General features: G+C 39.5%; 3 protein-coding genes and 4 pseudogenes across 4 annotated transcripts; 4 read left to right on the forward strand and 3 right to left on the reverse strand.

The window, feature by feature from the left end:
• Positions 1-12,241: 12,241 nt before the first annotated feature.
• Positions 12,242-12,834, forward strand: LOC132356906 (peptidyl-prolyl cis-trans isomerase A-like). Its single transcript, XM_059910112.1, has one exon. It carries the CDS (start codon positions 12,281-12,283, stop codon positions 12,773-12,775), a length of 495 nt encoding a protein of 164 aa, XP_059766095.1. The 5' UTR covers positions 12,242-12,280; the 3' UTR covers positions 12,776-12,834.
• Positions 12,835-47,754: 34,920 nt separating this feature from the next.
• CDKL5 (cyclin dependent kinase like 5) lies at positions 47,755-236,380 on the forward strand. 2 transcript variants are annotated; one of them, XM_059910711.1, is made up of 19 exons: positions 47,755-47,828; positions 107,887-108,116; positions 110,659-110,693; positions 164,855-164,900; positions 174,968-175,104; positions 186,222-186,342; positions 188,234-188,293; positions 190,626-190,716; positions 194,446-194,635; positions 200,030-200,110; positions 205,873-206,024; positions 211,304-212,270; positions 217,028-217,129; positions 217,416-217,521; positions 221,006-221,129; positions 228,205-228,304; positions 232,182-232,304; positions 233,464-233,583; positions 235,992-236,380. In XM_059910711.1, the coding sequence occupies exons 2-19, from the start codon at positions 108,053-108,055 to the stop codon at positions 236,376-236,378; spliced, it is 3,006 nt and encodes a 1,001-aa protein (XP_059766694.1). In that variant the 5' UTR covers positions 47,755-47,828; positions 107,887-108,052; the 3' UTR covers positions 236,379-236,380. The 2 variants fall into 2 exon arrangements, with proteins under 2 accessions (XP_059766694.1, XP_059766695.1); XM_059910712.1 differs by lacking the exon at positions 232,182-232,304.
• On the reverse strand, positions 59,316-60,085 carry LOC132357466 (large ribosomal subunit protein uL30-like; annotated as a pseudogene).
• On the reverse strand, positions 78,129-96,564 carry LOC132357891 (cofilin-2-like; annotated as a pseudogene).
• Positions 122,564-123,624, reverse strand: LOC132357458 (actin-related protein 2/3 complex subunit 1A-like). The gene has a single exon (XM_059910916.1). It carries the CDS (start codon positions 123,597-123,599, stop codon positions 122,595-122,597), a length of 1,005 nt encoding a protein of 334 aa, XP_059766899.1. The 5' UTR covers positions 123,600-123,624; the 3' UTR covers positions 122,564-122,594.
• LOC132357850 (gap junction alpha-1 protein-like) lies at positions 129,709-130,819 on the forward strand (annotated as a pseudogene).
• Positions 180,758-181,185, forward strand: LOC132357507 (dynein light chain roadblock-type 1-like; annotated as a pseudogene).
• Positions 236,381-248,967: the final 12,587 nt, after the last annotated feature.

Here is a 248,967-nt window from a genome sequence, read left to right on the forward strand (position 1 = left end):
GCCCTGGTCCGGGAAGATCCCACATGCCATGGAGCAACTAAGCCTGTGCGCCACAACTACTGAAGCCCGCGTGCCTACAGCCCACGCTCCACAACACGAGAAGCCACTGCAGTGAGAAGCCCGCGCACCACAATGAAAACTAGCCCCCACTCACCGCAACTAGAGAAAGCCCACGCACAGCAATGAAGACCCAACGCAGCCGTAAGTAAATAAACAAATAAATAAGTAAAATTATTTAAAAAAATAAATCAATGCTGGAGAGGGTGTGGAGAAAAGGGAACCCTCCTACACTGTTGGTGGGAATGTAAATTGGTACAGCCACTATGGAGAACAGTATGGAGGTTCCTTAAAAAACTAAAAATAGAACTACCTTATGACCCAGCAATCCCACTACTGGGCATATACCCTGAGAAAACCATAATCCGAAAAAATACATGCACCCCAGTGTTCACTGTAGCAGTAATTACAGTAGCCAGGACATGGAAGCAGCCTAAATGTCCATCGACAGAGGAATGGATAAAGAAGATGTGGAACATATATATACCATGGACTATCACTCAGCCATAAAAAAAGAACAAAATAATGCCATTTGCAGCAACATGGATGGACCTAGAGATTATCATACTGAGTGAAGTAAGTCAGACACAGAAGGACAAATATCATATGATAATCACTTATATGTCGAATTTTTTAAAAAGGGTAAAAATGAACTTATTTACAAAACAGAAGTAGAGTCATGGATGTAGAAAACAAACTTATGGTTACCAGGGGGTAAGGGGGGGCAGGGATAAACTGACATATACACACTACCATATATTAAATACATAAGTAATAAGAACCTGCTGTATAGCACAGGGAACTCTACTCAATACTCCATAATGGCCTATATGGGAAAAGAATCTAAAAAAAAAAAAAAGAGTGGATACCTGTATATGTATAACTGATTCACTTTGCTGTACACCTGAAACTAACTAACACAACACTGTAAATCAACTATAGTGCAATAAAAATTTAAAAAAAAAAAAAAAAGGAAAGCAAGAGAATGACTAACAAAGGATTCAGGTGCTTAGCTCAGCTCAGGAGAAGCAGAGTGATGAAATAGCTGAAGACCACATAGCTGGATGTACGTTGTTGTACAAGTCCTAGCTTTCATATTAGATGGTAGGTTCACTGCTGCTTACTTAATTGTAAATTTTATTAGATAGATGGACGGATAGATAGACATAGTAGTTAGAAAGTGTCATGAATGGAATAATGATGAGAGTAGTCCTGAACCAAGGATTAAAATTAATCCAAATCTGTGTATCTAAGGTCCATTAAAAACATGTCACATATAAAATATTTCATAATTAAAGAAAATAGAAAAATAAGAAAGCACACACTCACTTGAACCTGTGCATGTATTTCTGAAAAACTGTAAACAACATTTTTTTTTGCCAGTGGAACGGAATCAAATTCCAAATGTCTTACTGGACCTTGTCTTTTGTTGCTATTTTTGTTTTTATGAGCAACCCTATAACAAATCTTTCTGTAAGGTAAATAACCACTGTGCTGTGCATATAGTTATCTCCTAATTTACATATTTAGTAAGTTTCCGCTTTCAGCCACGCTCTGACCTCTCTATCTCTGTCTGTCTGTCTGTCTGTCTGTCTCTCTCTCTCTCTCTCTCTCTCTCTCTATATATATATATATATATATATATATACATATAAATCCTCTACATATATAATCTCCTTCATACAAATAGCTTCCCAGGGGACCTCCCACAACTTTCCTCTCCCAACTTTGACAGATAGGGTTTCCATCCCTCAACCCAGCTTACCCTTCTCCAGCCTAGCATCTCTCTCACACTTCACTGGTCCCGGCTTCTCATCGTACCTCATTGCCTGTGCAGGTCTATGCTTTTTGAATGCACAGCTCCTTCTCCATCCCCAACAACCACACCCAAGTCCCTATTTCTTCACTCGAGACCAGGCCTATTCCTTTCTTCACTCAACAAATATTTACAAATATACTTGCACTATATTCAATGCACTGAATTAGGTACAATGGGAGATATAATAAGGTGAACCAAAGAAGCCCTGCCTCAGGAACATGCAGACCAGTGGAGGAGATGACATACATACAGCAGAAATAATTACAAGGCAGAAAGTAATGTGTCAAGTCTTGGACACACCTATAAAATCAACACTGATCCAGATCCCAGGATGAATGTGACCTAAGGCAGGAAGCATTTAACAGTCTCCAGCCACCTGCAAGGCTGGACATAGGCATTCAGCTGCCTTTTCGCATTATTTGGTTCTGACTTTGTCACTGAACCCTAGGTCCTGTTCTGGAAACTTGCTTAACATCTCAGTCCCCTACTAGGGGCTCCACACCTTATCATTAAATTCTACCTTGGTCTCCGCCCCTCATTTTTGGTTCTAGTAACTTTTACAGTATGATATCTTTTCATTAGCCCGGGGTCCATGCAAGAACTGGGGAACTGCCCCTAACCTGCCCCTACTAGATGGGATATAGAGAAAGGTGGGATCAAAATCAGCATCAGGGTCCAGTCAGGAAACGGGAAACACACCAGCGATTTGAACAGGGAAAACTGAATATAAAGAATTGTTAACTTGGCAAAGGGTGGTTAACTACTGAAATATAGAGAACTGAAAGGTGTAACAGAAATAACACTGCGGGGATTCCCCGGTGGCGCAGTGGTTAAGAATCTGCCTGCCATTGCAGGGGACACGGGTTCGAGCCCTGGTCCGGGAAAATCCCACATGCTGCAGAACAACTAAGCCCGTGCACCACAACTGCTGAGCCTGAGCTCTAGAGCCTGTGAGCCACAACTCCTGAAGACTGCGCACCTAGAGCCCGTGCTCCGCAACAAGAGAAGCCACCGCAAAGAGAAGCTCGCGCAGTGCAACAAAGAGTAGCCCCCGCTCGCCGCAATTAGAGAAAGCCCGTGCACAGCAACGAAGACCTACGCAGCCATAAATAAATAAATAAATAAAATTAAAAAAAAAAAAAAGAAAGAAATAACACTGCGGAAAGAGGCTGCCACTTCCAGGGCTGACGGAAAAGTAAACAAAGAAGGAACTTAGAAAATTCGAGGAGATCCACCCCCCTCCACTCCCACTCCCCCAGAGTTGAGATTCAGACCTCTAGGTGATAGTGCGACTGCTGCAGGAACACATCATCCACCGCCAGCCAGAGGGAGGAAGAAACCCACTGGAGGCGGCTAGGCAGAACTGTAAGAGCAGCCCCCCGCCGAGAGAACGCCACAGGGACCACTTGCTCATCGAGCCAGTCGAGCCAATCACAGCAGTGGGAAGAAACAAATAAGCAAACCGGAAGCAGAAAAGACCTCTGGCGCCCCCTATTGGCAGAGACTAACGTGGAGCCAGCTGCCAAAGGAGAAAATAGTGTTTGCAGAGACCAGCTCCGGTACTATTGTACAAAGTAGAAAAAAGAAGGTTGGGTTTGGAGCCAAGAGTCAATAAATTAGTAACTGAGACACTGTTATTCATCTAAACTTAGATGTGGGAATAAGGGAAGTTAGACAAGAAACAGGATAAGCTTGAAATCGCAAGTAGGAATCTTTGGCCACCAGTCAAAGCCTGACAAAACTCCATTAACCTCGTTGGCAAGCAGGGAAATGTAAATTAAAGCCTCAGTGGGATACCACTACAAACCCACCAGGTTGGCAAAAATGGTAATTTGCAGTCTTTTAAAAGAGTGCCAATTATACATCAATAAAAAGGTGTTTTTAAAAAAAGACTGACATTATCAGGTTTTGAGAATAAAGTGGAGCATAGGAACTCTCATACACCCGCTGGTGGGAGTATAAATTAGTACAAATGCTTTAGAGAACAGTTTGGCATTATCTAATAAAGTGGAAGATAGACATAGCCTATGGCCCAGCAGTTCTACTTCTATGTATATACCCCAGAAGAACCTGTGCATGCACATCATAAACAAATAAGCTATAATCATTCAATGGAATAAATACTCAATAGCAATGAAAATACGCAGCTACACACTGTGATGTGGATGAAGCCTCAAAAACATAATGTTAAAAAAAAGAAGTGGGACTTCGCTGGTGGTCCAGTGGCTAAGACTCCGTGCTCTCAGTGCAGGGGGCCCGGGTTCGATCCCTGGTCAGGGAACTAGATCACACATGCCACAACTAAGAGTTCGCATGCCGCCACTAAAGATCCCACATGCCACAACTAAAACCCGGCACAGCCAAATAAATAAATAAATATTTTTTAAAAATAAAAGAAGAAGAGAGAGAGAAAGACAACCCAAATGGTATGATTCCATTCAGACAATACTCAATCCAGGATGCATACCTAGGGGTAAAACAAAACAAAGAAACTTGAAAAACAAGGACATGATTATCAGGAGTTAGGAGTTACTTCTGGGGAGGTTGGGGGTCATGGTCAAGTAGGTTGCATGTGGAGAACGTCTGTCAGGTTCTATTTTATTGACATGGGTGACAGTTACCCTGTATTTGGTTTTGGCTTTAAAATACATGTGTTTGTCATACATTTTGTATGTATATTCTATTTCATAATTTTAAAAGAGAAAGCACAAAAAAGCAAGAACCACTGTCTATAATCCACCACTTGTGAATACAAATAGTTTATTTTTCAGTGGATTTCCTTCCTGTTCTTTCTCTCTTTTCCTGGGCATAAATACCCTTTTTTTGCTTCGTGTGTGTTTACAAAATTGAAATTATACTGCAAAACTTATAAAATCGAGATCAAAACTGTTTTTATCTCTTTATTAATATTTTGCCCTAATCTTATTGGAATTCTTTGAAAGACCAATGTCCTATAGTGGTAGAGGCAGAAGACATTGCGTACGAGGTTGTCTGGGTGATAGGCAAGGTACTGGAGAAGGCAGTTTACTTTGCTTTTTTAAGAAGCTTAGAATACCTAATGTCTTTTAGAATGAGTGCAACCAACACGTCATGTGTATTTGGGTTAAATAGGACTTTGTATGCAGACCTAACCATTGACCCAACAAAATATGCTGAAACCTGGTACATCTGGAGAACAGTGAAAAGTTAATTGAGAGTGAAGCACTGGATATGTAGGAAGTGGCAGAAAATTTGTCTGAAGTGGTAGATGGAGCCAGATTGTGAACGGTTTTCTAATGTTAATGATATTGGATTTGGATTAATCCTATAGGTAACAGGTAGCCAGGAGAGCGTTTATTTTTTTCTTTTTAAAAAATTTAAATACATTTTTAATTTTAGTATAGTTTCAGATCTCCATAAAAGTTGTGAAGATAGTACAGCAAGTTCCCATATACCACATACCCAGTTTTCCCTATTGTTAACAACTTACATTGGTAAGGTACATTTGTCACAACTAATGAACCAATACTGATGCATTATTATTATAAACTACAACCCATGGTTTATTCAGATTTCCTTAGTTTATACTTAATGTCTTTTTTCTGTTCCAAAATCCCATCCAGGATACCATATCACATTTAGTCATCATGTCTCCTTAGGCTCCTCTTCTCTATGACAGTTTCTCAGACTATTTGTGGTTTTGATGACCTTGACAGTTTTGAGGAGGACTGGTCAGGTATTTGGTAGAATGTCCCTCCACTGGAATTTGTCTTGTGCTTTTCTCATGATTAGATAGGGTTATGCATTTCTATCACGAAGACCACAGAGGTAAAATGTCATTATTATCACATTATATTAAGGGAACATACTATCAACATGGCTTATCACTGGTGTTGTTGACCTTGATCACCTGGCTGAATAGTGTTTGCCAGGTTTCTCCACTATAAAGTTATTCCTCTCACCCTTGATCCCCCACAATTTCCATACTGTACTCTTTGGAGAGAAGTAATTTAGTGCAGCCTGCTCTCAAGAGGGCTGTGTGTGTGTGTGTGTATCAAGCTCCACCTTCCTGAGGGTGGACTATCTATATAAATTATTTGGAATGCTTCTGCATGGGAGATTTGTCTCTTCTTCAGGGAAGAATTTTAAGCAAAGAAATTGTACTGTCAGATTTGGTTTCCGGAGGGAAAATTTAACAGCAATATGAAGAAGGGGGTAGAGTAGGGAAAGGCAGGGGACCAAAGGATCAGATAAGACACTCTTGAGACAGACTAGGCCAGAGACAGGGAAGTGGCCCTGGGAATAGAGAAGAGGGTCCTACAGGATTTGTGCAGGGGGTGGGAGGGAGGAGACAAAATGCCAGAAGTGGAGAGAATAATAAGTCCATGTTCAGTTTCACTGAGATGTCAAGGAAGAAGTATCAAGTAGCTTGAGAGAATTCTTAGTGAAGAGCTTTGATCACAGATGGAGTTAAAATGTTGGCAGTTGTAAGCTGGCACCTAGAAGGTGAAGCCATAGGAAGAGCTGGGATCATCCAAGGAGAACACATATTTGAAGAAGAAAAGAGGAACAAAGGAAGAAATTCTGGGAACACCAATTATGTGGAACAACATATGCCAAGTTCCAAATCAATAGATGAATAATTTTGGAACATTCATGCATTTGCTTGCACCAGTTCAAGAAATGGCTAATAATCAAGAACATATTTTGGTACTGCTTTCTCTCTTTATGTAATTCAGAAAACTGTTCATGTGGATGTTATAAAGAGACATAGTTCATCCAAAAATGTATGAAGCATGCCAGTGTAATTTTTGTATGTAGGGTACCAGTAAAAAAAAATCAAGATTTGTGGGTTCTTTTTCAGATTAAAACAAATACTATTGCTCAGAGCAGGAATTAAAGAAAATACAAAGTTAGAGATTTAAGAGTAGACTCTGCTTTTTAAACTATTCTTTTAATAAATTTTAAATTGTGCAATATTTAAGACATTCAAGAATGATGAATTAGAAGTGGTAAGAATGATCATTTTTGTCTTTTTCCCTATTTAAAGGAAAGTTTTCAAAGTTTCACATTAAAATGCTATTTGCCTTGCATGTTTTTGTAGTTTAACTCAACTAAATCTCTGGAGAATAGAAGATATTGTAGAAAAAGTGTCATATCATGGAAAAAAACATTAGACTAGTTGTCAGAAAACCCAGGATCCCTTTCTGATTCTCTTACTAATTGGGCAGTCATACGGCACTTGGCATTTCTGGGTCTCGGTTTCCTCATCGATAAAAATGAGGTGGGGGGGATCCACCTACCCATCAAAAGATAGTTGAAAGGCTGAAAAGAAACAGATGAAACTACTTGAGAAAATATAAAACACTATAAAAAACAAGACATTATTATTATTATTGAAAAAATTCTGAGAGCATATTAAGGAAAAGAATAAGGACTGGAATATCAAGAAGAGAAAGATAAGAAAGCCTCAGCTTTCACTATTCCTTCATTCATTCCATTTATTGAGCACAACTACCGTGGAATATTGTTTGGTGCTGAGGAACTCTGAGTTTTGAAAGGCCGGTAAACAAGTAAACTGATAACTACAGAAGTAAGGAAGGTCTACTATGAGAAAAGTGACTAATTCTGCCCCGGAAAATAAAAGTAGGCTTCTCAGAGGAGGTGACATTTGAACTGGATCTTGATAGATAGATTGGAGTTTTCAGGCGAGAAAATTTCGGGCAAGAGACAAAGAAGTCGCTATAGCCCCTATAAAGGACTGAGGGGAAAAATGTACAAATATATCATGGAGTTTTGTAAGGGTGGGCAAGGTGAGTTTGGGGATTTATGAGACACTCAGTGAACATGCAAATGACTTGTCTCATCAGTATGTAGATGAGTGGGGTTTTTTTTTTAAGCTCCTTTTGTAAAAGGACTGAAGTCTAATCGGTTTCAAAATTCTGTACATGTGGCAGACTCCAGGCTGGAAGGCCTTCTGACAAAGGCTATTTGTATAACTAATTTGTGTTGTATTTTTCACATTAAAAAAATCCTTATAATAGTTTAAATGATAAGGATTTTGATGAACAGTGAAAACGTTTACTAGTCACATCTTGATCAGATTAATGTCATGCTCTTTTTCTTTTCAAGTTAAAAGATGTTATATTTCATTTTTCTAGTTAAAAAAAATGCATTCGGCAAGCCATAGCAATCAAGCCACCCCTCCTTTCCTAGCTACAAAGTTAGCTTCACACAAAACTTTCACTCACACAAATACTTTCTTAATGGTCTGGGGGCAGTGAAAAACATTTTTCTAAAAGCAACCTAAAAGTTGCTGAAAAGTTAGACATTCTCCTCTGTGCTCTTTTGCTGCTTAAATTCTAATAATGGTAAGAGTTTGCCCACCTGTCAGAATAAAAGCAAAGCTAACATTTGATGACATTCAGTTAAATAGGAAAAGGCTGAGATTACTCAGTTTCCTAGTCTAAAGGAGGTACTTAATGGGTGGCTAGAGAGCAATCAAAATTAACATAGAAAGACTCCTAAACGTAGACCCAAGATCCAAAAGAAATGAATACTATTAGAAATTCACCAGAATCTGACCCCATGGAGAGGGTTGGCTGACAGAAAGTATCCCAGGATACACCAGCGTGGTGTGATTTAAGAAAGACTGATGCTAAGATTATAATCCTTTCTCAACCTAAAATATAAAGGAAAATTTCCAGTAAACCTGGGAACTATAATGTGTACAATGAGATTTTGTAATGACAAATGCAAGCAGAGAATGGACCTTGCAGATTCTTTAACAAAAGAAGAGGGTTAAATCTCAGAACTAGAATTTAATAATACCCAACTAGAGATACCACTTCACCAGATATCAAAATGATCTCTAAAAAAATAAATAAATAAATGTTCTCTACAACAAGGTACTGATGAAGAAACCAAATCAATGAAACAGAATAAGGAGTTTGGAAATAGACTCATGTATGTGAAAAGTTAGCATATGATAAAGGTGGTATTTCAAAGGACAGCCTGGTGAGAAGTGTTGGAATGATTAGCTATCCATTGGGGGGAAAAAAGGACTCCTACTCCACATGATAAACAAAAAGGAATTCCAGATGGATTGAGGGTGTAACTGTAAAAAAAAAACTTTGAAAATATTAAAAGTATATATATAGGAACATGTTTGTAAACCTGATGCAGAGTTGTTCATCCTGAGGAAGAAAAAAGTTCACAAACCATCAAGGGAAATATTCATAATTTTGACTAAGTAATAATTAAACCTTCTGTCCCATTTTAAAAGACACTAAAGGTTTAAAGACAGACTGTAGACTGGTAGAAAATATTTGTAACATAAATTACAGTCACATAATTAATTTCCATAATATATAAAGAACCAGAGTTTAAGAAACAAGATTACCACTTATGCATAGATGACTTACACAAATATTTTTATGCTCATTCCAGGCCTCTCTTGTGAGTGCCAGACATCTGTATTCACCTTCTACTTGACATCTCTTGCACGACTCAAAGGCTCTTCAAACTCATCAGGCCTTAAACTGAATTTATGATCTTCCCACACATACCGGGTCTTCTCCAACATTCTTTTTTCTCCGTGAAAATATCAATCTACCATTTTTATTTTTTCAATTGGAATTGAAAGAATCAATTGATCCTACCAGTGCTCTGAGAATCAATTCTATCAATTGATTCCCAGAAATCAATCAACCAGAAAGCTACGAGTCAACCTTGGTGTCTCCCTCTCTGCCATCCATCATTTCCAATCCTTCACTAAGCCTTGTCAATTGCACCTCCTTAATAGTTTTTAAGTCCATCCACTTCACCCTATCTCCAGCACTACCTCCCTCATCCAAGCCATCTGACCTTGGCTACTGCAATAGCTTCCTAGCTGGTCCCCCTATATCCACTCTGTCCTCCTAGATTCCTGTTCTTCTCAATGTAGTCTAAGTGATCTACTCAAAAGCAAATCTACTCTTACCATTCAGACTCTGGTCTTTAAATGCCACTCTCCATTAAAAGGAACCAGGGCTCCATGGAGAAATGGCTGATTCCAGGTCAGCGGCATGCAATGCATGAGATAACCCTTTTCCTGCCAGGTAGCAAGGAAGCTATCAAAGACTAAGAAGTGTGTCAGAAGGAAACAGGAAGAAAAAAAAAAAAGGAAACAGGAACCACCTTGAGTGGCCCCCATTGGCCTAAAATGAGACAATTTGGGCGTAAAAAATAATGATAGAATGGATTAAAACACATTGAGTGTATAAAAATCCATGAGTTTGAATTGATAATATGAAAAGAAAGAGAAAGCCAAAACAAACAAATAGACTTACTAGTTGCCATTGGAAGTAGCTCGGTCATCAACACCTTGCTTTGAAAACTGGTAATGAAGGGGAAAGGATTAGTCTTTATTAAGAATAATGGGGCTTCCCTGGTGGCGCAGTGGTTGAGAATCTGCCTGCCAATGCAGGGGACACGGGTTCGAGCCCTGGTCTGGGAAGATCCCACATGCCGCGGAGCAACTGGGCCCGTGAGCCACAATTACTGAGCCTGCGCGTCTGGAGCCTGTGCTCCGCAACGAGAGAGGCTGCGATAGTGAGAGGCCCGCGCACCGCGATGAAGAGTGGCCCCCGCTTTCCACAGCTGGAGAAAGCCCTGGCACAGAAACGAAGACCCAACACAGCCATAAATAAAATAAATAAATAAAATTAAAAAAAAAAAAAAAAAAAAAGAATAATGATTCTGTTTTAGGATTGCCAAATAGTCCTAATTGATGGAAAAAAGTTCCCCACAGAAGAATTACAGCGAATAAGCACAAGAGGAATGACAGAATTATAAAATCACCACTTTTGACATGCCTAATGAAATAACTGATACAGATAATAATCATCAAGTGATGATAAAACCATTAATGGAAAGGCGGCCGTGGAACTAGACAATATCAGGAGGCCAAAGTATCACGTCATTGATCACTCACTGTTTGTAAAGGACAAGCATCTTTACAATGGATGGATCAGACTGTCATCACCTGAACCCAGTGTTCAGTCTAAAAGGGGGATGACAGACATTTTATGCCTCTTGATGTGATCAAGATGAAGTACATAGAATTGCCTGTGAAATGCTGTGTTCTCCAAACCATTGAGCCTTAATCCAATCGAGCCTTTAGATCTAACTTCTACTTTAGAGGAAATATGAGGGATAGAGGAACAAATTAAACACATAATGAGGAAGTAACCAGACTAATTCAGAGGGTTAAATATTCCATGAGACAACTCACCTGGTTTCCTCCAAAAGTCAGGGCATGAAACAAAAAGAGGGAGTGAAGACTGTTGTAAAGTAAAAGAGATTTAAAAGGCCTAATAGGGCTTCCCTGGTGGCACAGTGGTTAAGAATCCCCCTGCCAGCTCAGGGGACACGGGTTCGAGCCCTGGTCTGGGAAGATCTCACATGCCGCGGAGCAATTAAGCCCGTGCGCCACAACTACTGAGCCTGCGCTCTAGAGCCTGTGAGCCACAACTACTGAAGCCCACGTGCCACAACCACTGAAGCCCGCGTGCCTAGAGCCCATGCTCCTCAAAAAGAGAAGCCACCGCAATGTGAAGCCCACGCACCGCAAGGAAGAGTAGCCCCCGCTCGCGGCAACCAGAGAAAAGCCCACGCGCAGCAACGAAGACCCAACGCAGCCAAAATAAATAAATAAAATAAAATAATAAAACAAATAAATTTTAAAAAATAATAAAAGGCCTAATGAACACAATGTGTGGACCTTGTTTAGATCCTAATTCCAAAAAACCAACGGTAACAAAAGGCACGTTTTTTTAGACTATTGGGGAATATAGAGTAGGTATTAGATGATGTTAAGGAATTATTGTTAATTTTATTAGATGTGATAATGGTATTGTGGTTATGTGAGAAATTGTGGGGTTTTTTTGAAAAATTTTTATATACAAATGATGGAGATGTATGACTTTGGCAAGCAGTTCGACAGTTTCCTTTTATTTATTTATTTATTTATTTTTGGCTATGTTGGGTCTTTGGCCTTTCTCTAGTTGCGGCGAGCGGGGGCTACTCTTTGTTGCGGTGCGCGGGCTTCTCATTGCGGTGGCTTCTCTTGTTGCGGAGCTCGGGTTCTAGGCGCGTGGGCTTGCTTGAGTAGTTGTGGCACACGGGCTTAGTTGCTCCGCGGCATGTGGGATCTTCCCGGACCAGGGCTCGAACCCATGTCCCCTGCATTGGCAGGCGGATTGTTAACCACTGCGCCACCAGGGAGGTCCCAAGAAATTGTTCTTATTTATTAGATATGCACACTGAAGTTTTCAGAGGTAAAATGTCATAACGTATGGGATTTATTTTTAAATATTTCAATTTTAAAAAGAGAGAGACGCCTTGCAGACCCTGCTGCCCCTGAGCCTCCTGCGCCGCCCAGTCATGGTCAACCCCACCGTGTTCTTCAACATCGCCATCGATGGCAAGCCTTTGGGCCGCACCTCCTTGGAGCTGTTTGCAGACAAATTTCCAAAGACAGAAGAGAACTTCCGTGCTCTGAGCACTAAGGAGAAAGGATTTGGTTATAAAGGTTCCTGTTTTCACAGAATAATTCCGGGATTTATGTGCCACGGTGGTGACTTCAGATGCCATAATGGCACTGCTGGCAAGTCCATCTATGGGGAGAAATTTGATGATGAGAATTTCCTCCTGAAGCATACGGGTCCTGGCATCTTGTCCATGGCAAATGCTGGCCCCAACACAAACGGTTCCCAGTTTTTCATCTGCACTGCCAAGACTGAGTGGTTGGAGGGCAAGCACGTGGTCTTTGGCAAGGTGGAAGAGGGCATGAATATTGTGGAAGCCATGGAGCGCTTTGGGTCCAGGAATGGCAAGACCAGCAAGAAGATCACCATTGCTGACTGTGGACAAATCTAATAAATTTGACTTGTGTTTTATCTTAACCACCAGACCATTCTTTCTGTAGCTCAGGAGAGCACCCCTTCACCCCCATCTGCTCAAAATATCCTATAATCTTTGTGCTCTTGAAAAGGAGCAGGACCCTATGGTCCTTGCCGCCCCCCCCACCCCGCCCATGTCCTCAGCCTGCCTTTTGTCTGTGAAAAACTTTAGCCAAAGAATAAGTTTCATCAGAGAAGTGAGAAAATGCAGAAACAAAGGAAAACAGTCAAATAATAATAGTTTAGTCATTAAGCATAGTCAAGGACCTTTAGTTCCTCCTTAAGGGCTATAGATCATGTTCTGAGCCATATCCTGTGAGCTGCCTTATAGATACTGAGACCCCCACCAGGTGGAAGAAGTTACCTACATGCTGAGCAGGCTGTAGCCATGACATAAGCTGCCACAATTCTTACAGGCCTCAAAGAAATGGAAACAAACCGATCCTGGAACTGAAGATTAACTGTACCTAAAGCAATCGAGATGATGCTGGTCAGACCACTGATGACCAATTTCAAGATGACTGTCAGAGCTGACTGTATTGTTTCTGCAGGTAGCCCCCTCTCTGTCTATAAAAGCTCTTGTCCCCTGATTATCAGGGGGGCAGTCGGCCTTTGGACAGGTGTCCACCCCCACCCCCCCGCCCCCAGTTGCCAGACTCCGAAATAAAGCAACCTTTGCTTTCCTACCAACACTTGTCTCTTGAGAATTGGCTTTCAAGCGGCGAGCAGCCAGACCTGGGTTCGGTAACACTGTCACTGCACTTCTTTCGGTTCCATATTTTCCTTATCCCCCTCCAAGTTTAACTGGATTGCAAAGTTTAGTTTATGATTATGAAATAAAAACTAAACAACAAAAAGAAAATGAAAACTAAAAGGAGAGAGAGAAGGAAAAAAGGGATAGATGAATCAAGTGTGGTAAATGTTAATAGCTGTTAAAACTGGAGTGATGGTTATCTGCTGGTTTCTTATACTTATTCTCTATACCTTTGAGTATGTGGAATTTTTAGTTTAAAAAGTTTTTTTTTAATATGAAAAAAAAAAGCATGTCTGATTCTGTCAACTCCCTACCTAGAATCCCTCCATGGTTTCCCACTGTTCTTCAGATAAAGACAAAAGTGCTTACTGGGTTTTACAAGGTCCTAGGAGCTGACCCCTTCCTTCCTCCCCAGGGTCATTTCATACCACAAGTCTTGCCTTCTAGAAACTAAGAATTCAGTTGGAGAACCGAGAGAGACATTTGGCATCACAAAATCGATTTAATTTTGCACAACCACTTATAGGAATTGGTTATATTCTCTGTGGCCCTAAGCCATTCATTCTAGCAGCTGCCGTTGAATGTATGGTGGTACCTGTTAATAGTGTCCAGTGGTTAGGCCACTCCAACATGGCCAAGTGAGAGGTGTATCAAAGCCCACAATTCTACTTATGCATTTGAAAAACTAAAATTATTATTTTAGAAAAACTGTGCAAAGGGATGTCTTGAAGATCCCTCTTTGAAAAGGGTTTTGGGTCCATTCCACAGCCATCGGCCACTGCCCTAATCTAGGCCATGGTTGTCTTGCTCCTGGCCTAGGGCAGCAACCGCCCAGCTGGTCTCTCAACTTCCAGTTTCCTCCCCTGTGATCCATTTTCCATATGACAACCAGAATGAATTTCTACAGTGCAAAAGTAATCATGTCCCTGCTCTGCTTAAGTAGCTGCCTGTTGCTCCCTAGAGAAATCCTGAACATCTTAACAGGCTTGGAAAGCCCTTCAAGGCTTCATTCTCTCTCTCCAATCTCATATTTCCCTATTTCCCCCTCCTCTTCCCTACCCTCCAACTCAGAGGTTCTAGACATACCAAACTTCTTCCAGTTCCTCAAAGAAGCTCTCTTCCCTCACCTCTGAGCCTTTGAACGTGCTTTGCAATCTGCCTGGATGGTTCTTCCCACCACTTCGCCTCACCCTTCAGTGGAGTCACTCCTGACTCATCCTTCAGATGTCAGCTTAAATGTTGCTTTTTCTACTTGTCTTTGTTGTGTTTTCATAGTATCCTCTATTTAGCATTTACTATGCTGGATTGTCATTTCTCACTTAATTACTATAAACTTCCCTAAGGCAGAGTCAGTCTTGCTTCAACTGTATCCTCAGCATCTGGTGCAAAGCCTGGGGAATAATAACAACTTGATAAGTGTCTGTCAAATGAACGAATGAACGAAGTCTCTATGAAAATAGCCTGCTAGATAGCTTACCTGATTCCACCTTCTTCTCTAATTCTTGTTAGACTTATCTTTCTAAAGCACCACTGTCATCACACTAAAAGCATTTAATTGCTCCTCATTTCTTACAGATCGAGTACAAAAGTTTTCAAGTGCCTCCATATTTTTTTCCTATGCTGTCTATCCAAATTTGTATTATGAGGAAGATTTTTTTTTTCTCCAGAAATGATAAGTTGTTTGTTTGTTTTTGCAAGAAAAGAATTAAAACTCCCAGGGCTCCCCACCAGCTTTCATTTACAGGGACTGCAAGGGGCAAGGTGGATCCTCCAGCTGTCCTAGAGCAGCCCAGAGTAGCTAAAGTGGGGAGAGAGGAAGTCCTACTGGCCACTTTTTCCTGGGGGAAAAGTGCATAATGCAGTGAAGGAGAAGGTGAAAAGCAGGAGTTGCTACTATAATGATTGGATGTGTTACCGAGTCCAAGCTCGCTCTGCTCGCTGCACGACAGGCCAATGAATCGGAGACGAGGTGTTGAGGCAAAGAATACGACTTTATTCAGAAAGCCGGCCGACTGAGAAGATGACAGACTAGTGTCTCTGAAAAACCATCTTATCTGGGTCTGGATGCCAGTTTCCTTTATAGAATCAGAGGGAGAGTCGGTGAGGAAGTAAAGTAAAAAGGCAGAATAGGGAGGGAGAGGCGGTGAGGAAGTAAAGTAAAAAGGCAGAATAGAGAGGGAGAGGCGGTGAGGAAGTAAAGTAAAAAGGCAGAATAGAGAGGGAGAGGCGGTGAGGAAGTAAAGTAAAAGGTCCATCAGTCTTGCAAAACATCTCCTGGAGGGGTGGGATGGGGAGGGTGGGAGGGAGGGAGATGCAAGAGGGAAGAGAAATGGGAACATATTGTATATGTATAACTGATTCACTTTGTTATAAAGCAGAAGCTAACACACCATTGTAAGGCAATTATACTTCAATAAAGATGTTTTAAAAACAAACAAACAAACAAACAAAAAACATCTCCTGGAGTCACCAGCCTTGGTGAGGGGATGTGTTAGTTTCTTTTTTTCTTGCAGCCACTCACAGGTGGGCAGGGTTCCCTGAGGCAGGCCATTATGTATGATTACAATAACAAAAGCAACGAAAAGCAAAGGTTAGGGACTTCCCTGGCAGTGGTTAAGAATCCGCCTGCCAATGCAGGGGACACAGGTTTGAGCCCTGGTCCGGGAAGATCCCACATGCCGCGGAGCAACTAAGCCCGTGCGCCACAACTACTGAGCCTGCGCTCTAGAGCCCGCAAGCCACAACTACTGAGCCCGTGTGCCACAACTACTGAAGCCCGCGCGCCTAGAGCCCGTGCTCCACAACAAGAGAAGCCACCGCAATGAGAAGCCCGCACACGGCAACAAAGAGTAGCCCCCGCTCTCCACAACTAGGGAAAGCCCGCGCCCAGCAACAAAGACGCAACACAGCCAAAAATAAGTAAATTAAATAAATTTAAAAAACAAAACAAAACAAAGGTTAAAGTCAAAGAAACAGATCCAACGTGGAGTCTGATTCAGCTCTTCCCTGTTACAGATGCACAGCTAAAATCTAGTTTCCATGGCTACAGCCTCTTGACACACACCAGGCTGACTAGACCCCAGATCATGGATGCATAAACCTCTCGTCTTCAGGATTGTGCTTGTCAGCGGTAACACTGAAGCATCAGGAAGATGCCTTCTACCTCACTTCCACTGGGGAATGTAGTTTTTAGCTTTTTAGCCCCTGTAGTTTTTAGCTTTTTAGCCCAGCATACACATGAGAAGGAGGTTGAAATGCATGCCAGGTGCCAACCGACCATACCAACCAAATAGATGGGGGAGGAATAGATGGCAGAAGTAGTAGCTTACAGTGGCAGCAGCAGCAGGAAAGTGCCAATGACTTTGAACCTTCTTTGTACTTATGAACGAAACTGCTCAAGTCTATGACAGTAGCCTGATTGTCACAAGATGATGTATATTTCCATCATTGAAGCTCTTGAGCCTCAGTGTACTAACTCATAAAATGACATGGTTAGACCAGATTTCTATTACTTTAGAAATAGTCAAACTCAATAATTACATTGAAGTAAGAGCAGCATATTCATTTAGAGAACAGCAGGAATATTTTGATCTAAAGCAAAACACATTTTCATGCTTTCAAGGATATATATAATAGCATCTGTAATTGGACTAATGATGCCTTGCCCAGGAAACCAATTTTAGCAAGCAGATAAAAATTTTTGTCATCAGCGTACTGATTTAGTGCTTATATTTAGCATATCAAGTGTTTACATGTTGTATGTAAATGGTTGCCTCTAAAGGGATTGAATACAGCCTCTCCACTCATTAGTCTTGCCTACACAATTAATTTATTTAACAGATTTTCATTATAGAAAATACAACAATACGGTTCAGCTCAACTACAAAGTCAATGTTACTGGTATATTCATTAAGGAAGTTTAATTGTAATTATTAGCTGTGGTAGCAGCTACAATGATCATTTGAGAAAATACTATTGTATCACTGTACCCGACAACCTGCCTCCTTGTATTGCCTCTGAATTTTCTAGTGAGTAATAACTTACATGAATAAATCTATGTCCTACCTCTTAAGCAGGCAATGTGGCATTATGGAAGGATCTGGCTGGCTTCAGGGACCTCCCTTTTCCCTTCTACCCACCAAGTCTCTGACCCTGAGCAGTTATGTTTAAATGTAATTTTATTTTCAGTTTAGAACAAACTGAACACGAGCCCAAAGCAGAGTCAGCCGCAGAAGATAAACAGCATGCATTGGGCCACAGATGAAAAGTCATGATAAAGCTTCAGCACTCATGAGATAAGGGTGTCAAGATCCAGATGATCCAAACATTGAAAATCATGGTATATAATTTAATGTTTAAAAAGATCTCACATTCAGATCCCCTCATGCACATGAGTGTTGGCCCAGTCCAGTCACCTACCATGTATGGTGTCTACGTATTGGGCATGTGGGCTGCAGTCCTCTCTCTTTCGCCTGCTGCTGTTCTGCTAGGTTTGTGTCTCTCGCAACCACCTCCTTTGTCATTGTGTCACACTGTCATGACAATTTTAAAGGAGCTCAATTACTGTGAAATCAGGATTTTTAAGCTCTGGAAGTTTTAACATTTGATCCATCATTATGTCAGTAGTGGGACACCACGAAAGGAGAGGTAGAATCTGCTTCTGTTTTTGGTATCCACACACAACAATTAAATCAATGAGCAGCAGGAACTCTTGTCTCTGTGGCTGTACCACCTGGGTCTTTGTCTGTATAACACCCCGGCAACTGTGCCCTGCAGTTCTAACATACTTTGCCCTAGCACCCAGGATAGGGTAGTTTTGAAGGTGGCTTGGTGAGAACCAAGATATTAGAGCTACTGATCCTCCATCAATGGGGCAACATTTGCTGGAAAGAGTCCCCCAGACATTATGAATTTCAAGGCACAAATTCTAATTTTCTACACTGTAGAACTGCCTGTAAGTACAAAACATATGCATGATGCACATACAAAGCAATGACTGCCAGGTTCACCTTAGGAATATCAAGGCATAAAGCGTAGGAGAAGGACCACAAAGTAGGAGTTTTAATTAAAGCAACGTGTAGTTAATATAGCATTGGAATGGAATTCACAAAAGAGATTGGCCAGCAGAGATTAGATCCTATGAGAATTCAAGCTTCTGTAATGGATTTTAATTACATTCCTGAAATAGAAGTCTACAAACAGAATTTGAATAGATGGCTTAGATAAGTCTTTGCTCCACTGACAAATTTTACTAACAATATTCTCAGTCTACCAAAATTTGAAGGTGATAAGTTGATAAAGAAACATTCTAAAGAGAATTGTCAGAAAAGAGATCCAAAACTAATGTGTTTATACAATTTAAAGTTTTTTTTTTAGGCGAGTAGATCTCACAGAAGTTTATGCCATTGGTAGTAAAGAAGCATAAGCATCATTTTAAAATCTCTTTTTCTCTCTTTAGAACTTTCAGGTCAAATATTCTGCTAAGTTCTTTTTATTTCTTTAGCTTGCAAGGTAAAAGTGAATACCTACGTCTCTGTAATATAGGTTATTTCTGTATATTTCATAGTAAAGGTCAGGAACAATGAAGTCTAATTACAAAACCACTCCCATTTCTGCATCTTCTTTTACATTGCCTGCCATGGACTGGACAGCTGTAGGTGACTTTTTAGATAATAATACTGTATTAGTTTTCTGTGGCTGTTGTAATTACCACAAACTTGGTGGCTTAAAATAACAGGCAATTATTCTCTTACAATTCTGGAGGCTAGAAGTTTGAAATCAGTTTCACTGGGCTGAAATCAAGTTGTCAACAGGTCCATGCTCCCTCTAGAGGCTCTAGGGGAGACTATTTCTTGCCTCTTCCTCCTTCTTGGGGCTGCCAGCATTCCTTGGCTCATGGCAGCACCACTCCAACCTCTACTTCCGTGGCGACGTTGTCTTCTCCTCTGTGTGTGTAATCTCCCTCTGCCTCCCTCTCTTAAGGACCCTTGTGATTGCATTTAGGGCCAATCCAGATACTCTAACAGCAACATATATTTGGGATTTATCACATGGGAAGTACTGGGCTACGCACATATGTTTATTTAATCCTCACCATCACCCCAAGAGGTGGATACAACTGTTAGCCCATTTTACAGATGAGGAAGCTGAGTCTTAGACAGGTAACTTGTCCACAGTCACCCAGCTGGCAGCCAAGACCCATCTCTTGGTAACAGGGAAAATTAGGACCAGAAATATCTTTGTATATTTGATACTTAATCCTCTAGTAGTAGTAGTAGTAACTGGAGCCAAGGCCACCATTGAGCTTCAGGCCAACCTGGGCAGGTTTGAAGGCCTGGCAGGTGGCTGAACGCCTGCTTGTATGAGGAATGGTATTAGACAGCTGTTATTTTGGCCTGTCCAGCATCATTTCAAAGATCAGCAAGATCTCCATTTTTAAGGTATTGGCACCACAGCTTTCCTTTGGGAAACTTCCACTCGGCTCCTTTGGTTTGGCTCTGGTTTTGATGGGGCTTTCAACTATATTACCTGACTTCCCTGACCATGAAGGTTGGCATATGGGCTAGTCATCTATTGCTGCGTAACTAATTCTTTAGAACTTAGTAGCTCACAACAGGAAACACTTATTATCTCACAATTTCTATGGATCAAGAATTTGGAAGCAGCTTAGCTAGGTGGCTCTGGCTCAGGGCATCTCATGAGGTAGCAGTCCAGATGTTGGCCATGACTACAATCATCTGAAGGCTAGTGGCTGTTAGAAGAACGCCTCAGTTCCTTGCTGGCTGTTGGCCAGAGACCTTAGTTCCTGACCATGTGGGTCTCTCCTCAGGACATGGCAGCTGGCTTCTCCCAGAGGGAATGATCCGAGAGAAAGACCCAGAGGAAGCTGCAGGGCCTTTTATAACCTGGTGTCAGAAGTCACATATCGGCACATCTGCGTTTTTCCATTGGTTGCACAGACTAGCCTGATACAATGTGGGGGGGACATTACACAAGAGCATTCATACCAAGAGGTGGGGATCGTTGGGGACCATCATGGAGGCAGACTACTGCAGCACTTGACTTCACTACCACATCCCCTTAGCCACTGATTGGTTCAAGGGATGGGCATATGTCTCAAATGAGGCTTATTAGAATGCATCTCTGAGAATCACATATATGGGTGCTGGGAATGAGAGTCACTCTCATTTTCCTTGGCTCTCAAGCTGCAATGCTATAAGTCTGAAGATTTTGCCGCTCAGGTTTCCAACCACATGGAGGAGAGAATGAAGCCAAGCAGAGAAAAAAGCAGAACTAAGGGTTAAAACAGAGAAAGTTCTGTCAACATCCTGTGGGCCCCTGGATCCATCCATGCCTGAGGGTCACCCCCAGATTTCCCAGTCACAGAAGCCCCCCCCCCTTTTTTTTTTCCTTAAGCCAGATGACTTGGGTTTCTAACTCTTGCAACTGAAAGGGCACGAACCCAGGCACAGCTTGGGGAGCCTCCCAGGAACAAATTCATCCTACAGAAACAGAGGATCAAACTTGGTGCAGTGACAGAGCTTTGGCGATGTGAGGAGTAACCCCCAGAAAGAAACTGATCACTCAAATTTATCTCGTGGCCTTGCTCCCTTAGAACCAGGCTTAAGTCCTGTGGGTAAGGGAGGAGGATATTTTTTTTTTTTAAGTGGGAAAACGGTTTCATTATGAACTCTGTAGGAGTTTGGCACAAAAGGAATCCTGAATTTGTACCCTGTGACAAAGGGTCACTCCAAGTGGAAGGAGAGGCACTTTCACTGCTTCCGTACAAAATACAATGGAGGTTTTGCAGACTAGAGCATCCTGACTCAAAGCCACAACTGATGCTTTGGTGAGAGGGGCTTTCTGGTTGGTGCCCTGATGCTGGGTGTGGCCTGTAAATGCCCCTGCTAGAGATGATTACTTTCCAGACCTGGGAAGGAGAGAGATGGTCCCTCTCTGGTATCTTTCCCCAAACAGCAGCAAGAAGCCCCTCTCAGTTTTCTCTCTCCCAAGGGGAAGCTTGGCTCTCCAGCAGCTCCCTCACGCTCCACCTGGATTTTGTACTGCTCCAGCCCCATCCCTGGGGAGCTCTCATTACCTACGAATCCCTGCAGAGGTCTAGGCACAGAACTTTGCCCCCAGTAGATGCTCCAAAAATACTGATGGGGTGAAAGCCTTGAAGGGGAACAGAATATACTACCCCTAAATATGCCCCTTTGGCATAAGGATTATTTTGAGTTTGTTATTTTTAAGAAACAGCAGACAGGAAAAGCTCTGAAAACCCAGAAGTTACCTTCTGATAAGAGACATTTATATTTATAAGGGAAATCTCCATTTGTAAGGGTGTCTCCCTCTCTGTACCAGGAGAAGGAGGACTCTAAATCTCTAGAAACGCTTATCAATTGACAAGGCTTGGACTTAAATCTGCATAACATCCTTACCTTTGTTTTCTGTGCTTTGCCTGATAACCTACCCCCACCAACATCTTCTTTTGTTTTTAGCTGGAGATGGTATTTAAGGTGATGGCTTGGGCCATTTCCAAGAGTTACTCATTTTTTCTGGGACTCTCCCATTTATACAGGAGGGTATATATTATTAAACTTCTCTTTGCTTTTCTCTTGTTAATTTGTCTTATATTACAGGAAGGTCTCAGCCAAGAACCTAGAAGGGTAGAGGGAAAATGATTTTTCCTCCCCCAACAGCCTAACTGAATGAAAACCTCATTTCTGGCACCGTCAAATGAAGACAGAATAAAAATCAAAACTTTAGATCATTCAGGTGCTCAAAGAAATTCTAAAACCCTTATTTAAATGTTCCTAAAGTATTTTTAGGCTTTTAAAAAGTTTTAGTTATACAGAACTGCAGAAGTTTATTAGTGTTTCAAAACAAAACACCAAAGAAACAAATAATCTCTGTTCCCTTCTAGAGAAGGAACTCGCCTGATAAAACACTGTACACAGTAAAGTAACTTTCAGGTGCCTGCCACTCTCAGACAATAGATGGCACTGTGGGACAAGTATAAGTGACTGTTCTGCGTAGCTAGGAGGAAGCCGGGGAAACACAAAATCAAACAGCAATCTGGTACAGGATCTGGACCTATTTTAAATCTACACCTCCAAGGAGGGTTATCTGTAAAAGTCCCCTGCCCAGGCGCACATACTACTCTGTTCTATCCCTTCGCTACGCAAATGTGGTCCTGGGACCAGGCCCTGGCATCACCTGAGAGCTTGTTAGAAATGCACAATCTCAGATTCAGACCCCCTGAGACGGAATCCACTCCTTGGGCAATGTCTTCTTAGCCGACGAAAAGCTTTGGGAAAGTTTTCAGTTACATAGACGTGCATATGTTCATGAGTGTTACAAAACAAAGCAAAGCAAAGCAAACCAAAATGATGTTTGTCCCCTTTAAGAAAAAAACTGCTCCTGGAAAATACGCGCTGAAGGAAGTTGTGGTGCCTCCCACTTTCAGGCAGCAGATGGCACTGTGGGTCAACACTAAAAGCCACTGTTTTTCCTGCAGCCAGGAGGAAGCCCAGGAAACAGGCAGGATGGAACACAGCAGTCTTCAGCTAGATGTGGACCTATTTAAAATCTACACCTCCAAGATCAGAAGATTAGGAGCTCTTCTGGATGAGGAAAAAATAAAATAAGCTTGTGGAGGAAGTGGTGAAAAAGAAGACAAGCACTTTCCTCTGGAAGGGGAGAAAGAAGTTGCTTTTATATGTGTTAAGTTTCAGAAAGGTTCTCTGAAATTGTGTCTTAAAATCCATTGTTAGAACTCCAGCCATTTAAATTACTGCTTAAAACACAAATGCTCTTGGGAGGCAACACATTTCACCATCATAATGCCTTTCTGGTCATTAATTTGTCACCTTGCTTTGTAATAAAGGTCACTCCCCAGCAGCCAAAGAGCTCCCCACACACGTCTAGAAAGAGTCCCTTCTGTTAAATCTTTCAGGTTCCCCATCTCTTTCTCATAGGGACTGACTGATTCAACTGCTATAATGGCACAATGAATAAATCTCAAAAACAGAACATTAGGTGGAAAAAAAGTCACATCAGAACAGATAGATACAATATATTTGTGTACAATTTTAAAGCACACAATTATAGAAATATACATATATCATTAAAAGTACAAACATTCATGGGAATGAGGACAGTGGTGACCTCTGGAGAGAAAGGGGAGGAGCAAGTATATCTGTGGGTTGGAGGAGGAGGCAGGCTTTAATTGTTCTCTGTAACATTTTAATTTTCTTTTTTAAGATTTCTGGGGACCTCCCTGGTGGCGCAGTGGTTAAGAATCTGCCTGCCAATGCAGGGGACACAGGTTCAAGCCCTGGTCCTGGAAGATCCCACATGCTGCAGAGCAACTAAGCCCGTGCGCCACAACTACTGAGCCTGCGCTCTAGAGCCCACGAGCCACAACTACTGAGCCTGCGTGCTACAACTACTGAAGCTCACGTGCGTAGAGCCCGTGCTCCGCAACAAGATAAGCCACCGCAATGAGAAGCCCGTGCACCGCAATGAAGAGTAGCCCCTACTCGCCGCAACTAGAGAAAGCCTGTGCGCAGCAACGAAGACCCAACGCAGCCAAAAAAAAAAAAAGATTTCTGAAGCAAATTTTGTTAAATATTAGCATCTGTTAAATCTGGGTATTTGTAGTATGGTTGTCTGTTATATTGGTGTCTTTATTCTTCATATGTTTGAAATATTTAAAAGTTTAACAAGGTTATCTATTGTGCAGAGACATTAAATATAACTTTTTATATGTTAGTGCTTGCTTGGTGCTGACCATACAAAGATGTGGAGAAAACTGACAATTCGGCATGCCAGTGCAAGAAATCTAGTGATGGCAGTAGAAGATTAATGCTCAAATGACTGCTTGAGAGACGGTCAGAAGAGGGGAGGAGCACTGAGAAGATTCTGAGAAAGCTTCATGGAAGAGTGGGAACGGAATGGGGTCTTCTTTTTTTTTAAATTTTTATTGGAGTATAGTTGATTTACAATGTTGTTAGTTTCAGGTGTACAGCAAAGTGAATCAGTTATATGTATACATATATCTACTCTTTTTTAGATTCTTTTCCCAGATAGGCCATTAAAGAGTATTGAATAGAGTTCCCTGTGCTATAGAGTAGGTCCTTCTTGGGATGGGATCTTGATGCTGCCTGGCATCTGTATAGTGGGCGGGAAAAGGGTTAGTACTCCACACAGTGGAAACAGAATGTGTCAAATCACAGCAGTCACAGAGTGGGGCATCCTGGATGGCTGGCAGAGGGTTGGGTAAGTCCAAAGTTCTGGCCCAGGATGGCAAGCTGGTTGGAGCAGGACTCTGTTAAGTCTGAAGCTTCTCCCCATCTGGATCATTCTGCTTGTGCCTCTACCTGCCAGGGAAAGAGCAGCCTACAAAAGGTCTTCACAGTCCCTTGAGGAGCCTGGATCTTTCTTTGTAGAGTAGAGTATGGGCAATCATGGCTTTTCTTAGCCAAGCAGTGACAGGATCCAAGCTGTGATTTAGGCAATCTGCTTGGCAACTCCACACAGGGTGGACTGAAGGGGAGAGATAGCCAGAGGCAGGAGAAGCTGTTCAGAGGTCAAAGTCATTGTTGAATGACATGCAGAGGTCATGGCCTGAGCTATGATCATGGCCCCAGGAGTGAAAATAGGGAAGAAATGAAAAGAAACTGGGAAATCATTGACAGAACTCAACAACTGATACATCCAGAAGACTAAAGAGAAATTGAAGAGGGCTCTAAGGGTTGGGAGAATAGTGATGTCCTTAAGGACAGTAAATGGCATTGCGAAGGGCAGGAAGCTTTGGGAAACATTAGAAGAAGTTCACTTGTATAAATTTTGAGACTAAAGTGACATCTAAGTGGCCAATCCATTAAGCAGGAGATTTGAGACTGTGGGCTTGGGAGGCAAGTCACAGCTGCTGATTCAGATTTGGGTGCAGTCTTAAAAGCCACGGGATTGTATAATATATACTTTTTGAGATGAATGATTAAGAGAAAAAATGGTGCACCAAAGGCCTTTTCTCGGAGAATAAGGATAGGAAGATACAAGGAACCAGGGAAAGAGGGAAAGGGAGAAGCAGATGGTGGAGAGAATATGGCCTCTAAGGCCATGCTGACCAGCGCAAGAGGAGAGCCAGGTTTCCATGAGCATTGCCAATTGCTTGCCCACCTAGCATCCTTTGAACAGGATAGAATCTAGTCCAGAAGAGCTTCTAATGTTCTCTAGCTTTCTCTCAGCTCTGGCTAGTCACAGACACCCAGGAGGACCTAGAATCTTGGACAATCTTTAGTTTTCTTCAGAAGCTCTCATTTTCCCAGTCCTCTCACTTCTCGTCTACCTTGAAATGGCACTAATAATTAGGCATGTCTTCCTCTGAAACCCCATGGCACATTTCTTGCTTCTCCATTGGCCATCAGATAAACCCATCCAAAGAAGATTGTGGAGTCACACACCTAAGTTTGAATCTGGGCTCCATCAATTATTATCTGTGACCTGGAGCCCATTCCTGAACCTGCCATGTTTGATTCACTTTGTATCCTGGGGGCCTAACACAGTGACTAATGCAGTTAAAAGTTATTGCGTTAGATCAGATTTTGCAAAACTCCTGGCTCCACACGTCACTCCTGCTTTGTCTTCATATTTTCATTCTGTCGGCAACACGATATTTTAAGCAATAAGCAATAAGCTTAAGCAATAAGCAGGGAATATTGATTATGTGTTCAAGAAGTACAGAAGTAAAGAACAGAGAGAAATGGGATGGTAACTAGAGGAAGCGGTGAAAGGCTTTTCCAGGATAGTGAAGACCTGTGTGTAATTGAAGAGAGGAGAAAAGAACAAATGTAGGTTCAAGAGCTGGAAAGGGAAGGAATCTTGTAGGGCTAATAACTGGGAAGAGGGCGGGAAGAATTTAAATCATAAGCACCAAGGGAAGGAGTTTGCCTCTCTTTCATTAAAATTTTAAAAAATTTCTTTGGAAGCAATACAAATCTTACATACCATTTAACAGTAATTAGCAGAGAAAACCATCATGCCAAATATATTATTACTTAAACTGATCCTGTACTGAATCCTTGAAGTTTTCATGCACAAACAGATAAAGGTATATGTGCTTATGTGGTACATGTATGCCCAAAGCAGACTTTTTTTTTTAAACATTTTTTTTTTTTTGGGCTGCGCTGGGTCTTCGTTGCTCTGCACGGGCTTTCTCTGGTTGGGGCGAGCGGGGGCTACTCTTCGTTGTGGTGCGCAGGCTTCTCATTGCGGTGGCTTCTCTTGCTGCGGAGCACGGGCTCTAGGCACACGGGCTTCAGTAGTTGTGGCACGTGGACTCAGTAGTTGTGGCTCGCGGGCTCTAGAGTGCAGGCTCAGTAGTTGTGGCACACGGGCTTTGTTGCTCCGCAGCACGTGGGATCTTCCCGGACCAGGGATCGAACCTGTGTCCCTTGCATTGGCAGGAGGATCCTTAACCACTGCGCCACCAGGGAGGTCCCCCAAAGCAGACTTAAGCAATACATCAGCTCAAGTGTTTCTGTTTAGAAATTCTATTCAAGAGAAACTTCAGAGAGGCTAAATGAGTTACTGAACTCACCGCTTCACTTCACTTAGATGAGTAAACTGAGGCATGAAGTACTTAAGTAACTTGTCCAAGGTCAGCTGGGAAATGGCTGAGCTGAAATTTGAACTATGTTCTTAACCACTCTACTGCCGTTATAAAAATGAATATCTTAGACCAACCATGACCGTGGTCCTGGATGCTTCTCGCTTGTTCCTGACTTGCTTTTCATCCGAGTTTGGTCTCCTTCTGACGTGTAACTCTTAGCCTTGCAAGACAATCTAGATCCTGTCTCTGGCCTTTGGAACAAATGTCTGTATTTGGTCTCCACTGGAGTCTCCGGGGACTCTGACTAGGTTTATCCCTCTGGCTCTACGTAACCCATGTTGCTCCTAACAGGAACCTGGTCCAGTTCCCAGATTCTACACCACCTGCTTGCTCTCCTTTGCACCCAGGCTCCCAAGGTCCCACCCTTTACCTTCCACCTCAGTCCAGCTAAACTCCCAAGGTGGGGAGGGGGAAAGTGCACAGCAGCTCAGGGGTCAGAACCTTGCCCCACTGTGACCCTCTCTGATGTCTGATAAAGGGAAGATTTGGAGATCTGGGGACTTGGTATCTGGGTAGACACTGTTTTCAGCTGAGGCCAGGAGATGGAGGTAGGGAGAGATTAAATAATTTGGCTTAGAATGCAGTGGGGGACTTCCTTGGTGGTCCAGTGGTAAAGAATCCGCCTTACAATGCAGGGGACGCGGGTTCGATCTCTGATCAGGGGACTAAGATCCCACATGCCGGCGGGGCAACTAAGCCCACGCCACAACTACTGAGCTGGCGCGCCTCCACTAGAGCCCGTGTGCCGCAAACTACGGAGCCCACGCGACCTGGAGCCCCAGCGCCACAACTAGAGAAGAAAAAACCTGCATGCCACAACTAGAGAGAAGCCCGCGTGCCACAATGAAAGATCTCGCGTGCCTCAAAGAATATCCCACGTGCCACAACTAAGACCCGACGCAGCCAAAAATAAATAAATGAAATAAATAAATAAATAATAAATAAATTTAAAAAATACAATACAGGGGGATTGACCCACAAAGAAGTGGAGCCTCATCAGTGATGAGGTGGGCGGGACAGGCTGAGTGAAATCAAGTCAGGGATGAAAGAAGAAGGGGTGATGACAGACGACAGGCAGGAAAAGCTGAGTCAGAGAGACCCATTCCTAAGACAAGTTATAGGTGATCATGGGAGGCCTCAGCCCATGGCGGCGCTGCTTGGTGGTCTCTGTGTGGTCAGTTCTGCCAGATGTGAGCCTTTCAACCTCCCAGACAAAGATTGTAAATTTTGAGAGGCATGGCCTTTTTGAAAATCTGATGAAAAATATGGACTGTCTCCTAAGAAAGGCAGAGGGGTGCACATGACCAATCCACATTCTGCATGTAATCTGGGGGAGCCATAGACACCCCGCCCCCTGGAAATAAATCTATGGGCCTCAGGGTAAGAATTCCTGCTCTAGAACTCTTTTTTTTTTTATGATGGGGAGTCACCAGAAAGTTTTATTTATTCACTTATGTATTTAAGTTTATTTATTTATTTTTATTGAAGTATAGTGGATTTACATACTGGAGGGTTTTAAACATGTAAGTGGAAAGGTCTGGTATACATATATATATTTTTTAATTTAAATTTAAATTTTTTTTAAGTTGAGGTATAATTGGCATAACGTTAACTGAGTTTCAGGTATACAAAGTAATGATTTGATATCTGTATATATTACAAAATGACCATCAGAATAAGTCTATGGAACTTTTAACTTCACCCCCTTTCATTATTGAAATTGAAGTACTTTACTTCCATAGATTGGAGAATTTTTGAATTAGGAGTGTTGTCAGCAAGCTAGTACTCCCCAGCCCCTTCACACCACTAATAGGGAGGCTGAGATACAGAACAGTATGCACACAAATCCTCTCTGAAAATGGTGTGGCCTTTCTACCATGGTGTTTTCTGCCACTTCCCCTCTTGTCTTCAACTCCCATGGAGGAGGAGGGAGGTGGCGCATACGGCTTTAAAGTGCTCTGGGAAACTTCAGAGATATTTTTGTATAAGTTGCGTGTTCTGGGTGGAATTGTGTTCTCCCCTCAAAATTCATATGTTGAAGCCCTAACGCCCAGTACCTCAGAATGTGACCTTATTTGGAAACAGGGTCGTGCGGATGTAATGGGTTAATATGAGGTCATACTGGCATGGGCTCCTAACCCAATATGACTGGTATCCTTATAAAAGGGGAAAATTTCGGACATAGACACACATACAGAGAGAATGCCACGTGAACATGAAGGCAGAGAATGGAGTGATGCATCTACAAGCCAAGGAACGCCAAGGATTGCCTGCAGAAGCCAGGGAGGGAAGAGGATCCTCCCTCACAGCTCTCAGAAGGAGAGGAACCAACCCTGGCGACAACTTGACTTCGGGCCTCTGGCCTCCAGAACTATGAATCAATAAATTGCTGTTGTTTAAGCCCCTCAATCTGCGGTACTTTTTACTGCGGCCCTAGCACACGAATATAGAGGGAGAAGTGTGTACCTCTTTTGTTTGGGCACAGTGCTCTAAGTACATGCGCTAACTACTGAGTCTTATGGTCAATGGCATGAGCATTTCTTTGATGAAGATGAGGCTGGAGGGAAGGGACACAAAGTATGCTGAGGTCCAGTCATAGAGGCCAGCTGCCCATGGTCAAAGGAGGCAGGTTTGCTTGGTTAGGATCGAGCAGACTTCAGAGCTGGGAAATGACGAGAAATTAGGTCAGAGAGTGGAGCAGGGTTTAGATGGATTTGGTCATGGAAAGAGGGGCCTTGTGGGGGGAGCTTGAATGCCGCAAATAACATTTTCAACCCTCACCCTCAGGAAAACTAACTTAAATAAATACACAGTCTAAATAAAAATGCAGTGTGTCCATGTAAACATACAGTTTTTAGGGAAAGCTTGCCTAGACCAATTTGTTGCCCTAAGCCCTTTGTATTAGTTTGCTAGGGCTGCCATAACAAAGTAACACAGACTGGGTGACTTAAACAACAGAAATTTATTTTCTCATAGTTCTGGAAAGTCCAAGATCAAGATGTCAGCAGGTTTGGTTTCTCATGAGGCTTCTCTCTTTGGCTTGCAGACAGCTGCCTTCTTGCTGTGTCCTCACATGGCCTTTCCTCTGTGCATGCACATCCCTGGCGTCTCTTCTTTTTCTTATAAGGACACCAGTCATATCGGATTCAAACCCACCCTAAGGGCTTCATTTAACCTTAATTACCTCTTTAAAGGCCCTACCTTCACATGCAGTCACACGGGGGGTCAGAGCTCCAATGTATGAATTTTGGTGTAACTCAATTCCTTCCATGATACCCCTCCAGTGAAAAAGTTTGTAATGAAGAGAAAGAGCTGGAGAATGGCAAGGCGCATGACTGATTTAATGTTACTTTGGAAAAGGGAGCAAGAGCTGCTAGCAGGGAGAAGAAAAGGTTGAACTGGGGGCGAGGAGGTCGGTCAAAAAGGGAAAACATCATATAGGTTAGGTGTTAAAGAGAGATTTTTTAAAAATATTAAGTGGAGAATGAGGGATTGAGAAATTCATGGCACTTACATGATGGGAGAGATATTGCAAGTGAGAAGAAGGGGAAAACTGGATTATAAGTATTATGGGAGCAAATTGGGCCTGCCTTGGCACTCTCTCAGGGACTCCAGTGAAGTTTAGTTACTTTTGGAGGCTGAGCTGTGCTGCTTTGAATGCCATTCAGTATGGAGACTGGATTATGTGAGGCACTGACTTTTATGTGGGTTACAAAAGAAGCAAAGTGCACAAATTTGGAAAGAGAGTGTGAGGTCAGGGTTTTGCCCATGATTTGCACATTTTTATGACTCGGGTATCTGAGTAACAGACACCACCACAACTGGATGCTTTCAACAGGACAAAATGCAAAGCAAAAAAAAAAAACAGTGAGAAGATTAAGCATTAAATATAGACAGAGGATTTCCCAGATGGTGTCAATTTGGCACCATTGCTCCCTCAAATTGTTTAACTATGACTAAGTCTTTTCCCCAATTTGACATTTTGAAAGAAACCTTTTGGAACCATATTTAATCTGAAATAGAGGCAAAGAAGCCTTTTGGGGGCTGAGTAAATATAGGCCTGGATGCAGTTATTTCAGTGGTAGTCACTTTATGGTAATAAAACCTGATCCTTTTTGAGTTCTAGCTAATCTAAGGAAGGTACAATTACGAGGAAACCAAGACCTAAAGAGGGGAAGTTACTTGTTCAGGGTTACCCTGCTGGTGAGCAGCAGAGCTCAAAGCAAGCTGAGGGCATGTGTGTATAATCTGAGCGCACTACTGCAGGGGTGGCCTGCACACAGATTTCCTTTGTTGTACGTTCTGTCTATAGAAATTTGTTACAGCTTAATGAATGAAGGAAATTAATGCATATTATCTGAAACTTATATTTTTAGAAAATTGTAAGGGTTAGGTCCTTTAATTAATGGTTGGGGTGTGTGTGTGTGTGTGTGTGTGTGTGTGTGTGTGTGTGTGTGTGTGTATGAGGGGGAAGAGAGGGAGAAGGAAAGGAGGAGGAGGAGGAAGGGGAGGAGGGGGAGGGGGAGAGAGGCTTCAACTTACAAGGAGGATTTGCTCCAAAAGTTTATTTTTAAATTGATGGCATTTTCTCTCAGAAACAGGATTACGTAGATTGATTAAGGGTCCAGGTCAGGCCAGAAAAACACATTTAACCAGTGCTCCAGGAGTACAGTAGTATCCTAGAGCCCAAACACTGTCTTATGACAGCAGTGTTTCTGTAAAAAATGTGTTGAAGGTTCTGACTTGGAATGCCAGCAATCCATCTCCCTATGGACCCTCCTCTTCTCCCCCACCCACCTGCAGGGTAGCAGAAGTGGCTGCTTCCCTAACACCAGGTGCAGATGGAAGGTGCCGGGCCCGGGAGTAGACGTGTACAATATGGTAAGTGGTCAGGGATGGGTTGATAGGTGGGCTGGGAGCAGGCCTGAGGCCCCGGGGGACAGCAGGGAGTTGTGACAGAGTCCTCTATGGGGACTGAGATGGTCCCCCAACCCCTCCTGGTTCTTTAGCTGGGCCCAGTGATGGCCCACCTGCCTCCTTTCCTGCTACTACCAACAGATGCTTCCAGTAACTTCCTTTCTTCCCTGGTCTGTTCTGGAACAGCGCATGGCCTCCATATTTCCACTTTACATTGCTGTCGCTGAAGCAAGCACTTCACGTTGTAGAAACTTAGTCTACTTTAGAAGAATCGTCAGACTTTGGCTGTCCTTGCATTTTATCTTAAGAGCTATAAGGATTCCTTTTGGTGACAAGCTGGATAAAGCCTGAGGCCACTGGGTAGGCAGATGGTTGAGAAATGGGAACATCGCTGTGACCAGTACATCCCACAAGGAAGAGGATTTGAGTGGCACAGAAGGGTCGCTAGCCCCAAAATATCCACACTAGATTACATTTTTTTAGGGAAGGTGCATGTTAGAAAGGCTTTTCCATTTGCAGATTCCTCTGAGAGCAGGGATACTTTAGACATTCTCTTAGCCAGAGTTGCCTAGTGATAATGGAGCTTTTTGGATTAATGGGAAAGCTAGCTATTTGTGCTGATATCTTCTAAATTATAAAATGCCCTTCCATTCCTCCTTTCCTCCTATAATGTTCCACTTTCTCTAATGAGTTAGAGATGAATTTTTAGTGAAAAAATAAGAATTGAGACTTGTCACAGGTTGGGTTCCCTTGGAAGCAGACTCTGAGATAGACACAGGAGGTTTATTAGGAAGTGTTCTTGGTGTCCACTCCCGTGAAAGGGAGGGGCGGGAAGCAGAACTGGGCAGAGGGAAAAGTCTATGTGTCATACAGGCCCAACCACAGCCTCGGGAAGTTCTGGAGCTTTGTTCCGTGTTGGGCCAAGATGGCCAGCCCTATATAACCTTGCACCCATCAGTCATTGGATGCTGGCCACCTGGGCCAGGTGGCTTTCCGCAGCTGAGGCACCTCCTTAAATGGCCAATACCTCAAGGCTGCCTGCCAACAGCACTCCCAGCTGCTGGGGCAACAAGCCCTTCACTGAAGGGAGCTCAGCGTGGTGCACCAACGTGTCTATCGCGATACTCAAACTAGAAGTGGATGATAAGTAGGAATTTATAGTGTAAAATCAAAAAGCACGCCTGCTTAAAGTGCTATTCTCATCTGCACCGATTCATTCAGCAGGAGGAGCCAGACTGCAATCCACGGGCCAACGGGTTCCTGTGCCTGTGGCTGAGTGCAGAAGCCGGGCTGAGACCAAGGCCTTTCCATTCTACCATGGTCATTCTATCCATCTACCATGGCAACCTCCAGCAGACATGCCATGGCAATCAAGAAAAAGAAAAGCCTGCCTCTCTTCAACACTTATTTTTAAGAAAAGAAGCAGATTCAATTATTTATTTATCCTGACTATAAAAGCAATTTACGTTTACTGTAAAAAAATATGCATAGTACAAAAAGAGTAGAAGAGCAGGGAGAAAATCACCTATGAGCCCACTGACCAGAGTAATCATTGTTAACAGTTTAGCATATATTTCCCCTAATCTTCTCTGACATATATATATATATATATATATATATATATATATAAAATTTTTCCCCCATAGTCGAACTCATGCTAGACTTAAAGAGGCATCAGTGTGTTGTGATTAAGAACATGAACTCTGGGACTTCCTTGGTGGTGCAGTGGTTAAGAATCCGCCTGCCAATTCAGGGGACATGGGTTCGAGCCCTGCCCCGGGAAGATCCCACATGCCACGGAGCAACTAAGCCCGTGCGCCACAACTACTGAGCCTGCGTTCTACAGCCCGCGAGACACAAACTACTGAGCCGGCGTGCCACAACTACTGAAGCCCGCGCACCTGGACCCCGTGCTCCGCAACAAGAGAAGCCACCGCAATAAGAAGCCCGCGCACTGCAACGAAGAGTAGCCCCTGCTCGCCGCAACTAGAGAAAGCCTGCGTGCAACAACAAAGACCCAACACAGCCTAAATAAATAAATAAATAAATTTATTTAAAAAAAAAAAAAAGAACATGAACTCTGAAGACAGAAAGATCTGATTTGAATTCTGTCCCTGTCACTTATTAGTGGTGAAACTTTCATTCGTTCAAAAAATAACTTAGGTACCACTGGAAATCTGAGAGTAAAAAAAGAGAGATACAGCCTTTCCTTCATGAACTCACATGTTAATGGAAATTTAACCTTTCTTAAAGTCTCTACTCTCTCACCTGTAAAGTGGAGATAATAATACCGACTCCATAGAGTTTCCATGAGAATTATCTTGTTAAGTGAGATAATGTACATAAAAGGCCTGCACATAGTAATTGCTCAAAAATTGGCAGTTATTATCATCATGTAAGTTTTGCTCTTTTTCACTGAACATTATGTCGTAGTTTCCCCATGTCATAAAAAAATCCCTTTGTTGGGGTCACCATGGGGTTCCAGCAACATCAATTAGAATACATACAGATACTTAGGAGCACAGTGTTTAGAACTCCAGCAACCTGGCAGCACAGCCCTTCTGGGTTCAGGGGAACCCCATTTGCCCTTCCGCTTTCCAGTCCCACGCGTGGTAAGGCTTCCCGAACCAGTTATCTCTGGATAACCTCATCTCCCTCCCTTTCACTTCTTCCGTCCTTCCATCTCTTTTGTTAGTAATTCCTCCCAGTAAGTTCTTTCTGTTTGATATATCTAGAGTGGGTTCTGTTTTCCTGCTTGGACCTAATGGAGAAAAACATTGTTTCATTTTGGCTTCCCACTTTTAAAAGTAATTCTAAGGGGAGTTCCGTGGCGGTCCAGTGGTTAGTACTCGGCGCTTTCACTGCCATGGCCCAGGTTCAATCCCTGGTCAGGGAACTAAGATCCCGCAAGCCAAGCAAGAGGCATGCCCCCCCACCCAAAAGAAAAGTAATTCTAAGAAGTAGATGAACGTCAATTGGATAGTTGTAAAAAGAATTTGACTTGAGAAATGGGGCAGATGAGGAAAAGTTGCAAAAGTGAACAGGCAAAAGGCTGAAGGTCATCAATAAACAAAGGATTTGGCACCTGAAAAGTTGTTCTAAGAATGTGACCATTTATTTACCATTTCCACTGAGAAAAGAACAAGAGGAAATTTCCTCCAAGCCAGGGAATCAGATTCTTTTTAAGGAAAAACTTCCTTATCATAAAGGCAAGGCCAACTTTACGTGACCTTTTGTGTCTGGTTTCTTTCACTGAGCATTATGTCTTCAAGGTTCATCCATGGTTGTAGAATGTATCAGTACTTCATTCCTTTTTATTGCCAAATACTATTCCAGTCTATGGATGTATCACATTTTGTTTATCCGTTCATCATTTAATGGACATTTGGGTTGTTCCCACTTTTTGACTATTGTGAACAATGCTGGTAGTCTCACTAAATCTTGGAATTTTATAATGAGAGGCTTTGCGTCTATGTTATTGGTTGATTGATTGATTGATTGATTACTTCACTGTTAAAATGTAAACTGCCAGGAAAGATTACACATAACACATTAACAGCTATATATAGGCTGGTTTCAATGAATTTATCAGGTGTTATTTTAGAGCTACTTTTGAAAGGGAGAGGGTAGGAGAGCACTGGGTGTACTGAATTTGAGACGATGTGAAGGCTGGAAAAAGGAACAGAAAGGGAAATTGGGGTCCCTAAAACAAACACTATTCCTTGAACTTGCCTTGTGTTAATATATTCTTTATAAAGCTTCCCAAGGAGGCAGAGATATTGCAACCATTTAATTGGTATGTTTAGATACTCTTTTCTTTAAAAAAAAAATTGTTTTTAGGCCACGCCGTGCCTGTGGGATCTTAGTTCCCTGACCAGGGATCAAACCTGGGCCCTCGGCAGTGAAAGCATGGAGTCCTAGCCACTGGACCATCAGGAAATTCTCTAGTTAGATACTCTTTTGCTTGGAAGCCAGTGAATAGACAATAAAACGCATTGAAGTCGCCTATCCACAAAGTCTTGAAGTTATATCTTTTACACTAGTGAAATTGATTAGTGAGAAAATAAATTTAGGTTTTGGTGTTTTTTAAAAATAAATTTATTTATTTATTTATTTTTGGCTGCATTGGGTCTTTGTTGTTGCACGTGGGCTTTCTCTAGTTGCGGCAAGCAGGGGCTACTTTTGCACGCGGTGCGTGGGCTTCTCCTTGCGGTGGCTTCTCTTGTTGTGAAGCACCCTCTAGGCGCCAGGCTTCAGTAGTTGTGGCATGCGGCCTCAGTAGTTGTGGCGCATGGGCTTAGTTGCTCCATGGCATGTGGGATCTTCCCGGACCAGGGATCAAACCTGTGTCCACTGCATTGGCAGGCAGATTCTTAACCACCACGCCACCAGGGAAGTCCCTAGGTTTTGTTTTTATTTGGTCAGTCTATGCAAAGTTTCCAGGAGTTGATTGCCTTATTTATGAATCAGTAAAGTAACAGATTTTTTTCTCTCTTTTCTCATGATTATTTTTTGATTATGTCCATGTTTATTAGTTTGGAAGAGAATAATAAGGAAAATATAGCTTATGATGATTGGTTGCTCCATTTGTATATCCCCACTGTGATAAGTATAGCGTCTTCTATGTTATAGGCTCTCATTAATCTTTGTTGGATGGATGAACTCAAGTCAACCGGGCCATCTTCTAGCAATTTTCATGAAAAAAAAGAAAAAGGTTTCATATGTGAGAAACCAGCAAAATTGGTTTAAGTGAAAGAGTTGGATTACTGATGGATGTCAATTGGTTGCAAAATCTCTTATCTCTTGCTAGTACAGTAATATAGTTGTTCTCTTGTTTTTGAAGGCAGTGTGTGTACATGCACGTGGTTTTTGTCTTGGGCACTGGATCAGCCATCTACTGCTGCATAACAAACTACCCCCAGATGCAGTGGATTCCAATTATTTGCTTTGATCATGAATCTCAAATTGAGCAGGGCTTAGGGCGGACTGGTGGTCTCTATTCCAGGTAGCATCGGCTGGGATGGCTCTCCTAGGACTGGAGGATGCACTCCCAAAAGTGACTCACTCACATACATGTTTAAGTTGGGACTGGCTGTTGGTTCTTCTCCAGAGTGACCTCTCTATAGGGTGGCTTGGGCTTCCTCACAACAGAGTGGCTGAGTAAAAACAATGAGCACCCCAAAGAACCAAGCAGAAGCTATATTGCCTTTTATAACCTAGCATTGGAAATCACACAATGCCCCTTTCACCATAGTCAGAAGGCAGCCTAAATTCAAGCGGAGGGGACATAGACCTCCAACTCTTGATGGGAAGAGTGTCAAAATCACATTGTAAGAAGGACATGTGGAATGAGAGATATTGTTGTGGACATCTTTGGAAAATACAGTTTGCCATAGGGATTATTTTTGACCCTTCTCTATACCCCAATTTTGCAAGTTTAAAAATTTTTTCTATTTGTCTTTATGATCATTTTTCCAACTGTCCCCTTTAAACTTGGTAGCAATATTACCTCAGAAGCTAACATTCTTAAAAATAATTTATGTGTGGAAGATTATCCTTTCAGTACACTGAAGGTACCCATTGAGCATCTTTCCTGGATAGGTGTGTGTTCAGCTAGGTTTATTCCTCTCTATAACTCTTATCTCTGTCTGGTTTGGAGAAGAGAATAACACACAGGTAGGCATAGCCTTAAATACAAGAAATAAAATAAATGAGAAAAAATATGTATATTGCCTGGGGCAGCTTTAAGTCAATTTTTGGAAGGTTCTGTGGTGTAGGTGGTGGGTGGATTCAGTGGAAAATCTTACAGACGTGTGGAATAATAAGTGGTCTCTATTTTGGGATTATCATGGCAATGTAAGTTAATGATATATGTCGTGTGTGTGTGTGTGTGTGTGTGTGTGTGTGAGTACCTGGTCTTAGTTAAGTTGTAATACTGAGGCTAACAGTGATTTGGTCATGACTCTGTGTGAAATCCTGAACTTGAAATCATAAAGCAAAATATATATTTCCATCAAAGTAGCATTTTCCCCTAACATTTCAATCAGTTTTCAAAATACTAAAAGTTGAAAGAATTGCACAGTGAATATCCACATACCCACCACCCAGATTCTACAATTAACATTTTACTCTATTTGTTTATATCCACATGTACTACATATCTATCCATTCATCCATCCCTATATCCATCCATCAATCCGTCTTGTTTTTTTATACATTTCAAAGTAACTTACAGTTATCAGTAGACAAAGTAGTATATTTTGAGTTCTGTTTAAAAGTGTGGACAGTTTTCCTCTTATTTCAATCTATCTTGTAAAAATTATATTTGACAAATATATGACAAAAGATCAGGTGGACTTGATCTTTTTTCATCGTATTGAAAATGAAATCTATGAGAATTTAGTGAAGAAATTTCTGGAGAAACAAACTGTAAAGATTGTGCTCTGTGATGCATATTATTTAATGTGATTCAGATCATATCTTTGCCTTTGCTTGAGAATGTAATAAAAACTTATACATGTGGAACTGAGTAGTTGTGTCCCTTGATAGTAAAAAGGCTGACTAATAAATAAAATAAGCATTGTACCTTTTCATTTCGTTAAGTATATTGGAAGCCATGTTGAATTTTTATCCATAAAGCTGGTCAAGAATTTCTTCTGGAGAAATGAAACCAAGACTCCAGGGAACTGTAGAGGTAGATCAGGTTCACTCCATAGCTCCCATACCTTTTTATTCCAACCTGCCTCCTCCAAATGGTATAGCCTCAATTTACCTAGCTGTTTGTGTTCATATTTTTCTTCTTCTCCTTCTCTTTCTCCTCCTTCTCCTTTTTTTTTTTTTTTTTTTGTAAAATTAATTAATTAATTTATTTTTGGCTGTGTTTGGTCTTCGTTGCTGCGTGCAGGCTTTCTCTAGTTGCGGCGAGCAGGGGCGCTCTTCGTTGCGGTGCGCAAGCTTCTCATTGCGGTGGCTTCTCTTGTTGTGGAGCACGGGCTCTAGGCGCGCAAGCTCAGTAGTTGTGGCACGTGGGCTCAGTAGTTGTGGCTCACGGGCTCTAGAGCGCTGGCTCAGTAGTTGTGGCGCATGGGCTTAGCTGCTCCACGGCATGTGGGATCTTCACGGCACAGGGCTCGAACCCGTGTCCCCTGCATTGGCAGACGGATTCTTAACCAGTGTGCCACCAGGGAAGGCCCTTCTTCTTCTTCTTCTTCTTCTTCTTCTTCCTCTTCTTCTTCTTCTTCTTCCTCTTCTTTTAAAAAATGCATATTCTTCAGGTAGTTGTCTGAATCCTTAATTTTCCACTATTTTGTATCAACACAGCACAAAATGATGTGGGAACTATTGATCAGTTTATTAATTGATTGATTCATTTAGCAAACACTTACTGAGCATCAGGTCCTATGCTAGGCATTGGGAAAACAAAAACGAATAAGACATAATCTTTATTTTCAATGCAAAGCCATTAATAAGGTACATTGATCAGTATAGGTGACAAAAACTGAGGCCTACTAGATTTTTTCCACTTTTCCATTGACAGTAACTATATAATGGTGCTAATCTCTGCTTTATTTTATGTTGTATAGTTACAAAATAGGAGTGTACACACAGACCAATGTTATGCTAATGACTCATTATATCAGAACATTTTTAAAAGAGCAAGAATTGTTTTATGGATTTGAGAAGAAGCAAGATCAATATGTTTTCCACTGTGTGTGTTTTTATATAACTAGTCCAGAATTCCAAGGCGCCTTATAAAAAGGTCTGTAAAGCTGCATTGAATCAGGTGTGATATTAAACCTAGAAAATGAATGGCACAGCCACTTTATTCCTTTTTAGTACTTAGACTCTATGAACTCATTTGTTTCCTTTACAAATTAAGTGAGGTGTGTGTTTTTAATTTTTCCACTTTTAATTAAAATCTTGAGATAATATTTATTATGTATTACATCTTAGTCTATCTGCATATATTCAAGGGAAGGGCATCATTTGGGGTCATTTTAAGCTTTCAAAGCCCTCTGAGGGTAGAATATTAGTAAGGTGCTTATCAAGTCACCTCACACTTGAGCGAATCAAGTAAGCAATGGACAATGGTGCTGCTTCACTCCTATGCCTTCGTGCACATCACTATCATTCGATTCCTAAAAGAACATAGTCACTTTACTTTGATGCCTCTGGAAGGTGGAAAAAATGTCTTCCTTGCAGAGCTGTTGTGGCAGTAAATGAGACAGTGTAAGGAAAGTTCCTGGCACATAGCACCGTTACATAAATGGTTTCTATTGCTGAGACAGTATAGCTTAGTGGTTAAGGATTAGGCTTTTGGAGGCAATTGGCTGGGTGTGCATTCTGCTTCCACCGCCTACCGCCTGGGTAAACTTGGGCAGGTTACTAAAACCTTGTGTGTAAAATGGAGATAGCATCCACTTGAATTAATTACCCACTGCTGTACAACAAATCACCCCCAAACTTAGTGGCTTACAACAATAAACATTTTTTATCTCATAGTTTCTGTGGGCTGGGAATTCAGGAGTGGCTTAGCTGAGTGGCTCTGGCTCAGGATCTCTCATGAGGTAGCAGTCAGGATGTCAGCCAGGGCCGCACTCACCTGAAAGCTTGACTGGGGCTAGAGGATCTGCTTCCAAGATGGCTCACTCACACGGCTGTTGGCAGTTCCTTGCTGGCTGCTGACGGGAGGGGTAAATGTTTTGGGGATAACTTAAAACCACTACATGGCTTCAGAGGGGTATAGAAAGGATTAAATGAGATAATCCATGCAAAATGTTCAGCACAATGCCTGGCACACAGTAAGCACTCAATAAATGTTGATTAATATTATTTCTAAAGAAAGATCAATAGACTGCTGTTTAGCTAGGGAAATATGGTTTCATCTGGATTAAGACATTAATACATGAGAAATTAATTTATCAGTATTTTAAAATTATGTAGAAGTACGAATGTTCAGTAGAAACAGGTATCTGAGACAACAAGTATTTCTAACGTACTTCACTGGCTTGACGTCTCTTTCACAATTTATTGTGCACTGTGTTGAGGAGGAAGGGGAACTGGATGTGGAGGATTGCCCTAAAATCATCAGGTCAGGGGTTTCAGGACTATGAAATTATTTAGGCCAGGTGGAAAGATGCTAGAATTACTCTCCATTTTGTGCCCCAATTCTCACTGTTATTTTCCTGCTGCTAGCTATAAAATTAGCTGTCTCACTTCTTTCAAAGCCAAAGACAGCACATCTCCATTATCTCATTAGATATTCTTCTTGAAATAAAAAGCTCTTCTACATCAGTAACAGCATCTATTAGCACAGCCACGCTCCAGCTCCCTGGGTACCGCTGATCTCAGATGATCTGCGCATACTAGACTAAGGTAGACCAGGGAATCCACAGCCACCCTAAAGGATTGAAAAAGGGGCAGGGAAAGGGGGAGGGCTGGAGGAGGCTTCTAGATGTAACTGTTAACTGAGAGGAGCCTCAAAATAGCCAAGTTTCAGGCTTCTTCCTAGAAGATTTAAATTTCTCCAAGAAAATCCCTCATCAATTGTGGAGTCCATAATATTCACTGCTATTTATGCTGCTAGCCTGTGGTTGGAGAACATTTCCTAAGATGGCTACAATTCTGTAAAATACATGTTCTGTAAAATAGGCATAATAATATTCTTAGCTGAGGGGCATACTCTTGTTGCCCCAGCAGCGTCTCCTTGGCACTCACCTCCACCTGCCCAGGGCCACTTATTGTGATCACCTGGGACTCTCTGGGAGCACACTTGGCCTGCATGTTGGGAGAATTGAAAATGCTGGAGGGTTAATGCCTGGAAGAGCTTTCAATATGGTGGAGAAACACCCCAGCTTCTCATCTCTGGGAGAGGAGAAGTTTCTCCATCACCTCCCAGAGCTCCCCAGCAAATCCTCTGAGCTCCAGTCGCCTACAGAAGTAACTGGCTTGATAACACACCTATTATTGGCTTCCTTCTCTTCCTTGTCTCACTTGCCCACGCATCTTCTGGTGTTTCTTGGGATTAACTCTCAAAACTATGAACACTTAAATCCTTGTGTCAGCATCTGCTTTTGGGGAAACCCAAATTAAGACATCGCTCATAGGGTTGATGTGAGGGTTGAAAGAGATGATGTATGCACAATGCCTGGCGTATAATAACAGCGGCTAGCATTTATTTATTTATTTATTTAAAAGATTTATTTATTATTTATTTACTTTATTTATTTTTGGCTGTATCAGGTCTTAGTTGCTGCACGTGGCATCTTCGTTGAGGCACACGGGATCTTTTGTAGCGGTGCGCAGGCTTCTCTCTAGCTGTGGCGCTCGGGTTCCACAGCACACGGACTCTGTAGTTGGTGGCACGCAGGCTCTCTAGTTGAGGCTCACGAGCTCAGTAGCTGTGGCGCAGGGGCTTAGTTGCCCTGTGGCATGTGGGATCTTAATTCCCTGACCAGGGATCGAACCTGCGTCCCCTGCATTGTAAGGTGGATTCTTTACCACTGGACCACCAAGGAAGTCCCAGTTGATCAGTTTCTTTGTGTCAGCACTGCTTTAAACACTTTACATGTATTAATTCATCTAACCCTATGTTAATCTTCATAAACAACCCGTTATTATTACTCTACTACAGATGAGACTGACACACAGAGAGGGTAACTCGCCCAAGATCACACACTGTTCAAACCATTGAAACCATTATTCAGACCCAGGCAGCAAACATGGCAACATTCTTTCAGGATGCTTGAGTGGTTCTTTGAGTTATTGGAGCTCTAGCTTATTGAGTTGGCTTTGGGAAATTTTGGCTTGTTTTCTGTGTAGTATTGACACATGCATAACAGTATTTTGAGAGAGATTTTTTTCTTGTTGCCTCTACCTAGGAGGGCTTCTATAGGGGAAGTGACAGCTAGAGGTTGGAAGGGGTATTTATACCTATCATTCAGATGCCCTCTAAACAGAGGTCAACTACAGCCAAGATGGGGGATGGGAGGAAGTGAGGAAAGCAGGCGACAATGTTCATGGGTTGCTAAGAGAAAAGCTGATGGTTCCTTCTCCCCTCTACCTCCTACAAACCCCAGTTTTGGTTGTGGGGGGTTAGGGTTGGTGAGGGAACTGACCACACCCTCCAAGGAACTGGAGTAGACATAAAAATGGGCTGACCACACCCCCTGGCCACTTCAGTGTCTTGAGCCACAGGCCTGGCAGGTGATGATGGTGATGGAGAAAGGGGGAGGGGGACAGGATTTAGATCAAACACAACATTCGAGTTTAGACTAGATTGATTTTTTTAAAAAATTTATTTATTTATTTATTTATTTTTGGCTGTGTTGGGTCTTCGTTGCTGCGTGCGGGCTTTCTCTAGTTGCAGGGAGCAGGGGCTACTCTTCATTGTGGTGCACAGACTTCTCATTGGGTGGCTTCTCTTGTTGCGGAGCACGGGCTCTAGGTGCGCGGGCTTCAGTAGTTGTGGCAGGTGGGCTTAGTTGCTCCGCGGCATGAGGGATCTTCCCGGACCAGGGCTTGAACCTGTGTCCCCTGCATTGGCAGGCAGATTCTTAACCACTGCGCCACCAGGGAAGCCCGACTAGATTGATTTTTTTTTTTTTTTTTTTTTTGATGTGGACCATTTTTAAAGTCTATTGAATTTGTTACAGTATTGCTTCTGTTTTATGTTTTGATTTTTTGGCCGCAAGGCATGTGGGATCTTAGCTCCCCAACCAGGGATTGAACCCACACCCCCTGCATTGGAATGTGAAGTCTTAACCCCTGGACCGCCAGGGAAGTCCCTAGATTGATTTTTAATAGCTGACGAAGACCTAAGAGTCAGAAAAACTGTCCAAGATGTGAAGGGACAGAAAAGACAAATTTGCTGTAAAAACACGGTTCAAAGTAGTGATTGAAGAAAAAGAGACTGCTTCTAGTTTGTACCCTGCAGAATTGAGCCTGCTCAACAATAGGTAATCTTTATAAAGTCCTTACTATGGGCCAGGTACTCTGTGAAGCATTTCACAAATAGTCATTCACATAGACCTGTGAGGTGAGCACTATTATCACTGTCATCATCCCCATTTTACAGGGGAGGAAACTGAGGCACAGAGAAGTTGAGCAATTTGCCCAAGGGCATCACTAGAGCTGGCATTTGATCACAGGCAATCTGGCTCCCAAGTCTACGGTTTTAGCCATTAAAGTTACACTGCCTTGCCAACCATTCACTTTCATATGGCATTCTATTCTGGTGTGGTTTTTCCCTCTTGGGTCTTTTGAGGCTGACATTTCTCTTCTTTCTACCCTGTTTGTGGTTAAACTTAGTGCATGGAGGACAGGAATAGAGGTTTTAATAGTTTAAAATGAGGTACTGGACTTGCATTTCTAAAATGACATTTTCCCAAATGGTATGAACTTTAAACAAAAACATGTAAGGTCTGACATTCTGATTTAAGCTTTGAGCAGGGCCAGCGAACAACTAATGCTGACCTCTTCCTACACACACTACAAATTTACACATTGATTTGATTCTTAAGTTTTTCTCCTAGATCTTGATTGCATTATGAGATCTAGGCCCAGATGGGCATTTCATAAATGCTTTTTGACAATGATTAGAAGGCTTATTTAGTCTTCTAGACTTGTTCCGCATATATCCAGGATAAAAATGTCTTGCATCTTGATGACCACTTGTTTATTTATTATTGAGACCCATAATAAGTAGCACACATGGTCTCTGCAGCAGGAAGCTTCTGAGGCATCTAATAGAAACTCAAACCCAAATTGTCTTAAATGCAAGGAAAAGGCAGAATTTGTTTAATTAAACAAGTCAGTGGTGTCATCAAGAACCCGTTTTTTTCTTTCTTTCTATTTTTCAACTCTGCCTTACTTAGTGTATAGGCTTTGACCTAAGGCTGGTTTTTCCTCCTAGCTAGAAAATAGCTGCCAGTGGCACCTGGGATACTTGCTTCCTTGTTCATCCAGCAGGATAGACAGGGAAAACCTCTCTCTCAAACCATAGGTTAAGTTCTTTCCTTTAGTCTAATTGGGCCACACATTGATTGACTAAGAGTACTAAGCACCCACCGCCCTGGAAACGTGGATACTAGAACACAGTTGCGGTTCTATTAGAAGGAAGAAGGAGCATATAGATGTTGGGGAGGCTCTGAAGCTGTTTCTTCATCTGGAAAAAGGTGACCTATCAGAGAATCTTGCAGAGAATCATGATGCTCAGAGATAATGTATGTAGGGTTGCCGGATTTAGCAAATACAAATAGAGAATGCCCAGTTAAATTTGAATTTCAGATAAACAGCAAATAATTTTTAGTATGAGTATGTACACCTCTTTCTACAAACGTTACAGATTTACACATTGATTTGGTTTTTAAGCTTTTCTCCCAGATTATGAGGTCTGGGCCCAGAGGGGCATTTCAAAAAAATTTTTTTTCTTTTGACAGTGATTAGAAACCTTATTTAGCCCTCTACCCTTGTATCCAGGATAAAAATACATACTTATACTAAAAAATTATTCATTGTTTATCTGAAATTCAAATTTAACAGGCCTTCTGTATTTTATCTGGCAACTCTAAATGTATGCAGAATTCTTGGCACATAGCAGGCATTCATTCAGTGGTAAGTATTAGTGTTCTTTCTATATAAGAAAAGAGCTCAGTTAAATGGCAGCGTGGTGCTTTTTAACTCTAACATAGAAAATATATGCTTTTGATCAAAATTGCAATTAACTGGACTGGATGTGACTCTAAGAATCCCTTCACCACTACTCAAAATGAGATGAAAGCAAAGGTCCCTAAGTGGAGGGTCATATTTGCATACATGGGATGGCACATTATAAAGCATCTAATATTACCACTTAAAACTAAATTGAACTTGCATCACCGGATAGTTAGTTATTGGTCTTTCCTTATCTTGTTCTAAATCTATACAGATAAACCATTCTTCATTTGATTCGAAGGTAATGCTGCTACAATTCCTGGGACAAAGGCACTAACATACAAGATTGAAAATGGAGTGATTGCCCCAGGAATTCTAGCTCCACATGGGTGAAGCTTGAGGTCACAGCAACTGTTACTTTGCATCTGGAGGAGGCAGGAGACTCTGCAAAGCTCTCTGCTGTTGCCTCTGACTCCATTTTCCTTCACTGCTAATTCATTGTTCCTACCTGTAAAATTTTCTAATATGCTTCCTGAGAAGCCGAAGAGAAAGCAGGCACCTTCATTTTCTCATCAAGTATTCACCATATTATGAAAAGGAAAACCCTACTGACTTGGCATTGAATGGCCAAACCCAGCATATTGTTACATATTGTTACCAGATTCACAACAGGAATAGATTAAGTGGATTTTATCCAAGATATCTAATTCCCATTACAGTACAGTACTGCGTATTTCTAATTTGGTGGCTGCTATGATCTCACACACTGCTTATTTTCTGTGCTTTTCCTATGAACCAGAAAAAAAAATCTATTTTTCCTGTTTGTTTTTTTAAGTGGAAATTATTATGCACATTACATAGATTAGTCTGCAATGTCTTTAAAAGTATTATTTTTCCTAGTTTTCAAAAAGTGGCATTGGAAATGTATCTCTTTCCATTTCATCACCTCTTCATCCTCGTTGGAAACTTGATCCATAGTAGGTATTAAGATCTTTGCATTTCTACTGGTTGGGCGATGACTTCATTTCTTTCATGCCAGCTGGGGAATCTTGTGTGGCTGAGCATTGGACCGAAGCAGGGCTGTGGGTTGCTGCTGCTGCTTAACAGCCGTTTGCATGTATCCAGCTGCTGTGTAAGGAATCCTCAGGCTACTAGTTCTTTGCACCTAAATCACCCAAGGGATCGCAGGCTGATGGACGAGTGTATGTGTGAATGTGTGTATATGTGCGTGTGTGTGTGTGCGCACAGGCAGCTGCAACAGATGGGCATCAGCAGCAATGGATTTCGATATCATTTTTACCAACAACAGAGATAAACAGTCCTCCATCCTTTATTTCCAAGCAGTGCCTCGGCTTCCGCCCCAAATGTGCTCTACCCTTCTTCTCCGATCCCCCACCCGCACCCGCACGTGTCCCTAGGGAGGAAGAGGCCAGGATAGCTGCGCTGCAGGCAGGATTCCCCCTCTTTTTCCGCTGTGACAGGCGGATTCCCGGGCCTCCTCGGCCCCCAACCCCCGCAGCCGCCCCTTTCCCAGTCACGATCTTCCCCGCCATCCCCCCTCCCTTCGAAAGCTCAAGGCTCGGGCCCCGCCCCTCCCAGCCGCCCAGCCCAGGTTGCTAGGGCCTGGCGGGGCAACCAAACCTGGCGCGCGAGGAGGCATGGCGCGCGCGTACGCGCGCAGACGAGCTTATACAGGGAACCAGCTGTCTTCTGCTTCGGGGACCAGTGCACGAGCGGCGCGGGCGGGGCGCGCGAGCCCGAGCCCGCGGACGAGCGCTCTCTCCTTATTGGTTCCTATCAGAAATGGGCGGGGCGAAGGCGGGACCTGGAGGAGCCTGAGGCGCTTCCCCATTGGTCCAAACGGGAGGGTTGGGGCGGGGCAGTTAGCAGCTTAGGCTGCGCGTTCTCCTGAGAGAGAGGGCGGGGTGGAAGGTTTCGATTAGTTGTCGCCGCCGCTGGGGAAGGTAAAGCGGCGACTGCGGCCTCGGGAGCTGTGGGACCCTGGCAGGAGGTGGGGATCTCGGCGGGGTGAGTAGACGCGCCGCCACCCGCCCGCCAAGCCTACTTGTCCTCATTCGGCCCCGCGCCCACCCAGCATCTCCTGAGAGAGGGGACCCACCCGGTCCCCCCGGGCAGACGTGAGACGGGGAGGTGGCGCGGGTCCCCCCAGAATGGGGCGACGCGGCGAGGGCACCCCAATCTGGAGTGGCTCCTCCTCAGCGCCCCATTGCGCCGCTGGAGGGGCTTCCCCGGCGAGGAGCTGGGGATGTATTTTGGGGTGTAGAGAGACGGGAGGGTGTGAGGAGGGGCGGCGGGTCGAGGCCGCCCCGTGGGGCTCCCCTCAGCGGCGGGTCTGCTGCATCCCCGCCCCGCCGGCCCCGCGGCCCGAGCTCCCCAGGGCTTGCGGCGAGGGAAGCCCCTTCCCGCCGGCGCTGAGGAGGAGCCTGCGCGCCGGAGCCCCCCGCCCGAGTTCCGTGGGAGTCCGGGACCCGCCGGGGACTGCGAGCTGCGGCCCCGGCCCTGCTGACCTTGGTCGCCTGCGAGGGTGGGCGAGCGACCCTCCGCCTGCCCCGCGGTTCCTCCAGCTTCCCCCGAACAAGTTTCAGGCGTCGTTATGAAGTTCAAGACTAGCATAGTGGGGAGAAGCAGAAATTGGCCCCTTCCCAGACCTTCGTACCCTTTGGACCCTCATAGAAATTAAATCCTGGGGTTTGGAACCATTTCCCAGAACGAACAGGTTCTTCTCGCATTGAGACGTTCTGTGCCCACGTTGGGGGAAAAAATAACCTGAACATATTTCAGTGTAAAGGCAGATCTTCTTTGAGGGTTTTGTTTTTCGCTTCACTTGAGTGTTAAAGCACAGATGCCTGAAAAAGAAAAGCCTGACCTTAGTATCTCCACAGTGAGATTAGACGGATGCTGTGATATTTAAGTAGTTGCAGATCAGTGTTCTGTTAACACAATCTATTTTAATTGACTGAAATTTAAGCTGATTTTAGAAAGTATTGCAGACACGGAATAATTTCTTTCCGTGCATCTGAATTAGGTTTGTTTGGATGTAATGGTTTATGTAGTTAATGTAAAGGATTACACAAATTCATTTGTCCGGGAGCATTTGACCGAAACAGGAGACATAAATATGTATAGAATAGAATTATTGCTTTAGGTAACATCTGCTGGAACATTTCCAGGTTGTTCCTTTCTTGCTGTAGGGTTACAAAAGAAGGCATCTTTACCGAGGCTATTCGGAATTATTTGTGAATGACATTTAGGTGTAAATTTGTTTTTAATTTCTTTAAGTGTTTTAAAATATTTTATTCATAAAATGTGAAGAGTTGAAGGGGGGGTAGTATAATCTTACATTTAACAACCCAGTTACGATCATTAATAATACATTTTTTAAAAAGGTGTGCCTGTTTTCGACAACATGATAGTTGAGTACCTTAGCAATCCTTTTAATTTCTTTATTAAGAGTACTATTTTAGGTTTGAGCATTTTTGGCGTTGACACTGGAACGGGAGTAAGGAAGCCTGCAGCAGTATTACCAGTTTGACACCACCAGTGGGTGTTTCTGTTGACAAATGCAGAGAAGAGAACATTTGGGAAGGAAATCTTTTTTCTAAGGGTGGGGGGTGGGCGAGTGGGGGACGGAGCCAGAAGAGAGAAGCTGTAGAAGAACTAAAGCTGCCAGCACAGTGTATGCTGAGCATTTCACAAGTACAAGGAAACCTAATTAGGATAAAAAAAATTCAGTTTGACTGTATTAAATAATAGAGCTCCAAAAGAGGCATGCTAAATAAAGTTAATCATTACAAGAGTGTTAAATAATCTACCATTTCAGAGGGGTTGGAGGGTCTTCAACTGTCAAATCCCTTTGAATTGTCTTGCCTTTTAACCTAATCAATGCAAGGATTAATTTGATATATATGTATATATAGAAAACAGTTTAGTATTCTAATTTTGCTTATTTAGCAAGTTTTCTGAGCCTAATTTTTTTAAAAACAAAATTTGGTATATCAAAAAAAATAATTAGAGGGACTTCCCTGGCGGTCCAGTGGGTAAGACTCTGCGCTCCCAATGCAGGGGGCCCGGGTTCGATCCCTTGTCAGGGTACTAGATCCCACATGCTGTAACGAAAGATCCCCCGAGCCACAACTAAGACCCGGCGCAGCCAAATAAATAAATATTTTTTAAAAATTAGAAATAAGCATTCTTTCTCCAGAGAGGATTCCTTTTTTTTTTTTCCTGCTCAGATTTATAATTTATTCATGATTTAGGGGTTTGTGGTAGGGATTTTTTACCCCTTTATCTCAGGTTTTTGATTTTCTACTTATGCAAGTTCCCTGGGCTAAATGTGCCATTATTTTCATTGTAATTTTCTTGGAGTCATTTAAATCGGAGTGTGGTAGCGACAGTATTCCCTGGGGTTTTAAAAGAAAAGGCTCCCATTGAGGGAAATTGCAGGGCCATCTCGCATAGATGAGTAATAGAAGGTTGACTGATTGCGAATCAGATGTATTCTGTTCCAAATGTGCTGCATGGAGTTAAGGCAGTCTCATTTAATAACAACCAGATTTTACTTGGTATTTCTGCTTTGAAGGTGCGGTATTGTTACAAAACGAAATACAGAGGTGGAGACATTTCGTCAAGTATGCCTTCCCACCGCCGCCCGCACCCACCCCCCAGCCTTGCTTCACCACTGTGTCTTAAGAATCTGTGAGAGACGCTTTCAACAATAGTTGCATTGTTGGAAATGACAGTGGCTTCTGTTGCAGAAATTCAACTTTTCATTTTGATTTATGTTTCAAGTTAATTTATGGTAGAAAATTCCAGTATATCTGAGAATATGGCTGTGGAATTTGTAAGGAGGCGAGCAGAGAAAAGAAGCCTTCTTCAGTGTGTCTGTTAAAAGTTCACCTTTTTTTTCCCCTTTTTATTTTGATAACTTTGGTGGTTATCTCCTTTATTTCTAATACATGTTAGAGGGTATGTTAACATAGTACTTCATTTTTGGCTGTTAGTGTGGGGATATGACTTTTTCATGTAATAAATTGATGTCAAGTAATAACAGAAGGCATTTAAGAACAAACGAATCCACATACTTAGATACAAAATGTGAGGGGAATCCTTTAGGTAACGCTTAATTTTGGTACAAGGATAGCAGAATTCGAAGTATTAAGTCACTTTTTAAGTAGAAAAGACTGTTTACTCAGAATTTGATAATTTTAGCTTCTAAAGTTTTAATTTTTGGCAACATTGAATTTCTTGATAGAGACAGAGGTCGAACCTCAAAGGTTCTTATCATCTGATGATGAAGTCAGTTGGGTCACATATTTCAACTTGAGAAAATAATGTAATTGAAAGACTATATTTAAACTTTCTGTTTGGGAGGGTTTTCCAATTTACTTTCTATCTTAAATTCAACATTAGAACTCTTTTGTTGGCGATGCATCACTTACTTTAGTGTTTGGATTTAAATTCTTGATAGTTTCTAGAATGTTTCCTTTATATAGAGCAGTGCTTGGAAGACTGGATTATTCAAAGATCTGGCCTCATTTCTCATTCAAGTTTGTACAGTTACTTCTTAATACTGTGTGATATGAACTTGGGTACAATTCTGTCAGTGGGAAATGAAAGCTGTGAGTGAGGACCTTCCACCTAAAGAGCCTGCTAACATTTAGACAATTCAGATTTGGGAATTAACAGAAAATTATTTATTAGGTTAAAAGGACTTAACCCATTCAAGTCTTTGGAATTGATTGTCAGCATCTTGAATTAAGCTCTTAGAAACATTTGTGTTTGAGATAGTTCTCATTAGGGTCAAGTTTTGGGTGTGGTCTCTTTTGGGCAGTCTTCTCTATAATAATTAAATTCTAATATTCTATTTATTCAGCCTTACTGAATACCAGGTACTATGGCAAATAATTTATTTGCATGAATATATGTGTGTATGTGTGTTCTCACAACATTCCTGTGAGGTAGATGTTTTTCTTATTTCCCGTATACACTTGACCAAATGGGCTGAGGGAGAGAAAATATTTTACCCAGATTACCTAGCTAGTCAGTAGCTGAGGCAAAACTTCCATTGAAACCGGTATGACTTGAACATGTGCTCTTCAAAACTATGCTTTCTGCTTCTCTTTAGAAATCTGATTTCCCAAACATGTTTTGAGCTCCTACTGTACATCACTCCTGGGGTGGTTACTGGAGGTATAAATATGCCTCCTGGAGTTCATAGGCTACATTGGCAAGGCTGCCTGACCTTTAGTCACATGGGAGGCTGGACTCAGATCCATCAGCACTGATGGATAGGACAACTGCAAGTTCAGACTTTTCTAAGAGGGTCATTAGTTCTGTTTCTTCATAAATGAAGGTTGTACATAATTATTTACACTCAAATGAGGTAGCTGTTTCTAATTAACCACTTGGTATTTCATGTTTCTTCATGTTCCATTTTAACTTTTGACTGACTTTGATTAAATTTGCTACACTAATAAAGGCTGTGAAGATATTCCTTGAATTCAATTTTGTGGTTTAGATGCACTCTTGAAGTAAAATGGCAGCCATTACAATCTGCAGATGGGTATCTCTTTTGTAATTGTAATGACTTCAGTAAAATAAAATTTGGAGGTGAAGTCTACAGAGATATGTTATTGATGTTGCTTAACACTATGTAGGAGTTGCAGTCTGACAAAATTTTTCTACTTGCAAGTAGAATTTTCTGTTACTTATAGCCTCTTATGGGTGTGTGTGTTTTTAAACAAGACCCATCCTTAAGAGAGCTACAGTTGCTTAGCCCAAAGGAACCCCCAGAGGTCCATGTTAGGGAGGAAAAGGACTTAACATCTTATTCTGTAATTGGTGAGAATCACTTTTGCCAGTTATTAAAGTTAGAAAGGAGTGATGAATATTGTAGAACCTCAGGGCTGGAAATCACCTCGGCCAAAGCAGGACAGTTGTTCTACCAAGATGGGAGCTATACAGAAGTGCTGTGGATTTCTTTACCAAGTATGGGTTTTGAATATGCATTTTTAACAGTTTTATTGAGGTATGCTTTACATACCATAAAATTCATGTTTTAACCGTACCATTCATTGATTTTTTTTTTTTTGTAGATTTATGGAGCTGTGTAACCATCACTACAATCCAATTTTAGAACATTTCCATCACCCCAAAAAGATCTCACCGGCCAACACGCATTTTTTTAACCTTATTTACTTGCTTCCGCCTAGATCCTTTTATCATTAGACACTTGTAAACGAAATCATGTAGATCTTAAAAGATAGGTCTTTTAAAAATACCTTCTTACATGTATTACAATTTCTTAGCACTTTTTGTATATTCAAAAGTTTTTGCCTAAACATAATATGTAGCAGAATATAAAGGACAGTACTGCAACTGCCATCCATTACCTTGTCTTTGTGGTTTTGATTTGATTCTGTTTTGATCTTTTTTAAACTGGCAAATAAAATACAGTGCTCTTAGTGATATGTTGGAAAAGCAGAAATAAGAAATCAAGGTAAAAGTAATATAATTATTGGGCAAGAAAAAATTCCTTTAGGATTTAAGACCAAGGGCAAAATAATTGGTTTTCTTGATTTTAAGCCAATAACATTGTGCATTTTATTGTTTGAGCTCTAATCCCCCTTGAGAGATCCATGCCTACGGTGCATGCCAGAGAGCAGGCTTCATTAAATTCAGGTATGCAAACGCATTGTCTACTTTTTGCAGTACTTCAGACTGGATTGTTGGGAGATTTAGAAATAGTTTAACCTGCAAGGTACTGTAGCTGCTTTTCCCTGCCTGCATCGTTTTTTTTAGTTACCCTGAAGGGTAGGCAGGGGAGTTAAAACTCCCTTGGGAACGAGTTGTACAGGATGGGATGAATTCCACCCGTTTGGTTCCCAGGTGCTCTTTGCTCCCTGTTCTGCATGTGTAGATGGACACTGCTGATAGGATAGCTTGGGGATGTTATTTTTTGGGTACACATAATAGAGGAATGCAGTTGTTTGGTTGGAAGTAAAGTGTTTTGGAAACAAACTTTCATTGCTTTTAGATGAACATTTCTCTATGGAAAGTGACACTTACAAGTGCCAGGCAGGTAAATCAATACCTCCTTGTGTGGTAGGTTGTGTCTGGATTTTTTTTAAAAATAAATTTATTTATTTATTTATTTTTGGCTGTGTTGGGTTTTCCTTGCTGCGCGCGGGCTTTCTGTAGTTGATGCGAGCGGGGGCTACTCTTCGTTGTGGTGCGCCGGCTTCTTATTGCGGTGGCTTCTCTTGTTGTGGAGCACAGGCTCTAAACGTGTGGGCTTCAGTAGTTGTGGCACACGGGCTCAGTAGTTGTGGCTCACGGGCTCTAGAGCGCAGGCTCAGTAGTTGTGGCGCACGGGCTTAGTTGCTCCACGGCATGTGGGATCTTCCCAGACCAGGGCTTGAACCCCTGTCCTCTGCATCGGCAGGCGGATTCTTAACCACTGCATGACCAGGGAAGCCTGTGTTTGGATTTTTAATAACAAACAGAAAGGACACAGCACTGCTCTGATAATAATAGTTTACTGTAAATTCAATCATAACTGGCTTGAAATAATTTTACTTTGAAAAAAAACCTGTTTAATTGCTATGGCTATGTGATTCTGTTGTTACTTTGTGTTCTTTGTTAAGAGAAAGGCCTAATATCAAATAGCAACAAATGAAGAGCTTTCTGACTTTGATTTAGAGGGAAATAGTGATTTCGAAAGTAACAACTTTGGTTTCTGGAAGTTAGTTAACAAAACATATGGATGAATACATTATGTTTTTTGCTTGTTTGTTTTTAAGACTGCTTTAAATTATTTTAGGTAAGTTGCAGTGTTAGATCTCAGTTTTAGATTTGGTACTATGCCTAAAGATTAGGTTCTTGGCAGTGTAAAATCATATTATGATAATCAGATTAAGCGCACACACACACACACACACACACACACACGCGCGCGCGTGTGAGGAAGATGTGGCAGATAAAAAACGGTGATAAGTAACAGCTGAAGAACAACTTACTGACTTGGATTTGCCCAATTACCCTGATATTGGCCAAGAGTAGTAGAAACTAGTTTCCTGATGAATAGAATCTTTCAGAGATTACGAAAGCTGGTTCAGATGTGACACATCCTAGAATTTATCCACAAACTCCACCCTGGTTTGTGAGCCAATGGTGGATGTTTTAACTTTAATCGCTAGTAATTATTACTGGTAATATTACCACTAAAATTTAAGATTAGCATTGCAAACGAAAAGAAAAAGTTTTATTTTAATTGTTAGTAATTGAAAATAGTTGAGGTAGAACAAAAACTAATTTTGTGCAAATTGGTGTTTCATAATTTATTTCTTTTTAAAGTAACCTGTCCTATATCCTGAGAATCTGTCCTTCATTTAGCAAATACTTATTGAGTGTCTACGGTGTACCAAACTGTGATAGAGGCTGGATAGAGTGATACATCAAAGGGAAGTAGGCCCTCAAAGAATTTATAGGCTTGAAATGGAGGCAGAGGAGAAGTACCAGGCGCTAACAGGGTAGGGGGATCTGCCATGTGGGGAGCAGGTAGGAAGGGCACGCTGAGGAGGTAACATTAAGTGGGACCTGAAGGATGAGAAGGGCATGGTTTAGTTGGAGAAATAAGTTTTCGTGGCAGAAAGTGCAAATGCCCTCAGGCAACTTGAGAGAAATAGAGGCTTTTGAAAAACCGAACCTTTTAAAGAACTGAAAGAAATCCGAAATGGCTGGAAAGTAGAGAAGCAGGTGATGACGCAGAAGTAGGCAGGGGCCAGGTCTTGAAAAGGCTTAGTAGGCCATCTGCTGGGTTTTTGAACTTGTCCTAAGTCTCCTGGGAAGCTATTGAAGGTTTTAAGCAGAAATGTGACATGAAATGAAATGCCGCAAAAAACAAGAGTTTTAGCTCAATGGAACCTTGATGATTTACCAAAAAGGTCATAATCCCTGCAAGGTAGAATATTCTTTCCTCATCTCATTAAAAATTTTGCAACTGCCTTCTTGGTTGATTGTCATTTGTGATACTCTTTCCATTGTTTTTATAGAAATTACCTTCAGTTTTCTAAAGGCTCCTTCTTTTATCCTTCACCAGTCTGTTAACCTTATATAGGAATGTCATTTCTATTTATAACTGAGTTAAAATTTTTTTCTAACAGTTTTAGCTCTCTTCCATATTTAAACTTAAAACTCTTCACTGGTTTTTTTTTCCCCCAGACATCTTTAATCTGCTCAAGGTTTTAATGAAACATTTCATTAAATATCAATATTAAATTTGCTTTATTCTTTTCTTTCCCTAAATACAGTGTCTTATGTCTAGTTTAATATTTGTCAGCATTTATGCTATTTCATATTTTATGAAATCTCATTTGAGCACGTACAGTGTTTTTAGAGAATTTTGTTAATAATGTTTAGAATCACTAATCTTTAGCAGGAGTACCATTTTCAAATCTGGTTCACATTCTGTGGTTTTACCATCTTTTATATTAAACTAGTCTCTGTTGAGCGTCTTACTTTCAAGTGAGCTTATGTATATAAAAGTGCTCCACAGGTTTTACTTTATATATCCTGATTTGTTTCTTTCTCCTTCTACAGTATGTATCCCTACATGCTCAGTTCATTTTTGGAAATCTTCAGCCACGCTAAGTTTTTCTTGCTTTGATGACTGAACAAGCATTCATTCAGGGCTTCCTTGGTGTAAAGTGGTTAGTTTGTGTCAGTATAGAATGCCATTGTGCACTTCCCCTCCATGTATACAAAGAATAACCACAGCATCACCTCCTTCTTCAAATATTTCCTTTGAAATCTACATTTTGATGCAGTCTCTAACTTAGCTCACTTTGGCCTTGAGTTCTGAGGCTTTTCTGAACCATTTTATACCTGCTCTGTATTCTTTCCTTGTTGATTTTTTTTTTTTCCTTGTGCTGGTAACTTGAAGAATTTACAGTGGTTTTGTGTCGTTACTATTTTCACTTCCTATCCAGCCCAGGACATTTATTTTTAAAGAGTTGCCTCATTTTAGAGTTTGATGTTTTTGTGCTAGTGGTTTCTCTACCATCCACAGTGACTGCCCTTGATTTGGAGTTGTGCTTTCCAGTCTTGTCCCTCTGTGCAGGGTTGGTAAAGGAAGGCCATACTTGTCTTTCTTTGACTCACTTTATGATGAGGTGATGATTTGGGTATCTTGGTGTCACTGTGATGGTAGGTGGTGGAGATACAAAGCCAGGCTGTGGTGTTGTGCCCTTTTATGGAGTTTGTATTCCAGCAGAAGAGGCCAAAAGCAATGACTAAAGAACAGGATGATATGTACATTTAGATGGAAACACAGGGTGCTGGTACTGTAGGCCAGAAGAGGTGCACTTAACGCAGACCTAAGGGGACTGGGGAAAGTAATGATTCCTGAGCATTTGTGAAGAGTCTTAAAGGAGGCCCAGAATGTCAGGTGGAGGGAAGGGGTTTTCTGGTAGAAGGTGTATTCAAACACACGGATCTAAAAGCATATAAAGCTGGGTGAATAGCAAGAAATGACGTGGATTTATATATTGCATGCCTTGCTTTGATGCTTTGACCCCAGCGACATCCCAGGACCTTGGTTTTCTTTCTTTATGGCCATTTGGCTTTTTTCTGTTCATTTTCACTTTTACCTGAGAGTATACATAGGAAATAAAGCCAGGAGTTTAAATAGGGGTGGACCTTTGGTAAAATGGATAAGCAGATGGTATCAGTTTTCTACTGTAAGCTCCCTGGAGGCATTGAGTGTTGCCTGTTGTCGCCTGAGCATCTAGTGCATTGCCTGGCACAGAGGAAATGCTCAGTAAATATTTCTCTTATGAAAGGTGCCTTTTTTCCTGACTCCCATCTCCTCCTGTCAATGCCTTTTTCCTTGTTTAGTGGTTTCTCTTCTCTGTCAGTTACCTGTCTAGTGGATCTTCCTCTCTGCTCGTCCTATAGACGTGCTTGTCCTGTAGGTCTAGTCACTGGTCTCGGACATAGTTGTGTTATAATTGGATCCGTGTTGATGTATAACTAGGTGCTAATGGCTCCCTCTGTGAGACTCCTCAAACTTCTGTCAACATTTACAGTGTGGTAGATGAAGGGGAAGCCGAAGTTTATAAATATAAGAATGATATTTCTTTGAATTTTTTCATGATTTGTTGCATGAATTCATAGAAGTGCTGAGTTCTGTTCCATAATAAGCTCTTGTGTGTGTGTGCATATGTGTGTTTGTATATATCTGCATTGTACTTAACATTAAACAAAACCAACATTCTGTGAAGATGTTTGCTTATTTATTATGTGGCTTCACCCCCAACCCCCATCACTGCTTAGGTCCCTCAGATTGGGAAGCTAGTTTTAAATGTGTTACCACATTGAGGTAAAATATGTGTCTTACAGAAAGGCTCTCTAGGATGCAATGATTTCACCAAAGAATCTACCGTACACTAACAGTTGGTTAGTTAGATGGAGGGCTTTTAAAAAAATTATTTATTTTATTTTTAGATGCTGTAGTAGACTTTTAAGTATCCTCTCTACATTTTGGTAATTTCTCATATTATAGGTCCCACTTTCCCAGAAAACTCATCCCCAGTCTCTTTTACAGCTAGGATACAGGCTTGTGACCTAGGTTTGACCAGTCATTTACACAGAGTGAGACTTGTATATAGAAGTGAGCATTGTGAGGTGGCCATCATGTGTAGTTGACTTGATGACCTGGTGATCATGTTGACAGAGGTGTTTGGTGGGGGCAGAGCTTATGGAATTCAGTCTCAAGTGGTGTTGGTGCTCAGCGGTGATAATCATTTTTGTTTGTTTTTTTTGTTTGTTTTTATCTCCCTATTCTCTGATCATCTGGAATTTGTGTTAGATGTCTTATATTAACTTTGGAATATTTTCAGCCATTATCTCTCCAAATATTTCTTTTGTCCCATTCTCTCTTCTATTTCTGTGATTCCAGTTACCAGTATGTTAGAACCTTTGATATTGTCCCACACCTCTTGAATGTCCTGTTTTGTTTTGTTCTGTTTTTCACTCTTTTTTCTCAGTGTTTTCGGTCAGGGTAATTTCTACTGACATCTTCAAGTTCACTGATTCTTTCCCTGACTGAGTTGAGTCTACTGAAGAGCCCATTGAAGGCATTCTTCATTTTTCTTAACTGTATTTTTAATTTTTAGCACTTTCATTGTATTCTTTCTTATAGTTTCCATCTCTCTGCTGAGTTACCAATCTGATTTTTCATGTTCCCCTTTTGGGTTAGAGCTCGAAACATGTTACTCATAGTATTTTAACTTTGATTCTAGATATTTCCAACATCTGATTCTGCGTCTAGTTCTGACATGTTCTTTGTCTTTTCTGAGTGTTGTTTTTTCTCTGCTTTTTGTTATGCCTTGTGATTTTTTTTTTATTGTAACACTGACTTATTTTGTAGAACAGTAGAAACTGAGGTGCAAAAATTTTTTTTCACTTTGAAAGCAGTCACTGTTTAAAAACTGACCAGATTACAAAAATAATCATGGTAGATACCTTAGTTTATCCTTCTAATAAGCCTGTTGATCTGGTCTTCCCTGTTGCCAGCATCTCTACATTCTAATGGGTGGTCTTTTTCTTTGTTCCGCCTCATGGAGAAGACAGTTTGAAGGGCCACGGGAAGTTGTTTGCTTCTTTGAAACGTTTTCCAACAGTATAGATCTCGTGAATCAGATCCTCCATGCAGATAATGCCATATTTACAAAGAGATCCAGCAATCAACACGTTATCTGTCAGGGCAATTCACTTGTTGATTTTGCCATAACCATGCTTGTAGATCAATTCATTTACTGACTTCAGGTTTGGATACCCCCATGCAATATATGGTTCCACAATTCTCAGCATGTTAATTGAAGCCTGTTGAGCTTCACATGGGTGCCATTGAAGATCTGACGGAGGTGGAGAAGCCGCAACACCTTTTGGACCTTTGGGCTCACGCCACTAATATCTCTGATCCTGATGACAAATGCCAATTTGGGCTCTGCAGGTACATAGAAGTTGCTGGCTTTTCTTGTCATCCTCACTATTCAAATCTCAGTTCTGTACATCTGCCTGTATTCCTTGTGATAGTGCTTAGCTTTTTCATAGATAAGCTTCCTCCTTGCCTTTCAAAGCATCTTCTGGGCATACTTCTTTCTCAGGCTCTTGATCTTAAGCTCTGCGAAATTCTTTTGCATTTTCTTAAGGGTTTCTGGCACAGCAGGAACCTTTTTTTAATTCTCTCTTGCACCCTCCATGGTTCTAGCTGGGAAAGAGCTGAGGTGCATAATTTTCATGTCTGTAAATGGGCACATCTTTCCCTGTGCTAGGCCTTTGGTTCAGGAATTTGAGTTAATCTAGTTTGGAGTTGGGCTGGTTTTAAGTTTGGTTGTTGCTGTGGTTACTCTCAGTATACCTCAGGCTTCAAATTCTCTGATTAGGGTGGGAGTTGGTTTATTTTATTGTGTCGGGTCTTCCTTCAGGACTGTGACTTAGGGTCTCCTTACATGCTCTTGATCTCCTCCTGTCCCTCTGCCAGTGGTATTATGCTGTTTCCTTGTTATTGGAAGTAGGTTAGCTTAGAGGTGGGGAGTGATGGTGGGGTGTGGTCTTTTGTTCTGATGAAACCTCAGGCTTAGGCCTGCATCAACGTCCCAAGGTCATGCCCGTACCCTAGCTATTGTTGTGGGCTCAGTGTGGAGTCCTGCCCCTCTCCCAGAGTAGGGTGCCCACCCCTTCCTCCGGCTGTAGTGAGTTTTCACCAGTGCTTTAAGGGTAGAAGCACTTATTGGCCTTTCTTTCACAGATAAAGGTTTTTCTTCCCTAGTGGACGTGGGAGGGAAGGATCTGGGTGTACATCTTGCTCCTGAGACACTGCTGCAGTTCCCTTCCCTCAAGTCTGCATCACAGTGGGCACTCCTCAGGGCTCTTTCTGTGAGTGCTTGGTGGCGTTGGTGAAGGAAGATCCTGCAGAAGGCTGGGGTCTCCCCTATTTCTGTGACCTCCATTGGTTTCACACTGTTCCTTCAGCAAGCCACATCGGGCTTCAGCAAGCAATATCGATTTGCTTTTTATTCTAGCTGAACTCTTGTCAGTGGCCACTTGCAGTCTACCCTAGGTGAGCACAAGGTTGTCTCCTCTCTCCTTGCAGGCCCTTCCTCTCCGAAGATTTTGAGCCAGTTGGTTGTTCTCTGATGGCTTTCAAGAAAGTCATGAATTTGAAATTAGTACAGCTCTTTTTTATTGTAAGGGCGGGCAGCTCCGTTCCTTCCAGCTTTCTTATTCCAGGATGGAAGACAGAAGTTTGGTTACCCTTAGAATTTTAACATGCGCATTTAACTAAGTCAAAGCTTACTTATTATTCCTATCCTCCCAAATAAGACAGAGATTTTAGAATGGCTTACTTTTGAACCCTCATCCCCTCTTCCATGTTAGTTATTTATGCTTTGGTTTTGTCTTGTTGAAACCACCTTAAGTTTGTGAAATAGTGAATATTTACTCATCAACATGTTTTCAGTTTTCTTTGCTCACCATTCTTTATTCACCCCATTTCTTCCTTTTGGGTTTAGTTTTCTTCTTTATAAAGAATGTTCTTAAGTAGTTCTTTCACTAAAGGCCTATTAGTAGTAAACATGGTCTTGGTGTTTCTGAAAGTGTCTTTACTTCACTTTTTCTCTTGAATGATTGTTGAGCTGGATACAGAATTTATGTTGACAATTGATAATGTTATTCTCTTGTCTTTTGACAAGTTTTGTTTGTTAATGAGAAGGCTTTAGTCAGTTCAGGTGTAATTTCTTTGTAGGTAAGTAATTATCTTTTCTTTTGGGCTACCTTTAAGATTTTTTCCTTGTTTTTGACCTTTTGCAGTTTCTTTGCGATACCTCTAGATGTGGATTTGTTTTTATTTTTCCTGCTTTTTATTGGTGTACACCATCAGCCTGAAAACTCATGACACCTTAAATTGTGGGAAAAAATTTTAGCCATTATCTTTTAAAATAATGCTTCTCCATTTTCCATTTCTGGAACCCTTATCGAGATATATGTTGGAGTTTTTCATTGTGTTGCTTAAAGTTTCTTTAATATTTTCTGTTTTTACTTCTGGGTGATTTCCTGACATCTACCTTACAATTCACTAATTTCTGTTTAGCTGTGTCTAGTCTATTGGTTAATCCATTTATTGAAAATTTTCACTGAAAACATTTGACTATATTTTTAAATGTAAAAATTTCTGTGTTTTCTTTCAAGTCTACTTTTAAATTTTCATAAGGACATTTTCTTTTCTTTGAACATTTAAAAATATAGTTATGTTTGTCTCCTTTGGATTATTTTCTTAGCTGTAGTTCTTGAGAAATGAAATCTTCCATTTGTCTTCCCTCCAAGTTTTTCTTATTTCTTTGTGTGGTTTGCAACATTTGACAATTTGGGAATTGTTTGCCTGTGCCTGGCTTGTGGGATGCTCCTTTGGATAGTTTTGCATTTGTCTCTGATGGGACCCTTTGAGTTCACTGCTCCTGGAGAGGTTTTGATCTGTTCTCAGGTGATGGGTTTCTGACATCTGGAGAATGATGTGAATTTGGACTTCATATCTGTGGTAGAGCACAGACTTGGGTTTTCCGTTTTGCTTTGCTCACTCCTACACACAGCCCTGGGCTGCTGTGTGTAGCTTTTCTTTTTTCTTATTTACCCAAGGGCAACCCTTTGTATTTCATAGCTTTATGTTGACGGTTCACTTCCAGCTTCTTTCTCATGCACAGACTTGAGGTATCTCCAGTTTCCTGGTCTCATAATCATTTGAGTTTGCAGCCCTTGGTTTAGAGGGCGGGAGTGAGCAGGCCTTTGTCCTATGAAGAATCTCATTTAATAAGGTCTTGTCTTTGCAGCCACTCCTTTCTATTTTACTGTTCCTGTAGGCCAGGAAGTAGTTTATCCAGTTAAGAACCAGGAAGTAGTTGCAACAACAGGCATCCTCTAACTTGAACAGATTATTTACTGAAAGTTCATTTACATATCACTTATGTTCATCACAGTTCTCATTATCTGATAGGAACTATGTTATTTTTAAAAAATGGGTTACCTTCCCAGGTACCCCTCAGGAGTCTAGTCTTTCCATGATGCAGTTGAAATTCGTATAGACTTGTGAGCTCTTTGGGACTGTAATCAGTACATAGGTGATTTCTGTGGGGAGATGCATTTTAACATTCTCAGAGCAAGAAGGGAGTATGTGGTTTCCAAACTCTGTTGGTCTTCTCTGGGGTGACCTGCCAGGACTGGTCCCCATTAACTGTTACAAACCCTAGCCACTGTTCTCAAGCCTGCCACTAAATCATCACCACGCATACTCAGCACATAACCTCGTCTCCACTCCGTTGAGAATATCGAGGGCCTTCTGGCTGATATTCTCCAGTTTCTGGCACCATCTGTAAATTTATCACTCCCTGTCTCCCTAGAGCTGCCCTTGCCCCTGTCTCTGAGAATGAGGTGCTTCTGCTGCTGTTTGAGGCCAGTTCCTTGCCCCGTGCCTTCAGCTTTGGTGCCGCTGCTTTGGCAGTCTTTTTTCATCAGTTATTCCCCCTCTTTCTCCCCATCCTGTATCCCAGTGGTTCTCAACTGGGAGTGACTTTGCCCCCCAGGGGACATTTGGCAATGTCTGGAAAGGTTTTTGGTTGTCACAACTGGCGTGGTGGTACGTGTGCCACTGGCACCTAATGGGTAGAGAGGCCAGGGATGCTGCTAAACACTTTACAATGCACAGCATAGCCCCCAACAGCAAAGAATGACCTGGTTCAAACTGTCAGTGGTGCTGAGGATCAGTAACCTTGCTCTATCCTTAGAGTCTCCCTTTTGATTTTTTAATTTTTCTCTGCCCATTATCTTATTCCTAAGGTTCTCGTCCTAGAAAACCTTCCCTGAACCAGTTGTCCACTCCTCTCTTAGCTACCTAACCTCTCCTCTTCCTTCTCTAAACATCTGGGTGTGGTCTATACATAGTCTATCCATTTCTCATCCACTTCTCACACTTCAGCTCGATCTCTGACTTCCCAGTCTCACATTACTTAAACTGTTTTTGCTGAGATCTCCCGTAACGTCTTGTTTGTTGTGTCTAGTGGATTCATTCAGTCCTAATTTTACTTGACATTTCTGTTGCACCTGACACTGTTAGTCACTGTCTCCTTGAAGCAGTGTGTTTCCTTTGCATCCTTGTTCTCCATGTCTTTCTCTTACACTTTTTTCTCTGCATTCTCTGTGGGCTTGTCTCGATCCACTTACTCCGTACACACTACTGTTACCTGGGCTTGACTTCTTGGCCAAGTATTATCCTAGGTCATTGTCTCAGTTACACCCAGAGTTTCAGTTCTACTTACATGCAGATGTATTTCTAAATTTCTAAATTCTTTCCTGTTTTTTCACTATATGCCTTCAGACTCATTCTTAATAACCTGCTGGAAAGCTACACCTGACTATTCTACAGGAACCTTATACTCAGGATGTCTAATATGAAGTACAGCATACTTTCCTCAAACTTGCTCTTCCTCCTTAATTAAAAAAAAAAACAAAACTCTGTTAATGGTTCCACTATCCACCGAGGCTCCTAAGGTGGATAGTTGGGTCTTATCCAACTCAGATATATTATCTACAGTTGCTAGTATGATATAAAACATGATTTTGATCATGAAACTGATCTGCTTGAAAGCCTGCAGTGGTGCTCTGTTGCTGACAAGAGAAGGAGAAAGTTAGGAGAAAGTCTGATTTCCTTTTATCTGGCTCATCAGGCTCTCCTTGGTGTGTTCTCTGCATGCCTACCTCTCCAGCCGCACGTCCTTTCCTTCTTTGCCTCAAACACTGCGCTCTCCAGCATGTAGAGTTCTCCATAAAATTGTTTCAAACTTGGTATCTTTGCTTATGCTGTCTCCTTTGTGTGGAACGCAGCGTCTACTGTAGACTGTGTGGGTTGCTAGCTCTCTGGTTGGTGGGACTCCCTATTCCTCATGGAAGCTGCAGTTAATTGACATCTTTCCCTACTTCTCTGGCCTCAGTGCTACTGAGGAGTATTCCTTGTCTGAACCATCATTTTGGAGAGCCACGACTGGGTAAATGCTGGCATCAGTCCTACTGAAAGAAGATAGGGAGTGGGCACAGGTAGAGGTGTTTCACAGCTCTTCAGTTATGTGGTTTACTATTAAGCCATTTCTTTTCTTAGTCCCAGTCTTAACCTTCTTCATAGCTCCTTGGAATTCCTCACAGATCTGTCTGCTGTGAGCCCTCCTATATTCTCAGGGCTGCTCTGGGTTTATTTTTATATTTCTTTTGCCTATTTCAGGGGGTTTTAGGGTGGGAGGAAAGGTAAACGCATGTGTCTGGTTAGCCATTTTAAAGCAGAACTACAGTGCCTTATACTACATGTGGTTTCTCATTTTTCTCTGTTGTAGACATCATGGCAAAGAATGTCCTTTTTTTTTTTTAATTTTCATTTAAATTTTTGTCCACACCGCGTGGCTTGTGATCTTAGTTCCCCGACCAGGGATTGAACCTGCGCCCTCCGCAGTGAAAAACGCAGCGTCCTAACCACTGGACCGCCAGGGAATTCCCGAATGGTTTTTAAAGTGAATTCTTGTGTACATCTTTGATCCTTTTCTTAGGACACTAGTCTTTTCTTAGGACACTAGTCTTTTTTTTTTTTGTAAAATATTTATTTATTTAGGCTGTGCTGGATCTTAGTTGTGGCACGCGAGATCTTTGTTGCGGCACGCAGGATCTTTTTTTTAGTTGCAGTGTGCGGACTTGTTAGTTGCGGCATGCATGTGGGATCTAGTTCCCCAACCTGGGATCGAACCCAGTCCCCCTGCATTGGGAGTGTGGAGTCTTACCCACTGGACCACCAGGGAAGTCCCTGGAACACTAGTCTTATATCCCCCTTTGAGGATCACTGGGGGTGATGATAGATGACACTGATGGGAGTGTGCCATACCTGTGAAGGGTGTACAGGGAACACTGCTGGTTCACCTAAAGGAAAGGTTGCAAGTTAAAAATGTTTATTATTCGCGCACCATGATGAAGAGTGGCCCCCACTTGCCGCAACTAGAGAAAGCCCTCACACAGAAACGAAGACCCAACACAGCCATAAATAAATAAATAAATAAATAATTTAAAAAAAAATGTTTATTATTTTGGCCATTCTGGTCTGCAATATTGTTTTTTGTTGGATTTAAAAAATTACTTGTAAGATTAAATATTTACAAAATTTATTATTTTGGTCATTTGTATTTTTCTGTGTACATTTTCTTTTCATGTTAATAAATTTTTTTTTTAAATACTCTTGTAGTGTTCACTCGATTCTTTCCCTTTAACATGAAATGAGCAAATGCTGCCAAATGTAAGGTCCATTGCTCATTTTTTTTTTTTTTTTAGTTTGAATTTGTTATGATCTGATTCTTCGAAAATGAAAATCCACTCCTGGTTTTGTGGTTTAATACCTCACAAGGTGGCTGTGAAAATTAAATGAAATAACATCGATGAGGTGCCCAACACAGTAGTTGGTATGTAATAGGCAGCAGTAAATATTAGTTCCTTTTGTGCAGTCTTTCTCCTTTGTCAGATTATTAAAATAACTGCAGTACAACATACCTGAGAGAGAGGGAAAGAAAGAAATCATCATATGTATTTACTGAACCCTTGTTAAATGAAGGGCAGTAAGCCAAATACCTTGAGGGATGCAGAGATGTTTAAGCAGCTTCCTGTCCAGGGGTAAACATTAGCTTACTATACATATCTTTACCTTTCTAGGCTTTTTTTTTTTTTTTAAACCATGCTCTTCCAAAAACCTTTCGATCTTTAAACTGTGTTATTTTATTTAAGCACAGAACACTTTAAAGGTTGGTGTGCCACATTTAATCCATTACGTTTCTGGGAGAATAGTTATTAGCTCCATTTTATACGTGGGGGCCCTGAAGGGTGTTCTGCCCAGCTTCTGGCTGGGGTAAAAATAGGATATGTTGGGATGTAGAAGAATGCTAACGACTGTATTTCCAGCCTCAGGAAGTGCCGAATAAATATTTGTTGAATGAATGAATCATCTTTTATTAAATGATATGTTAAGCCCACTCCTAAATCGCATCTCTGCTTCTTACTGTTTTACTTTTCCCCTTTTATATTTTATGCTGTGAAAGTGGTTAAATCAGCTTTAAAATTCAATGGTTGGTACACAAGACATTGCAAGTTGGAAGACAAACGCTACTCTGTTTTAGTCGTAATGAAAAAAGGCTTTGAGAGGAGGAGATTCTGTGCTGATCTGATTTATTTTTCCAATTTAATTTTTTGCCCTGGTGCTGATTCTTTGCAAGACCACCTTTCTGGTTCCTGTAACAGCTACAAGGGGCTTCCCAAGTTTGGGGCTAGGGTAAATGGCCCAATTCGTTGCACTCTAAGGATGACTCTGCTGTTAACAGTCAGGTTTTTCATATAATCTCTAGTAAAGAAGGAAAAATTAGCAATTATAGTTAGGCTCTGGAGATTTGAGGGGGACACTTTTTAATGGATGAACTAGCAGATATACAAACTTTAATGGAATAAGTGATTAACATCTCAGAGTTTGCTATGTATTTAGCTTTCTGTAGTTGGTTGGCTTGGATAGTGAAATAAGGGTTCTTAGTAAAAATGATAAGACCCTGGAAAGGATTGGTGGTGGGACGTCCATGGACTTACTGCAGAGTAGTGTTAACACATGCATCTTCTTCACTCTGCACATGGAATATTCCATGTATTTATTTATTTATTTGACATCTTTATTGGAGTATAATTGCTTTACAATGTGTTAGTTTCTGCTGTATAACAAAGTGAATCAGCTACATGTATACATGTATCCCCATATCCCCTCCCTCTTGCGTCTCCCTCCCACCCTCCCTATCCCACCCGTCTAGGGGATCACAAAGCACTGAGCTGATCTCCCTGTGCTATGCGGCTGCTTCCCACTAGCTATCTATTTTACATTTGGTAGTGTATATATGTCCATGCCACTCTCTCACTTCGCCCCAGCTTACCCTTCCCCCTCCCCGTGTCCTCAAGTCCATTCTCTACGTCTGCATCTTTATTCGTTTCCTGCCCCTAGGTTCATCAGAACCCTTTTTTTTTTTTAGATTCCATATATATGTGTTAGCACATGGTATTTGTTTTTCTCCTTCTGACTTACTTCACTCTGTATGACAGACTCTAGGTTCATCCAGCTCACTACAAATAACTCAATTTCGTTTCGTTTTATGGCTGAGTAATAAATATTCCATTGTATATATGTGCCGCATCTTCTTTATCCCTTCATCTGTCGATGGACACTTAGGTTGCTTCCATGTCCTGGCTATTGTAAACAGTGCTGCAATGAACATTGTGGTACATGACTCTTTTTGAATTATGGTTTTCTCAGGGTATATGCCCAGTAGTGGGATTGCTGGGTCATGTGGTAGTTCTATTTTTAGTTTTTTAAGGAACCTCCATACTGTTCTCCATAGTGGCTGTATCAATTTACATTCCCACCAACAGTGCAAGAGGGTTCCCTTTTCTCCACACCCTCTCCAGCATTTATTGTTTGTAGATTTGAACACTCCATTTAGTCTTAAGCTTGCTAAATTCATTTATTTTTACAAATGTTATGGATAGACCTGTTCATCGCATTTTTGGTTTTCCCACTCCATTTTTCTACTTAGGATGCATTCAGTGAGGCTTACAGACCACTATTGTCTTGTAAAATAATGTCATAGGTAAAAATATGCCTTTGGGGGTTGAAAAAAACCTTGGTTTGATTCTGGCCTTGATACTTCCTAGCTGTGTGACCAGGGACAAGGTACTAATGACTCTGGAACTGTTTTCTTATCTTTTAAAAATATTAGGATTAAATGTGATAACGTATGTAAAAATACTTAGCATCGCGCCAATGTATGGACGTGCTCCAAAAGCGTGGTTTTAAGCCCTGTGGCTTATCTGTTAAGGATATAGCATAATGGCTAAGTATGGGGATTCTGCAGCTTGACTGCCTGGGTTTGATCCAGTTCTGCCATTTACTGGCTCTTAGTCTCCTTATTGGTAAAATGAAGTTTCTGGTAGTAAAGGACCATAAAGGGTTCTTGTGAGGATGAAACAAATTAATGTAAATAAAGCTGCTAGATCAGTGCTTAGCACAAAAGTGCTATTTATTTTAACTGTTGTTATTTTATCACATTTGAAAACCCGGTAGGCCACCAGATTTTATTTGAAATATTTTGTTCTACTGGAATTTTTTGCTTCTCTTTATGATTTCAAACTCCATGAGAGCAGGGCCCGGTCTGTTTTGTTCATTACTGTATTGCTAACATCTGGTATAGTGACTGCCATAGAGCAGTGGTCCACAACCTTTTTGGCACCAGGGACCAGTTTCGTGGAAGACAGTTTTTCCATGGGTGGGGTGGGGGGATGGTTCAGGCGGTAATGTGAGCGATGGGGGGGATGGTTCAGATGGGGGGGATGGTTGAGGTGGTAATGTGTAATGCAAGTGATGGGGAGCGATGGGGAGCGCCTTTGCTCGCTTGCCCGCCACTCACCTCCTGCTGTGCGGCCCAGTTCCTAACAGGCCGTGGACCAGGGGCTTGGGGACCCCTGGCATAGAGTACTTATTCAGTAAACATTTGTGGAATGAATGAATAAATGGATGATGAATGTTCCATTTTCCTTGAATTGTGTTTGCCAATATTCTAACTCAAGTAGTTTTTTCATTGTTAAGTCCCTGTTTAAAAAAAAGAAATGTGTAATAAGACTTGTATAAGTTCCCAGTGTTTACAGATTGAAATCCAAGTTTCTTAGCTTTGCATTAAAAAACCTATGGAATCTAACTGTACCCAGGTTTCTTTTCTTTTAGAATGTGGAGTTTTGACCAGATATCTTTTTCTATCACATTTCAAGTGTATGAATCTCTGGGATGTGAATTAATTCACTGCATTGTTGCGATACCCAGTCACTGCAGTGGTAAACATAAGAGCACTTTGCAAGTTATACAATATTACTATCATCATTATTTATAGTAATCCTCAAGTGTTTTTAGTCCAGTTTTGCTGGAATATGCCCACCCCTTTTGCTCAGTCAACTGTAACCCCACCCATTTTTCCAGACCTAGTTCAAATCATCTTTCTTGTGTGAAACACAACCTCCCCACTCTAAAACAAGCACTCTTTTCTTTGAACATTTATAGCCACTGTGATCTGTATAGTTCATTTGGTAATCATGCATCTGAATCAGTTAATCTTGCCCTGTTGTCTTTTTTTTTTTTTTTAAACATCTTTATTGAAGTATAATTGCCTTACAATGGTGTGTTAGCTTCTGCTTTATAACAAAGTGAATCAGTTATACACATACAATATGTTCCCATATCTCTTCCCTCTTGCATCTCCCTCCCTCCCACCCTCCCCATCCCACCCCTCCAGGTGGTCACAAAGCACCGAGCTGATCTCCCTGTGCTATGTGGCTGCTTCCCACTAGCTAGCTATCTATTTTACATTTGGTAGTGTACATATGTCCATGACACTCTCTTACCCTGTCTGCCCTGTTGTCTTGATGTATTAACTAGGATCTTGAAATGTTTAACTCTTAATGAAACCAGTAAGTTTATTGAACACCTGTATTACCCTTATGTCCGGGCACAGAGTTTTCATGTATTAATTTGGGTTTTCACAATTGAATTGTAAGATGCTGTTAAAACATAAACTGAGGCATGTAAAATTTTTGAGAGAAAAAAATCAATTTGAACTGGACAGTGCCAAGCAGGGAGTGTTAGGAGTGCTTGGCTGACAGGAGTCAGGGAAAAGTTTTATACAGAGAAGGTGTGGTGGCAAAGAAAGGAAATTATTTGATTGCCTGTAGCTTAAAGCCTAGTTGGCTGTCTGTGATTGGCTGTCCCTAGGTTTTGATTTCATAAACTTGAGGCATTTACAGGCTTAGGTTTTGCCTACAGAGGCCACCAAGGCATTAGAGCCATCTCAGTCTAATAGCCTCCTTGTTTCATTAATTTAACACTACTTTAAGAACGAAGACTATGATATGTACTTCCTGGTTTCATGAATGATTCCTTTATTTTTAAAATTTTTATCTATTTATTTATTTGGCTGCATTGGGTCTTAGTTGTGGCATGCGGGATCTTTTTGTTGTGGCGGGTGGGCTCTTAGTTGTGGTGCGTGGCCTTCTCTCTAGTTGCGACGCTCGGGTTTCTCTCTAGTTGTGGCATGCGGGTTTTTTCTTCTCTGGTTGTGGCGCGTGTGCTCCAGGGCACGTGGGCTCTAGAGTGCGTGGGCTCTGTAGTTTGTGGCATGCGGGCTCTCTAGTTGAGGCGTGCGAGCTCAGTAGTTGTGGCGTGCTGTGGCACGTGGGCTTAGTTGCCCCGCGGCATGTGGGATCTTAGTTCCCAGACCAGGGATCCAACCCACGTCCCCTGCATTGGAAGGCGGATTCTTTACCACTGGACCACCAGGGAAGTCCCTGAATGATTCCTTTATACATAACAAAACGTGGCATTGGGTGATTACATAGTTGATGTTTCATTAATGTTAAAATCGAGTTGCAAATATCATTCTCCTTTTCAGAACCAGTCTAGCATTTGTGATACTTGGATTTTTGTTAATATTGGTTCATATTTATATTTTCCTCTTTAGTTTGTTTTCAAATACGTTGACTTATTTCTTACTTATTTCTCCTCCACCAAGGTAGAAATGCTATCTTTCCTTAAATTGTTTACCTTGAATTTTCACAGATCCTTTTGGACAACTACCATTTCTCTCATATGTTATCTTTGTAAGATCTATCTCTGCAGTAATTTACTGAGGTCATTTAGTTTTACTTTTTGAACATCAAGATCAAAAGAAAAAATGTTAATAGAATTTTCATTATCCATAACGAATTTGGTTTTTAAAAGTGGTTTGAGGTTCAAACCAATAGCAGTCTAGCACCAGTTGAGGCTATTTTGAAGAGGCAGTTAATACTCCTGGGGTTTTCTGAAAGAGGTGGCCTTTGTACAGAGACTTTAGTAAGTGTTGGCAAGGTGTTTCTGGTGGGAACCCCCTTATTTGGTGGATTGAAGTCAATTATTGGAAAGTTAATTTTAAAAATTATTAAAGTTCTGAGTGATAAGAATGCACATACAATAGAAATATTTTGCCATAAAGCATGTTTCCTTGCCAGTATTTTGATGTAGGGCCAAGGCTTTTTTTTGAGTATGGATCAGCTGACTGAAGTTCTGTGTCATCTCTCTTGTAGGAATCCGTCCTGTCTGTGCAGTAGGTCCAGTTTTGATTTCTTGAAAGTGGAGCAATAATTTAGACAATTTATGAAACCATTTAGTGCAGGATTATAGATTTTAGCAGATTTTTTCCTCCTTTTAATATTTTCTAACTCAGATCTAATTTGACAGCCACATTTTTAAAGTGACATCATTTTTATTGAATCTTGCCATAGCATCCAACCTAATTTTCACAGAACTATATATAACCTTCTTTTAATTGGCTTACGTACTGTTTAGTTGAAAACCATATCATGGTTACCACAAGAGGAGTGGACAAATATCAGTAGTTTTGGGGAAGAAGTGCAAGTGACTTCTGGATGCCAGGCATGCAGCTCAATTTAAGGGAGCAGAAGTGTGAAGCTGAACTAAACAGTTACCTATTAGCCAGAAACATTTTGTGCTGTAGGCATCAGCTGGTCTGTTTTACAAAGGTAATGAGGAGTTGGTAACTGTTAGGTCTGTTAAGTGACATGCTGGAGGCCAATAGGGCTTGAGTGCACAGAGCAAATGAACTTTTGTAGTGCCTTTCATACTTTTTAAAAAGTCCATTTTCCATCAATAACATGCTTTTTTTTTTTTTACAATATAACAGAGATAACTGAATTACTCAGAGTGCTTGGAGAAAATCACTCTTTTCAAATAAGATTGCCGTGAAGCCTCTTCCCCAAGTAGTTTCCCCCTTTTCCTAGACATAGGTAGTTTCTACCTCTTCTGGGCCTTTAAAACACCTCACATATACCTTTTTGCATTTCTCACATGTGGTTAATTCACCTACCTGTTCTCTTCTTTAAGCTCTTCCTGCAATGAGCTTCTGTACAGCATGTCTGATCCATAGTTGGTGCCCAACAAATTGAATAAAAGAGAAGTTGTGGCCATTTAAACAGATGATACAACCCAATCTCCCTGAGATGTGGTTTTCACTGATGTGCCATAGAAAGTAAGCCATCATTATCTATAAATAAAGTCCGGAAAAGATTTTAGTATAGTTATATTCAGTTGAGTGTATTATATTCTATGTGTCCAAGATACTGTGTTATGGCTACAAAGGTACTGAGTTTAATAATACATGGTTCTTGCTGGAGAGGATGTGGAGAAAAGGGAACCCTCCTGCACTGTTGGGGGGAATGTAAGTTGGTGCAGCCACCGTGGAGAACAGTATGGAGGTTCCTTAAAAAACTAAAAATAGAATTACCATATGATTCAGCAATCCTACTTCTGGGCATATATCTGGACAAAACTATAACTCAAAAAGATACATGCACACCTATGTTCATAGCAGCGCTATTTACAATAGCCAAGACATGGAAACAACCAAATGTCCATTGACAGATGAATGGATAAAGAAGATGTGGTGTACATATATATATACAATGGAATACTACTCAGCCATAAAAAAGAATGAAATAATGCCATTTGCAGCAACATGGATGGACCTAGAGATTATCATACTAAGTGAAGTAAGTCAGAAAGACAAATACTGTATGATATCACTTATATGTGGAATCTAAAATATGACACAAATGAACCTATCTATGAAACAGAAACAGACTCACAGACATAGAGAACAAACTTGTGGTTGCCATCGGGGAGGGATGAATTGGGAGTTTGGGATTAGCAAATGCAAACTATTATATATATGTATAACTGAATCACTTTGTTGTACACCAGAAACTAACACAACATTGGGAATCAACTATACTTCAATTAAAAAATAATAATACAAGGTTCTTGTCTGTGCACATGTATCCTAATAGCACAATGGGAATTTATGGAGAGGCAAAATTAATTGGAGCCTGGAGGAATCTGAGCGGTTTGAGAGTAGATAGAACCTGAACTGGGCTGTGGATGGTAACAACAATTAGGGCTTTTTGGCACGTATTTACTACTTTATGGCATTTGATAGTCTGGATCTCCTTCAAACTGTCTTCCCTTCTTTTCTGTCACACACTCCCAGTCTTCCTACTCCCATTTCTAGTCTCCTCCCTCTGCAGTATCTTTGTTTTCTTTAACATTCTGCCTTTGGCCACCTTCCTCTTTCTGTCCTTGTGGTAATGCTTTATTGTTTTAACCCTAACCCTGAACTTCTGGAAGTATGCTTTTCTCTCTTCTACACATCCACAACACTTCATCAGCGTCCCTTTTACAGCATTTCTCTCTCTCCCTCTCTTTTTTTTTTCCCACTGTAGTTGTATACATACATTCCCCCTACTGGACTGTAACTTCTGAGAGCAATTTGCACCTTTGCAGTTCTTAAAGTATCTAGTATATAGTTTTGTGAGTAGTAAGTGCCACATACCTTTCTTTTAAACTTCTTTCCCCAAACTCAGCCCCTCTTCCAGACTTTCCTTTTTCTGTTCATAGTACTAGAGTTCTTCCTTTAATTCCACATTCTGGTTAGCAAGTTCTGCTGCTTCTGTCCTCAAAGTGTTATTCATAGCCACACCATTCTTTCCACTCTCATGCCAATTAAAAAAACAAATATTGAGGGTGTATTACATTCTAAGCACTGTGTAGGTGCTGGAAATATAAATATTACAGATCCAGTCCCTTGTTCTTAGAATACTGGTGGGGCAGAGAGAGACCCAGTCTGGTACTGTCGAGACTCTGTATGTCGAACCCTTCTCTGTGCTGGGTGCTACTGTAACACAGACCTATTACACTCCTTTTCCATAGGCTGCTCACCTCCAAGGGGAAGAGGCCTAGAAAGTACAGCTACTGGATTTCCTCCCAGGCTTTAGCCTTCTTTTTTCTTCTTCCTCCTTCCTTTTTAAGATTTCACATATAAGTGATAGCATACAGTGTTTGTCCTTCTCGGTTTATTTCACTTAGCATAATGCCCTTCAGGTTCATCCAAGTTGTTGCAAATAGCAGGATTTTCTTCCTTCTTCCTCCTTCATCTTCCTTCTTCTTTCTCCTTCACCCTTCCTCTTCCTTTTGGTTCCTGCCTTTGTAACTTGACTGTGTTGAGTGCTGTGTTCCAGTTGCCTTTTGCCATGGGAACTTGTGTTCTTTGCATGTCATTGATATCACTAGCTACTGTTTGAGGGCTTACAGTGTGAAGTGTGTAGCAGAATGAAAAACAAGACCCACTTGAAATGCTACTAGTTAAATTCAGCAAGTTTCAAACTGAGTTCTTTTTTTTTGTTTGTTTTTATTAGTTATCAATTTCATACATATTAGTGTATATATGTCAATCCCAATCTCCCAATTCATCCCAGCACGACCCCTGCCCCCCCCTGCTTTCCCCCCCCTTGGTGTGCATACATTTGTTCTCTACATCTGTGTCTCTATTTCTGCCTTGCAAACCGGTTCATCTGTACCATTTTTCTAGATTCCACATATATGCATTAATATATGATATTTATCAAACTGAGTTCTTGGTACCTGCAAAGTTCTGTTCTAGGCATCTCCATATCCAAAGGCCAATAAGTCTCCCATAATCCTAGTCTAATTGATATGGAGACGCATATAATGATACAAAACCAAATATATTGTCACTAGAATTACAAATAAAGGGCTGTGAGGCTTCTGTATCACAGCATATCACATCCTATTTGGGTTGCAGAGAGGGGAAGACACTCATATATGACTTCATGTAGAGGGGTTGCTGTATGAAGTCAGTCAATGAAAGGATGTCAGCTGTGGTGGTTGTGTATGCCAGGGGAAGAGAATTGCTTGATGGAGTCATGGAGCGGGAAAGTATCAATATAATCTATACCAAGTGGTTCTCAGAGTGTGGTCCCAGACCAGCAGCATCAGCATCACCTGGAAACCTGTTAGAAATGCAAATTATTGGGCGCCACTCCAGACCTACTGAACCGGAAACTCTGGGAGTTGATCCCAGAAATCTGGGTTTTAACAAGCCCTCCAGGTGGTTGTGATGTGCTGAAGTTTGAGAACCACTGGCCTACACTTGCTTGGTCAGAGAAAAGTCAATTGCCCTTTACTTGAAGAGTAAGGGTTTAAGAAAAGCAGTGATGAGAACAAAAAGACAGGATTACAATAGAGACCTTGAATACTAGAGTAGGAGTATGTAGGGGCCCCCCCAGGGAACCATTTCAGTTAAGAAAGGGACCTTCTGGGGGCTTACTTTAGGAAGAGTGAGTTGACAGACTTTTATAGGGTGAATTAAAACTAAAAGATAATTGAAAGTGGTGAAGTAAATTAGGGGAGGAGTAGCCTTGGGAAATGAAAGGAAACCGCTGCCAAGGAGCAATGTGGCTGGATAAGCCTTGACAGCCACCTGGGTAAGTGTCCAGACAAAGGTAACTGCCTCAGAATAAGCTGAGGCTTTGAACCTGGTGTTGGGAGAGCATGGTGGTGCCTTCTGACACAGTGTGGGCAGAGGGTAGAGATGCCACATGGTATGGGAAGTGGGATATGGGGGAAGGTAATTTTTTCTAAAAATAAGAATAGCTTCTTCCCCAGAATGATACAGGCTCAGTGTAAGAAACACCATAAGGGAAGGTGAGGGCAAAAGCAAAATCATTTCGAATCTCACCTTCCAGTGAAAAGCAATACATTTTTCTATTTAAATATCTGAGTATCCATTTGCGTATTTAAACTCAGTGTTTTATACATAGAATTATACAATCCTAAAAACAGAATTCCTTAGGTAAATTGATCTTGAACACCTGTCAGTGTTACACACATGAGTGTACTCAGGTCAGTGTGTGTTTGGAAATTGATGAATTTTATATTTGAGAAACAAAAGGTTTATATAAGCAGCTAATTGTTAAAGAGTGCAGTTTCATTTCACATGGTCATCAAAAGTCCTGTCCATATCATTTATTACAGAGGAAATCTGGCGCAAAACAGTCTCAGATGTCTGGTATGCCAACATTAGTCTAGGGAGAAGAACCCCAACTAACTGTGTGTGTGTATGTGTGTGTATATATATATAAATATATATATATATTTTTTCTTTTTGTAATATGCCACAATTTTTATTGCAACGTGGCCATTTTTGTGAGGGTGGAGAGTTTGATCTCAAAAACAATGTTCCATTTAAGGCTCTTTTATACAGAAATTGCCATCATGACTGATATTCAAAATATCTTTAGTGTTGGAAGACTTACATGGTAAACATAAAACTCCTACACTTATTCAGTAGTGTGCACTCAATGGAAAACAAAAAGGCATTAATAACAGCTGTTTCTTTTAAGAAGATGCGCAGTGGTTAAGAATCCGCCTGCCAGTGCAGGGGACACAGGTTCGAGCCCTGGTCTGGGAAGATCCCACATGCCGCAGAGCAACTAAGCCCGTGCACCACAACTGTTGAGCCCCTGTGACACAACTACTGAAGCCTGCATGCCTAGAGCCCGTGCTCGGCAACAAGAGAAGCCACCGCAATGAGAAGCCTGTGCACTGCAACAAAGAGTAGCCCCCGCTCACCGCAAGTAGAGAAAGCCCGCATGCAGCAACGAAGACCCAACGCCGCCAAAAATAAATAAATAAAATAAATTTATAAAAAAAAAAAAAAAGATACGCAGGTATGGGAATGAACACTGAGGTACTAGGATAAGTTGATGACACAGTTAACACAACTTAATTGGCATTCCTTTTGGGGTAGGGGGTTAAACTCTACAAAAAAAATGCTTTCAATGCATAGTGTTATATCCGTGCTGCTATGTCACAAAAAATAGGCTTGCCAAGGCAGGTGAGGTGTACGAATGCTCAAGCCTCACAGAACTTCAGTCAAGTGCAACTATAAATAATACTGAATAAAGTTTACCATCTCACCAGTGGATAATACTTTCAAGGCATTCAATTAGCTTAACCCTTTGTAGTGTTCTAAGCTATTCACATTGACAGTCACATTCATTGTAGTGCTTGCTGCAAGGGAGGCATAACCAGTTGTTTTGGCTAAAATATGATGGGAAGGCGTTCCTTGGGTTCTACATAAAAGTAACAGTATTAAACAGTCTAATGGCAATCTCTTGATAGTCTGCTTACATGAATGATATTTCCTTCATTCATTGTGTTGGAAGGACCCAGTGGGAAGAGGAAGGAAAAAAAACAAAACCTAATACTATTCCAATTGACTGAGCTGGAGAAATGGAAGCTCCTTAAGATCCAGATGGCACTTGACTGTCATTTTATAAGGGTTTTCCTTCAAGTGAAACTACCTTGCCTTCCAATTTCTCTCCAAGTGTTGAATGGTCCTTTATATCATCCAAGCCATTTACTTGCTACTCATGTTTAATACCTGTAAATTTCTTTTTAATGGCATCTTTAGGACTAGCATAAATCATCTTGCTTTTTAAAGGTGCACTTTCAGGAGCCCAAGATCTGCTTTGCTTCCTCTACAATTATTTGTCTTTTGTCATCGCTTAAACAGAAGAGAACTGCTTTCTTTGTTTTTTTGATCTCCTCTTGTGTAGAAGATTTCCTTACTTTCACATCATTAAAAACGTTGATGACTTCATCATTCACTGTAACTCCAGAAGCTATAGTGCCCGCGGCTGAGGCCGCTTGGCCTCCGGCGGTATGGCACTGCGAGGAGAAGGAGGGGCGGCCGGGAGTGCGGCCCAAGAGGCGGCGGCTGCTCCCCAACTATATTTTAAGACGAAAAAGGTGAAACGTTGTGTCTTTTATTAGAATAACAAGGTTATTCTCGTGTCTTATAAGAACCAATTAATATTGGACATAAAATGGTCTCATACATAGGCCAATAGCAAGTTCCAGAATTCTCTTTTTAAATAGGCAGCTAGCTACCAGTGAATTTCTTAAGCGACAAGCAGAGATGTGGAATACAGTTTGCTCATTTCTTAGTTTTGTGAAAAAGGTTTTTTTCATTGACAGAATATACCATGTTCTATAGTATGATTTTTTTTTTTTTTTACTTAAAATATTATGGCCATTTTTCTGTATCACTGAATATAGTTAAATAATTTTAGTAGTGGTATGATTTTCCATTTATATGATGTGATATCGTTTACTTTATCAATCCTACATTGACTAATGCTAGGTGGTTTTTTGTTGTTGATTATTATGAATAGCACTGCAGTATACAGCCTTTGCAGTATCCATCTTTGTCCATTTGTCTGATGGTCTCCTTAGCATAAATCTCTAGAAGTAGGATGGATTTTTGAATCAAATGGTACTCATACATTTAAAATGTTGATACCTATTGCCAGATTACTTCCCAGAAACCTTTATATTTCTACCTACTGTGAATGTGAGTTCACATTTTCCCAAGAAAGAGCACTAGATATTTGTCAGTTACTTAATCATTACCAGCCTGATAGGTTAAAAGAGATTTCGCTCTCTCTTTTTTTTTTTACTTAATTGATGACTAGTGAGATTGAACAGGCTTTCATCGATTTATTAGACAGTTGTATTTCTTTTGTGAAAGGTCGGTTTATATCTGTTCTTTTTCTGTTTTCTCTTTGAGTGTTTACATTATACTGATTTGTAAGATGCTACTACAATTCTGGGACCAATTCCACTTCTGATCATCAACTAGGATTCTGCATCTAATTCGTGTGTGTGTGTGTGTGTGTGTGTGTGTGTGTGTGTGTGTGTTTCCCATACCACCAAGCAATCCTCCATCATCAGCTGGATGTCCTACAATTCAACTCAATTTTGACACTATCTGGAGATAGCATCAGATCCCACAAGTTAAGGGCTCAGTCCTAAAGGACTGCCCCTCCTTTCAGATGCCAGTCACATGTCCAGGTGGTCACCTGGGCTTCTGACTGGCTGGCTGCAGATTGGAGGTTCTAATGACCCCTCCTTGTGTTAGATTAATTTCCTAGAGCGGCTCACAGAACTCAGAGAAACATTTTACTTCCTAGATTAGCAGTTTATTATAAAAGGATATAATTCAGGGACCCGCCAAATGGAAGAGATGCATAGGGCAAGGTATGGGGGAAGGGAGGGGACGTGGAGCTTCCATGCACTCTCTGAGACTGCCACTCTGACCAAATCTCCACATGTTCATCAACCCGGAAGCTCTCCGAACCCTGTCCCTTTGGGTTTTTATGGGGTCTTCATTAGGTAGCATGATTGATTAGATCATTGGCCACTGATGATTGAACTCATTCTCCAGCCCCTCCCCCCTCCCCAGAGGTAGGGTGGCGGTAGGACTGAAAGTTCCAACCCTCGATCATGTGGTTGTCTCCACTGGCAAGCCACCCCCACCCTTAGGTTACCTAGGGGCTTTCTAAGTCACCTCATTACCATAACAAGAGACACCTTTGTTGCTTTCATCCCTTAGGAAATTCCAAGAGTTTTAGGAGTGCTGTGCCAGAAACAGTGGAACAAAGACCAAGTATGTATTTCTTATTCTTGTCACAATACCACACTAACACATTAAGGGTATTCAACTTTTGTCTCTTTTTTTATTATTATTTTGTAAATTAAGAGGTGTACATACTCATTCATTGACTTTTTTCTTTTAAATTTTTTTAATTAAAAAAATTGAGGTATAATTGATTTACAATATTATATTAGTTTCAGGTGTACAGCATACAGTGATTCAAAAATTTTATAGGTTATATCCATTTATAGTTATTATAAAATATTGGCTATATTCTCTGTGCTGTACAATATATCCTTGTTGCTTATTTTATACATAGTTGTTCATACCTCTTAATTCCCTACCCCTGTCTTGCCCCTTCCCCTTCCTTCTTCCTACTGGTAACTTCTAATTTGTTCTCTATATCTGTGAGGCTGTTTCTTTTTTGTTATACTCACTAGTTCTATTTTTTTTTTAGATTCCACATATAAGTGATAACATACAGTATTTGTCTTGCTCTGACTTATTTCAGTAAGCATAATACTCTCCAGGTCCATCTATGTTGTTGCAAATGGTAAAATTTCCATCCACAAAACAAAAAAACAACCTACTGAATGGGAGAAAATATTTGCAAATGATATTACCAATAAGAGATTAATATCCACAATATATAAACAGCTCATATAACTCAATATCAAAAAACCCCAAGCACTATGATTAAAAAATGGGCAGAAGACCTGAATAGACATTTTTCCAAAGAAGACATAGAGATGGTCAACAAGCACATGAAAAGATGCTTTTCATCACTAATCATCAGAGAAATGCAAGTCGAAACCACAATGAGATATCACCTCACACCTGTCAGAATGGCTATCATCAAAAAGACCACAAATAACAAAAAAACTAAAACAAAAGTAACAAAAAACCTAAAAATAGAACTACCATATGATCCAGCAATTCCACTCCTGGGTATACGTCCAAAGAAAATGAAAACACTAATTCAAAAAGATACATGTACCTCAGTGTTCATAACAGCATTATTTACAATAGCCAAGATGTAAGCAACCTAAGTGTCCATTAACAGATGAATGGATAAAGATGTGATACACACACACACAGAGACACACAGACACACACAGAGGAATATTACTCAGCCATAAAAAAGAAAGAAATTTTGCCATTTGCAATCCATTGACTTTTTAAACTATTTTATAGTGAAGCATGATAAACACTTAAGGTATACAAGACATCAGTGAATTGTCACAAAGCCAACACTTATGTAACTTGACCCAGGTGAACCCGTAAACACTGACACCCCCCCCCCCTCCCCGCCGGCCAAAGTTAGTAGTGTATCAAGGGCTAGGAGAAATGGGTGTGTTCTGCCCCGGGTTCAGACAGTCCACAGTGCATTTTCTATAGAGAATTTAAAATCCATGTAACTACTGACTAAAAGTTGGTCTGCTTTTTATTATCACCATGCACTGACCATTTAAAAAAATGTGTGTGTGTGTAACATGTGATTTACTCTGTGTCTAGTTTATCTGTCCTTATTGGTTGGTGCTTGTATGCACAAAGAGATATTCTCCTACATTATCTTTTAGGAGCTTTATTGTTTTGACTTTTACATTGAGGTCTATAATCCATCTGAAATTAATGTTGTATATGGTATGAGTTAGAGGTCAATTTTAATTTTGTTTTCCTTTATGCATATCCAAATGTCTTAGTACCATTTATTGCAAAGATCAAACTTTCCTCACTGGTCTGCAGTGACAACATTATTGTACAAAAAGCATCCATTTCATGTATGATATTTCTGTGCTTTCTGTTCTTTCCTTTCATCTCTTTGTCTTATACATTGTCTTAATGACTGTGCTTCGTAATAAGTCCTGATATCTGGAGAGAAAGTCTTTTTGTTATTCTTCGAGGTGTCTTGTTTTCCTTGGCCATTTGCATTTCTTTATACATTTTTGAACCAGCCTACAAATTTCCATTTAAAAACTTGTTAGAATTGCTTGGGATTCTATTGGATCTCTAGATCAATTTGGATAGAATTGACATCTTTACAATGTTAAATCTCAAGAACATGGAACATCCCTTCACTTATTAGGTGTCCTTTAATTTTTAAAAATACTGTTTTCTTTAGCTTTCTGTGTAGAGGTTTACCACTTTTCTTTCTGTTTTTGATAGGAATTTGATATTTTTTGATGGTATTGTAAATGGTATTAAAAATTCATTTTCTAACTTTATTGCTGGTATATAGAAATACAGTTGATTTCTAGATATTATCTTTTGTATCCCTCAGTTTTGATAAACTGATTTTTTTCTGATAGTTTATAGCTTATTTTGGATTTTCTATATGTACAGTCTGAATAATAGTTTTTTCCCTTCATTCCCAGTTGTCATATTTTTGTCCAGCTTTCTACTTGTTTGCAGTGGAACGGTTTGCCTGAATTACGCAGGCAGCTTTACTGGAAGCAGAAATTTTTCTTAAATAAAAAGTTCAAACTGTATTCCATTCTTATTTTTGATTTGCCTTTGAATTTAAACCCAAATCTCTGGGTACTTCAACAGCCATGAAGCCCAGAGAAAGGTACTAGTATCTTTTGAGACATCATTAATGTCCCTAAAGTCTATATAAACAGATCTTATAAAAATCTTTATTTTAAACCTTTAAAATTTCGTTTTAGTGGTGAGAACTCTTAATGTGTATCCCAAGGACTTATGTATGAAAGCTTATCAGTAGTTTAAATAATTCCTCAAAGTAGTGGAGTCACTAGTGAAGCCACAGCGTACCTCTCATGTGCTGTCTTAAGCATCATTCCTAGAAGCCACCCACCCGAGGTAGCCCAGGGAGCTCTCCACTTTGCAGAGGGCATTGGCTTGCCAGGGTAATGCCATGTGGTGCCAATAGAGACGAATTGCAGGAAGAACTCTCAGAACTGCGTGGGGAGAGAAGTGGCGTATGAGTGTCAGTGTGGGGAAGTGTCAGATAGTGTTTCATGGAGGAAAATTCCAAGTTGACTAGTAACTTGGTGGGTTGCAGCTGAGGGATCAGAGTCTTGTTGCAGCTTGTCCTCTGGCAATGTCATGCGTGCCTCTCTGAACTGGAGGAGTCTGTGGGCTACTGTCAGTGAGGTAGCCAACAGATGCTGAGGAGTCTCAGGAAAAAGTGATTGCAGCTTAAAACAGACAACCTCTGCAGGCTCCTCTCCACAGGGGAGTCTGTGCCATCCTGGTTGTGGAATTTCAGTGGTAGCAAAATGGAGCTGTAGTGATGGACCAGCAAGAGGCAATTATGACAAGCAAGGGCTCTACTGACTATTTTGGGAATTATGGGAATGGGCAAAGAGAAGCTGCAGCTGTAATTACTGTCATGGAATGAAATCCTCACCACCACCACCCCCCCTTTCACAACACTTTACGCGTGATGGGTGTTCAGTTAACGTGGTATGTGTGCAAATTGTCATTAGACTTTAGAAAACTTTTAGAAACTATTGCAAGTGATGACTCAAATGTGCTCATTAAAAATATTAGTGTCTTTAACCAATCTAGCAGGTAAAATAATTTTATTATTCCTCTAGATTACAATTTTTAAAAGATCAAGTTTAGGGCTTCCCTGGTGGCGCAGTGGTTGAGAATCTGCCTGCCAATGCAGGGCACACGGGTTCGAGCCCTGGTCTGGGAAGATCCCACATGCCACGGAGCAACTAGGCCCGTGAGCCACAATTACTGAGCCTGCGCGTCTGGAGCCTGTGCCCCGCAACGGGAGGGGCCGCGATGGTGAGAGGCCCGCGCACCGCGATGAAGAGTGGCCCCCGCTTGCCACAACTAGAGAAAGCCCTCGCAGAGAAACGAAGACCCAACACAGCCAAAAATAAATAAATAAAAACAAAGTAAACAATGCCTTAAAAAAAAAAAATTCTTAAAAAAGATCAAGTTTAGAGGAAAATCTTGTTCTAATTTTAGAGCATGATATATTTGAATTCAAGTTGCAGTTTTCTATCTTAAAAAAATAGCTGTAATTATAAACAGCAAATGGATGGGGTGTGAGACTGATTTAAGTTAAAAAAAATTGTGACCTTAATAATTCAGAATGGTCTGTATTCTTTTCAAAATGTATTGACACTGTAAGTAAAATTTATCTTTATAGTAAATGTTTTAGGATTCTGTAGAAAGCCACATAGAGTAAAATGCTACTTATTTATTTTCCCAGTGGTGTTTTACTGAGTCATTTTATTAGTTGTATGTGCCTTTCTTGAGTTGGAAATTTATACAGGGGGCTAAAGAAATCCTTTCCACCCAAAATATAAATTCTATACCATTTTGTGGGTAGAAGCCCAACGGTGGGCCTTAAGTAAACACAAATGCTAGCTTTTACAGTTTTTAATGTGTTTTTATAGAATAACACTATCTTGTAAAATAGTCTGTTTCTGAGAGTTTTTCTAGATGGAATAATTTTAAACACTCCTTAAGGATCTTCCTTTCAAATAAGTTATGAGGTGACTCCTTTTGTAAAACAAAAGTTCATTTATTAGCATGAATAATATTTCCTGATCTTTCCCTCTCCACTCCATGCATATTTTAGCTACTTATAAAGCTGGGTTTTCATATATAGTAATTTTTCTCAGTCACAGGGAGCACTTTAGAGATCGGTACCTGAATCTGGTATTTAATTATAGTTCTTCCTTATGGCAGTATATCTTCTCAATTGTGAGTTGTTTTTATGCCCTTGAATGTGGTAGGCTAACTATAGGATATCTTAATGTCATAGTCATGAAAGAAATAGTTGATAATTTATAAAAGCTGTATAAAAATGTATGTTAGGCTGTTAAGGTTAAGTTCCAAATAGAGCTTGGGGAATCTTTAGAAAACGTGACTTTAAAAAATATATACATTGTTGAATCAGACTTACTAGTATCTAGTTCAGGCCTTGAGTGCTTAGTATATATTTGTTTCTTTTTTGGGGGAAGATGTTTCTAGTGACTACTTGATAAGTTTTGTATTTTTATAATTTTATAATTAGAATTCATGGGCCCAATTCACAGAAGACTTCTTAAAAATAATTAATTTTTAGTCAGTTTGTCTCTTCTCTTAGCAAGTCCCCAGATGACAAATTGGTTAAAACAACACTTAAATAAACTGAAACATTAACACTTATTAAAACAACTTGGAATAAACAAATACTATAATTTGGATTATTTAATATATATTTTTATGTGCTATATGTAGGAAAATAATTAAAGATGAAAGTAATTGAGCAGTCTTTTTTAGGAATCACTTGATAGAAAGCAGAGAACATTTCCCACTTATAGAAGTAAATGGATGAAGTGTACCTGGTTATCTCAGGAAAAATTCAGCTTAGTATTAACAGGGAAATGGCTTTCAGTCATTCAGTCCATTCTGTCAGTACTGCTGGATTACAAATTAATTGCTGAATTTTGAGTATATTGCTCAGGATTCAGTATGAGAAATTGAACCGCTGTGAGTGTTATTGAATAAGGGATTTATTATAGTACTCAGACTGTATACAGATTGTAGGAGTTGCTGGGAATGTGAAAATCAGGAAGCAGAAGGATCAGAAAAATAGTCACTAATAGAGCCTCCTGAATTACTGGTACAGGCGTGTAAGTCAGAACTTAGTGGGAAAATTTTAAGAAGCAAGTGTATACAGACATCAAAGTGAGAATGCAAAGAGGATGATCCTGGAGAGGTCTGTGGAAGGCTGTTGCCTCTGTGTAGCTGTTGCTTCCCTGGGTACAAAGCCCAGAGTCAGGCATCTGTTGTTGGGTCTTAGGCCACTGTTGATCAGGTGAAGAAGAAGAGCTGGACACAGAGGGGATAAGAGGAGAGTTGAGGACAAGCTGAAACCTGCCCCAGGCACCTCTGCATTTATTCTCACCATGTCTTATCGTAAAGACCTTCCAAGAGTTTGGCCATCTCTAACTCGGTATACTGTACAGGGAAGGAAATTCTGGGAAACACAGTTCCCAGGTGGACCAAGTTTACAATAGAATGATCCAGTGCATTGTGCTTCCCATTTTGGGCTGCTCTTTCAGATTCATCTCATCAGTAGATGATGAGGATGTTATAATACTTTGAGCCTCAAGATTTCCATTTCCTTATGGTATTTACTGAGGAACTGTTCATATGCTATTATCACTTGAGGATTTAAAATGCTGTACTTTGAATAACTTTTCTTCTTTTTCTTATTAACACCATGGCCTTTTCCTAATGTATTTTATTATAGTTTCTCTGTACCTTATTTACTGATTTTTCTCTTTGTTATTAAAGTTTTACAATCCCAATAAATTAATTACAGGTCAGAAAATATTCAAATTTTGGAGAGGAAAACAGGTACAAAATTTATTTTTAAAAAATATTTATTTATTTATTTATTTTTGGCTGCGTCGGGTCTTAGTTGCGGCATGCGGGATCTTTCATTGTGGCAGCGCGTGGGCTCTTCGTTGTGGCACGTGGGCTCTTCGTTGTGGCACGCGGGCTCCAGAGCATGTGGGCTCTGTAGTTGCTGCTTGCGGGCTCTCTAGTTGAGGCGCGTGGGCTTAGTTGCCCCATGACGTGTGGGATCTTAGCTCCCTGACCAGGGATCGAACCCACGTCCCCTGCATTGGAAGGTGGATTCTTAACCACTGGACCACCAGGGAAGTTCCTTATTTATTTATTTATTTATTTCAAAATTTAAATATGAATAACTACATAGTCTTTGGTGGATTTGGGATTAAAAACAACCGAGTATGCCATAAGACTTTCTGCTGACTTTCTGAAATGTTCATACTCCATTCTAGTAATGGTGAATAAAAGGAGATGACCTTTTGCAAGAGATTTTAATTTGAGAATGTCTAGGCTCTTTGAAATACAGAGCCTCAAAAATTTGTCAGCTAGGTTGATACATTCAGCCAGCAAAATTAAGTGGTCTGCTGTTCTCAGACTCCCACTACATCCTTTGTGCTCCAGGTCTGCTTTCTGTCTCTGCAGTGCATGTGTAACACTTTCTAGTTGATTTTTTTTTTAATGGATGATCTGACAGGGTAGGGGAGTAAGGACATGATGAAAGATAGAAAGTGCTGAAAATCGTTTTCATTTATCTCCTTCCTACAGTCGGTAATGGGGTGGGGGTTCATTTGTCTATTTCCCATTTAATTTTCCTTTTTTTCTTCTCTAGAGTTGGAGAATCTCTTCTAATTTCTTTTAAGAACATTCACTGATAATGACTGAAGTATTCTGGAGAGTTAGATGTACCTCTCAGACATAGTCTTAGAATATTTTTTTTAATTAATTTTTATTGTAGTATAGTTGATTTACAATGTTGTGTTAGTTTCTGCTCTACAGAAAAGTGAATCAGTCATACATATACACATATCCACTCTTAGGTTCTTTTCCCAGATAGGCCATTACAGAGTATTGAGTAGAGTTCCCTGTGCTATACAGTAGGTCCTTATTAGTTATCTATTTTATATATAGTAGTGTGTATGTGTTAATCCCTGTCTTCCAGTTTATCCCTTCGCCTAGTTCTAAATAATAATCTTCACTTGCCTCCATCATGTTTTCTTTATTCTTTGATAGTAATTAATTGATAACACTTTTCTTTGGAGTTTAGACTCAGCGACTCACCTCTTCTCTCTGTATTTTATCTTTTGAAAATGAAGCCTCATTTTATTTTCCATAGCTCAGGAAGAATACTTCCCATTTGTAGTCCTCTGACTGTACTTTGTGTGTGTCTTCTTTCTGTGGTTTCTTTCATGAAATCTGATAGGGCTAAAGGTAATTGAAGTGTATTTGCTTTCCTCCACATCAAATAAGTGCTTTACAAATATACCTCAGCAATTCTGCTTATAGATGGCTCTTTGATTTGTCAGTTCTTGTTGTTTGTCTTGGTACAACAGAAGATGATTTACTTTATAAAGTAAGTTGAAGGTTTCTTTGCTTACAAGACTCTGTAAATTATCAATAATGTTGATAGTGCAATGAAATTTTAGAAGTGGTTCTAGATTTAGCATAGTTCTAAATTGTTTAGGCTGAGTAGAAAATTTTCCAGTGATATTGTTTCAACTTAATAAAATAACAGTGCTTTGCAGGTAATTTAATTGTCATCAGAACTGGCAAGACTAAAATATTGCTTGCTTTAAAAATGTTTTATTTACTTTAATAAAAATATTGCTCTTAAAATGCTAATGACATTTCATGAATCTGTTATTCCTTATGGGTCTTGACATAACTTACTTGTCTCATTTGGGGAATTTCTTTAAGCACAGGCTCATAACTGAGATGATAAATCCCACTTTCTTGAGATATTAGCCTTCTTATTTCTGTCATCTATTGTGTTAAATGAATCTTATTATTTAATTACTAATAATAGTTGTTTTTTTATTACATGGCTACTGCGCATCAGAGGCTCTACTTACATAACCTTGAATCCTCACCTATAAGTAGGTAGTATTAGTCCCTCTTAGTGAATGAGAAAAGAGACTTAAAGAGGTTAAATAACTTGCTCATGGTCACATAATTAATAAAGGTTGACACCCAGGTGTGTTAGTATTCTCAGAAGAATAGACAGAAAGGTCCAGGTAGAGGAAGGGTTTGTGCCAACAAGCAGTACACTCGGCCTGATTGTTCATCATCTTAATTAGTCTTGGATTATTGAAATAACGTTATTTCATCTTCTAAGAAGGACATATTATAAGTGTAGAAACTAAAAGAAAATTCACTTTTGATTTTTAAAATTATTAGGATATGTTAGCTTATGTTAACAGTCATGCATATGTTTGCATTATTCAGAATAGATAATAGACAATTTTTAAAAATAAATTTATTTATTTATTTATTTATGGCTGCGTTGGGTCTTCGTTGCTGTGCTCAAGCTTTCTCTAGTTGCGGGGAGCAGGGGCTACTCTTCATTGCGGTGCACAGGCTTCTCACTGCGGTGGCTTTTCTTGTTGCGGAGCACAGGCTCTAAGTGTGCGGGCTCAGTAGTTGTGGCTCGCGGGCTCTAGGGTGCAGGCTCGGTAGCTGTGGCGCACGGGCTCAGTTGCTCCAGGCATGTGGGATCTTCCCGGACCAGGGATCGAACCCGTGTCCCCTGCATTGGCAGGCGGATTCTTAACCATTGCGCCACCAGGGAAGTCCCAATAGACAGTATTTAAATTCAGGATGTGCATGGGTTTCTTTAAAATATTGAATCCTGTGTCTATGATTAAGTAAAGTGGGAGTTATTTCAAGGAAAATGATGATACCACACTGAAGAGCAGGCACCATGGTAACCAGGAAGTTGTCTAGTTTTCCCACCTACTCTGTTGTGAATGGGGAGAGGGCCCTTCAGTCAGGCTAGAGCAGAGCTCCTCCTCAGAAGCTGGTTAGGAGACTTTGATATAAGCTTTGTTTCCTCATTCCTATAATGAATGGGTATGGTTTATTCTAGCTTTTAAGATTCTCTGATTCCCTGAAGAAGAAGATGGTAGTTTGTATTTCAGAGGGCTTTAGGTATCATATGTATGGAATTAAAAACTGTGGCTAATCCACATACAGATAGTAATTGACAGTAATATTGTTTACAAGTTCATTCTCTGTCAGTTACTGTTGTAAATATGCGTAGTCAATTCTTAATTATTTAAGAATTGTTAGAGTTGTTTATCCCTGTATCTTTCTTTTAGAAATGTGGATCATTATTCTCTCTCAGTTGATAGGCAGAATAGAGTTGAAATGCTGATACAGGATATAGTGGAGATATGGTATCTAGTTTCCAGGAAATTATGTTTTATCTAAGGGAAATAGATGTGTATGCAAACAATAAATGTTTAAATAAGTATGTAATGAATGTCATGTAAGTGCTGTATGTAAGAATTTATAGACTGGCTTTTTGAATTTTTATCATGGGAATCTGTTAGTTAATCTTAACTAAAAAAGAACGCAGAGTTTATAGAGAATAACTTCTAGCTAGGCTGAACAGAGAGGAAGTTATAATTTACTTGATTTTAAAAAAAATGATGGCTAATATTTCAGTTGGCAAAGACTGGGGGCAGGGGTGGGGAAATGATTGGAACAAAGGCATAGAAATGGGAAAGTGAAAAGGCATGTTCTAGGTGTTGATTAGTAGGTGTAGTTGCTTTGGAGCCAAGGATTCTTATAGTGGAAGAGTGGGTGATTGTCAAAAATTATAGTTAAATTCACAGGAAAGCAATTGCCGAAGGTTATAGTTAATTTCAGATTAAGTAACATAACTACTATGAGCCTAAATTTTCCCCTCTGTAAAATAAGGTCAGATGAGATGATCCCTAACCTACTTAATAGGTGTTCAGTAGGTATTTGTTGAATGAATAAGTGAGTGAGCAAATGAATGAATGAGTGAAAGAGATGTCTTTAGCTATTTTCCTTGACATCATTGCCTTAGAAATTTGGAATTTTGGTAGGCAGTAAGAAATTAACAATTTTTGATAGTAAAATGATATAACAACTTTAGTCTAAAAAGAATAAGTCATGGTCTTTTACTATAAATAATGGTTATGTGTTTTAAAATTTGTTTCTTTCTGTAGGAGTCAGTGGATCCCTGTCTGGACTATGAATTGTCAGGGCATTTTTGTTTTAAAATACACTTTCTTTCTTTCTTTTTTTAAAATTCATTATTTATTTATTTATTTTTTGGCTGCGCCTCCGGCATGCGGGATCTTAGTTCCCCTATGAGGGATAGAACCAGGGCCGTCTGCTTTGGGAGCAAGGAGTCTTAACCACTGGACCACCGGGGAAGTCCCTGTCAGGGTGCTTTTAACACTTAAAATATTGAGTCTTAAACATATTAAGTATTTTTGTATAAAAATATTTTAAAAGTGAATTAAGAGTTTAGAAACTTTTATAGCAATTTAACATTTTTACTGTATTTTACAATATAATTTACATGGGATTAAAAAAAAACTAGACTATTATTCTAAATAGTTTGAGAATCTTTGGTCCGAAAGATTCCAAAGTTTTTGGCTTTGGGTAGATGAAATGCCATGATTACATGAACTCATCTCTTTCCAAGGCATCTTTTCTAAGGATTCTAAAAGGATGTGATTATAATGTATTCATCTGAGAAGTGACTTCATAATGGAGCCTGAGAATACCCATAGAGCAGGTTATATTCTTGATGAAGCTGCCTTAAGTTGGAAATTAAGTTAAATCTTGAGATTCTTATATTCTCAATTTGTATGACTTATATTCCTTACTGTTGACCTGAAGTTCAACTTTGTATTCATTCAGCTATCCATGATATCTCTGCATTTTGCAGTATAAAACTTGCCATAATAAATGACAATTAAATGACCCCATAATTGTCAATCATGTAATATTGTTTTCCATATGCTCCTCTATGTTCCCAGTTTCAGTTATGCCCGGTAGTCAAGGCAGAAATTTTATAATCATCTAGACTTCTCCATTACTCATTCATCAACTATTTTAAATTGGCACTGTGTCTTTTGAGTACACCTCCTAAAAATCTCAAATCTATCCACCTTTCTCTCCTCACTGCTGCTTTAGTTGAGATTTTCATCATTTTCTGCCTGGCCTCCATCAATCAGTAGCTTTCTGATTAGTGTCTCTGCCCTAACCCTCTTCCTGCCTCCATGGTGATTTTTCTGAAACATAATACTGATAGGTACTCATCTAAAAAGCTGCTCTTGATTTACTGTTGTCTGTGGCAGTAGCCTTCAAATGTCTTGTGCAGCAGTTGAATCCTTTCTTAAAATATAGGGAAACATACCTGTTGCATGGCATACAAGGCCTTTAATGATTTAGTCCCTGCCTTGTTCCTGTCATTCCTGGACCTGTGCCCTAGATTTCAGAGAAGCTGAATGACTTGGGTTCTATAAACACTCCTTGTTTTCTGGTTTCTTTTTTTTTTTTTTGGCCTATTTTAGCAAGAACTTTTCCTCGAATGCCTTTACCCTTTTGTCTGTCTCATATTCTGTTCTTGTCTTAAGATGTCACCTGAATCTCCTGAGTGATGAGTGTCTTTTGTATGCTAATGGATGACTTCTGGCAGAGGCCCCTAGATGACACCAGGATGGGGCCTGGTCACCAGAAGGACTAGCCATGATTAGAAGGTTAGAACTTTCAGCCCCCTTGCCCTATCCCCTACCTCTGGGGAGAAGAGGGGGCCAGAGATTGAGTTCAATTACCAGTGGCCAGTGATTCAATCAGTCATGCCTATGTACTAAAGCCTCCATGAAGACCCCTAAACAACAGGCTTTGGGGAGGTTCTGAGTTGGTGAACACATTGAAGTGCTGGGAGGTGCTGGGAAGGTGATATACCCTAGGAGGTCATGGAAGCTTTGCTCCTCTTCCCTCCACCCCCTGTAACTTGCCCATTGCACCTCTTCGATTTGGCTGTTCCTGAGTTGTATCCTTTATAATAAACCAGTAATGGTAAGTAAAGCATTTTCTTGAGTTCTGTGAGTCATTCTAGGGAATTATCAAACCTGAGGAAGGGTTTGTGGGAACCCCCAAATTTTTTAGCCGAGTCAGACAGAAGTGCAGGTGCCCTGGGGACCCGGGACTTGTGACTGGCATCTAAAGTGAGGGAAGTCTGTGGGACTGAGCCCTTAAACCTGCGGAGCCTGGTGTTAACTCTGGGTAGTTAGAGTAGATTGTAGGACGCCCAGGTGTTAGAGATTCGATGTTGGAAAAGATGCCACATATTTGGTGTCAGGGTGACTTAACCTCAGTTTACAAATGGAAACAAACCAAAGCTTCAAGAGACTGCTCAGCTTAATATTAAGTTAGTATGTGGGAGAGAGCTATAGCCTAAAAGTCCTCTTAACTGTATCTTCTTTTGTTTTGTTTTATTTTTAATTGTAATTTCCTTGAGGGAAAGAACCTATCTTTCTTTTCTTTTAACATATTAAATTTTTATTATTTATTAGTTATGTGTTCAAATCTCTTGAACTTAATTGAATGCTTTCATCAATTAATGGCCTTGATAAAATTGCTTGTAATTTTGACTGTTCTTTGTTTGGTCAAAGTAGTGTTACTTATCCTTCTAAAGTTAGCAGGACAAACAGCTGGGGAAGTACAAGATCTTTAGCTTGATTTTTTTTTTATTCTTATTTTTTGAGTTCCTTCTGTATTTTAAATAGGACACAAATATCTCTGTAAATAAAAATAACTTCCTCCCAACCCATTTGGAAAATATCCCAGACTTCTTTTTCATGCCTTGCAAAGTTGCTGCTGTCTAGTTACTATTTGTTCTTTCTCTTTGAAATAAGTGACCCTCCCAGGAATAGCTTAATCACCAGATGTTTGGCCAGCAGTATTCCACTTATTCTGGTTTTGTAGTTTTTCTGAAATAGGCTGAAAGGTAATCACTCCATTCCTTCCCTTGTTCTAAAATGATTTTACTCAATTGCTCTTGAAACTTACCTTGGTAAGTGATTTGGAACTGAAATGAAAAGAGAGAAGGTAGGCTATATATATTTTATACTGGTCCTTTATTAACTGACATTTATTAATTGAGAATTTTGACACTCATTTTCAGTTTGAGAGGTTCTGAGTGTTTAGAAATGAAACTGTGGGACTTCCAACAGAGGATCCTTATTTTTTAACTGAGGAAATGAAAGTTGTCAAGGCCAACCATAAAGCTGATACGTTGCCTTGGTGAGAGAAACCCAGGATTTAGAGTCTTTCTGATGTAATTTTCAGTCTACCACGAATCCGGAGACTTGATAACATCAGTTTGTGACAGCATTAACATTGTTTAGCCTGGAAGCAGCATTTGTGAATTTTCCAGATTATTTAACAGTGTTTGAAATCGCTTGATGTCTTCAGGACCAATAAACTCTACCATGTACTTTTTAAAAAATAATTAATTAATTAATTAATTAATTTTTGGCTGCATTGGGTCTTCGTTGCTGCGCGCGGGCTTTCTCTAGTTGCGGTGAGTGGGGGCTACTCTCTGTTGTGGTGAGCGGGCTTCTCCTTGCAGTGGCTTCTCTTGTTGCGGAGCACGGGCTCTAGGCACGCGGGCTTCGGTAGTTGTGGCACGCCGGCTCAGTAGTTGTGGTTCACGGGCTCTAGAGCGCAGGCTCAGTAGTTGTGGCGCACAGGCCTAGTTGCTCCACGGCATGTGGGATCTTCCCAGACCAGGGCTTGAACCCGTGTCCCCTGCATTGGCAGGCAGATTCTCAACCACTGTGCCACCAGGGAAGTCCCTCTACCGTGTACTTTTATCTTTTTCAATTAGTAAATTTTTCAAACTTCAAAAAATAGCAATAAACCTCCTCTTTCAAATATATCATATATAGAATCAGTGTACAAAACAGATATAAGTGGTATTTAATTAGAATATAATCTTAAGTTTAGTTTTGATTTATTGGAAAATAAATCATCGAGAAAATTCAAATTTGTGAAATGCTATAATAGAGTATTTCACTTCCATTTCTAACTTAAAATAACTGAATGGATGTACCATAATTCATTTAATCAGGCCCCTCTTGATATTTAGGTTGTTTCCATTCTTTTGCTTTTACACACAATGCTGCAGTGAATAGCATATGCTTATCGTGTGTGTGTGTGTGTGTGTGTGTGTGTGTGTGTGTGAGAGAGAGAGTGTTTTCTGAGGATAAATTCCTAGGAATGTAATTGCTGTGTCATTAGAATATGTTTGTTTTTAGTTTTGAAAGATATCAAATTGGCCTCCAAAAAGTTGTATCTATCTATCTATCTATATACATTCCCACCAGCAATATATGAGTAAGCTTAATTCCCTCATGCGTTCATCAACATGGTACGTTAGTTTTGGGTTTTGCTAATCTGAAAAATTGTATCTCAGTGTAGTTTTAATCTTCAGTTTTTATTATATGTAAACTTGAGTAACCTTTTATATGTTTAAGAGCCATTTCTGTTTCCTCTTCTGTGAACTATTTGTTCGTATCACTTTGCCCATTTTAAAAATTGGGTTTCTTACCCCTCTTATCAAGCGATAGGAACATTTTATGTTTTAGGGTTCTTTCTTTTTGTGATGTAAGTTGCAGATTCTCTTCCTCATTTTTAAATTTCTCTTTTTCCTTTGGTTTTTGCCTTTTTCATTTTTATGGATATGTAAACTCAAACTTAACATGCCTAAAATGGAATCCTGAATTTCTTCCCTTCCCTTAACCTGCTCCTTTTTTAGTTTTCCTCACATCAAGAAGCAGCAACCTCTATCTACTCATAGCCCAAGCCCCAAACCAAGAAGTTATCTTTGATTTGTTTCCCTCACTTCCCATCTCTAATCCATCCCCAGCTGTATTGGCTTCCCCTCCAAATATATCCTAAATCTTTCCATTTCTCTTCATGTGTACCAATTTAGTCCATCCCGCCCTTATCCTTTCACCTGGGTGGTTGCAGTGGCTTCCTAGTTGTTAAACCCCCAAATTGATAGCTCCCCTTCCAGGCACAGAGCCGTTCTCTACTCTGTAGCTTGTGTGATCTTTTCAAAATGCAAATCATCTGGGCTTCCCTGGTGGCGCAGTGGTTGAGAGTCTGCCTGCCAATGCAGGGGACACGGGTTTGAGCCCTGGTCTGGAAGGATCCCACATGCTGCGGAGCAACTAGGCCCGTGAGCCACAGTGAGAGGCCCGCGCATTGCGATGAAGAGTGGCACCCGCTTGCCGCAACTAGAGAAAGCCCTTGCACAGAAACGAAGACCCAACACAGCCAAAAATAAATAAATAATAAATTTTTTAAAAAATTTTAAAAAAATGCAAATCATCTGATTGTCATACCACCCCCTGAACCCATCTCCCATTCTTGTTCAAACCCTCCAGTGGTTCCCTCTGTCTCATGATAAAGATAAAACTACTTAAACAACTTGCTGTTTTTCCAGCCTCACCTTGTACTGGGTTATTAACCACCCAACCCTTGCCACCTTTGAGTCTCTTGTGTTTGCCATGTTCCCTCCTGACCTGGAACTTTTGCATAAATCGTTTTCTCCTGGTGCATCCCTCCTCCTCTGTAAGTTTATGTCTAATTGTCCTACAGATCTCAGCCCACTGAAAGCTTTCTCTGGAAAAGCCAACGCTCCCTAATTAGGTGGAAAACCTCTGTACAAGCCCTTGTAGAGCCTTATATCTCTTTTTCATAGCACTTACATTTGCAGTTTTACACTTATTGTGTGATCCTTTGATAAACTCCGTGAGATAAGGGGTTTTGTGTCTTTCCTTTACCGATATATTCCCGGTGACTCTCATAGTGCCTGGCATATAGTTAACTCTCAAGACATATTTATTGAATGATTGCTTACTTTTAAGTTCTCAGGTGTGGAGTTTAAAGAATGTACTGGTTTACCTTTTCTGAAAAAATGTGACTGCATTTGCTCTAGGCCAGTCTTTGTTCTCATCTTCTTTTCCCTATGGCTTTCCCAAGACCACTGAGATTCAGCAATCTCATCTCCAGAGTCTTAAAGCATTTCAGGTATGAAACGTATCTAGGCCAATGGTCTTGAATTCATTTGAAGCCTGTAGGTGTTCTTCAACAGTCTTGACCTTCAGTTCCTTCTCTTTTTTTCCATCTGAAAGTCAGCGTTTTGTTTTTTGTTTGGTTGGTGGCGTTTTTTGTTTGTTTTTGTTTTTTGGTTTTTTTGGAATAGAGGACAGTAACTTAGACCACATTTTCTGATCCACATCAACCCAGCAAAATCTAGGTGGCTCCCAGCTTCTGTAAGTTTGTTCTAAATTCAGTTATTTAGAATTTGGAGATCAGAACAAATTATCCCATAGAAACCATGATAAAATTGATACATTTTCATGCAAGTGCTTTCAAAACCTTTTACACCAATAGTGTATCTTAAATAGTACAGTGTTAGTGTGAACTCTGAATTTCTCTGATCCCAGTTTAGTTCCCTTTTTCTATCTGAACCTTGAGGCCCTCAGATTCTCAGGAAGGGCTGGGAGTTTAGTAGGGTTGGCAGTGCTAGGAGAAATATCAGGTAACTGGGTAGGAGATACATTGACTGGATTTCTTACCTTGTGGAAGGATTCTAAGGGTAAAGGGTGGGGAGGCAAGCTACATGTTTCACAGTTTGAAATTTTTAAAAATTAATTAATTAATTAATTAATTAATTAAATTGGAGTATAGTTGCTTTTTTTTTTTAGTTAATAATTTATTTATTTTTGGTTGTGTTGGGTCTTCGTTTCTGTGCGAGGGCTTTCTCTAGTTGCGGCGAGCGGGTCCACTCTTCATTGCGGTGCGCGGGCCTCTCACCATCGTGGCCTCTCTTGTTGCGGAGCACAGGCTCCAGACGCGCAGGCTCAGTAGTTGTGGCTCACGGGCCTAGTTGCTCCGCGGCATGTGGGATCTTCCCAGACCAGGGCTCGAACCCGTGTCCCCTGCATTGGCAGGCAGATTCTCAACCACTGCGCCACCAGGGAAGCCCGAGTATGGTTGCTTTACACTGCTGTGTCAGTTTCTGCTTTACAGCAAAGTGAATCAGCCATACGTATACATATATCCCCTCTTTTTTTGGATTTCCTTCCCATTTAGGTCACCACAGAACAATGAGTAGAGTTCCCTGAGCTATACAGTAGGTTCTCATTAGTTATCTGTTTTACATATAGCAGTGTGTATATGTCAACCTCAATCTCCCAATTCATCCTACTTCCCCTTCCCCCTTGGTATCCCTACATTTGTTCACAGTTTGAAATTTTTATGCTATTAAACTGTGTGTATTTTACTCATGATACTCAAGTATCAGTTTGATTTAATGGGAACTGAATTATAGAGAATGGATTGATGAATCAAATTGCTCTTCACTATTGGGGGAATAAAGCAAAATGAAGATCCTATTAAATATGTCAGGTGGTCCCATGAAGGAAGAAAACTAAATAGGAGTGAGGAGTGCATTATCTCCTCACTTAGAGTCAACATGGAGAATTCTCTGCAAGAGAGTAGGATGTTTTTTTCATAAGGCTGTGCTTTCCATGGAAATGATTTCTTTCCGTACATGGATCACGAGTTTTAAGATGCTTTCAAACCATTCGAACTCTCTTATTATAGCAGAGATTTTGTCATGTACCATATTCATTCCTATCTAATTTCAGTGACAAAATGGCTCTCTCATTTGTATGTATAAAAACAATGCCAGAGGGGCTTCCCTGGTGGCGCAGTGGTTGAGAATCTGCCTGCCAATGCAGGGGACACGGGTTCGAGCCCTGGTCTGGGAAGATCCCACATGCCGCGGAGCAACTAGGCCCGTGAGCCACAATTGCTGAGCCTGCGCGTCTGGAGCCTGTGCTCCGCAACAAGAGAGGCCGCGATAATGAGAGGCCCGCGCACCGCGATGAAGAGTGGCCCCCACTTGCCGCAACTAGAGAAAGCCCTCGCACAGAAACGAAGACCCAACACAGCCATAAATAAATAAATAAATAAATAAAAATTGTATAACTTTAAAAAAAAAAAACAATGCCAGAAACAAAAACAAAACTCATGATTCAACTGATTTTGTACTTTCTTTGGGAAGAAGAAAAGACCCGTTGAGATGAAGATTATAATTTCAGCAACAGAGGAAACATTCAAGGCTCAGGCAGCTCTTAAATTCAATACTAATAATATATGAAATAAATTATAAGCCTTACATTTCTGTCAGTTCTTGTAGGTACCTGCTTGCCAATGCAGAGACAAGATTGCTTAATTCTAGGTGTCTTTCTTAGTGCAAGAGAAATCCACTTTAAAAAGCATTCTGTTGTTTGTTTACAAAGTTAATGGTTAGTAATCAGAAACTCAAACGATTTTTGAGAGATTCTTACAATCTTTTTGTTGGAAGGGACCTTAGAGGACATCTAATTTAGTACACAACTCTTTAATACCACGGCCAGGCCAGACTGCTTCCAGCGGGCTCTTCCTGCCCCCTGCAGGTCCCCTTCTAGTGTGCTGTGCTTCGGATTACAGATCTTTTCTGTTCCTTGTATTTATCAGGCTCTCTAAGACTCTGTACTGCCTTGAACGCTCTTCTCACATCCCTGTTCCCATGGCTGGCTTCTTTACATTAAACAGATTTCGATCAAATTTTACCTCCTCGACAGGCGTTTCCCAGACTACCTTATCTACCTACCCCCCCTTTTCAGTCTCCAAAACTCTCTATCATAAGACTGTTTTCTTTCCTTCCTAATAATTGTCACTGTCTGGAATGATCGTGTTTGTCTGTTTATTGTCTGTCTCCCCTCATTGGCTCATGAGAGCAGGGGCTCTGTCTGTATTGTTCATTGCTGTATCCCGAAGCATCTGTGGTGGGCTGGCCCACTGTAGGATCTGAAAGATATTTATAGAATGAATGAGTAACCATTGATGGTTCATCATTGTCCAAATCACTACTGAGCTGACATCTGTCTCCTTTTCACTTCTACCACTGATCTTAGGTATTCCCCCCTGAAATAGTCCCTCTTTTTCAAAGAGTCTTCACACATTGGGATGCCAGTCATCTCTCATTGAGGCCTATTTTGCCCAGTTTCCTCACCAGCTCGTCCTCTGGCATGGTTTTGGAGTGTGGTCATCATCCAGGTTATCCATCACTGGGAGTTTTTGGTTTTGTTGTTGATACCCAGCACTAGACACACGGCAATATGTGGAGTCTGGAGAGAGATAGTTCAGGTAAACTTTTTTGGTTAATGTAATATTGAAATGCTTTATCCTTGATAAAAATTATCTTTTGCCTCCATATAAATGACCACAGAACTATTTATGTATGATGTCATTATCAGAATTACTCTCTGACTTCTTAAAAACTTGTTTTATTGTGGAATATAACAACATAGAAATACGTAAAACAAATTTACACTCTAATGAATGTCTGTCTAACTTTCACTCAAGTCAAGAAATAGAACATTACCAGTGCCCCAGAAAGCCCTCCTATGTATCTCTTATCAATCTCAACTCCTCCCTAGAGATAATTAATATCCTCATTTTTATTTTAATTATTTATTTATTTTTTTAAAATAAATTTATTTATTTACTTTTATTTTTGGCTGCGTTGGGTCTTCGTTGCTGTGCGCGGGCCTTCTCTAGTTGCAGCGAGTGGGGGCTACTCTTCATTGCGGTGAGCGGGCTTCTCATTGCGGTGGCTTCTCTTGTTGTGGAGCACGGGCTCTAGGTGTGCAGGCTCAGTAGTTGTGGTGCACGGGCTTAGTTGTTCCACAGCATGTGGGATCTTCCCAGACCAGGGCTCGAACCCATGTCCCCTGCATTGGCAGGTGTATTCTTAACCACTGGGCCACCAGGGAAGTCCAAATATCCTCATTTTTAAAAGAAACACTTCCATGGTCACTTATTTTTTTAATAGATTTACCACTTATATATGCATACCTAGACAATATAGTTTGTAATTCAACTTTGCCTGTTTTAAAACTGTATATAAATGAAATAGTACTGCTTTATTAGTTTTCTGTTGTTTATGATGAATTACCACAAGCTTAGTGGCTTAAAACAGCACCCATATATTAGCTCACAGCTCTCTAGGTCAGAAGTCTGGCGTGGTGTGGCTGGGTTCTCTGCTCAGGATAGCATAAAGCTAGAATTCAGTGTGTTGACTGGGCTGAGTTCTCTTTTGTCCTTGATTAGTTCCAAAGTTGATTTCCGAGATCCAGCTCTTTTGATCTCTTTATTTCTGTGTGTTTTCTATTTCATGAATCTCTGCTCTTAATTATTTCTTTCTTTATGCTTTCTTTGGATTTATTTTGCTGTTCTTTTATTTAAAACCTCTCAAGATAGATGCTTAGTTTATTTTTTTATATTTTGTGATATACGTATATATGAGGCTTTCAATTCCCTCCCTAAGCATTGTTTTAGCTTCTTCCCATGAATTTGTATTTTTGTTATTTTTATTTTCTAATTTTTAAAAAATAAATTTATTTATTTATTTATTTTTGGCTGCCTTGGGTCTTCGTTGCTGCACGCAGGATTTCTCTAGTTGTGGCGAGTAGGGGCTACTGTTCATTGCGGTGCGTGGGCTTCTCCTTGCGGTGGCTTCTCTTGTTGCGGAGCACGGGCTCTAGGCGCGCGGGCTTCAGTAGTTGTGGCACGTGGGCTTAGTAGTTGTGGCTTGCGGGCTCTAGAGCGCAGGCTCAGTAGTTGTGGCGCATGGGCTTAGTTGCTCTGCAGCGTGTGGGATCTTCCCGGACCAGGGCTCGAACTTGTGTCCCCTACATTGGCAGGTGGATTCCTAACCACTGCACCACCAGGGAAGTCCCTATTTTTGTTACGTCTAAATGTTTGTTATGGTTTCTTCTTTGACTGACTTATGGATTATTTTAAGAATGTATTTATTAATTTCTAAACATATGAATATTTCCTAGTTATTTCTTTTGTGACTAATTTCTTGCATACTTGCATTTTGGAGAGAGATCATCCTTGGACTAAAATCCTTGTAATTTGCTTTGAATTGCATTATGGCCTAGCACTTTATCAGTTTTTGTAAATGTTATGTGTGTGCTTGGGGAAAAAATGATATTCTGCAGTTCTTTGCTATACTTTATCTTTTCATTTGTTCAAGTTTTAAAAATGTTTAAAATCTTATGTATCATGATACTTTTTTCTTTATACTGTCTGTTGAGTTCCCTTGGTGGTATTCTATTTTCCAGTTCTGGAATTCTAATTTATTTTTCCAATTTGTTCTTCCGCCTTTTGGACCTTCCAGTTCTGTCAAAATGTTCAACCCTTGGGCTTTTATTAATTCAACCCTATAGTGGTCTTACAGGCTATTTCTGATAATTCTGATATTATAAGTCTTTCTGGGTCATTTTCTGTTTTGGTCATTTCTGTTAGTTCTTGTTAATGGTATCTTATTACTTTGTGTATCTGGTTATCTTTGATTATGTACTGCATGATGTAAACAAGAAATTATCTGTAACAATATTGTGATGCCTAGGTTCATGTTACCTTCCTGCAGATTCCTGCCCCCACTGCCTGCCGCCACCCCTTTCAACCAGACAACTGTTGGTACTAACAATCTGAATGTGAGACCACCTCAATCCAAGGTACACTTAGAGGTTTATTTAGGTCACTCAGGTGACATAAAGCTGTAATTCAAGTCTGTCCTGGGACTGATTTTTTTTCTGGTTTATTTTATCCAAGGAGTATAGCTCTTTGGGGTTTCAGCTTCAAGTGAGTGGTACTTATCGTACTTCCTTCTTTGAAACGCTTTTTAAAACATTATTTATTTATTTATTTATATACAGCAGGTTCTTATTACTTATCTATTTTATACATATTAGTGTATATATCTCAATCCCAATCTCCCAATTCATCTCCCCCGCTTTCCTCCCTTGGTGTCCATACGTTTGTTCTCTACATCTGTGTCTCCATTTCTGCCTTGCAAAACGGTTCATCTGTACCATTTTTTTTGAAACACTTTTGCCTTTGACCTTTTTGCCCCTGGATTTATAAAGGTTTCAAGAGCAAGTCTGTTTTTCTCCCATTTTTTCTGAATCTTTCTTCAAGTGTCTGTGAGCTAAAACTGTTTTGGGTGATTTGGATTACCTCTCTGGGTTCTATTCTTTTGCCTTGATTTCAGCCAGGTAATTCTTCAAAACCTTGTTAAGTCTTTGGGGCTTTTTAGGCTGTTCTTTAAAAGTATTCCCTCCAGCATTTGTATTTGTCCTCAAAGGGACATTCCATCCAAGTCATTTAGTTACTTGAAGCTGAAGTGTCTGAGTTTTTATGCCTTAAAAAAATTAATTAGCGTTATTCATATAAAATTGTAGTTAAATCCAGTTTGGCATAAATTTTTTTCCTCAGTATGAATACTGGTAGTTAAAAGACTGCTCTTGACACCTATGTTATATATTTACTCACACATTTAAATTCTGATTCCCAGTTTGCATTAGTCGATTTTGATTTCCATAGAGAATAGGTGGGACCAAATGTTCTTTATATATACATACTTACATACAGAACTTTTGGGGGTGCTGAGTCTTCTTAGTAGGAATAATTTAATATTTATCTCTAGTTTCCTTTGAAATGAGCCATACCATTATTGACAGAGAGTAGAATATTTAAATGTTTCCTGGGTGTTCTTCCAAATCAGCCGTAGAAAATGAAACAATGATTCATTCTCAGAAACACTCTGAGCATCTTTTACCTGGAATGTGACTGACTTAGATCTTCATATGGCTGGCTCGTTCTTGTTATTGATATTTCACCTCAAATGTCACCTTTTTAGAGAGGGGGCTGTCTGTCTGGGTAATCACTCCTTTTTTCTCCCTTCATAACATGTATCACTATCTGATAATAATCTTGTATTTTTTTCCTCCCTCAGTAAAATGTGAAGCTCCATGAGGGCAAGGTCCTTGCCTATCTTGTTCACCACTGTCTCGTGTGTCTTATTTACCCATTCTTTGAATCATGTTAGGCAGTGAGTAATTTTTTGTTTAATAAATGAATGAATAGAACAAATGTTTATTTCTTTTGAAATTGTGACATTATTTTCTCTAGATGTCACAGTCATCCTTTAAAAATTTGTGATTCCATTGAATTAAAGTTGTTTTCTAAAATAAGTATAGTGTCTGCTTTCTCTTGCCTTTTTTCAAAAACATTTTTTGGTAAATATTGAATGAAAAATCAGACAATAAGAATCTGACCTAAAGTAAATGTTAGAGTGACAAATATTTAGCATTAGGGACAACTGTGACTTTGTTATATATTGAGCTGGAACGAGGTCAGTGTGGATGGAGTGGAGCAAGCCAAGGGAGAGAAGAGTCAGAGATGACATCAGAGGAGAGAGGAGGTTAAGACCTGGTGGCTTATGTGGACTTTGACTTTCAGTCTTAATGATATGGGAGTCCCTTGGAGGGTTTTGAGCAGAGAAGTGACATGGAGGTGGGTTTGGAGCTATAGGGATTTTGAAGTATGGTCTACTTCTGAGCTCTCATATCAGTTCCACTGGCTAATTTGTCTATCTCTGTGCCAAGACCACCCTGTTTTAATTTTTATAGCTCAATTCTTTTTTTTAAAATTAATTAATTAATTAGTTTATTTTTGGTTTCGCTGGGTCTTCGTTGCTGCTCATGGGCTTTCTCTAGTTGCAGCGAGCGGGGGCTACTCTTCGTTGCAGTGCGCGGGCTTCTCATTGCGGTGGCTTCTCTTGTTGAGGAGCACGGGCTCTAGGTGCCCAGGCTTCAGTAGTTGTGGCTCGCGGGCTCTAGTGCGCAGACTCAGTAGTTGTGGCGCACGGGCTTAGGGCCTCCGCAGCATGTGGGATCTTCCCGGACCAGGGCTCGAACCTGTGTCCCCTGCATTGGCAGGCGGATTCTTAACCACTGCACCACCAGGGAAGTCCTATAGCTCAATTCTAACCCTCAGTATATTTGGTAGAGAGCATCTTGCCAGATCCTCCCCTCAAAGCTGAGCCTTCTTATTTTTCTTATTCGGGATGGTGTTGGCTGTAGTTGGAATTCTGCTCTTCCATATATATTTTAGAATCAGATTATTGTAATTCCTCAGAAAACCCTCTTGGGATTCTGATTGGAATTGCATTGACTGTATAGATTAATATGGAGACAATTGATATTCTTATAATATTGAATTTTCTAGCCTTAAAATTGGGATAACTTCATTGATATACGTCATCTTTAATGCCTTTGAATAAAGTTTACATATATATATACACACACACGCACACACACGCATATATATGTGTGATCTATATGTGTTTATGTGTGTGTGTATATATATATATATATGAATAGAGGTCTTGGGTGTCTTTTATGTTAAATCCTAAGTGCTGTTTTTGTTATTGTAAAGATGATTTTTAAAAATTACATTTTCTGTTTCTTATTGATGTTTACAAATACAGTTGATATTTGTATATTGAGCTTATGTTTAGCTACCTTGTTAACATTTATAATTCTAATAATTTGTAGATTCCTTTGAATTGTCTATGTAGACAATAATATCTGTAAATTCTGTTACGTTTTCCTCTTTCCAGTCCTATATAGTTTATTCATTTATTTTTTCTTATTTTACTGACCTGTCTGGAACCCACCAGGATAATGTTTTTTTGTTTGTTTGTTTGTTTTAATTTTTATTTATTTATTTATTTTTGGCTATGTTGGGTCTTGGTTTCCGTGCGAGGGCTTTCTCTAGTTGCGACAAGCGGGGGCCACTCTTCATCATGGCGCGCAGGCCTCTCACTATCGTGGCCTCTCTTGTTGCGGAGCACAGGCTCCAGACGCGCAGCTCAGCAGCTGCGGCTCACGGGCCCAGTTGCTCCGCGGCACGTGGGATCTTCCCAGACCAGGGCTCGAACCCGTGTCCCCTGCATTGGCAGGCAGACTTCCAACCACTGCGCCACCAGGGAAGCCCCAGGATAATGTTTAATAGTAATGTTAGTAAGTATTAATAGTAGGACTTCTTGTCACGTTCTTAATTTTTAAAGGGACTATCTAAATATTCCACATTTAAGAATGATATTGTAGGTTTTTGTCAGATACTTTTATCAAGATATGAACATTTAAAAAGCATTTAGGGCTTCCCTGGTGGCGCAGCGGTTGAGAATCTGCCTGCCAATGCAGGGGACGCGGGTTCGAGCCCTGGTCTGGGAAGATCCCACATGCCGCGGAGCAACTAGGCCCGTGAGCCACAATTACTGAGCCTGCGCGTCTGGAGCCTGTGCTGCGCAACAAGAGAGGCCGCGATAGTGAGAGGCCCGCGCACCGCGATGAAGAGTGGCCCCCACTTGCCACAACTAGAGAAAGCCCTCGCACAGAAACAAAGACCCAAACACAGACAAAAAATAAAAAATATATAAAGAAATAAAAATTAAAAAGCATTTAATTATGGACATTTTACTCTTTAGAAAGTTTACATTCCTGCTATTAGTGTACAGAACGGCACACTTTTTCGTGTCAGTACTTTACACCACATGGGGTATTCATATATTTTAAAAGTTTCAAATTTCATAGGCAGCAAAGAAAATTTCTTTACTGGTTTAGATTTATTTCTTGCTTTTAAACCAATATTATATGTTGATACAGCTTTTCTTCTTCTTAAAGATAGGATAGGTTTTTTTGAAACAAAAGAACTTATTTTGAAATAATTTCAGATTTAAAGTTGCAAAGATGGTATAAAGAATTTCCTGTTTCATAGACCCTTGACCCCTATTCCCCAAATGTTAATATTTTATCATATTTGCTTTATCATTTCTCTCTCTCTTTCTCTTCCCCCATACACATATACATATTTTTTTCTGAACGGTTTAAGTTGCAAACTTTATCTCTAAAAACTTTGGTGTTCTTCCTCTTTTTTTTCTGGTTAAGCTTTTTATTAGACTGTCTTATTCTAGAGATCTGGGCTGTGCCTTATTTATTTATTTTATCAAAATCTAATTGACATATAACATTGGTTTCAAGTGTACAACGTAATGATTGGATATTTGTATGTACTGCAAAATGATCACCACAGTAAGTCTAGTTAACATCCATCATCACGCATAGTTACATATTTTTTTCTTGTGATGAGGACTTTTAAGATTTATTCTCTTAGCAACTTTCAAATATACAATACAGTATTATTAACTATAGTCACCATGCTGTACATTGCATCCCTAGGACTTGTTCATTTTATTACTAGAAGTTTGTACCTTTTGAACACCTTCATCCATCTTGTCATTTCTTAAAACAAGAGCATTGTTTTATGTAACCACCTTACTATTGTCAAAAGAAAAAAAATATCGTTGATACAGTATTATTATCTAATCTGTAGACATTTAAATTTTATCAGTTACCCTTTATAGCGAAAAATTTTTTTTCTTGTCTAGGATCCAATCTAGGATCATGCATTATATTTAGTTATCATGACTCTTAATCTTCTTTTCTGGAACAGTTACTCAGTTGTTCCTTGTCTTTCATGATGTAGACATTTTTAAAGAATACAGGTCAGTTATTTAGTAGAATGTCCCTTAGTTTGGGCTTGTCTGTTGCTGCCTATGGTTAGATTCATGTTTTACCTTTTTGGAAGAATGTATGTGTGTATGTATATTTACATACACATTTATATCTATTTCTACATCTGTCTATATTAAGAACTGACCCTATATGGTTAACTCTTATTTCCAAGCTTTCCCCCTTTTCATCTTTGTAACTTCCTTTTATGAGAATGAGACCAAACCCACATTATCCACAGTGTATTTACTTATTTGCTCAATCCTAGAATATACATGAAGAAGTTTCATATCTCTGTATAAAAACAAATAACTGAGTATAATACTTGTTTATATTTCTTTTTGTCTTTAGTTCAAGGAGAGTATGTAGTTAAAATACTGTTTTCAGAAGTTACCTGGGGTTAATTCTTTTCCCCCAGCCTCCTTCAGTGTAGTTATATTATTCATTTCAAATACAGTTAGGTACATTTTTTCATTTGTGTTTCATTTTGGGTTCTTCCCTCCTATTATTATTAGCAGCAGTAGTAGTAGTAGTAGTATATGAAACATTAATGTGGTTTTAAAACAACTGTACAAAAAGATTGGTTAGGTTATTAGAGTACTGAGAAATAAAACTTATGACTTTTAATTGTGTTTGTTCTTTCAGGGAACCATTTAATACTTCACCTTAGGACAAATATGTGAAAGTTCCTGCCAACCTGTGAGAATTTCCTCCTTTGGACATTTTTCGTTCTACTTACTGTACAACTTTCTTAGAAGTTCTTTTTTGATGCCATGTTCTGTGGCTTGCATCAAAAGAGGAGTTTGTCTTCATGAAGATTCCTAACATTGGTAATGTGATGAATAAATTTGAGATCCTTGGGGTTGTAGGTGAAGGTAAGTTTAGCATTCCTTGAGTTTTTGAGCAATGTACTATTATATCTACCACCAAAAAAGTTATTAATTCAGATTCTGTTAACTTAACCTTTATCAATTCACATATGTGCCTAAGAGTAAAATATTAAAAGTAAAATTACTCTTAAACTATTTGGGTCTTATTCTCCAATTGAACGTTAATAACATTTAAAAATCCTTTAAAGTTTAAGAAATCAGAGATTTCTTAAGGCTGCCTTCATTTCATTCTTTTCATTAGCAATCATGATTTCTTTAGTCTACATTTTTTGGGTTACATTTACTTTTTATGTCAGCTAGGCTTATTTTGACTAACTTAAAATTTGTATGTTAAATTTTCCTTAATACATGATAAATAAATGAATAAATAACTTCTATTTGTCTTTGAGAATAACAAACCACATTTTATAAATTCTGAACCACACAATTTGGTCATTTTTTAACATCTCTGAAATCAGATGTGTGTTATAATCAGTAGCATGTCATGGTTTGATTGGCAGCACTTTTTCTTTCCTAGTAGTACTAATGCTTATAATCAGTGATATCAATTTGATGAAATATGGTATTTCATTTTCATAAATCTTCCTGATTTTTCCTTCCTAGTAATTTTTGCTCTCGACTTAAAGATAACTTTATGGAGATTTTGATAAATGATTCTGTTAACACGGTATAAGTGATTATTTATAATTATGGCTTCTTAGCATCTATATCTTTAAAGCAAATATTACAAAAACTTGATATTTCAGAATTTTCACGTAGTTTTGAGTTTCAAAAGAAGTTTTAAAATTTACCTATGTCAACAGGATAGTTGTTCTGGATTTTAATATTAAGTTGTTAAATCCTTTTCAAATAAATAGAAGCAATTCAAATATTGTCTAATCATTGGGTGTTTGCTTCAGGGTCTGAAGTTTGAAACCATATAAAAAGAATGGATCCTTCTTCCTTCACCAGTCAACTCCTTTTCCTGTTTTTCATTGATATTAATTATGTAGATAAAATTCATTTTCAATGTCTTATCTGCTATTAATTTTATAATGCCTGCTTCCTTTATTATTTTTATTTCTGTTTTTTCAAAAGTATTATAGAGACATGCCGTAAACCTACTCGCTGGAGAAGGTCAGCTCCTTGGGTGTAACAGGGTTGGAATGTTCCAGATTCTGGGCCTAAGTTTTTCTGGATCATAACCTTGTTTTTCTTAGTATACCCATAGGTGATAATCTTCTCAGGGATCAGCTTAGATTAACTAAAGCTACCAGACTGTTATATAAATCAGAATATGTCAGTTTTAAGTTGTAGTCAGAACCATCATTGCTATATGTTTTTTTTTTTCTTTGTAAACTACCTCAGATGCTTTCTGGCTATGAAATACATGTATATTAAGGAAATTAAAAACTGTCAAGCAAACTGTACATCCCTGCAGCCTAAGCAGTGCATTTTCACCCTATAGAAAAACTAGCATGGGCAGTTAAATGAGGATTGGATGATTGCCTGGTGATTGTGGAGTTGAGTTGGATGGCTGTAATGGCTGGGTTCATCCTAACTGTGATAATAAGATTCATCCATCTCTACTGGGTGAGGGAGACTTAGCCTGGCTCTCCAGGCTGTGTTGGAGACACATTTCCTAATTTCATCTCCCTGAAGTCCTCTTCTCAGAGATGAACGTGGGCTTTGCCCGTCTGTAAATGTCAATCATTTCTACAAACTTCAGTTATCATATATTATATTTTGATTCTCCTAATTAGATTTTTTCACATTATAACTTTTACCTCAATTTCCTTGCTGTCAACTCTGTGTTCTGCCTCTAAGGAAGTAGCTTACTGGCTAGTTAATAGTATAAGTAACCCAAAAGCTAGTGATGTATCTCATTTGAAATATATCAGAGAAAGTGGGGGTGCTTGGCTATAAATGGCCAGAGATCCTTGGACTCCTCTGCTGGTGCTATTGAATTTAATATTTATGGCAAAAATGTAGCAACTCCTACTAGTTATTAATTGGAATGCTGAGGTGAGGCCTGTACTATTTTGCTAGTCAGGGAAAACATTCCAGTATCTTAGAAGAGAATTTAAATGTGTCCTAGGACAGAGAACATATTTGGTAGGCTCCATGCTTGAGCCTACCTTTGTGAAACCATTAACTCTTAAAGTTTGAGTTCCCTAGAATCTTTTGAGGTAATTTTAATTTACTCTTAAAGTTCTTACGTCCTAATCTTGTCTCTAGAAATTTTTAAGCTTAAGTTTAAAAATGCCTCAAGTGAAATTTTCTTTAAAAAGAGAAACATTTAAGAATATGTACTTGTTGGGGAAATGGGTTGCTTATACTCTTGGTTTATAAAAAATGTATAATAAATATTCATGATCTCTTTGTATATGGCTCATTGCATTATCACTGCAGAATATTATCATTTTAGGAATCATTATTATACCATATATTGATAACCAATGTAAATATAATAGAACTTTGATTCTACAGTCTCCAAGAGCTGTAATTTGTATACGTGTCCCTAATTGTTTACTTCTTTTTATTATAGGAGCCTATGGAGTTGTACTTAAATGCAGACACAAGGCAAGTACATAGTTTTTAAAAAGAAAATATCTATATATGTTTAACTGTTTTGAAACTAATGTAGTGTTCTGTGCATGTGGGCATATAATTAAAACTGGCTATGATGATGATAATGCTTAATAAAGGAGAATTAATATGGGAACCCTGAAAAAAGAGACTACTTTGGGTAAGCTTTATCATGATTAAGTAGTTGTTAGTTCTTTACAGTCATGTGCTCTTTTTTTCACCTGACCTATGTGTAGGTGAAAAGCTGCCTAATGGAAAGAGAGAAAAGATGGTAGAGAAGAAATCAAAGTAGTGACAGATTTAATTTATGTTCAAGTACTTAAGAGCAAGGAGGAGTTTCATGTCAATATTTTTCTTGTAGACCCAATAACTTAGATTGCTTATTGGGTCAGAATCCAAATTTTGAAGGGTAGTGGATAGGTGTTTGGTTATGAAATAGGGCTTGGGGTAATAGTGTATGATTATGACTATTAGCTGTGGTTGATCACCCTTGAACAGCCTTGAAATGAATCTTATATATATAGATTATTTGACTATAATTAATCATCACCAGTTATTCAGGGAGGTTATTTCAAGTTTCCATAGGTGTTGCTCAGTGTTGAGGATGTTTTACTCAGAGACTACCTTTAAGATGGCAAGTGTTGAAGCTGTAACAATTTCAAACATTAGGTTAAATAGTTTTCTATTATGGTATACCTAGTTTGAATATTAATATCTGGCCTCATACTATTTTGTGTATAATTTGTTAAGACCAAGGTTTAAAGTTTTTTGTGATATTTTATAATGATATAATTTATGTCTGAGATGAGCTTAGCAATTTAGCCTAAGCCATTTAATTTAAACTCTCAAATCTATCAATTTGTCATAACATATATGTATGTGTGTGTGTGTATATATATATATATATATACACACACACATAAAGATGATATAATTTTTATGTTTGCTTTTTCTTTCCCATTGTACAAAATATTACTTACATTTTGAATTTAAGGCTTCATGACAGTTGATGTATTTTGGGTTTTACATCACAAATCTCTTTAATTCAAAGAATTTTCTATTATTCTTGAAATTGGGTGTTTGAGTTATTTTATATTGATAATAGTTATCTGAAGATCTCTGCCAGTAAATCCTAAAAAATGGTTTGAATACTGTTGGCTCTTGATTCAGGATGACTAAGAATTTAAAATAATAAATTAAATATAATCAAAATAAATTTAGCACCTTAAATTCCTAATTAAGAAATATCACTGCAGTTTGAAATTAAACAAATAGAAAGCTCTCTAGTGAAGTGCTGTGCTTTTAAGGAGGTGCCTTGAGTTATAATAAATTTAGGAAGCTTTAAAAAAATAAAATTCTTGGGTAGATACTACTCAGGGGAAATAGGTTGTTAGTGTCCAAATTAAATTTGACTCTTTCATGAACATAATACCCCTTTTTGTACTATGGCTCTGTTGATACAACATAGCAGACGGAAGCTTCAGTTCTTAGTCTTAATCCTTGAATTTTAAAACCCAGGGATTTCTGATATATAATGACAAATCTTCCAATAGTATTTTCTCTCAGTCGTTGTCACACTTCTTCCTGTGACCTTTTCCCCTATACTTTCTCTTTTCTTAAATTAAAAAAAATTTTTTTATTTTTTAATAGATCTTTATTGGAGTATAATTGCTTCACGATACTGTGTTAGTTTCCGTTGCACAACAAAGAGAATCAGCCATATGCATGACCTTATCTAAGCTCTCCTGCCTTTTACGTAAAAATAACGTTTATTAGTTGAGTATATTGTTTTTATCTTTTCATATATCTGGTTTACTCATTTGTTAAAACATGCTTGTTAACTGTGCCTCGTTCTCATAATACACACTATTAGTGCCAGCAAGATGGTCTCAGAGTGAAAGTGGACGAGAACAGGCATTTCTGCTCTTGGGAAACCAACTCTAAATATGAACTCTGATTCTTAGTGGCCATGTGCAAAAGCATTTTGAGTTACAAGGATGAATAAAGCATAGTTTTCTTGCCCTTGTATGTTTTATGGTCTGTCTGAATAGATAGAAGAATAGATAAAAAATAACCTGTGAGATTGCTGCAAATGAGATTGCATCTAAAAAAATACCTCTTTTTACTGCCCTTCACTAAATGAGGGCCCTACAGACTAGCTCTCTGAGTATCGTTGCTTTTTGTCTTTCATGTACCTAAAAAGATAGCACTGGATGGAAAATTTGAAGCATAAATTAGTGCCTAACTCAGAGTAATATAAAATTCTTTCTAGAATTTACAACTGTTTAGTCATTAGTCTTCTTACAGTATACCCTTTTTTCAGCTAGAATCAGACCTTCAAATCTTTACCCCACTATCCAAAAATAGAGAATTTGATGCTTCTGATAAGATTTACCCATTAGGATCAAACGAATGGATAACTATGAAATCTCATATTATAGTCAAAAATGGATATAATCCTCCCTTTTGTGCTTATTATGTGTAAAGTGATCATGCCCATATATTTTGCATACCTTTAAAATTTTTAATAAAATGCTTATAAAAATGTATAAATCAGGTCTCTTGTGATTACTTACACAGGTATATGTGATCACATGCATAAATTTGATCTCTTTCTGAGAATGTTGTCTATGATTATATATATAATTAAATAATTCCTAATTCCTAGCATATGATGTATTTGAACAAGTATGAAAGAAAGTCACTGTTTTAATGTGTCCTGTTGCAAGAAATTTAGAGGTCATGTTTATAAACAGATATATCTTGTCTTTTGTGAACATAATATGATGTTGAGCTATTCCAGGCCAAAGATCATACTTCTTAATTTACTGAAATAAATGCTGCCCAATTAAAAAAGAAAAATGTAACTGTACTCTCTTTTTGACAACTTCTGTTTATTGTTATATATACGTATTGTCATGTATATGAACAGTGACTATTAAACTCTTAGCAGTGACTATTAAACTCTTTATGGAGCTTTATGATTACTCGCACTTGGAAGAAGTTCTGGCTTGGACCTTTGCCCTGTAAATATGCATTGCTGATTTTCTTTTTCTTTACGTGTCTGCTTTGAAGTGCCTGTGAGAGGGGAGGCATGTTTTACAGTACACTTTTCTTCCCAGAAACCCAAAAAGGTCATTCTCACAACAAAGTAGGGAGAATGGAATGGAGTTGAAATAGGGAGATGCGATTAGAACTTGAGGCAAGAGAGAGGTTAGAGAAAGGTTGGAGATTGATGCTAATTGAGCCTAAGACAGAGAAGAGCTGATTCATGTAGTTCCTCTCCTATGGCTGGGTTGACTTATGAGAAGTTTTTGTTTGTTTTGAAGTAGTAGGTAACGAATGCTGTTGAATAGCTAGTTATACAAAGCTGTGAACAATCCAGTACTGGGGTACAGCTGTAAGTATTAAATAAATGATAAACTTGACTTAAATTACAGAACCAAAAAGGAAGGACACTGTAGAGAGCTTTTGCACAGTGGCGGGTCCCTGTGGAGGGATTAAAGATGATCCCAAGGATTTGTGGTAAACTGGGAAAGCATTGGTATCATTTATCTGACTGGGAAACTTGTAAAGGGTGTGTAAGTTTGGAGGGAGAGATAATGACTTTGGCTTTCATAATAAAGAATAAAATGTCAACAGAATACCAAACCTGATATCAGTAAATACCACATATTGAGCATCTACCATACATGGTAGATAGGCACTCTGTTTGATGTTTTACATTTAATCCCCACTCTCATCCCTATTTTACATATGAGGAAACTGAGTCAGAGAGAGGCTATGTAACGGGGCCAAGATTATGCAGCTGATAAGTGGCGAAACCAGGCTTTGATCTGACTCCAGAAATGGCTACCTTGAACCTGAGATGGAAGTGTGAAATGATATGAACCTTCCAAGAGGAAGTACAGAGCAGAGTGAAAGACGTGTTTAAAATGATCATACTGAAAGGAGAGGGAGTAGACCGCTTGAAAGCAAGGAAGAAAGATTTTTTAAAAATGGTATTCACCAATAGTGTTAAAAATCCATAAAAAAGATCCATAATGATAAGGATTGAGGGGTGAGAAAATCCATTTCATTTACGAATGCCATTTATTAATGACTTCTTTAAGTCAAATGATACATTAATGCCAAATTGCAAGAGGGTAAGGAGAGAGTAGATAGAGAAGATCTGGATTGTGTCATTTTTCTCTTTTGAGAGTTTATAAATTGATATTGAGAGTAGTAGGAAGAGTAGATTCGATTAAATATTTTCTAGTTAGGAATACCCATATTTTCCCCTACTAAAAGGCATTCTTTGGATGTTTGTTATTACTTAATATTCACAAATTTGTCTTTTGTTATAAGCCTTCATTTTTAGCAAGCAATATGCATTTTGGATTAATGATTCCATTTTTCTTTTTCAGATTAATTTTATTTTTCCACCAAAAAGCTGAATGATGATTTGGTTACTTTTTTTTAATCAAACTATTTTGAGAAGATGCTTAAGGAAAAGTCAGTGAACCATTATCAATTTAACAGATTATTTATAGTTGCCATCTAAAACCATACAGTTATTTTCTACTAGACCAAAATAAACTTATTTTTTCAGGTTTTTTCCCACATTAAATAAAACAAATGTTTTTCTTTAATTTTTAGTTTTAGGTTTTACATGTTATTTGAGTTTTTAAAACTTAAAAAAGATGTCAACAATGAGAAACAGAATATATGGGATATTATATTATTTACTTTGTTATTTTATTCCTCCTTATTTAAATAAAAATAAGATGTGGTTTCTTGCTTTTGTGTGCAAAATTTCTAGCATTTGAAGAAGATTATAGCGAGGCTTGGGGTTTTTCATAAAGATTGTAAGAAGCTGGAAATATTTCAGTATTAATTGATTATTTTATCATAATCTTTTTTTAAGTAATTGAACTGTCTGAAATTATGTGAATTTACTGCAGGTTATGAAGATTAATGAGATGTCAATGTTAAACTGGACTTCAGGTCAGGAACAAAGATAGTAGGAATCATTAATGGGGGAAAACATCTGCCTCTTCTTACAGAGACACTCATGTAGAACCTTACTTCTGTGTGGTTTCCTCTCTTTTTTTTTTTTTTTTTTTAATAAATACATTTATTTATTTTTGGCTGCGTTGGATCTTCATTGCTGCCAGTTGTCTTTCTCTTGTTGCGGCCGCGGTGTGCGGGCTTCTCATTGCATTGGCTTCTCTTGTTGCAGAACACGGGCTCTAGGGCTCATGGGCTCACGGGCTTAGTTGCTCCATGGCACATGGAATCTTCCCAGACCAGGGCTCGAACCCGTGTCTCCGGAATTGGCAGGCGGATTCTTAACCACTGCGCCACCAGGGAAGCCCTGGTTTCCTCTCTTGACCGGGTTTTTGTTGCTGATCCAATTGACTGTAGAACAGTCTGTGGAACACGACAAAAGTCTCACCAAAATCGTACTTCTTTGTACTATAATATTTTGTATTTCCAATTCTGCTAGTCTGTTGATATAGGAAAAACTACCCATGTTTTTGTTGTCTTGTTATCAGTAAAAGAAACAATGGCTCAGGTGTCAATTTCCAGATGAGTCTGACTTCTTCAGGGAACCAGAAGAATCTGGGGCTTTTGCAGCCTTCCTGGTTGCCTTTATCCTCATCGTCCTAATCTGGATTTGGTTTTCTGTTTGATTTTTAGTAAATGAGATAAGGGAATGGTCAAATTAGAACTAGCCCCACTACTAGCTCTGCATGCATTGTCTACACAGAAGACTTCACCTCATTTGTCCTTCTTATAGTGACTCAGTTCCCCCCCACTCCACAGCCCCCCAGTCTAGAGGACGAGTTGGCTGGAGCACTAGATGGACTTTAAAGTCCCCTTTTCTAACAATCATAAAACATAATTATTTCCTTCTTTAAGAGAACATTCTTGGGACTTCCCTGGTGGTCCAGTGGTTAAGACTCTGTGCTCCGAATGCAAAGGGCCCGGGTTCAATCCCTGGACGGGAACTAGGTCCCACATGCCTGCACACCACAACTAAGACCCGGAGCAGTCAAATAAATAAATAAATAAACATTAAAAAAATGAGAGAGAGAACATTCTTTCTACATCTTCTTAAGATGAGTAATTTCATTAGTCTTTGATAAATGTCTCTGCTTAAGGGATTTAACTAGTTCTTTAATGTGACTTTAAAACTTCAGGAACCAAAAATGAGTGTGAATCATTTTTCTACACAGCCTGAAATATATATTCACTGGAAATATAAGAAAAGGAACTGATCAACAAATGCCCGTATAGTGGACACTTTTAAATAGTTAAGCATAACTCTTTATCAGTTGTTGAAATCAGTAACTGGAAAGTAATGCATGGGGATCTATTTTTATATAAAAAGTAACCCACCCCTGAAATACCATTAGAAGCTATATAGTTCATATTCTGCAGTGCTTTTGAGCTTTACTATTTCTTAATTTAAAGGTTTGTTTCCTATGTTAAAGCATTTTAATTTAAAAAATCAAATTAAATTTTTTTTCTACCTCCTGTACTTAAAGCACTGTGTTCTAGGCATGGTGTTACAAAGTAAAATTCAACCAAATATCTGTTTAAGAAAAATCTATTGAGTGCCTGTGGGCCAAATCTGGCCTGCCACTTATTTTATGGAACATAGCCACACTCATTCATTTATGTATTTTCTATGGATGCTTTTGCGCTAAAATGACAGAGTTAAGTAGTTGCAACAGAGACCGTATGACATACAAAGCCTAAAATACAGGATTTATTTTGTGGCCCTTCCTAAACAGAAAAAGTTTGCTGACTTCTAATGCTGAGCAGCCCTAACTAGGAGAATACAGTGGAAACAGCATAGTGGCCTCAGTGGACCAACAATCTCAGTTTCTATTTGTCTCTTTGCCCTTGGTGCTCTTGGAGTCTGAGGAATAGAATTAATAAAGTGTGGAACTACCACTGAAAATTACTTTTCCCTTGAGCTGGGCTTGGGTAAATCTTTTGGCTGGCTAAGTAGGAAATTTTATATTGGTTACCTCGTTCATGATCAACTGTCAGAACGGAGAAGTGGACTTTGCTAGGAACTGGGCATACGGAGACACATACAGTCTATTCACCCTGACTGTGTTCCATCACTGGCCTGAATAGCTCTCTTTTCGTCCAAAATGAATACAAAGAAGAAAACAGTCTCCACTGAGACTATGAAAGATTACTTGAGTTCAAGAGAAGGACATTCTCACAAATATGAAGAGTTAAATTCTTTGGAGACAAAAAAACTTGAGATATCTTCCTAATGTAATTCAAGTGGCCATAAATGAGAAATTAAGTTAAGAAGCAATAGTAATAATCTCTGTTTCAAGTACCTCTTAACTTCCAGGCATTGTGCTATGCTAGGTGCTTTTTTTTTTTTTTAAATATAAATTATTTATTTATTTATTTGTTTTTGGCTGCGTTGGGTCTTTGTTGCTGGGAGCAGGGGCTACTCTTTGTTGAGGTGCGCGGGCTTCTCACTGCGGTGGCTTCTCGTTGCGGAGCACAGGCTCTAGGTGTGCGGGCTTCAGTAGTTGTGGCTCGCGGGCTCTAGAGGGCAGGCTCAGTAGTTGTGGCGCAGGGGCTTAGTTGCTCCACAGCATGTGGGATCTTCCCGGACCAGGGATCGAACCCGTGTCCCCCTGCATTGGCAGGCGGATTCTTAACCACTGTGCCACCAGGGGAGTCCTATGCTAGGTGCTTTATTTTCATTACTCTTTAGATCCTCATAGCAACTATAAAAGTTAGAAAGAATTACCTTCCTTTAACATGAGGGAAACTGATGCTCAAATATAATAGGTTAATTTCCTGAAGGCCATACAAGTCAGTAGGTGGTAGAGCCAGGAAGTAAGCCTCATTAGGCCCATCTTCTTTTTTTGTTTTTTAATCAATGAATAGTTGATTTACAATGTTGTGACCTTTTTTTAAAAAAAATTGAGGTAAAATTCACATAATGTAAAACCAACCATTTTAAAGTGTACAACTCAGTAGCATTTAGTACGTTCACAATATTGTACAATCACTACCTCTATCAAGTTCCAAAACACTTTTATCACCCCAAAAGAAAACCCCATACCCATTAAGTACTCACTCCCTGTTTCTTCCTCTCTCTATCCCTGGCAGACACCAATCTGATTTCTCTGTAGATTTACCTATTCTGGATATTTCATATAAATGGAATCACATACAATTTGTGACCATTTGAGTTTTTCTTTCACTTAGTGTAAGGTTTTTGAGGTTCATCCATGTAGCCTGTGTCATTACTTCATTCCTTTTTTATGACTGAGTAATATTCTGTTGTATGGACATATCACATTTTGTTTATCCATTTATCTGTGGATGGACATTTGGGTTGTTTTCACCTTTTGATTATCATGAATACTGTTGCTGTGAACTTTTGTGGTCAAGTTTTGTTTGAGTCCCCGTTTTCAGTTCTTTTGGGGTATATAGCAAGAAGTGGAAATGCTAGCTAGGTATATGGGAATTCTGTGTTTAACTTTTTTGAGGAACCACCAAACTGTTTTCCTCAGTGACTGCACCACTTTACATTCTTGCCAGCACTGTGCAAAGGTTCCAATTTCTCCACATCCTCGCCAACACTTGTTTCCTTATTTTTTTTTATTGTAGCCATCCTAGTTGATGTAAAATGGTATCATTTTGTGGTTTTGATTTGCATGACACTAATGATTAGTGATGTTGGACATCTTTTCATGTGCTCTTGGCTATTTGTATGTCTTTGGAGAAATGTCTAGTCAAGTCCTTTGCCCATTTTTTGATTAGGTTATTTCAACCATCTGTTGAAAGGACTTCTTTCTCCATTGGATTGCCTCTGCTTCTTTATCAAAGATCAGCTGTGTTTGTGTTGAATCTAGTTTTGGGTTCTATGTTCTGTTTCATTGATCTGTGTGTCTATTCTTCACCAATATCATACTGTCTTGATTTACTGTAGCTTTGTAGTAAGTCTTAAAGTCAGGTAGTGTCAGTCCTCCAATTTTGTTGTTCTTTTTCAGTATTGTGTTGGCTATTCCAGGTCTTTTGCCTTTATGTTTTATCTTTTAAATCAGTTTGTTGATATCCACAAAATAGCTTGCTAGGATTGGGATTGCATTGAATCTGTAGATCAAGTTGAGAATTGACATCTTAACAATATTGTGTGTTCTAATCAATGACCACAGAATATCTCTCCATTTGATTTTTCTCTCTTTGATTTCTTTCAACAAAGTTATTTAGTTTTTCACATACATATCTTACAATTGTTTTGTTAGATTTATACCTAAGTCATTTTTTTCTTTTGGTGATAGTATAAATGGTATTGTTTTTAATTTTTAAATTCCAGTTGTTCCTTGCTGGTATATAGGAAAGTGATTGACTTTTGTATATTAGCTTTGTATCCTGTGACCTTGCTAGAATTGCGTATTAGTTCCAGTGTTTTTTGGGGGGTAAATTCTTTGGGATTTTCTTCATAATCAGTCATGTCATTTGCGAACAAAATAGTTTTACTTCTTCTTTCCCAATCTGTATACCTTTTACTTCCTTTACTTGTCTTGTATTAGTTATGACTTCCAGTACAATGTTTAATACAGATGGTGAGAGAGGACATTCTTGTCTGGTTCCTGAGCTTAGTGGGAAGGCGTGCAGTTTCTTACCATTAAATACGATGTTAACTGTATGTTTCTTGTAGATGTTCTTTATCAAGTTGAGGAAGTTCTCTCTATTCTTAGATTGCTAAGAGTATTTATCACAAATGGGTATTGGGTTTTGTCAAATGCTTTTCTGCATCACTTGGTATGATCATGTGGTGTTTTTACTTTGATCTGTTGATTATGAATTGATTTTAGGATGTTGAATCAGCCTTGCATACATGGGATAAATTCCACGTAGTTGAGATGTGTATTTCTTTTTATACATTGCTGGATTTGATTTGATAATATTGGTTGAGGATTTCTACATCTGTGTTCATGTAGTTTGCCTTTCTTTAACGTCTTTATCTAGTTTTGGTATTGGTAATACCCTAATGTGTCCTCATAGAGTGAGCTTTGAAGTGTTTCTCTACTTCTGTTTTCTGGAAGAGATTGTAGAGAATTTCTTCCTTAATTTCTTCCTTAAATGTTTGGTAGAATTCACCAGTGAAACCATCTAGGTATGGGACTTTCTTTCTGAGAAGTTTATTAATTATTGTTTGAGTTTCTTCCATAGATATAGGCCTATTCAGATTATCTATTATTCCTTGTGTAAATTTTCATAGTTTGTATCTTTTAAGGAATTGGTCCACTTATCTAAGTTATAAAATGTGTAGGCATAGATTTGTTCATAATATTCTTTTATTATCCTTTTAATGTCCACGTGATTGGTAATGATGACACTTCTTTCATTTCTGATATTAATAATTTGTGTCTTTGCTCTTTTTTTCTTGGTTATCCTGGCTAGAGGTTTATCAATTGTATCAGTCTTTGCAAAGAACCATCTTTTGTTTCCATTGATTTTTTTCACTACTGAGTTCCTGTTTTCAATTTCATTGATTGCTGCTATAATTTTTATTGTTCTATCCTTTTATCCATTTGCTTTAGTCTTAAATTGTCCTTCTTTGCCTTATATCCTAAGGTAGAAGCTTAGGTTATTGATTTTAAGTCTGTTTTCTTTTCTAATATATGCATTCAGTGCTATAAACTTTTCTCTAAGCCCTGCTTTTGCTGCATCATACAAATTTTGATTTGTATTTTCTTTTTCATTTAGTTCAAAATATTTTAAAAGTCCTCTTTAGATTTCCTCTTTGACCTATGTATTATTTAGAAATGTGTTGTTTAATGGCTAAATATTTTGAGATTTTTCCATCTATCTTTTTGTTATTGTTTTCTAGTTTAATTCCATTGTGGTGTGAGAAAATACTTTATATGATTTTTATTCTTTAAAATTGGCTAATTTGTGTTTTGTGGTACAGAATTTGGTCTATCTCGATGAATATTCCATGTGAGCTTGAGAAGAACATGTATTCTGCTGCTGTTGGATGAAGTATTATGTAAATGGCAGGTAGATTTAGTTGCTTGATGGTGCTATTGAATTCACCTATCTTTATTCTCTCTTTTTTTTTTTTTTTGCCTACTGAAAGGGGGCGTTGAAGTCTCCAACTATAATAGTGGATTTGTCTATTTCTCTTTGCAGGTCTATCTTTTGCCTCATATATTTTGTTTTCTTTTGTTTTCTTGTTCAGTATTTTTATTTAGTTTTTTTTTTTTTATAGCTTTTTTAAAAAAATTTTTATTTATTTATTTATTTATTTATGGCTGTGTTGGGTCTTTGTTTCTGTGCGAGGGCTTTCTCTAGTTGCGGCAAGTGGGGGCCACTCTTCATCGCGGTGCGTGGGCCTCTCACTATCGCAGGCTTTCCTGTTGCGGAGCACAGGCTCCAGATGCGCAGGCTCAGCAATTGCGGCTCACGGGCCCAGCCGCTCCACGGCATGTGGGATCTTCCCAGACCAGGGCTCGAACCCGTGTCCCCTGCATTGGCAGGCAGATTCTCAACCACTGCACCACCAGGGAAGCCCTTATTTAATTTTTTAACAGACAATTTACATACCTCCCCCACCCCTTCCTTTAAGTTAGTGTGACAATTTTCCATAATAAACTACTTAAAGAGAAGCTTTGGTCAAGAATGGAATGAAATAGCAAAAGAAAAAAACAAAAAAAAAAACGCAAATCACTGCTGCTTTTAAAAAACCAACACTTTCACCAATTACATTCAAACAAAACACACAACAAGGTTTGCGCCATATGCGTCTTCAGTGTTTCCTGGAGGCTGGCTCTCCTCCCCATCGTGCGAATGGCGGAGTTGCTCAGTGCAGCCTGTCTGTCTTCATGCTGGATCTGGGAGGCTCGCTCAGCTTCACATTATCCAAAGGCCCTGGATAGAAGACTCTAAGGTCTTGAAATCCCAAATGGTCATGGCTCCATCAATGCCAGTAGTGCAAAATTTGCGACAATCTTGCTTGTCCACCTCATAAAGAGAGACTTGAGTGATGCTGTTCTGGTGCAGCGTCTCCAGGGCTGTGTTTTGGTCCTCAGTTGTGGCCCACTTGTCCATGTTGTGGAAGTGCTCCATGGCCGACATGTTGCGCTGGATGCTCTGTTTCAGGATGTCTAGCTTGGAGACGAAGGTCAAGCAGCCGCAGTCGTCGTAGTTAAAGAGCATGGGGCAGCAGTCATGGCCAGCAGCCACAACACTGTTTTCCGAGTCGAACGACACAATCAGGAGGGGCAGGAACTCTGTCTTCAGAGTTGAGACCTGCACACTTTTTGAGGCATCAACAACAGACACGGTGCCGTCGTGGCTGACCCAGGCCAGGCGGCTCCCGCTGGCGAAGAAGCTGACCCCATTCAGCCAGCCGCCAGTGCCACTGCCACCAAACTCTGACATCAGCTGACCAAAAGGCATCTTGCTGCCCCAGGGCGTACTGGTGACCGTGGAGCGAATGGGTTTTTTTATGTGCTTGCTTACCCACCAGTCATTTTCTGACTCGAAGTAACAAACAGAAATGAGTCGTGCTCTGCTGCCCTCAGCAAATTTGTTCTCTGGTGGGGACCACTTGACAAAAGTGGCTGCACAGTTAATTCTCAGGATCACCAGGGTCGGCTTCCAGACTCCACCTTTCTGACCCCAGACGTAGGCATTGTGATCAGCCCCGCAAGTGACAGTGCAGTCACTCTTGGGAGCCCAGTCGATACCTGTGATGTGTCCGTTGTGCTCCTTGAATTCATGAGCTTTCACCCACTGGCTCCCGTTCTTATAGATGTGGACTTCGTGGTTATTGGGGCTAAGGGCAATCTGGGTATGATCCCTGTTCCAGGCATGGAAGGTGATTGGCTCTAGTAAAAATTGATGCAGGGACATTATTCTTAGTGTTTTCAAAGGATAAACAGCTGGGAGTTGGGACCGTCCGGACGGGCTTGGAGCGTTGAATTCACGGACTCTGGTCAGTGGACACGAACAGGCTCCAGCGGACGCGGGCGTAGGACCGAGGCCCAGAGGGAGCCCCTTATATATTTTGATGCTGTCTTGTGTGGTGCATACATATTAAGGATTGTTATGCCTTCTTGGAGAATGTATCATTTTCTAATGCCCTCTTTATCCCTGATGATTTTTCTCGTTCTGAAGTCTACTTTGTCTAAAACTGATATAGCTATTCCAGCTTTCTTTTGATTAATATTAACATGGTATATCTTTCTTTATCCCTTTGCTTTGAACCTAGATGAATCTTTATACTTAATGTGAGTTTTTAAAATCTACTCTGACAATCTCTTTTAATTGATATATTTAGGCCATTCACATTTAAAGTGAGTATCAATATACTTGGATTAATATGAACCATGTTTGTAACTTTTCTATTTGTTATACTTCTTTTTTTTTTTAACAATAACAGGTCCCCTTTTTCTACCTTCCCTGATTTCAGTTGACCATTTTGTATGATTCTGTTTTCTCTCCTGTCTTAGCATATCCATTATATTTCTTTTAAAAAGGGTTTTTAGTTGTTGCTCTGGAGTTTACAGTGTATATTTATAACTTATCTAAGTCCACTACCGGATAACTCTACTCTGCTTCTCAGATAGTACAGGTACCTTTCATTTTACTTATCCATTTGCTATAATTAGCAAATACGCTATTACTATTATTACTTAGAACAGTTATCTGTTAAGAATAGGAAAAATAGATTTTATTTTACCTTCATTTATTCCTTCTCCAATGCTCTTTCTTTCTTTGTGTAGATCTGACTTTCTGACCTGTGTCATTTTCTTTCTCTGAAGAACTTTTTAAAACAGTTTTTACTAGGCAGGTCTACTGGTGACAAATTCCCTCAGTTTTTGTTTATCTGAGAAAGTTTTTATTTCTCCTTCACTTTTGAAGGATAATTTCACTGAATACCTTCTAGGTTGGTTTTTTTTTTTTTTTTTCTTTCAACACTAAATATTTCACTTCATGGCTTCTGACAAGAAGTCAAATGTACTTCTTATCCTTGTTCTCTATAAGTAAGGTGTTTTTTTCCCTCTGGCTTGTTTCATGATTTTCTCTTTGTGTTTGGTTTTCTGTAGTTTGAATACGATATGTTTAGGTGTAGAGTTTTTGGGTATTTATCTTGCTTGGTGTGCTCTGAGCTTCCTGGATGTGTGATTTGGTGTCTGTCATTAATTTTGGAAGATTCTCAGCCATTATTCCCTCAAATATTTTTTCTCTTTTGTCTCATTCTTCTTCTGGTATTCCAGTGACACCTTTTGTAATTGTCCCATAGTTCTTGGATATTCTTTTCTCCTTTTTAAAATTCTTTTTTCTGTTTACATTTTAGTTTGGGAAGTTTCTCTTGACATATCTTTAAGTTCACTGATTCTTTCCTTGGCCATGTCCAGTCTACTGATGAGCCCATTAAAGGTATTATTCATTTTTGTTATGGTGTTTTTGATTTTTAGCATTTCCTTTTAATTCTTCCTTAGAGTTGTATATACTTACATTACCTGTCTGTTCCTGCATGTTGTCTACCTTTTCCATTAGAGTGCTTACCATAGTAATCATAGTTGCTTTAAATTCCCTGTCTGAAATTATCCCTGGTAATCCCCAAACCTGTGCCATATCTAAGTCTTGTTCTGATGCTTGCTTAATCTCCTCATACTCTGTTTTCCCTTGCCTTTTAGCATACTTTTTAGTGTTTTTAAAAAGCCAGGTAGGATATATTGGATAATAGAAATGGAGGTAAATAGGCCTGTAGTATAAGGTTTCATGTTAATTTGGCTAGGAGCTAGGCTGTGTTTAATGTTTGTTGTAGGTGTAGATGCCACAGGCTTCAGTTTCCTCTAGTGTCTTTATTTTAAAAATTTTCTCCCCCATTATCTTTGGGTTTCCCTAAGAAGTCCTTTTTAAATAGAGTCTGTTTCTTGCAACTCTTTCCGTTGTAATCCACTGTTATTGGATTACTGTGGAACCTTGGTGACGTGGTGGTAGAGTGTGGGGAAGGGCCAGTGTTTTATAATCTTAGGACCAAGTCTTAGTCTTTTGGTGGGCCTGAGCCCTGGACTGCAACCTTCAGAAGTATTTCTTAGCCTTCCCCCAACCCCTGCTTCCTTTAGGTGAAACAAGTCTAGAGAAGTCTGTGTTGGCTAATTTCCCCTCTCCCAGGACAGTATAGAAGGCTCTGGTATATTTTCCCTTGGAGTGTTGGCCTTTGCTATGGAGAAACTTCTGGGTTTATTTCAAAACTGTTACTTTTTCCCATGGGTGTATTTCAAAATCATCACTTCTCTCTTCAATCTTACCGAAAAGGGGAGGAGATTGTTCTTGTATCTTCACAGTCAGAACCTGGTGAGGTTCCTGGAGGTAACGCCATGAGAGTATAGAGGCTCTCCTAAGATTGGGCCCCCAGGAGTTCTTACTCACAAGCCTTTGTCAAAATTACGATTTAAGTTTTCTTACTAATGTATTAACTCCAGCACCTTCTGCTCCGGGTAAGCTGATCTTGGATGTGATTCTCTGTATTTGCCTGTTTCTCCAGATTTCAAGAGTTCAGTTTGCCCTGTGTCCTCAATTCTCTGATAAGCCTAATAAAAGTTGCTGATTGGCAGTTTGTTCAGGTTTTTTTTTGTTGTAAGGACAGGAGTGACAATATCCAAGCACTTTATGTGTTGGAGCTGATCCTGAAGTCTTATATTTATATTTTCAAATTGGAAATACCTTGTCCAGTTTAAAAATAATGTTCAACAAGAGGCTTTTAACTTGCCTATGAGCCATTTGCTTAGCTAGATCGTTATTTTCATCCCTTTGAATCTCAGATCTGTATATTTTCAAAGTGCTTAGTAAGAACTTTTTCCAGGCAAAATATTTGAAAAAGTTGAGAACTTTCATGTAGTTCTAGAAAATTGCTAATAACTTTATCCTAAAGTAACTAGAATTATTGACGACCGACCCCCACCCCCCCTGCCGTAGCACTGTTTTTTGTTTTATCAGATACCTTCTGTAAACCACGCTAAAGTAGTTTCAGGGATTGTTTTCTTTAACCTTCATTTGTTGTTATTTTACCCCACTTGTTTTTGAAGAAGTAACTCAATTTTTAAAGGCATTTTGAAATCTCTGGAGACTAAGCATTGGTTAAATTTGAAAAACTAATGAGAGTAAATGCCCAACTCTTATGCTGCAAATGGTCTATTTTCGATTAACCTTGAAGAATGTATTCATCATAAACTACATCTTGGTGATTTTAGCTTAATAGGATTACTTTCAGAATCTGTGTGATAGAGGACAGTTTGGCTAAAATGTGTTATTTAAGCAACTGAGAAAGCACTGTGTGTGCTTTTAAGCCTTATAATTTGATTACTTGCTAAAAAATTGCATTTTGGGAGGCTTCAGTTCTTATCCTTGGAGAACAGTTGTAACCAACTTTGGGTGGTTGAGACATTGTAAATTGTATTAACCTTGCCCCCCCTTTTTAGGTTTTAAGTTTTATTTTTCTTACTGAATCTACTGTGAGGAACAGCCGTTAAACCAAGAAACAAATAAGCTGTATGGTATTTAAGATTGCTTATTAGTAGGCAAATTCATATTATTTTTACTTTAAGAAATATTTTCCTCTTTTAATTTTCCTACTTGTTTAAAATGAATATCTACCTTTGGGAATTAAATTTTTTAAAGTGGGGGAATTAAAATATAAATATTATGAATGTTATCTTAATATACTAAATAAAGTTTGTTTTAAAAATGATGAGTCAGTGCTGTATTGAGATAATTTGGTTGAAAATAATTATTTTTACCATGTAATAATCAGCTGTGGTCCTCCGTTTTAAAGTAAGATCTGTTTGTCTGGCGTGCTCTGAATTAGAGGCAGAAACTTTTCCCTAGGCTTTTTGCTCAGAAACGTTTCTTGTAAAGAAAGAGGGCTGTCAGGAGGAAATGGAGAAAGAATAGAAGGTCTTCAGTAGTGGCACAGCAGGTGTATGTTGTGCCCTGTGCCAGTTTCCACCCACTCTCTCAACAGATTGGTGGGTGGTATCAGAGTTGCTCCTCCTGAGATTTTTTTTTTAAAAGCTCTTGAGAAGAAACCCACAAGAATGAACACAGTGTGTCAGTATTTTAATCTTAACAAAAAAGCTTCCATGTGCTAACAATTCAACTGAAGATAATGGTCCACATTCAGTAAATAAGTATGTAAATTGAGGCCCCTGTTGGCAGAGACCTGACTTCAGTTCTCACATAAGGAGAGAGTAGCAGCTCCTCTGTTTTAGTCCTGATCTTGCTACTACTCCCTGCTAACTGGAATGGCAGCTACCCTTGCAAAATGCCCCTTTATTCACCACAGCATTCAGGACCACAGCACTAGTATAGATTGCATATTTCCCTCTCCAGAGACTCTCAGGATCAGACCCATGATTCTTTTCTTTTTTTTAAAAAAATTAATTAATTAATTTAATTTTTTAATTTTTATTTTTGGCTGCATTGGGTCTTCGTTGCTGTGCGCGGGCTTTCTCTGGTTGCAGCGATCGGGGGCTACTCTTCATTGCGGTGCTCGGGCTCTAGGCACGCGGGCTTCGGTAGTTGTGGCACACGGGCTCAGTAGTTGTGGCTCGTGGGCTCTAGAGCGCAGGCTCAGTAGTTGTGGCACACGGGCTTAGTTGCTCTGCGGCATGTGGGATCTTCCCAGGCCAGGGCTCGAACCCGTGTCCCCTGCATTGGCAGGCGGATTCTTAACCACTGTGCCACCAGGGAAGCCCAGACCCATGATTCTTGACATCCTCTTTTACTTTCTGTCACCACCGAAACTCACTGGCCGTCCATTAGCCCAGAACCCTTGTCTCTTTACTGATCTGTATATCCCTCTATCACATCCTGGTTCCTCCCCCAACCCTCCCACTGTCCCCTAGAGCTCCCGAACTGCCATTAATAATTTCTCCAATGGCCTCAATCTTGCCGCAGCCTCACAGTGTAATTTCGCTTTCTGCCTCTGGGATTCTCTGCTACTGCCAAGCAGATGCCTGAGGTAGCCCCCTCTGGCACCATTCTGCTACCTCTGCCTACTACCTGGTAACCATGCTGCCTGCCTTTGAGCTAGCTCCTTGAGTACAGTGAGTCCTTCCCTCTTCAAATTTTTGCCCATGCTGCTGCTTCACATGCAGCGGTTTTTCCAGTCTTTGCTTGGCTGACTCTATACATTCTAATCTGGGTTTCCTTGTGCTAATCTCTGTTGGTGCCTATTTGTTTCCTTCTTGGCACTTATTTAAATTTGCAGTTGTATATTCACTTACTCACTTAGCCTTTTTCATTGATTCTAAGATATACATTTCCCCCCACATTTCTGAAATTGGGGCACATCTTACTCTGGATACCTTGATTGCTTTCTGAATGGTAAATAAAATAATGGCTTATCTTACAATTAATTGTAATTAAAAAATCAATAAAATACTGTGCTTTTGATTATCTGTTCCGCTAGTTGATTGTGAGTTCCAAAGGAATCACAGTAGGAACCAGTGCCTAGTACAGTACCTGGCACCTAGTAGGCACTCCATAAATAATGCTCGGATGAATATCATTATCTGTTTGGGAGATGATGGCCCTGATATGTCTGAAGATGAATCAGTCAGTATATGCATGTAAATTTTTAATTCAGTGTCTGTGTTTGAGTTTTTAATCTTTGGAGATTGCCTTATTCTGGAATTGAAGATATTTAAATGTGTCTATTTTGTTCCCCTATTTATGTAAATTGTCCCATTATCAATATATGTACATCCTTATTTGAGAGTATTTACTCACCATGTATGAAAAATGAATCCACATAAGCTTTTATCAGGTATCAGCAATTGCTTTTCATTAGGGGGAAGAATGAGGAAGGTACCAAAGAGTAGCAGACTTGTAAGCTTTAGACAGTTTTGAGTGCTTGAACTTGCTTTTTCGTTTTACTTCGTCCTCTAAGGAGTGCAGTCACTTGGCGTGCCTACTTCACTTTTAAGGGAAAGAACAGCGAACAGGCAGCATGAGTGACTGGAGTGCCTTAGGCCAACTCCTCGACAGGGTTCAAGCTTACTCCACAGCTGGAGGGAAGGTATGGCTCTCAGTCCTTTTCATTTTCTGAATCCTGCTACTGGGGACAGCAGTTGAGTCAACCTGGGATGATGAGTAGTTTGCCTTTTGTTGTAACACTCGACAGCCTGGTTGTGAAAACGTCTGCTACGATAAGTCCTTCCCAATCTCTCATGTGTGCTTCTGGGTCCTGCAGGTTGTTTTTGCGTCTGTCCCCACACTTTTGTACCTAGCACACGTGATCTGTGTGATGCGAAAAGAAGAGAAGTTTAACAAGAAAGAGGAGCAACTCAAAGTTGCCCCAACCGATGGTGCCAGTGTGGAGGTGCACTTGGAGGAAATTGAAATCAAGAAGTTCAAGTATGGCATTGAAGAACATGGCAAGGTGAAAATGAGGGGGGGCTTGCTGTGAACCTATACCATCTGTTTCTTCTTCAAGACAGTCTTTGAGGTGGCTTTCCTGCTGAGCCAGTGGTACATCTATGGCTTCCGCCTGAGTGCGGTTTACACTTCCAAACGAGACCCCTGCCGCGTCAGGTGGACTGCTTCCTCTCTCGCCCCACAGAGAAAAGCATCTTCATCCTCTTCATGCCACTGGTGTCCTTGGTGTCTCTTGCCTTGAATATCATAGAGCTTTTCTATGTCTTTCTCAAGAGCATTAAAGACCATGTGAAGAATCCAGAGCGTGAGCCTTACCACAATACATCTGGTCTGCCAAGCCCCTCCAATGGCTCCTTATCAACTGTTGCTCTCTCCACCATGTCCCTTCACAGGGACAAGCTGGTTCCTGGAGGCAGAAACAGTTCTTCCTGCGACAGTTACAGCAAACAAGGATGTGAGCAGAACCCTGCTAATTACAGCACATAGCAAGTTCGAATGGGACAAGCAGGAAGCACCGTTTCTGACTCACATACACAGCCTTTTGATTTCCCTGTTGACGAGTGGAATTCTAAAAAAAATCTAGCTACTGGACACTGGCCGTTGCCACCCAGCAGCCGTTCTGCAGAGCCAGCAGTCATGCCAGCAGCAGTGTAAATGACCTAGAAATCTACACACATGGTTGAAAGCATTACAGTTCTGCTCAATTGTTAAAGAAAAGGAAAGTGCAATAGACAGTGTACTTTTGTTTCAGTGACTCAACAACGTCAGTGGTGAGGCTTAGCAGATACAAAGACATTAGACTACCACGGTTCTTTTGAGGTGTCTGGGATAGAAGGATGGAGAGAGAGGGATTAACAGAGGTACATGTTGATATTTAAAATGGTTGACTCAACTTGCATTCTAAGTAAAAGTTGCAGTAGGTGATGCATAAGTAAGGCCTTTTTCTCTCCCATATTCCCCTAGAATGGTTCAGTGTATGTGAAAGTGATAGATATTTGCCACGTATTGGTATAAACAGATGCAGTATAAACTCACAAACATAGATTTTAAAATAATGCTCACAGTGTTCAAATTTGAGCTTTTCTCATGGATTTTTTGGTGTGGGTCAAAATGACGTTTGCATTACATAATTTCTACTGTGAAAATAAAGCACTGTTTTTTTCCTAACCCCCCCCACCCCTAGTGTATCCTATTATAGATACTGGTTCTATTCATTATAATTTTTTCTCTTTTGTAGAAAGATGTCACAAATGATTTCCTTTTTCTGAAATGTAATCATTGATGCTTGAATGATAGAATTTTAGTACTGTAAACAGAACTCATTAATGTGAGAAACTTAAAAGAAATGCTTAGAGCTGGACTACTAAGTGCTCTTACATGAATTTTGCAGTAACTGACAGTTCTTGCCTTTATCCAATTTAATAAACCCTACTGAATAAACATTATTTCGGAACTTATATTCTTTTGAGTTTGACAGTCTGTCTTTTGGGGTGGCTAGCATTTTTGATATTTGTCCTAAGATTTTATTTGGAATGCAGGAGAGGTTGAAAGAGATTTGAGTATTATCCATGTAACTAATTTGTTTGAAATATATACCAAAGAAATCTAACCATTTCTTCAAATGTCTTTTAAAGCTCATCACAGATGATTGGTGAAAATGCTGAGCTTAATACTTTATTCTTGCACAGCAGCTACATAAGCAGTTTTGTACAGTGAGAAATACTAATTTGTTTAACATTTCACATTGAACTACTGTCATGTTCAGCTTTATTGCACGCAATGTAGACCTAGCCCATCATATATTCTAGAGAGTGTTCTTTGTTCAATAAAGTTTTAAGAGAGCAATCTGCATCACTGCCTTCTCTGAGAGCTTCTAGCTGCACTGATCTTCCTAGTCTTTTGAATTCTTCACTGGTACATCTTTATCTAAGCAAAATACGCTAGAATAGATTTTTGGAGATGGAACTGTGGAGACTATGTTAGAGAAGGTTTTAGTATTAGCATTTTAGATTATATGTAGCAGGATCACAGATACACTTACTACTTTCAGATGTGCAAAAAAATGTAGCTTCTTTGTTTTTCTTTTTTTAAATTTTATTTATTTATTTATTTATTTATTTATTTATGGCTGTGTTGGGTCTTCGTTTCTGTGCGAGGGCTTTCTCTAGTTGTGGCGAGTGGGGGCCACTCTTCATCGCGGTGCACGGGCCTCTCACTATCGCGGCCTCTCTTGTTGCGGAGCACAGGCTCCAGACGCGCAGGCTCAGTAGTTGTGGCTCACGGGCCCAGTTGCTCCGCGGCATGTGGGATCTTCCCAGATCAGGGCTCGAACCCATGTCCCCTGCATTGGCAGGTGGATTCTCAACCACTGCGCCACCAGGGAAGCCCTGTTTTTCTTTTAACTGATCTATTCTTCATCAGAAGCTTCCTCCCACCCCACAGGGCACCGGGGGAAGGTGAAGCTGGGGACAGCATTCAGCCTGCCAGTCCATCTGACTGCATCTTGCTCTGACAGTCTCATTTGGAAAACCCATTCTCTTGGTTCAGTCAAGAGTGTTTCACATTTCCTCCTCACAAACCTTTTCTTGAGGAAGAATCACTGTTATTTTCGAATGGGGTGCATGTTTCTGTGGAAGACTGCAAAACTCCTGAAACCTTGGAATCAGATTGGACACTGCCACCCTCACTTCCTGTTTCACATTAATTTTCACCTATTGCTTGCTTGATTTTCTTTAGATTTTTATCTTGAGATACAGATTCACATGCAATTATAAGAAATAATAGATTCCATGTATCCTTCAACTCATTTCTCCCAATTGTAATATCTTACATAATTATAGCAGAATATCATAACCAGAAAACTGACATTGATATAATCCATGGACCTTATTCAGCTTTCACCAATTTTACGTGCACTTGTGTGTGTGTGTGTGTGTGGTGTGTGTGTGTGTGTATGTGTGTGTAGTTCTATCACTTGTGTAGATTCGTGTGACCACCACAGTCAAGATATAGAACAGTTTCATCACCAGGATTCCTTATGCAATCTTTTTATAGCCACAGCTGCATCCCTCCCTTCCCCTCTATCTATCCTCTGGCAACCACTGATCTATTTATCTCTGTAATTTTGTCATTTCAAGAATGCTATTTAAATGGAATGATATAGTATATAACAAAAGTATATATATATATATAGTATATAGTATATAACTGTTTGTTATAGTATATAACCTTTTGGCCTTTTTCAGTCAGCTTAACTCCCTTGAGACCCATCCAAGTTTTTGTGTGGACCAATAGTTTGTTCTTTTTTATTGCTGAGTAGTATTCCACAGAGTGGAGGTGTCACAGTTTATTCACCTATTGAAGGACCTTCAGGTTGTTTCTAGTTTTTGGCTATTACAAATAAAACTGCTTTGAACATTCATGTACAGGTTTCTTTGTGAATGTAAGTTTTCATTTCCCTGGAATAAATGCCCAAGAGTGTAATTGCTGAGTTGTATGGTAAATGAGCATATAGTTTTGTAAGAAACTAGCATACTCTTTTTCCAGAGTGGTTTCTGTTCCCATCAGCAATGTATGACTGGTCTCGTTTCTCCATGTGCTCACCAGCATTTGGCATTATCACTATTTTTTATTTTAGCCATTCTGATAGGTGTGTAGGTGAACTCATGGTAGTTTAAATTTGCATTTCTGTAATGGCTAATAATGTTAAATATCTTTTCATGTGCTTATTTGGCATCTCTGTATCCTCTTCAGTGAAATATCTGTTTGTGTCTTTTGTCCATTTTCTAGTTGAATGTTTGTTTTATTACTGTTCAGTTTAAGGAGTTTTTAAAATATATATATTCTGGATTAAAATCCTTTGTTGGATATGTTTGAAAATATTTTATTCCAGCTTGTAGCTTGTCTTTTCATTGCTTAATAGGATCTTTCACAGAGCAGAATATTTTAATTTTGATGAGGTGATTTAACAATTTTTTTCCTTGTATGTATTGTATTTTTGGTGGTAAGTCTAAGAACTCTTTGTCTAGTCCTTTATCCTAAAGATTTTCTCCTTTGTTTGCTTCTAAAATTTTATAGATTTACATTTTGCATTTAAGTCCATGATCCATTTTGAGTTAATTTTTGTATAAGTTGTTTGAGAGATGTAGGTTGAGGCTTTTTGTTTTTTGGCCTGTGGATGACCAGTTGCTATAGCACCACTTGTTGAAAAGTCTCTCCTTTCTCCATTGAATTTCTTTTGCAGGCAAAAATCAGTTGAGCATATTTGTGTGGCTTTATTTCTGGATTCTCTGAGGTGTCCCATTGATCGATGTGTTTATCCTGCCAGTATCATGGTGTCTTGACTACTGATATGTAGCTCTGTAGCAAGCCTCAACATCAGATATAGTGATTCCTCCCACCTTATTCTGCTTTTTCAAAGTTTCTTTAGCTATTTCAGGTCATATGCCTTTCAATTTCTGTTTTAGAATAAGCTTTCCTATATCTATAAAACACTTGCTGGGATTTTGATAGGAATTACTTTAAATTTATACATCATTTTGGGGAGAATTGGCATCTTGTTGAGTCTTCTGATACATGAGTACAGTATGCTTCTCAATTTATTTAGGTTCTCTTCAATTTTTTCCATTAACATTTTATAATTTTCAGGATACAGATCCTATAGATATTTTTTTAGGTTTATATTTCATTTCCTTGGAGCAATTGTAAATGGTATTTTGCTTCTAATTTCTGTCTCCACATTTTTATAGTTTGTATATAGAAATGTGATTGATTTTTGTGTGTTTATCTTGTATCCTACAATCTTGCTAAACTCACTAGTTCTAGGAGTTTTTTGGTGGATTCCTTGGGATTCTATATGTAGACAATCATGTCATCTGCAAATTGTGTCCATTTTATTCCTTTGTTTGCAATTTGTTTGCTTTTTATTTCTTTTTCTTCGCTTATTACTCTGATTAGAACTTACAATACTTGTTAAGTAACAATGATTAGAGCAGACTTTCTTGTCTTGTTTGCGATCTTAGGGAAAAAGCATTGTCTTTCACCATTAAATATGATGTTAGCGGTAGGGTTTTGTGGATGATATTTATCAAGTTTAGGAAATTACCTTCCATTCTTAGCTTGCCAGAGAGTTTCTTTTTTTTTTTTTTAAATCACGAATGGGTGTTGGATTTTGTCAAATTCTTCTATTGCATGATTTTCCTTCTTTACCATGTTGATATGGTTTTCAAATATTGAATCAACCTTGCATATCTGGAATAAATCCAACTTGGTCATGGTGCATACTTCTTTTTATATATCGCTGGATTTGATCTGCTAATATTTTGAGGATTTTTGTCCCTGAGTTCATGAGCAATATCAGTCTATAGTTTCCATTTTTTGTGCTGTCTGACAGGGTTTTGGTATACACATAGTAGTAGCCTCATAAAATGAGCTAGGAAGTGTTTCTTCCTCTTCTAATTTCTGGAAGAGATTATGTAAAATTTTTTTTTTTTTTTTTTTTTTTAGAAATTTAGGTGAATGGATACATTTATTAATAATATAACTATTATTATTATTTTTTTTCCACACACACACACACTGTATTTTATTTTTACAAGAGATAAATAGACTGACACCAAGCATTGTACATGGATGACCACAACAAAAGCAACAGTGATTGCAATTACCAAACATGAAACACACTCATACTATGTCATAATATTGACATTCAGTCCAGTAATCCTCCACTGTAACAGCTCCTTTACTTTGCAGTGAAAGTTGATTTGTATATTCTTTGCCTCTGAGTCCTTGTGGGATTTTTTTTTTTTTTTAATTCAGACAGAAAGTCACAAAAATTATACTCATCCTCATCAGTTCACTCAGTCCCATGTAATTAATTTTTTTTTTCATCTTGATCTTTTGTTAGCACTTTTATGAGTTCATCAGTTTTTCATTAGCGTTCTGAAAATGCTTATTCATTCAGTTCAGCAGTACAGTCAGTTACCAGAAACCTGTACTTGTCAGAGTCTTTTCCATGTATTTCTTGAAGATGAAACCCTTTTATAGGAACATATTTGCAAAATCATCAGAGTACACCCAGAACTGTCTGTAAATGACAAAAGACTTAAAAATGACCACGGTTAAAGATTTGATGAGAGTTCATAATAATGCAGTTGACAAGAAAATTAGTTATTTCTGAGATATACATTTTAAAGTAATAACTAGGATTATTACTTATAACATTATACCAGAACATATAAGATTTTTAGAAATTTCATGTAATGTCTGAAACATTTATATTAACATATTTCCATACATATTTCCATACAAATACAAATATAAGATTTTTAGAAATTTCATGTAATGTCTGAAACATTTATATTAACATATTTCCATACAAATAACCCAATGAAAGTTTAGTATTAGTTGTTTTGTTTGTTTTTTTATACTGCAGGTTCTTATTAGGCATCAATTTTATACACATCAGTGTATACATGTCAATCCCAATTGCCCAATTCAGCACACCACCATCCCCACCTCACCGCAGTTTTCCCCCCTTGGTGTCCATATGTCCATTCTCTACATCTGTGTCTCAACTTCTGCCCTGCAAACTGGCTCATCTGTACCATTTTTCTAGGTTCCACATACATGCATTAATATACGATATTTGTTTTTCTCTTTCTGACTTACTTCACTCTGTATGACAGTCTCTAGATCCATCCACGTCTCAACAAATGACACAATTTCGTTCCTTTTTATGGCTGAGTAATATTCCATTGTATATATGTACCACAACTTCTTTATCCATTCGTCTGTTGATGGGCATTTAGGTTGCTTCCATGACCTGGCTATTGTAAATAGTGCTGCAATGAACATTCGGGTGCATGTGTCTTTTTGAATTACGGTTTTCTCTGGGTATATGCCCAGTAGTGGGATTGCTGGGTCATATGGTAATTCTATTTTTAGTTTTTTAAGGAACCTCCATATTGTTCTCCATAGTGGCTGTATCAATTTACATTCCCACCAACAGTGCAAGAGGTTTCCCTTTTCTCCACACCCTCTCCAGCATTTGTTGTTTGTAGATGTTCTGATGATGCCCATTCTAACAGGAGTGAGGTGATACCTCATTGTAGTTTTGATTTGCATTTCTCTAATAATTAGTGATGTTGAGCATCTTTTCATATGCTTCGTGGCCGTCTGTATGTCTTCTTTGGAGAAATGTCTATTTAGGTCTTCTGCCCATTTTTGGATTGGGGTGTTTGTTTCTTTGATATTGAGCTGAATGAGCTGTTTATATATTTTGGAGATTAATCCTTTGTCCGTTGATTCATTTGCAAATATTTTCTCCCATTCTGAGGGTTGTCTTTTCGTCTTGTTTATGGTTTCCTTTGCTGTGCAAAAGCTTTGAAGTTTCATTAGGTCCCACTTGTTGATTTTTGTTTTTATTTCCATTACTCTAGGAGGTGGATCCAAAGAGATTATGTAAAATTGATGCTGATTCATCTTTAAATGTTTGGTAGAATTCTCCAGTGAACCCATCAGAGCCTGAAGATTTCTTTTATTGGAAACTCTAAAATTACAAATTCACTGTATTTAATAATTATCTGACTATTGTTTATTTCATCTTGGTTAAGTTTTGGTAGCTTGTGGTTTTCAAGGAATTGGCCCATTTTTTTGTAAGTTGTCAAATTTATGAGTGTAAAATTTGTGGTATTTCTTTACTATCCTTTGAATGGCTACAGGATTGTAGGCATCTCCCCTATTTCATTCCTGATATTGATGATTTTTGTCTTCTCTCTTTTTAAAAATCTTTATCAGTCTTGGTAGAGGTTAATCAACTTTATCAATTTTTTTGGGGAAACAGATTTTGCTTCATTGATTTTTTTTTTTTTTTTTTTTTTTACTTTTAATTATAGCTGTGTTGGGTCTTCGTTTCTGTGCGAGGGCTTTCTCTAGTTGCGGCAAGTGGGGGCCACTCTTCATCGTGGTGCGCGGGCCTCTCACTATCGCGGCCTCTCTTGTTGCGGAGCACAGGCTCCAGACGTGCAGGCTCAGTAGTTGTGGCTCACGGGCCTAGTTGCTCCGCGGCATGTGGGATCTTCCCAGACCAGGGCTCGAACCCGTGTCCCCTGCATTGGCAGGCAGATTCTCAACCACTGCGCCACCAGGGAAGCCCGCTTCATTGATTTTTTTCAGTCATTTTCCTGTTTGAAATTTCATTGCTTTCTGCTTTTATCTTTATTATTTCCTTCCATGTTGCTTTGGGTTTATTTTCTTTTTCTAGTGTAGAGGTAAGAATTTAGATTATTGATTTGAGACCTTCTTTTCTAACATACGGATTTAGTGCTATAAATTTCTCTCAGTACTGCTTTAGCTGCATCCCGCATATTTTGATATATTTTCATTAAGTGATATGAAATTAAAATTTCCTTTAGACTTCTTTGTATGATGGCTGCTTTGAAATCTTTATTGGATAATTCTGACATCTCTGTGTTAGCATCTCGATAGTCTTCTCTCATTCGTGTTGAGGTTTTCCAGGTCGTTAGCATGACAAGTCATTTTCTATTGAAACCTAGACATTTTGGACATTATGTCGTTAGATTCGACCTTATTTAATCTTCTGTCTTATCTGGCCTCCTTTGACATTCCTCTGACAGGGGACGGGGGCACCAGATGGGGATGGACATTTGGTTTCCTCAGTTCGCCTCCATTGACACCCACTGGAGAGGGGCTCCTTGTGACTGGTGTGGTTGGGAGTTGGGCTCTCCACTAGGCCTCTGTTTGTAATAGGGGCTGGGTGGGCACACAGCTGAGAGCACGAGAGCACGCAGCCATTACCGCACAACTGTTAGCGCGAGATCCTTAGCATGGTGGTTAGAGGTCGAGCTCTGCCAATGGTTGGCCAGACAGTGGTCCTCGTGGTGGAGAGCGCGATGAGAGGGAGATAGCGGCCGTCAGGTGAGCTGGGGGCCCAGGGGACAGGCTGTGGGCTGTGTCCCAAAGAGCTCCGGAGCCCTCGCCACGGCTGCCCACTGGCCAGGCCCAGGCCTTGAGGCAACGGCAAACCTGTCCCCCATCCTCGCCTCTTTGACCTAATGGCAGCGGCGGTCTCCATGGGTCACAGTCCACAGGACCCGCCTCCCCAACCCCCTTTGGGCGGCCTGAGGAGCCTGAGGGCCGGCTGGGTCCTGGATGCCTGGCTCCCTCAGTGATGACGGCTGGGCGGGCGCCGCCAGCTGAGAGCTGCCTCTTCAGCTGGGCCTGGGCACTGGTGGGAGGACCCAGACTGGGTGCTGGACGAATGCTCCCGCTCAGGGACCCCGTTTTCTTAGCCAGGGCCTGGACCTTGGAGGGCGAAAGTCGATCCTTGGAACCTTGCCCTTTCTTGTCAGAACAAGGAATAACATTTGTTTAGGTGGAGGTTTACAGGAACATCATGACCTGACCTCAAGAACAAAGGATCTGACACCAAGAAGTTTGCAACAACTAACCACACCCCTCCTTCACCTTTCTTATAAAAGGGCTTTGTTGAAAGCTTTTGGGGAGTTCAGGGTTTTTAAGGCATGAGCCACCCATCTCCTTGCATGGCCCCGCAATAAACCTTTCTCTGCTCCAAACGCTGACGTTTTGGTATCGTTTGGCCTCACTGCGCATCGGGCGCACGGACTTGCATGTGGTAACATGTTGACCACCCTGGTTAGGAGGGGCGGGAGGGGCAGGTGTGCCTTGTTACTGCTCCCCACGTGGCCTCCACTGACACTACCCTGGCAGGGGATTGGGTCTGCTTCCCACTCTGCCTTTGCTGGTGTGAATGGAGTCACAATTTTTACTGTTTCATCTGGCTGCAGTAGAGTGGTTATTGTCTAAAAGTTTTCCATCTTGCTAGGCTGCTCCTTTTCTGGTCTTTTAGTTCGAGAGAGAGCAGGCTTTGGTTGGGGCTATTTTTTGTCTGTGTCATGGGCATTTTGGGGTTGCTTGTTGAAGTAGTTTTATTAGAGTTGCTTTAAAATCCTTGTCAGATAATTCCAACATTTATTTCATCTTGGTGGATGTCTCTTCTCATTCAAGGTGTGACTTTCCAGGTCCTTGGTACAAGTGATTTTTTATTCTATCCTGGTCAATTTGTATATTATGAGACTCTGGATCCTTTTTGGTTTTTTTTTGTTAAGCAGGCAGCCTCCCTGTTGCGGGATTGTGTGAGGGGCGGGTGGGGGGTGTATGTTCAGTTTCCTGCTTGGCCCCCCTGATACCACCTCTGCAGAAGCGTTGCTCTTACTCCCACTGCCTCCTTGCAGATGGATGGGGCAGGTGTTCAGCTCCTCACTTGGCCCTGCTAATACCTTCCCAGAGAAAGTGGACCACTAATTCGCACTGCCTCTGCTCTGTCCTGCAGACACTACCCTCGCAGGGGCGCCAGAGTACTGTTGCCTGCTTCTGCCTAGGGAAAGATAGAAGATCAGCTCAGGGGCTGGACCCACCAACACCACAAGAGGGGAATGGAGCGCTGCCTGCTTCTGCCAGGCTGGGGATGGAAGATTAGGTTCCTGCTTCCTCGGTGTGTGTGTGTGTGTGTGTGTGTGTGTGTGTGTGTGTGTGTGTGTAAGAGTGTCTACCCGCTTAGCCCCACTGAAACCTCAGTGGGGTGGTGGTGCAGTTTTTCCATTCATGTTTGCCTGAGTAGGGTGAGTATTGCCAGAAAGATTTTCCATTGTTAGCTCATCCTTTTCTTGGTCTTTTAGCGGTGGGAACAGGCTTTTCTTGGCACTTTTTTATATTTGCCTCTTGTCGGTTCCAGGTCAGAGGCTTCTGTGGCACCCTGTTGGGGATACGTAGGAGACAATGAGGAATCCCAGGGAACTCACTGCCAGGGAACTCACTGCCGTGGTGTGAGTCTGAAGTCTCTAGGCACTCGTCCTCCTCCTTTCCACCCTTTCTTCCTATCTTTGTGTGTTATGTACAGGGGTTTTTAGTTTTAAGAGGAAGGACCTGGGAGAAATGGGGCTACTCCATCTTTACTAAAAGTACAGGTTTTCGTGTGTGTGAAAATTCTGTAAACACCATTTATGTGATAATAAACATCAGTTCATTCTTCATATATACCATGTATCAGACACTGTGATTGAGACTTAGTCCTTACCTTCAGAGATCTCACAGTTTTATGGAGTCGAAGTCCTGTGAAATAGATTTTAATTTGCCCCATGGCATTCAGGTAGAAACACAATTTTTTATTTTAGAAATGAAACTAAATCTAACTCCACACCACCTGGCTTGTTGGTATTACTGGTGCTCCTTTGCTTCCCATGGACTGATACAAGCCTCCTTTGTTTTATGACATACCAGGCAAATGGGGCAAGGGGCGTAGTCCTTAGTGCTTTGTTGTTACCATTGCTTGTTACTCAGGTTACCATTAAACCCTTTGCCAGGAGCTGCCCTCCAATGGGCATTGGTTCCCTGGCCCCAGCTCTCCAGGCTCTGGTGCTTAGTGATCAGACTGGAGGGATCTCTTCAAGCACCACCACTGTCCCAAGTCCTGGACACTCCTCTGCCTCCTGCAGAAGCTGCAGCCCCGTAATCCTCCCAGTCCAGTAGGAATGTCAGCTTTCTTTGGCATTAGAGTATTGGACGGGAAGTTTGGCTTTGCTGTGAGTCTGGACTTTATGTAGTAAGGACTGTTAGTTCTCTCCAGGGTCAGGAGAAGCCCCTCAGGGACAAATCCCATGCTCTTGGCTTTCCTCTGGAAACTTGCTTTAGTGATTTGGGAATGCCCCGCAGCAGAGCATTTTGAACTTGATGATGGTAATAACGGTAATAACATTTAGCTCATGTTCTGTTCTGAACATTTTCCTTGTATCCTCTCATTTAATCCTAATAGCAACCTCAGGAATAAGTGATATCATTAGACCCAGTTTTCTGGTCTAATGCTCTGCTGATTGATGCTTTTCCATTAGACAAAGGAAATTGAGGCACCGAGAAGTTAACAAACTTGCCTAAAGTCTCTCAGCTAGTAGATGGTGGAGCCAGGATTCAAATCCAGGCAGTGTGGCTCTGGATCTGAAGTGCTCACACTTCTTCTGGATGTGTGACATCCTTTGACTTTCAGTTTGCTGTATTATTATTTGTTTGAAATCAAGATTGTGTCTGAAAGAAGTGCTTCTGGGCTTCTGAAAATTATCACAGAATTAAATGTAATTAAACAGTGTTTCTAATTAGAAACACTTTTTGTTTTCTTTCTTATGAAACCATATAGATAGATCTGGCAACAGGAGTATGAAAAATAACCTGTACATATCTTATATTTTAAGCTGGAGTATATAGTCCTCTAATCAGATTTTTTTATTTGTTTCTGAAAGTAGGAAATAATGATTTTGTTAGAAATTTCTGCCTTTTTCTTTGGTTGTTTAGGGCTCAAGAGAAAATTTAACCAGATTACTTTTTATGATATATCTATTATTTATCACAGTTCTTTATACAGTTGTGACATTTTCTATTGCTTTAGGTGCCTTTTTGTTCAAATACAGGTAGTAGAATAACTAGAAGGATGTGATTCACAAGTCATTATATGAATATTATCCATGCCCTTAGATTTAAATTCTACTTTAGGGGCTTATTATAAAGTGGTTATAATGTAGCCAAGTTCCTTTGTTCAGAAAAGATTTGTGCTGCCCTTTAACTTGATCTTTCAGTGAAAATATGTAAATTTTTCCATTCATTTAAAATGTGGAATCAAGTTTCATTTACATATATATTCTATGTACTTGATAGTATAATCTAACAGTTTGTTCTGTTCCTTATAAACACACAGTGTTGAATATAAAATTTCTGCCATGTTTTGTTAGAGAATAATGTATGATGTCTCTTAAAGTCATCCATTAATTTGCGTTTTTTCATACCATTGGTTCTTAAATTTCTACAGGCACTTTCTCACTATGTGATTTATCTGAATAACTGCATGATTTATCTGAAGCAGATATCTTTTTCAAATTTGTATTGATTTATCATCCATGCCGTTTAAATACATTATTTGTTGATATATAAAGATTCTTTGTTAGTTCTGGCTCAAGAGAAACCACAGGAGTGAGCTTTGAAACTTAAAATGTAATTCATTAAGCAGACATCTGTTAAAACACCTGCTATAGTGGGTCCTGCTGGATGTTTGGAATAAAAAACAGGAAGGACATGATTAGTGATTGTAGAGAACCCACATTCTGGAAGGGAAAGGCTCATGACAGCATAATGATTGAGGTGTGGTCTTTGCCCTTGAGGAGTTCTTGGGCCAACAGAGAATGAAAATGTCACAAAACAGATCATTTCAAAACTCAGGGGATTGGTCCTTTTAACAAAAATAATATTTCAGTCTTTATTTTCTGTGATGTTTTTAGTTATGATAAAATTTACATATCCCGTTTCTATGCCCTGTGTGTCCATTGCCTCATTTCTTCTTGGTCCCTGTAAGATCCTTAAGAAGTACTTAGAGCAATTGAACTGCTTAATTCACCCAGCCCACCCATTTGGAGGCCTTTCTGCTAGATTTTAGGGGTGAGAGTTATGTGAAGTGCCTGTACTCTTGGATCTTAACTGTGGTCTGAGGTGGGCATTGAGGCAGGATTGCAAACCAGAGATTCCAGGGAAGTTGTGGTAAGAGCTTGGTAGGAGGTGTGGTTAGTGTGCTACCGACCGCAAGAGAGGAGCACACAAAACAAGCTGGGGGATCATGCAGTGCTTCCCGAAGGAGGGTTTTGAAGGAGGAAAAGAAGAATTAACTAGAAGTAGCAGGGTTGGCTTCCTGTCATTTAAGTAGCAGCTAAAACATCACTTCCTTGGGTACTCCCTTACCCAAATCAACACTCTATTAAGTTGACCTGTTTTGCTTTCTTTTATAGCAGTTACTGTTATCTTCTTGTCTGATACTTGTTCACTTATTATGTCTCTTCCCTCCAGAATGTAACTGCCGTAAGAACAGGGACCCTCCCCCGATTTGTCTTGTTTCCTATGTATCTGCACTGCTAAGCACAGTGCCTGTCACCTAATAGGAGCTTGGGAAATGTTTGTTGATTGAACAAATGAATGAATGAAGAAAGGATGAATGCTGGAGGCAGAGTGTGAGCAGATAAAAGCAAGTATGTGTGAAAGCTCAGTTGAGAAACTGCGAATAATTAGCTGTGACAGGAGCAGGGGTGCTTTTCCTTAAAAGTTAGGAGATGAAGCATGGAATTAAAACTTTATCCTGGAAGTCTTGAACAGCTTCCAGGCTGCATGAAATGTAATATATGTTTCTTTTCCTGAATCCAGTGATTGACAAGCAGAGTATGTTTGAAATATCTATTAGGTGCAAAACTGATGACCTCACTGAGGCCTTGGGAGAATGTTACTAGAAGAGGATTTCAACTAGGAAGCTTCCGTGATAATCTTGACATCAAGTAGCCAGACATATCAGAATTTTGTTAGGTTTACAGTGTTCTTTGGCTAATTCTCTTGAAACATTGCACTGCTTGAGATTTATATTCCATGGTTGTTTCAAAGGCACGGCCACTTTTGGAATTTTTCTCTCCCTCCTCCCCCTCCTTTTCTTTTTTGCTTTAGTGCTTAAGGTAGCATATATGAGGTCATCCAGCTTCTTTATGTGATGGTGGTAAACAGTTCCTCTTCCATGACTGTGTGAAAATATGGTACAGTTCACTTCAGCAGACCTTTATTACATACCTATCACATGTAAGATAAAGTGCTGGCTACTTGGATATAAAGATAAGACAGACTTTTAGCTCTTTCAGAAATATTACAGGTTGCTGATTTATGTTTGATATACATCTCTTTCTATGGTAAGAGAAAGTGAATCTGGCATTTTCTAGTTTTCCCAACAATGCATAACATAACAAGTTTTCAATAAATTAACTAGATACTTTGAAAATAAGTTTTTTAAGAAAAGAAAAATTGTTACTACCTAAGTTGAATGCACTTTTCAGTTTTCTACATGGATTATGGTTATGGCAAAAAGGTGTGGCTTGGAACTTTTTTCAGATTTTGGTTGTACCATTCTGTGTCCTTGTCTGCCTATGTGTGAACAGATCTGTCAGAAAGCATGATCACAGGGTCCCTAGAGGTAATCCAGCTCAGTTATTTGAGTAGGGAGCTTCTCAGTTTCTCTTGCTTTACCTATCAGCCTTTCACATCTTGGCAGTGTCGTAGTAATCCCGCACCTGAGGACCTTATGCTTTACTACCCTAAAGATATTATACAGAACATAATTTCTGTTGCTTTTGGACTTTGGAGTTTCCTTAAGCATGTTTCTGTCCTAAAACCCTGGCATATTTTTCATGAATTGGAAAAGACTAAGCCTCGGTGGTGTTGGGACTCAAGGTGGGTCACCCCAAAATATGCCACAATGGCACATTGATTATTTTGAATTGACGTTGCTTGAGAAACAGCTGATGCAAGAAGGAAACTCTGACCTACCTCTGTCCCCCTAAAAGCAGAAAATAAATCTCCCATGTGAAAGGTGCACTCGCTGTATCCAGAGGTAGAGGGACACCCTTATCATCAGAGATAGGAAATCTGGAGCGGAGAAGCCTGTATATATAAACCTTGTTACTTCTTTAATTTACTACCCCAAGCCCAAGCTCTTTTAAAATTATTCACTAATTGAGCACCCAAAGCCCAAGTTTCTTTGTCCTGTCAATTCCTCACAAATTTATTGTTTCTTTGTCTAAAAAGTATAAAAGCAGCCTGCTTTGGCCACTTCTTAGGTCCTATTTCTAGGAGACCTTTGTGCGCATGAATCTCCCCCTCCCTGACAGTGTGTTAGCTTTCTTTACCAGGCTTTACTCGTTTTCTTATTTTATAGGAAATTGTCAAATTAGGGCAAAGTATTTGCCCAAAATCAAGAATCATAGATGTTATATTTTATGTATACATATGCATAATTCATCAGTTTATTGATTAATAAAAGCAGAATAGAATCAGATATTCTTAAGCAATGACTTAATAACCATTTTAGCTATACTGTCTCTAACTTCAGCAGAAGGTATGAGTCTATACTCATGGGTCTGGTTTTTTCTAGGCTCCCAGGAAGCAGTGAGCAACTTGCCTCTATAGTAGCAATTATGATTGCTGCTATAACAATTTGCTGTTGTTAGAGTTCTGTACATTGTTTACCCACCAATGTCTGCAAAACTTAGTATGCTGACTTCAATGGTATCTATATAATTTACTGGGAAAATTGGCCGTGAGAGAGTTAGGCACAGTCAGTTCTTCTCTCAATCAAGGAATCTGTACCAAGCTGTCTCTATAACTAGTTCAACAGAAAATAGATGTTTACCTTCTTTGGACCATGTATTGTTATGTCGATCATCAATCCATTTTAATTCTAAACCTTTCTTTGTTTATTCTTCTATCATTATACCTGAATGTTTATATATTTCACCGAGATAATCTTTCTGGAATACCTGGTGATGTATCTTTGGTCAATAAATTGGTTTTTCTCTCCTGATCTTTTCTTATCATGGTTCCATGTGAGAGACTAGGGTGAATACCTCTTCATAGGGGAAGTTCCTTTGAGACTTAAAAGAGAAACAAAAGACAGCCCTTCCAGGTGCCAAAGGAATGTGGATAGAAGAGGTGAAGTTAAGGCAGGCAAGTCTTGACATTCTCTTCCCCCACCCCTCCCACCACCTCAGGGGACTGAAATTGTGGGTTTAGGAGGACAGTAGGTTGAGGGTAAAGCCAAAAGAGAAAGACGCTTATGCCCCATTCCCCTCTTGGAACTCAGGGAAGAAACTGCCTCGAAAGGTTGCCTCGTCACAATGGAAGCAGTGACAGCAGAGTAAAATGTGGCATGATATAGTTAGGCAGAGAGAGGATGCCTAGGCCTCCTTCAGCTTGTGAGTGTCTTCCAAGGAATCCCAAAGTTACTACGCACCCCAGATAGCTAGGTTGAGAGCCAGTGAACCTGTCAGTGGGGATGCTGTGTTGAGGGGCAAGCTGATAGCAACACTATGGTTGTTGGCCAGGTAGCAGGTGTAAATGAGATTGCAGCGTCTAGATGGCTTTACCAATTAAAACTGAGGAGCCAAACAACCAGGCCAGACCCCTGGGCTCTAAGCCAAGAGCACATACCTGAGCCCACAGCCTGCATGGGGTCCAACATTAGCATCAGGCTGGTGTCTGGGGTCCAGGCCTATAAGGAACCTTGTCTTGGGGACCATAGAGCCCCAGGGGACAGCACAAGGGCCCGTGCATGTTTATCTACGAGCCCTTCCCTTACCACAGTGAAGTTACATAACCCCACCCACATCCATACACCCAGCTGCCATCTTGGTAGGAGCAGGGAGAAAATCTGAAGGGAGAAACTGAGCGTTTGCCTGAAAGAAACTAAAAACAAGCAAGGACTGAGCTACTATAGAATGCAAGTTAAAGTCAAGGTCAGAGCTTGAAAAGCAAGGTTAAATCAGTTGTAGAAAATTAAAGAGCTACATTTTCTTGGCACATCTTAGATTTAGTCTTAGAGGATGTATTTCCATCATTTAAATTTTGCCCACTATTGAACACAGCTTAGATCCAATGATTGTCTGATTGAGGTTGTAGATTGCCTGCATTTGGCATGCCTAATTAATGCTATCTTTGTCTCAATTACTTGATCACTAGAAATGGAGTTTTCATTTTCTCATTATCTATTCATTGTTATAAAATGAAGGCAAAATGAAATAAAATTGTAACACAATTGCACAATAACTACAGTACGAACATGATGGTTAATATTACTAAACTGAAATGCTGTCTGGCAGGCATTATTACCATGTACTCTTTGAAATTTCCATTCATTTGCTGACAATACCAAGTCTGAGTTTGGTGTAGACAAGGTGGTTTGAGAGCATCTGTACATAATGTCTGGAAGTGTGGGCTGTATGAAATCAAGTACACCTAGAATTTTGTATGATCTATAAATATGGAGCTAAATTGTTTTGAAAGTTCACCTATCTCTTTCTAGTGAAGAGAGTTGCTATTTGCTTTGCTAGAGGGGTTAGTGAAAATTGTTCTTTGGGTGCCTCATCTTTTATCTTGATACCTACATTTTATTTTTTGAACATTTCATTAACTACCTAATCTATCATAATAACTAGGGTAGTCAATTTATATTAGTCTATAACTATGAGGTGAATTATTTTTAAATGATGCATTTAAAATCAACTCTATTCAAAAAAAACTCTATTGAGGTATAATTTACATACAAAGAATGTACCTTCTTATATACAATGAGAGGTACCCATTTTAAGTGTACAATTCTGTATGAACTAGTTTCCTTAGTTCGTCATGGTTACATCCTTTGACATTGTCAGCCAATATCCTTTCAGGTTGATGCTGATCCACTAACAGTTATACTGGGCCATATTAAAAGTACTTATAAAGGCTTTCTAGGTGTGTGAGTTTGTTTGCATTTATCAGCTAAATGGTCCTAGACTTTTATGTTTTTTATTCTTATATTTGTGGCACTCAGATGTCAGCCATCTAGGTGGCTCCAAGTCTCACAGCCTTACTGGGTACACTCACTTGTAATGTTCAAGTAAAAACAGTTCAGGATTTTACTGTGGAAATTCTAGTGGCTTCCTTAAGAATGTGGCTTACATTTTCAAGAGAGCCTCTCCCTTTGATTTTCTCTTCCCACTTAACTCATGTTCTTATATCTCACCTCTAGAGGCTCTTCCCTTCTTTCTGTTCCGTATCGGCCCAAGCTTTACTCCTCTTCCTACATTTTCTGGAACTCCGCTAATACAAAATGACTGGAAGCATTTGTAGCACGTGTGCACTGAGGATTTGGGGACCATGTTACTATACAGCACTGAGAGCGATGTATTAGCTAGTTCCGGGTCTGTGACAATTTCCTTCACTGGGAGTATCTCATACCACACACATGTTAGATATTAGTAATTATGTGACATCTCTGTTTTCATATTATGTTTTGCCAGACTAGAGGAAATCTTTTAGTTTTGTCACAGAATGGAATAGAGGTGATGGTGAAGGAGAGCAATCCTTGTTTCAGGTGGAGAAATGAATCAATAAATAATAATTTTTTAACTTAGTAAGCCTTCTCATATAACTTGATAAATACTGGCAACCTAGTAACTGCAATCATTTTACTGGCAACCTAGTAACTGCAAACATTTTATACCAATGCAATGGAAGAATTTTTAACAAAAAGAAAGCGATATTGGTTTTGCAGTGCCTTTTTAAGATCTGCAGGAGGCCAGAGTAGCCAAATAGCAAAAGAGATTCTTAATCAAGACAGTATAATTCTTCTGAACTTTAAGAGCTTATTCAGATTCCTGCCTGCTGAAGGACTTCTGGAGAGGGCCAGATGAAGTTTTGAAGACTCTTATGTTCTTTCATTATCTTCATTTTTTGAAACTTTCTGAAGAAAGGAGGAAACAGATCTATCTTAATAAGTCTCCCAGGGATACACTGTCCTTAAAAAAAATAAATGTGTATATTTGTATTCTGTGTTTGTTTGTTTTAGTTCCTTGTATACCAAGGAATGTCTTTTATTCTTTTTAAAATTATGGTAGGAAAAGGTATTTCTCTGTTAAGCTGTGGCAGAATTAGTAAATGACGTCCAAACAGACACATGACACGGGCCGGCAAGATGTGAGGTTTGAATAGGTGATGCAGTGCATGAGACATTTGCACTAGATCTTTCTCTCTCGCTCAGCATACTTTAGACCAGTCATACATTTGTTTCTCACCTACATACTTGCAGTCCAATGGTAGAATCAGATAAATATGTGAAGGTGTCACTTTAATACAAGTTATGAAGGAGAGGTGTCTGCTCAGAGAGCATTTGGGGCTTCAGACCTAGCCACGGGGCTATGGGAAGACTTCCTTGAGGAAGTGAGGATTGAGCTAAGGCCTAAGGGATAGTGCAGGGTTGAATGGCACAGGGAGGGCCAAGCTTTTTGGAGGAAAGGGAACAGGCTCAATAGCAGGAGACATCGTGGTGAGGATGGTGAGGGCTCAGCAAGCAAGGGAGACCTAGGGAGAGGAGGTTGGAGAGCATCCCTTGCTGGCCAGGCGAAGGGGCTTTGATGTGGTCCTTAGGGCAGGGGAGTTTTGGGAGAATTCTAAGGGGAATGGTGGGGCAGTCAAATCAGATTTTCCTTTGCAAATGAAGAGCCTGGTTGCTGAGTGGCAGACATTAAAAGGGTTAGGAGGTTAGGCAGTACCCCAGGTGGGAATGCCAAGGGCTCCAACTGAGCTGGGAGTGTCCAGGTAGAGAAGAACAGTGGACCAATTTGAAAAAGATTTAGGAAGCAAAAATCAACAGCACTTGGTGATAACCTGGATGGATTTGGGATTGCAGAGATGGGAAGAGTGATCCAAAATTTCTGGCTAGGGTTCACTGAGATATGGGACAGGAGACAGGACCAGGTTCAGAGGGGGAAGATGAGGGGATGGTTAGGCATGATGTCTAAATATTTTACTTTTACTTATTCTCATTTTACATCTCAATAAAGATTCATGGAGGGCAGATCCAGACCAGAGTGGGTAGAAGGGATTTTTTTTTTATATATCTTTATTAGAGTATAATTGCTTTACAATGTTGTGTTAGTTTCTGCTGTACAACAAAGTGAATCGGCTATATGTATACATATATCCCCATATCCCCTCCCTCTTGAGCCTCCCTCCCACCCTCCCTATCCCACCCCTCTAGGTGGTCACAAAGCACCGACCTGATCTCCCTGTGCTATGCAGCAGCTTCCCGCTAGCCATCCATTTTACATTTGGTAGCGTATATATGTCAGTGCTACTCTCTCACTTCGTCCCAGCTTCCCCTTCCCACCCTGTGTCCTCAAGTCCGTTCTCTACATCTGAGTCTTTATTCCTGCCCTGCCACTAGGTTCATCAGTACTGTTTTTTAAGATTCCATATATGTGCGTTAGCATACAGTGTTTGTTTTTCTCTTTAGTAGAAGGGATTTGATGTTTTATTGGAAACAAAGGAGAAAATAGATTTTGTTATGTAGGAATTTTATTACTGAGTTGGCTTGAAGGCAGTTGTTTTATAGAAGACTCTTTCTTTGTTAAGATCCCACTTCCCACATCTTCCTTTCTTGGCTGCATGCTCTCTCATGTTCTTGATGATGTATTACTATTTTCATAAGACTATCCTCTTTTTAGAGTCTGAGCATGAAGTAAATTCATTGGGAGTTTTCCTTATAATGCTTTTTAAAATGTGAGAGTTTTTAACAACAAAAAAGAATATGTTTTAATTTATCTTTTGGTATTTCAGTATATAATGCTCTAATGGAGCCATATTGCAAAAGTTATTATAAAAGTAATCGTTTTATGAAAATGAGATGAATGTAGACATTTTAATGCCATGATTAATAGCTTTAATAATTTTTGAAGAATTAATCTTTTAATCATCCCGTTTTCAACTAAAATTTCTTTTCACAGTGTATTAGTCTTTTCCAAAGCTTTACCTGATCTCAACAAATGGTCAGTCTCTCTTTTAAGGGGGAGTGTTTATAGTGGACTACTACAAAACCGTTACAATGAATAATCTAGAGCAGGGTTTCTCAACATCAGCACTTTTGACATTTGGGGCCAGGTAATTCTTTGTGGTGGGGACTGTCCTGTGCACTGTAGGGTGTTCAGCAGTATCCGTAGCCTTTACCCACTAGATGTAAGTACCCCCCACCCCATAGTGACAACCAAAAGTGTCTCCAGACATTGCCAGATGTCCCCTGGGGGCCACAATTATCCCCAGTTGACTAGATTTATGTTTAAATCTCAGATATACCATGTTGTACTTAAAAAAAAAAAAATTGTTGCAAAAAGGTGTGTACAATAACATGCCAGTTATATGATCTTTAATGTACAAAATAGTAGTAAATTTGCTTATGGGTAAATTCATCGGTAGTAATAAAAATGTGCATGGGAACACTACATACCAACTTCAGAGTGAAAGTTACCTCTGGGGAGAGAAGGAATGGGAATGAACGAAGATATATTTATGACATTTTACATTTCAGAAAGAGAGAGATCAGAAGCAAATAAACCAACATTATTATAAACTTAAATCTGAAAGGGGTATGCAGTTTTTTCTTTATATTCACATGATCAATCTGTTTTAAACTTCTGCAGCATATCATGTAACATTCATGGTACTTTTTAACTTTTGTCATAAATTTTTACTTACTATCATGCATTATTACACACCAGGATGTAAGCTTCTGTATGTATGAGATGCTTTATTTACTCACTCTTGTTAAACCTAGGATGTCACATAAAAAACCTCACATAAGGCAGGGGCCCAATAGATAGCTCTTAGCTGACTGACTGAAATGCTCCCCTGGGTATTAATCTTTCCTGATTAAGTCTGCAGTACTTAAATTTAGTAGTTAATCTAACTTTTAGTATTGGCAGACTATGGTAATTTACAAGTAATAAATAATACAAGTCAAGGAAAGATCTTTAAAGGATTCCTTAGGAAACAGTCTGGTTTTTATCATTGCGTATCCTGGATAATGTTTTGTATTTCTATTAGCTCCATTGTATCTACCTGCCATGGAATGTATCCTGTGCTTGAATTTACTCCCATTTTATAATTTTGCTCATAATGTAAAAATAACTTAAACAATTTGTCTAAGTTGAGAAGATTCTGTGAAATACAAGTTGGAATATAGATAAAGATGGAAACAATGAAATATTTGCACATTCTTTTAGTTGTATAAATATAACAGACATTAGAAAACTATTTGAAATGTTTTGTTGGTGCTAACATGTACTTTTGAGAAAACACAGAAGAGAAATAATCATGCCTCCCCCTCCCCAGGAGTGAGAGTGTGTGTGTGTGTGCGTGTGTGTGTGTGTGTGCACATACGTGTGCGTGTGTGTTTCAGAATATATCCTTTTCAACAATAGAACTTACATATATGGCTTGCAACAGTGAATAGCATTGCCATGGTTGAGAACTGGCCTCCAGGATCAATCTTCCTGGGTTTAAAAATTTAGCCCTATTACTTCTTAGTTGTATGATCTTGGGGCAAATTATGGAACTTCTTTAAAATTCAGTACATTCTCATCTGTAAAATGAACATGATGATAAGATTCTCTTCAGAGTATTTGTTTGAAAATTAAATGAAATAAGACATGGGCAGCACAGACCCCGGCACAAAAGTACTTAAAAATAATAACCTAAAATAAAGCATACTTTTTCAGTTACCATATCTGTCTATAAGGTGATAATATTTATGTTTGTAGGAGTTTGCTTCTGCTGAAGGAGCATGTCAGTGTTTGAAAACACTTAGACAGTGTGGTATTTGCAAACCAAATGCAGATTGAAATACTTTAAAATACTTTAGTTGTCAAGTTGTATTCCTGCTATCTAGATGAAAAAATAAAGAATTTCTCCCAAGGAAGGGCTTCCTCAGAGAATAATTAGAAAATGAATTGTAGAGCATAACCTTTGGAATGTTTTAATCCATGAATAGCAGAGTAAAATAAAATCAGTATTTTTTTCTGTTCTGTTTCATAATGCATGTTGGATATTTTAAATTACAGAGCAAAACATTTAAAACAATGACTCCTGCTACTTCCCTTACAACAGTGTATGATTGGTTTAGGGAATTCACTGTTCCAAAGCATAATTAAATCAAGTTATGTAACTGCATTTAAAATAACTTAGTAAATCTTATGATTGTTAATACCAGTCGGTTGCTTTGCCAACATCTGAAGAAGGGACAATTGATTCTGGGAAAAAAGCAATGACTGAGGAACTTTAGACAGTCAGTAGCAGGAATGAGTTTTGGTTACAAGTCTCTGTGTTCAGTATGGTTGTTCACTGATTGAGGCATGGTTTTTATGAGGTGGAGGATCTTGAGAATACTGGAAGACATATAAGACACATAGTAATTTTTTGACAAAAATTAAAGACAAAGAAAAATTATTAAAAGCAACAAGGGAAAAACGACAAATAACATACAAGGGAACTCCCATAAGGTTAACAGCTGATTTCTCAGCAGAAACTCTACAAGCCAGAAGGGAGTGGCATGATATATTTAAAGTGATGAAAGGGAAGAACCTACAGCCAAGATTACTCTACCCGGCAAGGATCTCATTCAGATTCGATGGAGAAATCAAAAGCTTTACAGACAAGCAAAAGCCAAGAGAGTTCAGCGCCACCAAACCAGCTCTACAACAGATGCTAAAGGAACTTCTCTAAGTGGGAAACACAAGAGAAAAAAAGGACCTACAAAAACAAACCCAAAACAATTAAGAAAATGGTCATAGGAACATACATATCGATAATTACCTTAAACGTGAATGGATCAAATGCTCCAACCAAAAGACACAGGCTCGCTGAATGGATACAAAAACAAGACCCATATATATATGCTGTCTACAAGAGACCCACTTCACACCTAGGGACACATACAGACTGAAAGTGAGGGGATGGAAAAAGATATTCCATGCAAATGGAAATCAAAAGAAAGCTGGAGTAGCAATACTCATATCAGATAAAATGGACTTTAAAATAAAGAATGTTACAAGAGACAAGGAAGGACACTACATAATGATCAAGGGATCAATCCAAGAAGAAGATACAACAATTATAAATATATACGCACCCAACACAGGAGCACCTCAATACATAAGGCAACTGCTAACAGCTCTAAAAGAGGAAAAGGACAGTAACACAATAATAGTGGGAGACTTTAACACCTCACTTACACCAATGGACAGATCATCCAAACAGAAAATTAATAAGGAAACACAAGCTTTAAATGACAAAATAGACCAGATAGATTTAATTGATATTTATAGGACATTCCATCCAAAAACAGCAGAGTACAGTTTCTTCTCAAGTGCGCACGGAACATTCTCCAGGATAGATCACATCTTGGGTCACAAATCAAGCCTCAGTAAATTTAAGAAAATTGAAATCATATCAAGCATCTTTTCTGACCACAATGCTATGAGATTAGAAATGAATTACAGGGGAAAAAACGTAAAAAACACAAACACATGGAGGCTAAACAATACGTGACTAAATAACCAAGAGATCACTGAAGAAATCAAAGAGGAAATCAAAAAATAACTAGAGACAAATGACAATGAAAACACGATGATCCAAAACCTATGGGATGCAGCAAAAGCAGTTCTAAGAGGGAAGTTTATAGCTATACAAGCCTACCTCAAGAAACAAGAAAAATCTCAAATAATCTAACCTTACACCTAAAGGAACTAGAGAAAGAAGAACAAACAAAACCCAAAGTTAGCAGAAGAAAAGATATCATAAAGATCAGAGCAGAAATAAATGAAATAGAAACAAAGAAAACAAAAGCAAAGCTCAATAAAACTAAAAGCTGGTTCTTTGAGAAGGTAAACAAAGTAGATAAACCATTAGCCAGACTCATCAAGAAAAAGAGGGAGAGGACTCAAATCAATAAAATTAGAAATGAAAAAGGAGAAGTTACAACAGACACTGCAGAAATACAAAGCATCCTAAGATACTACTACTACAAGCAACTCTATGCCAATAAAATGGACAACCTGGAAGAAATGGACAAATTCTTAGAAAGATATAACCTTCCAAGACTGAACCAGGAAGAAGAAGAAAATATGAACAGACCAATCACAAGTAATGAAATTGAAACTGTGATTAAAAATCTTCCAACAAACAAAAGTCCAGGACCAGATGGCTTCACAGGTGGATTCTATCAAACATTTAGAGAAGAGCTAACACCCATCCTTCTCAAACTCTTCTAGAAAACTGCAGAGGAAGGAACACTCCGAAACTCATTCTGTGAGGCCACCATCACCCTGATACCACAACCAGACAAAGATACTACAAAAAAAGAAAATTACAGACCAATATCACTGATGAATATACATGCAAAAATCCTCAACAAAATACTAGCAAACAGAATCCAACAACACATTAAAAGGATCATACACCATGATCAAGTGGGATTTATCCCATGGATGCAAGGATTGTTCAATATATGCAAATCAATCAATGTGATACACCATATTAACAAATTGAAGAATAAAAACCATATGATCATCTCAATTGATGCAGAGAAAGCTTTTGACAAAATTCAACACCCATTTATGATAAAAACTCTCCAGAAAGTGGGCATAGAGGGAACCTACCTCAACATAATAAAGACCGTATATGACAAACCCACAGCCAACATCATTCTCAATGGTGAAAAACTGAAAGCATTTCCTCTAAGATCAGGAACGAGACAAGGATGTCCACTCTCACCACTATTATTCAACATAGTTTTGGAAGTCCTAGCCACGGCAGTCAGAGAAGGAAAAGAAATAAAAGGAATACAAATTGGAAAAGAAGAAGTAAAACTGTCACTGTCTGCAGATGACATGATACTATACATAGAGAATCCTAAAGATGCCACCAGAAAACTACTAGAGCTAATCAATGAATTTGGTAAAGTTGCAGGTTACAAAATTAATGCACAGATATCTCTTGCATCCCTATACGCTAATGATGAAAAATCTGAAAGAGAAATTAAGGAAGCACTCCCATTTACCATTGCAACAAAAAGAATAAAATACCTAGGAATAAACCTACCTAGGGAGACAAAAGACCTGTATGCAGAAAACTATAAGACACTGATGAAAGAAATTAAAGATGGTACCAACAGATGGAGAGATATACCATGTTCTTGGATTGGAAGAATCAATATTGTGAAAATGACTATACTGCCCAAAGCAATCTACAGATTCAATGTAATCCCTATCAAATTACCAATGGCATTTTTTACAGAACTAGAACAGAAAATCTTAAAATTTGTATGGAGACACAAAAGACCCCGAATAGCCAAAGCAGTCTTGAGGGAAAAAATGCTGAGCTGGAGGAATCAGACTCCCAGACTTCAGACTATACTACAAAGCTACAGTAATCAAGACAATATGGTACTGGCACAAAAACAGAAATATAGATCAATGGAACAAGATAGAAAGCCCAGAGATAAACCCACGCACCTATGGTCAACTAATCTATGACAAAGGAGGCAAGGATATACAATGGAGAAAAGACAGTCTCTTCAATAAGTGGTGCTGGGAAAACTGGACAGCTACATGTAAAAGGATGAAATTAGAACACTCCCTAACACCATACACAAAAATAAACTCAAAATGGATCCGAGACCTAAATGTAAGACCGGACACTATAAAACTCTTAGAGGAAAACATAGGAAGAACACTCTTTGACATAAATCACAGCAAGATGTTTTTTGATCCACCTCCTAGAGTAATGGAAATAAAAACAGAAATAAACAAGTGGGGCCTAATGAAACTTCAAAGCTTTTGCACAGCAAAGGAAACCATAAATAAGACGAAAAGACAACCCTCAGAATGGGAGAAAATATTTGCAAACGAATCAACGGACAAAGGATTAATCTCCAAAATATATAAACAGCTCACACATCTCAATATTAAAAAAAGAAACAACCCAATCCAAAAATGGGCAGAAGACCTAAATAGACATTTCTCCAAAGAAGACATACAAATGGCCACGAAGCACATGAAAAGCTGCTCAATCACTATGGAGAACAGTATGGAGGTCCCTTAAAAAACTAAAAATAGAATTACCGTATGATCCAGCAATCCCACTACTGGGCATATACCCAGAGAAAACCATAATTCAAAAAGACACATGCACCCCAATGTTCATTGCAGCACTATTTACAATAACCAGGTCATGGAAGCAACCTAAATGCCCATCGACAGACGAATGGATAAAGATGTGGTACATATATACACGATGGAATATTACTCGGCCATAAAAAGGAATGAACTTGGGTCATTTGTAGAGACTTGGATGGATCTAGAGACTGTCATACAGAGTGAAGTAAGTCAGAAAGAGAAAAACAAATATCATATATTAATGCATATATGTGGAACCTAGAAAAATGGTACAGATGAACCGGTTTGCAGGGCAGAAATTGAGACACAGATGTAGAGAACAAACGTATGGACACCAAGGGGAGAAAGTGTTAGGGGGATGGGGGTGGTGGTGTGATGAATTGGGCGATTGAGATTGATATGTATACACTGATGTGTATAAAACTGATGACTAGTAAGAACCTGCTGTATAAAAAAATAAAATTCAAAAAAGAAATAAAATAAAATAAAATAAATTTTAAAAAGAAATATAAGCCCTAGAGGTATTTTTCTGTGTGTTCTTATTCACAAGATTTATTTTTCATTCTCTTTCTAATTTTTCAGTTGCAGAAATTTATTCTGGGAAACGTTAAATGCCTTGATACAGCTTATTCACTCATGAAGATAGCAGTACAATTCAGGAACCTCTGTCTTTCTGCATTCCAAAGTAATATAATGCCTATTCTGAGGCAAAATTAAGGGTGAGACATGGGATTATCATTCGTGTTTACTTATATATTTTATTACATCCTTAGTTTGTTATTTAAAATGTGAGCTCTTAACTAACTCATTGTTTAAACAAGTAAGCAATTTACACCTATCTTGTTAACTACAGCTGGTGGCATTCTCTTGCAGACATTGTGGGGGCAATGGTGTGCTTTTGTGAATAAATTGAATTTAAAACACAGTTCTTTGGAGTTATTTTTCATATATTTGTCCTTTGTCTACACCTGTATTACATGTAGCATCTCAGGGTGGTGGCATGAATTTATTTAAAAGGAAAACCAAAAACTCATAAAAGTTCTGTAAGCTAAGAAACTGAACATTGAAGATCATTGGCAAAGTCCAGGGAGATAAATTGAACAATACATGCTTATCTATTCTACGTTCTGAACCAGAATAGGGCAAACTGTCCAAAGGGAATAGGAGAAGACTTGGACCGATGCCCACAGGGGCTGGAAACAGGCAGCTATCTCAGGGTAGTAACTTTATCTGACCCTTCAGGAGCTGGAGTTCTCTATCCCCCATAGCCCACATCAACACCTGTATTGCCAGATCATTTCAGAGGCAAAATGCCCCAAATGCAGTAAGGCAAGAAGTAGAGACGGATAGGAAGCAGCATGTTGTGTCCTAGGATTGATGGACCCCATGGCAAGCTGTGGTGAAGATTAGTGGGAGCAGGATGTGCTAGGAATTGTGGGCTGGGCAAACAGCTTCTTCAGAGAACCTTGCCCAGGCGGCCCAGGCTCAGACCAGCCAACCCAACGAGAAAGATGTTTGCTAAGGATCCAGGTTTTGAAATTGGGCTCCGGTGCATCAATCTGCCTTTGAAATTGAGGTTGCTAAAAAACCCAACTACCTGTTTTGCTGCCAGACACCAAGCGTGGTGAATCTCTTCCTATCTTAGCGAGGATGAGTTAAAAATGGGAGTCGGGGTGTGGCTTACGAAAAGACATGGCTACCCATGTCTTTCACTGCTCTGAAGATTTAAGAGCAGCACATAGTTCTAAAAAAAATTTTTTTTGTAACAAGCAGATGAAGTTGTCTCCTGAAGGAAAGCCAGGAGGATATGACCTCTATAGTGATAACAAGCTGAAACAAGGTAAAAATTGCAGAAGTCGGCTGAGATAAGGAAAGAAGATGAAGAAACCTAAAATGAAAGAAGTAAAAGAACAAAACTGATGTAGCAGTTTTGATTAATTCACTCATGAAATAGTCATTCATTAAATATTTATTGAACACCTACTATGCACCTGCCATTCTAGGCACTTGTGATGCAGTAGTGAACAAAACATATAAAGCAATTATGAAAAGTTCAACCTAAAAGTTACAAGATTTCTAGTGGAAACTATTAGAAAAATAGGAGTAGAGACAACATTTAAGGTTGCTAGAAGAAAACTTTTCTAAGTTCTTTGATTTCCAGGTACTATTAGTTCAAAATACACACACACACACACACACACACACACACACACTCCCCTAGATATATTCTGATAATTTAAAATTTCCATTCCAAGGAAAAGGAAAAGTCCTAACAGCATCTAGGCAGAAAAGAAGAAGTTATCTACATCCAAACAAAAACCAAATTGACCTCGGAGTTCTTTTCTACAACACAAATACCAGAAGACCATCAGGGCATCGCTAGCCCGTTTGGAGCCTTATGTGGATTAGAAAATGGCAATTCTTCTTTTAAGATCTTTCATTTTCTTTTCTTTTTCTTTTTTGTTTGGCCAAGCCGTGCGGCTTGTGGGATCTTAGTTCCCTGACCAGGGACTGAACCTGGGCCCTCAGCAGTGAAAGTGCGGAGTCCTAACCACTGGACTGCCAGGGAATTGCCTTCATTTTCTTCTTGGAAAAGTATCTTAGTGTACGGATTTTGTTAACAACAAGACACTTTACTCCTAACTACTGGAAACTTGCTTTAATAGACATACAAACCTGAGACATCTATGATGTGAATGGCACCTTCCAGGGCTTTGCAGGACACACAACCTTACAGTGACCCTGAGGATGGTGGAGAACCTAAGGTTGTCTTCCTGAGAATTCTGTGCCTTCCAAGTTGCCATTCACGTGTGAGGACTTTCAGATATATGTAAAGACCTGGAAAGTAGGATACTTACTCAGAAAGCCATCCAAAGACAAATAGTGGCTGAGCAAAAACTTAATGCAAATTGAACACTCAAATATGTGAAAAACCACGGTAGGAAATATGTAGAGAAATAGAGACTATACACCTGAAACTAACACAGCAGTGTAAATCAACTATATTTCAATAAAAAATTTTTTTAAATGATCCAGACTCAGAGATACAGAGAACAGGCATGTGGTTGCCAAGGGGGAGAGGGGTAGGGAAAGGAAGGATTGGGAGCTTGGGATTAACAGACGCAAACTATTATATATAGGGTGGATAAACAACAAGGTCCTACCGTATAGTACAGGGAACTATATTCAATATCCTGTGATAAACCATAATGGAAAAGAATATGAAAAAGCGTATATATGTAAAACTGAATCACTTTGCTGTACAGCAGAAATTGACACAACATTGTAAATCGACTATACTTCAATAAAAATTTTAAAAATAATAAAAATAAACATGATCCAACTATATGCTGTCTATGAAAGACTCACTTTAGATCCAAAGAGACAAAAAGGTTGAAGTTGAAGAATGGAAAGAGATATTCCACAGAAATAGTAACCAAAAGAGAACAAGTGATTATATTATATATTATCAGACAAAATAGACTTTAATTTTTTTTAAAAAAGGTTACAATAGACAAGGACATTATACATTAACAAAAAGGTCAAATATAGGTGACTTCCCTGGCAGTGCAGTGGTTAAGACTCCACACTTCCATTGCAGGGAGCACAGGTTCCATCCCTGGACAGGGAAATAAGATCCAACATGCTGCAAAACGCGGCCAAAAAAAAAAAGAGGTCAAATATAGCAAGAGGATAACAAAAAAAAAAAAAAAAAAAAAGAAATAGAGACTAAATATAATAGCTCATGTGTGTGTAATTACAAATTAAATATAGCAGCCAAAACCTATTCTCAATAATAGATTTATTTAACAAAATGATATAAGAAGTATCAGGGTCAGTAACCCCAGAGTAATTTAAAAACAGCTTAAGGTCACAGTAATTTAAACTGGTTCTGGCATAAGAATCAACAGGTCAATAGTATAGACTAGATTAAAAAGCTCTGAAAGAAAATCTAGAGTATATATATAAGGATGCTAAGATGCAGCAGAACTAAAAATCCATGCTAAAAGGTACTGGGAAAATTGGTTCACTTTTTAGAAATTTAAATTTAGATTCCCTCACCATATAGCATATTAAAATAAATTACAAGGGAATAAAGACTTAAGGAACAAGATTAAATCATTGAAATATCGAGACAGATAGATGTGGATGAATATTAATCATATACAAGCTAAGTAAGGAGTTTGAGCACAAAAGTTGTGCACCTAATAACAAAGGCATGTATCAATAAATTTGACTATATAGTAATAAACTATGTTCAGCAACAATAACAACAACACCCTAAATAATTCCATGTCCACAACAATCTGGGGAAAATATTTGTAACAAAATTTGTCAACAAGTTCACATTCATGAATCAGTAAGAAAAACATTAAGGTTAGTACACCTTATTTCACTTACCAGTTCATAGAAGCAAACCTTTGATCTCATTGGTGTCTAAAGATTTTTTTAATGATTGTATTTAGTGTTGGCTATGGTTGTAGCGTGGGTTCTCATGCTGCTGAAGGGAACTGTAAAATGATATATTTTTGGATATCAGTTTGGCAGTATTAGGAGCCTTTACCGTTCATACCCTTTAACCCAGTTATATCAGTTACAGAATTTACTTTATGGAAATGAAGATGCAGATGTTGAAGTATGTTCATTGATAGACTGGTTAAATAACCATCCATTAAAAATGGTGGTTTTAAAAATTATTTAATGACGGGTCAAATGTTCCTTATACAATATCAAGTGAAATAAAAGCAACATACAGCACAATATATGTGTTCTCAAATTCTTCCAATTTGAGAAAAATTTACTGGAAGAAAATATACCAAAATGTTATTAGGAAGGGTTATATAGTTTATTTCTTTTTATGTTCCTTTTATACTCTTATACCCCTTTATGTTCTTTTATATGAGTTTGTATTATTTTTATAAGTAGTTTGAATAAAAGTAAAATGTTAAATTTTTCCCAGCATCTTCTGCCCTCATTGCATGTGTTTTCCACCAAACATTGGATTTTATGTAGAAAACTTCCGTCTGTTTGGCTTCGTTCTATAAGTAAATGTATAAACCATATTGAGTGTGTATGTGTCTGTGTGTGAGTGTTGAGGAGAAAGAGGATTTTCATGGTATCGGTGAAAGGATAAATAAAAGAATAAACATTTCATCTTATTTGACCCCCCTTCGGGCAACTGTTTTATACTGTAAATTCTATTTATGAGATGCCAGGAGAAAAAAATCTGATGAATTTCTTTCTTCAAGGTGGTAGTCATAAATTTAAATATGTAGTCATATCAGTGGACAGTTTTGACCTAAGCAAGACCTTTTATAAAATCAGGCAAAGTTTTAACACTTAGGATGCCATTTAAAAAATGTGCAATATAGGATGAAATGGTACCTGAAACAACACTCAGTTGAAATGTGGGCAGTCCTCCTCTCTTCCTGGATGCAATCCTGTTGCCCCTTTCTTTGTGCTGTGAGCAGTTTCTTTACCTAGGGCTTTGTACTTTCTCTTAGGCCGCAGGTGGGTTGCTAGCTAGAGCCATTTGAAAAGGAGCAGGGTAAGGAAACAGTGTCAGTGCATTAAGAGAGAGTAGCATACCTAGCAGAGTTACCTGGTACTACCTCTACTAATATTCTAGGTGATCTTCCTCCACATCACTTTGACTTTGCAGTTATTCCTTCTCAATAATGAAACAGTTACAATATCAGAAAGTACCTGGGTGGCTGAGTTTAAGTCAGAAGGTCTGCTGATGTACAAATAAATTGTATCCCCAAAGCTCTCTGTACTCTACAATTCTGTTCCTCCCTTAAAAACAAAAACATAATAACCTTAATAAGAATCTTTTTCCTCCATAGCCTATAGCACTTTCAGATAATTTTCCCCCTGTAACACCAATATGAAAGCTGGTATTTTCTTCTTTTTTCAACGGGCAGGTGAGAAACAGGGTTTGATTTACAGATATAGTTACAACTCAGAGTTTGTCTTTCAGCATAATGACTGAAATGGTAGCTTTTTTAAAACTTCTTTTTCCCCCCCTACTTATTTGATTCTCTTTGCTTTTGTAAGGAATCTAGGAGAAAAGCATATATTTTTAATAAGTTAATGATTTTGTACCCTGTTGGTTATTGCCTCGTATTGTGTCTGTTTTTCAAGTCTTTGTTTTGATGCAGGGACAAAGTTTTATAAAAGATTTGCTCTTACAGATCTGAAAGTATACCCACTTAGAGTAAAAAAGAACAGGCCTGAATCATTCAGAAGACCTTTTTATATGACATGTTGGCTTTGAAGAATCTATATATTATTTTACCAAAAGCTTTTTTATTCCTTTTATAGACTAGAATATCTTACATGAATTATTTAGCCTAGTTATACTTAATCTTTAGCATTTTCATTTCCTTCCCAGCCCTTATTTTCTTGTCTTCCAGCCAAAAAAGACCAGAAAAAAGGATTTGTGATGTTTTCAGTTTAAAATAGGGTTCTTCTCACCAACTACTTCTGCTAGTTCAGGAGAGCTAAATAAATGCAGGGGAAAGTTGGCGATTGGTATTTGGTGGCAAATGTTTATCCCATTTTGGATATGAAATGCCTATCAATGGGGAAGAGCTGGTGAACAACTAGATAGGTTTGTTAGGAAGAGGTAAGTGAAGGGAGGAGACTTGGAAGAGGTATTCTGCTACCAGCAACTACCAAGTATTATAGAAGCCTTTCCTCTGGTCTTAGAAACCCAATTAAATGTGTCCCTGGGTTTCAGATGGCAGTATAGATGCCAGTCTATTGTCAGCCATCCTGGCCCTTTTGCGTAGTCTCAAGACATTGACACTGCTGGTTCATCCATATTCTATTGCCAAATCTGTTCTTCGTCCCCCAGCCCCTCCACCTTCTCCTTTTCCTTCCCTGACAATGCCTGCAGGGTAGTAAGAAAGAGAATTTTGGAACTGAGAAATGAGGGACTGGGGAAGAGGAGGATTTATTTTTTATTCTCTGGGTTCTTGCTACTCTGTTTCAGAATGTACCCCCAGACAGTTGGGATTCCCAGTTTGAAAAACACTGGAGAATGACTTTTCTTCTGCCTCTTTTCCTTTGCAGGAAACGCATGAAATTGTGGCAATCAAGAAATTCAAGGACAGTGAAGGTATATATATACTTTTTCTTTTTATATTTAGTTTTTGTGAATAGAATATGGAAGAGATAAAATCTAGCTGATTAGACTCTGTTCCTCAGATTTTACGGTCTCAATCTCAGTAAATATATCTTAATTATCATCATGCTTTGCTTTGAAACATTTAGTTCCTCCCGTGTGAATCTTTTCAAATCTCATGATATCAGAAAATTCATCTTGTGTTTTAAGGGACAGTCAACACTGGAAATCTTGCTTCAAATGCTGGATAGAAAACATGCTATTTACACTGTTTCTAAATACTAACAGTTTAAAATGATAAAACTTACTTGAAGTAAATACTTCCTGGGTTCACACAAGTAGCAAGTGTTACGTTAAAGGCTTCAATATTGGTTACTGCGATCTCTGCTTCCTAGTTAGCTAGAAATATAAAGGTAAGTGGTATGTAAACAGTACAGAGGGAATGGTTTTATATTTAGAATAACTTATTGGGAAAATAAAAGCTTTTCAAGAAGAAATACCATACTTGGAGGCTTTGGTCACACATCCAGACCATTTCAAATGGAGTATTAAAATTACCCTATCCTGGACAAGAAAGTTTAAAATAAAGGATTAACAACAACAACAACAAAAATAGTGCACCAAAAAAAAAGTAATGTACAAAAGAAAAAATAAATAAAGCATTTCATTAGGCCATTAGGTTTTAAATCCAGACTCTTGGCCATCCAAATACAGCCAAGTAGAAAAACTGACCACAAAGACACACATGGCCTTTAAGAAGCTCTAGGCAGCATTTTTTCAATTTTTTTTTTTGACAGAGATCCGACAGCAGAAGTATTTTTTACCTCCTACACAGTATCCTCATACATAATGTCATATATATAACTGAAGCAAAAGTTTCACAGAATTATTTATTTTATTAATGTGAGATTCTCCATTTTCTGTTCTTTCTTGCTCATATAAATTCATATAAGTGCCTATTTTGGCATGAAATACGTTGATGTCACCACTAATGAGTCACAACCTGCCATTTGAAAACAAGTGCTGCAGGAGTAAGAGGCCCCACCATAGCATCAACCTTCATATCTAATTGGAAGTGTGACAATAGGCATTCATAGCCTACCTTCATCAGCACACAGTGACTGTGCTGTAAGACACCAGCCTCTGTATTTGTGAAGTTTCATCACCCCTACCTTAGAGACTTAGCAAACATTAAATAACAAAAGGGCCTCGCTAACAACTCCTGGGGTAGATGCAGTAGTATTTGATGTAACCCAGCTCTGATGTGCTGGTTATGTGGAGCACAAGCACGTCAGCCAGGAATTTTAGCATTGGCTTGGCAGCCTTAAGGAGAAGGCAACAAAAAAATACTTTAGCTTGTTCTTTAAAAACAAAAACCAAAAAAGCCCTGCTTCCAATCATGTACCTGTAGTCTAGTGGGAAGCAATAGCCCCAGGCCAACCCCCTAGGAGACCATTGGAAATAAGCTCTTTGAGCAGTGGCTTTGGGCTAATCGCAGGTGGCCAGGAGACAAATGGTGATCTACTAAAAAGAGTGGTTGCAACAGTAGATCAAAGCATAACCTTTGCCTGTATATAAAGACTTCTGGCTGTGCATTCATCTTGTAAGGCACATTGTCAACCATCAGCTACCACCAAAAATAATAATTGTCATCAAATTTTTGAAAAGTAGTGCAATCTAGGCCATGTATGTCATTGCTGTTTTTAAGAAAACTAAATACCCAATTCTTCACAACCTCTATCCTATGAATACCAGTTCTTAGCTTCAATTAAACAATATATTAGTCCCTGAATTACAGTACCTTCAGATTGGCAATCAGTAGTGTATCTGTTAAAATTCATTGAGCACTGGGGACTTCCCTGGCTGTCCAGCAGTTAAGACTCCGCACTTCCACTGCAGGGGGCTCGGGTTCGATCCCTGATCAGGGGAACTAAGATCCCACATGCCGTGTGGCGCGGCCAAAAAAAAAAAAAGAAAAGAAAAATTCATTGAGCACTGAGCCAGGTGCTATAAGAACAGTGAAGGTAAATCAGGTCCGGATACTTTCAAGAAACTTCTGACCTATTAACAGAATTAAGACCTGTAAATAAAAAGCAGTAAAACGGAGTAGAAAGCAGTCAGTGCCTGAATGACTTTGTATAATTTTGAGGTGAGAGAGATTGTTTCTTGCTCTGGCATCCCAGGGGTGTATGGATAGTCTAAACATTATAGGAAACATTTGATCAGTTTTTATTTCACTGAGCTGACAAAACATGAATCCACTCTGCCCTCATTTCTGCTGGGCCATCATCAGTTGCCATACCTCACAGGCATGCAGCCGCATCACCCACCCACTTTGCAGATGGACAGCTTTGTAAGTGCGCCTATACATACTTCCAGAGGGACACTTCCTAAATATTTCAGCAATAGAATCTAAAAACATATCCAATTATTCATAACTTTTTAGTTCCAAGCCTATTCTAGGCACACTTTCCTATTGTTTCCAGTTCCCCTGGGAGATCTCACACAATCTTTTCTGTCTTTACTCTTTTCCTCCCGCCAGAGTAGTATCATGCTTAATGGAAAGTAAGGGAAAATGTGTGGTAAACACCCTTTTGGAGTGTGAAGTGTACATAGATAGTCTAGTATAGGTGAGGATGTCCATTCAACCCCTATGTAAACCCCTTAATTCTGTATCAGTTTATCATCTTAAATTTTAGTCAGGCTAATTATAATAAAAAATACAGTTTCATGATAATATTGCCCTTATTGTCATATAGCTCTCATGAATTTCTTTTATTAGGTACTCTGAATATATTCTTTTGATATTTTGGTAGTGACTTTTCCAAATCCAATGTTTAAAAATCTTCGTGAAGGTAATGAAATAATCCTGTGAAAGCATTGTTAAACTGAAATAGGATCTGAAATTGGTCTGACCCACGTTCAAGCTAATCAAGTATTCTTATGCTGATTATATCAAGGAATATTTTATGAGTATATATTACCTCCTGTTAGCTTTAAAAGATTATGATAATGTCCTGTTTTCTTGTTAAATTCATATGTATGCACAAATTTGCATGAAACATTTTTAAAACAACATTTTAAGGTAGACCACTATTTAGTTCAAGAAGTCCTTATTATCCCAGGACAATAGATTACTATTTAAAATGGAAACCAAAATTTCATAGTAAATAAAAAGTTAGATTGGGAGTTTAAGTTGAAAAAATGAAACTAAAATTATAAAAATAAGTTTATCTTACAGTTAACACAATTTAGATTATAATAGCAACTATGTACTGTTTCTTAGAAAAAAGAATCAATTGTTATCTTTTGGCAGGGTGGGGCAATTTTTACAGTAAAATTGTAGGCTAGGTCAGTGAATGACTTCCACAATAAAAAGGTCATTAAAAATATACAAAAGGCTTTGTCACTCTTCTCTTGGTTTTTGTATGTTCCTGTTTTTTTGTCTTCATCCTTGTTCATTTTTTATTCTCCAGTTGTTAGCTGATATAACACCATCAGATCATTTATAAGTGTGTGCCTGTGATATTCCCTGAAAGACTTTGACACACTGGTGGGAATCAACACCTGTTAAAAGGAAGGAATGTTTGAGTGATGACAGTTTTATTTGAGATCACTTCATTTGTTAATATTTTCTTGTTTTGATGATTTTGCTTCTTTATACATCATCACAAATGTGGAGTCTCAGATAGATAATGAATTCTTAATGATATCCTGAATGATAGTATTATAAATTTGTCTATTAATGTAAATTCCCACATAGAAACATTAACTAATAAATACCTAACCGACCAGAAGTCTCCATAGAATTTTTTTTTAATTAATTAATTAATTTATTTATGGCTGTGTTGGGTCTTTGTTGCTGCGCGCAGGCTTTCTCTAGTTGCAGCGAGGGGGGGCTAATCTTCGTTGCGGTGCGCGGGCTTCTCATTGCAGTGGCTTCTCTTGTTGTGGAGCACGGGCTCTAGGCACATGGGCTTCAGTAGTTGTGGCTCGTGAGCTCTAGAGCGCAGGCTCAGTAGTGGTGGGGTACGGGGCTTAGTTGCTCCGCAGCATGTGGGATCTTCCCAGACCGGGGATCAAACCCGTGTCCCCTGCATTGGCAGGCGGATTCTTAACCAGTGTGCCACCAGGGAAGTCCCCTCCATAGAATTAATTCTGCTCAGTACATATTTGGATTTTTCTGAGAAGAGAAAAATGACCACAGACCAAAAAGATACTAGAGATTATTTAGTTAAAAGGTACTTTTCAGACTATGTATAATAATAAAGTTAGCCTAATCCTCCTACCTTTCCTATAATTCCTATCTTGCACAATGAGATTTGATGTTCAGATGATAATCTTCTATCACTATTGGATCATCATTTTCACGTACACACATGTGCCAGTGTCTACGGTCCTCAATTTTTTAAATAATCCAAGAGCACTGATATAGATTAGATAGCTTTGGACCAGCAAGAATAAAAACATTGTTTAACCTTTAATTGAAGAAGCCCTGTGGTCTAAAATTTATATTTGACAAACATTTGGATCTTCTGATGTGACAACACCTTCTGTTTATTTGAACTTTTCAGTCCTTCCTGAATGTATGGGTGATGGGGTGAGGAGGGATCCTCCCCACTTGTCACTGGGCCTCCGTACATGGCAAGGAGGCTGACTCTCAGGGAGCTGTGTGGTAATCCATGGTTAACATGGAATTTAGGTTGTGTCTTTGCTTTTATATCAAATAAAATTGCTTGCATTTCATATTCTGCTGCTGCTTATGTTTCTGTAGATAAATATTTTCCCTTGGAATGGACATCTTTGTTCTTAATCATGACAAAATGTTTAATTGATCATCTGTTCTTTGCTCCAGTTTATTTCATCCTTATTTTTACCCAGACACTAGACAGCTCTATCCTGATCTTGGGATCAGGGGAACTCCAGTCTCTTATTTTGTATATTTGTAGAAAACAAGGGTTTATAATCTTTAAATTCAAGAACCGGATTTCTCTGTAAGAGAGGCTTTGAGACAAACTTTCCAAACCTTGGTTAAATAGAGAAATCAATTAACTAAGCTTGAGCATTCTGGCTAGTCATGATTTCACCACACTTCTTTTTAATGACCAAAATGGATCTCTTTCAAACTTCAGGGATTCTTCTAAGATTTGGTGAACATTTTGCACCTTTCATGGTTTAATACATTTCCATTGTGCTTTACCTGGCCTTCATCTCTGAAGATTTAAGTTTTCTCGTCATTTTTGGTATATATGACAGCAGCACCACCATTCAAAACCCCCTGGCCATGTTACTTGCCTCCTGTTGATGTTCCTTCTTCAGTCAGGGCAACCAGACTCAAAAATGGCACCCTTATGGTTTTGTGCAAGGATGGCTTGACTTTTCCCCACTTTGTACCTGTTTAAAGGTCCATTACGGGGGGCCTCTTTGGCTATACAAAAATGTCAGGTTTGTGATTTCATAAAGTAGGTTATAGTTATTTCTGGATTTCTTTTCTAAGCCCACAGTTCTTTAAAAATAGTTTTACAGAAGAGTTTCTGCTCATCTTTAGATTTTTCTCTTTTCGTCACTTACTTATCTTTGCATTTCTTTTGCTCCTGTGATCTTTATTCTTAAAAATTGTTTTCTTTTACTTTGAATCTCCCTTCTTGCTTTTTAGGTGTGTTAACTTGCAGCCTTACTGGCAAGCTTAGAAATAGGTTAGTTTTTGTTTTTTTAAACTTAATGTCCTTCTTCTACCATGCCATTTAGTCATCACTCAATAGAATTTATATAACTTTGTCATAATTGCTGCCTGTACTAAGCTAAACACCCTCCATGGTAATTGATGACCAGGTCCATCAGCATGCACATAAGCAGGAATCACATGGTGGGACCTTCAGCATCATCTAGTAGAACCCTAACTCTAGTTTACAGCTGAGGAACCACAGCTAGTATGTGATTAACTGAGACTAAGACACAGACCCCAGGATCTTCATTGAGTTTTTCTTCCGCCCACACCATGCTGCTTTGCCACATAGTTAAGCAGAAGCAGAGTCTAGACTTGGGTGTTCCGACTTGGGTGTTCCGACTCACTCTCCAAAGCTCGCTCACTGCCTTACACCAAGGCGCCTCCGTCCCTGTGTTCTACTCGGTGTGACATTCCCTTCACTTACCCTGAGAAAGTTATTCTTTGTAGACTTGGTTTCTTCATTTGTGAACTGGAGGAGCCTAGCCTAAATAAAAAGCCATGAGATTATTTCAACTGAAAGGCAGGGGTGTTTGTGCCCTCTTTAGTGGGCTGTGCTTCCACCTTTAAAAAACTGGCTCACTCAGCAGCTTTGCTACTTTCTGAACCTCTGAGGAGAGAAGCATTTGTAAGTGGAATGTTCATTCCTTTTCCCAATCATCTGATCATTTAGTGCCACAATTTTCATTATAAAGTACAGGGGGTAGGCCAGGAACCTTAAAAGTACTCAGAGGAACAAAATGATAGGACTCCCAAATAATGAAGAGTGTGCATTTTGCTTGCACTTAGGGAATTAATAACTCCACTTTCTACCTGTTCCCATTCATTACAATCTTAGTGCCGAAGTGCTTACCTCAACTTTTAATAACTTTGACTGACATAAATTAGAGGAGACTTCATTTCCTAAACAAGATGACTGCTCAAATGAAGTGGTTTTGGCTCTGCATGCTAAGTGATTTTGTGAGCTTCTTTTTGAAGATTTGTTTCCCTTTTCTCTCTAGCCATTGTTTAGCAAAGTCAGTATAGATTCGAATGATATAAATATATATAACAAAGTACCAAAATTCAGTGAGGTTTAGGCTCATAATCAATGAGATTTTAATGAAGAGAAATCATGGATTATTAGATTTGGAAAAGGCCATGGGACTTTTTAGGGTACATGTGTGGGTGCAGAGGAGTGCCCATTTAGTTATTTTATGAATGAAAAGTTAAATGGCTTGCCCAAAGTCACATGTTACAGTGTTATCTGGTTAAAAGGGTCCAAAATCTAGGTCTCCCAGATCCTACTCCAACGTTCCTTCTACGATAGCCATTCTGCTTTGGCCATTCAGCTTTATCTGTTAGCAAGGTGAAACTGCCACAAGTTGCTAATGATACAAAGCTCCCTTTTTTCAGTGCCAAGAATTCGCCAAGCTTTTGATTAGAAGAGGTATTCCAACTTTATTTACCTTTGACTTTGTTGCACCATTTATTTGTAACCAGCTCCAGCATAGCTTAGGGATGTTCTAATGACCGAATATATATGTGTTCTTGACTCTTGGTGCAGTCGGTTTTCTGGAGCCTCCATTTTTTATAATCACATATTGTAGAAGACTTACCGGGGCAGAGGTGAATAGGGGAAAATAAATTCAGTTTGTCTTAACTGTCTGAAAAGCTGCCTTTCAAAGTTCTGGAGAGAGAAGATTGAAAGCAGTGTCCTCAAAACTGAGAGGGCAAAGTGCCTATTGTTTGCTATCACATTGCTGCTTCCCATGTTTTAAGGGAATAAGAGCTAGCCACATATGGGCAAGGATTTCCTCATGGCACCAGTGAAGGCATTCGTGTAGGAAGTATTTATTGATCCCCTCTGTGCCGGGTCCAGTCCTCGGTGGTTGGGTGCGTGTTGTTGAACAGCAAGCAGAACTTAGACCTGTCCTCCTAGAGCTCTCGGATTAGCATGGAGATGGAGGCTTGCTTTGGTTTAGTGATCAAGTGACACTTAAACTGCAGCCTGAAGGAGGCAGCCCTGTAAAGAGTCTGGTAGTATAATGAGAGTTCTCGGCAGAGGGAACAAGCTCAAAGGCCCCAAGTTTGAAAAATAAAGTTTGGGGCTATTTTGGGAACCGAAAGACTAACGTGAGGGAGGGAGAGAAGGGCATGAGATGGGGATGGAAATGCAGACAAGGATCAGGTCATGAGTAGTATAGTTGTCTCTTGCTGAATTACTTCCTTATTAGAAGTAATTTTATTTGCTTCGTATTGAGATCTGTGTGGCAGATCTTAGAGACAGGTGGATTTTAGTTTGATTACCCTAACCTTGGGAGTAACTCAGATGGGACAGCAGAGAAGCAGGTTAACCTTCTTCATAAGACTGAAGACTTTTAGCTTCCCTAGGCTTTAGCAGTTCTGACAGTTACAAAATACTACTTCTCTGGTGCAGCCCCAATTTGCAGAACAGCTGGACATTTATCCCCCCCACAAGCCTCTCAGCCACTTCAGGAAGTCCCCTAGTCATGTCACGCACGTTGCCCCTACTGCCAGGTGGCCCCCCTGTTTCATGCTCTGACATGGGCCCTGTGAGTACCCAGTTCCCAGTTGACCCCCTTGATGTGGGCTATGCTACTGTCAGCCTTTGCTACTGCTGCTTCCTGCCTTCTGATAGGCAGTATCTCTCTCCTTTCCTAATCTGTGCTCCAGCATTCTCCAACAGCTTTCTTGAAGTAGGGAGAATATTTCCCTGGTGTAACCATTTCGCAAAGGAGTGTTGACTTTGTTTTCTGTTTGTTACAGATATTCTGGGGCTACTGCCAAGCCCATGGTTTTGTTATAGTCTCTTTTCTTTAAACTCAGTTTGAATGGGGGTTAGGGGAATTCCCTGGCGGTCCAGTAGTTAGGACTTGGCGCTTTCACTGCCGGGCCGGGTTCAATCCCTGGTCTGGGAACTAAGATCCTGCACTGTGAGGTACGACCATAATCTGAGAAGTACTCCTGGTATTGCATTTAGGATCTCCCCTCCCCCTTTGGCCCCATTTAGGTTCTTTTCTCTTGTGTATCTTGCTTAGGAAACATATCTTCCTTGAAGGCATCTTCATCTTTCTCGTCCCTGTCCCCAAACTATTTTCTACCTTCCCAGACATGCCTGAACTTGAGGGTTACACAGCTTAGACTTTCAAGCTAGGATTCTGACCATTACCCAAAACCTTGGGGCCAAATGTATTCTAGAATTCATAACTTTTAGATTTTAGAATGGAAATATGGCATGTCACTTTAGCATCCTGTAATCAGGTATTATTTCTAAAGCACAACATATGAATATTCATACTAAGTAGGATAAACAAAGACTGTCAGTGGTCTCGTATTAGTTCAGGATTTGCCTCTAAAGAGATTTGCCTTAAAGTTAGAAAAAGTATTCAATTTTTAGACTGATTTTTTTTTTTTTTTTGGTTTTTGGAATGCAGATAAGGGATTATGAACCTGTATCCTTCCTTGTATATACATATGTAAACATGACTGTTAGAATTTCCTGGCTAAATCTAAAGCTATTATAAAAACTCCTTTAACATGAAATATTGCCTTCCCTGCTCCCCTGCCAATTGATCCATTAGAGTTAATGTGACTTCTGTCCTTCCTCTGTGTCTGTGGGGGTTATCATGAGTGGAGTTGATGATACGAAAGGGTGTATTGGTTCAGCATAAGTTCTCCATCCCAGTACAGCTACACATCCTGGGATGGACAGACGGACGTGCCACAGGAGGACAGCAGGAACATGCAGCAGCCGCTATTCAAAGAGAAGATCAGACACCCTTAGAGTTCCCTGCAACTTGACTGTGACCTGCATTGTGCATGCCTGGCATATGACCTCTGCTTACAGAGGTGACTCACATGCAGCCTGGGGAATAAAATGCTCTTTTAAGACAAAGCTTCAGGCCAAACTTTAAAACATCAACTGCTACAGATGTTGCACAAAGGCTCCTCTGCACACTGATGTGGTTAATTCCTTTTTACCCTTTTAAACTCCTTCTTCCTCAGTATGTAGTGTTAGAGTTAAAATGACAGTGGATTTATATGTCGTATCTATAAGTCTGTTTTACATAAACACTTTGCAATAAGCAGTATAAGAAAATACAAGCAGAAAATTAGGTTCATGCTGGTCAAGTAAGCCTTTTCTTCTTTAAGTTTCTTATTCTTGATCCTTTCAACAAGAAAATGTGATATTGAATATTCCATCCTTGGACTTCTTATGCAGAAGTACTCAAAGTGGAAAGTGAAATTGGTATGTTTTCAATATTCTTAGAATTTTTTGAATAGTGGTTTGAAAGCTTTAATTTTACTCTATTCACCATTGTTTACATTCTAGAAAATGAAGAAGTCAAGGAAACGACTTTACGAGAGCTTAAAATGCTTCGTACTCTCAAGCAGGAAAACATTGTGGAGTTAAAGGAAGCCTTTCGTCGGAGGGGGAAATTGTACTTGGTGTTTGAGTATGTTGAAAAAGTAAGTCACTAACTGACGCAATAGAGATTTGCCTCATTCTTTTATTTAGGGCTGTTTCTGATACTATTAAAGAAAGTATTATTATCTAGTATGACTTGTCATTGTGCTCATAATCTGACTTTAAAAATGACAGTAGTACCCATAATCATTAGAAGTCCTGAAAATATATTGAAGGATATTGTACAATTTAACTGTAGAGAGATAAATTTAAACAATGTATTGGTTTGACTTCTGAAGTCTTAGACTCTATCTTCAACAAGTAATTTTTAGACTTGGTTTATTTTAATTAAACCTAAGCAAGGCCTCTGAGGGAGAGGCACGTAAATTGACAGTGATGACAGGCATAGGATGGGTGTCTGAATCAGACCTACAGTGGCTAATGAGCGGGCTCATGAAGCAGCCTTTTGTGAATTGCCAGTGCCGTGGCTTTATCTCAGGGAAGAAGATGTGCCAGGAGCCATAAGGTAAAGCTTGAGGAGGTAGATGTGACCACAAGTAAGGAATTAGAAGCATGGGAGAAAAGAAGAAAAGCACACATTGTTCGAGTTGTCTCTGTAATTGCTTCAATTTTTTTTTTTAATTGTTAACTCTTAGTGACAGTTTTAATCATATGACCTAAGGGCAAATGTCCGATACAGTAAACAATATTGTGTGCCTATGAATTTCTTGGACAGCAGCTGACTTATCACAGTTGGTTATTGTCAAGAACTAAGTGCCTTAACAAGAGTAGAATAAACTGGAGTCAGACAGAACTTTTACAGGTTTCCTTCGTGAGTAAAGGTGGCTCCTGCTGATTTCCTGTTATTATCTAAAGAAGATTAAGACTGGAGAGGTTTATCTTTGCTTTAGTCAATTCCCAGGTGCTTTTTATGTCATAAATGACAGAGTAGCACCACCAGCATCATCATTACGAAATGGAAAGCAGTGTTGCCAAGACGGCTGACCGGTAATGTGGCTTTTTAATTAATTCAACCTTTACAAGTTATTTTTCTAATTAATATGTATATAGTGATTTCATTACAAGCAAAACTTGAAAAAATATTACAAGGCTCTTTGTTGTTTTAAAACACTGTTTTATGTTTCTTTTCAAAAATCTGTTTAAAGGCTTCCTTTCCTGTGTCAATTTAGGTGTTTTCCTAAGGGGCATTTCCCACCAAAATAAAACTGAAGTTTGATATTTAAAAAAAAGTTATAAAAAAAGGATTGCTGTAAAATCAGATGCTTACTTTTTAGTTGTCAAAAATAATCATGCAGTTTGCAGTTTTCACTGCCAAATAATAAAATTCTGACAGATCTATTTCAGTTATCTTTTTTATTTCTGTTCTACTCATGGTGATTGTTCACGGTTAATAACAATTTCATATGAACAAATGGAGAAATTACCTCTGTGTATCAGACACTATGTAATGTCTCCAATCTCTGCTGGTAAGTGGCAGAGCTGCTACCAGAACTCCAGTCCTCTGACCTGCGAGCCTGGGATTCTTGTGCTGGCCTTATGGTTTTTCAGTGGAAGGTGACCATCACCCTCCCATCAGTGGCGGTGCCTAACGATTGACAATGAGTCTCAAGAGGGCAAGGAGAAAGATACTCTTAGGGGTAGGGGGTTGTAACAGAGACGCAGGATTACAGTGGCTTAAACAAAATAGAAGTTTCTCTCTCAGGTACAAATACAAAGGTAGGCGGGTATGGTAACTCTGCTCCACAGCCATAGGAGACCCAGGTTGCTTCTGCCTTTCTGCTCTACCACCCCTGAAATGTGGCCCTTGTCCTCAAGGTCAAGATGGAGCTCCAGCTATCACATCCCATTGGCCAGGACTTAGTTGTGTGGCCACACTAGCTGCAAGGCACAAAGAAAATGTACTCTTCATTCTGGACACTGAGGCATCCACTTACAAGTTGTATTACTCTAGTAAGGGAAGAATGGATATTGGGGGACATTCCTCTCTATAACTCAGGAATTTAGAGTTGAATATGAAATGAGACATACAATTTATGTTCTTTATTACAAAGCCCTCTTATTCCTCCTGTGCATTTGGGACCTCCTGTGCATTTGTTAATTGAAAAAGACAATTTGAGTGGAGAATCACTAAAAAATGATGCATATATACTTTAAACATTTTGTTTTAACTTAAAACATATCAATATACATTCACTTTCCACTCTCTTTAGAGGCAGGGTCAAGGCCTTTTGAGTATTGATCTTCTGGTTGGAGTTCTGATGGGTTTTCTTACATACATCCTACCCATAATGTATCAATGATATCCTGTGTCAGCTTCTTTAAAGTGAAGTGAAAACTTAAAAACATTGCAAAGGAATGGCAAGTAAACAGTTTATTGCAATATATTATTGTGCATGTTGGGATGGAGGAAAGCAGAAAGAGCTGAGGAAGCAGGGGCAGGACTATTTCGCTGAGAATCTTTGAGAGTAGCATAGGATAAGGGTACAAAAATGTGCGCTTCAGAGATGACTGGCCTGAGTTTAAGCCAAACTCCATTATTTACCAGCTGTGTGATCCTGGCACTGTCCTTGGCTTCTCTCCATGACGATTCCTGACTCGTGGCCCTGGCAATCTTGGGAAAACATCATCCAGTTTCTTGGATCCAGATCCTTGGGCCTCCCTTTCCCCAGCACCACCCCCACCCAGCCTGGACGCATTGACCCAACCGTTTCCTAGGACACGCCCTCCCCACCTCCTTTGGACCTTCGCCCTGTCCTGGACCAGGAGTCAGCCTCAATCCCCATCAGCTTCCAAGGTCTGACCCAGGCCTCTACTACCCTGAAGCAGGCTAACCTGACACATAGCCGTGTGGCTGACAGGGTCTTGGTGCTGCGGCCGGGTGTCAAGCCTGAGCTCTGAGGTGGGAGAGCCGAGTTCAGGACATTGGACCACCAGAGACCTCCTGGCCCCACATAGTATCAATCAGCAAGAGCTCTCCCAGAGATCTCTGTCTCAACAATAAGACCCAGCTCCACTCAACGACCAGCAAGCTCCAGTGCTGGACACCCCATGCCAAACAACTAGCAAGACAGGAACACAACCCCACCCATTAGCAGAGAGGCTGCCTAAAATCATAATAAGTTCACAGACACCCCAAAACACACCACCAGGCACGGCCCTGCCCACCAGAAAGACAAGATCCAGCCTCATCCACCAGAACATAGGCACCAGTTCCCTCCATCAGGAAGCCTATACAACCCACTGAATCAACCTTACCCACTGGGGGCAGACACCGAAAACAATGGGAACTACGAACCTGCAGACGGTGAGAAGGATACCCCAAACACAGTAAGTTAAGCAAAATTAGAAGGCAGATGAAGGAGCAAGGTAAAAACCCACCAGACCAAACAAATGAAGAGGAAATAGGCAGTCTACCTGAAAAAGAATTCAGAGTAATGATAGTAAAGGTGATCCAAAATCTGGGAAATAGAATGGAGAAAATACAAGAAACGTTTAACAAGGACCTAGAAAAACTAAAGACCAAACAAACGATGATGAACAACACAATAAATGAAATTTAAAATTCTCTAGAAGGAATCAATAGCAGAATAACTGAGGCAGAAGAACGGATAAGTGACCTGGAAGATAAAATAGTGGAAATAACTACCTCACAGCAGAATGAAGAAAAAAGAATGAAAAGAATTGGGGACAGTCTCAGAGACCTGTGGGACAACATTAAACGCACCAACATTCGAATTATAGGGGTCCCAGCAGAAGAAGAGAAAAAGAAAGGGACTGAGAAAATATTTGAAGAGATTATAGTTGAAAACGTCCCTAATATGGGAAAGGAAATAGTTAATCAAGTCCAGGAAGCACAGAGAGTCCCATACAGGATAAATCCAAGGAGAAACACGCCAAAACACATATTAATCAAACTATCAATAATTAAATACAAAGAAAAAATATTAAAAGCAGCAAGGGAAAAGCAACAAATAACATCCAAGGGAATCTCCATAAGGCTAAAAGCTGATCTTTCAGTGGAGACTGTGCAAGCCAGAAGGGAGGGGCAGGACATATTTAAAATGATGAAAGGGAAAAACCTACAACCAAGATTACTCTGCCCAGCAAGGATCTCATTCAGATTCGAGAGAGAAATTAAAACCTCTACAGACAAGCAAAAGCTGAGAGAATTCAGCACCACCAAACCAGCTTTACAACAAATGCTAAAGGAACTTCTCTAGGCAGGAAACACAAGAGAAGGAAAAGACCTACAATAACAAACCCCAAACAATTAAGAAAATGGTAATAGGAATGTACATGTCGATAATTACCTTAAGTGTAAATGGATTAAATGCTCCCACCAAAAGACATAGACTGGCTGAATGGATACAAAAACAAGACCCATATATATGCAGTCAACAAGAGACCCACTTCAGACCTAGGGACACATACAGACTGAAAGTGAGGGGATGGAAAAAGATATTCCATGCAAATGGAAATCAAAAGAAAGCTGGAGTAGCAATTCTCATATCAGAAAAAATAGATTTTAAAATAAAGACTATTACAAGAGACAAAGAAGGACACTACATAATGATCAAGGGGTCAATCCAAGAAAAAGATATAACAATTGTAAATATTTATGCACCCAACATAGGAGCACCTCAATACATAAGGCAAATGCTAACAGCCATAAAAGGGGAAATCGAAAGTACACAGTCATAGTAGGGGACTTTAACACCCCACTTTCACCAGTGGACAGATCATCCAAAATGAAAATAAATAAGGAAACACAAGCTTTAAATGAAGTATTAAACAGGATGGACTTAATTGATACTTATAGGACATTCCATCCAAAAACAACAGAGCACACATTCTTCTCAAGTGCTCATGGAACATTCTCCAGGATAGATCATATCTTGGGTCACAAATCAAACCTTGGTAAATTTAAGAAAATTAAAATCTTATCAAGTATCTTTTCCGACCACAGTGCTATGAGACTAGATACCAGTTACAGGAAAAAAACTGTAAAAAATACAAACACATGGAGGCTAAGCAATATGCTACTAAATAACAAAGAGATCACTGAAGAAATCAAAGAGGAGATCAAAAAATACCTAGAAACAAATGACAATGAAAACACGACGACCCAAAACCTGTGGGATGCAGCAAAAGCAGTTCTAAGAGGGAAGTTTATAGCAATACAAGCCTACCTCAAGAAACAAGAAAAATCTCAAATAAACAACCTAACCTTATACCTAAAGCAATCAGAGAAGGAAGAACAAAAAAACCCCAAAGTTAGCAGAAGGAAAGAAATCATAAAGATCAGATCAGAAATAAATGAAAAAGAAATGAAGGAAACGATCGCAAAGATCAATAAAACTAAAAGCTGGTTCTTTGAGAAGATAAACAACGTTGATAAACCATTAGCCGGACTCATCAAGAAAAAAAGGGAGAAGACTCAAATCAACAGAATTAGAGATGAAAAAGGAGAAGTAACAACTGACACTGCAGAAATACAAAGGATCATGAGAGATTACTACAAGCAACTATATGCCAATAAAATGGACAACCTGGGAGAAATGGACAATTTCTTAGAAAAGTACAACCTTCCGAGACTGAACCAGGAAGAAATAGAAAATATGAACAGACCAATCACAAGCACTGAAATTGAAACTGTGATTAAAAATCTTCCAACAGGGACTGAGCTGAGGGCTGGTGACGCGGAGCTACCAGATCGGTCCGAGATGGCAGAGGTGGAGGAGACACTGAAGCAAATTCAGAGCCAGAAGGGCGTGCAGGGAATCATCGTGGTGAACACAGAAGGCATTCCCATCAGGAGCACCATGGACAAGCCCAACACCACACCGTACGCCAACCTCATGCACAACTTCATCTAGAAGGCCCGGAGCACCGTGCGTGAAATTGACCCCCAGAATGACCTCACCTTCCTTCGAATTTGCTCCAAGAAAAATAAAATTAATGTTGCACCAGATAAAGACTATTTCCTGATTGTGATTGAGAACCAACCAAATAAGCCGCTCTCTTGGCTCCCTGCGTCATTCCTTAATTTAATGCCCCTCAAGAATAATAGCGTTAATCATGTCAACTGACTGGCATATGGAAGTCACCTTAGAGCCCTCTCAGACCAATCTGGCTGCAGCTCCACCTACCCCACCAAAGTCATCCCTCTGCTGGCCAGTCGCACCTGATTTTCCAGGAGGAAAATCACATCCAGGTTTATGGAGCAAGAGATTGTGAGAAACCCACACACCCTGTTTCCTTCTGACTTTGAGTTCACTTTGTTGCCCTTGGAAAAGGCTGTTTTTCTTTAACTAAAAATAACCAAAACGCTTAAAAAAAAAAATCTTCCAACAAACAAAAGCCCAGGAACAGATGGCTTCACAGGCGAATTCTATCAAACATTGAGAGAAGAGCTAACACCTAACCTTCTGAAACTCTTCCAAAATATAGCAGAGAGAGGAACACTCCCAAACTCATTCTACGAGGCCGCCATCACCCTGATAACAAAACCAGACAAAGATGTCACAAAAAAAGAAAACTACAGACCAATATCACTGATGAACATAGATGCAAAAATCCTCAACTAAATATTAGCAAACAGAATCCAACAGCACATTAAAAGGATCATACACCATGATCAAGTGGGGTTTATCCCAGGAATGCAAGGATTGTTCAATATATGAAATCAATCAATGTGATACACCATACTAACAAATTGAAGGATAAAAACCATATGATAATCTCATTAGATGCAGAAAAACCTTTCAACAAAATTCAACACTCATTTATGATAAAAAACTCTCTAGAAAGTAGGCACAGAGGGAACTTACCTCAACATAATAAAGGCCATATATGACAAACCCACAGCCAACATCGTTCTCAATGGTGAAAAACTGAAACCATTTCCTCTAAGATCAGGAACAAGACAAGGTTGCCCACTCTCACCACTATTATTCAACATAGTTTTGGAAGTTTTAGCCACAGCAATCAGAGAAGAAAAAGAAATCCAAATCGGAAAAGAAGAAGTAAAACTGTCACTGCAGATGACATGATACTATACACAGAGAATCCTAAAGATGCTACCAGAAAACTACTAGAATTAATCAATGAATTTGGTAAAGTAGCAGGATACAAAATGAATGCATAGAAATCTCTTGCATTCCTATACACTAATGTTGAAAAATCTGAAAGAGAAATTAAGGAAACACTCCCATTTACCATTGCAACAAAAAGAATAAAATACCCAGGAACAAACCTACCTAAAGAGACAGAAGACCTGTATGCAGAAAACTATAAGACACTGATGAAAGAAATTAAAGATGATACAAACATCTGGAGATCTCTCCATCCAACAGATGGAGAGATATACCATGTTCTTGGATTGTAAGAATCAACATTGTGAAAATGACTATACTACCCAATGCAATCCCTATCAAACTACCAATGGCACTTTTCACAGAACTGGAACAAAAAATTTCACAATTTTTATAGAAACACAAAAGACCCCGAATAGACAAAGCAATCTTGAGAAAGAAAAGACTATACTATAAAGCTACAGTAGGGTTTCCCTGGTGGTGCAGTGGTTAGGAATCTGCCTGCCAATGCAGGGGACACGGGTTCGAGCCCTGGTCTGGGAAGATCCCACATGCCACGGAGCAACTAAGCCCATGAGCCACAAATACTGAGCCTGTGTGTCTGGAGCCTGTGCTCTGCAATGGGAGAGGCCGTAACAGTGAGAGGCCCGTACACCCCGATGACGAGTGGCCCCCGCTCGCCACAACTGGAGAAAGCCCTCGCACAGAAACGAAGACCCAACACGCCAAAAATAAATAAATTAATTAATTAAGAAAAAAAAAAGCTACAGTAATCAAGACAGTATGGTACTGGCACAAAAACAGAAATATAGATCAATGAAACAGGATAGAAAGCCAGAGATAAACCCACGCACATATGGTCACCTTATCTTTCATAAAGGAGGCAAGAATATACAGTGGAGAAAAGACAGCTTCTTCAATAAGTGGTGCTGGGAAAACTGGACAGCTACATGTAGAAGAATGAAACTAGAACACTCCCTAACACCATCCACAAAAATAAACTCAAAATGGATTAAAGACCTAAATGTAAGGCCAGACACTATAGAACTCTTAGAGGAAAACATAGGCAGAACACTCTATGACGTAAATCACAGCAAGATCCTTTTTGACCCAGCTCCTAGAGGAATGGGAATAAAAACAAAAATAAACAAATGGGACCTAATGAAACTTAAAAGCTTTTGCACAGCAAAGGAAACCATAAACAAGATGAAAAGACAACCCTCAGAATGGGAGAAAATAGTTGCAAACGAAGCAACTGACAAAGGATTAATCTCCAAAATATACAAGCAGCTCATGCAGCTCAATATCAAAAAAACAAACAACCCAATCCAAAAATGGTCAGAAGACCTAAATAGACATTTCTCCAAAGAAGATATACAGATTGCCAACAAACACATGAAAAGCTGCTCAACATCACTAATCATTAGAGAAATGCAAATCAAAACTACAATGAGGTATCACCTCACACCGGTCAGAAAGGCCATCATCAAAAAATCTACAAAGAATAAGTGCTGGAGAGGGTGTGGAGAAAAGGGAACCCTCTTGCACTGTTGGTGGGAATGTAAATTGATGCAGCCACTATGGAGAACAGTATGGAGGTTCCTTAAAAAACTAAAAATAGAACTACCATACAACCCAGCAATCCCACTACTGGGCATATACCCTGAGAAAACCATAATTCAAAGAGTCATGGACCACAATGTTCATTGCAGCAGTATTTACAATAGCCGGGACATGGAAGCAGCCTAAGTGTCCATTGACAGATGAAGGGATAAAGAAGATGTGGTAACATATATACAATGGAATATTACTCAGCCATAAAGAGAAACGAAATTGAGTTATTTGTAGTGAGGTGGATGGACCTAGAGTCTGTCATACAGAGTGAAGTAAGTCAGAAAGAGAAAAACAAATACCGTATGCTAACACATATATATGGAATCTAAAAAAAAGAAAAAAAAGGTTCTGATGAACCAAGGGGCAGGACACGAATAAAGACACAGACGTAGAGAATGGACTTGAGGACACGGGGAGGGGGAAGGGTAAGCTGGGACGAAGTGAGAGAGTGGCATGGACATATATACACTACCAAATTAAAAATAGATAGCTAGTGGGAAGCAGCCGCATAGCACAGGGAGATCAGCTCGGTGCTTTGTGACCACCTAGAGGGGTGGGATAGGGAGGGTGGGAGGGAGACGCAAGAGGGAGGAGATATGGGGATATATGTATACGTATAGCTGATTCACTTTGTTATTATAGCAGAAACTAACACACCATTGGAAAGCAATTATACTCCAATAAAGATGTTAAAAAACAAAAAAACATTGCAAAGTAGTTTCAGTGAAGAATCCGTACCACACCACCGTCCCTTGCCAGTGTTTTATAGTTGTTGCACTCACAATCGATTAGATAGCATTATGAGTGGTAGCTTTCCTGTATTACGTCTTTTCAAAGTATTAAACTTCGTTTTCTTGTAAACAGCAAACCTCTTTTTTAAAAACATTATTTCATTGGTTTATATGATATTGAATTATATTAAAATAACAAGTGCATCTGTTATAAATACATATGGGAGTATTATAAAAAACTGATTGTTTATATGAATACAACTTGACTGGTGGGAACCACATTGTAAAGTTGTAGTAGAGCAGCAACTTTTTGGTCTTAGGACTCCATTTACAGTCTTAACATTATTGGGAACCCTAAGAGCTTTGTATTTATGTGAGTTTTATCTATTAATATTTATCATATTAGAAGTCAAAACTGAGCAATATAAAAATATTTATTAATTCATTTAAAAATAATAATAGACCCATTACATGTTAACATAAATGCCTGTGTATCAGTCATTCTTTCAAGTAAAAATGGTGTACCTGAAGAAAAATGACTAGTTCAGTTTATAACTCTGTTACCCAAGTGCTTTTCCCCATGACAGCTGTCGTATTTTGATATGCAGCAGAAGTGCTTTATGTGTATTCCTCATTTTATCATGTAGATTCCTAAAAAGACATGTACTCAAGAACTGAAATTTAATAAAAGTAATAATTTTTACTGCTTCATTAAAGACATCCTTTACTAAAATTGGCCTTTTTCTTTTTTTTTTTTTTTTTTAACTGTAACGTGGTGGCATTGAAAAATCCAATGCCTTGATTCATGCTAAGGTGCCACCAGTTTACCCATCATTGCTTTGTGCCATCAGTGTAAATACCAACACAGTGAAAAAGGCAAATTACTGAGTGCTGTCATGACTATAGTTTTGATTTCATGGGTCCTCTGAGACCCCCCTCCTCCGAGATCCACAGATCACACTTTGAGAACTGCTGTCCTAGATGGTCATCTACAAACAATAAGCTCTAATCATGCTGTAGACCTTAGTCTTATGCTTTACAGAGGGAATGGAGAATATTTAGTTAATCTGGAAATTCAGCAGAAATTGGTTAAGTGGAATTTCTACTTAAAAAATGTGCATGAGTTTTAGAATGGTCTCTGACTCCAGACTAAGATTTTTGAATATCGGTTTGTTTGGAGTCTGTGAATTTTTATTTCAACAGTATTTTGTAGCCTGTTTAAATATTTGTTCTGATTATATTGATCACTGCTAACCTTAGGGATCATTTAAGAATATTTTCCAGGTCTCTCAGAAATATTTCAAGGCTTGATTTTATTTCAAAGTTCTGTTGGAGATGCACAGTGCACTATGTTAAAATGACTGTTTCCCCTCTCTTCTATACATTACAGTGTCTTTTCTCTACTTTATGTTGTTTTTCCCTCGAAATTAGGCTAAAATGATGCCTGATAGGTTTTAGGGAAAGTGAAAAGTGCACAGGGTTATTATTTGAGATAGCATTGGGGAGTAGTAAAAATGGAATTTCTCTTAAAAGAGAACCTTGATTTAATACAGTATGCTGCTTCACGAGAAAGCTCGTAGATGGAAAGCAAAACAATTTTAAAAATATGCATGCTGTGTATTAGATGAATTATCGTCCAAGGTGCTTTTTTAAATTGTTAATACATGATTTATGTGCCACCTAATTTTGGAGATCAATGGCTCTCTATTTAATTTTTAGAATATGCTTGAATTGCTGGAAGAAATGCCAAATGGAGTTCCACCTGAAAAAGTAAAAAGTTATATCTATCAGCTAATCAAAGCTATTCACTGGTGCCATAAGAATGATATTGTTCATCGAGGTAAGTATGGAATTTTTGAAATGGAAAATATTAAAATATCAAAGTTAACAAAATATTTCACACAGGCACTGACATTCCATTTAAATTAAATACATTTTGAAAGTATAGGATATGAAACATTGTTTGGGCTCCAAGTCTCCTTTTGTACCACCAAAAGGATGGACTGCACATTTATTTGGATATTATGGTGAGATCTCTGTGTTCGTAAAACCAGATCCGCTTTCAACAGCAGAAGCACCTAGTGATAAAACGAACTCAACAAATGCAAACTTTGAAGCTTACTTGCGGGGGGGAACTACCCTCTCCATTGCCTTTTGGTCCTGCAGGTAGACCAGGTAATGTGAAACAAGCCAGAATCAGGCTTTAGAGGTGGTGCTAAGTCACTGGCCCCCATTGACAGTCACTTCTCGTTTCCTCTTAGACCAAGATCTCTAGTATGTACCTTTACCTCCTGATTTTCCCTACCTGTTCATGAAAAGTGCCCATTGTTTGCAGGTTGTAGGCATGATCAACCTTGCATAAAGGCCATGATTATACTTCCATAAACTGTTCTATTTTGTCCTTTATTGCCATGAAGTGCGTGGTTTATAGCAGTAAAAGGGAAATTACTTGCTCAGCAAGATCTTTAATCTATACCATTTATCTTTTCCTGGTAATCTCTTGCATTCAAGGGACACAAATTGATACAATAATGAAGCTAAAAGATGTTTGTCAGAAAATGTTGCAGTATCCACTTCTTATCTTTGAATTATCAGACAAATGAATACTACATTTTAATTTATCTAAACAGGCACACAAGGATATCACTTTAAAAATAGCCTCACTTTAAGAATAGCTTAAAGGTCATGTGAAGAATGTCAACTCCTATTATTTCTGGAAAGAGACAGTTTGTATTTCTCTTGCATTTGACTTTCATAGCAGTTACATTATGAAGGTTGTTGGCAGCATGGAGAGATGTCTTGGTCACCTGGACATCTAGTGTCTAGGGTAATGATTCTAATAACAGTCTCTACTACAGTTTGAGGCTATTAAGAAACCGATTTAGCTGCATTTCCATAGTGATACTGTGATTTGGTTAAGTGTATAGTGAATTAATGGTTGTGAATTAATTCAGAAACCATGATTCTGAAATCTACAGATCTCACTCCTACCTCTTCCCTTTCTCCATTTTCACTTCTACCATATAATATAGATGATGGGTACTCTAAAAATAGAATTGTGAGATGCCTCCAAAGGGAGGGAATTAAACTGCATTTTCTATGTATTTCTACTCCTTAACTCCCACCACATCTTCAAAAGATCCATGGAAAAAATGAGAAATCTTATCTTGACTCATCCATCATAGCTTCAGCACTAGACATTTATGATAGTGAACCACATCATAGAAAACCTAAAGAGATATATAAATATAGAAATTATACAGAAAATCATAACGAACAATGTATCTTATTTGTATTTTTTTCTCCAGTAAATATAATGCTACCTACTTACTCTCATATGTGTTTTTAAAGTATCTTCTGGGTGTAAACATTTTATAGTCTATCTCCAAAAATTTGTATTATTAGTATTTTATAAAGTAAAAATAGTTCCTTAAAATGTGGTAGCCTAGATTTAATCATTCTTGAATTCCTTTCAGAGATCCAATTAATGCCTTTAAGATTTAAGGGGAAAAATATTTTTGAAATGGTGGTCTGCATGTTTTTCAAAAAGAAATTAATTGGAACTTTTGTGTACCAGCATAAAATGTGTTACTCTGCTTTTCACTGGCACAGTTTTCTATTCATATTACTCTGGATATTTCTAATTAGGTGCCATTACAGTGCTCTAACAGTGTCAGTCAGCAGTACATGGAACATTTTTTAATAATTGTTTTTTAATCTTGATACTCCAGATATAAAACCAGAAAATCTCTTAATCAGCCACAATGATGTTTTGAAACTGTGTGACTTTGGTAAGTTAAAAAGAAATTGAGCCCTGTAAGTACAGAATTAATTTAATATAACACTTAGGTAGCTTTTACAGGTGTATTAAAAGTATTTTTTATCTTTTGACTTAAATTAGCAAATGAACATTCTATTGGGTTGTATATTAAAAAAAGGATTTTGGGAAGAGTTCTACTCTCTCTTTGCATAGTTTTGTCTACTATTTTAAAAAATTCATCGTGCAGTATTTGTTTAATGAGAATTCAAAGCAAATACATGCATGTGCCTATATTTATAAGCCCAGTACTTAATGACCTCAGAGAAAGAATTTTCCAGAAAATACCACTATGGCCTTCTGGCTTGAGTAGGATAAAAAAATTTTTAATATTTTAAATATTGATAGAAATTGTTTCAGGCATAATCATAAACACTGAAAATAAAACTATGTAAATACATATGTATTGTATATATGCAATAGTTATATATCTGTAAGGTTAAAAGACATTTTTAGAATGATTCCATTTATTCCCTTTAAATGTTCAATGGGGGACTTCCCTGGTGGTCCAGTGGTTAAGAATCCTTCCAATGCAGGGGATGCAGGTTCGATTCCTGGTCAGGGAACTAAGATGCCACATGCCATGGGGCAACTAAGCCCACGCACCACAGCTACTGCGCTCACGTGCCTCAAATAGAGAGCCCGCGTGCCGCAAACTACAGAGCCCACACACTCTGGAGCCCGCACGCTGCAACTAGAGAAGAGAAAACCTACACGCCACAACTAGAGAGGAGCCCACGTGCCGCAACAAAGAGCCTGCGTGCTGCAAGGAAGAGCCTGCGTGCTGCAACTAAGACCCGATGCAGCCAAAAAAATAAAAATAAATTAATTAAAAAAAAATACTGCAAAGAAGAGCCCTGCTGTACCTAAACATCTTAACAAGTACTTAGGAGCTGAAATTTGTCAAGCAAGTTATAAATAAAAAAGATGCATATAGAATGGTTAATAATTGGAAAAAAGTATCCTTCGTCTAGCATCATTTCTTAAAGAAAAGACAGCTTTAAACGGTCAGGAAGTTCCACATGACGGCTCCACATGTGGCGTTCTGTGCCCTGCACATCCTCACCAAGAACCTCCTGATTGTTTTCCCTCCCAGAGTGTGTAGCTGCTTTGTCTGGCTTGAAGAATCCCACTAAAAAATATGAATATTTCTTCCAAATATGTCTTATAAAGAAGTGTTGATTAACTGAAGTTAGGGGGTTTGTCTTTGCTGTGGTTATTTTTATTTTTTTACTGTTCCACTTTAAGAAACACTATTTTCTATTTATTGAAACTGACATACACCTTAACTTTTACCTTTAATTTTAATATTCTGGTTCTCTGTAACTATTTACAGTGAACCTATATTGCTTTTGGTGAGTTAGATGGGTAATTAACCTACCTGCCAGTTTATTTTGTGGCCCCAAAACCTCTTGAAAAGGTTGTTACTTGGGGGGTCGGGTAGCAATAGAGTCTGTAAGGTAATTAAGATATCGCTAATATGCTTCTCAGTCACATTAGGAGATAAAAATCATTTTAGCCTGCTTTGTTTCCATCATTGCCAAACCCTACCGTTAGTTGTTTACATAATGGCTGGAGCTGATCAGCACCAATAGATATACAAATACTATCTAAGGTCCCACATAGCAGAATTAATGACTATCTGCAACATGCTAATTTAGCTTTGACTTCTGGCTCTTGTGGAGTCTTCATTTTGTTTCTAAGATTTACACTTATTGGAAAAGCTCTGAATGCTTATAAAAGCATGCAATGACTTTGAAAACAGATTTCTTTATCAGAGAGGAGAGACTGGCTTTGTAGTGAATACATTGTATATTTTAATTGATGAATGAACAATGGACTAACTTTTTTTTTTTTTTTAATTTATTTATTTTTGGCTGTGTTGGGTCTTCGTTTCTGTGCAAGGGCTTTCTCCAGCTGTGGCGAGCGGGGGCCACTCTTCATCGCGGTGCGCGGGCCTCTCACTATCGCGGCCTCTCCCGTTGCGGAGCACAGGCTCCAGACACGCAGGCTCAGTAATTGTGGCTCACGGGCTTAGCTGCTCCGCAGCATGTGGGATCTTCCCAGACCAGGGCTCAAACCCGTGTCCCCTACACTGGCAGGCAGATTCTTAACCACTGCGCCACCAGGGAAGCCCTGGACTAACTTTTTTAAATGACAAGGACACTGTTAATAAACAGCCCATTCAATAACAATCATTATATTCTTTTGATGTTCCTTTAAGGTATTAATAGCACTGAAATATTTTGTCAACATGAAATTAATTCTTTTTCAAAATTACACCTTTGGGCTTTGCTATCTTTCAGGTTTTGCTCGGAATCTATCAGAAGGCAATAATGCTAATTATACAGAATATGTGGCCACCAGGTGGTATCGGTCCCCAGAACTCTTACTTGGGTGAGTTACCTTCCCAGAATAGAATGACATCTACATATTTGCTGATCCTCTATTGTTAACTTTGGGATTATCTGTGGAAGATAAGAACTTGAGTTAATTAAATGCCAGTTACCTATTGCAGTATAGCAAACCACCTAAAAACTTAATGACATAAAGCAAGCACCATTTTATTTGCTCACAATTCTGGGTGCCATCGGGTTGGGGGAGTCAGCTATTTGAGTTCAACTGGATGATTCTTCTGCTGGTCTCAACTGGAGTTGCTCATGTAGCTACAGTCAGCAGGTCATCTGGAGGCTGGTTGGTTTAGGGCCTCAGCTGGGACAAACTATCTCTGTTCCATGGGGACTCATCCTCCAGTGGGTTAGTCCAAGTTTCTTCATATAATAACAGAAGAATTCCCTGAGCAGAGGGCAAGCCCAAAAGCAAAGGTGGTTTTCAAGCCTCTTTGCATGACTTTTGCCTCATTGGCCAAAGCACGTTACTTGTCTAAGCCCTGATTCAAGGGATGGAGGAATAAACTTCGCCTCTTGATGGGAGGAGTGGCAGAGTCACATTACAAAGTGGCAGGTGTATGGAAATGGGGGGGGAATTATTGCTGCCATCTTTGTTAATAATCTTCCACATTAAGAATGTGGATATCCACAGAGTTTGACATTCCGGCTTATCTGTTTGTTCATGTATTCATTCGTTCATTCAGCAGATACTTATGAAGTATCTCTTATGCCTAGCCACTTTTCTGTAAATATTGAACCAACTGCTATTTTCCTTCCGAACATTGTAAATCCTGTTTGATGATAAATGGCTTTCCAAACTAGTACATTGATGATTTTCTCAGCAACACTGCCATATCCATCCACTTTGTGCCACCCTTCCACTTTCAGTGGTATTTCATTCACCTGTCAACACCAGAAAAGCATTTTCTGATAAGATACTTCTTCCTCTTAATATGTTTTAACTTTAGAACCTAAGAAAGGACCTGTAGTCTTGATCTCCATCACACAGTTTCACTAATAATTCTCTACCTATCGTAGTTGTATTATTTCCTTATTTTTCCTAGATCGTATTTCCTTCTTTGGGACCATCAAAGAATTGAGGTAGAAGGCACACTCTACAAATAAAATTAGATATGGTGGTAATGATGACCAGTGCACAAATTATTATAGGTTTCATCTCTTTTCTTTAGTGTGCCGTACATGTATCTAGGGGACATGAGAAATTTAATTTTTAAAAGATATTTTTTACAACATTGTAAACTATACTTCAATTTAAAAAAATTTTAATAAATAAAGGTACTTTTTATATAATAGAAATATAAATTTCTGTATTTCTTCTGAAGATCATGATGACTATATGTTTAAGCTACTCACTGAGGGTTTATTTTATTTTATTTATTTTTTACACAGCAGGTTCTTATTAGTTATCTATTTTATACATATTAGGGTATATATGTCAATCCCAATCTCCCAGTTCATCCCACCACCACCACCACTACCACCCCCCCACTGAGGGTTTATTTTTATTTTTATTTTTTTTACACTTGTGGTCAATTGATTTTCTTTATTTTTTTTATTATTTAAAAAAAATTTTTTTATTGGGGTATAATTGTTTTACAATGTTGTGTTAGTTTCTACTGTACAGTGAAGTGGAGTTCCCTGTACTATGCAGCAGGTTCTCATTGAGGGTTTATTTTGAAGTTAACAATTGATTTCCCAGTGTCTACCAACCATTTGGTGTTAATTCTTGTTTCATTGCTGACCTAGAGCCTATAAGAATTATTGGTGTCAGTTATTGAAAGCTTTACCATTTTTTTTGAAATCAAAAGCTTGTGCTTCATCCTGTGAAATAAATGGTGGCTAGTCACTTTATTATCCCTCCTTGTGTGGATAGATTTTAGAATTTCTGTGCTCATTTTTCAACTTGGATTTAGGATTGATTTTCTTTTGTGTTGTCTATGTTTCTTCTGTGTACCTCTGTCTGGACTCACTCTAATGTGTAGTCCATTCATCTGTCCCTTCTTTTGGGAGGGATTGGGAGTTTGAAATTCCTGGACAGGATTTGCCAAAGAAGAAATGAGTACGAAGTAAATCATTCTTAGAACCCCATCTGAGGATTCAAGTATGGTAGAGGGACTCATTATAATATGGTTTTGTCTATAAGATGTCCCTGAGGAGTTCATTCTGAGGACAGCCTTATTATGAAACTTCAGAGAGTATTTGCTGCCTAATAATACCTCCTGGGAAACTGAGCTATGTTTATAGCTCATAAACTGAGTTAGGTTTAGAGCTATATGGGAGCTACCAAAAGTAGGTGGGGACTCCAACTAATTTGAGCCAAATTGAATATTACTAATTAAATGATTGTCAAGTACTGGTTGAAGAACCATATTATTTGTATAAAAATCCCATTGAAATCAGTTGATATTTGGTTAACATGAAGAATTTACAGATTTTTGTACATTCTCAAGACTTTGTCCTTGACATTCAAAGTAGTTACAGCTGCATAAATTATTCAAATTAGTTGACAGAAGAAAAATAGCTTATGGTGGGTATGTAAAGATTTTCCATAGTTTTCTCCATCTAGCACAAGTTTTGTCTTTCTCATACTTGTATGAAAGAAAGATCAGTATCCTTCCCTTCCCAGCAAGCTACCAAAAAAATCTAAATGAAGTTTCCTAGTATGGTTCTTGGGTTTTTATGGGAGGAAATGAGATAAATAAAATATTGACTTATTGTTACAATGATTTATTATCCTAGAAACATATTCTGTATTATGTTAAAAGTGCTTTAGAGTATTTGTTAAAAGTTTTATATTACTACTATAGCACTATGGCATTCTAGAATTTTAATTCCTTTTTTTTCCAGATATTTTATTTTGGCTTTCCCTTCTTAAAACTTAGATAATTTATGTTTGAAACTAAAAAATATGATTTCTTAATCTGCCTTATGTAATTTGACTTAAGGCTATAGATATTGCGGTATACATGTAAAGATTTTTTGGGGATACGTAGATTTTCATGTATAGCTGATTAGCAACAGTAGTACTCCAAAAGCCCTCTGGTAAACTTAGACCTTGGAAGATAGCTATAAATCCCTAAAGAAGTGGAAAAAATGCTTTGAGGGAAATGCCTGTCATAAAGCCCCGTAAACAAAGGGTATAAATAGATTGAAGTAAATAATCCAATAGCGTTTAGCACAATCTTAGCTGTTTTGACTCTGTGCAATCAGAGGTTAAATAATATTAAGTGTTTGTTGTTTAAGAAGACACATAAGTCAGTGGTACATTTTAATAGGCTGAACTCAAAAAATGGATCTGTATAACTTGTTGACATTTAGAGAGCTAAAGGATAATTACCTAGAAAATACATTTCTTGGGAGCATTTCATTCTCCAAGTGAGTGGTAACTCATCAGACATGTGTGCTGTATTTAGGGTTTATTAATCCATTCATATTCAAAATATATCTGGATGTGAATAGATTTCAAATCAGTGTATACTAACTAATTTTTATTAAACTGATGGCTTTATTAGCATAGATTTATTCACTTGTGTTCTGAAGTTTTACTTTGATATCCGTAATTCCTTTTTTTCAGCCTCACTTTTGTCCATGTGGTATTGTTTAATTCCTTAAATACCCAAATATGCTTTAAATCATGAATCTGTTCAAAATAATTTGGAAATTATTAAAACTTATTTCTTCAGTTGCCAAGATAATCTCTCCCTTTGCTTTTCAGAGCTCCCTATGGCAAGTCTGTAGATATGTGGTCGGTGGGCTGTATTCTTGGGGAGCTTAGTGATGGACAGCCTTTATTTCCTGGAGAAAGCGAAATTGACCAACTTTTTACTATTCAGAAGGTGCTAGGACCACTTCCACCTGAGCAAATGAAGCTCTTCTACAGTAATCCTCGCTTCCACGGGCTCCGGGTAAGAGGCTTTGCTAAAACCCCAAATGGAATCAGTACGTACACTAGTATTTAAATCATTGTTCATTGCACAGTGGAATGCTAAGCTATCCATCGAATACTATTGCCTTTCCCATTACAGTGTTTATAATCCCCATTATAATATTTTATTTTTGAATTTTACATAGTATTTGTGAATTTTAAAAAGTCTAAATTCGAAAGTGGGAGCTGCTAATATTTTCCTAATTTGTAAGTTCCAATTTTTCAAAATCTTTTTTAGTGTATGCATTATTCTAAACTTTGGTTATCTCAGAATGTTTCTTTATGCAAAATATTAAGCATCCCCAAAAGATAGAAAAATGCATAAATGGCTATTGCTTATTTGAGCAAACATATTTGTAGTGATTTGAGGAAGATGATGAATACTCACATTCTGCATATTTAAAGGTACTGTTCTAGTGGGTATTTCCTGTTTAGTGAAACATCAATTCTTCTTTTCAAACTAGTGTATTGTCTCGGGCAGCCTTTTCTAGACTTGCTAACTTTGTGCAAAACTTGATTTCAGAAAATATGCTAAAAAGAGTCTTAAAGTATAAACTTTCCCCAAATGAGGGACAGCCAAGTCGCAGGAGGCATCTTACTGGAGTGGCCAGTTACAAGCTGCTTCTCTGTTCCATCCACCCCCAAAGCAACTTTTTTAGTTTTCAACTACCCTGTTTGGGCCAACATGCCAGTTGGTGGCCCTTGTGGGAACTATAAAATAAGCTCACCACCACTTCTTTTCTTTCTCTTAAATGCATAATTCTCAAACCATGTTTTCTTGACATTTGCAAAGCACTTTGTTTTTTTCCTTTGACTTTCTGGCCTCAGTTTATTTCACTTTGAAGAGTACCCCTCCTCACACATGAATGCCCAGCACAGTATCCCTCCTGCTAGGCTCAATGAGTGTGGAAGAAAGAAAGGAACAGAAATGCAAACATTTCTCTTCCATCCCCTTCCTGCTTTCTCTCTCTTCCAAATCTTTCTGAGTTACCTCAGGCAAGTTTCTTTTTTTCTCCTTTTATTTTTGCTTGTGTAAGCTGAAAAATAGCCAAATTATGACCATTAATTAGGGTGCAAATAGTTCAACAGTTATTGAGCATTTGTCCTACTAGATGCTGAAAATATGATAATAAGTAGGACTTGCCCTCAGTCCAGAAGAAAGGAAAATCTATTCTAGTCAGAAATAAAGCGAGTCATAACTAATGAATTCCTGTCTCACTGAGAATGCATCCAAACTCCTTCCCATCAGACCTTGCCTTTTCTGGGCCCTTCTAGCTCCCTGACTTCAGCTCATACCCCTTTCCATTCCCATCCCTTTCCAGACTTTCATCACACTTACCTTTCTTTTTCTTTAACTTCCATAAACATTCCCAGGTGTTCCAGCTTCATGAAATTGGGACTTGTGACTCCTTTTCCCAGGAAGGCACTTCCCTTGCGTGGCCCCTTCTCATTTTATAAATCTCAGCTCCAAGAATGCCCCCTGTCTCTGACCCCCCAACATACTTCCCCCACCTCCTTCTTGGTCTCTCCCATAGCACCCTTCTTTTTCCATCATAGCACTTATCACAGTATGTAATTATTTTGTTTATTTTTTAATTATTAATGTTAGAAATCATCTGTTTTATTGCTGTATTTCCAGCATCTAGCTTAGCCCAGCACATGTAGTAGGGACTCGATGAATATTTGAATGCTCTCTTGAACCAATCTGCATTATCAGCAGTCAAGCTCAATTATGTTTCCCTTCTCTCCATCTCTAATGCTTCTTTCACTCTTACCACCTTTTACCTGAACAACCACTCCCAAACTGATTTCTCCAAGTTTCTCTCTTCACTACAGTCTTCACATTGCTTTTAGAATGATCTTCCTGCAAACTGCCCATTTAATTCTGTCGTCTTTGTGCTGAAAACCTCTACAAGATTGCTTATTAAATTTAAACTCCTTAGGATAGCATTAAAAACCCCTTGCTCCTAGCCCTCCAGCCTTGTCTCCCACCTTTTCCAACCCCCTGCCCCCTGCTCTGCAGCCACATTGAACTTGTCACCATTTCCTTGTTTCTGCAGTGCTATGTTTTCATTTCTATAATTCTCCCAATACTTACCCCACTTCCTGGAAAGCTCTCCATCCTCCCTCCCCCCAGACTCAGGTCAAGTGTCCTTCCATGAAGTCCTTCTAGACTTCTCCAGGGGGAATGGGTGCCTCCCCCTTCTGTGCTCCTGAAGCACTCTGGTCATAGCTCTTGTAACACACATGGCAGTCTCTTTTAAATAGCTGTTTGACACAACACTGTAAATTAACTATACTTTAATTTTTTAAAAATTGTAATAAAAAATTTTTTTTAAAAAAAGCTTTTTGAAAAATGTATCCTCACTGGATTAATGAATTCTTTAAAGAAATGAGCTATCATGGCCACCGTTATATTCACAACACACCTAGAGTTGCTCTTACTAGGTTGAATAGTATTAAATGATTGAATATTTGACCTGGAGCATCAAGCTTGGTCTTCTGGCTGCCTTATTCTTTGCCTGGTTAAAGAGGCTCTAAGCTGGATTCTCTGAAGAGAGTGTAAACAGATCTGCCATGGTACCTGGCTTTAATAACTTGTAAACTAGCTGAAGAATTAAGACTTTTGTGCATGAAATAATTAGAAAACAATACAATTTATAATAAAGCGTGGTATATAATGAAGTACTACATTCTTTACTACATTGTACTGTTTTCTAATACATCTAAATATAGTTGAGACCTTGAGAATGTTAAACATTCTAGAAAGTTGGCTAGATTCACTAGGAATGATTTATAGAGGATTTGCAGTTTGAAATGGATATTGAAGAATGAGTAGCATTTGGATTAGATAGGCCAAACAAAGGAGATCTTTCACTCCTTTGTCTATGGTCCTGTTTGTTTACAGACCTCCTCACTAAATAGTATTATCGGTAAAATGCTAGACAGTACATGACAGTGCTGCTTGTAAATATCCTTTGGAGAAATTGCTGCTTCCCTGACACTTTGATTTTTATAAACCGTAATGTTTTTACATTTTAGTCTGAAAGTGTTTGTGGTGTTTTAACTAAATTAGTTTAACCTTTTTGGAGGTTTAACCACATCTTTTGAGGGAAGAGTCTTCCTTTATCATTTACTTGAGAATGTCTGAGACATTCTCAGCTAAGCGTACAGGGTGTGTGAACTGCAACTGCCTTGAAACATGGACTTACCAGTAACCAGTCCAGTGTGATTTGTATTTTGATTCAGTTGTGTAGAGATTGGAAAATCAACAAGATGTTGCTCTAACAGTATGTATTATTTTGAAAAAAATAACAATTGCCATCCCATAATATAGGGCCTAGACTTTGAAGTTAGGCTGCTGAGGTTCAAAGCCTGACTCCATATTTACTACTTGAATGACCTACGGCAAGTTCCTTGTGCCTCTTTTTCTTCATGTGTAAAATGGTGATAACAGAAGTACCACCTGATGGGGTTGTTGTGAAGATTAAACGTTATAATATATGTAAAATGCCCAGACCAGTGCCTGACACATAGTAAGTGCTCAGTAAAGAGGCACTCTCATTGTATCGTATTGGCCAAGTGATCAAGAAAGAAAGGAAAGAAAAAACAAACTACTGATTGAGGTATACTTTAAACTTCTATGCTTGAGTTTTGGTTATTTGTTGAATTACCTAATATGAGAATGGTGTCTTTCTTTCCAAAAAACATAAATTAATTTTTTAAAGTTAGGAGTTTGTGTGGTCATTTAAAAATCATATTTCTAATACCTTTTGACCTTGGGCATTAATTTTCTTATTGATGAAATGTTACTTCTGGAAAAAAAGGAGGGTGTATTTGGTAGCATAAGATAGACCTCATAAGCAAGATATTAATTAAAATCTACTGGTATAGAGTCTTTTATCACAGCATGACAGGTGTCTCTCTCTTTGGGCTGATGTTTAATGCTCCAGTAACATCCAGAGGAACCTCTGTACCTCCTTTAGGAAAGGTGCCCATGTTTAGAAAAAATGTGGGTTTGGATCACAGACCTGGGTGCAAATACAAGTTCTGCTTTTTAATTATGTAACCTGCCTTGAACCATTTATTTGAATTTTCTGATTGTCACCTTCTTCATCTCTGAAATAAGAAGAATAACAATTGTTAAAATGTCTCACAGAGCATTACTTCCCTCAGAAACCAGTTTTAGGTTATTGCCTGTGTGTCTATGTTAAATTCATGTTATTCCCTCTACGTCCTCTATCTAGAAGGTGCTGTCCTACTTTTCTCTATCCTCACATTTTTTCTTATCTTTCAAAAGCTAGTTCAGATATTATCTATGTATGATTCTTTCTTCTACAGCTGCAAACCACCTTGGCCTCTCCTTTCTCTTAGCTTCAACTAGAATTTATGGCCACACAGTTTCGTACTGATTGCTTTCACAATCAGACTGAGGGTTGCTTACATGCAAGGTTTTGGTCTTACCCATATTCTGCATCTCCTGCCATACCTAGCACTGTGTGGGGATGACGTCTTAATACCTTGTTTGAATTTTTCTACATAACTACTTCTCTCATCCACTTATTTAGCATGTTTAGAGATTTCAGGCTTTGAAATGCTCTTATGTTGGTATAAAGGAAATACATATTAAAAGCAAAGTAGCCCTCCCATTGGGAGGGAGTACATGGCATTGGACTCTAATGCTTTACCATCCACTTAGATACTGTGAAATGTGAGTTGGCAGAGGGAAGGACAGAGCATCTGAATAAACTTGACCCTTTCCCCTCATTTTATTTAAAAATGCGTTTGTTAATTTAGGAGCCTGTTTGCCTTCTGTTCCAACTTACATAAAGGAAGGAATTGAAAACAGGTCATTCAAAGAGTATATTAAAAGCAATAATAGAACGTGTGTCTGAATTCATTATTTGTACTTCTGTAGCCTTTCACGTACTGGCCTTTTTCTCTTTTTTTACTTCTCTAATTTTCAGGAGTAAATGATATGTTGTTGTGAAAAGGGTGTAAGAATTGTCTGTATAAGCAGACAAATTCTATATGAACTCTATTATAACCAAATTATTTGTATAAGTAGACAAGACTGTATAAACTGAATAGTTTCAAATTTTTATATTTTGTTTTGTTTTACATGCTTCAGTATTGTCCGACTAGATTTAAGTATCATCTTTCACTTGTGAGTTTTCCTGTCATTTAACACCCAATCCTATTAATCCCTACCTCAAATACGTAGACACCAAAAGTAATATACATGTGAAATAAATTTAACTTTGGCACTAGGGCAGTAGCTTCTGCTCATCTGCTACCTTCTCCAACACTCAAAGCACATGCACACACATACCCTTACCCACGTGCTAATACTTCTGTCATGTTGTTGTTACAGTTTCCAGCTGTTAACCATCCTCAGTCATTGGAGAGAAGATACCTTGGAATTTTAAATAGCGTTTTACTTGACTTAATGAAGGTGGGACAAGTTGATGTTATCTGTACAAAATGTCTTTTGGTTTGTGATTTCTCTTGTGTCTATATATGACCATAGCCTGCTTTTATGAATTAAATGTTTTGTTAATAGGTGTATAGTGGTGAATAATGGGGGACTGTGTCATCTGAAGAGGCATGCAATTTATTTATTTATTTTATTATTATTATTATTTTTAACATCTTTATTGGAGTATAATGGCTTTACAATGGTGGGTTAGTTTCTGCTTTATAACAAAGTGAATCAGTTATACATATACATATATCCCCTTGCAGTTTATTTTAAATTGCAGAAGTATCTGGTATTGTAACATTCCGTCTAGACAGGACCATGAGATACCTAAATTAGATTCCTAAAATGGACAGAATAGTAACAATCTAAATATAAATAATGAGAAATAAATCATTTAAAAATTTATCCAGCACTCGAGCTGCTCAGGCATAAGGTTTTAAAACAAATCTTAAAATGAATGTTGAAAGAAAAGAGATTCTAATATTTTTTGCATATTCAAGGCCTCCCATAAGATTATTTTATCAGCGAACCTAATTCTGCTCTTTTTCTAACTTGATTTCTCTCCCTCTGGCTCTTCATTTGACAACCGCAAGATCACTGCTACTACCATGCCTGAGTGTTCCTCCTCATGCTGGTGCCCCTGTCCAGAAGGTCTTCATGCTCTGGACTACTGAGTGCCACAGTTTTTCTGTTTTTCTTTTTAATAAATTTTCCTTTTTAAAAAAATATTTATTTATTTGTTTATGGCTGTGTTGGGTCTTCGTTGCTGTGCGCAGGCTTTCTCTAGTTGCGGCGAGCGGGGGCTACTCTTTGTTGCGATGCATGGGCTTCTCATTGCGGTGGCTTCTCTTGTTGAGCACGGGCTCTAGGCACACGGGCTTCAGTAGTTGTGGCATGCAGGCTCAGTAGTTGTGGCTGGCAGGCTCTAGAGTGCAGGCTCAGTAGTTGTGGCACACGGGCCTAGTTGCTCCGCGGCATGTGGGATCTTCCCGGACCAGGGCCTGAACCCGTGTTCCCTGCATTGGCAGGCGGATTCTTTTTTTTTTTTAACTCCAAAGCTTGGGATGGGACCCAAGCATGAGTATTTTTTTTTTTAATTAATTAATTTATTTATTTATTTTTGGCTGTGTTGGGTCTTCGTTTCTGTGCGAGGGCTTTCTCTAGTTGCGGCGAGCGGGGGCCACTCTTCATCGCGGTGCGCGGGCCTCTCACTATCGCGGCCTCTCCTGTTGCGGAGCACAGGCTCCAGACGCACAGGCTCAGTAGTTGTGGCTCACGGGCCTAGTTGCTCCGCGGCATGTGGGATCGTCCCAGACCAGGGCTCGAACCCGTGTCCCCTGCATTAGCAGGCAGATTCTCAACCACTGCGCCACCAGGGAAGCCCGGCAGGCGGATTCTTAACCACTGTGCCACCAGGGAAGCCCTCTCACAGTTTCTTATTCAAGCTTTTCTACCCAAGTAGATAGCCCCTTGAGTGAGAACTACTTTTTCATATTTCTCCAGCTTTCATTGCAGCCAGCCAGTGCATAAGCAAGTGCTAGTTATTTGATAGTAGACCTTCAAAAGATACTTGTTGGGTCTTCCGTGGTGGCGCCGTGGTTGGGGGTCTGCCTGCCAGTGCAGGGGACACGGGTTCGAGCCCTGGTCCGGGAGGATCCCACATGCTGTGGAGCGGCTAAGCCCGTGCGCCACAACTACTGAGCCCACGTGCCACAACTACTGAAGCCTGCGCGCCTAGAGCCCGTGCTCCTCAACAAGAGAAGCCACCCACCGCAATGAGAAGCCCACGCACCACAACAAAGAGTAGCCCCCGCTCGCTGCAACTAGAGGAAGCCCGCACGCAGCAACAGAGAGCCAAAGCAGCCAAAAGTAAATAAATAAAATAAATTTATTTTTAAAAAAAAGATACTTGTCAATGGATCAATTTTATTTTCTGCCCATTCAGTCAACTGTCAAAAACAGAGGAGTTTACACTGCACAGAACCTTTAAAGGCATACTTAGCACAGTTGGAAATTGCTGAGCAGCACTCTCAGAACTTTGCTCTGCTTTAAAACTATGTTAATCTGTGTTCCAAGGAACCCTGTGTAAATAGGTGTGGGGGCGGAGGTGGGCGAGGGGTTGTGTCCTTTGGGAAAGGCCACTTACCATATAACCTTTCTTAGAGATTCACAATATTCATTAACTTATAAAGGCTTTCAGAAATCCCACAGTAAAGAAGCATTTCCCAAATTTAATTAAATACTAAATACTTAAAAAAAAATAAAATGCTACAGCACTAGTGTTCTTCTGAACACAGATTGAGAGATGCTATTTAAAAAATCCTCTAGGCTCTTTAAGGTTAATTAGGCATAAATTATCTCTTAAATCATTTGCGTTATGTCATATGTTCTTTCACGCAGTCTATATTTATTTATCAGGGCTTTAATTATTTGGTAACTTTTAAAATGTAAATAGAGTAAAATAGAAGAGCTGAAATACAATTTCATGTTTTCTGCCTTTTGTCTCTTTTAGTTAAAAATAACTGAACTTCTTTTGTTAAATCATTACCAAATTTAATTACCAAGTATCAGCGTGGCACCTGGTAAACGCTAACACAGATTAAAAATACGAAGATAACCTGAACCATTATGCATTTACATCAGTTTGAAAGTTGAACAGTTGAATTCCCATTCATTTAATATATTTACCCTCAAATTTCCTTAATGTTAACTAAACATTTTATTGAAACGTATATTTAGAAGGTACACAAATTATAAATGTACCTCGGAGTAAAACTTTATAATGTAAACGTATCCATGTAACCCCACCCGGATTGAGATATAGGAAATTATTAACACCCCGGAAATCTCTTCATGACCCCTTCCCAGGTGCCCCTTCCCACTCTTGGAAACCAGGACTTTGACCTCTATCACCAAAGGTTAATACTTCCTTGTTATTATTGAATGTTATATAAATAGAATTATTCCTTTTGTCTTTTAGCTATTTTTGAAAATGAATTTGAAAAATAAATAGTACCATTTATCCTTTCATGAAGAAATTTATCCTCTATGCCATCCCCTAAAGCAGATTTGATAATTTTGTGCATATATAAATACCTAAAATGGCCATCTCATCCTGCGTCTATTTATACATATCAGCCATTTTAGTGGGGATACAAGTTACCAGAATTAATCAAAGCTCCTAATAATATAAAGAATAGCTACAATAATTATATGGGCTCTATTTTAGTTAAAATTGTTTTTTCCCCCAAATACTGAATTTTGAAACTATTTACTAAGTTTCATACTTTCCTCATAATGGCCTCATCCTTCCAAGTGTTTGAAAATTAACAGCTGTGTTCATAAATATAAAAATAGTTCATTGTGTGTGCAGCAATTTCTACCCTTGATAATCTTAAATAAATGAAAATAGCACTTTAATGCTAGTAGATGTTTAGCTTCTAAAAGGTCGTATGTACTTTAATTTCCTTTGTTTTTAACTAGTACCATACAGTTGAAACCATTTTGATATTAACTGCCTTAACTGCCAGTAAGACCAAAATCATTTCATATACCTCCACAGTTTTTGTTTTCTAATAAATAAGGAGAAAGCATTGAGATAATTTTAGAGTTGTGCCTGAGTCAGCATAGGATAGGATACGATAGGATCAGAATTCAAATTTTCTGTGGTGCTAGGTTGAAGGTGGTTGTCTGAAATTGAATTCTGGCTTATTGAGAACAAATTGAGGTTTGTTCTCACTGTTCAGTAGTGGATCACAAAGAAATTGACTGTGGGCAAAGCCAATGAAAGTGAGCTAGAGACGCATTTGGGAATGCTGGAATTTCACCCTTCTTCCTTTCTCTGAGGGAAAATGCCCATCACTCAAAAGAACAAATGTCAGTGTGCTCTATTGAGTTGTGTTAGGTTATGTAGGTTATGCTTCTTTATGTATTTGCTTAACTTGTCAATAAAAATCAATTAATTTTTAAAATAAATTTATTTATTTTTAAAATTTATTTGTTCGTTTATTTATTTATTTTTGGCTGCTTTGGGTCTTCGTTGCTGCGCGCAGGCTTTCTCTAGTTGCAGCGAGCGGGGGGCTACTCTTCGTTGCGGTGCGCGGGCTTCTCATGGCAGTGGCTTCTCTTGATGCAGAGCACAGGCTCTAGGCACGCGGGCTTCAGTAGTTGTGGCTCGCGGGCTCTAGAGCGCAGGCTCAGTAGTTGTGGCGCACGGGCTTAGTTGCTCCGTGGCATGTGGGATCTTCCCGGACCAGGGCTCAAACCCGTGTCCCCTCCATTGGCAGACGGATTCTTAACCACTGCACCACCAGAGAAGCCCAAAAATCAATTAATTTTAATAATGATTCACCTTTTAAAATCTTGTCCAATTACTAATCAGATAACTAATGTTAGAAGAAAACATTTTAGTTGTTAAAAAAAAATTAGTACCTTAATGAATAAAGAACACATACAAATAAATTAGGACAATTACACAAATAGAAAAATACGAAAAGAAGGAATATAAGTAAACATAAAAATATTCAACCTCATTATTAATCAAAGATATGAATTAAAACAGCTGTGAGATACCATTTTTTAAATAGCTAATTTACAAATATGTGCTAAAAAGAATGATAATGCCTATTGTTGATGAGGGTGCCAGGAAATTGGTAGACTCTCAATTGCTCAGAGAAGTACTATTTGAGACAACCTTCCTAGGGGGTAATTTGGCAACACATAGAAGGTAATCCTTAAGAGTTTGCATACCTACCAGTTCCATATCTGGGAACTTATCCTATGCAAGGGATCATGGATATATGCAACGATTTCAGGTATACATCACAGCATTAATTATAATAGTGCAAAGTGGCAGCCACCTAAACATCCAACAATAAATCATTAAATAAATCATACCACAAACTTCCATGCAGTCATTTAAAACATGTTGTAAAGTTATTTGTTGCATCATTGTTCATAATAATAAAAGAAGGAAAACAAAATGCAGCCTAAGGTACGTCTAAAATTGAGGCTGTTTACTGATATGGAATGATCTCTTAACATCTAATGTTGAGTGGAAAGAAAGCTAAGTACAGCCTATTGTGCGTATGCTGCTGTTTGGATAAAATAAAAGGAGCAGATAGAGATATATACAAAGTACCTGTTGGAAGGATTCACAAGATGCTGGTACCATGGGCTGCCTCCAGAGAGGAGGACAAGAAAAAGATGAAGAATGTATATTCTTTGATATGAATATATATACTTATTTAAAAATATATTTTAGGGAATTCCCTGGCAGTCCAGTGGTTAGGACTCCGTGCTTTCACTGCCGAGGGCTCGGGTTCGATCCCTGGTCAGGGAACTAAGATCTCACAAGCTGCATGGTGCGTCCAAAAATAAAATAAAAAATAAAAATATATTTTAGATGTTTAAATTATGTTGTAAAAAATGATTTTGATTAGTAAGTGCAGTATACAAAACTTATGTGTATAATATAAGCCAGATTTTATAAAAGAAAAAATATATACATGATATTTTTTAAAGGGCTGGGAGGGCATATTCCCAGAGGACAACAATGGTAAGGTTATGGGTGATTTAGATAGTCCTTTAAAAATTTTTTTTTTGGACTAAACTGTGTTTGCTAGATATTCTGCAATGACCATGCATTTCTTTTATAAGGAAAAGAAATATGGTTTTTATTACAATTTAAATTTGACTTTGTGATGTTCTTTCCAATCCTAACTTTGTTTCCTAAGAATTTACTGAAGTTGGACCCAGCTGACAGATACTTGACAGAACAGTGTTTGAATCACCCTACATTCCAAACCCAGAGACTTTTGGATCGCTCCCCTTCAAGGTCAGCAAAAAGAAAACCTTACCACGTGGAAAGCAGCACTTTGTCTAATAGGTAAATATTCCCTTTTAAGGAAATACAGATGCAGTATTGGTCTTACAAGTAGGTGGAGGAGGTGGCTGCTTAAATGATGCAATTAGAGAAAAGAAGGAAAGCCCTCCTTATTCAAAAATATCTTTCTTATGCTTATTGCATGATTCAGAACCATAATTAAAGAGTTGTGTGGGTCATAAAGACTTTCTTATCTTTTATAAGATTTTCCAAGGGAAACCTATGCATTCCCTGGGAAAGGTAGCATGGGTTAGCAACTAAGGGGGTTTCTGGCCTCATGAGCTAGAAGATCCTGTGTACATGGGACCCAGGGGTGATTCCTGGAGGAAGAAGGATGCGTGAGGGCAAAGGGATTCCTGAAGGGAGCGGAGGATGCCAAACACAGGTGGGTGGGAAGGCACCTAGGACAACCTTTGCAACTGAACCAAGTACTTCTGGCTCCAGAGCAGGGGCTTGTGTTTTTGTTGCTCTTGTCTTTTAATCATTGAGTTGAGAAATTAGTTTTTCATAAGAATAAGAATATAGAAATAGTAAAGTTAGTTTGGTAGATAGTGATTAAAATTGATGCTTTCTAATGTAATTTTCAGCATGATCTTTAAAAAAACATTTATTTCCTAGGGAGGGGGGGAGCAAGGAGGGGCACAAGGAGTTGGACCCTGCAATCAGGTTCTCTCTCCAAAAGTGACATTCCTTAATTCTGATGGCTGCATTTTCAGGGGCAGTGTCCTTCCTCTCCTTGTCTTCCTTCCTCTTCCAAGAAGCTGGTCTTGTCATCTAGCATTGCTTAAATTATGGAAGATAGGAAATAGTTTCTCTTATCTACTATTAGAAGAGAAGTAGAAAACAATAATTCTTAATATGAAGCTTTTCTTTTTTTTTTTTTTATAGGGAGCATTTTCTTTTTTCAAATTTTATTTATTTATTTTATTTATGGCTGTGTTGGGTCTTCGTTTCTGTGCGAGGGCTCTCTCCAGTTGTGGCAAGCAGGGGCCACTCTTCATCGCGGTGCGCGGGCCTCTCACCATTGCGGCCTCTCCTGCCGCGGAGCACAGGCTCCAGACGCGCAGGCTCAGTAGTTGTGGCTCACGGGCCCAGCCGCTCCGCGGCATGCGGGATCCTCCCAGACCAGGACTCGAACCTGTGTGCCCTGCACTGGCAGGCAGATTCTCAACCACTGCGCCACCAGGGAAGCCCTGAAGCTTTTCTTATATAAGTTTTTTCCCATGTCCCCCCTTCCTGTCCACATAGAACAATTATTTTTAACCAATTGGAATTTTGAAAGCTTAAGACGTGGTACTTTTTAGATCTGTGAGTGCATCTATGAATAAGCAATAACCATTTACCCTGTATTTTCTCTGCGTAACTGCGATGGTGTGATTGTGTTTTATAGCTGTTCTCTATTTAAAATGAGTGGTTTGGTCATTGTTTCCCTCACATCTTATAAAACATTCTTACCTGTTTGTTTTCAAGGAGGCCTGGGAGATTCAAATTCAAATTCTATTTCACCAAGTTTGTGTTCACTTTGTTGTCAGTTTCCATGAGATCGGTGCACTAAGGCAAGGACTAGTATTCATCTTTCAGTTGCTCCTTTGAGTTTAGGAGGTTCACATTATGCCTGTGTCTTATCTGGGGTCACTCCCAGTTCAGGTGCTTTTGTCTCCCTTCTACCTTGATTGTCACTTGACTCCTCTAGTTTACATTTGCAAAGAAAAAGGATCTTGATAGAAAGTTCAGTAGACTGATGATAAATTTTTAATTTGTGCTGTAGTGATTGGTGGTATAACCATACCATAAAAGGAGGCCTGTGTGTTCGTTCTGTAATGACTCACTTGGGAGAAATCCCCATGGGGGTCCATGGCTCTCCTTGAGAACCCTCTTCAGTGATCTGTCAAGGAGGATGTGTGTGGCCATGAGGATACGGCTCATATGGGTTCTTGAGGAGTCCTACAAAATCCCCTTTTGAAGCAGATGAGAATAAAAATTATAAGTAAATAAAAATCTCTGGAAGAATTTGTTTTCAGGTCTTGACACTGTATTAAATATATTAAGGAAACAGTCCTAAATGGTTTCTCTAGGAAAGAAACCATTAGCTCAGTTTACACGTATCTGGAAATATTTCTACTCCACGCTTGCCTATGGTCCATATTTCCTCCATGGAAGCTCTTGTTGGGGACACTAATTCCGCACAAACCATGGCTCCGTTGGACTTCCTAGCACCATTGTAGAGATGTTCAGGGCACCATATTGTGTTGGTGCCCTGCCTTGTCCCTGAGACACACCAGTATCCTCATACACATATCCTCACACAGCCTGTCTTCTGTCTTCCACGTTCATGTCTCTGTAGGAGAGGCAGTGGACCCTGCATTACCTAGCCCTTGCCTAAGTCTCCTTCAGACTCTCCTGAGGTTCTGCTCACCTTGGACATGGTGGGATGGTGCTTCATCCTGCCACACAGTGCCCTCTCAGCAGTCCTGCTTCGCCAGTCTTCCCCATAAAAATGTAGTTTTGCGTCTTTGATGTTTGGTTTGAAAAGTTATTTTAACTAGAAATTAACCATCTATTTATCCATCCTGCCAACCATTTAAGAAGGGTTTATATATAAAATCCTCTTAAGTGGTTGGCAGTTTAACACAGATTCCTTACAGTTGTATGTCAAAGAGATCTATGGAATTTCCAAAGCAGTTTTTTATTGTCCTTTGGCAGAGCTCCAATTTGAAGACAATATGATGCCCTTTCTATGAAGGAGTTGCGTGCAGAGCTCAGTGGCTTCAGGTTAATACCGAGACAGAAACTTTCAGAATAGCGGTTTAGGCACTTTGTACATTTATGGGAAACCTAACTCTGTGACAAATGTTTCCACCTTAACTTTATAGCCTCTCTTTTCACATTAGAAAGTATATCTTATGTTACTATGAATATGTTCTTCCTAACGTACGTAGGTTTGTGCTCCACATTGAGAGCAGTGTTTCCAAGAGTTTCAAAAGCTCTAGCAGGTATCTTCACTCTTCTCTACCTTTCTCTGGATGTTCTCTTTGGAGCTTTGGACATTTCACAACGTCTGCATGAGTTATCTCTGCGATTACCCTCTCTAGGCCTGAAGGAGAAAGGGGAGGAAATAGGGTCGTGAGGGTCCAGGGGAGCCAGGCAGGGGAAACTGTCCTGTGGGAGCTGTAATCTAGAGGCACAGCTATGATCTGAGTCAGGGAGCCACTGCCGGGGGAGACAGCCCCCAGCCCCTTGCACTGCTAAGCCCAACTGGGAGTTAGGTGACAAGGGAGGCTGGGTGACACTCTGTAGTGTTGGGTTCCCCAGACCCAGGATGGGGCAGAGAGGAATGGAGAATGGATTGGGGGTTGGGCACGTGGGGAATAACCAACACACTTAGTCAGATCTATTTATGAGTGAGACTGTCTATCATCATTTGGGTTTTTTGAGAAGTTGCTGAGATATTTTAGTTACCAGGATATAAGTTGACAAACAACTCTAATGGTTTAAAACCTGAGATGAGGACTATCCTCTATAGATCTGGAGATAGACTCTGTTAACATCATTTAACAGAAAGTGAAACTTTCCTTTCTTTGTAATTTCTTTCTGGGTCTGGGGTCTGCCATTTAGTTAGCTCATATTTTTCTTTTTTAAACAAAATTCACATTTATTTAGGTTGAAATAAACTATACAGAATTGATTTTCTTCACCCAAAATAACAGCAATATTTTCTGTATTATTCCTAGATAAACCATAAAATACTTATTTTTGTAGGTTTTCTAGGTTTTGCTTGTAAATCAAGATGAGGCAGTAGATACGGTCATGGAAAAAGACAGAAGAAAACAGACAAATCAGTTGTCAGTATCCATGGCCTCTGAACCTGTCAGTTAGCTCATATTTAAGTGACCTTATTTAATGTTGCAATTTTTGTGACCCGATTGGGAGAGATATTAGTAAGTGCGTTTTGGAGATGAGGCCTTCCACACTATTACAGGCATGCTTGATATCAGATACTTTTTAACACTCCTCTGAAAGGTAGGAGGAAAGGATGAGGGCCTAAGGGCCCTTTGATGCCTGAACGAGTGGATTCTCATAGAGAAAATAGGAAGGCATAGTTTCACAGATTACCACTCTACAGGGGAAAAAAAATGTGACTATTCCTCTAATTAGTGTGCAATGGGAACAAAACTCTCCCAGATCAAACCGTCTTTAGCAATAGCAATATATGCAGCAAATTTTTTGGAATGCATAGTAAAAAGGGAATTGTGTAAGTTATTGTTCATTTAAAAGCATTCTTACCTATCTCAAACCACAATTTGGTCCTTTAAATAGTTACAGTAGAACAAACTGACCTTGCTGCGATGTCAGCTTCAGCTTTCAAATAGAGGACAGGGTTTTCCTCAGGATTTATATTTTGTATTTTAAACCAAGTAGGAAATGAAGCTTTCAGTCCTAAAGATTTCAGTCCAAAGGAAGCCTCAGCCCATTTGGAATAATGAAGTGTGAAATGAAGAAGAGAATAAATTGTGTCTTTTGGAGAGAAATTACCTGTTTAGATCCCTGTGATCCAGTTAGAGACATGCTCCTGTTTAGTGTACAGGAGGTATCTGACACTGACATGCCCCGAGTATTGCCGCTTCTCTAATACATAAACGTTGATCATCATGTTTTCCAACAAACCTCACTAGGCGGTTCACACGTCTTTTCAGAGTATCATTTTCTTTTCTTGAGTACCTTGGTAGAATTCTCATTCGTTGATTATACAGGCTAAAGACAAAAGAGACATTGGTGCTTGTGTGTGTGTGCTGTGAGTGTGTATCTCTGAGGCAGGCTGTGAGTTTTACGAATAAAAACGAAGTTCAAGGAACACAGTGATCTGCAGGTCTCAGTGTCTCCTTCTGATGTTCAAGCAGAGAAAGAGTTATAAAGAGTTTGCGTATAGCTCAGCCCTCTTCTTCTTTGCAGGCTTTCTATAGCACACACCCATGTGAGCACCAACATAGCAAAAGCAAGTTTGCCCAGATTATCAGTTAGAAGCTGTGTTGGCAGTAAGTTAGCTGAGCATTTAAGAATGCCAAAGCGCTTCATCAGGACCAGTGCTTTGTGGCAGAGTGACTTGATCTAAGCAACTTACTTCTTATTGATAGATTACGTGTTATTTATAGTCATATGTTTGCGAGAGTTACTGTTTTTAGTCTTTGCAGTGTTTTAGATATTTGTTCTTTTTTGTTTTAATGATACTTTTTGTGCGTCTGCTCTTGAGGGAAACTGATATACTTCTTTCGTTTTTGACATAGAAACCAAGCCAGCAAAAGTGCGGCTTTGCAGTCTCATCACAGATCTAACAGCAAGGACATCCAGAACCTAGGTGTGGGTCTGCCCCGGGCTGACGAAGGTCTTCCTGCCAACGAAAGCTTCCTGAACGGAAACCTTGCTGGAGCTACTCTTAGTCCCATGCACACCAAAACCTACCAAGCGGGCAGCCAGCCTGGGTCTGCCAGCAAAGATCTGACCAACAACAACATACCACACCTTCTCAGCCCAAAAGAAGCCAAATCAAAGACAGAGTTTGATTTTAATATTGACCCAAAGCCTTCGGAAGGCCCGGGCACGAAGTACCTCAAGTCAAGCAGCAGATCTCAGCAGAACCGGCACTCATTTATGGAAAGTTCTCAGAGCAAAGCCGGGACGCTGCAGCCCAGTGAAAAGCAGAGTCGGCATAGCTACATCGACACCATTCCCCAGTCCTCTAGGAGTCCTTCCTATAGGACCAAGGCCAAAAGCCATGGGGCATTGAGTGACTCCAAGTCTGTGAGCAACCTTTCCGAAGCCAGGGCCCAGATCACAGAGTCCAGTACCAGTAGGTACTTCCCATCCAGCTGTTTGGACTTGAACTCTCCCACCAGCCCGACCCTCACCAGGCACAGCGACACAAGAACTTTGCTCAGCCCCTCGGGGAGAAATAACCGAAGTGAGGGCACTCTTGACTCACGCCGAACCACAACCAGGCATTCTAAGACGATGGAGGAGTTGAAGCTGCCCGAACACATGGACAGCAGCCATTCCCATTCACTGTCTGCGCCTCATGAATCTTTTTCGTATGGGCTTGGCTACACCAGCCCCTTCTCCTCCCAGCAGCGTCCACACAGGCATTCCATGTATGTGACCCGGGACAAAGTGAGAGCCAAAGGCTTGGACGGAAGCTTGAGCGTAGGGCAAGGGATGGCGGCCAGAGCCAACAGCCTGCAGCTCTTATCACCTCAGGTACAACTTAGGACCTTGACCAGATCTGTCGGCTCATCATGGGAAGGTGGTGCAGGGATGTGATGGGGTCAGTGTGCAGTTGTCCCTACTGCAGGAGGTCATACTTTCTTGATAGGACACATTTAAGGAAGCAATATTTGAAGGACTAATCTGTTAAAACATTTTTTTTTAGTTTTTTAAGCTAATTGTTGAGTACTCAACACAGAAAGCTTGTTTTTCAGAATCTGTTTCCTTTCTTAAATGTTCCTTTCTGGCATATTTTGTTCATATTTTGTCCTATTTTTTTTCATTTATTTTTTATTGAAGTATAGTTGAATTACAATGTGTTAATTATTGCTGTACAGCAAAGTGACTCAGTTATACATACATATACATTCTTTTTCATATTCTTTTCCATTATGGTTTATCACAGGATATTGAATATAGTTCCCTGTGCTGTACAGTAGGACCTTGTTGTTTATCCATTCTGTATATACCAGTTTGCATCTGCTAATCCCAAACTCCAAATCCAACCCTCTCTCACCTCCCTCCCCCTTGGCAACCACCAGTCTGTCCTCTATGTCCCTGATTTTGTTTCTGTTTCATAGATAGGTTCATTTTTGTCATATTTTAGATTCCACATGTAAGTGATATCATATGGTATTTGTCTTTCTCCTTCTGACTTACTTCACTTAATATGATACTCTCTGGTTGCATCCATGTTGCTGCAAATGGCATTATTTCATTCTTTTTTATGGCTGAGTAGTATTCCATTGTATATATGTACCGCATCTTCTTTATCCATTCATCTGTCGATAGACATTTAGGTTGTTTCCATGTCTTGGCTATTGTGAATAGTGCTGCTGTGAACATATGGGTGCATGTATCTTTTTGGATTAGAGTTTTGTCTGTATACGTGCCCAGGAGTGGGATTGCTGGATCATATGGTAATTCTATTTTTACTTTTCTGAGGAACCTCCATACTGTTTTCCACAGTGGCTGCACCAACTTACATTCCCAGTAACAGTGTAGGAGGGTTCCCTTTTCTCCACACCCTCTCCAGCATTTGTTATTTGTAGACTTTTTATTGATGGCCATTCTGACCGACATGAGGTGGTACCTAATTGTAGCTTTGATTTGCATTAGAGAATCCTATTTTGATTTATTACAGAATTCATCAGCTATATGGGTTAGTTTTTAATTTTCTCAAAATTCATTGTGAATTCATGGGTATTTTCTCTAATCTCTCCAAACCACATTTGCTTAAATCAAACCCTTTTGCTAATACCTTACTCGATATCTTAACTGAATTGAAAAGTTTTAAATTTATCCAGAACTATAGGTAAATATAACTTCAGGCCAGGATAAATGCTAATTTTCAGTCTTTTGGGTTGTTTTTAAATCTCAAGGCAATGTTTTTAGCATAATGCTCCCTCTATCTTATTGATCTTCAGACTCTAGAACTGACACTAACCTGTTTAAAAGAAGCAGCATTCTTGTAACAGAACACATATTTTTTTTTTTTTTCAGAACACATATTTTTAAAATTATATTTTTGTGATATGAAACATTCACCTGCATCAAAGAAATGAAGGTGGAGAAAAACCAGTGTTAGAAGACGGAAAGACTGTCATGTAGGAAAAGTACTCTCCTTTTAGAGGATACAAAAATTGGTTCATCAGCGTGTGTCAGAGCTCCAGAAAATAAGATGGTCTGTGCAGTGGGAAGCTTAGCAAGATGAGTGCTGGGGAGGGGGAGACTGTCAGTAACTGAGCAGTTGGTGTAGCAAAGCAGCTAAGATCTTGAGCTGGAAAGCCAGGCAGATCTTGAGCTGGAAAGCCAGGCAGCCAGTCCTGCAGTGTGCTTCGAACTCTGTAAATTTGGGGAAGTAATATAATCTTTCTGTGCCTTGATTCCTCATCTGAGTGTTATTGTGAGGATTAAACATGGTGTATAAAGCACTGTGTGCCCTATGCCGGGCACAGAGTAAATGTCTTCGTTGTTGCTACTGCTTCTGGGATGATGGGGGCTGTTCTTTAGACACCGAATACCTTCTCTATGCTGGGTATTCTTGGGCACTCAAAGGAGTCTGAGGCAGGGTTCTTGCTCTTGAGAAATTTATCTTCTCTCAAGGAAGATTAAATTATACATGATAAAAATGAAATAATTAAGAACCAGATTTCTGTGGCACTGCCTATAAAAGGTACTTGAGGACAGGGAGAGATCATTGTGAGCAGGAGCAGTCAGAAATGGCTTTAGGAGCAACTGAAGGTCTTGCTTAGAGCTCAGATGTGGAGAGAGGTTTTGTGGCGAAAGGATGAAGACGTATTCAGGCATTTACTGAGCTAGGCACAATGATAGGCTCTGATGAAAAAGATGTGGTCCCCGTCCTCTTAGAATGTATGGGCTGGAGATGGTGGGATGACACTTGCCAATAGATAGGTGGTAATAATACTGTAAGGCTGCATGCCCACACTGTGCTAGAGCTGTGTGCACCGCAGGGGCAGAGGGGAGTGGCACAGTCCCAGCGGGGGGTTGTAGGAGGCCCCCCAGGGGGCAGGGGTGGAATCTGAGCAGAAACTTCTGAGATGTTGGGGGTTTCACCAGTGGAAGAAAGTAGAGTGGACATCAGGAAAGAGGCTCGAGGGAGGACCAAAAAGGATATCTGGAAGTTAAGGAGGATAATTGAGACCTTAAGTAGCATGGTGAGTTGTGGGATTGCAACTTGGGCCACGTGGCTGGAGTGAAAAAAATGCAAGATTTAGAGTGGCTTTTGCAATAATCCAAGCATGGGGTGAGGAGAATATGTTCTGGACTAAGTCAGTGCCAGTGGGAAGACAGAGAAAGAGTGGGTCTAAAGACGCCTCAGAAGTAGAAACGGGACTTGTGAATTGAAGGATTGAATAAAGAAAAAAGGAAGCCTTCAAGGTTTCTCTTCTAGGATCTCCTTTTCAGAGTAGAAGAGAGGACTTGAAGTCACCTCATTCAACCCCTCTATTGCACAGATGAGCATGCTGAGGCTCTGAGAGGTTGGGTGGATTGCCCAAGTTTACCCAACTAGTTCAGGGTGGAGCTGGGATGCTGAGGCAATGTCCAGGTCCCTAGGCCAGAGCTTTTTGCATCATATCATGCTGACATATTGAGGTTGAAGCGTGACCCTGGGCCCCTGTGCAGAGATGTTCTCCACGAGGTTGGAAAGACTGTCTGGGGCCCAGGTGAGAGGAGGGGTAGGAGATGTCATGACTGGAGTCAGAGCAGTCGTCGGAGGAGCCCCTCTAGAGAGAAGGGATCATTTAGGGCCTAGAAAGATGTCTAGAGTCTGGCAGCTACACATAGATGTTACATGGAGGTCAAAGCCAGTAAAGTGTGTTAGCATTAAGCATAGTGTAAATAGAGAAGAAGTTAAAAAAAAAAAACAAAGAAACTATACCTTGGAAAATGGACAAATGGACTGGCTCTCTGAGAGTGCTAGAGAAAAGGCTTCATGAACATGGTGGAAATAAGCTAATTATAAAACAATAACTGTCGGCTAAACACAGATCCAACTGTTGCTGAATTTTAAGTCCACTTCGGGAAATGCAGTACCAAGCTGCAAGAAAGTACAAGTTTAAAGGCACAAAGATGGCAGATTGGCTTGACAAGTAACTGAAGCTGTGAATAATGGTGGGAATCACTCCCTTGCAAAGTGCTGTAGGCACCTTCAAGAGCAAGGGGACTGGACTGGCTCTGTCGCTTAGAGTTTATGTTCGATGTAGAGGTCTTTGTAAACAATGCAGGTGATAAAATTCAAATGAGATCTTGTCACAAAGTAGAAAGAAGAAAGACTACATTGGATAATTTCCTGCCCAGAATCCTTTCGTAGTACATTTGGGGAGTGAGGGGAAGAAAGAGAAAATCATATTTTAAATTTTAAATAAGCCGTTTTTGACACACCATGTAAGGCTCAAAATAATACTCTTTCTGTGCATAATATACAGATATGCAATTCAGCTAACTCCTCTGAATGGCTTGGTAATTTTATTCCTTAATCTTTTTTTTCTGAGGGTAGAAAATGCTACTTTTCCCCTCAGTGAACACCACTGTGGACCAAGGCTGCTTTTAGCTTGTGACTCACTTCCTTGAGAGAAATAGGTAGTGTCTCCGGAGATGAGTGCTGTCGTGATTATTAAGAAAATACATGAAGTATAAGTACTGTTATCCTAGAGAAGATTAAGACGAGAACTTAAGTACAAAAACTACAGTAGTTAGGGAGTTTTTAAGACAGAAATTATTAAGGGTACTGATTCAATTCCTTGATATATCCAAAGAACGTTTGTTTTCATCTTAATCTGCCATGTAAGTCCTTCATGAAAAATAATTTTGCATCTGTAGTTCTTTTTTGAGAACTCAGCCTAAAATCTGCTAGAGAAATTTTGGATTAACTAACAGAATCTCTATTCTAATTGAGTGCTGCTCAGACCATGACTTTCTATATATTAGGAAGATAATTTTCTTTGTTTTTAATAATTAATTGAACTATTTTCAGAGTAATTCATTCCCTGCTTGCATTAACTTTAATGAGAATTTCACTTTCCATCTGTGTGACACTTGTTTGACTTATTTTACATTCATCAGATGATTCACTCTTTTATGGGACAATTTGTGTTTTAACCAATTCACATTTTTAATTTTAGCCAGTTAAGGTACTGGTTATACCAAATAAAACCCATGGCAATTTAGGTAATTTTCATCCCTAGGAACAGGACACTCTTATAAATCCTTTGAAATTTGACTTCCAGCCCGGAGAGCAACTCCCTCCAGAGATGACTGTGGCACGATCTTCAGTTAAGGAGTCCTCCAGAGAAGGCACCTCTTCATTCCATGCACGGCAGAAGTCTGAGGTCTGAATTTTCTAGAGCTGCTACCTTTTACAGTAGAACATGTCTGTAAAGATTGGTCCCTCAACACCATTACAGTCTATCTTTTAAGATTTATTCGTACCCAATCTCCCACAGATAATTCGAACTGGCTTATAAAGTAAGCAGTTTTCCTCATGCCATAATTCTGAGTTTTCTCTTAAATAGATCCCGGAGTAAATTATAGATCAGTTAGGCACTGTTCTACGTTCACAGGCTATCTCATTATCTCTCTGTTGTTTACTTTTTATAAACCTATTTTTTATCTCAGGGTGGAGCGTATCATGACCCGCACTCTGATGATGGCACTGTCCCCAAAGAAAACAGACACCTGTACAATGATCCTGTTCCGAGGAGAGTTGGCAGCTTCTACCGAGGTAAACCCAGCTCCTAGCACCCATCAGGGTCCTCTCTTCTCTCCCCCTCACTACACATCCAGGCTGCACTCTCCCCTACATTTCACTGCCCTGACTTCCGGTAAGCGTCATTCTTACCTGCACTACTGCCTTCCACCTCGTCTCCCTGCCTTGGTTCCTGCTGTCTTAGTTCAGACCCTTGTGGCTTCTGACTTGGGTACTTTGAGTAGCCTCCCAACTGCTCTCCCTATCTCTAAGGTCACCATCAAAACGGTCCCTGGAATGATCCTTCTGAAGCTGTGTTCTGACCCCACCACTCATTCATTCGATTAAGTCATAACATATGTATTTTAAAATTTATTTATTTTTGGCTGCGTCAGGTCTTAGTTGTGGCATGCGGGATCTTTCTTTGCGGCACGCAGGCTCTTCACTGCGGCGCGGGGGCTTCTCTCTAGTTGTTGCGCGTAGGCTCCAGAGCGCGTGGACTCTGTAGTTGCAGCGCGCAGGCTTAGTTGCCCTGTGGCATGTGTGATCTTAGCTCCCCGACCAGGAATCGAACCTGCGTCCCCTGCATTGGAAGGCGGATTCTTAACCACTGGACCACCGGGGAAGTCCCAAGTCATAAAATATTTATCGATGTCACTTGTATGTCTGACACTTCTAATTTAGAACGTCAGTGAACAAGACAGCCAAAGGTCTCCACCCTCACAGAGCTCACATTCTCATGAGAGAGCAACACTAAATGTAATAATTACATAGAGCAGTAAAAGATAATAAATGCTACAGGGAAAAAAATATAGCAGGGCAATCCATTGCCTCCACCCCAGCCCCAGTCCTCTATCTCTCATCTGCTGAGAGTCCTCTGGCGACTTCACATTGGCATCAGGACAAAATCTGAGTTCCCTAAGATGGCATTCTAGACTTTCTGTGCCCTGGCCCTTGCTATCCTCTCCAGCTCCTCCTCCTCCACTCTGGTGCCCAGCCTGTGGGACTCACACAGGCCGTGCCCTCCTCTGACCTGAATGCAGTACTCCCCCTGCTTGGACAACTTGTTTCTGTCCCTTTTGAGATTCTGCTTTGAGGTCCTCTGCAGTGTGATGGCTTCCCTGCCCACCTAGGTGAAGTGAAGTGTTTCCTCTTTTGTTCCGCCCATGGCCCCCTGTCTCTAACATGACACACACCAACCACATGGTACTGATTCTTTGTTTACATTTCTCTCTCACAAGGTTACAAGGCCCTTTACCTTTTCCTCTTTTACCCTCATTGACTAGCACACTGCCTGGCAGTTTCATAAATATTTGTTGATTGGATGAAAGAAAATCTTCAAGTGTACTTGCATGACCTTAAAAATGTGCTTTGATGTTTGACAACTATAACAGATGTTTCAGTGGCTGAATGGATTTAGGAGAGATTGAGAGAGAAAGGTTTCACCTTTAAGGAGCTATGTAGTAATAGAGTGGGAGCCCCCAGGAATCCCCAGCCCCTAGTGGTGAGACTGGCAGTAAGCCCACTCGGTAAGCCTCCTGAGTCCGTGAGGCTCAGCTTCTCAAAGCCTCCTTCAAGGGTCACCACGACCTTCTACAGCTGCCACATCCACATTGCCCAGCTTCTCGTTATTCTGTTGATCTGGGAGGACAGCTGGAAAGGGCAGGAACTGGGGGGTAACATGGACAACCGCTTGGTCATTTTAACTAGGAACCTGAGCTAAATGAATGCATACAAGTGTTATGCAGGACCTAATGTATATTGAATGATTAGGCTACTCTGTTCCCTCCTAGCCCAACCTTTGAGAAAAGAATAAGGCATTGAATATGCCTTTTGATGCATTTATTATTCTTTTTTCTGATGCCATGGTTACTTTAGAACCTTATGGGACTAAAACTTTAATTCAGATTAAAGTTAATTAAACATGGGACTTCCCTGGTGGCACAGTGGTTAAGAATCCGTCTGCCAATGCAGGGGACACGGGTTCGAGCCCTGGTCCGCGAAGATCCCACATGCTGCGGAGCAACTAAGCCCACGCGCCACAACTACTGAGCCTGCGCTCTAGAGCCCGCGAGCCACAATTACTGAGCCCGTGCACCACAACTACTGAAGCCCGCACGCTCTAGGGCCTGCGTGCCGCAGCCACTGAGCCCACGTGCTGCAACTACTAAAGCCCGCGTGCCTAGAGCCCGTGCTCCACAACAAGAGAAGCCACCCAATGAGAAGCCCGCGCACCGCAACGAAGAGTAGCCCCCATTCACCGCAACAGAGAAAGCCCGCGTGCAGCAACGAAGACCCAACACTGCCAAAAATAAATAAAAATTTTTTTAAAAAGTTAATTAAACAAAATATTGTAGTGTACATATAAGCAAAAGTCTTTTCTTCTCTCACTGTAAGTTTTACTTCCAAAGTGGATCATACACGTGTTATTTCTATAGATGTCTGGAGAGTATACTTTAATATTAAAATGTTAACTAAGTTTTCAATTAATTAATTAGTCCTTGACCTCTAGAAACACAGTTTTATTTTGATTGCAAGTGAATTAACTTGGTTACTATCAGCAAAGCCCCTCATAATCGACTTCACTGTTTGGCAGGTAGAACATTTTTATTTTAGAAAGTCCAGAAATAGAAGGAAAAGATTTAACTAGGTGAAACATTTGGAGACATCGCTTATTTCAATCATGCTACTAAATCTAACTGGATGAAGATGTAGTGGTATCATTGAAATGACAGATTTTTTAGTATATTTCCCATTTTCAGTCCTGCTGGCCAAGAGTCAAGTAATATGGTGTCATTTTTCTTTATATACAGCCTGTATATTCCTTTTGTGATGAAATTTGCAATATATTTTCATTTATGACCAAGCTTAGAAATTGATAGAAAAAGATAATACCCACCCACCCCCCAAAGAAAAGCAGACAAGTATTTACTCACATACATTGTGGTTTGTCTTTTTGTTTATTCCTGGATTAAAAACTTAGAGAAAAATAGTATTTTTGTACAAATAACCAAATCTCTTTGGAATTGAGTTTAAAAAAATATAAAATTGATGCCACCTCCCAAGTGGCAAGGCTTAAACTGTAGTTTGTGTATTCCAGAACACATACTGTTAAGAATCACTTCACACTAAGAATAGATTTTATGTAGTTGGGTCTATGATGTAAGAAAGCCTCAAAAGAATGTCAAAACAGGGAGATGGGGATCATATTCATACTTTTAAATCTCCTACGATATTCTCCAGTTTATCAGCTGACACATCAATTTATGCCTTGAATATATATTGCCTGGTGTTAATTGACCCTTGCAAGTTACTGTCATAAGCAGTTGGGGGTGGGGGGAATGCTCCCTGGAATGCCTCCAGCCTCAGAAAACGTAAGAGTTATATGAAGGGCAAATAAGGATTTTGACTTATCCTTTTGTTAGTTTATTTTGTTTGTGTGAGAGAAAGTGCAGTAGAACAACATGAGAACTGCTTTAACCAAAAGAGTATATCAGTGGCTTACTTTTTCTTTGTTCAGTGCCATCTCCACGTCCAGATAATTCTTTCCATGAAAATAATGTGTCAACCAGAGTTTCTTCCCTACCATCAGAAAGCAGTTCTGGAACTAACCACTCAAAAAGACAACCAGCATTTGATCCATGGTGGGTATTTTAGCTTGTTTTTACTCTTCTTTTTTCTAATTGTAGATTTTAGATTTCATAGAAATTCTGGATAAACTTTTTAGCATTCTTTCCCCTGCTAGGCCTTTCTTTCTAAAGAGAGATTGTTTAATAAGGGAAATGTGATTTGTCATTATTTATAATAGTTTCTTTCATGTTCACCATTTATATTAAATACCATGTAAAAGAAAGAAAATATCCTGGGTCAGTACATACCTCATAAGTCTTCCATCGCCTTCTTCTGACATGATTGATGTCCTTTGCTGTCTTCTCCACTTGTTGCTGTTGAATCATGTAGCAGACACTTTGCTTAGCCCTTTGTGTGCACTGTCCTACTCAGTAGTCACAATCAGCCTTTGAAGTAGGGGTGCCTCCCACTCTCCAGATGAGGAAACAGCAGCTTAGAAAAGGTAAGGAGCCTGCCTGGTGCTGAACAGCCAGAAACAGGGAGGAGGGAGCCGGGATCTAGACCTAGATGCATTCTGACTCCAAAGCTCGTGTCCTCTACTTCTGTGCCACCTGATTTTCATTCAGGGTGAAAAGAGAGAAATAGGGGAACAACCCTTCATGCTACCACAAAAATGTACTGGTAGTCAGAGGATAAAATGATGCGCCAATTTTGCTTATCCTTTAATCTTTGTGTCATGTGTAATAAAAATTTAAGGAGAAAATTATAACATACATCAAGTCTCATTAGCAGATCTTGTCTTGGGGGTAGGACTATTTTTTTAATAATGTAGACTTTATATTCTCAGCTGCCCAGAAAGACTTCCCAGAATCTAGATGTGAGGAATGTTTATGTATTTCATAGAGCTGCTAAGTTCTCCACCAAGAGAATAAAATGGTGCCTCATTGTAACTCACTGAATTGAGAACGAGACCAATCTGTCAGATTCCATCTCTGCTGTTTACTGCCAGAATTCACACAATTTGGACCCTGTTGGCAGGGTTATATCAAGGTTTCAGTGTTACCATGCCCTATGCGGAAAATAACTTACTTATTTTTACAATAATAAAAACGGTTTTCTTAAAGCTATAAATACTTTTTCTTTTATAAGCACACTTTATATCTATCGCCTTATTTATAAAATGAGAGTTTTAACATTAGTGACTCAGAGGTTAGACCCTGGAAATAGGATATCTTGACTAGTGTCACCTTTTGGCCATGTGACCTTCAGCTCTCTGCCCCTCAGTTTCCTTGTCTGTAAAATAGGCTAAGAATATCACCTCCCTCATCGGGTAAATAGGATCATTAAATGAAGTCAAACATCAAAGGCATCTAGAGCAGTGCCTGGCACCGTTGTGACTTGTTAACTTTAGCAGCCGTGGTTTTTGCCATTAATGTTCTCTAACTTCAGTATGACTTGCCAGGTGTCTCCTCTCCACTTACTTTGCTGATGAGCTTCAGTGCGTTCTTTCTCCGTGTAACGGTAGACAAGATCTATACATTAACCTGAGAGCACAGGTACAACTTCTTTAAGTTACCGGCGTTGACAGTTTTCAAGTGTGGTTTTGACAAGCCGTGAGAATAGTGTCTAAGTTGTGAGAACACAGAAGTACAGATGGAGTTGTTTTTCGTCTTGGTCATTGCATGATGAAGTGGTGATGGTTTAAAAGTGCGTCAATTGCATGTTAACATAGTCCTATGAAAATTAGGTAGGTCAGATTAAAACTAAATCCAAATGTGGGATTAACAGTCTTAACAGCATATTGTTTCTGTCTTTTTGATAATCAGTTTAAGTAGAGCTTGTTTAGACCTGGATATGTGTAGAAACCTAACAACAATTGTTTTAAAAAAGAGGCATAGTTGGGATGCTGACCTTTAGATAAGTCTTCATCAAGTCATCCTTACTCTGATACTGCTGTTATGAGGCTTGAGAGAATTCCAGAATTGCCAGGGATGAATTGGCTATATTCTTTTGTTCTTACTACCCCTCATGATAATGCTGCTATGATAGTTCTCCACGCATCATATCTAACTTAGTCTAAGTCATCCATTAAGCTTGACTTGTCTTGGATTTTTTTCTTGAACAATATCTCTCATTGGTTCACCATATTTATATTTGAGAGAAATGCCGTTTGTTACAAAAACATGAACAAACCATGGTGACAGTGAATTGCTGTTCCTAAATTATCACTTACCTAAGAGCAGTCTGTTTCTCCTTGTTAGTAGTACTTCCATTTCTTTGGAGAAGAGGATATTTGTACAGTGTCCACATTTCTTGCAATGGAAAAGTCAAGGTACTATGTCATACTTTAAAGTGATAAATGGATAGTGTGTAGTATAATATCCAGAGCTGTTATTCTGGCCATCCCAGCTGTCCAGAATCCAGTTAAGAACAGGGAGATAAGCCAAAATATTTCAGAACAACAAAAATAGGGTTAATGCAGTCAGATCGATCATCTTTACTAATGGGAAAACACCTCCACCCTCCCTGTGAGCCTGTTTATTCTTCTTTTATGCACAGTTCTAGCAGTTGGCACTGAGGTTGTCAGGCAAGAAATAATCCCAGGTAACAGTACAGTGTGCAGAGGGAGAAGGGTCCTAAACAATAGCTGTAGAGAGAAGAGGGGTATTTTTGCTTTTTCTCAGGCCCCAGTGGGAAAATCATTTCTAGCTGTATGGTCTTATACATAGAACAGATATCCATGTAGAGTATATATCTTTAAAATAGGCTGCTCTTACTTTCCATAAAAAGACAAAGTGTTTAGAAAGACTGCTGTCAAAATTGGGTTAAAAATTGACACTTAAATAGTAAACCAAATTAATTAGAAATCCCAGTAGTTGAGATAAGTGAAGAATTGCTGTCACTCACTTGCACAATCCCAGGCTTTCTCTTCTTGTAAAGTTATGAAGACATTGGTATCCATTATTACTTGTCATGATAACTCGCAGAATTATTTCTGTAGAATTAGTCGCTGACTTCCTACTCTCAGACATTAGCCGACCCACCCTAGTCACACTGGCAGGGCGGGAGGGTGGCAGGGAAAGTGTCACAGAGTAAGCGTCTCTCCTCTTCTGCGCGCCTTCATGCTGCTGCTCTTGGGGGGATTATGCTGGCGCTTCCTGGCCCTCCGTCAAACCTGTGGGTCTCTTGCCTTGAGTCTGTGAGCAGCTTGAGGTCACACTCCTTGTTTTAGTTTTTCTCTGTATCTCCAACACCTAACACAGATCCTGGTGCATACACAGTACTCTGTAAGTGTTGGTTGGCTTTGATTCAGTCAGTTTTAATTCCTTCCTTTTTTTAGGTGAGTCTTTTGAATTCTCTTTCCTCTTAACCCCTTATGGAAGTAGTAGCTGTTGTGGTAGATACTGTTCGAGTCCCATGACTGTTTAGGAAGGAGACTGTTATTGTTAACCGCCCCCCCACACCCCTCCCCCATCATCCTCACTGCCCACCCCACCCCCCACTGTGCCAAGTGACTAGCTGGGTGGTCCTTCTGAAAGCTCCTGTCCCTGTGATTTATGTGATCACCCACTTGCCCTTCTCTTGTGCTACTCCTCTTGAAACCATCTGTTGTCTGTACAGTTAGTTAGCTCAGCTCAGCACACACTGTTGACCGTACCAGGTAGAATCAATAGCAGGGTCCAGAATTCACAAATGAGATTAAGTCATGCGGCTCACTCTTACCCTTTGGGTGCACTACTGGTTATAAATGTTCAAGTCTTTTCATTCATTTGTACAGCACACAGCTTTTTAGGTGCCTGTGTTCCAGGCAGCTTCTCTCCATCCCTGAGTCTCTCTCACAGGCTTTTCTCCTTCTCTTTCTCTGTTAATTCTCTGTATGTGTATGATTCAGTGTAGCTTCTCCCTCTCTTTGTCTTTTCCCTCTCTGTCTCCCTCTCTCTCCCCGACTGGCACTCTTTCTTTCTCTTTGACTTCCTTTTGTGTCTTTTGTGATGCATGCATACTCATGCCTTACTCCTAGCTTTCATCCTCTAGTCCAAGGGTAATTTATTTTCTTTTTTGCTTTGGCCCCTGGAATCTTTTCCCACCTGGATCTTGGCCCTACCGCCAATCTGCAGCTCCAGTTTGAGGATGTTTTCCTCATCATTCCCCTTTCCCCCTGGGCTCTAGTTTATCCAGTGCCTCTGAAGAGACCCTGCGGAGAGTCTTTGATTCATCCTCTGTGTTTTGGGGACACAAGGAACTGCAAACACTGGGCTTTTTGTCCTGCTGCTTCTTCTCTTTCAGTACCCTTCCCCCACCCACCCCCCCATCCTCTCACTTTTATTTTATTGGACAGACTCTTCTTCCTACCCAAATCCTGCTCCTCCTAGGACTAGTGTCTCAAGCCTTCACTTCCTCTCATGCCAACGTTAACATTCTTACAGTAACGCCCATTCCCATCCTGAGATTGTGGTCATGATGAATGTGTCCCCCTTAAAGATTTCCTGGGTTGGCAGAAAGCACTTTAACTACTGACCCTCAGCAGACCTTCGAGATTTTGTTAGACTTTAATTCTGATTAGCAAAAACTTCTACCTGTTAATCTGAGTACTCTGTTGTGCTTCTAGGTTATGTGCAGACCCCATTATGGTAGGACATAAGCTGTATCATAAGCATATAATTCTTTAACTTCTGGAAGTTACAGAACATTAGGAATAGTATTGCTGGTTGGACTAGATGCTCTCTAAGGTTCCTTTCAATTCTAAGAGTGGTGCTTTTGTGATTCCAGCAAACTACTTACACTGTTCTGCTGTGTTCTGTAGAACCCTCACATAACTGAATGCTGTGGCCTGGAATTTAGTTTAGGTCAGTCTGTCTTTAGGCCCCATCCAAGGGTTTCATCTCCTTAATCTCAACAGTACTTGTCATAAGAAACTTTGACCGAATAGGCCCAGTTTGTCATTAGGATGAGAGTGCTTTTTCCAGCACTACAACACTGAGTTTAAAGAATCTTTAACTTTTCCCTATTCCATTCTCACTCATTCCATCATGTCTGAAGTTTTTTAGCTTTCAAAATTTTAAATGCATCATTCTGAGTCCCAATGCTAATTATTTTATTGGTTGTGTTGTATTACAAAACTTTAACTTGCAGAACTTGGAACTCTCTCGGTGAGGTTTAAAATTGCAGGTCCTAATGAGTTTCAAGAACACTTGAGCTTACAGTACATGTTTTTACTTCTTTGGTATTCCCATTAACTTTTAGGCCAAACACTTAAGAAGAAATGACCATTGCTGCTTCAAACAGTCATGGTTTTTACTTCTTGTTTTTTGTCTGTTTGTCTCTCTCTCTCTCTCTCTAAATTGTTTCCCTTGTGATCTTTGATCATGAGTTCGTGGCTTTTCAAATGAATTTTGTGTGGTTTGTAAAACCTTTTTATTATAGCTGCAGTACATATTTGTTGTTGAAATTAAAAAGAAGTAACAACAAATCACCAATAATCCTACTACCCAGAAATGATAACTATTAAGATTTTTAAAAATTTTCTTCCTGCTTTTTAAAAAATGTGTGTATATATACACATATATGCCTTTTTAAAAAAATACAGTTGGGCTCATATGATGTAGAAAGTTTTGAATCCTGCTGTTTTCACTTCATATTGTAGTTGGAATATTCCTTCATATTAGTGAAAAATCTGTGAAGATGTGATTTTTAAAAATAGCTTCATGGTGTTTTCTATCATGTGGATCTGTAACGGTTTGTATAGATGTTTTCTGCCTTCACACAGGTTTAATCAAGTAAAGGATGCTGGTTTGCTCATATTTTTTTAGATGTTCTGGTAACTTTACTGTTCAGTACTCTAAAACCATAAATGTGAATGAATTCTGTCACCTTTAATGTTTCTACTCTTGATTTTGGGGAATAGCTAATAGAAGGAATTCAGTCATTTGAGAAAATGGTTTTCCACAGTCATCTAGATGTTCAAATTCAAAATAGGGCCCGTGGAATGTGCCTTTTTCAAGAATGACACCATTCCAGTTGTTTTTTAAAGACCATAAATTAATTTAAGTAATATAGGGCCTCTGTTGGGGCTTCCCTGGTGGCGCAGTGGTTGAGAATCTGCCTGCCAATGCAGGGCACACGGGTTCGAGCCCTGGTCTGGGAAGATCCCACATGCCGCGGAGCAACTAGGCCTGTGAGCCACAATTACTGAGCCTGCGCGTCTGGAGCCTGTGCTCCGCAACAAGAGAGGCCGCGATAGTGAGAGGCCCGCGCACTGCGAAGAAGAGTGGTCCCCGCTTGCCACAGCTGGAGAAAGCCCTCGCACAGAAACGAAGACCCAACACAGCCAAAAATAAATAAATAAATAAATAAAAATTAAAAAATATATATATAGGGCCTCTGTTAACATACAAATAGTCACCTTCTTGGGGCTGAGGTGTCTTGTTTACTCTCTTTTAATATCTCCTATTTGTATTAAAATACCTGGTGGTGTCAGTGGTATGAAGCTTAATGTCGTTATTTTCAGTTAGAAGCTTTTTTTCCAGAAGAGTGCTTTGTATTAAAGCATTCATCCTGTCTCCATTTTTTCATACCTTATCTATTTTTTATTTAGTTTTAATAAATAGATATAAGATTTTTATAAAGGGATTTTCCAGTTTCAGGCAATTTTTACTTTTATTTGTAAGGTTTCTGTAGCAGTATTGATTTTTTTTTTTTTTTTTTTAATGTTCAGTACCTTGGCAAGCCAGTAATAATGAACTTGTTAAGCTGGTTTTTAAAAGGTAAATAGAAAAACGAGGATACTGAAAATGTTTCTGTATCTCTCAGAGGGTTACAGAAAAGCCATCCTTCAAAGTGTGTGCTTTTCAGACTCTCTAATTCTGAGGTTTTCAACAGCATGAAAATGGTCCTGCAGCATAGTTACAGATCATTTGTAATAATGCTCAAATTGCTAGTTCGAGTGAGCCTTTGCCAAAGGCTAATCATTAACCATGGTTGATGAGATTCAGTTCCTTCTGTGCTTTTTAGAGGCTCTTTACCTATGTGCTTGATTCTTCATGGCTATTTGAACCTGGTGTCATGCATTTTTAGTCTTCATTATATTTGTCATATAATGGCAGGAGAATGATTGAAAGGTCAATATGATAAAAATGTCTTCCCATTTAGGAAAAGTCCTGAAAACATTAGTCATTCTGAACAACTCAAGGAAAAGGAAAAACAAGGTTTTTTCAGGTCAATGAAAAAGAAAAAGAAGAAATCTCAAACAGTAAGTAGATGGCCAGTTTCTATTTACAGTGGCATCCGTATGAGTCTACATTAGTCTGTGGGTACTTTACACTTTGTATGTGACAATCAAAGTGAATTATTTTCTTATTGAGACTTAACATGCATATACTGTATATGTTTCTTTCTCAAATTCTATACAACTATCCTCCTCTCACAGAGCCTTTTCTATGTTCAACAGAATCTCCAGGAATAGAAGAAATTTAATTTGGATGAAAGAGAATGCTTTAACCCTTTCTCAATAAACATCTTATCCATGTGGGTTTATATTCATGTAAAAACTATGAAGCTGCAGGATTTATTTCTCTCTGAGGGTTAAAGATACGTGAAAATTTAGGAGATGGTTTTGGTTTGTGTTTAAATCTTAAAATTCTTAACTAACCATCGTTCATTATGGAGAATAATAATATCAGATAACCTGGCTGGTTATGTGATTCCCATGTTGACAAGTGCATTTCTGGGCTGCCTAGTCACAGACAGGTCATAGTATTTGACATTTCAGGGCTTGCTTTAGTAGGACATGTTTACCTTGTGATTGAACTGTGAAATGGAATGAGTCTCATTTCCTGAGAGCTCTCCACCTGAACCAAGGGCTGGCTGCATGGAACTGTGCACGTCACATCACTGAACCAACCAGGCAAGGATTCTGCTGGTTAGTGATGTGAGAACACGTGGGGAAGCCAGGCCTCCAGGCCAGCAGGAACGTCTTCACCCACACGAGGCGTTCTTCCTCCTTTGCTTTATGACACCTTTGAGACTAGACAAGGTTGAGTCAGCCATTTTAAATTATTTTGTTTCTAGTTTTACTTCATACATGATTGACTCTCGTTTATTTAAAAAGGAAAAAGGCATAATCAAAATGACCTACTCAGATGGACTTCATTGATTTCATCTCTTAAGATGAATAGATTAGACTCAGTTTTTCTGAGGTCTGTTTGGTTATGAAAAGTCTAGGATTATGACTCAGTGGTGAGTAAAGATGAGATAGATGATAGTAAAAAGGAATATAATATTTGAAGTAAGGATTTAATAAAGGCCTTCCTAGATTACCTTTCTAGATTACTCTTTACTTGCTTGTTTGTTACATTTATGATGTCACTATAATATAAATATGAGCTCAATACAGAAAAATTGAGAAAAAAATGATCATTTCTAATCTCACCACCCTATCACAACTAGTATTAGGATTTTGGTATATTTCCTCCTAGCTTTTTGGCCTGTGCATATGTTTATGGAAAGAAGGTGGTTTTTTAGTTTGTTTTAAATAATAGTAGTCATTCTAGTATAATTTTGTATTCTGGCTTTTTAATAGTATTTCTGTCACACATACACACAATATGCTCGTTACTACACAGATTTTATTATCTTCATTTTAATGGCTGCATAATATTCCTGAAATGTTTATTTAGAAAAAAAACAAAACCTGCCTATATGGCTAACTGAAACTCACTTAAAGTAGAAGGTCCAGTCAAGATGTCACTTAGTTGCATATTAACTACATATGTTATTTAGACCAGATGAACAGAATAGACCTGATTTGAAGTAGAGAAGCTTAAAATATGTAAAGTGCTAATAAAACTTATATCATCATCTGTGGAACATATTTATCCATCATGAACATTAAACTTAGACTACCTCCTCCTACCCACTGTTATTTTTATTTCGAGTTTGTTTTTGTTCTTAACCTCAGGCCCGTAGCCATTGTGGGGTGATTAAGTGGAAGAAAGTAGCAAGGACACAGGAATTGAAGGTGTTTTTGTATGTAGATTTAGCTTTTGATGTCTGCCTTAGACCGACGTTAAACCTGCGGCTCACCATGGCATGAGTCAAGTATGTACCTGTTGACTGACTATTATTCAGGATCTGGTTCAAATTTTAGATGTTTAAATAGTGTAGAGTAGGGTAAATAGGAAATTTACTATTCTCTAACATACTCTCCACTTGAACTTACTTTTTTTAGGGTTTCATACTTTTCGTTTTTGATATGTAAAGCAACTGCAAAATATCTCTGCAGAGGTCACAATGACTTAAGCCTTCCAAACCAAAAGTTGTTTATACCCTCTGCATTTTTTTTAATTAAAAGAGGAAAAAAAAAAATGTTTAAAGGACTTTGATATCTAGAGTAAGATTTCCAAAAAGCACTCAGCATAGTACTTCCTGGCAGACCTCAGGCTCCCAAGCTTGACATTGTGTTAACTCTGCCTCCTTCAAATGAGCATTGGAACAGAATTAAATTTAACTTTTTTTCACTGTCTAGAACTCAGCAAAAGGAAACTAGGTAAATGAACTTTGAAAGATTTAAAGCATTGTGGCCTTTGCATAAGATTCAACAAAATGGTAATCTGATACCCAGTGCACAGAGAGAAGCCTCTGTGGGTCCTAAATCTAGTTTAACCCCTTTATTTTGCTAACTGCCCAGGCAAGTTGTGACCTGCCCAAAGTTGCACAATCAGTTGGGAGAACGGGAGGTGGGTTCTCCTGAATAGTAGGCCTAGCTCAGTCCCTGCCAGGGGCCCACTGGTGTGGAGCGCCTCCGGCTACTTGTCTTTTTTTTTTTTTTTTTAAATTGAAGTATAATTGATTTACAATATTATATTTGTTTCAGGTGTACAGCATAACGATTCAGTATTTTTGCAGTTTACACTCAAAAGTTATTATAAGATAATGGCTAGAATTCCCTGTGCTATACATTATATCCTTGTTGCTTCTCTATTTTATTTTATTTATTATTTTTTTTATTGGAGTATAGTTGATTTACAGTGTTGTGTCACTTTTTGCTGTACAGCAAAGTGAATCGGTTATACATATACATGTCTGAGGGCTTTCTTGTGGCCTCCTTAGACATGCAAGTTAAACTCTTCCTGGATCCCTGTCTTGGGAGCAGGTAACCTTATGGGCTATTTTACTCGAATGTCTTCATACACACCAATAAAAGATGATCTGAACACCTTCATATACATTCTGGTTCTCTGACAATTGAAATATCCAAAACAGGGAAAAGTCGTGCCAGAAAATCATTCTGTATTGTAAAGATGCCTGCTTTGACTCAAGCAAATCTGGAAGCCTCCTTGGGAAATCTGGCTTCAGTTCCACATTCAGACAGTTACATAAGCCCTCAGAGCATATGGTGACTTTGCCAACGTGGTAATTTTACCCTAGTTAGTATCTCAACTGGTAATCATGCTTCAGTTTAAAGATTGAACTTTCTGTTTCTTCACTTTTGTGGCGTATTCTGAATTGTGCCAGCTATTTTCCATGGGGTGAATACTTCTCACAGTGTAGAACCAGGCTTCTTCCTCAACGGTAGAATCCTGCAATATTGATATATTCCTCTTCCAAGTGATGTTTTCTGGTTCAAGAGTTGACCACGTTCAGAAAGGTTTGCGGTGTCTTTTTCTTTTTTCCTAATAGGCAGGCAGATTACATGGTAGATTATTTAGTTGCTTAAGTCCTCTGGCAATTAGGAAAAGATTGAAGTTCATCAGTAGCCCTTTAAACATAATTCTTTGTAACAGTCCTATTTCTGATAATAAATAAATAAATCCTTAAATGTTTTGTAAGCTTAATGTGAATATATGTGTGTGTAGGTCTCTAGAGACATTCCTGCTATAGGTGTTGAGCCTGTCCGAATGTTCTTTATATACACAGAAGTTTCTACATGTCTTGAATTTACATTATTGGCATCTTCATGTCCAGGTGAGGAATGGCACAGAACCTCTCAAGTTGCGCACACAGCACAGAGATTCTTTCAGTGACTGTTAATATTTAACAATTTGAGGGCATCCAAGGGCTAGGAGTTTCGATAAGAACACCTTCTTTTTTTTCCTTGGCAGTTAGTTTATTTGTATCTTATATTGCAGACAGATTCCACCAACGGGGAGAATCCAAGCATCAAGAAATCCCTCTTTCCTCTTTTTAATTCAAAGAATCATTTAAAGCATAGTTCTTCTTTGAAAAAGCTTCCTGTAGTCACTCCACCCATGGTACCCATTTTTACGTATGGTAGCCCTGAAAACTGCTCCAGTAAACTTGTTTTACTGATGACAACAGCATGTCTTTTATTTTCATGGGGTCATATTCTCTTTGTGCTAGTTAAGTACCTGAGCCAGTTCCATAAATTCACTGAGATACAAATTCTTCGACATTCTGGATTTTCTGAATCAGTTAAGGAGGTTGAAGCGTAAAAGGCTATTAAACAAACAAACTAGTGAAAGGCTAGTTTGGGTTGTCTGATTAGCCAGTTGTTGGCAGACAGTATTCATAAAATCCCTCATTTCCTGTAAAGAATTTGATTAACATTTACAATTAACAAATGTCTTTTGGTTTGGCTCACAAAGTTTGTTAACACTTGGTTGGCAGTTTGTCTCTTTGAAACCAAGTGAAATTGACCAAATTGGGTGAGCTTGCAGGCTCCATGAAAAAACAGCTTCTGTTAGTTGGTGATTTGCTCTTTCCTTGCCTGGCTCTAGCTTTTGCTGGTCACTTAGTTGAAGGCCAGGGCTTTTGCACTCTCCTCTGTCCACCAGAATCGGTGAGTGGACCAATTGCATTCGTCTGGAATTTGTGGTACAAATTTCTAGCACTCTCATAGTGCATAATGCTAGACCCAGATTTACTGGGTAGTGTCTTGGGAATATGATTCAAACCATACTTTCTCACTTTGCTATCCTTAAAAGCTTGCTAGACTTCTTTGGCACCACCAAACACAGTGTATGGATCATTTTCCCAGCAGGAACAAATTTTTGTTTTATTGAACTGGTTCATAACCTAACTGCAATATGGAATGAGGATACGGCAGCAGTTCCTGGTACAGCTCAATTTAACTGCTCTCTCTTACAGCGACTAAAACTAACAGCATGGGAATGCTTTGAGGGTTGAGGTTTAACAAAGCTGCATGACATCTGCCAATTTTTCCTAATGCAGGGAAAATTATTAAGAGGGCAGCAGACTTTAACTAGCATCACTTGCATTGTGAACATTGGGAGAGTTTTGATTTCTTTTTTTATTGAGTCTTCTTTGGAGGGGCGGGGGTTGAGTTTTGGTTTGGTTTGATTTGCTTTCGTTCTCCTCTTGCGTGTGGTTGCATATCCTATTTAGGCTTACTGGTGTGATTATTGAATCCTTGTCCATATTCTGCTCTAGGTGCCCAATTCTGACGGCCCTGATCTTCTGACATTACAGAAAGCCATTCACTCTGCTAGCACCCCAAGCAGCAGACCAAAGGAGTGGCGTCCTGAGAAGATCTCTGATCTACAGACCCAAGTGAGTGGTGCCTGCATCACTCCTAGACTCTCAGACTCTGCAGTGACCGGTCTCTCCTGAAGAGAGGACAGGGTTGAGAAATTTAGCCTCTCAGTGTTACAGCAAGGCTGAGAGTCTCCCCAGAATATACCCTCAGAAATAGCCAGATGCATCTTGGGAGTCGGGATGAATGGAGAAAAAAAGCAAGCTTCTATTAGTCTTCACCTGCGGGTCGGGGGAGGACGATTAAGGGGAATGAATAAGATACGGTTCCAATCCACAGAAACTCTGCAGCCTAGGAGGGAGAGAAAATTCACAGATGACCATGATTCATGGTAAAAGTGAAGCGTACCATAAAATGTAGGGGAGGGTAAGAGGAGGTAGTGCGAAGATTAAGGGTTCGTTAAAGGTGGTAGCCTACAAACTGCGCCTTGAAAGACAGATATAATAAGCTTTCTAAAAGACTGTTTAAGCTTCTGAAATCCATACTAGCTTTGATAGAAAACCGGCAAACATTCGCATTAGGAACTGCATATTAGAAAGTATGTATAGTCACGTTTCTCTGCCATAATGGGGGAATAAGCAGAAACCGAATCCACAAATTTTTCAGGTAACTGAGGTCTTATCTCCTTGAAGCAAACTGTTTTGATGGAAATTTTAAAATATTGTATCTTTTCAGCATCCCATAATGAGCATAGTAACATAATCTAACTTGTTTTTCGTTATATTCAATATATTATAAATCTCTTATTCCTCTGTACTGAAGTTTCTCACAACCCTCATGAGCTTTTGAGGCTGTAGGGTTACTTGTGCCTATAAATGTTACTGTGCCTATAAATGACCATGCATTTCTGTGATTTGGAGGAGGAGGTTCTATTTTATAGGTTTATTGTTTTCTCTCTTTAACTATAAGCTGTTACTTAGAGCTGCTGAGACGAGCTCCCTAAATTTCAACTGTATTTGCCCAACCATTTATATTTTCTGCTTCTAACATAATATTGGCTGGAGGAGCGAAGACAGTGTAGAGAACCAGATATCCCAGTTATTGGACGTGTACCCGAACTAAAAGCACAAGGCTCTGAGTGAGAGGGCCTGATGTTCTATTCCTCATTTATTTAAAAAAAAAAAAAGAGAGAGAGAGAAAGTACAGGGTTTTAGAACCTTCCTTGTGTAACCACTTCTTTTGCTGAGAAGCTCTTTTCAGGTAACTTTATATCTCCATCTGAACTATTGTGATTGTTCAATAGTTACATGTGGTCAGGGCTGTAAAAATCACCAGGAATGACCATGGAGGATGCTTCCCCAGGAGCGATTTCTACTTGAGTCAGTGCTCAAGCAGTAGCCCCTGGATTTCAGTGCCCTGTTCCTCCGACTCTTTAGTATTTCTTGAGATTATCAACATTTTACTTTGCTGAGCCCTTAAAAGCCTTGAGGCCCTTGAGGATTGGCAGCCAGAGGTGCCTCAGGCTGGGGCTTCGGCCCACGTGCCGGGGTCCGCGGTGAGGGCCTTGAATGTCAGGGTGCTTTCCCATGCCTCTTCTGACGGTGACCCCATCAAGCCTGATAAAGAGGAAAGGGGCGTGAGTCAACTTTGGCCAGTGAGGAGCCTGTGGGGCAGATGGCTTCTGGGACCCTCCCTCCTGTTTTGAAGTGCCCGCCACAGTGCAGCAGCCCATGAGGCCCAGGTCCCAGGCCCACAGCAGACAGGCTGTTAGGAGTCGAAGGCTTCCTATGAGTGAATTGTGTTTTAGAGTCTCTAGGGCTTTTGCTTATTTCTGTGTGCTTTGCATTTTTAGTGCCCAAACTTTACCTCCCCCTCAAAACAGTAAAAAACCAAAAAAATGATAAAGTGCAGAAAGGGAACATTGGGATTTTGCAATGCCAAGGGAAAGGGAAAATCAGGGAGATAAGAACAGAAGGGGGTACACGATCTTTAGCCAAGTATGTTGCTACCTATTGAAACATTACATTTTTTCAGTTACTCTTGCCGCTAGATATGGTCGAATGGCTGAGTTTTAGCAGGTGAAATCTAAGTGGCAGCTTTATGCGGATTTGTTGGGAAGGAAGTCTTCTCGAAAGGGAGAAGCACATCCCTTCTTTTGCTTCTTCCTGATGGTTGGCGCATGAGACCTCCCCCCTCCCCCCCATAAAGATGGGATGCAGCCAGATAGAAGGTGCCTAAGCCTTTGATCAGTCACCATACCAGCTCTAGATTTCTTCGACGTTTCTAGGCTTTTTCATTAAAGAAAAATAACTTCAGTCTTGCCTGAAAAAGAACAAAAGAACAGATAAGGCTGGACTGGCCCGTCCTCCCCCACACCCGCCCTCCCTGGCTCCACGCAGTCATCTCAGGTCTGTGCTCCGTTTCCTCCCAGCTTTCAAGTCTACTCTAAATTAAATCCTACATGCACCCTCATCTTTTCTTTCAGAGCCAGCCATTAAAATCACTGCGCAAGCTGTTACATCTCTCTTCAGCCTCAAATCACCCGGCTTCCTCAGACCCCCGCTTCCAGCCCTTAACAACTCAACAAGCCAAAAATTCCTTCTCAGAAATTCGGATTCACCCACTGAGCCAGGCCTCTGGTGGGAGCAGTAACATCCGGCAGGAGCCAACACCAAAGGGCAGGCCGGCCCTCCAGCTGCCAGGTCAGATGGACCCTGGTTGGCACGTGTCGTCTGTGACCCGGAGTGCCACAGAGGGGCCTTCCTACTCTGAACAGCTGGGTGCCAAGAGTGGGCCAAACGGGCACCCTTATAACAGAACAAATAGGTCCCGAATGCCAAATCTGAATGATTTAAAAGAGACAGCCTTGTAATGTGTGCTGGAGTGGGGGTGGGGGGGAAAGGGACAATCCGGTTAGGAGGGGAGGGGCGGGGGTGGGGTGGGTGGGGAATGGGCGGGGCCGGGGTGGTAAGCCAGTATTTTCAGCTTTATCAAGGTGTGTGCAATATTGTATGTGTGGAGCCAGCTGGCTCCTCACGGCCACAAATGCTAGTCAGGGATCTTAGAGCCCCAGGAGTTCCTTAGGGATCCGCCAGTCCCCACGAGTCTTGTGTGAGAGTGGATAGTGTGCAGCTGAGGAAGAAGACAGTTTTGCCAGGTTCTCCCCCTTAGGTTCCAGCTCTAGTGCAATCGCCGTTGAACTTGGGAAAGCCAGGATGTGTTTTGGCACTGCAAGGGACAGAAAAATATGTGTTGACCGATGTCCTTACCACAGATTTTTTTCCGCCTAGACTAAATGTGGGGTTTATTGTAATCCAAGAGTATCCCTTTGAAGGGTTAGCAGATGAACTAACTGTATGTCTTAAATTGTTTTCTAAACTTCCATATTTGATAGGGTTTGTAACATTTATTTATAATTAATTAATATTGTACTGTTATAATCATACCTTTTCTGTTAAACGTAGAGTTATTTTGAGCTGTTTGGAACATTGTGAAGCAGTGGGACAGCTACAGTAGTTTCTATAAAAACTAAACAGTAACGTTTATATATTGCATCAGGAGTATTTTATTCTATATATAAATATATATATGGTAAATATCTGTCTGTTTTATAAATATAATCATTTAAAGAAAGTATCGTTATGACACTATCTGCCATATTTTTATACATTTGTGATATGAAGTGAGTATTATACTTCTAATCAAGGGAGTTGAATTGTGGCTGCTCGTGACTGTAATGGTAGGAACCTTGCTAAACTTTCAGGTGCCAGCGGCAGCTTCTAGACACGATCCTTGGTAGCAGACGAGATGCAGCATCTCCTTCTGAACCCACAGGGAAAGAAAGTTGGCTAGGCCAGTGAGAACTCCAGCAGGCCTGTTCCGTCCTCACACATTTGGCTCCTCTTCGTGCCCAGGGACGTTCCTTGCACCTGAGGGGAGAACAGATCCAGGGTTACTCATGGGTCTTTGTAGAGAGAATGTGCTCTTCTACTTAGCATTAGTGTAGGGCATAGACCAAAGATTTGCCAGTGAACATTCCGAGTTGCGAGGTTGTAAAAGGTATCTGCAGATCTTGCAAACCAGCTCTATGCTCCTGAATCCTGTGCACTGTACTGGAGACTCTTGGCTGGTAGGGTGTGAGATACATGTGTGGCATTTCTATTTCTAAATGCTTTTTTTGTTATCGCTCTTTCCAATATATTTAAAAGGCTCCTGAAGCAATTCCAGATGTAGAGAAAATTGCTGTACTCATCTTCCTGAGACAGTCCATTTATAACAAGTTTATCATGCACATCAATAAACACACATACGCACACACACGTGGCCAGAACAGGACTTATCTTTCCCTCATTTGATCTCCTTCAACTCCCAAGTTATTCCCAAGTATCATCAAGGCCTTTGGCCAACAAGGGTCGTAGCCCCGCGTTTCTGGGCCATCCTTGACAGAAATCACCTCAATACCATCATCCATCAAGAGTATTAGATTTTCGGAAGTAGTCTCTTAGCAATAATATTTTTAAAGGTCCCCTCCCACCCCTCAAAGAGGTAACTTCTCAGTATTTATTACTTGTCCCAGGATTGTGAGAGTATCAGCCCCTGAATCAAGTTGGCTATAATTGAAATCTGCTGAGTTACTGTTCCCCTCCCCCAACATTTTAAGAATCACAGCTCTGATGATTATGAAGATTATAAAGAAAAAGGTCTTAGTTTCTTTGAAGCTTAAATTGTGTGCATATTGCATTTTTATATAACTACTATAATGATGTGTATTGATTATATATAGAGGTCATTTTAAGGTGCTTTTAATTTAACTTTAATAAGTGTAATAGGCACTAAAATAAAACTCAACTAGGTACTATCATTGAAACAATTTGATTCAAACCAATAGTTTGCATGCTCTTCGGTTCTTTTTATATCTTACTGCTTTCACCAGTTCAGTGCTGTCTGAGTAGCTCTGAATTCTGGCTTTTTCCAGGCAGCTGCCCAGTTATATAGTGATGTGGACCCTTAGCAGTTTTTGCCTGGATACTAATGACTCTAAAAGGGTGTGTAACTCTTCTTTTTTAAACTCAACCTGTACCTTGTATTCCCCCTTGCAAACCAGAAACTCCATTTTTTCCCCTGAAAGACTTCTCACTGTGCTGTGCGCTTAGGAACTGCGCAGTCACATTGCCATGCTGTGGCATTTGAGGCTCGTTGTCACCTAGGGGCTGGTTTCCCATGTTTTCATCCTTGCTAACATTGGGATCTCAGATATTTGCAGAACATTTATATTCGTGATGGTTCTTCAAAGAAGGGCTAGAATAATTGCCTTCTACCTAGAGCAAAGTAAACCTAACTGATGAAGAGTCAATACATACTTTTCGTACATTCCCAGATTTGAGCCAGAAAATATCTGCAATGTTTTCAACTAGTGTTTTTGAGGTAGCTCTTTTATCCTCTTCTCAGCTTTTGTCCATTCTGACTTTCATTGACCTCAGTAAGCTGTAAATGATCTACAGTTCGCATTTCTAGCATGCATATTTCTCTTCCTGCTCACATGGTAAAGTTTTCTCTCAAATCTAATGGGCCCTCTTTTAGCTCTTAACTTATTTTCCTCTGGTTGATGAATTATTGGCCTCACAAAGATTGCCATCTGTGATAAGATTAAGGACTTGACTTAAGGTCACAAAAGTCTGCATTTTCTTTAGGAAGGGAAGTTTATGACATCCATGTTCTATCATCTGCCCTGACTTCCTAAAGGATAAAAAGGTTGAATGAAGGCTTATGAATTGCTTTGTTTTATGGAAGTATCGCTGATCTTTTGAAAAGAAACTCTGCTTTACTGTTTTTCTACTTTTGCTTTGCCGCCATCCTCATTATTCTTCTCAGAAGTTCTGAATGAACTTTTACTAAACCTTGTTTGGTCTCAGTCAGAGGTTTAGCCTCTCTAGAGCCCAAGACAAAAAGTGCTCCATGCTGAGGGGCTCAAGTGAGTTATCGCTACAGCAGGATTCTCGACCAGGGCCAATTTTGCCTCCTGGGGACATTTGGCAATGGCAGGAGACATATTTGGTTGTCACAACTGGGGGTGGTGGTGTGCTACTGGGATCTAGTAGGTAGAGGCCAGGGATGCTGCTAAACATCTTGCATGCCCAGGACCGCCCCCACCAGACAAAGAATGATTCAGCCCCAAATGTCAGTAGTGCCGAGGCTGAGAAACCCTGCTCTACCATATTCCAAGCCCACCTGTCTCTGCCATATTCCAAGCCCACTAGCTTGGCTCCGCGCTAGTTCTCTGCAGGCTACAAAACTGCAGGTATGAATTCTTTAGCGTTGCATTCTCTTAAAGAGTCTTCTACCACCATTCTTGAATCCCTGGAATCCTATTGTTTGTTTTCATTATCTTGGACCTGCTAAAAGGTGCATCCTTTGGGAGGAGACCAGAGTCACTTTATAGGTGTTTGAGAACTTAAATTCTAGGTCAGCATCCTTAGAAAATCTTTCATAGAGCCATGAAGCTTATATTTAGAAGCAAGCAGCAGCCTGGCAGATTGGCATGATTTTTACCAACTGCTCAAAGGCATCCGTGGCTTTTAGCTGTGTCTCCCAAAAGAAAATGTCTTTGTTTTTTATTTAAGTCATTTAATAACTCTTTACAAATATTGGTGTATGACAGACCGATTAGAAGCAAAAAACTCTTAATTGGTGGTCATGATGTGGCTGTTATAGGAGTACTTGTGCCGTGTGCTTTGGTTAAATCTGTTTTAAAATGTACTTTAAGATTCACCATTTGCAGTTGTACTTTAATTCTAAGCTCAGAGCCATGCTGGTTAGTTTCCAGTCGCATCATGTATTATAAAGTATGTTGTGGTTGTAGAGTTAGACAGTTTAGCATATTCCTAACCTGAAAATTAGTGGGCTTTGCTACGAAATGCTATCCCAGTTTTCCTTCCCAGCACCTCTTAGTTAACGTCATAGTGCCCTCACTCCTTAAACTAGTTTTTTAGAGTAAATAAGGAAAAAAGCCATTTATTTTCTTCTAGCTAAGTATTGAGAATGACTCATAAGTGTACAACTTTTTTTTAAGGCCAAGAGGATTACTTTTCAAGTATGTAGAAGGCTCTGTCCATTTCTGTTCACCTAGGTCCTGGTGGGGACTCAACTTTTAGCAAGGGCAATGGCTCATTGCGACTTATTCCTAGAGCTCAGCTGGGACTCAGAAATCTGCATAATCTCTCCTGGTCAGAACATAATTTCTGGAGAGCAGTGCTTTTATATCTAGAAGTTTGTTAGCTCCTGCATTATAGTAAGATATGAGCTCCGTGCGAGCACTAAGATCCACAGACTCATACTTTTGTGAACTGGGAATGTGGTATGATACACTGAACCAAGTCAGAAAATATTGAAATATTTCCTTGCCTCCTTCAATTCATCACTAATAAAGTGTGTAGGCAGAGAAAACTTATTTGCAGTTTTTTAAAAAAAAATGGTTTCTTTAAAAGGGGCTGCAGAAACAACAGTACAAATGTCGTAAGTGTCCTGTTGCTAATCCGCAGGGCCAGAATCTCACAAGAAGGCTCTCTTAGAGACTTAAAGGGCCAACTTGCAAAATAAAAACTTGTAAGTGGTTCTGATTTCTTCCTTCTGCATCTTGCCCAGCTGAGATATAGAATATAATAACTTGAGGTCTGATTCAGCTGGGTAAAAAATTCTGTCATAGAAACCATGAGTAAATGCAAGAAAGTGAATCTGTGACAGGATGAGTCCCTTGTCTTTCTGTATACACACAATGTGGTAGAAGTAAAGTGGCTAGGAAACTATGGGCCTGCTGCCCTATTCTATTCTATTTCTTCTTTTTTAATCAGATGTACTATAAAATGTCATAGACTTTTGTGCCAAGTCAGTTACTATGTGAATATTCATTTCCCATAGTGCTTTGTTAATACATCAGTGTTAGGCCTGGTCCTGACTCCACCTTTCTCCACTCCAGGCACTGACCCACCCTTCTGTGTATTTCCTATAGGCTATTAAATATGATCACAACCTGCCTTGTACTTCCATTCATTAACTGTTTACTCCCAAGTTTGAGGGAGGTTTGTCTTTTGTTTTGCCAGAAAAAAATTTGTAATAGTCTACACGTTGGATTTCTAGGGCCAGAGAACTGTGGCATTGAAACTGGTATCTCTTCTAAGGCCCTTCATTACCCACAAGGTTAAGCCCTCTGAACCCCATTTGATCCTTGGGTTGTATTTTGATCTTCCTTTAGAATCTTAAAAATCGGTCTCCATGTTGTATGCAGATTAGAAGTTGCCTTGTTCACTACTCTTCCAGCGCAGAGTATCAGGGAGAAAGAGGCCTTATCTGTTCCTCCATCCCCTCCGTTTTGACAGACTGCAAAGAATTCCTCAGGACTTCCTTTGGTTTGGGATTTTACTTTCCCAAGAGCCTGATCTGATTCATTTCAGGCATAGACAAGCTTGTCCTAGTGCTCTGCTTCAGGGCTAATCAGACAAAACCCAGGAATAGAAAAGGTAGATGCCTTGACTTTTGTCCCTGTTAGGGGATTAAAGTGTTTATCGCCAGAGTTGTCAAAAGCTCCAGTTACAACGCGTTCAGTTTCAAGGGGAAAAAAATGATGCTTTTACTTCTGGAGAACTTTTAAGTTCTCCACAGCAGCTTAGATTTTCCAAAATGGAAAGTAAAGCTTGTATAAAATCTGTTTTCACTAGAGATATACAATCGATTATTGTCACCTCAGTCCATTTCCCTCTCCTTGTTTCCTCCTTGGTCACTGATTGAGTCAGGCTGGAGGGGTAATGCTGTGATTGTAAGAAGTAAATCCTCACGTGAACGTGGACTGATTAACAGAAACAAACCAAACAAAATAGTTGCCCCTAATTCCTATCTCCAAGAATTGCTTTGTGCCATTTTGAATTCAGGTAGTTATTCTGTATATATTTAGAAGACTATTCTGAGCTTCTTCAATCTCTAGGAAGTTTGAAGGGGGTATCTGGGAAGACACAGGGCAGGGAGACTTTGAGAACCCTGCTTGTGCCTGAAAACAAAAATAGGGATAAGCCAGAATGATGTAACATCTAAGTTTGTGGTAGATGAAGAATCAGTTGAAATTCTTAATTGCACAGACTTTATAATCCATAATATAAAGTGTAATTCCATACTTTGTACTGTGGCAAGGGTGTGACGTGGTGTTAACCTTTTTAATTTTTGAATCCAAGCTGAATTTAAAGTGTTGAATATTTAAATTCCTCACAAGCTAATTATGAACCATTTGTAAAGTGTTTATATAACTCTTTGTATCTATCATGTATTGGTACATCTTATCAAGTTTTTTCTGGCATGTATTCCATTCTAAACTTCTGTAAAATTTCTATTGTTGCTGTAAATATTATACAAATATCTATTCCGTGGTAACCTTAATTATCAGCATGAAATGGTTAATTTTTACTGAGCACAATGTATTTTTGAATGGATCTTCCCAAATGTCTTTAATAAAATGCAGATTTTGCACTGACTGATGTGATTGCAGGCCTTCCCCATCTTGAGCACTGTGGTCCCTCGTGTTTGAACAACAAGCAGCTCCGTGGTAGTTCCTTCTTTGTAAAGAACTCGTTTGAATTCAAATGAGGGATAATGGGCCTTTGAAGTTGGAATCAGTTTAAGGGACAGAAATTATTGTAAAGCAGGGCAAATCCTGTTATTTACTGATGTTGATAATTTTTTTTTTTTTTTTGTATTTATAAAGCTTTTTTCCCCTTCTGGCATTTTGAAAACTTTGGTTTCTTTTACACTTGAGTGTTGCCTCATTTGCACGTTGCCAGACGCTCACTTGGTGGTTTGGGGAAGATGGGAAGAGATGTCAACCTCCTGCTTAGTGCCATGGAGGAAGCAAAGATGAACAGCTTAATAAGGATGTCTTCATGTTTTAGAGCAAGGGGTTGGCAAACTCTTTCTGTAAAGGGCCAGATAGTAAATATTTGAGGCTCCATGAGCCATTGGATCTCTGACTACTCAACCCTACTCACCATGCAACTCTGCCATTGTAGTGCAAAAGCAATATAGATGATATGTAAATGAATGGGTGTGACTGCGTTCCAGTAAAACTTTATTTACAAACACAGGCAGGGAACCAGATTTGCCAGCCTGTTTCAGGCCCTCACTTTTGTCTTTAAGGATAAGAAGACCAACTAAGTAAATAGGGTGGCAGGGGAGAGCTTAAATTTTGTGATAACATGTATAAATATTCTCCAACTTTATCTTTCTAAACAAAGGATAGGAGCTAAAACCCTGTGTCACCAAAATCTTCACTCCAAGTTTCTCAAGTGTCATGGAAACTTGTGGCCTGTGATTTCAACTATACTGTTTATCAAGACTGAATCAAAGTAACTGGGGCGGGCTTCCCTGGTGGCGCAGTGGTTAAGAACCCACCTGCTGATGCAGGGGATACGGGTTCGAGACCTGGTCCGGGAAGATCGCACATGCCACGGAGCAACTAAGCCCGCGAGCCACAGCTACTGAAGCCAGCGCACCTAGAGCCAGTGCTCTGCAACAAGAGAAGCCACTGCAGTGAGAAGCCTGCGCACCGCAACGAAGAGTAGCCCCCGCTCGCTGCAACTAGAGAAAGCCCACGCGTAGCAACGACGACCCAACGCAGCCAAAAATAAAATAAAATAAATAAATTAAAAAAAAAAAACGCACTGGCCGCCTCCCCCTCCTCCTCGCCTCCAGCTGTGGGCTGAGCCCAACACTGTGTGTTGAGCACGCCAACCAGCACACACAGCTGTTTAAAAAAAAAAAAAAAAGTAACTGGGGCTTGTCATTTTTTTATGTTCATAGCACTTACTATGGCTGGGCACATTGCCAAGTATTTTACTTTTATTATTACATTTATTTTTTGGAAGACAACAAAGTGGGTAGTATCCCCATTTAGTAGATGAGGAAACTGAGGTTTATGGACTTTATGTTAACCTGCCCAAGGTCACCCAGCTAGGATTTGAAACCAAGTATGTTCACTGGAAAGCCCATACCCTTTAACACTACTATACAGTGCGATCACTATGTCTCCATGTATAGAAACTGACATGGGTTCATGACATGGGGTGATTCATGTACCACCCTTCTTCCCATCTCCCATCAAGTGGTAATCGAACTGATTTGAGAATAGAACATTTCATTGAAACAAGTCACTAGAGGTCCAGAGACTAGTGAAATGGCTGAAAGCACAGGATCTGGGGTCGGATTACCGGAGTGCAATCCTAGCTCCATCACCTACATCTTGTGTGGCTTTATGCAAGTTACTTAACTTTTCTATGCCTCGGTTTCCTTATCTTTAAATGGTAATAATAATAGTGCCTACTTCATAGGGTTGTTGTGAGGATTTTTTAAAATTATTTATTTATTTATGGCTGTGTTGGGTCTTCGTTTCTGTGCGAGGGCTTTCTCTAGTTGCGGCATGCGGGGGCCACTCTTCATCGCAGTGCGCGGGCCTCTCACTATCGCGGCCTCTCTTGTTGCGAAGCACAGGCTCAGACGCGCAAGCTCAGTAATTGTGGCTCATGGGCCTAGTTGCTCCACGGCATGTGGGATCTTCCCAGACCAGGGCTCGAACCCGCGTCCCCTGCATTGGCAGGCAGATTCTCAACCACTGCGCCACCAGGGAAGCCCTGTTGTGAGGATTTAATGAGATGATAACCTGCAAAGCACTTGATAGATTCTCAATAAATACTAGCTGCTACAATATTTTTGCTATTATTTGTGCCCCAGTTGACAGCCCTATGAAGTTAAAAAGGAATGTCACTGAATCTTGACTACCACTTAATACAGAGCTCATTAAGCACTTTAGGTGCGTTTATCTTATTTGATCTTCGCATTAGCCCTGTAAAGTTCTCATGATTAAGAACCACCCAGCTTAGAGCTACTCTTGGGATCACAGGGGAAGCAATAGCCCTTACAGGTGTGCATTTGTCAGCAAGCCTCAGCAACCATGCTCCAGGCAGACAAAAAGATGGGCTTCTGTCGGTGTCTGTTCAAAGGCTCAATTCAGGGGCGCAATCTTCTGGGCTCTGAGACTGGAATCATAGCAGTACCTTTATTTTGAAATACCTTTTACCTCGTCTAAGTAACCTCCTCCCACACTGAATACCAAAATCGGCTCAGACTTTTTCTTAACCTTGCCAACACTTAATGCTACTTCTTTGTTCATAGGATTTCATCTAGTTGTTTAAAAATCTCCTGCAGTATGTTACGTATATTTTAACCACAATTAAAAAAAAATGTCCTGCAAGTATAGGCCACACTCTAGAATTTCTGAAAATATTCTTCAACCAAAAGTTTCCCCCACAAAAGAAATAGTACTGCAAACATAGTTCATGTGTTTAATGGCAAGATTCTGTTGGGCTTCAGATGTCCCTCAATAGAAGTTCTATTTTTTATACATTCTGTCATGAATTAAATGAAGTAAAAAATTCATATGCTGTCATAAAGAAATTACCTACAGATAAATGTTTTATGAATCTCACTGTTTATTAAATTCTGAAGTACTGAGCAATTTCCAATAGGAAATCTCAGCTGACTTCTTTGCAGAAATTGACAAGTTGATCCTAAAATTCTCACGGAAATTCAAGGGACTCAGAATAGCCAAAATGATCTTGAAGAAGAACAAAGTTGGAAGACTCATGCATTACAATCTGACAACTTCCTACAAAGCTACAGTAATCAAAACAGTGTGGTACTAGCATAATGATAGACATATAGATCAATGGAATAGAACTGAGTGTCCAGGGAATTCCCTGGCGGTCCAGTGGTTAGGACTCCATGCTTTCACCGCTGAGGGCGCAGGTTCAATCCCTGGTCGGGGAACTAAGATCCCACAAGCTGCGCGGCATGGCCAAAAAAAAAAAGAATTGAGTATCCAGAAATATAAACCCTCACCTTTCTGGTCAATTGATTTTCCATAACGGTCCAAGGTCATTCAATGGGGAAGGAATAGTCTTTTTGACAAATGTGCTGGGACATTTGGATATCCACATGCAAAGAATGAAGTTAGACCCCTACCTCATATCATACACAAAAATTAACTCAAAATCAATCGAAGATCTAAATGTAAGAGGTAAAACTGTAAAACTCTAGGGAAAAAAAAATAGGAATAAATCTTCATGATCTGGATTTGGCAATGGTTTCTCAGATATGACACCAATAGCACAAACAACAAAAGAGAAAAAATAAGTTGGACTTAAAATTTTAAAATATGTGTTTCAAGGGACTCCTTCAAGAGAGTGAAAAGACAACCTATGAAATAGAAAATATTTGCAAATCATATATCTGATAAGGTAATTGTATCTAGAATATATAAAGAACTCTTACAACTCAATATTTTAAAAACAGCCTAATTTCAAAAATGCAAAGGGTCTGAATAGACATTTCTTCAAAGAAGGTGTACAAACATAGTAGACACATGAAAAGATGCTTAACATCATTACTCATTAGAGAAATGCAAATCAAAACCACAATGAGAGATACTACTTCATACACACCAGGATGGCTACAATCAAAAAGATAATAACAAGTGTGCAGAAATTGGAACTCTCATACATCACTGGTGGGAATGTAAAATGGTGCAGCCACCTTGAAAAACTGAAAGTTCCTCAAAAGGTTAAATTGAGTTACCATATGACCCAGCAATTCCACTCCTGGGTATATACCCAAGATAAATGAAAACGTCCACACAAAAACTTGTACACAGTTGTTCATAGCAGCATTATTCATAATAGCCGTAAAGTGGAAACAACCCAAATGTCCATCAACAGATGAATGGGTAAATAGAATGTGGTTTATCCATACAATGGAATGATATTCAGCCATAAAAAGGAATGAAGTACTGATACATGTTACAGCATGAATGAACCTTGGAAACACTATACTAAGTGAAAGAAGCCAGACAGGAAATAACCACATATTGAATGATTTCATTTATATGAAATGTCCAGAATAGGCAAAATCTACAGACAGAAACGAGATTAATGGTTGCCCGGGGCTGGGGTGGGCAAGTGGGTTGGAGAGGTGATGGCTAGTGGGTACAGGGTTTCTTTTGGGGGTGATGAAAATTTTCTAAAATTGATTCTGATAATGGTTGCTCAACTCTGAATATACTAAAGTCATTGAATTATACACTGTAAATGGGTGAAATTTGTATGGTATGGGAATTTTATCTCAATAAAGCTGTTCCAAAACAAAAATTTCCAATATAAACAATTATTTGGAGAACCTTTATCCCTGCCTCATCCTGTTTACTTCTTTTTTTCCCTTAACTATACTCCCCTCCTGTGTCTGGTGTGCCAGTTGTAGAGTCCTGAACTCTTAGGCTATCGCCATTTTCTCTGACAATCCGTGTCACGATAAAAGTTCATTCAGCTTTCCTAGTAAGGATCTCTAGGCATTCTGTTCAAAGTGGATTTGTCCATCTGTCCTAAGGCCAGAGAAGGATTTTTTTTTTCCCAACCCTGAATTGATACCTTTATATGTGAGAGAAGATTGAGCAGAGAAAAGCGTTTTTCCAGGTTTAAGTATACAGCATGGGGATTGGAAAGATGCTAGGTTAAATAAGCTGTTATAAGCCCAAAAACACCAGGGAAGAGATTTGGGGATTTTGGGAGGCTGGCCGTTCACAGAGAAGGTGAATACGATGTCCAGGATCGTGTTGGTGTGAGTCCATTCCCTCGGCTTGGCGTTTGAAAACAGAAAGTAACTCAGAGAAATGAGCTGCTAGCAGAGGCTGCACTGCCTCAGGACCAGGACAGTCTTGGATTCCCCAGTCTCGCTGGAGGGCCTTCATCCTCTGATTCCAGCCCTTCTCAGCTCCTGCTTTCAAATCCTCTCCTGCCCACCCGCCCTGTCATCAGCCTCTTCCAGGGAAAGGCCTGAAAACTCAGGCTGAGCTATAAACGACAAAGGCGGACTGTCCTTCCCCCGAGCTCCCTGCTTACGGAGCTTCTCCAGGAGGGGAAGGCCAGGCTGAGCCCAGATGTTACGAGGCAAGGGGGCAGAGGTTGGAAGGTTGGGCTCACCAGCGGCCTAGCCGCATCACGCTTCTCAGATTGTAGGGCCTGACCACTTCCTGCAGACTGTACTCAGCTGATGGGCCTCCTCTGTGTAGCCAGTGATAGCTCCTGGCCAACTGTTTTCCAAGTGTTAAGCTTGTTGAAAAATGGTAGCCCTAGATAAAAGGAAATTCTGGTGTGTTCTGGTCATTTGGGGTTCCTAAATACAGGGAAACTTTGCTCCTTACATATGCAGCCTGTCCCGTGTATTCACCTAAATGGTGACCACAGACTGGGATCATTTGCCTGAGGGGACTGCAGAATGGAGCTATACGTGATGAGAGCTCTGGACCTCCCCCCATCCCTGTGTTCAGGGTTAGGTGTGAGGGGTGAAAGCTCAAAGCAGGGGAGGCCCTCCTACCTCTG

Source organism: Balaenoptera ricei, chromosome X (assembly GCF_028023285.1).
Source record: "Balaenoptera ricei isolate mBalRic1 chromosome X, mBalRic1.hap2, whole genome shotgun sequence".
Classification (NCBI taxonomy): Eukaryota; Metazoa; Chordata; class Mammalia; order Artiodactyla; family Balaenopteridae; genus Balaenoptera; species Balaenoptera ricei.

Excerpts from the sequence above, each read along its gene's own strand:
- LOC132356906 (XM_059910112.1), top strand. The coding sequence starts at position 12,281 with ATGGTCAACCCCACCGTGTTCTTCAACATCGCCATCGATGGCAAGCCT.
- CDKL5 (XM_059910711.1), top strand. The coding sequence starts at position 108,053 with ATGAAGATTCCTAACATTGGTAATGTGATGAATAAATTTGAGATCCTT. Across the intron at positions 212,271-217,027 it reads TGCAGCTCTTATCACCTCAG|CCCGGAGAGCAACTCCCTCC; the intron begins GTACAACTTAGG and ends TTTGACTTCCAG. Across the intron at positions 217,522-221,005 it reads AGTTGGCAGCTTCTACCGAG|TGCCATCTCCACGTCCAGAT; the intron begins GTAAACCCAGCT and ends TTCTTTGTTCAG.
- LOC132357458 (XM_059910916.1), bottom strand. The coding sequence starts at position 123,599 with ATGTCCCTGCATCAATTTTTACTAGAGCCAATCACCTTCCATGCCTGG.